Source organism: Amblyraja radiata, chromosome 3 (assembly GCF_010909765.2).
Source record: "Amblyraja radiata isolate CabotCenter1 chromosome 3, sAmbRad1.1.pri, whole genome shotgun sequence".
Classification (NCBI taxonomy): Eukaryota; Metazoa; Chordata; class Chondrichthyes; order Rajiformes; family Rajidae; genus Amblyraja; species Amblyraja radiata.
This window is the reverse complement of record NC_045958.1, coordinates 44,224,027-44,512,384: the sequence shown is the minus strand read 5'-3', so window position 1 is coordinate 44,512,384 and position 288,358 is coordinate 44,224,027. Positions and strand designations below refer to the sequence as shown.

Sequence of the window (288,358 nt, the reverse complement as noted above, 5' to 3'; positions counted from 1 at the left end):
ATTTAGAAGGTTGAGGGGGGATCTTATAGAAACTTACAAAATTCTTAAGGGGTTGGACAGGCTAGATGCAGGAAGATTGTTCCCGATGTTGGGGAAGTCCAGAACAAGGGGTCACAGTTTTATAAGTGGGAAGTATTTTAGGACCGAGATGAGAAAAACATTTTTCACGCAGAGAGTGGTGAATCTGTGGAATTCTTTGCCACAGAAGGTAGTTGAGGCCAGTTCATTGGCTATATTTAAGAGTTAGATGTGGCCCTTGTGGCTGAAGGGATCAGGGGGTATGGAGAAAAGGCAGGTACAGGATACTGAGTTGGATGATCAGCCATGATCATATTGAATGGCGGTGCAGGCTCGAAGGGCCGAATGGCCTACTCCTGCACTTATTTTCTATGTTTCTATGTTTGTACTTTAATTGAACTCTATAAATTGCCCTTGGTGTATGAGTAGACTCGAAAGTTGGATAGTATGGAACTTGTGTGATCGAGTGATAGATGGTCAACATCGACATGGTGGGCTGAAATGCCATGCTATAACCTTCAATCAATCAATCGATCAATAATATAGGGAGAATGAACTAATTGTATACAAAATTTTGTTTTAAGATCGTTATGGAAACAAGGGAACAAGCTATTCTAGATTAGGTAGAGTGCTATGAGAAAAGGTCAGTTAACTATTTTGTTGTGCAGGGTCATTCAGGGGAGTGAATAACATGATAGAATTTTTCATTAAGAATAAATGTGAAAACGTTCAATCTAAAGTTACAATCTTAAATGAAAATAAAGGAAAACTACTGAAGAGCTGTAGTTGGCTGATAGATAGGAGAGCTTCACTAAAAAGTAGTGGATAGACACAACTGCTAACATACTTTCCCCTGCAACACCTGTCCCTGTACTCCCTCCCTCATCGCCATCCTGGGACCCCAACAGTCCTTTCCAGGTGAGACAAAGGTTCACATGCACTTCCTCTAACCTTATCAACTGTACATGGGCAAGACCATGTGTAAATTTGGTGACTGTTTCGCCGAACACTTGTGCTCGGTCTGCCACGGTCTACTGGGACTCCTCCATTGCCACAGCGAGGCCACACAGAAACTGCAGGAAATGTTCCTCATATTTCACTTGGGTCACTTCCAACCCAATGCGAGGAATATTGAATTCTTAAATTTTGAGTAACTAACCAACTACCCTACCTCCCAACTATTCCTTCCTCTAGTTTCACAAATCATAACTTGCTGCAATCCTTTTGTTTCACACCTGTCTTTTCATCTTCGGTCTTTGTTCAACCATCCAGCCATCAAACTCCTCTCCCCCCCCCCCCCTCACCTGTATCCACCTATTACTTGCTGGGCATAGTCCTGCCCCTGCTGTCTCTTACAGTTCTTAGTTAGTAATTGGAGAATTTATAATGGGAATCGAAGAAATAGCAGAGCAAATAAGCAAGTACTTTGGTACTATATTCATGGTAGAAGATACGAATAACTTTTCAAAATGGTAGAAAACCAAGAGGCTACTGAAAAGAAATAAATAAAATATATCAGCCTCAGCAAAATGTGTTGGAGCAATTAATGGCAGTTAAACATAGCAAATAGGTCCAGGTGTAGGCTATTCGGCCATTCGAGCCATTTAATATGATCATGGTTGATCAAAATCAGTACCCCGTTCCTGCTTTTCCCCCATATCCCTTGATTCCGTTAGCCCTAAGAGCTAAATCTAACTCTTGAAAACATCCAGTGAATTGGCCTCAGTGACTGATGTACAAGGACACCCAGGTCTCTTGAACCTCCCCTTTTCTTGATCTGACACCATTCAGATAATCTGTCTTCCTGTTCTTGCCACCAAATTGGATAACCTCACATTTATCCACATTATATTGCATCTGCCATGCAACAGCCCACTCACCCAATCTATCCAAGTCACTCTACAGACTCATAGCGTCCTCCTCACAGCTCACTCTGCCAGCCAGCTTTGTGTCATCTACAAACTTGGAAATGTTACATTTCGCCTAAATTGTTAATATCGAACTATATAACTAAAAGTCTCATCTTGACCACTTCCTGTCTGCGCTGTATATTGATTTTAGAAAAAATGCTACCCTATATCGCTATGATATTTGTCCATCTTACTCAGTCCTCCTCCGCTGAGGCAGCCCAGAGAATTTTTCCGATCGATTAAAAATATAAAAGTTATGAATGTTTAAAAAATCTTGAGATCAGCTGATTGGTCTTCTCGACTGTCAATCACCATGATGAAGGTAACGCCCCTTCCGGGGGGGAGGCAGGACTATAAAACCCCGGATGCCTGCACGTGAGTCAGTCACTCTGGAAGATCGCGAGGAAGAGGCCACAACTGATTCTGCTGTGAGTCAACTGAACTGTGAGTCTACTGAACTGTGAGTCTGCAATGTACTTGCAATAAATTATTTGTTAGCCCTTAATGAAAATGAGATGAGTTGTTTGGCCTGCCCTGTGCTTGAAACTGAAATGGCAATGGAAATGAGATGAGTTGTTTGGCCTGCCTTGTGCTTGAAACTGAATTGGCAATGGAAATGAAATGAAAATGAGATGAGTTGTTTGGCCTGCCCTGTGCTTGAAACTGAAATGGCAATGGAAATAAAATGAAATGAAAATGAGATGTTGTTTGGCCTGCCCTGTGCTTGAAACTGAAATGGAAATGAAAATGAGATGAGTTGTTTGGCCTGCCCTGTGCTTGAAACTGATATGGCAATGGAAATGAAATGAAAATGAGATGTTGTTTGGCCTGCCCTGTGCTTGAAACTGAAATGGCAATGGAAATAAAATGAAAATGAGATGAGTTGTTTGGCCTGCCCTGTGCTTGAAATTGAAATGGAAATGAAATCAGTTTGTTTGGCCTGCCTGAAACCACTCATTTCGGCCCATAAAGCCCCTATTAGCTGAGAAACCAGTCCCTTTTGCCCAAAATGCCCGTATTAGCCCAGGAAGAGCATTTTGGCCCAAAAGGCCTGTGCCAGGCAAGGAAAAGTCCAGAAAAATTGCCTTTCACTGAGATTTTTTTTAAAGAGTCCCATCAGGCCTGTCCTAGCCCAGGAGAAGTCCCTTTGGCCCATCAGTAAGTATTTCACCTGCTAGTATTAAACCTCATCCTAGTATTTTTCTCCCTCCCTTCATTGGTTCCCTGTGAGATCCAGGCCAGGATAGACTTTCCTCCTTCATTGCTGTGATCTGCAGAAATAGATGAAAAATGTCTAAAATCGATTCTCCACTCTCTCCTCCTTCTCTCTCACAGTCTCTCACCTGTTTGGGCAGAATTTCTGGCAGGTTCTGAGCTGCCAGCCCACCAGCCCTGAGTGACTGAGCTGCCAGCCCACCAGCCCTGAGTGACTGAGCTGCCAGCCCACCAGCCCGGAGTGACCGAGCTGCCAGCCCACCAGCAGGGCTCGAAATTAACGGTTGCCCGGGTGCCAATGACCATACAAAGTGCCACCGGGCAACCTAAACGCCGAGTCATTTTGCCCGGCTTGGCACTGCAGATACTGGTTTATACCGAAGATAGACACAAAAAACTGGAGTAACTCCGCGGGTCAGGCAGCATCTCTGGAGAAAAGGAACGTGACGTTTCGTGTCGGCGATGGCTGTAATGCGCGGCAAAGATACTAGGTGCGTGGTGACGAAGGGTTGGAGTGACTGACGGGCCCCACACAGCAGCAGCAGCGGCCGCGACAGCGGCTCCACCGCCTTCAACTCCCGCACCCCACCCGCCCTGATAGCAGCCGCTGCTTGCCACTCTGCCAACGGCGCTTTCAAAACAAACCCTTCCGCACGCCGAGGCCGGGAGGAGGGGGAGGCCTCTTTCCGCCGTCTGAAGCAGCTGCACCAAAGATCCTATAGCTATGGGATCTTTGAGCTGTACCGCTCGGTCCCGCACCTTGCTGTTGGCTGGCAGAGGAGGGGAGACGGTGGTGAGGAGATCCCAACTGCCTCCCCCTTTGGCGGCGGCACTTGGCGGTGGACAGGGACGGCCAAGGCAGCGGGGCGATGTTGTCCGAGGAGTGCTGACCTTCCTTCCTCCCCACCTCCCCCTCTCTCTCTCTCTTATAAGCCCCCCTCCACCTCCCCCTCTTATCCTGGGACCCCCTCCATTCAGCAATGATCCCCATTCCCGCCTCTATTCACTCCTCACTGACATCCCCTGTGCTCCCCTCCCCATCTACCCCCCCCCCCCCCCCATCTATTAATCCTGCACTGATCACCTTATCCACCTCGCATTGATTCTCCTGCCAACCCCCATCCATCCTACACTGGCCCCCCAATTCATGCTGTACTGACCCCCCTTCCCATCCATCCTGTACTAATCTACCCATTCATTCCATACTGACCCACCCTCCATTTACCCTGCACCGATCCCCCCCATCCATCCTGTACTGATCCCCTTTCATCCTGTACTGATTCCCTTTCATCCTGTACTGATCCTCAGTCATCCTGCAGTGATCTCCCATTCATCCTGCACGGACCCTCCGATCCACACTGTACTGACCCACCCCCCCCCCCACCCATTCATCCTGCGCTGATCTCCCCCCCCCCCCATCCAATCTGTACTGATCCCCCATTCAAGAAGAATGGGGGGAACAGTCTGAAGGGTCTTGACCCGAAATGTTGCCTATTTCCTTTGCTCCATAGATGCTGCCTCACCCGCTGAGTTTCTCCAGCATTTTTGTCTACCCCATTCATCCTGTACTGATCCCGCCCATCCATCCCGCACTGATCCGCCCCATTCAACACCACTGACATCCACCGTGCTCTCCCCTCACATTTTTATACTCCAACCAACACGTACTAAATCACCTGCCTCAATCCATCCATTCCGCACCGATTGCCTACTAAACCTCCACCCCCCCCCCCCCCCCCCCCCGCCCCGCCATCTATCCATCTCGCACTGATTCACACACCCCCCACCCTCGCTGACCCTATTGTGCTGGAAATGTCTTCAGAGCGAACATTGACTATGTTTGATAACGGAATGCAATCAAATGTGTTTTAATTCCCAATGTTATTATTTGTTTTAGTCCATAAAGATGGATTAATTAAATTGTGAACACGTGAAACATTAAAACTGCAGTGTTCGATTGTCACTGCTACCTACCGTTGCCACGTTATTACAGAATTCATTTTAACGGCAAATCAATGCTCTTAATATGGATTATCAGTACTGTAGTTATTTAATGAGCAACATTCACTATACGTTGGATTTATCCAGGTTTTACTTCTACAGTCGGTCATATACATCACAAATTTGGTCAGGAGATATTTCAGTTGAAATTTTAATGTTAATTCTGAAGTGGGAATGATGGAAACAGCATTTATCAATAATTTATTTAAAATCTGGTGTATACAAACTAGGTATCTTCATTGCTGTTCACAACACGTACATCTAATCTGAATGTCCGGTAATGTGGCGTTTTGACACCTTTAAACATCTTACTAAAAGAACATTTGCTGCAGTTATGTCCTTCGGCCATCTCTTGTCAGTTAGTGTAATGTTTAACCTGTCAGATGGGTATAGTCGGTTTTAACAACTATTATCATAAAATGCCTATAGAAATTTCCTTGCAACCTGTATATTTTGTTATGGATAAATTATGTGGGAAGCGAGAGTGTTTCTGTACCAATAGCAATAACGACCCATGCTATGGTCATGTCATGGTAATTTTCGGTCCTTCACAGAAAACATGCTTGCTTCAATCTGTAGTGTGCATGGTTAAGCATATATATTACCATGGTCCAGGATTTATTGACACATTTGATCATATGCTGAATAATCCAACCTCATTTATGTTTGGAAGTGGAAAGAACTAATAGAAATTGCATTAATTGCAATCTGTAAAAAGAGTTGAGATACTGTATTATAATTTTGCTGCATGTCATTGTGGTATATATCATGTCTTGATTGGTGAATATGTTTAGTTTGTGACTTTATTTGAAGCAGAAATAATATGTGAATGCTTCATTGAGCATAATTCCGACTGGTAACTACGCACTTCGTCCGAGCAAATTATTGCACGTGTCATGCAAGCCGTCTTAAATGACCACCTAAACTGTCATTTGGCAACCTAAAAAGCTGCCAAGGTTGCCCGGCTGGCAACAGGGAAAAAAAGTTAAGTGAGAGCCCTAACCAGGCCTGAGTGACTGAGCTGCCAACCCACCAGGCCTGAGTGACCGAGCTGCCAGCCCACCAGGCCTGAATGACTGAGCTGCCAGCCCACCAGGCCTGAGTGACTGAGCAGCCAGCCCACCAGACCTGAGTGACTGAGCTGCCAGCCCACCAGGCCTGAGCTGCCAGCCCAAGACTCCATTTGGCCCACAGTTCATACTAGCCCTCTGGAAACCAGTCCCTTCAGCCCACAACACCCATACTAGCACTCCAGAAAGCCCCCCCCTCACCCCACTGGCCACAAATATTAAAATTGGTGGAGAGGTGGAATATTGTGTTGGGGGACCAGCCCTCCCATGTGAACATGGGACCCAACGAGTCCCACTTAGTCTAGTATATTATAAATAGCTGGGGTCCCAGCACTGAGCATTGCGGCACCCCACTAGTCACTGCACTAGTTAAAGATGATGAATCCCCTGGGGCTTATAACCTGCCGCTAAAGTACTAAATGAGGTATCCATGCAAATCTGGTAGCAATCTTCTAAAGATCTGGAGGTCATGGAAATATCTACAGATTGGGATGCATCTATTTATTATGAAGCATATGGTAATTGGAATCAGGTGCACCACATTTAACGACACCCTTGATTCCAGAGCCTTGCCGGATTATCGTTTGACTAGGGCATCGGGGGGGGGGGGGGGGGGGGGGGGGGTCGTCGAGATACCGGCCCACAAGGTTGGCCTCGGAAGTCAGCTATGGGAACGGAACAGACAGACCGGAGTAGCGGAGCCCCGGCCACAGCAGCAACCTGCTGACTGGCCCTGGAAGTCCCAATGAGGTCAAAGTTCGGCTGCCTAACCACATTTTTGTGGGGATTTATGGGGGCAGTGTGTGGGGGGGGGGGGGGAGGATTCGAGTGCGCTCTTTAATTTTACTCCAAATTAAAGAAGGTGCCAGACCACCAGTTGCCAAAAAATCAGTGGTGGATCTGTAGTTAGATAACATCAGATTGAAGAAAGGCAATATGGGGAAGAGGGGGAAACCGAGCAGATTTTTTTTGAATTTGTAGCCAGTGAAAGGGACAGAGAAGAAACAGTGGATTTGGCGATTTAATTTTCAAAGTACCTTTGGTAAAGTCCCATACTACAAGTAATATGCAAATTAAACTTCATGGGATTGGGAGAAATACACCAGCATGGATTGAGAACTGGTTGACAGATAGGTAACAAGAATGTAGAAATACTGGACATTTCTTGGGATAAATGTTTAACCCCCATTTATTCACCTATATTTTAATGAATGGTAAGGGAACAAATATGTAATGTTAGGTTTACTAATGATTCAGAACTAGGTAGGATTGTTGAATTGGAGGATACGAAACTGCTTCAAGACAATTTCGGCAAGTTGAGCAAGTGGAAAATATTGGTAGATGCAGAATGTGAAAAAAATATTAGGTATCCATTGCAGTGTGAAGATGTGGAATTATTTAAACGATAAATTGTGAAGCATTAATGTACAGAGCGATTTATGTGTACATCAGCCCACTGAAAGCAAACATGCGGTTGGAGCATGTAGTTAAACACAGTACGATGATCTACATTGCAAGATATTTTGAAGACAGATGCAAATTTGTAAAACCACACATGTGGTGTAGTGTGTAGTTTAGAGCTCCCTACCCAAAATACAATGTAGTTTTTATGGAGGAAGCGAGTCTGTGTTCAGCCGGCTGTTATCTGGGATGGTAGAGCTTTCATGCGTCAAGAATATGTTGACGAAGTCTGATTCACTAACATTTAGAAGAATCAGAGTGGATCTCTGAAACAAACCCAATTCTGAGAATTGGACAAACTGAATATAGAATGTTTTGAGAAAATGGAGTTTAGAATGAGGAGTCACAGTATTAGGTTGCGGGGCAAGATATTTCAGACAAGATATCTTGAAGGTGGCCAAGTTGATAATTACATTTAAAGGCAATACATACTTCTAGATCTATTTTTCTTGTGGTTCTACTTTGATCACATTGAAGAGCAGGCTCAAAGGGTCAAATGGCAACTTCCTGCTCTCATTTTCTTACTGCTTTGTTTGGATGAAGATACTTCCATTACGTTATTCTTTGGAGGATCCAGGATTTTAACCCAATTGTGTAAGAATTTGTGTATTAGAATAGCCTATAAAGTAGGTTGCAGTTGAGGAGCAGACACATGGGAACATCATCTTATCCTAGATCATAAAAGGCAAGCAAAAGCCCCAGTACTTATATGGAGCTGTGGAATCAGTAGTTGCCTCCATAATATTATGCACCTGTTCTCGTCACATTTACAGACGCACCAACCTACGCAAGAACTATGAGCCGCTGCACAAGTCAGATGCTACGCAAGTTGAAAACGCAAGTGCTACTGTGCACGCGTAAACTTACTATTCGACGCAGTATTGATGGGAACATTCAGAAGAACAGCTGACTGGGTGATTCTTCAGTAACTGTCTACTTTGGTGTCCCACTACTTTTCGATGCCGTATATATTGAAAATCCGTAATTCTAACCCATTTCTTCTCTTTCTATATTGTTAATAAACATAATCCTGATAAATAAAGATTAAACCCTAAATGAATAGTATTATTTTTTTATTTCCCCCCCGATGTTTGATGCCCCTCCCCGGACCATCATGCAGTCATATCTGTCACGCGAGTATTTTATGCTCATGTGTAAAATAATGACCATAATTATCAATTGTAATTGAAAAATGAACAGTATGCTTCTGCCTATTCATCTGAAGTTAATATTGTTTTAGAGGAAGTTGGTGAAAAGTTATGTGACAGTCATTATTCTTGTTGAAAATCACCACTTTTTTTCGGCAGTAAACTGTTACGAAGGTATAAAATCAATGCGTTAGACTGGAAAAAAATTTTTGGCAGTTTATTTAAGGAAGATACTCTATAATTTGAAATTGCAACAAATTGATTTTATATTCTTAAATCAGTGATATTTTAGTGTTGTTCATCATAAAAATGCGACGGATATGACTGAATGCAATGGGCAACCTGGAAAAAATAAAATTAATTCTCTAAAAGATTGTGCCAAACATATTTTTCCCCATAGTAGAGATGTTCACCTATGTGAAACATTCAAAGTTGCAAGAATTTAAGTTTTATAATCGGGTTTCCAGAAGCTTAAAAGTAGACACCTACAGAAGAATCACCCGACTAGCTAGAGGAAATGGCCGCATATGACGGCAGCAATGCACTGCTACCGAGACACAAGTGCAGGTTTACACGACTCGCCTATCATGCAAGTCATGAAGTGTCGGTATTTGACTTTAGTCATCTCTAGATATAATGGCGTGTCTCCCATGGTATTACTATTGAATGTCATACTCTTCCAACTCAAACTTTAAATCTTTTCTGTAGTAGGACGGTGTGAACTAATCCTGGGACAAATGGACAGAAATGCAAATGCTGCTTATTAGGACATGAGATTGAGTATTACAGCTCTATTCTTATTTTTGTATGCACTAAGCCAGAGATGACTTTTCAACTTCCATTTCCAGGAGAATTCACCAAATCTCCAGCAGTAATAGAATAATAGAATTATAAAATCGGAATAAAGCTGTAATACTCAGAACTACTTTAAAATATAGAAATTTAATGGAAAGCATCCATGTAAATGTAATCCCAGCCAATCATTCTGCTCCTGAGATTTGTCATTTTATGACGTTGGCTTAAAGCTGATTTGATAGTGATATTTTCTGCAAATGTCTCAATAACAAGTAGCTAACCACATAGGTTCTTATCGGTTGGACAAAATGGAAGGCATACTTTAATGTCTGACCCTATATCTGTGACAAGGGACAACAAATCACCCTTGATCTGGGAACATCGGCATTTGAAGCACTGCTCAACAAATTACGGATGGTTTTACTTAATGAGAAATAACATCTAGGTCCATGGAGACTACAGCAACATTTCCAACACAGAAAAGGGTACTTCAAAAGATCCTTGCAAATCAGCCTGTTATTTGGACAATCAAATTCAAAATCTTGCTCTGCATTTGTCCCAGATACTCAATTTTCTCTCAAATAAATGCAACTTAAACCAAATGCATACTGGATTTCTCTTTTTATTCACAACAGTATCCATTCAAAGAAAACTTAGACAAAGAGAAGTTTACAGAAAAAAAAGTAAACAGAAGGCACTATAATTTCTTAGAGTGGAACCAACATCATTTTGACTCACAGTACTTTTTTAAATACATCTCACAGCGGTCTAAACCCACTGTACCACAACGAGCTCTATTGCTGTTTAGAATACAGCCCTTACACAGATTTGAATGAATTTGTACAATTTTAATGTATTCACTGAATACTACAATATTTACAAAAAGTCCCAGAAATTTCCAGAAATGAAGATTTATTTTTCCTGGTCCTTTGAAAGAGGTCTTCTGAACAGTAGAATGTGAGGTTCTAGAAATAAAAAAATGTGATAATTTGTACCTATTTCCATAGTTGTTTAGTGTAGGACATAACATTAAAGGATCAGCTCTATAAGAGAATAGGGATTTAAGGGAAATTGTTACTTTCTGTACAGAACATTCTGTACCCAATATAAATTGCGTGTTTTATATCCCAATGATGCATTTGTTTCATTCAAATCCAACATTTATAGCTTATTATTCACTCAGGAATAATGTTATTAAATTACAGTAGAAAAATACTTAATGCATCTTAGAGTAGCATTATTGACCAACGTATTTAGTTTGACATGGAGTAATCTTGAATACCTTCAAATACCTTTGGAAACATTTGTTGACCAGTCAAAAATGTCAATCAAGTTCTTTTCAAATCATTTAAAGTCATAAATGTGAGGTTATCCACTTTGGTGGCAAAAACAGGAAGGCAGATTATTATCCAAATGGTATCAAGTTGGGGAAAGGGGAAGCACAAAGAGACCTGGGGGTCCTTGTTAATCACTCACTGAAAGTAAGCATGCAGGTACAGCAGACAGTGAAGAAAGCTAATGGCATGTTGGCCTTCATAACAAGAGTTGTGTGTAGGAGCAAATAGGTCCTTCTGCAGTTGTACAGGGCCCTAGTGAGACCACGCCTGGTGTATTGTGTGTAGTTGTGGTCTCTAAATTTGAGGAAGGACATTATTGCTATTGAGGGAGTGCAGCATAGGTTCACGAGGTTAATTTCCGGGGTGGCGGGACTGTCATATGTGAATAGAATGGAGTGGCTGGGCTTGTATACTCTGGAATTTGGAAGGATGAGAGGGAATCTTATTGAAACATATAGGATTATTAAGGGATTGGGCACGCTAGAGGCAGGAAACATGTTCCCGATGTTGGGGGAGTCCAGAACCAGGGGTCACAGTTTAAGAATAAGGGGTAGGCCATTTAGATCGGAGATGAGGAAAATCCTTTTCACCCAGAGTTGTGAATCTGCGGAATTCGCTGCCTCAGAAGGCAGTGGAGGCCAATTCTCTGGATGCTTCGATAGAGCTCCTAAAGATAGGGGATATGGTGAGACGGCAGGAACGAGGTACTGAATGTGGATGATCAGCCATGATCACAGTGAATGGCAGTGCTGGCTTGAAGGGCCAAATGGCCTATACCTGCACCTAGTGTCTATAAGGCATCTGTAACTTCTGCAGTATCCTCAAGACTTAACAAAGTCTGTCTTTTTGTTATATAAAAAAATTATATAACTATTGAAAAACATCAGGAAACTCAGGAACATAAACATAAATCACATAGGGCATTGACAGGTCCAACCTGGATATTGAATACCCAATTTATAGACACACTGTGCACACAAATGAGTATTTGAGAGACTGGCAGGCTGGATGGGATGGATTTCCCAGTCGTTGCAGGCATCTTCTGCCAGATGAGAATAGGACATTTTGGGTGCCTTCACTTCACCCCCAACCCCCCCCCCCCCACATGTTTTATTGCTTAATGGGCAATAATACCTGGTTCATGCATCATGTAATGTACCCAGCCTAGAGATTGCTGGACACCTAGCTTCCGCCATTCATCCTCAGACATAAGATGAGTCTTTGGTACTTTCTTTGCAAGTTCTTTGGGCAACATAACATGCCTGTGGATGAATAAAAAAGCAAGCAAGTATTACAGTTATAGTTAAACATTCAAGTAAATGAAAATAGACAAAATATGCATGATGGATTATATATTACCCAACAAAGATTAAATGAAAATCATTTGATAGCAAATAACATGTTGCTTATAATAAATAGCCCTAATAACAATTTCAGCAATATCTTCCTCAAAAATATTCAGGCTTGAGACAGAAAGACTATCCCAAAGAGTGGCCTAACATCGTATCTCTGACCAATATTCCACTGGAATAGTCCAGCTTCTATCACAAAAATGAGAATGTGATAACTAAAATAAGTTTTATATTTTGATATTAAAACTCATATTAGATTTAGATCTTTAAATGTGTATTATATGTATATCAAAATGTTCTATAATGATGTCAACACATAGATTTGCAGGCAAGGGGGGCATTCATGCTGTCAAAATATTGCTCGTATCAGTTGGTTGCAAGTTACCAATGCACAACCACTAAGATGCAATCAATTCTGTTTCATCAGTTCTGAGTTACTCTGGCATTTTGTGTCTATCTTCAGTATATACCAGCATCTGCAGTGCCTTGTATACCAATGATAGATGGACACCGTAAATTAGGTGGCAGAGTAAACAACTTGGTTCCCAATGCAAGGTCTCAATCTGAAACAATAACCGCCCCTTGTAGCCTGACCTGCTGAATTCTTCCAGCAGTTTTTTTTTTGGTTCCTGCTTGAGACGGCTCCACATTGAGTTCATGGTTAATTTGATTGCAACCTCTGGCCCATCCACAGCAGCCCTTTACCCCCTTTTCTCATTAATATATCTATCAATAGTTTAAAAATATTCAAATTCTGAGAATTTCAGAGACTTAACTCCCAGAGGAAAACATTTGCACCTCATACATCATAATTGGGAACCCCATTGGTTTTAAATAAGTGACCTCTAATTCAAAATTCTGCAACAAAAGTATATCCACTCTGCCAGGATCCGATGTGTCAATCAAATCACCTCACATTCTTCTAATTGGGTATATATCAATGTTTTCCTCAAAGACAACCTATCTATTCCAAGTATTTGTCTTGTAAACCTGTATGAAACCATATCAGATGCACTAACAACCAGTTTTTAATATGAAAGTGAAAACTCCACGCAATGTTCCATACGTTGTTTCACTAATATCCTGTGCGAGTGAAGCTTAATACCTCTACTTTTGTATTCAATTCCCCTACCAAAACAACCCTCAACATTCTATTTGCTGACCCAGTTACTTGCTGTACCCGTATCCTGAATTAATATCCAGGAAACAAGCTATTATTAACCCCAACCCCTCTTAAATCTTTAATCAGGACTGCACCTGAACAGGCCCTTCCAAATACGATGCCAAATTAAACTAATCTCTTCTGCCCAGGCACGGAACTCGCTATCAAAACATGGAGGGGACACACCATTTTCTGGCGGCCGCGCGCGCATGCGCACACTCACACACATGCGCGAGGCTTCGGAGGTTCAATCCAGCGCTAAATGCAGCTCAACTCTGCCTGTCTCGCCGGGTTAACTACAGCCATGATTGGATTGACGGGATACTAGCGCTGCTTCTCCGCGCTAGCCATATTTCCCGCAAGCCCAGGCAGGTTAACCTGGCGGGACAGGCAGAGTTGAGCTGGGTTTAGCGCTGCATCTCTGCGCTGGCTGTGAGCCTGGGGGTACAGCTCGCGTCTGACTCCCGACCTCTCTGGCCAGTCGTGGGGGGGGGGCACTCGGGTGGGGACGGGACAGCACCGGAGACCCGGCCGGGATCGATCCTGGCTGCGGATGAGGCGCAGGTCTGTGCCATGTCTCCCTCCTCCAATCATCGTGCTGAATCATCATGTCCCGCCCCATTGCCTGCTGACCGACGTCTCTCTCGTCCAATCGGCGCCCTCGATCAGCAGTCCCACCTCCACTGTCTCGCGGAAAGTGGAGATTTTAAAATCCGAATGACAAAAACTTGGGGGGGGGGGGGGGGGGGGGGGGGGGGGGGGGGGGGGGATGTGTCCCCTCTGGCCCCCCCGGGTTTTCCGTCCCTGCTTCTGCCTGCACATAATCCACATTCAGAAACAAGGAATCGCACATGCTGCTTTATAAAAGAAAAAGACAAAGTGCTGGAGTAACTCAGTGGGTCAGGCAGCATCTCTGGAGCATAGATAGTTATTTTGGGTCGGAACCCTTCTTCAGACTGATTGTGGGGTGGGGGAAAGCTAGAAGAGAGTGGGTAGGAGAAAGCCTGGCAGATAATAGGTTGGTATAGGGATGCCATTGGGATGCAAGCTACTCAAGCAGAATATGAGGTGCTGTTCCTCCAGTTTGCAGGCGACCTCACTTTGACAATGAAGGCAGTGCTGGATTGAAAGGCCAGTGTGGGAGTGGGAAGAAGAGTTATAACTGGTAGCAATGGTTGAGCCAGTAGGCCTTGATAGACTGAGCAGGTGTTTGGCAAAACGGTTGCCTTATGTTTGATCTCGCTGATGTATTGTAGGTCACATTGGGAACACTGAATACAGGAAATGAAGTTAAACGGTGCAAGTGAACCTCTGCTTTACCTGGAAGGACTGCTGATGTTCATGGATGTAGGCATGGGAGGGGATAAAGGGACAAGAGATATATGTGAACCTCTGTCTCACCTGGAAGGTCTGCTGAGGTCCCTGGATGGAGGTGCGGAAGTTCATTTACCCCTTTGTTGCATAGTAATCAGACAACATTGTCTCAATGAGAACATAGCTGCTAATTTCACCGCAGGAGGCCATCCAAATTATCAAGCAATCTCGTCCATTATACTTGTGCAATGATATTTATTAAACAAAGTAACATTCAGTTTCTAGTATTTTTAATTTGCACTAACAAAAAAGGTGGATGGACACAGAGAAGTCTTGAAGAATTTTTGGTTTTAAGTACATCTATGGATTCGTAGTAGCACAGAAACAGGTCTTTGACACACTGCCCATGCCAGCCTTAAATGGCCTATCTATATCATTCTAGTTTCCAGCATTTGGCGTACTGATTTCTATGCTGTAGCATTTCAAGCGTCAAGAAACACGTTCCACCCAATCAATGCCTCTAGGCTTGTCCCACCAAATACAAAATGATCCATTGGCTAATCCAATTCAAGAGCACCATTAGCAAATCCAAGGGTGCCAATTCCATGGCTCCTCTGAGATTCAGAGGCACAGAATACACTGGAGAGTTAACATAATATGTTAGTACTACCCACCAGAGACAAGTTTCTGATATGCAGCAAAAACTACAATTTAATATTATCTCATAGGAAAATAAAAATAAATACCCACAATAATGAAATACAAAAGCAAAATGTACAAACCAGGGAACTACAAAGCGACAAGATTAACATCGGTACTGGAAATGTTACTTAAGGGTATTTTGAGGGATTGAATCTACCAGTGTTTGGAATGCCATGGACAGATTAAGGATAGACAGCATGGATTTATGCTTGGGAAATCACGTGTTACAAATTTGATAGTGTTCTTTATAAAGAGGTGACACAGGCAATGACAGAGCAGTAGATGTTGTCTATACTTTAGCAAAGTATTTGACAAGGTCCCACATGGTAGGCGACATTAGATGAGATCCAAGGTGAGATTCCCAATTAGATTGAAACGGTTTGATGAAAGGAGTCAGATTGGGATATGGCGGGTTGTTATTCCGATTGAAGGCTTGTGATCAGCAGTATGCTGCAGCGATCAATCCTGGAACTACTGTTATGTCATCTATATTAACAACTTGGATGACAGTGTTGTTAATATCAACGGTACTCGACCTCCATCCATGCCTCTTCCCCCTCTCTGATCATAAGCTTATACGGTTCACCATCCCTTCTCCGACACCTCGCCCCCGCTTCCTCCGAGAAATCACCTTCCGTAATCTAAAATCCATTGATCCCCTCCATCTCTCTGACCTCCTCTCCACCACTCTCCCCCTGGACTCAGCCCCCATCTCACCTGATGATCTCACAAACCATCTCAACTCCACCTTGTCTACCTCCCTTAACACTATGGCCCCCCTCAAAACAAGAACCGTAACTTTCAACATATCTTCACCCTGGTACACACCTGCACTTCGTAAACTGAAACAAACTGGTCGCCGACTTGAACGACTCACAAATAAATCATCTCTCACAATCCACCTTGAAGCTTACAAACTCCACCTCACTGATTACAAAGATGCCCTCATTGCTGCAAAATCTGCCTACCTCTCCTCCATATTCACTGATCCCTGCCTAAACCACAGTGGGCAACCTCCTCAAGCCAACACTCTCCCTACCTCTACTCCGGATCTCTGCAACTCATTCCTCCACTTTTTCGCTGATAAAATCAGCACCATCTATCAATCTTTATCCCCTGTACCCGACTCCCCAGCATCTACTCCACCACCTACCAAGGCCCCTCCTTTCAACATCTCCACTGACCTCCTTACCCCTCCTCCACCAACAACAATAAAACACAACAGGATGCATGAAACATGAAATTAAAGTGACGAGCGGAAAGTCCAGGATTGAGGGGGGGGGGGGGAGCCAGTCTACCCCACGACAGAAGGGGGAGGGGTTGTAGTTTGATAGCCACAGGGAAAAAGGATCTCCTATGGCATTTGTGCTGCATCTTGGTGGAACAATTCTGTTGCTGAAGGTGCTCCTCGGGTTGACCAATGTGTCATGGAGGAGGCGAGCTGTATTGTCCAAGATGCTCTGCAGTTTGAGGAGCATCCTCCCCTCCAATGAATCCAACTCCACCCCCAGGACAGAGCCGGCCTTCCTGATGAGCTTGTTGATTATATTGGCGTCTGCGGCCTTTGTGGATGATAGTGAAGATGGTTATCTAAGATTACAACAGGATTTAGGTGAACTGGGTCAAGGGATACCAGGTGGGAGTTTAATTCAGGCAAGTGCAAGATGTTGTATTTTGGCAAGTTAAATCAAGGCAGGACTTGCATAGTAAATTGTTGCTCCTTGGAGAGAGACCTGCAGGTACAGTAAAAAAAATAAAAACTGCTCAACGAATCAGACTGCATCCAGAGGGAATTGGCAGATCAGATAGTCCACTTCCTTCCATAGATAGTGCCTGACCTGTCCAGCTCTTCCAACAGTTTAGTTTTTAGCTCAAGATTCCAGCATTTCTGTGAGGATACTATGAGAATGCAGGGTGACTTGGACAGGTTGGGGGAGTGGGCAGATGCATGGCAGATGAAGTTTAATGCGGATAAATGTGAGGTTATCCACTTTGGTAGCAAAAACAGGAAGGCAGATTACTATCGTTCATACCGCTGGGGTGAACTACCCAAGCGAAATATGAGTTGCTGTTCCTCCAATTTGTACTGGGCCTCACTCTTGACAATGGAGGCCAGGCCAGAAAGGTCAGATTGGGAATGGGAGGAGAGGTTGAAGTGCTGAGCCACCGGGAGATCAGTTTTTTCGGGGAGAAGAGGATCGTTCCTACATTACGGCGGCGGTGGCGGCAGATTCAAAATGATAACGGTCCCTTTAGCGAGTCGGCTTCAATTGCCGAATGTGGTAAATTTCCACCTCGGACGAGGCCTGAACCTACCACCGACGAGGGACCACTGGAGGGTCGCTCCGATTGCGGTGGTCTGCGGCGTTTTTGGCCGTTCTTGGCCGTGGAACGATCTTCAGCTGACAGCCGACGGCTGTCGCCCTGCGGCCTTCATCGCTAGCCGCTAGAACCCTGCACGCTGCCCGGAGAGGACGCTGGCGTTGATTGTTCGCCGCTTCTCCGCCTGCCATTCCCCTCCCCCCCTCTTTTGTAACCTGTCTGTTACCTGTCTGTGCACCATCGACGCTGGACACCTCCCTGCACCAGCGACGCTTGATCCTCTCTGCACCCGCACCACTGGACAACCTCTCTGCACCTGCACTGCTGGACAGCCTCTGCACCTGCACTGCTGGACAAGCACCTGCACTGCTGGACAACCTCTTTGCTCCCTCACTGCTGGACACCTCGCTGCACCCGCTCTGCTGGACAACCTCTCTGCTTCCTCACCGCTGGATACTCGCTGCACCCGCTCTGCTGGACAACCTCTCTTCACCTTCTCTGCTGGTCACCTCTCTGCACCCTCACTGCTGGACAACCTCTCTGCTGCTTCCTGCAGTTGCTCGGGCTCCTCATCATGCTCAAATACTCAACTCTGCAACTGACTGGTCTCTTCAATAACTACATCCCATCCTGCATCCCAGTCATTAAATAGCTTAGACTTCTACGTCGACCACGTTACATCCACAGAGGCTCTCGACGCAAGCTTGTTTACTTCAACCACGGACATTCCATTCCATCCATCTGCTCACTACCATGCTCTGCCTCCCCCTCAACCGTGTCACCCCCAATCCCAGCTGACCACACGCACTTTCAACTGGGACAACCTCAGATCTCTCTAGCCTGCCCCCATCCCTCCACCCTCTCACAATGCCAACTTTGCCCTCCTCAACACCCGGTCGCTCAACAACAAAGCCCTTGCCCTCCATGAACTAATCCTTGACTACACTCTGGACTTCCTTCTGCTCACTGAAACTTGGCAACAACCCAATGTCTTCTTCTCCCTCAATCAAGCATCCCCACCTGGATTTAATTACATCTCCAAACCCCGCCCCTCCCGCCATGGAGGTGGCCTCGCTGTTATTTTCAACCAGAACTTTCCGATCACTGAACTCACCCTCCCCCCAGTAGCATCATTTGAATTCCTCGCCTTCAAAGCCCTTTCCTCCATGACAGTCATCCTCATTTACCGGCCACCTAAACCAAACCCCTCCTTCCTATCTGACTTCACTGAACTCCTCACACTTGCCTCATCTCTCTCCCCACGTCTGCTGCTACTTGGTGACTTAAATATTCATATGGACTCCCCCACCTGCAAGCTCGCATCTGAATTCGCCTTTTTACTTGACAACTTCTCTCTCACTAAGCACGTCACCTTTCCCACCCATGACAAAGGTCACATCCTTGACCTGGTCTGCTCCACAAATCAACCGGTACTCGACCTCCATCCATGCCTCTTCCCCCTCTCTGATCATAAGCTTATACGGTTCACCATCCCTTCTCCGACACCTCGCCCCCGCTTCCTCCGAGAAATCACCTTCCGTAATCTAAAATCCATCGATCCCCACCATCTCTCTGACCTGCTCTCCTCCACTCTCCCCCTGGACTCAACCCACATCTCACCTGATGATCTCACAAACCATCTCAACTCCACCTTGTCTACCTCCCTTAACACTCTGGCTCCCCTCAAAACAAGAACCGTAACTTTTAACACATCTTCACCTTGGTACACACCTGCACTTCGTAAGCTGAAACAGACTGGTCGCCGACTTGAACGACTCACAAAGAAATCATCTCTCACAGTCCACCATGAAGCTTACAAACTCCACCTCACTGCCTACAAAGATGCCCTCATTGCTGCAAAATCTGCCTACCTCTCCTCCATATTCACCGACCCCTGCCTTAACCACAGAACCCTCTTCTCCACAGTGGGCAACCTCCTCAAGCCTCGAGCCAACACTCTCCCTACCTCTACTCCGGATCTCTGCAACTCATTCCTCCACTTTTTCGCTGACAAAATCAGCACCATCTATCAATCTTTATCCCCTGTACCCGACTCCCCAGCATCTACTCCACCACCTACCAAGGCCCCTCCTTTCAACATCTCCACTGACCTCCTTACCCCTCCTCCACACTGCTTCCTCTCCCAGTTTGACCTGGTCACCCCTACTGAAATCTCCAAACTCATTAGCTCTTCCAAACCCACTACCTGCTCCCTCGACCCTCTCCCCACTCCCCTACTGAAGTCCTGCCTCCCCGTTCTCTGCCCCTACCCTGACGAGGAAACACTTTTTCTCAGAGTGGCGAGTCTGTGGAATTCTCTGCCTCAGAGGGCAGTGGAGGCAGGTTCTCTGGATGCTTTCAAGAGCGAGCTAGATAGGGCTCTTAAAAATAGTGGAGTCAGGGGATATCGGGAGAAGGCAGGAACGGGGTACTGATTGGGGATGATCAGCCATGATCACATTGAATGGCGGTGTTGGCTCGTAGGGCCAAATGGTCTACTCCTGCACCTATTGTCTATCTCGTGTATCCATTGATGCAGATGCATAGTTCCTGAAAGTGACAACACGGGTAGACAGGGTGGTGAAAGGTAGTTGGCACGCTTATTGCCTTCATCAGTCATGACATTAGAGTTGGGCTATAACATAACTGTACAAGTCTTTGCTGAGACCACACCTGGGAATATTATGAATAATGTTTAAGAAGGAACTGCAGATGCTGGAAAATCGAATATTATGAATAGTTCTGGTTTCCCAGCTTATAGGATGTCATTCAGCCAAAACTGATACAAAAAAAAGATTCACATGTTACCAAGACTGGAGGAATTGATTTATAGAGTTGACTTTATTCCAGGAGGCTGAGGGGTGATTCGAGACATATAATCAGTGGATTTTTCCCAGGAGATCAGTGGATTTTTCCTCAGTGTAGGGGGAATGCCTACCCATCCCCTAAAACTAGAGGACATTTATTTAAAAAGGACCCAAGATGCATAATTTTCCAGAGTGGTGCGTATATGGATCAATCTGAAAGAGGGAACCGTACAATTATAAATTTTAAAGGACATTTTGACACATAGATGGATACAAATGGTTTAGAGGGATTGTGAGCAAATACAACCCTCAAATATAGGGTCTGAAGAAGGGTTTCGGCCCGAAACGTCGCCTATTTCCTTCGCTCCATAGATGCTGCTGCACCCGCTGAGTTTCCCCAGCAATTTTGTGAACCCTCAAATATATGCTGGTCAGCACGGACATCTTGGGCCGAAGGGACTGTTTGCATATATATGAAACGTATCGGTTGTAGGAGCCGAATAGAAATACACGTGCAGCACGTGGGGAAAACGCAAATAATTTCATGTGTCAGATTGATTCCTAATGTAGAAACAGCATTTTCTCAGAATTTACTTTGGGGTTGAATAATTCAGAAATTCTAAGAATCCGAGGAACTACCTTGAAAAATATTCATCCTGCTCAGTTACCACATAACAATTCAAAACTCATCACAAGAAAGATTCACACAAAATTTAAAAACCACTAGTGACAGCCTGAGACGAGGGATAACCGACACCAGTCGCCATGTGATAATCTTTCCTCCGGGTAGGCCTTGTGTTTAGCCCCATAGGATTCTTTTCTCCTGCTTCACCGGACAGCTCGGTTATTATAAGCCAGCATTTTAAGGCAGGAAATCACGGCAGTGTGGTCCGTTAACAGAATAGCGCCGGGACGGGAACGATGTGTAGGAACAAACTGCAGATGCTGGCTTACACCGAAGACACGAAATGTTGGAGTAACTCAGCGGGACAGGCAACATCTCTGGAGAAAGGTCTTGATCCGAAACGTCACCTATGCCTTCTATCCAGAGATACTGCCCGTCTCGCTGAGTTACTCCAACATTTCGTGTCTTATCTTCCTGGATGGGATGGCGGCGGACTGCGAGCGCAGCTATGAGGGGGAGGGGCGGAAGAGTGGCAGCTCCGGGATGGAATGGCGGCGGACTGCGGGTCCTAGCTGGGGGAGAGGGAGTAACAGGGACGGGATGCAGCTAGGAAGGGGGGGGGGGGGGGGGGGGGGTAGCAGCGCCGGGGTGGGATGGGAAGTGAGATGGCGGCGGCTCCGCTTCCAGCCGGTTGAAGCCGCCCCTCCCCCCCGGCCTGACGTCACGCGCGGCGAGCAAGCGGGTCGCGGTGGCTGTAAACAACTCGTCCCGCACCGCGGAGCCCAACGTTAACCACCGTGAGGCGGCAGCATAATGTTGCTCGCAAACTCTGCTCACGAGTCACGTCGCACGATCATTGGAAAGAAGCAAATCCATGAACGTCAGCGTTCAGTCAAAACAAGCATCGCCGTGCGTTCCAGGGCGGTCTGTTCACGGCAAGAGCAGCATTTCGAAACTATTGCTCGCCACTTCAAGTGGCACAACTGTTTACCTGTACTCGTACTGATCGTCGTAATACTTGTCGGAGTAATAGATCTGTTTGCTGGACATGTTTGCCGGCAGGGTGTGAGCTGCACAAGTGAAGCGGCGACAGCGCGGCGCGGCTCCGAGCAACCGTCGCCTCTTCCAACGCCACGAGGCGATTTGAATCGGAGCGGCGCGCGCCCATTGGACCATTCGCGGGACCACGTGACCTCCGCCGGGCGCGGGCGCGTACTCGCGCGACCAACGGTAGGTTGTTGGGAGGCCGCGGCGAGCGCGCGCCCCCCCTCTCCCCGGGGTGACGTTGCGTTGGTAGTGGTGGAAGAACAAGCGGCCGCACAGGCCACACTCCTTCACTGACCTTCCCCAAAAAGGCAAACTGAACAAACTTGATGTGTAGGAAAGAACTGCAGATGCTGGTTTAAACCGAAGATAGACACAAAATGCTGGAGTAATTCAGCGGGACAGGCAGCATCTTTGGAGAGAACCAATGGGTGTTCGATTTGGATCCAGACCCTCAAAAAAGATTCACATGTTACCAGTACTTGAGGAATTGAGTAAGGAGCATCCGTGACTTTTTCCCCCCTGCAGCATAGGAGGCTGAGGGGTGACCTTTACAGAGACAAAATCACGAGGGGCGTAGATCAGGTGAATTTTCCTCGGTGTAGGAGTGTCTATCCTTCAAGGGGGGTCTCGAACCGAAACGTCACCCATTCCTTCTCGCCAGAGATGCTGCCTGTCCCCCTGAATTAAAAAAAAAAATCAAACTTTTAAACATGAATAACCTATTACCCAGCACATTTAAAGAAACATTTTCTTTAAGTAAGCGTTTGAGAAAACACATGTAAATAGTAAAAACTCACACTCTTGTGCAGTCAGGAGGTTCCTGGCTGAACTCAAGACTTATGCATGTTCCATACTGAAACTGAGGGTAAATATTGGCAATTCCACATAAAACTACCAAAAAGTTTCAGCCAAATATATATTTTGCTGTGAATTTTCCTTAGATTTGATATTTTTATTGCCCAAATAAACAGTGGATAGCCTGAGGGATAGTTTCCACTGACTCCTTGCTATGCTGCTCTGGCTTGGTGGTCCTGTGCATCAGCAAGAATAATAGCATGTGAGTTTGTGTGATGGGCTAAAATGAACTTGATTTGAGTTTTCTCTGAAAAATATTTGCTTTCACAATTGTTTGCACAGTAGAATTTTCTACATATTCAGAATTTTCCCTATTTTAACATACTCTGGTTGAATTTCTGCTAATTATCACAAAGATCTGTGAAAATCCCAGGTAAACTTTCTCCGAGGGTTTGGTGTCAATGTCATAAGAAAATCTACGGGAAAGCTCATAATCAATAGATTCCAAAATAGTGAGTGGTAAAGTATGTATTTTGTTGAAGCATGTTCAGAAGCATATTTTCATCTTGTGCTTGAGGCAGGAAATATCACATATTTCCAAGTGATGTTGAACAATATGCTATGTGACCAGTTAGATCTTCATGGGCACTTTTGTGAATTTAATTACCATGCAGTTTAAAGACATAGACATCTAAGATAGGAGATGTGGGTATTTGGCTCTTCAAGTCTGCGCCACTATTCAATGCATTCATGGGTGATTTTCCATCTCAACACCATATTTCTGATTTCTTACCATACTGTTTGGTGCCTTTTATATCTAAAAACCTATCTACTTTCTCCTTAAATATAATTCATTAACCTGACCTCCACTTTTCTCTGTAGTAGAGAATGGCACAGGTTTGCAGTGAGTGAAGACATTTCTCCTTGTATCTTTCCTAAATATCATACCTGTAGCTGATCCCTTGTTCAGGTCCCCTGGCTTAAGGGAAACATTCTCCCTGCATTTGGTCTGTCAACCCATAGAGAAATTATTCTAATCAGTAATATAGGCTAATCTCCCCTAATATCATAGTGCTGCCACTCCAGGAATCATTCTGGTGATCCTCCCTTTCATATCCATCATAGGATGTATAAAATGTCTTGAATAAGGAGTTCTAAATGCACGTAGTCTCTCAAAGGCCCTGTATAATTAAATCAAGGCTCCATACTAAGGCAACCTTGCTCCTGTGCCCAAAACCAAATGTAACGAAGGCCCTCATTTTGTTTGCCTTCTTAAATGCATGCTTCAGCAGAATGTTTTCGCTTTCTGTAACATGTGTACCCAGATCCTTTTCCACATCAGTGTTTCCTTGTTTCTCACCTTTTAAAAATATTACTCTCTCTTTCTGAATTTCTGACCAAAGTAAATAGTTTAACCTTTATCAAGGGCATTCTGGTCCTGCCATATATTTTTCCACTCACATAAAGTGTCCAAATCGCCTTCGATTCTCTTTGTGTCCTCATCACAATCTGCGGAACAGAGTTGTCATCAAACTTAGTAAATCCTGCGCTGTTGAGCCAATTGTCAATCCATAGCAATATACAGTATAACCTCCAATACGATGACCTTTAATTTTGCACTTTAATCTCCTAATGTGGAACTTCATCAAAATCCCCAAATTTTCCCTTTGTGCCAACTGATAGTTAAACCTGCCAAAGTAAAACAAAATGTGGCTTTTTAGAAAGTTGTTTCTTTAAGTGAATCGTCTCTGTTTTGATGGTTGTCATCAAAATGTTGTTGTCTCTGTACTGTACACTGACAATGACAATTAAAGTTGAATCTGAATCTGAACATGATGAAAATGGTTTTCATATTCAGTGACTTGAAAGATTTTCAGAGGTAAAGAGAAGAGAGAAATCATATCTGTATAGTTTCTCTAGCTTTTGAGCAAATTTTGCAATTAAAAATTGAACTTTCAAGTAGTCATCTGTCAAAGTTAAATTTCACAGTGTGGGATTTATACACCTCTTTCCCTCTGAATTTGGAATTTCAACTATCCGTATAGTGTGTCTATATTTGTACATATTATGATTACAATGATTTGCATTCAACACGTGCATACCCCAGTGAGGTGAATTTTAATCGCTCAGGCAACTATCAATCATGTCAAATAAAGGCACTCATCAGAATGGATCTGTGGAGTTAGGCTTGACCTAATAATCAGCTATAACAAGGTACAAGGTATTGCAGTTAATATCCATGACAATCTCCTGAATCTTTTTAAAGCTTTTTATTGACTTGCTATGTTTAGATTGCTGTTGCATCTGTAATGTGACATGGTTAATTTATAAAGCCAAGACCAGGCCATTTATAACATCCAACATTACTTAATTACTTTGAATCTGTAGGAAATTCTGGCAAATGTCGAGCTCTAGCAACAACATTAGTGAGCTTCACTTTCCTTGACAGGGGCCATTTTGGAAAAAAAAACCTTCAATAGGGGAGCCACTACTAAACAATGGAGAAACTTGGATGTAATAAGCGTGTTCGGTATTCCGGAAAAAAACGCAAGGAATCATGGGATTTGTCAATGGTCGAACGCTATAAATAAAAACTGAACAAAGCAATATCTCAGTATTACAAACACCAAGAATATAAAAATACAAATATAGTACACTCCTATACCTTCAGCCCCGAACTGGAGTTGGAGCTGGCCCGGACTCTGGGCTTACAAAATTTGGGTCCCAGCATCACACGGGAGGGCTGGTCCCCCAAAGCAATATTCCACCTCTCCACCAATTCCAATATTGGTGGCCAGTGGGGGGGGGGGGGGGGGGGGGGGGGGGGGGGGGGCGGGGGTGGGGGCTTTCTGCAGCGCTAGTATGGGTATTGTGGGCTGAAGGGACTGGTTTCCAGAGGGCTATTATGGACATTGTGGGCCAAATGGATTCTTGGGCTGGAGGCTCAGTCACTCAAGCCTGCTGTGCTGGCAGCTCACGGCTGGTGGGCTGGCAGTTGACTCATGGCTATTCCTTGAAATTGCATTTCAAGCAGGGTGCAAGGCCACCAAATTCAAGTGCAGTTTCTTACCACTTCAAGCAGGGTGCAAGGCCATCAAATTCAAGTGCAGTTTCATACCATTTCAAGCAGGGTGCCAGGCCACTAAAGACAGCGAGTCGTGACCTCTCCCTCCTCAATCTTGCAGAGACTGAGCCACCCCCACAATTCAGGGTTTTATAGTCCCTCCCACCAGAAGGGCCATGGCCTTCATGGCGAGAGAATCTCAACATTTTTAAAACACTAATAACTCTTATTTTTCATCGATGGGAAAAATCATCGTCACCTGATGAACAGAGGGGACTGAGTAAGATGGCCAAAAATCACAGCCGTATGTGGCAGCGTTTTTTCTAAAATCAATATAAAGCGCAAACAGGAAGTGATCAAGATTAGACTTTTAATTATATAGAAGGCAAGGCAACTTGAATTAGGCAAGGCAACTTGAATTAGGCAAGGCAACTTTAATTAGGCAACACAGCTTTAGCATTTCCAAACCAAAGGCAACACAGCTTTAGCATTTCCAAACCAAAGGCAAAACGGCTTTAGCATTTCCAAACTAAAGGCAACACAGCTTCAGCATTTCTAAACCAAAGGCAACTCAGCTTTAGCCTTTCCAAACCAAAGGCAATACAGCTTTAGCATTTCCAAACTATATTTTCAAACCACATTAAGGGCACTGAAAGGTCAGTAAAACCACTCACAGTTTAGTTGACATGTGTTTAGTGTTATTCACAGCTCAGACTGAGAGACGTGACCCTCTCGCTCCCCCATCTTGCAGAGACTGACTGAGGCACTCAACACTTCCGGGTTTTATAGTCCCACCGGAAGGGGCGTGGCCTTCAGGACAGAGAATCTCAACATTTTTTAAAAACTAATAACACTTATATTTTTCATCGATGGGAAAAATCCTCTTGTCTTGCGCAGCGGAGGGGGACTCTGAGTAAGATGGCCAAAAATCACAGCCGTAAGTGGCAGCATTTTTCTAAAATCAATATACAGAACAGGAAGTGGTCAAGATCAGACTTTTGGTAATATAGATATTTAATAATTATAATTTTATAATTTTAGTCAGGGTAGGCAGTGCCTGCTAGTGACCTATGACCTGGGCATGTGCAGTCGGAATACCGAACTCGCTTATTATTGGCACATATTGTTCTACAATTGTGTGCACTTGCCCTGTCTGCCTCTCTCTTTCCCTGTCTGCTTCTAACTCGTTCCCCGATTGCCACTATCTCTCTTTCTCTGTGTGCCTACATCTCTCTCTTTTTCTCTCTCACCTTGTATATGTGGTTTGGGAACAACTACCCTTTCTCATCGCCTTCCTTCCCAGTTCCCAGATCCTCAGACACTACCCCCCTGAATACTTTACACCCACAGACATCCTTCTCTCTCCACCCTTTCACTTTGCGATTTCTGAAACCTTCACTAGTCACTGTTCCCTTCAGCCTCCCCGTCAATCTACCCATGTTCCTGGCCATGTTCCTGAGCTCAACTATCCTTCAGTTTCCAGCTCTGCTGCTGATCCTATGCAACTTCTGACCTATGGCTCCAGGGATCAGTACTGCAATAACTCCTGAGCCTTGCAATGAAGAACACCAAACCACAGTATTATCAGATGTTGTTCCAGTTGTTTCAGGGATCTTTCCCAACTTTAAGTTGAGACTGATTCCATGAGAGCAGCAGTTAGCAGTGCCATATATTTCTCCCAATACTTGACACTTTTGACAAATCCAAATCCTTCATGTATGCACATTCTGAGAAAGGGGCTGCGCCATGTCCCTATGTATTTTAGTTTAGGTACCAAAAAAGTGCAGTAAACATCTTTCCAGAGGGAGGTGATTTTCGCCACTGCTCCAAAATACAGAATGTCAATGATAGCTTACAAAATTATCATATTATTTGATGGAGAAATCTGACTGGACAGTACATTTTTTTTGATGCATGAAATGCTTTTTCTTCCAGGTTTTCCTTAACACTCCTTCACAACGCTGTCATAGGTCTAATGGCAGCAATATTTTCCTCATTGTTGGAATATAATAAAGCAGAGTCAATGTCTCAGATAGAACAATGACATTCTTTTTTGCTGCAGCACAACAGAAAATATGTAAACAGTACACTATAAACAATATGATAAACGAGAGGGAAAAAAACAACAAAAACTTGCCATTACTGTGAAAATTACTGAAATTGGACACACAGCATTATAAGGAATTGGTTCTGTTGTGCCAAATTATGCTTGTGAACATTTATGCTAATTGTACCCTGTGAATGTCTCCATTTTAAACTTAACTAAACTAAACTGGCTGATATTGTCCAGCTATGTTACATCAATTAGAGGTCATGTTTCATATTCATGGCAGAACTTGCAGATGTAATTTGGGGGTTTCCACAAGCAATTAGTAGCTTTGATCCAGCAGCTAGCTGCTGTAAACAAAGTCTAAATTATTCTCGTTTGATGTTTTCTGTTTCAAGTAACTTTGTGCAAATGTCTAGCAGCCATAAGAGGTAAACTAAAATCCTAACTGGGGTTTAGAAGCCAGTTACCTACACCATGAATGTTGAAAGGTTATACTTAAAAGCTCATACCCTCATGATCACAGACGTTGCTCCAAATGTTAAAGTGACTTGATCTGCATGTATAACATTTTTTTTTTTTACTTGGCTGATGAGCAATGCTTTCACAAATAAAAAACAGAAATGACAGTAACTCTCAGCAGGGGAGGCGACATTTGTATAATGAGAAACTGCTATCGTTTTGGGTTGAAATCCATACATCATAACCAGTGTCATAAAATTAACATACAGTGCTAGTTTTGCAATTATCTTGAACAGTTTTCAGATGATAATTCGAACAAAAATGAAGGAAAAAATGTGTTCCATTCCATTTCTAATCAGGAGGCATTACCTGCCGTAACGTGACAGAGATGCAGGTATAGTTGATGGGCCAGTGAATTATTTTTATGGAATATCACAAAGAATGATCAGTGAACCCAAAGTGCACTTTCCAGTATAACTTTGAAGTTTTCAATTACACCAACATGTAGGTGCTATTACCTGGTTAATTCACTCTAACTGCCTTTGTTACAGGAATAAAAGGTGCAAGAATGATTGGCAGTTCTGTCAGTGCGAAGTTGTCCTTCATTCTCCCGTTCATTTTATGTAACCTAATCATCATAAAAAGGGCACCATTCATCAGGATTGAAACTCTGGTAGGGAAAGCTTTCTTTAGCAAACTAAGTGGTTGCAGACAATGGAATGAGACGTAGGTTTGCTGAATGAAATCGTGTAAAGCTACTATAATTCTTAATTCTAAAAATGGTTGCGTGGATAGTTCAAAACAGGTAAAAAAATGTATATTTTGTCTGCAATTCAACAATTTATACTTTTTAAACAGTGTTGTGAAGCAAATTATTTTTCAATATAACATCAACTATAAAATCAATATGTATTTTAGCATTTATGATTTTTTTTGATTTGTATGAAGAGATTATTAAAAATGTCACTTCTCAACAGGAAATGAAATATACATCACTGGAGCCAGGGTCACAGTTTGCTGCAGGACCAAATGTAGTAGCACCTGCTATTTATTTGATTTGGCTTAATGGTTTTCTGTACTGTATACCTGTAGAAGTTTAAGAAAGTATTCATTGACACACCAAATCTCCTCAATCTTTCAAGGAAATAGAGGTGTTGATGGGCTTTCTGTATGATTTCATCAATGTGCTGAGTCTAGGACCAATTTTCAGAGATATCCAGGAATTTGAAGTTTTTGACTCCACCACCGTTCTGTCGATGAAGGCAGGTTTGTGGATCCTCGACCTTCCTTTTCCAAAGTCAACAATCAGTTCCTTGGTTTTACTGACGTTGAGAGCAAGGTTGTTGTTCTGACACTATTTGGTCGGTCGATCGATCTCCCTCCGATTACCTGACTTATCATCATCTGTAATTCATCCAATGATGGTGGTGTTCCCGACATATTTGAAGATGGAGTTGGAACTATGTCAGGCTACACATTTATGAGTATAGAGTGAGTAGAGCAGGGGCCTGAGCACGCAGCCTTGAGGTGCTCCTGTGTTGATGGTTATCGAGGAGGAAGTGTTGCTGCCAATTCATACAGATTATAGTCTGTTGATGAGGACGTCGAGGATCCAATTACAGAGCAATGCACAGTTCCATGAATTGGCACAAAATGCTGGAGTAACTCAGTGGGCCAGGCAGCATCTCTGGAGAAAAGGAATATGTGAGGTTTTGGGTCGGAACCCTTCTTCAGACTGATAGAGTTGGGAAGAGGGAAACTGTAGACGAGAAAAGGCCAGAACAAAACAGGGCCGGCAACAGGTGATCTCAGGATGAGTGGAGTCCATAATGGCGTATTGTTGGCTGGGGAAGATGTTCTAACAACAAGGATACAGGGATGCGAACAGTGAAACTAGTAGGACGACTAGGGTGGGGGAGGGGGGAGAGAGGGGGAAAGGAATACAGGAGTTCCTTGAAATTAGAGAAATCAACGTTCTCACTGCTCATGTAGGAAGGAACTGCAGATACTGGTTTAAACCGAAGATAGACACAAAATGCTGGAGTAACTCAATGGGACAGGCAGCATCTCTGGAGAGAAGGAATGGGTGATGTTTCGGCAGTGTTACCTAAAATTCGGGAAATTCTGGTTGTCTTCAGGTGATTTTAGGGAAATGAAATAATTTCGGGAAATTTCCTGGCCTTCCCCCAACTGCGCATGTATGTACCTGTATATTTACAACCATCCACGCCTGCGCAGTTGGGGGAGGCCCGTCAGCCGTGTCACAATTGAAAATGGCGCCGGTGACGCGGTAGGGACGCCGTCTCCCCGCGCATGTGCAGTGGGCCCGGTATTCGCACGTGTGCATTTGGGGCGGCAGTCGCATATGCGCAGTTAGGGAAGGCTTACCGGGCCGGGAAATACTATCAAATTCCAGATAATTTGGAATTCTATCTTAGAGGTGTGGAAGCACTGTGTATCGGGTCGAGACCCTTCACTCTGGTGGGTTATAAGCTACCAGTTAAGTGAGCTTGGCAATCATAGTCATAGAGTGATACAGTGTGGAAACAGGCCCTTCGGCCCCAACTGCACTAGTCCTACCTGCCTGCGATTGGTCCATGTCCCTCCAAACTTGTCCTATCCATGTACCTGTCTAACTGTTTCTTAAACGTTGGGATAGTCCCAGCCTCAACTACCTCATCTGGCAGCTTGTTCCATACACCAACCACCCATTGTGTAAATCAGTTTGGAGTGGGTGATGGTATTGAACGCCAAGCTGTAGTCTATGTACAACAGCCTGACGAATGTGTTTTTATTGTCCAAGCGGTCCATGTATAGTATGATTTGACTGGATAGCATGCAAATAAATGTTTTTTCACTCTATCTCAGTACAATAATAAATCAGTATGAATACCAATAGTACAATCATTTTTTCCAGAGTTCTCAAATGCCTTCCGGAGTCCACAGGGTATGCCACTGCCAGTGAGTGCTTTTTGCAGCATTTGGTTGATGCCACTGGTTGTACCTCATTTCTAGAAGCTTTGGAGTAGACATGGCAGGAATCAAGAAACTTGGGGCAGGAGGCAAATCTGCAAAGTGCCTATATCTGCAAACCCTTCAGATAATCCATATTCCAACTGGTACTGTGATAAACACAAAATGCTGGAATAACTCAGTGGGCCAGGCAGCATCTCTGAAGAGAAGGAATGGGTGACGTTTCGGGTCGAGGTTCAGACTGATGTCAGGGGAGTGGGCGGGACAAAGCTAGAATGTAGTCGGAGACAGTAAAACTGGTGGGGGAACTGGGAAGGGGGAGGGGATAGAGAGGGAAAGCAAGGACTATTTGAAGTTGGAGAAGTCAATGTTCATATTGCTGGGGTGTAAACTACCCAAATGAAATATGAAGTGCTGTTCCTCCAATTTGCGCTGGGCCTCACTCTGACAATGGAGGAGGCCCAGGACAGAAAGGTCAGATTGACAATGGGAGCGGGAATGAGCAACCGGGAGATCAAGTAAGTTAAGACGGACTGAGCGGAGGTGTTCAGCGAAACGATTGCCGAGCCTGCGCTTGGTCTCGCCGATGGAGAGAAGTTGACACCTGGAACAGCGGATACAGTAGATGAGGTTGGAGGAGGTGCAAGTGAACCTCTGCCTCACCTGGAAAGATTGTTTGGGTCGGATGGAGTCGAGGGGGGAGGTAAAGGGACAGGTGTTGCATCTCCTGTGGTTGCAGGGGAAAGTACCTGGGGAGGGCGTGGTTTGGGTGGGAAGCGATCAGTTGACCAGGGAGTTTGGAGGGAACGGTCTCTGCGGAAAGCAGAAAGGGGTGGACATGGGAAGTTGTGGCCAGTATTGGGATCCCGTTGGAGGTGGCGAAAATGTTGGAGGATTATATGCTGTATGCGACGGCTGATGGGTGGTAGGTGAGGACAAGGGGGATTCTGTCCTTGTTACGAATGGGGGGAGCGGGAACAAGAGCAGAGATGCGGGATATCAAGGAGACCCTAATGAGAGCCTCATCCATAATGGAAGAGGGGAACCCCCGTTTCCTAAAAAATTGGGACATCTCCAATGCCCTAGTATGGCAAATCTCATCCTGGGCGCAGATGCGGCGTAGACGGAGGAATTGGGAGTAGGGGATAGAGTCTTCAGGTACTGTGATAAATTATACATCCGCAGGCTCAGGTTTTCTAAAGCAATTAGCACAGGTATGTGACAGGATGATTTGCCTATATTCTAATACTTGGAATGTGTAGATGACATGTGCATGTGCCTTTAACATAGTGACCTCACCACTACTAACCACTCCCCATATCAGAAGTATAAATGCAACCTCCCCACCCATTAATCCCTCTCTAGCTCCTGTGACAGACACGTACAGCTAGGGCAGCAACGTTGTGTATTACCAATAAATAGTAGTAAAGACAACAGTGTGTTTGGAATGCATCTTTACATGGTGTCAGAAGTGGGATTCGAACCCACGCCTCCATGTAAAGAGCAGTTCCAAACACACTGTTGTCTTTACTACTATTTATTGGTAATACACAACGTTGCTGCCCTAGCTGTACGTGGTCTGTCACAGGAGCTAGAGAGGGATCAATGGGTGGGGAGCTTGCATTTATACTTCTGATATGGGGAGTGGTTAGTAGCGGTGAGGTCACTATGTTAAAGGCACATGCACATGTCATCTACAAGATGGCGAGCTGCGTACCCGATCCGGCCGGCTGATTAAGCCGCCTGCCCGTCCATCCGCTGCTGCGCCTGCATCCCCTCCTCTGGCTCCGCCGGCTCTTTCTCCTCCGGGTTCCCTGGTTCCGTCAACCGCTCCCGCTCCGGCCCCTGCTCTTCCTGCAGAGGGGGGAGATGGCGAGCTGCGTACCCGATCCGACCGGCTGGTTAAGCCGCCTGTCCGCTATGGTGAATTTGCTTAACTGTTTGCTTACCTGCTCGTAGCGCATGAGACGTGGTCGCCCCGTCACTACTGTATTGCTTTGTTTCCAAGGGGAAGGATGTAGATGACATGTGCATGTGCCTTTAACATAGTGACCTCACCACTACTAACCACTCCCCATATCAGAAGTATAAATGCAACCTCCCCACCCATTGATCCCTCTCTAGCTCCTGTGACAGACCACGTACAGCTGGGCCGGAACGTTGTGTATTACCAATAAATAGTAGTAAAGACAACAGTGTGTTTGGAACTTCTCTTTACAGAATGCTCTCTAAATTGTGCTCATGTTAAAAGTCACCATTGATATTTTAGTCATAGGTCCAGGCAGCAACAACAAATCAGTGCTATAACTATAGATTTTCTTTTCTCTAAACTATCAGACATTCCATCCTGTCACTTTATTCCCAGAGGAGTAAATTCATCAACTTGGTCTAATAAAGAAATTTGGGATTTGTTGCCAGTTGCTGGATTTGCAGAGTGACACGAGAAGCAATTAGTCAGTTTAGATTTGACTTGCTTTTTGTGAACTGGGTGACCGGGGCAATATTCTACATTGTTGGATAGATGCCAGTATTAAATCATCTGGAACAGATTGCAAAGGGGCTTAACAATTGTAAGTGCAAGTCTTCAAATATACCACCATGACATGATCTACTTTTGGTAGATTCCAAAACTTTGGTGACCTTGCAAAGAAATAGAAAGATGCCACAACAGCTTCCAAGGTAACTGTCACCTACAACAGCAGGCGGAATGTGATGGTACTGTTAATGAGCCCTTGCAAAGAACAGTGCACAACTTAACCCTTCATGCAACCTGCTGCTAGAGCATGGGGATGATTTCTTCTGTGCTCCTTGTTATGTTGTACAATATGATGCATCCACATCAGCTTGTTAATGAAAACATTTGATTATTTTTCTAGTCCGAGCCTTCCAGAGCATAATGGATTTGTGGTTAACCCATGCACCCCCAATCTCTGGTCCCTGTTTCAGAATTTCTATTTCCTGTGCCAGTCTGGTGCCTTTTAGCGCTCTGTTTTTTCTGTGACATTTATCTCTTTACCTATCAAGCTCACCCTCACCATGCTATTCTTCCATTCAGTCCTCTAGAGGGTGTCAAGCACAAAGATATAATTAAGTTATCGTCATCATTCCACTTTTCCCTCCTACTTAACCACCTCCATTCCTGTTCCTCCATGTCCCTAAACTCCTCTGGCTTTGAACATTCAATGGTTCAATGGTCCTTCATTGTCGGGTGTAACGAGGTACAATGAAATTTGATTTGCCATACAGTCATACAAAAAAGCAACAAGAAACATAACTACATAAAGATTAAACATAAACTGGCGTGTGAGAATCCCCAGAGCACACAGCATTAGCGGAGACCCACACCGTCAGTTCAATCCGGGCCACACTCAGGCTTCTTCACCGTGATGTCACCAGAGTTGCACTGACTGCTGTCAGTACAACTCTGCAGTCCCTGTCCACCTGAACAGTCAGAAAGCCGTTCACACTCGCACTAAACTCCGGGATGTCCTCATGGAGCGATGTCCCCACAAACACTGAGATCACTGCACTCACGGCACTCCCTCCGAGTCCTCATCAGTGCAGGCAGCACTTTCATCTTGTTTTTTCGGCGACCTCACATTCCCCATTGTGATGGACGGCAAATAACTTATACTTTCCTTCCTCAATTGTAGAAGTTAGTAGGAGTCGTTAGAGGTCTGCAATGTGGTAGGTTGGCAGTTTGGACCACACCTTAGTTTATGTGAAGATTTACTTAAAAACAATGTCTTTTTTTTTTTTTGTTTGTTTATTTTATTAGAAGTTAATACAGTACAAAACAATACAGTGGCACCTAATTTTAGGTGCCAACTATGTCATACCGTAATCCATTCTATGTACAACCTCTAGTTTTATGTTATGAGAAGGAAGTAAGCAAGACAAGAAAAAGAAAACAATAGAAAGGGGAAAAAGTGGAAAAATAGATGGTAGAGAGTAGAAAAACGTGAAGTGTGTATATAAAAAATAAAAAAATAAAATAAAAAATAAAAGGTGGAAAGTAGAAATAGAAGAGAAGGCCCCTTAAAAGAGAATTTTTCAAATCTATATTCGGAGATGTAAATCTATCCACGTCATGAACTGAAATCAGCAATCCTTATGGTACCGCTGCATCACATGATTCCAAAAAGTCGATGAAAGGAGACCAACTCCTTAAGAATTGGTCATATTTATCTATTAGTCGGAGCCTCATTTCTTCAAGGCGTGCTAGGTCCATCATATTCCTAATCCACATTTTAACAGTTGGTATGGTTGTATTTTTCCAAAATTTAAGTATCAATTTCTTTCCAATTATTAACCCATAATTAAAAAAAACATTTTGGTCTTTATTTAAATTGGTATCTTCTCCTATTATTCCAAATATAATCCATTCCATTATGGGTTCTATTCTTGACTTGAAGAACTTTGTAAATATATCAAATATATCACTCCAAAATGTATTCAACTTTGTACATCCTACAAATGAATGTGTTATATTAGCATTTTGAAACAAACATTTATCGCATCTGGGAGAGACGTTTGGATAAAATTTATTCAACCTCGTTTTTGAATAATATAGTCTATGTAATAATTTGAATTGAATTAAATTATGTCTTGCATTAATAGAACAGTTATGTGTATTCATCAAATACTTTTCCCATCTATCCTTCGAGATCTTTATCATTAGCTCATGTTCCCAATCTTCCCTTAGTGCTTCTGTTGAGGGTGAATCTCTATATAATATATTATTATAAAAGTATGATATTAATTTTTGTGAATCAGCCTTAATATTCATTGCTTCTTCTAAAGGGTCTAAATCAAAAAACTAGATTCCACTATCACTAATTTTATATGGGATTACAGAACACATAGAATTCAACAAAAGCATTTGTGCAAATCTAAAGAAGTTGGGGGGTTATCATTATCTAACTTTATGTATTACTACTGGGCAGTGCATATTAAGAACATAATGTACTGGCTGGATAGTTCCACTCAGCAGTTGGAGTGGATAAGAATGGAGAAAGAGGAGTGCTATCCGCACGATATAGGAACGATCCTGCTCTCACCGATAAAATTGAATAGTATAATATATAAGAAGAACCCAATTATTCACAATATAATAAGAATTTGGAAACAAATAAAAGTATCCTTGAAATTAAATAATTTATCAGTACTAACCCCACTATTGAACAACCCCGCATTCAAACCTTCTCTCATCGACAACACATATCAACAATGGGATAGACTGGGGATTAGGAAAGTAGGGGATATGTATGAATTGGGCAAACTGTTATCATTTCAACAATTAAAATTTAAATTGAAGGATAATCAATATTTTAAATATATACAGGTATGTGACTTTATGAAGAAATATACACATAGATTAAAAACAATGTCTGATGGGGGATATCTACTGCTGGCTGCACTGAAAATACTATTATGGTTATGCAAATATTTGCATGACAAGAAAATGATTGAAGAGAGCTCTCAGATTCACAGAGGGAACAAAAAGAAGCCTTGCCAATGTTAAGAGGCAGGGGACAGCAAGAGTTTGTCTCCTAAGCAAACAAAGGGGAATGTGGTAGCCACAATTAAATCAAAATATTAGAGAGCATACTTGGTAGATTCTGCTAATTGTTTGCCCAAAATGAATTTTTTTGCTGATCATTTTGCTGCACGTGAAGATCTCCTCCCCTACATGGGACTTCTTGCTTTAATTCCTTATTGTTTTCATCTGAATGGAGGAAATTAAGGATATTGACATTTAACATTAAGAGAGAAGCAAGTGTATTTAATTGTGATATGTGCCCACACCAGATCAATGAAATTCTTACTTGCATCAGCATAACAAGCCTGTAAACACAATACACATAGGGGGGAAATAAATAAATGATAACAATGATATTAGCGCAAAAAAAACCATTCAATAAAGACAGTTCTTAGTTGAGGTTAGTGTTATGTAGTGTTCATGGGAAGTTGTTGTGAAGAAGCTATTCTTGAACTTGGTGGTCATGGTTTTCAGACTCCTATACCTTTTTCCGGTGAAATGAGAGCCCGACCAGAGTGATGTTAGTCTTTGATAATATTGGCTGTCTTTTTGATGCAGTGCATATGGATCCTTTTTATAGTGGAAGGTCAGTTTATGGCCCACATTCATAATAGGTTAATTTGTATTTTGTGTAACCTCCAAATTATAAAATGATTTGTATAATGACATCTTAACTGCAACACATAACCAAATATTTTTTAAAGTTTCTTAATTGAGTTAATTTAATTATTATTTAGTAAATTTTTGGATACTTCAAATAAATCATTAGTATATATTTGTTAAATGGCAAACCTAAACTGAATGATTTTAGGATGCATGAAGCATGAAAGCACCCGGTTTATAAGAATGAAAGGGAAGATAATAACAGATACTTGGTTCACCAAATTTCTTTTGTCCCACAACGTGGTTCTCTACAGCTGGCAATTCCACAGGGAATTGGCAACTAACAAATTTGCACAGGCTCAGGCTACTTTATGCCAAGAGATCTTGCTTAAAACTGACTTAACTATGGTGCTGAACATAACATTTGTCCTAATGTTTAGTATTCTACATTTTAATGATTTTGCACTTTGCCCCAGTTAGTATTATTACTAATGATATCTAATGACTAATAAAGATGATAATAATAATCTATATATCATGTCTGTCTGTCTGTCTGTCTGTCTGTCTGTCTGTCTGTCTGTCTGTCTGTCTGTCTGTCTGTCTGTCTGTCTGTCTGTGTGTTTATTTGTGGGTGTCAGATTTGGCCTTTGAGTCCTTGGTCCACCAAAACCACACGCAAAAACTCAGAGATTTTTTCCATTTCGCTAGCGATTTCACTTTTACATTCACTAATCCACTCCTTATTACATTTAGATATTTTTCTAATTTAGATAATCCTTCCCCCCCTCCCCCCACACTCACTCATTTTGTCGCCTCCTGCTGGCCACCTACTCATCGCGTCTCCCGCGCGACCATAAAAGCTGCTGCCGCCCGGCTCTCCTCCACTTCCACCCCCCCCGGCCCGGCTCTGTCACACTGGCTCAAGCCAAAGATCGGCTCTTCCCCCGCTACTTTTCGCCGTCCTCTTTCACCCCCCCATCACAGCCTCTGATGGGGCCGCTTTCACAGACTTAACCGTGAGCGGCCCCCCCGTTTAACCAGGGCTCTGGGAACTCGGCATCTGATGGGGACGAGGCTTCCAGAGGGAAGGCAGGGACAACTTCGAATCCAGCAGCAGAGTGGCTCCGTTAATGGATTAATTCCACAGTGAGTTCAGTTCGGTAACAGGGGAAGAATCTGCCAGCCTAACCGAGCACATATGTGATTGCAAAGCCACAACAACATGGTTGACTTTTAATTGTTCTCTAAATTGAAAGTTTAATGATTAGATTTGGATAACAAAAGATGGCCTTAAACAATAAAAAAAATGTTAGTGCAATTGCATATTTATTTACATTTAAAATGAGGGAGGGTGAAAAAAATGAGCCGACCTGCACAGTTGGGGGCTATGGGTGAGTGGTGGAATATTGTGTTGGGGGAACGGATTGCGTTGGGGGAACAGGTGAGTGGTGGAATCTTGATTTGGGGAACGGGTTGCGTTGGTGGACCTGGCCTCCCTTGGGGGCTATGGGTGAGTGGTCGAATATTGCGTTGGGGGAACGGGTTGCGCCGGGGACCAGGTCTCCCATGTGATAGGTCCCACTTGATCTAGTATATTACTAAAACTCTCATCTTGTTTGTGAGTCTGTCTGCATGTCTGTCTGTGTGCCTGTCTGTGAGTCATGCCCTGATGCCCTGAATTATGCCAAAATGGTACACGATAGCACTACTATTTTGGACCACCTTATTCACCATTGTCCTGTGGTGTGTTGTATCAAGTTTCGTTCAGATTGATGGTATATTTTACAAGTTATTTACATTTTTTACTTTACAAAATCCAGTTTGAGAAAATTACTTGAAGTTGCAGTGGCAGTTAGCAGATATGACATCACAATGGGATCTCATTTACATAAACTACTGACTTAACTTTTCACTGTAAAAAATCCAATTGCACTTGCTGGCCTTGCCCATTACAATGTTGCAAATCACAGGACACTGAGTTGTGGCAGCAAGTGCAATTAGATTTTTTTTAAGTGAAAAGTCAAAATTTTAAAGTTTAAAAGAGGGAGGGTGAAGAGGAGAGGGAGGGAATGCTGGGGGATAAGGTGAAATGAGCCGCCCCTGCGCTGCTGTGGGCTATGGGTGAGTGGTGGAATATTGCGTTGGGGGAACGGGTGAGTGGTGGAATATTGCGTTGGGGGAACGGGTGAGTGGTGGAATATTGCTTTGGGGAACGGGTTGCATTGGGGGACCAGGCCTCCTGTGGGGGCTATGGGTGAGTGGTGGAATATGGCATTCGGGGAATGGGTTGCATTGGAGGACCAGGCCTCCCGTGTGACAGGGACCCAATGGGTCCCACTTGGCCTAGTGACTAATAAAGATCAGTCTGAAGAAGGGTCTAGACCCAAAGCGTCACCCATTCCTTCTCTTCAGTGATGCTGCCTGTCCCGCTGAGTTACTCCAGTATTTTGTGTCCACCTTAGTATTATTACACGATGATTTAGACTTCTAAAATGCTTTTAATACTTTGAAATGCAATTTTACATTTGAAAGTACATTTCAATTAATAAATTTCATATTTTTACAATTTGGTGTTCTGTAATCACTTCTTGAGTAAGAAAGCCAAAGGATGTACACTTGGAGAGAAAAAAGTATATAGTATATAATACTGGAGTTTAGGTAGAAGAAAACTAGTTAAATCCTGATGTTTAGAAAAAAACATAAAATAGCATCCTAACAAAAATCAATACTAAAATGTCAGCTATTATTTCCCTCATTTTTAGTGGCACTCAATTAGACAATAGAGAATAAGTTCAGGAGTAGGCCATTCGGCCCATCGAGCCAGCACCGCCATTCAATGTGATCATGGCTGATCATCCACAATCAGTATCCCATTCCTGCCTTCTCCCCATATCCCTTGACTCCACTATCTTTAAGAGCCCTACCTAGCTCTCCTTTGGATGAAGATGAAGGCATCCAGAGAACCAGCCTCCACTGCCCTCTGAGGCAGAGAATTCCACACTCATAACTCTCTGTGTGAATTTTTTTTCCTCATCTTCATTCTAAATGGCTTACCCCTTATTCTTAAACTGTGGCCCCTGGTTCTGGACTCCCCCAACATCGGGAACATGTTTCCTGCCTCAAGCTCGTCCAAACCCTTAATAATCTTATAGGTTTCAATAACATCTCCTCTCATCCTTCTAAATTCCAGAGTATACATTTTTTCCCTTACTGCACTTACACTAGAATAAAAGGTCAAGGACATAGCATATAATGCTAAGGCATGCATTTAAAAAGAACATGAAACATACAATTAGAAGTCAAACATTATATATCTTTTAAGAAGTGAATAGTCATTTTCTTTATTTGTGTGAAGGATAAACCAAGTTATTAATAGCATGCAAGGACAAGTATATTATTATTATGGTTTATTTTAAGTTGGAACACAACATCTTGTAGGTGGTGTTGTGACTTTGCATGTGCTGGTATAGCAATGTTGAAACTTTAATTAAACTCAAGTGATAGACATTTATTGCTATTTCCTTTCATGCACTTTCTTTTCTATTTATCACAATTTTTTCCCAGTGAACTTGGATGAATCTGCCAACAGTCTGTCAGAACCAGGCATATTCAGCTCTTTTTTGCTACATAGAATTAAAATTTAACAACCTAGAACAGTTTATCTTTCATTATATTCCCTCAAAAACTAAGATATTTCTTCTCTGTATCCTCCAGCCTTGTAGTCCCATAACCACATACATGTCTTTACATTCTCATCAATTGAAACTGAGCAAGGTGAGACCAGGAGATTGGAAGAGGTCAAACTGGCTACAAGTCAGGAGAGTGCTGCTTGTGGATCTTGACAAACAGGTAGATACAGGGTGCCTGTGATTGGGGACTACAAAGCTGAAGGGTGCAAAAGAGAAATCCCCTAAAGCAATTAGATCATTAACTGACTGAAAGACGATGGCCTTAACAGTCCAAAACCTCTATTCATCCATCACAAACCAAGATAGCCCAAGGGCCCTTCACTAGTGCAGAGGCCAAGTCAGTTCCCCTCCAACACTAACCTCTTCATCTGGCTAAACTTCCATCCCTGGCAATGTGTTCCAGACACCCACCACTCTGAGTAAAAATAAAAAATTGCCCTGCACATCTCCTTTCCCCTCTTAAAGTTATGCCCTCCAATTTTTGATTTTTCCACCCTAGGAAAAATATGCTTACTGCCTACCTTAACTGTGCCCCTCATATGTTTATAAACTACTATCAGGTCTCGCCTCAGCCTCCTACTTGCCAGTGAATGCAATCTGATTTTAGATCTTTGGTAATTTCATTGTTTATAATATTATTTACACTATTTTGTTTGTGGTATTTTGCTTGGGTTTCAATAATCTCTTTAATAGAGATTTGTTGTGTGGCTTTATGAAACATTCTGATTTTTGTCACTAGATGACCAAGCCTAGAGATAAAATAGTCCTAGCTATTGTCAACAAACAACCCCACATAACATTATGATAAAGGGAAAGTAATTGATGAAGCAGTTGAAGCTGATTAGGGTGAGGCACTTTGCAACTTGGTCCTCTGGCAAGGATGATTGACCCCTAACAACCACGGCCATCTTTGTACTAGATATTTCTCCAATCAGTAGAGAATTTCACCGTGATTCTCATTGACTTTAGTTCTACAGGGCTTCTTGATATTACATTCAGCCAAGTACTACAATGTTCTGAAGGGCAATTACTCATGTTGTATGTCTTTTTATCAGCTTTTTTGGCCACATAGATGTTTCTATTTTTCAGTTTCTCTGAATGAAGAAGGTTGTAAAGCTTTTTGTATTGATTGATGGTGGAGCCTGGCAGTTCAGAAAAGGGATCTGTATGCAGCTTTTTCTGCTTCTGTTAGTTGTTTACTTGTCCTTCATTCAGAACTCGGTCCTGCACGAAGCTTTCATTTTTGTCAGGGGCATCCAACATATCAACAACGGTTAGAGGAGATTATATTAAATGATCAGATATTCTAAGTAAACCTGACCATGATAGTGGAAGCTAATTTGTTGACATACTTGGTGCCTTTGACAAAAATGAGGACTAAGCCATTAATGAAGGACAATTAAACAACAAACAGAAGAGGAAGAAGACTCCATGAACTGCTGGGCTCTACCATTAATCAATGAAAAGGCTTTACACCTTCTTTATTCAGAGAAACAGAAAAATAAAAAAATATATACGCGATTGAAATAACTGATTTACCTTGGGTTCAAAAACAGTTTCTTCCCATCAATCATCAGGCTCTTGTGCCACCTTACACAGCCCTACGTCACCAAACTACTATGGACTTTGCTTGACTAAGGTTGCATTACATACTTTGACTTGTTCTATCATGGTCTGGTATATCTAGAATATCTGATGAATTATTGTATATTTCTTCGTGGTGTTTTTGAATTTAATATGCCCATAAAGCTGCAGTAAATAAGAATCTAATTGTTCTGGTCCTGGTGCATATGGCAGTTAAATTTTCTTGAAGTCTTCAGGGGATAATTTGCTGTGAGTGTTCTTCATCTTTGTTTCAGGGATGTGACTACACTCTAAAACATTTGCTGCAAAAGCCTCTAGATATTTGGTGTTATCTCCATGTCTGATTTTAGTTGTGAATCTGTATTGCTTTAAATTACTGTATATTCCAACTGGATTATGGTATTGAATGCATTGCTTTTATTGGGATGATCGTCAGTAGAAAGAGAAGAAGGGTAGGAATGTGTCAGGAGCCTGACACAAATCCAAGACGCGAAGTTCAGGAGTGGCTTCATCCCTACAACTATTAGGCTATTAAACGCAACATCCTCCAAGTGAACTCTCTTTGTTCTGTTTCAGGTCATATGACAATAAAGCACTCTTGACTCCTGTCTTTTGTCTCTTAATACGTATCAAGAAACACAGTAATTCTTGAGTCTAAAGAAGGGTCTCGACCTGAAACATCACCTTTCCTTCGTTCCATAGATGCTGCCTCACCCGCTGAGTTTCTCCAGCATTTTTATCCACCTGTGTAGTTCTTGTAATGATCATTAAGAAACACCTCCACATTGCTTTCTCTTGTCCGAAAGGCAACATTCATGATGAATGTACGTTCCCTGTCCCTTTATCGTGAGTTTGCATCCGTGCTTGCAATCTCTTTCAATCCATGAGCTTCAGTTTTTCCAACACTCCTTTTCCTCTGTAACAATTCACCTTCCAGGACTCCCAGACCATTGCACATCTCTCCCAATTAGACCGTATGTCTTGATATTACAGGTTCACAACATTTTATCCGAAATTCCGAAAACCGAAAAGCTCCGAAAACCGAACACTGCATGTAAGTATATTTTCATGTGTTTAGCTTTGTTTAGCTTAGTTTGAGCCAGTTTATGTTTAAAGTTTTACTTAATACAATACAGTACAATACCATTTATTGTCATTTGAGCCTCAGTGAGGCTCAAACGAAATTCCGTTTCCACAGCCATACAAACAAAGACAATTTCCTAGACATACACACAATTTAATTCACACAAACATCCATCACAGTGAACCCACTGTGATGGAAGGCAAAGTCTTTTCTCTCCCCTGTTCTCCATTTCTCTCCCGATGTCCAAGCCCCAGGCGGGCGATGCTAAGTCCCACGGCCATTTTAGGCCGTGCCGGGCGATTTACGGCCCCGCTCCCGGTCTAAAAGTCACAATGTTGGAGCCCCGGCGGGCGCTGGAATGTCCCACGGCCATGAAGCCGTGCCGGGCGATGTACGGCCCCGCTCCGGGTCGTTCCAACCCCGCGACACTGGCTGGAGAAGTCGCGTTGCGGGAGCTCCGGGAAGCGGTCTCTTCCCCCGGACCTGCGAGCTCCCGATGTCCCAGTCCACCGGACCTGCGGCTGCGTTGCTGGAGCCTCCGAGCCCCAGGAGTCGAATGAGTTAGCAGCGAGTCACCACCGCTCCCCACGCTCCGATGCCGGCCAGCCCCACGATGGTGAGTAGTCCGCAGCTCCGCAGTCTCTCGAGCCCCCGGGTCGTTCAGGTTGGAGGCTGCTCCACGGTGCTAGGCCTCAACGACAACGGAGACCCGACAGGGAAAAGGTCGGGTCTCCCGGATAGGGAAGAGATTTTAAACAGTTTCCCCCCCCCCGCCCCCCACATATACACATTTAGAAACCAGTATTAAAAAAACACCAACACTACATTTAACTAGACAAAAAATAAAAAAAGACAGACAGGTTGTAGGGGCCGCTGCAACGGGTGAGTCGCGCCGCCAACAGGAAGATAATGTTTTATCTTTTTTTTAAATTATTTATTCGGGGGATTCAAGAATCCCCGAGCTAGGCCACCTAAGGCCATGTAGCCCCGCTAGGGTGACAAGAGAGCGCTACCTCCCTCACCGAGTAACTGCCGGGATCGAGGCGCAAACTCGCGACCTTGCAGCCACGAGCCGAGAACTCTACCACTGAGCCACCCGGTTAAAATCTACGCTAAAAAACTTCCATTCCGAAATCCGAAAAATTCCAAAATCCGAAAAGTGTCTGGTCCCAAGGTTTTCGGATAAGAGATTGTGAACCTGTACTATTGGCATCCAACAAATCTGCAACCTAGAATATCTCCCTGCTTTGAGTACGCTGCATTTTAACATCAGCTTAGCATTAAAACCAGCTTAGCATTAAAACTTAGCACTAAAATAGCAAGAAGTATGAAGGCTTAGACTTTGTGCTCAGTGATGAACAATGTTTATTTCATTTGGACTTGGTCACAATTCTGGGCATTTCAACTGAAAATTGCACAGATTAGAAATTCAAATGGTGCCATAGCGACTGCAGGGCATCTGGATCTGTATGAACAGTGCAATATCCATTGCAATTAGATACAAAAATACTAACAAAGACATGAAAGCCCAGAAATTTATCTTTGAAATGCTCAATTAAACAGGCATTGTGCAGTCGAGAATCACATTAACATGACATTGACCAGTTTTGAGCATGTTTCTGAGTAAGTTACCATTAGCTGTTAACAACGCTAAAAATAGAAAATGCTGGAAAGACTTAGCTGTTCAGGCAGCATCTGTTGAAAGATAAACAAATCGGGACTTGGAACATTAACTATTTCTGGTTCCATAAATGCTGTCAAAAAATTTTCAGATGAAGAAATAGTTAATGTTTTAGATCTATAATTCTTCATCAGAACCTAGAAAGAACGTCATTAACTAAATAAAGAGCTAAAACATTAACTGCTTCTATTTCCATAGATTCTGCCTGAATTCATGACCAGCATTTTCTGTCTTTATTCAGAGTTCTAGAATCTGCCGTTTTCAGATTTTCATGAAACAAAATGCTGCTTCCGGGTGAAAATGCAAACATTGAATGTTTTTCACGCAGCTAGTGAAAAACAGACTCTTCCACCCAACTCAATGTCTGGATTAGGGGTATTAGCTACAAGGAGAGGTTAGACAGACTTGTTTTGTTTTCATTGGATTGCTGGAGATTGAGGGGAGGCCTGATAGAAGTATATACGATTATGAGAGGCATAGATAGGGTAGACAGCCAGAACCTTTTCTAAATGGGAATATTTTCTAAATTGGAAGAGAATTCAGAAATCGGAGGTGCAAAGGGACTTGGGAGTGCTAGTGCGAGATTCCCAAAAGGTTAATTTGCACGTTGAATCGTTAGCAAGGAATGCAAATGCAATGGTAGCATTTATTTAAAGAGGACTAGAGAGGACTAAACATGGATGTAATGCTGGGACCTTGTAAGGCACTAGTCATTAAGAGTATTGTGAGCTGTTTCGGGCCCCATATCTCAGGAAGGAAGGATGTGCTGGCGTTGGAGAGGGTCCAGAGGACGTTTATGAAAATGGTCCCAGGAATGATTGGTTTAACATATGATGTATTTGATGGCCTGGGCCTGTACTCGCTGGAGTTTAGAAGGATGAGAGAGAGATCTCATTGAAATTTACCGAATAGTAAAAGACCTGGATAGAGTGAATGTGGAGAGGATGCTTCCACTGGTGGAAGAGTCTAGGACCAGTGGCCATAGCCTCAGAATAAAAGGACGTACATTTAGGAGATGAGGAGGAATTTCTTTAGTCAGATGATGATGAATCTGTGGAAATCATTGCCACAGAAGACTATGGAGGCCATGTCAATAGATATTTTTAAGGCGGAGATGGATAGATTCTTGATTAGTACGGATGTCAGGGGTTATGGGGAGAAGGCAGGAGAATGGCATTGAGAGGGAAGATAGATGAGCCATGATTGAATGGCGGAGTAGACTTAATGGGCCGAATGGCCTAATTCTGCTTCTATAGCTTATAAAATTATGAATTATCCTGATTCTCTTTGAAACTTAATCCAGCCAGGCCTGGAAACATCCATGTAAATGATTTTTGCACCCTTTCCAATCTAGTTGTCCTGCCTTCTTGCTAAGGCAGGACAACCAGAGATGTGTATAGTACTCCAAATATGGCCTCAACAGCATCTTGAACAGTTGTAACATAATGCCTTGACTCCTGCACTCAATACCCAGACCGGCAAAGGCAAGCATGCAAAATGCCATCTTTACTACCCTGTCCACCTCTGTCATCACTTTCATGGAACTATGTACCTACAACCCTACGTCTTTCTGTTCTACAATACTCCCCAAGGCCCTACCAGCAGGCATATCTAAGTAGTCTGAAGGAGGGTCCTGACTCAAAACGTTGCCTATGCATTCCTTCTACAGATGCTGCCTCACCTGCTGATCTACACTTGCACTTTGTGTTTTAAGCAAGATCCCAGAATTTGCATTTCCTTGTATCTCAGTAGAAATGGTGTGCTAGGATCCCAAGGCAAGGTCTCTGAGTGTGACTGTGCCTCTGACTTTGCACTGTGAGACAAATGCAGGTACTTGCATTTGGTTGCTTCTTAAGATCAGCTGAGATATGTGACACATGACACTGTTGCTCATTACTACAATGCAGAAAATAAGTGTCGCTCTGCCAGCAGAGTGGAGAACCACCCATTGTGATAGTGCATATGCACATGAAATGAGGCTGCATTGAAAGGCCTTCACGATTGCAGACTTCCCTAGAGGGTGTTCATGCACTTATAGACTCTTGCCTGGAACTCTGCATGAGGTAATTTACTTCTGTGCTCATTGTTCTTCAGGAGCCTGTTTAGGTTTCACTACTCTCCCAAGAGGACCCTGACACCTAGTTCCCATCATTATAGCATTTATTCATTCATTGCCAACATTCTCCAGTACATCCACGCATACAAATTCGGAGAAAGAATGGTTCCTTGGTACTTTAAACCTGCTCTGCCATTATTCAAAGACTCTTACTTACACTGTTCTTTGTAGCTTCTTCATAAAGTAGTCTTGATAATGTAAAATGATGTTACATGTTGTTTGCATGCTCAGTACTCTGTGCCATATTCATATTAAGATAAGGCAATGTCCCAATTCGATATCCTAATGCCACTATTATGAGAATAATAGTCTTCAATCCCAGAAAGGTCAATAAGACCGCTGTGGGGGGATCGCTGAGAACGAAGAGGGACCATTGGGACTACATTGAACAGTTTGTAACTTTGTTGGCACCTATACGTGGCGACTCTTTAGATAGTTTGTGTATGGTATGCAATGCAAAGAATTTCACTGTGACATATCACATGTGATAATAAAGTATCATTCATTCATTCATTCATTAACATTAACTAGCGTAACCTAACTTGCAAGAAAAAAAACAAGCAAAACTTAGTAACAGCAAATAGACACAAAATGCTGGAGTAACTCAGCGGGACAGGCAGCATCTCTGGAGAGAAGGAACGGGTGACGTTTCGGGTTGAGACCCTTCTTCAGACCAGTCAGGGGAAAGGGAATCGAGAGATATAGATAGTGATGAAGAGGGATATAGAACAAATGAATGAAAGATATGCAAAAAAGTAATGATGATAAAGGAAACCGGCCATTGTTAGCTCTTTGCGAGATAAGAACGGGAACGTGGTGCGACTTGGGTGGAGGAGGGATGGAGAAAGAGGGAGTGCAGGGGTTATTTGATGTTAGAGAAATCAATATTAATACTGTTTGGATGCTATTCCTCCAATTTGCGATCTTTCTTTTAAAATCTTTTTATTCATTTTTTTTCAAAAACAAGACAACAGAAAAAAAAGATAAACATAACAATGATATTGATACATAGGGATCAGGATTACTTTAATAACAGGTATAACCTAAATATGAGTCCAGTGTCAAAATACACATTGAATATAGACCTCCCGGTCTCTATGTAAATATAGTTAAGTTCAAAAGAGAACTTATATATATATATAAAAATAAAAAGATAAAAAGAAAAAAAGGGAAAAAAGGAAATTAAAAACCCCCCCCTAAACTAGGAAAAAAAGCAAAACAGAATCTGGGCTGCAAAGAAATTCAACAATTTAAGTCCCGGTTTTTCGTCAAATCCGTTTCACCGTATAAATGTAAAATAAATTATTATAGCAGTTGGAGAGGGGCCAATTTATGTCGTATGAAAATGTTGAATAAAACTTCCCCAAGTCCTATCAAATTTAACCAAGGGTTCAACAATGTCACTCCTAATTTTTTCTAAATTTATACATGATATCGTTTCAGAATACCACTGGAGTGTGGTCGGAGGATTAGAGTATTTCCATTTAAATAAAATAGATCTTCTGGCAATTAATGTGGTAAAAGCAATCAGCCGATGGGCAGAGCGGGACAAATGAATAGAATCTAACATTGGTAGCCCAAAAATTGCAGTAATGGGATGAGGTTGTAAATCAATACCTAAAACTACAGAAATAGTATCAAAAATTTATTTCCAATATTTTTCCAAAAGTGGGCAAGACCAAAACATATGAGTCAGTGAGGCCACTTCAGAATTACATCTGTCACAGGTAGGATTTATATGACCATAAAGACGAGCTAACATCTTTTGACATATGAGCTCTGTGAACCACCTAGAATTGTATCAAAGCGTGTCTTGCACACATTGAGGAAGTATTAACTAATTGAAGAATCCTCTCCAATTTCTCTATAGATAGAGACATTTGGAGTTCTCTTTCCCAATCATTCTTAATTCTCAAATGTATCTATTTGTAATTTCAAAATCAACTCATAAATAGTCGTTATTAAGCCTTTCTGATAAGGGTTCAAATGTAAAAAAATGTCCATGATTTTGGTTTGATGTGGTAGCGGAAAAAAGGGTAGAGAAGGGTAGGTAAAATGTCTAATTTGTAAATATCTAAAGAAATGTGAGTTAGGTAGATTATATTTATTGGAGAGTTGTTCAAAAGACATAAAACAACCATCCAAAAACAAATGACGAAAAGCTACTATCTGTAATCCCTTCCTCTTCCATAACAGAAAGGCTTGATCAGTACTAGAAGGTTGGAAGAAAAAATTAGATATGATAGGACTCGATAAGATAAAATCATTCAATCCAAAAGACTTACGAAATTGAAACCATATTCGGAATGTATGTCTTAATATTGGGTTAGTCGTATATTTATTCAATCTCGTAATTGTGAAAGGTAACGAGGCCCCTAGAATAGAAGCCAATGATAGCCCTTGCATAGAATCACGTTCACGATTTATCCATCCTGGGCATTGGGTATCTTCTAAATCTTTTGTCCAAAATGTTAGATAGCGAGCATTAACTGCCCAATAGTAGAATCTAAGGTTCGGCAGTGCCAAACCACCATCTTTTTTTGATTTCTGTAAGTATTTTTTACTTAGTCTGAAATTTTTATTCTGCCATATATATGAAGAAATTTTGGAGTCAATAATATCAAAGAAAGATTTAGCAATAAAAATTGATATTGTCTGAAATAAATACAAAAATTTAGGTAGGATAAACATTTTAATAATCTTCAGATCTTCAGAAATAATTTGCGGTAAAATATTTTCCAATCTCATAGCTAATATTTTGGAAAGAATTTTGAAATCAACATTTAACAGTGATATAGGTCTATATGATGTCACTTCAGTAGGGTCTTTATCTTTTTTAAGAATTAAAGAAATAGATGCTTCATAAAAGGATTGTGGTAATCTATTCATTAAAAAGGCTTCTTTAAAAACCTTGCATAGCCAGGGAGACAGTAAACTTGAGAAATACTTTAAAAATTCCACTGTAAACCCATGTAAGCCGGGAGCTTTACCAGAATTCATCGAGAGGATTGTTTTCTGTATTTCTTCCTCCGTGATGGGTTCATCTAACAACAGAGACTCATTATTTTGGCAAATTTGGCAAGTTCAGTTTCTTTAAAAACTCATGCATTATATTTGGAAACAGAAGGAAATTCTGATTGGTATAGGGAGGTATAAAATTCCCAAAAGGATTTATTAATTTCATCATGGTCTACAGTCAATGTACCATCCCGTTTACTCACTTTAATAATCTGACGTTTGGCTGACACAGCTTTCAACTGATTGGCGAGTAATTTGCCAGATTTATCGCCATGTATATAAAATTGACTTTTGGTTTTAAGTAACTGATTCTTAATTGGTGATACTAATAACAAATCATGTCTCAATTGAAGTTCAACTTTATTCTTATAGAGCTCTTGACTAGGAGCTTTTGAATATTTTTTATCAATTTCTTTAATCTCATCAGCCAATATACGTATTTCATTTTGAATTTGTTTTTTTAATCCCGCGGAGTATGAAATAATTTGTCCGCGAATATATGCCTTAAAAGCATCCCAGTCTACACCATGGGATATTTCTTCAGTAGAGTTTGTTAAGAAGAAAAAAGCAATCTGATCTTTAATTAAATTAACAACATTTAGATCTTGAAGCAAAGTCGTATTTAGCACTAAACTTGGAATCAGGTAGTTTAATTGATAGTTTCAATGGTGCATGATCAGAAATAGCAATTGCATCATACTCACACGCAGTGACCGATGAAACTAGCCGAGAATCTATTATAAAGTAGTCAATCCTAGAGTAACTATGATATACATGAGAGAAAAAAGAAAATTCTTTGTCATTTGGGTGTAGGAATCTCCAGACTTCTAACATTCCAGTCAAGTAAAAAAGAATTGATAAAACTAACTGATTTATTTGGAAGAACATGATCAGATGCAGATCTGTCCATCGAGGGGTTCAAACAGCAGATAAAATCTCCACCCATTATCAAAAGATGTTCATTTAAATTAGGAAAGGATGCGATTAGCTGTTTAAAAAAACTCAGGGTGATCAATATTAGGTGCATAAACATTCACCATAACAACTTTTTGGTTATGAAGAACACCAGTAATCATCAAAAATCTACCATATTGATCAGAAATTGTTTCATAATGAACAAATGAAATTGAGGAGTCAATAAAAATAGAGACTCCTTTCACCTTAGACTGTGAATTTGAATGAAACTGCTGACCTCTCCAAAACTTAAAAAATCGTTGATTGTCGTCTTTCCTTACATGAGTTTCCTGAACAAAGATAATCTGAGCATTTAGTCTACGAAGAACTTTTTTTTTTTAATTCCTCTTAATGGGATTGTTCAGACCATTCACATTCCATGAAAGGAAGTTAATAACTTTATCCATATTGTTTGTAAAATTATGTGGAATGTAAAGGGTTAATTTCTTAAAGCATAACAGTTCATGATACTGGAAGGAGAAGAATCTAAGGCGGAGCCAGAAGTGATGACATTTCAGACATTTTTGCAGTTCAAATTCTACCCAGATGGAAAAAACTAAACTGAAAGCAAAAGTCCCCCCCCCCCCACTCATGCAAAGCCTGAAACTGACCAGTGGCCAGCAGTACGCTACCTAATCTCTTCCCTACCTCCATCTCTCCTAATGACAGCACCCAACGTAAAAAGAAGGAATATTTACCACTCAATAGCCAAAACAAATTAATGTTATGGTTAAAAAGTGCATGTTAACTGTGAAAGACAAGAGCTATTTCATATTATATATCCAAGGTCAAAATATGAAAAACAAGAACTGCTTCACTTTGTTTGTCCAAAGACAGGGAAAAAAATTCCTTTGATGGACATTTTAAAAGTAGAAGAGCTAACAAAGAAGATCTTAAAAGTTAATATATAATACCATTTCATTAAATTAACAGTATCTTAGAGAAGGTAAAAGTTATTGTTTGATACCATCATACTAAAATTCTAAAAAGTAATTAAAGAACAACTCATCCAATTAAATTCTTAATCATTTACAAAGCGACATATTGTCAAATAGGAACAATAAATCTCCAATTGTAACTTAATCAACTATCAGTAGCTCCCCGTCGCGGCTTCTCCCCCATAAGCCTCCAGAAAGCTGGAAGCGTCTTGAGGATTGTTAAAAAATTGGTTGTTACCATTAAAGAGTCATATACACAGTCTAGTTGGATAGAGCAAGGCGGGGCGCAACTGTTTCTTAAACAACTCAGACATTACATTATGGAAAGACTTTCTCAATCCCAAAAGCTCACGACTGTAATCAGGAACAAACCGAAACTTGCATCCTTCATATTCAACCATGCCCAACTTTTTTGCTGCTTAGAGGATATTCTCCTTCATCTACAAGAAGAGAAACCGAACAGTCAAATGTCTCGGTTTATCTTGGAGACCAGATTTCTTCCCGATCCTGTGTGCGTTATCTAAAATTGGAAGATTTTCATAGTGCTCGGTGTTGACAGTCTCCTTTATCATTTTAGAGGCATATTTTATAACTTCCCCTTCTTGACCTTCAGGCAAACCAACAATTCGTAAATTCAGCCGACGGCTTCTGTTTTCCAGATCCATATTTTTAATCTTGTATTGCTCGAGTGCCCGAGTATTTTTCTCACTTTTGGTCAGCGTATCATTAACAATGAGCTGTTCATTGCCTATTAACCTTGTTCTGGCAATTTGCTACCCCAGCCCACTATTACAAAGATCAGGAGCAAGTTTTCATGCATGGATAGTATTGTAAAGCAGGAACATGTACACCCTGATGAGACTTTTCTTGTACACATTGTTGTAGTGAGGCCAGACAGGTCTAGCAAAATTATTTTTATTTTTAATAAAAACTAACAAAACCCGTGAAGTACGTGTGTCTGACTGAACTAACAATAATAACTCCTGATGCTGGGCGGAGTGCTGACTAACTAACTGACACACCACAAAAGCCCGCGAAAACCAACACCCTGCGGTCACATGACCGCACTGACCAATGAAGAGGGTTCTGCCCTCTCCATCCCACCACTAGGTGCCGCTACAGGACCCCCCCCCCAGAACCCGAGGAAAGGAAACGAGCAGGCGTCTGTACGACCCGACCAGAGGAGTGGCACAACTGTGCCACAAGTGGAACAGGGCAAACAGGAGGAAAAGGGGTAACAGGCACAACAGGTGCAACCGGGGAACAGGGCGTGGCTGGTGGACAACCCCCTACGCCGGGGTTGGGCCACCACCACCGGGCTGTCAACATCCAGGCTTGAGACGGGCCACCGACACGATCTCCTCACGACCCCCGACATCCAATACAAAAGTCGCGACCCCAGGCTGCCCGAGCAGAGTGCGATGCGAGTCCCTGCAAACAAAGACAAAAGAATAGTCCTTAAGCAACGGCGGAACATACACAGGGACGACCCCATGGCGGGAAATGGGAAAGGGAGCCTAGACCCGCACATTCTCACGCAGATACGCCAGCACAGACGAGGCGGGCTCCGGCGAACCCCGAGCCGCTGGAAGGAAATCCCCAGGCACCTGCAGCGGCGCGCCATACACCAGCACCGTGGAAGACGTGTCCAAATCCACCTTTGGAGCCATGCGGATCCCCAGCAACACCCAAGGCAATTGGTCCACCCAATCCGGGCCAGTGAGCCTTCAATGCCGACTTCAAATGCCTGTGGAACCGCTCGACCAACCCATTGGCCTGAAGGTGATACGCGGTGGTATGATACAGCTGAGCCATGGCTGACCACAAGGCAGAGGTGAACTGGGCACCACGATCAGTAGAAATGCGCCACCCAGTGGGCCGCGAGAGCCCGAGCACAATTCGCAGCGGAGGTGTCGGACAGCGGAACAGCGTCAGGCCACCGTATGAAACGATCCACAACCGCGAGCAGGTGTGTAGCACCACGAGACGACAGCAGAGGACCCATCAGATCCACATGAATGTGCGCAAACCGGTGAGAAGGAACCGCAAAATCCTGAAGTGGAGCACGAACATGCCTCAGGACCTTGGATGTCTGGCAAGGAATGCAGGCCCTGACCCATGTCACAACCTGCTTATGAAGGCCATGTCACACGGACTTGGCCGCCACCAATGCAGAAGTCGCCCAGATGGAAGGATGAGCCAGTCCATGAATAGAGTCGAAAACTCGCCGCTGCCAACCAACCAGAACGGCAGGTCGCGGCTGGCCGGTGGAAGTATCTCACAGGACTGTCACCCTGCAGGGCCGAACAGCACATCGGCCAACACCAAACCCGATACAGCAGTACGATATCCTCGCATCTTGTCAACATCGCGTTGGGCAGCAGCCAGCGCAGCATAGTCCAACCCCGGAGCGACGGACAGCACGGCATGGACAGCAGGGCGAGACAAAGCATCGGCCACTTGATTCAGCTTGCCGGCCACGTGCCGAACATCGGTTGTGAATTCGGAAACGAAAGCCAGGTGCCGCTGCTGACGAGCAGACCAGGGATTAGACACCTTCGCGATGGCAAACGTGAGAGGTTTATGGTCCGTAAAGGCGGTAAATGTCCTGCCCTCCAGGAAATACCGGATATGTCGGACCGCCAAATAAAGAGCCAAAAGCTTGCGGTCGAACACACTCTAATTCCGCTCAGGTGTCAACTGAAGAAAGGTAGCGGTTGCCTGCGACCACCGATAAACGGTTCCAGGACCCCTCCGACAGCAGCATCAGAAGCATCTATGGTAAGGGCGGTGGGGGCAGCTGCCCGCAGGTGCACCAGCAATGTGGCTGCAGCGAGCACCTCCTTGGCACCCTCGGAAGAGGCTTCAGACTCGGCGGTCCACACGAGATCCCGCGGTTTACCAGCCAGGCACAGGAACAAAGGCTGCAGGATCCAAGCCGCCACTGGCACAAAACAATGGTAAAAGTTCACCATGCCCACAAACTCCTGCAGACCCTTGATGGTAGGCGGCTGAGGAAACCGCCGAATTACCTCCACCTTGCCGGGAAGGGGTAACGTGATGCACAAGGAAGGAGATGGAACTGAGACCGAAATGGCACTTGGCGGCATTAATGATCCCAGAGCCGCCGAAACAGCACGCGGAGGTGCTCACAGTGTTCGCGATGAAAACAGCTGCCGACCAGAATGTCACCGAGATAAACGGAAACAAAGTTCAAACCGCGAGCAACCATGTCCATCAGGCGTTGAAAAGCCTGCACTGCGTTTTTAAGTCCAGAAGGCATCCGCAGCCACTCAAACTGGCCAAACGGAGTAATGATAGCAGTCTTGGGCACATCATCAGGGTGGACGGGAATCTGATGGTAGCCACGCACCAGATTGACCTTCGAAAATATGGTAGCACCATCCAAATGAGCCGTGAAATCCTGGATATGCGGGACCGGGTAGCGATCGGCGGTCGTGACGGTATTCAGGCGGTGATAATCCCCACATGGCCGCCACCCCCCGGACGACTTGGGAACCATGTGAAGTGGGGAAGCCCAAGGCCTGTCGGAACGCCACACGATCCCCATGTCCTCCATATGTTGGAATTCCTCTCGCGCTAAAAATAACTTGTTGGGCAGGAGGCGTCGCGCCCCAGCATGCAGTGGAGGGCCAGCAGTGAGGATGTGACGCACCACCCCATGCTTAGGAGTAGCCGAATGGAATTGTGGGGTCAGGATCTCCGGGAACTCCGCCAGGATCGGGGCATAAGCTCCGCCCAGATATCCGATACAGACCCGAGCTGCGGATCGTGAGAAACCACGGGCCATGAGGCCAAAGGTTGGGGGGGGGGGTGTGGCCGGAGGAACAAGACGCTGGCGCCAGACATCCACTAAGTGGGAAAAAGCCCACAAAAAATCGTCATTGTGCAACGGCTAGGAGACTTCCGCGATTGTGAAGGGCCACAAATAACGATGAGAATCGAGGACAAAGGAAACAGTCCGAGTCCCATAGGAGCGAATGGATCTGCCATTAACGGTGGTCAGGGCGGGGCCACGCTTACCAGCACGGGTATCGAGGCCGGTCGAAGGTATGATGCTGATCTCGGCCCCAGAGATCACGAGGAAACGAAGCGCGGAATGGCGATCCCTGATGTAGAGGCGATGTTTCTGGCCGACCACGATAGCCTCTACTGGCGATCGGCTGAGGCATTTCCTAAAAATGAGCAGGGGGCGCGGCATTGGCGGGCCTCCACACCCCAGCATTGGTGGTAATAACACCACTGGCGCTTACTGCGAACCACGGCGGTGGACTGCGAGCCAGCGGTCATCACAAGGAGGAACAGCCCAGCGAGGCTGCTGTGACGATGGCGTGGACACCCGGCTGATTGAACCACCTTCCTGCTTTGGCAAGCCATAGCTCATCCGCCCGTTCAGCGAGCTGCAGGGGTCGGTGAAATCAGACCCAGCAAGAAGCAGGCAGATGTCATTGGGCAACAGGCAAGACTGATGTCCATCCATGAGCGCTCACATCTCACTCATGAGAACCGACGGCTGACGACCATCCAGACCGTCCATATGTAGCAGCCAAGTGGCGTGATCGCGGCGGCTGAGCCCGAAGGTGCGCAGCAACAATGCCTTCAGGGCCTCGTACCTGCCAACGGCAGGCGGATTCTGCAGGAACGGCAACAATCGTGATGCCATCTCCTGGGTGAGAGCGCCCACCACGTAGAAGTAGCGGGACGCATCCGCGACGATCTGGTGGATCCCAAACTGGGCCTCGATGTGTGCGAGCCACACATGAGGCTGCGCCGCCCAGAACATGGGCAGTTTAAGTGCGACCGTATTCTACTAGGCGGGCGAGTCATCGAAGTTCTCGTCGGTGTACATGGTGAGAAGAAATCCGAAAAACGTTCGGATCGTCGGGGTCACCAAATGTAGTGTGGCCAGACAGGTCGAGCAAAATGATATATATTTTTAATAAAAATGAACAAAACCCGTGAAGTATGCGTGTCTGACTGAACTAACAACAATCCTGTTGCTGGGAGGAGCGCTGACTAACTAACTGACACACCCCAAAAGCCTGCTAAACCAACACCCCCGCGGTCACATGACCACATCGACCAATGAAGAGAGTTCTGCCCTCTCCATCCCACCACTAGGTGTCGCTACAGTGTATTATTTTTACTGATCTTTCCTCTTTCACAATAGTTTGTCCTTTAATAGTTGCTGAAGAGGAGTCCAGGTTGTGGCAACGTTGGATTGAAATAAAGCCTAGTATCGGATCATCGTCAGAAATGATTAGAACTCAGCAGTATTTTTAGTGCCAATACTGTCCTCTGCTACCTCTTTAATTGGATGCAGAATTTCCATAAACCAAAATAATTTTTACCTTCTGCAGAAAGACATATTTCCTTTTTGGAACAAGCAAACATGTGCAAATGCTGAAAATCTGAAATGGAAAAACCGCTGGAAATACCAGATCAGGCAACACCTACAGGGAGGAATACTATGTTAAAATTTCAATTTGATGACCTTACTTCAGAACCTGGAAAAGTTGCACACAAGGGGAATTCGCCTGCAGATTTGTAAATTGATTTTCAGGAAATGCTTTATTTTTCTAGATAGACTCTCTGATCTGGATTAAACTGCACGCAGTTATGAAATAGATCCCTCACACTAGTCGATTTACGAATATTGAGGTACAGGCAGAGGTCTTTTTTGCCATCCATGACATTAATAGGATCATTGTAATCATCTCAGAATTCTGAAATTTACCTGCAAAGATATCATCCCAATGCATGATTATTCAATGACTTTTCACCAACCCCTGTGTCGATTCAGTTTGTTTAACTGTTTGTTCCATCTGGGCTTGCATCTCTAGGTTTACAGGAGATTATTTTAACATTTGACGATATTTATGCAATTTAAAGCTCATGTATGAATTCTTGAACGTTATTTCAGAAGTTTCTTTTGATCTGACCATTACGAATTCAAGCAAAATATATTTTCCCTATCCATCCTGTATTCAGCCAATCTCCCCATCTGAATTAGTTTATTCCCATATTGGCGCTGAGTTAGTTTATTCCCATATTGGCTACTATAATGACAAACATTTTGCCATTATGCAGGACTATGCATTCTATTTCTTTAATATTACCAGGATCTTAATAAAATATAATATCAACGTCAATACTTGTTTGTTAATTGTACTTAGAATCATAGTCATACAGCATGAAAACAGGCCCTTCGCCCATGCCAACCAAGATGCCCCATCTGCACTAATTCCACCTGCCTGCTTTTGGCCCATATCCTTGTAAACTTTTCCTATCCAGGTACCTGTCCAAATATCTTTTAAATGCTATTATAGTACCTGCTTTAACCACCATGTGGCAGCTAATTCTAAATGTGAAAAAGTTGCTGCTTGGGTTTCTATAAATCTTTCTCCTCTCACCTTAAACCTATGTTCCCTGGTTCGTGATTCCCCTACTCTGGGTAAAAGACTAGGTAATTCCCCTACTCTGGGTAAAAAACTAGACTTTACCCTATCTATTACCCTCGTAATCTAAGAACTCCCCCTCATCCTCCTCCGCTTCAACGAATAAAGTCCTGGCCTGCCTAACCTCTTCCTATAGCTCTGCCCTCAAGTCTTGGCAACATCCTTGTAAATCTTCTTCACATTCTTTCCAACTTAACAACACCCTCCCGACAGCAGGGTGACCAAAACTGAACACAATGCCTCAAATGCAGCCTCACCTGTAATGTCATTTTCAAGGAACTATTTACTTGCACTCCCAGGTCCCTCTGCTCTACACTACTCCCCAGGGCCCTGCCATTTACAGTGAACATCCTGCCCAAGTTTGACTTCCAAAAATGCAACACCCTGTGCTTATCTGTATTAAACTCCATTAACCATTTCCCAGGCAACTTTCCCAACTGATCAAGATCCTGCTAAAGTTTAACTGAACTTCTTTTCCCCCCATGATGGAGCAGCTAGTAGCCATGTCAATATCTATATTACTAAAAGTCTGATCTTGACCACTTCCTGTTGTTCTGTATATTGATTTTAGAAAAAAACTCTGCCACTAACGGCTGTGACTTTTGGCCATCTTTGGCCAGGGAGGGTAGAGGGGGGGGGGGGAAGGGAGGGGGATGGATGGAGGGTGGGGTGGAGATGGGATGGAGGGGAGGGGGTAGGTGAGTGGTGAAGGGGAGGGAGGGTGGGGAGGAGATGGGATGGAGGGAGGGGGTAGGTGAGTGGTTGAAGGGAGGTGTTTAGGGAGGGAGCGTGGGGAGGGGGGGTGGGAGGGGTGAGAGGAGGTATTTTTGATAGAAAGGTCGATAGAGAGTCGATCCCTTTTCTACTGGGAGAAAGAGATGAAGCGAAGAGTGACGATCGAGCGAATATGCAACCGGTGCGTCACGCGTTCAAATGTTCTGGAAATGAAGAGGTGCGTCTCAATGCACAAAGCTGTCGGCCAGCTCTAGGAATTCCAGGGAGGAGCCTGCTGCATCACACACACATACTACCACCCCCCCCCCCCCCCACACACCACACACACACACAACACACACAGCGGTGTCCGCTCTAAGCTTGTCAATGGACACAGCAAATTTATTTTTTTTAAACTGTCTTTGGAACGATAAAAGTCAATGTTAAGAATTAGTGATGTTAAGTGAGAAAGAATTCAATTCAATTCAATGAAAAACAATGGAATGAACAATAATTAGTGGTTAAATGAGAAACAATAAAATTCAATGCAATGAAAAAATAAATAAACAATGCTTTAAACCACAGCGGGAAGGGATGGGGTGGGGGCAGCAGGCAGGCTGGGGGGGGGGGGGGGGGGGGGGGGCGGGCAGGGCCAGGAGACAGGTGGGCCAGGTGCAAAGGCATTGTGAGGTCAGCAGCTGGGCAACCATTTTTTTTTTTTAAATGTCAGTTTGGTGATAAATTTTAGTAAATATCTCGGGAAATAATTGATTAAATTTATAGTAATGTCAGCAGCTAGGCAGCGGTCAGATTTTAAAAAAAAAGTCAGATTGGTCAACAATTTTAATGAAAATGTCGCGAAAATAATGAAAGACAGTAAATCACAAGGAAAATCTCTACTGAAATATGTTAAAATGTCCCCGTTTCGGCGTCTGGTTTTCGAGGAGATACGTTTCAAAGGGAAAATGACACACACACCCACACTGCGCGCGCACGCCACGGCACGCACGCACGCAACGACACACACCCACACACACACACACAGTTTAATAGATACTAGACCAGTGCAGACCCGTTGGGTCTGTTCCCTCAACGGGGGGGGGGGGGGGTCACACCACCGCATGCGGCGTCACACACACTAACCACACCCCACACACACACTAACTACCCACCCGCACACACGCTAACTACCCCCGTTGATATATTAATATTATTATTTGCTCCTTTTACCCCATAACCGCCCTATCTACTGACGAATAGCCACCAACTTGCAGGCGCGTCTAGAGAGGGAGGGGAGGTAGAGAGTGAGGGCAGAGAGAGAAGGGGCAGAGACAGAGAGAGGGGCAAGAGACAGAGGGAGAGGGGGGTGGAGGGGAGGACGGAGAGGGAGGGTGGGGGAGGGGGAGGAGGAGGGGGGAGAGAGGGAGGGGAGGAGAGAGAGGGAGGGGAGGACGAGAGGGGGGAGAGAGAGGGGGACGAGATGTGGGAGAGACGAGGGCGAGAGAGAGGGGGGCCTGAGAGGCAGGGGTGAGGGTGCGAGCTGAGGGGAGGGGGAGTGGGTGGAGGAATTGGGGTCGGGGAGGCGAGGGGAGTTTATGGGAGGTAGGGAGGGTAGGAGGACGGAGGGGGAGCAGAAGACGGGGATGGCTGAGGCGAGGAGAGAGAGGAATGGGGGGAGAGAGCGAAAGGGGAGAGAGAGAGGAGAGAGAGAGGAGGGAGTGAGTAGGGGAGAGAGAGGGGAGAGAGAGGGGGACGAGAGGTAGAGGAGGGAGAGAGGAGATGAGAGAGAGGGAGGGAGTGGAGAGTGGGGGAGAGAGAGGAGAGCAAGAGAGATGCGAGGGGAAGAGAGAGAGAGAGGGGGAAGAGAGAGAAAGGGGCGAGAGAGAGAGGGGAGGGGGGGTTGCCAGTTTTTTTTCAAAGGACTTCCAAGCGGCGCGACTGGCAGCGCATTCGATTTTCAGCGGGAGGGGCGTGACTTCACTCGCTCCTCCAGGGGCAGGTTTCCCAGAGGGAGTAATGGCCGCGAGGGCCACCTTCTCATCACGTGCCCCGCGCGACGATAATGGCCGCCGCCATGTTCTACCATCGGGCGGGGGATACGGAGAGGATTCAGAAGTAAGCCGGTGGCCTCCGGTGACCGGTTGTGACCTCCGGTGACCTCCCGATCTGCAGAACGCTCATTCTTTCTACGCATTTTGAAGAACGGGGGGTGGGTGTGCTAACGTACCTCGTGGAAAACTGCTCATGCGCGTTGACAGCAGCTGCATTAATCCAGAGCGGGGGGGGGAGGGGGTGTGGCCACGAGCAAAGGCATTGTGAGGTCAGCAGCTGGGCAACCGTTATATTTTTAAAAACTGTCAGTTGGTGATAGATTTTAGGAAATATCTCGGGAAATAATTGACAAAATTTATAGAGGATTGGATTTTTGAAATTATAAGGACATTTTCTACCAGAAGATGTAAAAATTTCACTGTTATTGTAACATCAGCAGCTGGGCAGCGGTCAGATTTAAAAAAAAGGTCGGATTGGTCAACAGTTTTAATATAAATGTCGGGAAAATAATGTACAGAGAAGTGGATTTCTAAAATCACAAGGTAAATCTCTACTGAAATATGTAACAGGCGGCGACAAAATTAGTGAGTGGGGGGGCGGGATTTTATTTAAAAATGTGTACATAAAAATGTCCAAATGTTTTGAGGAGTGCATGAGTGAATGTAAAAGTGAATTCGCTAGCGAAATGGAAAAAACACGGAGTTTCAGCGTGTGGTTTTGGCGGACCAAGGAATCAAAGGCCGACTCTGACACCCACAAATAAACACACACACACACACACACACAGAGTTTTAATAGTATATAGATAGATATGATTCAGAGTTTGGAAGTCATGTGTCCTTCCTTAAATTATCTTGCTGCTCTGAACTGATACACTTGAGCTTAACGGTTCTCACTGCAACAACGCAGAGTTTACCGCCAAATCTCTTTTTTAAGTCACTCATTGTCAGGTGACCACCACTCAATGTCAATCCTCTCACCATAGCTCCTGCCATCCGTCTCTATACTAGGATTCTGTGCTGGCAGAAATTTCTCCATGTTTGTCGAGGTCATTTTTTTAGACATTGCTATCTTGCATGCTTGTTCAGATATCAGATATAACAGATTTAATAGGCAGAAATGGGAATGCTTATCTGTTGAACCACACACACTGATGTTTTAATGCCACACCAGATTCTGTTAGAAAGATTAAATAACCGTCAATTATATTTCTTGAGCTCTGATTGCAGGCTCCAAACTTTAATGCTGCATTGTCTCCAGCATCGGGTTGAAATGATTTTACAGCTTTCCTAATACTTTCTTATGTGGGATGTTGATTGGCAAAGGTTTACAAATATCACATAACTATCTTTAACAGGAACACTTTTTGTGTTCACAAATATCCCCATTCCAAGCATTTTCACCTGCATCCTCTACTTCAATTGTTATTCCCTCTAAAATTAATCTCCATCAATATGATATATGAATGGAAGCGGTTGGTGCTTTGTAATAACTATTGAGATTTCCGGTCTGTATTGAGTGTCATTTTTTACTGTCTTTCATTTTGATAATAACGAGGCTTGGCTGCACTTGAAATAAACTTTTCCTCTTTTCTTCCATTTCCTCAAGCTCGATGAACACCTCAAATGCAGTGATTAATCTTGTACTTCAGACTCAACCTGCCAAAGTCCTCGACATCTACATCACTTGTGATGTCTGTAATTCGTTCCTATTCCATCCTTGTTGCAGGAATATTTATTACATGCACTACTTTATCCATGGATTGGATGAAAAATTTGGAAACTAGTTATACAGTATTAAGATTTGACTGTTATAGTAATGGTCTACCGAAATTGTAGCAAATTGATTAACTGAATGAAAGTTTTTAAAGTATTTTTAAGTATTAACTTATTTTTTAAGTTACACGACTGAGCTCATATATTGTAATTTGGAAAAATCTTGCTTTAATGGTAATGAGAGCAATTGTCTGTGCTGTTCTCGACCTGTTTGCTGCAGTCCACATTGTGGTGCGAGTCACGCAGCAGTGAATGAGTGAGATTGCAGGATTCTCTTTGTTCAGTGGTTGGATAAAAATGAATGCCCTTAACCAATCTGTGCTGCTTCCTGTGCACTTGCTCTCACTGCAGCTTTAATTATTTACCTTAAGAAGTAATTTATACTGCAACAGGAATTTCTGATGGTCCTGATTAACCCATTTTGCTAAAAAATTACCAATGCAGCATGCAGGCCAATTGATTATGAATAACAGTACATAGAATTCTATATAGAACTCTCTCACTGCCCCTCCTCTGTGATTCCCCCTTCCCTCCAACTCTACGACCACATCCTAACCCAGACCCGGTACCACAGCCACGTTTGCTTTCTAGGGACTTGCCTGCGTCTCCATCTTGTACCTCATGGTTTCCAGCTCCAGTTCCTTAAGCTCCCAGTTCAGACCCAACCCGGACTATAGATACCGACTGGCGATCTGCCGCCATACACGGCAATTCTCCTTCCGTGCTCTGCGATCTACTCTGGCTGCGATGCGCCGGCACCAGCAGGACCTCTCTTTGACTCTCCCGAAACTTTGGGCCTCACTCACCCAGACCTGCAACGGACCCCCACTCTACTTCATCCTACGGCAATTCCACGCCTTCAACAAACGATTCCTGGCTCACCTGGACTCCACCAAGGACCATAAACTCGCCCGCCTCCAGGCCGCTCCTGCCACCGACACTCCGCGACGCGACCACCTGCAGGCCCCGGGCCCCTACACTGGCCCACGCCGCCCGCCCGAACACCACCAGCTCGAGTCCCACGACGCCATCTTGGCCACGAGGAGCAGTACCAGCACTCACCGCCTCCCGGACCGACCTCAGGCCCGGACCACCGAGGACACCACCGTCGCCGACCTCCACGTCAATGCTGCTGCCGACCTTCACCTGCCCACCAAGGGCGCTGGTCCTCGCTGCCTCACCGGTAACTCTGACTATCGCCCCCTCACCGATTACGCCGACCCTCGCTACCTCCCCGATTCCTCCGACTATCGCCACCATAACGTGACCGCCGAACCTCGCCGCCTCACCGGGGCCTACTCACTTCGCCACCTCACCGGGATTGCCGAACCTCGCCGCCTCACCGCACCGTCGAACATCGCCGCCTCACCGGGACCGTCCAACCTCGCCGCCTCACCGGGACCGTCCAACCTCGCCTCCTCACCGAGCCCTCCGAACCTCTCCACCACACCTGGATCGCCGAACCTCACCGCCTTACTGGCCATCCGCTGACAGGGACCTCCTACTCTTCGCCCGCTGACCCGGACTCCACTTCCCGCGGGCCTCCACCGTCGACTCCACTGACCCTCGCCACTCCACCGCTCTCCAGCAGGCCGCAGCCGGCGCCTTACCTGAGTCCTAGGCTCAGCACTGGGCCTGTAGTCTCCACGCTGCGGACTCTGACATCACGGGCTCTGACTGTGCTGGGTCCTAGTGCTAGTCCCCTTAACCCAGGGAACCTCAGTGGTTGTTCCACTGGGTCTTCCCCCTCAAACCATGTGACCCCAGCACTTCCACACCCACACTATAGTTCTCCTACCCCCTTCCTCCCTGACCACCCACCACCCCCCCCCAAAAAAGGTATCAAAGGTATTTTATTAGTCACATTCACATACACCCAGGTGTAGTGAAGTGAAATGCTTTTTGCCATTTTGCAGCACACAAAAAAAAGAATACAGACATAACACCAATAAGAGTCTTAAACACAAAGAACATCCCCCCACAATGGCTCCCACCATGAGGGAAGGCACAAAGTCCAGTCCCCAACCCCAGTTCACCCATAGTCGGGCCCATAGAGGCCTCCACAGTTGCCTCTACGGAGGCCCGATGTTCCAGGCCGTTCTCGCCGGGTGATGTTGCTCCGGCGTCGGGAGAGTCCTCCCAGCGGCCTGGGAACCCTGGAACGGCCGCTTCCGCACTGGAGGCCGCGGCTTCCGAAGCCAACAAGGAGAAGCCCACTAGACATCGCCTCGACCTCAGTCCACTCACCTGCCTTCCTCTGGCCCCAACCCCCATCCTTGCCGTGTGTTCACCATCCCCTCGACCTCACCCTCTCTGATACCGAATGGTCTGTCCTCAGCTGAGGCCTCACCTTTGTTCCCCTCCATCCTCACCTCAATGAGTTCCGCGCCAACACGATGTGGAGCTCTTCTTCCGTCGCCTCCGCCTCAAAGCATTCTTCCATTGGAAGGAGTCCTTGCCCCCCAGTGATGACCCCTTCTCCTGTCTCCAACGGACCCCCTCCTCTTGGACTCCCCTCATGGCCATTTACCGGCTTTAGACCTTTTTATTTTAAACTGCCTGCGGACATCAACCGCTTCAACTTCTCCACTCCCCTTTCTCACTCTAACCTCTCCCCCCCCCCTGAACGTACGGCCCTCCACTCACTCAGCAACAACCCAGACTGGGTCATCAAACCTGCCGATAAGGGAGGTGCAGTGGTAGTCTGGCACGCTGATCTCGACAAGGCTGAGGCCATGCGCCAACTCTCAGACACCTCCTCCTATCCTTGGACCTCCTTATCCTTGGATCTTGACCCCACAGACGAGCACCAGGCCACTACCTCTAGCACCATCACTGACTTTGTCAACTCCTGCTCCCTGCCCTCCCAAGCCTCCAACCTCATCGTTCCCCAGCCCCGCACGGCCCGATTCTACCTTCTCCCCAAAATCCACAAATCTGATTGACCTGACAGACCCATTGTTTCTGCCTGTTCGTGTCCTACCGAACTTATTTCCACATACCTCGACTCCATCCTATCCCCCCTGGTTAAATCCCTCCCTACCTATGTTGACGACACCTCACACGCTCTTCATCTACTCCATGACTTCCGTTTTCCAGGCCCCCATTCCCTCATCTTCACCATGGATGTCGAGTCACTCTACACCTCCATCCCCCACCAGGAGGGTCTTAAAGCCCTCCGGTTCTTCCTCGACCGCAGAACCAACCAATCCCCGTCTACTGATACTCTCCTCCACCTAGCGGAGCTGGCCCTTACGCTTAATAACTTTTCGCTTGACTCCTCCCATTTCCTCCAAATACAAGGCGTAGCTATGGGCATGCGCATGGGCCCTAGCTATGCCTGCGTCTTTGTAGGGTACGTCAAACAATCCTTGATCGAGGCGTACCAGGGCCCTATCCCCGAACTCTACCTCCGCTACATCGACGACTGCATTGGTGTTACCTCCTGCACCCACACACAACTCACTGACTTCATCCATTTCCCCACAAACTTCCATCCGACACTCAAATACACCTGGACCATTTCCGACATTTCCCTACCATTTCTTGACCTCACTATCTCCATCGCAGGTGATAGATTGCTGACCGACATCCACTATAAACCCACTGACTCCCACGGCTATCTGGACCACACTTCTTCCTACCCTGCTTCCTGTAAGGACTCCATCCCCTATTCCCAATTCCTCAGTCTAAGCCGCATCTGCACCCAGGATGAGGTGTTTCACACCAGGGCATCGGAGATGTCCTCATTCTTCAGGGAACGGGGGATCCCCTCTTCTACTGTAGACGAGGCTCTCACCAGGGTCTCCTCTATACCCCGTGACTCTGCTCTCACTCCCTATCCCCCCACTCGTAACAAGGCAGAGTCCCGCTTGTCTTCACCTTCCACCCTACCACCCGTCACATACAAGAAATAATCCTCCGACATTTTCGCCACCGCCAAAGTGATCCCACCACTTGCCACATCTTCCCATCTCCTCCCCTGTCTGCTTTCCGCAAAGACCGCTCCCTCCGTAACTCCCTGGTCAATTCGTCCCTTCCCACCCGAACCACCCCCTCTCCTGGCACTTTCCCTTGCAACCACAGGAAATGCTACACCTGTCGCTTTACCTCCCCCCTTGACTCCATTCAAGGACCCAAGCAGTCTTTCAAGGTGCGGCAGAAGTTCACCTGCACCTCCTCCAAACTCATCTATTGCATCCGCTGCTCTAGATGTCAGCTGCTCTACATCGGTGAGACCAAGCGTAGGCTTGGCGATCGCTTTGTCCAACACCTCCGCTCGGTTCGCAATAACCAACCTGATCTCCCAGTCGTTCAGCACTTCAACTCCCCCTCCCATTCCGAATCCGACCTTTCTGTCCTGGGTCTCCTCCATGGCCAGAGTGAGGACCACCATAAATTGGATGAGCAGCACCTCATATTTCGCTTGGTCAGTTTGCACCTCAGTGGTATGAACATTGACTTCTCTAATTTCAGGTAGTCCCTACTTTCTCTTCCCCTTCACAGCTCTCCCTCAGCCCACTGTCTCCACCTCTTCCTATCTTCTTCCCGCCCCCCCCCCCCCACCCTCACATCACTGAAGAAGGGTCTCGACCTGAAACATTGCCTATTTCCTTCGTTCCATAGATGCTGCCTCACCCGCTGAGTTTCTTCAGCATTTTTGTCTACCATAGAATTTATGAATGTATCAACAGGGATAATGCAAAAATAGAACACATCAAATATTTTCTCCTTGATCTGAACAAAATGGAATTTAGAATTACAATGTCTCTAGCCACAGTGCATTTATTTTACAATAAAGGATTGATTTGGTAACAAATGTTTCATTGTATCTCATTAACCTGAAAATTCAGACAAGTTTTCAATTGGACGTTATAAATATAAATAAAAAAATCACAGACCTTAAATTCTTTACCTTTTCTTTGATCATGAATAGCACGCAGCAAGTAATATTATTTTCAAATAATTTAAAACAGTGGCTCTTTAAATGGTTCAGCTTGCTGAATAAATAATTTTGCATATTTACCACGATATTCAGTATACCCCATGCACTTGAATATTAATCTGATATGATAAATACACAATATTTTGTTTGCCATTTTTATGTGGTGTCAAAAAATCCTACTTCGAGCTTTCTTTTACATAATAAACAAATTCATGTTATTCTTGATTTAATTACTATAGATACCATATGGAGGTAAAAATCTATTGTCTGGGCGCGACTTTACAGCGCAGACATATAATCAAAAATATTTTTTTCCTTAGTCTGATATCTGCAACAGTCTGATATTTTCAATAAAATAATTAACATTCAAAGCACAGAAAAATTGAACAGAATGGTATGTATCCACTTTGCCGATGTGAATGGACCAGTTGGATGCATCTTCTTGGGGGTCAGATAAAAATATATGTGAAGGAGACAGCTATAATTAAATTAGCATCTCAATTCTGCCTCAATCATTTTTAAATGTGCATTTTGTGTGGTTAAATTTCAAGCAGATGCCACTGAATTGAAGTAATTAGTTTATTTTGTATATATGAAAGAAACACACCTGTTAGGAAAATGGAAGAATCCACTATTCAGAAATCCTATCCTGAATGAGTCATCCAAGTTCTTTTTCATTGGATAAAGCCATTAGCACCCAAGGGATTGTTTGGCAGATGCAGCAAGACCTTATTTCATTCACAGAATTATTGGTATGTGCCCTTACCATTTCATTCAAATAAATATAAATGATTTGAAACATCACTTTCCCACTGGATTAAAAAAATCTTTTTTTTTGTACATGCTGGAATGAGATGGTATTGTATTAAAACCTAATTCTTTTCTAACCAGAATGCATGGGAGCTGTGTTAAAATATTGAGAAATTAATGCAGCAGAAATTATGAATGAGATTTGCATTATGCCTCTTAATAATGGTGTATCTCTGCAGTGAAGGAGGAACTTATCACTAAAATGGTGGGTAAAAATGAAAAGCACTATTTAATACTGCCTTATGGATCTGGAAAACAGTTCAATTCATTTTAATGGAATAAACCACTATCGAAAAAATGCTGAAGCTGCTGTTGCTCTGTCTTAGTTGTACAGTATTCTGAGAATTTTATTTTGTAAAAATGTTGCTAAATGAGGAAAGTGTGAAAATGCTCAGTAGTATATTTTATTTTGTCTTTCGATACTCGATTTTAAAATTGAAATGAATGTAATGGAATTATATAAATTAGAGCAGATGTATTTGATTTTATGGTTTTTATTACACTCGTCTGTATTATTGCAGAAAGTTAAAGCTGTATTTCTCAGTTCCTTTTCTGTTCAAATCCAGGATTGTGACTTTGTATGAATAAGATTAGATGGTTTTCTGTCGTTTGATGTGTTGTTTAATCCACATAGACGTATGCAGGGATTTTTGTAAAGCTATATAACAGCTGTATTCAGAAAGGGAAGGTTGTATAGCTTGATGAGTTCGAGCACAATAACATATATAAGAAGGAATAATTTTGTTGAAGGTGAAATTCCTGGTGATTAGAGCAGTTTACTTTCGGATAAAGAAAAATTCCACGGCTTTGGATGAAAATGCCTTTCTTTCAAAATGGGAATGGGAAATTTGAAAATTGATTGGTTCTAGTGTGCTGTAAGTGGGTGGATGGTTTTGCAACAGGAAGTGATTTGCAGTGTTCAGTGAGCCTTTTGTTGAAAAGGGTCTTCTCATTTGTGTGAGTCATGCTTTTGCTGCGAGCAGCTTGGCAGCTCCAAGCAGGACGGTGTTCTCTGTCTTAGCAAAGTACTACTGTACCAGGCCCTTACCTGTGCACTTTGGAGATGCATTTCTGTGGGTATTTATTTGCCTGGGTTTAGCAGGTTGCTGTTGGCACTATGAGAGGTCTGGCATAGTGGAACAAATGCATTCTAAGTTTGCATCAGATCTGGATATACGTGTACAGAAAACCATATAGAAGGGCATGCTTCACCGTACAAAGTATAATCGTTTCAGGAATGATTCAGTGACATCATTCGATGATCTTATACACAACTTATCAATGAACGCCAAGGGCTCGACTGTTACGACGACAGCAACAACATCTGCTGCATCTTCATACCAAGAACCACCAGAGGTGCTCCACAAGGACCAGGAAAATGGGCCTACGACCCTCTGCAACTTCATGCAAAAGATGTCCCATTTGAAATTTGCCAGCACGGGCAGCCTGTTGGGCATCAAAAATCTGTCTTCTGCAATGAAAGACCTTGCCTCTTCGAAGCAGCAAGGCTGTTCAAGCACTCCTAGCTCGGTTTCAGCAGCAGTAGACACATGTAACCCTGTCTCCTCCACTCCGTATTCTCAGCAGGACGTGAACAAGATGGGCACGGACAAGAGGACCAAGGTAGAAGATATTCACTTGGGTGGAGAGGATTGGAATCATAGTGGAGGCTTTGTTAATAAACCCTCACGAGGGTGGCTGCACTCGAATGAGAAAATCCTTGGACCTGGTGTGACATATGTTGTAAAGGTTGGTTATTTTTTATCTTATAGTCTTGTCTCAAACTTGAAACAATAACATTTACAAAGCAGGTCATTAACTCATCCCTTCACCACATAGGCTTTAATCTCAACCGACAGGAAAATTAAATTATACATCATGTTTGTGCAACTTCAAAACCTTGAATGTTTAATAAATTGCTTTATGTATTTCCTACTTGCATATATATATAGCAAAGATTACATTGAGAATGAAGATTATGTACTTTGCTTTCCCATGTCATATTCTTGAAATAATATCTAACTGTGACTGTTGTAAATTATCTTTTGAAACTGTGTAGAATTTGTGAAGTCTTTCTAAGATTTATCTTGTCAACCTTGAGTATTAATTTACTTTAGTATAGCTCAGATGCTATTCACGGAGCTGCTTCTGATTTTAAATTTAGATACCAAAAGCTGAAGCCTGCAATACAAGTCTGTTTGATAATGCTATAGTGTAAATGTAAAACTTTATCTTGGGCATAACTGCATTAATTATTTGTCCATCATAAAGAAATAAATATTAATAACAAAACACCAAAATGTGAAACAATGATTCTTGTTCAGTGCTTTACTATAAATTCTTGTGAAAGGGTTACTGCCAGTATAATTGTGTGTTCGAGGGATTATTGCAGATGCTAAATATTTATCTCACATCGGAATCCTGGTACGGTGATGGGCACAACAATAAAATATATTTATAACATGAGAGAATATAACAGAAATGGTTGTACAAGTACTTGCTGTCAGAATGCACTTGAACTTGAGGTAAATGGGTTTATATTATACACTTGAAGTAACCTTTCATACAAGGTAACCCGTTTTTGTGAATAGTCATATTATGGAGGTACATGAAAATTACTATATAATGAAATTTCTAAATATTATTTAGAGTGATATAAATTACATTTAAAGGTAACTACAGGGATGAATACCTTGCTGTTATTTGTACCTGATCCAGAAAGTAAGTGTGCAGCTAAAAACTGTGTACTTTAGGACTGACCATTGACCATACAAAATAATTACAGATTTTAGATACTCATAATAATTATTATTATATGAGCTGAATTGGGCAGATGGGGATATTAGTTTTCATGGAGCTTTATATGAAGGTCCTGACTCATTCTTATGCTGCCAAATTATTTAAGAAAAATAAATCATTTTGATAAAAGGTTTTCATCCCCAATGGTCAAGAGCCTTGCAAACTCAGTGTGCCAAGAGATTCTTTTCTTTAATGAAGATTAATGTTTGAAATTACCCTATTCCCCTCAATAATATATTAAGGAAATTCTCCTTCCATTAACTGTTGGTGATCTGGATTATTTTTATGCTGCTGTTCAAAATGGTGGTTTTAAAATCAAATAACGCTGAAAGACGTATTTTTACGCAATTAAATTCCTCAGAGTAGAATGTCCAGTTAATTTAAAAGAAATAAAACTACAACTTGATTTATTTCAGAGCTACATCTGCACTTAGAACCATATATTCTGAATTTTAATGTCTAAACTATCTGAAGAAATATTATACTGAGAATCACGCTGTGGCTTTAACTACATTTCATGAAGCCAGTGCAAAGGATGTAAGAACAACAGTGTGCAATAATCTAAGAATTATGTTATTGCAAAATAAATACCTATCCAGCAGACTTTGTGATAAACCCTTTCCATGTAGGAGTGCTCTTGTTAGGACAACTTTCTCTTAATTTATTTTAGTTAAATTTGAACCATGAAAAGTGAAGTAGTTAGTGACAGAAGTGTCATTCCTTTTATCATTAAAAATCATCTTTCAATTTACTGTTCGTGTGAAGGAAGCAGTGAATAACATGTACATACAATGCATGCACTGTGTTGAAACATTACTGCTATTCTTAATGGCTTTGTATCGAACAAATCTGTACCTTGCTTGCAGCATTTTTTAATTAGTGCCTCATGTTCAGTCATCACTTCATGCACCAATGAAATAAACAACCTTTATTGATACAAGTACAAATCATCCCAGCTTTATACTGAGCTTTGTATTTTTAGAGGTAATGGGGTTTCTATGAACATAAATTTGAAAAAACAGTCCAAGGTATTTTATTATTGAAAAAGAAGAAATGAAAAGAAAATATTTAAATATTTTGGGTTTTGTTAGAATTATTAATATTTTGTTTCAAAATTTGGTTTTATCCACTAGCTTGACACCATGGATTAGTTCAAGTCAGGACATAAGTGCGAATGATTGGAAATTATTATATGGTGCTCACTTCCATTTATAACTCCTCAGAAGATGAAACCATCCATGCCATCAAGGATAAAAACCTGAACAATATTCAAGTTACAGCTGATAAGGAGCAAGTAACATTCACGCTGCACAATTACCAGGCAATGACCGTTTCCAAAAAATATCCTAATGTGCTTCCTTTAATGCTCAGTGGCACTGGCCCGTGTCAATCACCTACTATCAGCACCCTGGAAATTTGTTACTGACCAGAAACTTAACAGGGCATGTTATAAATACTGTGGCTACATGAGAAGGTCAAAGGCTATGCAATTAGCGGTGATCTTCTCATCTCTTCATTCCCTAACTTCTTTCTGTCACTTATGAAAGACTAGTCATGATGGAGTACTTTCCATTTACCTGAGGGCAGCTATCACAACACTCAAAAGCTTGAAACTATTCAGGACAAAGCAGTCCATTGACTAGTATCATATACACTTTTCTCAAAATTCACTCTGCACACCTTAAGCAGCACTTTAGGGCGGCACAGTTGCACAGCCATAGAATTGCTGCCTTACTACGCCAGAAACCTGGGTTCAACCCTGACTATGGGTGCTTTCTCTGTGACCGTGTGGGTATTCTCTGGGTGCTCCGGTTTCCTCCTACATCCCAAAGACCTGCATGTTTGTAGATTAGTTGGCTTCATAAATTGCCCCTAGTGTGCAGAATGCAAAACTGGGATAACGGGTGATCATTGGTTGGCACGGACTCAGTGGGCCAAAAGGCCTATTTACCACGCTGTATCTCTAAACTAAACTAAAGCACGCAAGGTCTGTAGTGTGTACCATCCACAAAATATATAGCAATTTGCCAATTTTTCGTGGGTCAAAGCTGTAACATTTATTAAATAGAATCGCAAAGGCCAAAAGCTCACCTCTAGTTTCACTGTAAGACACACTATACTTTAATTGTCACTGGATTAACATTATAGAACTACTTCACCAATAACAGTGTTGAAATTACCATTACGCTTAGGATGCAGAAGTCTAAAATCAGGTTATTAATAGCTTTTCAAAGGTAATAAATGTTGGTCTTCCCAGCAGCATCCATATTCTGTGAATGACAAAAAAAGCCAATGAAGCCTGATTTCACATTTATATTGTAGAAAGGAACTGCAGATGTTGGTTTAAATCAAAGATAGACACAGGTCGGCACCTGTGTAACTCAGCGGAACAGGCAGCATCTCTGGATAGAAGTAATGGGTGATGTTTGGGTCGAGACCCTTCTTCAGACAGTTTATATTACATTCATATTAATTGTCCACCAATCTCATAGACACTTGAATGTTATTAAAAACCACCTCAAAGGCACAGGGGAAAAAATTTGCAGACATATAACAAAGAAAGCAGAACTAATGTCCAATTCTACTTTGCCGTACCAGTCTGAATGAATTAAAAATTTAAAAAGCTCCTAGGTTGCTGCAGAAACCAGTGCCATTTTGTTTATCCTTTGCATGAATATGGACCTTGGAGGCAAAATCATGATTTAAGGTGATAGTGAAAGTGATTAGGGAATTCCTGGAGTGATAAAACAGCAAGCTGTTCCTTAGTGTGGATATTGTGTTCGGAAATGAAACTTGCAGGTGTTTACCATTCCATATTTCTACGGACCTTATCTTTTAGATGGTACATGTTGCAGGTTTAAGAAGTGTTAAGGGCCTGTCCCACTTTCACGACCTAATTCACGACCTCTGCCGAGTTTGCCCTTGACTCATACTCGCAGCATGGTCGTAGGTAGTTCGTAGCAGGCCGTGATGCTAGTCGTAGGTACTCGTGGCATCAAGTAGGTCGGGGCGTTTTTCTAACATGATGAAAAATGTCCATGCATAAAAAAGGTCGTGAATTAGGTCGTGAAAGTGGGACGGGCCCTTTACACACACGACTTGGATGTAAATGTAGATGGGTTGGTGAGTAATTTTACAGACGATACCAGCATTGGTGGAGTTAGGCACAGAATTGGCAGGTGGGGTTTAATCCAAGCAAGGATGAGGGGTTGAGCTGTGAGAATTTGAATATAAGGGGAAAGTAAACAGTTGATGGCAAGACCCTTAACATCATTGATGTACAGAGGGCTCTTGAATTTCCGAGTCCATGGCTCACTAAAGTGGCAACACAAAGGTATAATGATAAAGAAGATGTATGGTCTGCTTGCTTTCATCGGTTGAGGCATTGTGTATAAGTGTCACAAAATCATGTTGCAGCTTTATAGAACTTAGATTAGGCTGCTTTTGGAGTATTGTCTGCAGTTCTGGTCGCCCCATTACAGGAAGGATGTGGAAGCTTTGGAGTGGGTGCAGTAAAGGTTTACCAGAATGCTGCCTGGATTAGAATTAGCTATAAGGCGAGGTTGGAGAAATTTGTAGTAGAACATTGGAGGTGGACGATATTGAGGATATAAAATTCTGACTGGTAGATATGGTAGAGAGTCAGAACCTTTATCCCATGGTGAAAATGTCAAAGACTAGAGGGCATAGATTTAAGAGGAAAATTTTAAAGGAGATGTGCGGGGCATGCTTTTTACACAGATGCCTATTATCCACTGCCAGTGGATACGATGATAGTGGCATTTAAGCGGGTTTTCGATAGGCACATAGATGTGCAGGGAATGGAAAGCTAGTGATCACATGCAGGCAGAGGAGATGAGTTTAACGGCGTTATGTTCAGCATAAAATCACGGGCCAAACGACCGGTTCCTATGCTGCACAGCTCTGTTTGTAGGCAGTACATACAGTAACCATGGTTCACTGGTGGTGGAGAGAATAAATGAACAAGATGGTGGACAAGCTATCAGGCAGGCTGGTTGAGACACAAGAGACTGCAGATGCTGGAATCTGGAGCAATAAACATTCTGCTGCAGGAATTTGTGGATCCAGCAGCATCTGTGGGCGGAAAGCAATGCTCGATATTTCAGGTTTAAAACCTGCATTAGGTTCTGCATCAAGGACTTCACTGCTGTTCTTTGGAGCAGTATTTTTTTTAAACATTACATAAACAAAACTGTCGCAATGATGAGGCCTTCCGATCTGTTGTTTCTAAAATGTCCTCGTCCTTCCAGAAAAATGGCTTTCCCTCTATCATAGTGAATGGAACTCTCGACTGCATTCTCTCTGTTTTCCACACGTTTGCTATGAACCACTTTTTTTCCAGATAGAACTGAAATAGAATTTTCTTGGTCCTCATTTTTCACTCTCCAGCCTCCACATTCAATTAGTCTGCACAATTTCTGCAAGCTCCAACATAATTCCCTCTTCTCCCTTTTCTGCATTTTGCAGGTACTGCTCACTTCATGATGCCCTGATCAACTCTTCCGTCCCCATTCACCACCCCTCCCCCGTGGCACCTTGTCATGCAACCAGAGGAGATGCAAGACCTACCTATTCATTTATTCCCTTCCAACCATTCACAGCAACCATTCCAGGCAATTTCTTTGCACTTCTCTCAATCTACGGTACTGCATTCAGTGTTCTCAATGTGGTCTCTTCTACACTGGAAAAATCAAATAGAGAGTGGGTGATGGCACCTATGCTTAGTCTACTGGGATGAGCTTCCTGATGCATGCCACATTAATTCTCATCTTACTACTGTTCTGATCTGCATGTCTGTGGCCTCTTCCAATGCCGCCATGAGGCCCAAAGTAAATTAGAACAACATTTTATCTTCTGCCTGGGCACGCTTTGGAATGAACATTGCATTTTCCAACCAAAGGTAAACCTCCCACTCATTGTTTCCCATTATCATGCTTATGTTCCTTTCTCACATTGTTTCTTTTAAATGTTTCACTAGCGTTCAATACTCATGTTCCTTATCACCTGATCTGCCTTAACCTATCTCCACGTAGTTTTTTTGTCTTACATCTTTCACCTCCCTGCTCTGCTTTGAAAACTGTTAACCCTTCACTCTTCCCTAGTCATAGGGTCAATAGCACGGAAATAGGTCCTTCGGCCCAACTTGCCCATGCCGACCAAGATGTCACATCTACACTTGTCCCACCTGCCTGCGTTTAGCCTATAACCCTCTAAACATTTCTATTCATATACTTTTCTGGATGACCTTTAAATGTTGTTGTAATACCTGCATCAACTTCCTCCTTTGACAGCTAATTCCATATACCCACCACTCTGTGTGAAAAAAATTGCCCCTCGGGTTCCTATTAAACCTTTCCCCTCTCACCCTAAACCTATGTCCTCTGTTTCTTGATTCCCCTGCTCTGGGTAAAAGACTGCATTCATCTTATCTATTTTCCTCATGACCTTATACACCTCTATAAGATCACCTGTTAGCCTTGTGCTCTCCAAGTAATAAAGTCCTAGTCTGCCCAAGCTCTCCATACAACTCAGGCCTTCAAGTCTTGGCACGATCCTTGTAAATCCTCCCTGCAATCTTTCCAGCTTTACGACATCCTATAGAAGGTGACCAAAACTGAACATAATGCTCCAAGTGCGGCCTCACCAATGTCTTATACATTGACTGGAAGTCCTGAAGATTGGCTGAAAAATAATTGGTTTCTCTTTCCACAGATGCTGCTTCACTGGCTGTGTTCTAGCATTTGCTGTTTTTGGTAAAGAAAATATTGTTCAGAGGTTCCAAAAAATTTTTTTTGATACATCTCATTTAAGGGATTTGTGGTTTATGTTTGTGTTCCCCTTCATTGGCTGCTTTAAGTATAAATATTGAATACAATTGTTTTTTTACAATTGTTCTTACATCCATGATGATGACATGCTTTGAGAAAATGATTACAATGCATATCAACACTTGCCTTAGTGAGGACCTGGACCCACTACAATTCACCTACTGCAACAACAGATCAATGGAATGCAATTTTGCTGGCTCTTCACTCTGCCCTGGAACATTTGGACAATAAGAACAAAGACGTCAGGCTTCTGTTCATTAACCACAACATGGCAATCAACCCCTCCAAACTTATCATCAACCTCGGGGAACTAGATACCTGCTCCTCTTTCTGCAATTGAATCCGAGGCACATCATCCGAGGACCTACACACCATTGAGGATAAATGGGGACACTATGGATAGGGTGAGCTGCTTTAAATACCTGGGAGTCCACATCTCTGAGGATATGACATGGACATCACACGCTGCAGCACTCGTGAGTAAGTCAAGGCAGTGCCTTTACCACCTCAGGCAATTGAGGAAATTCAGAGTGTCTCCGAGGATCCTCCAGTGCTTCTACTCAGCGGCTGTGGAAAGCATCTTGTCCGGAAAAATCACAATCTGGTTTGGGAATTGCTCTGCCCAGGACAAGAAGGCTCTGCAGAGAGTAGTGCGTTCGGCCGAACGCACTATGGGAACTTCACTCGCCCCTCTGCAGGAACTATACATCAGGAGGTGCAACTCCAGAGGCAATAAGATCATGGGAGACCCCTTCCACCCCTGCAACGGACTGTTCCAGCTGCTACAGTCAGGCAAATGCCTCCGTTGCTATGCTGTGAGAACAGAGAGGTTGAGAAGGAGTTTCTTCCCAGAGGCCATTAGGACTGTAAACTCCTATCTCACCAGGGACTAACTTTACTGTACCATTCTACTCTTATTTTTTTAATTGCTGGATTTTTTTCCCTTTTTCCTTCCGCCCACAATATTTGATATGTAAAAGAATATGTGATTCTGTTCCATTCTGTTTGTAGTTTGTTTGTTTGTTTTTTGCACAAAGTCCGCGAGCATTGCCACTTTTCATTTCACTGCACGTCTCGTATGTGTATGTGACGAATAAACTTGACTTGACGACTTGAATCCTTGACTTCCTCATCAGCAGACCGCAATCATTTTGAATTGACAATAACTCTTTCTCCTCAATCACAGGAGCACCACGGCTGTGTATTCAGTGTCCTACACCTTTCTCTCTTTAACTGTGTGGTCAGGCATTGTTCCAACGCCATGTTTAAATTCACTGATGATAATGCTGTTCATGGGTAATGATTAGTCAGAGTACAGATGGGAGATTGATAATCTGATTAAATGGTGGCAGAACGAGAATCTTGCTCTTAATGTTAGTAAGAAAAAGGGGCTGAATGTTGACATCTGGAAAACCGAGGATCTGTGAACCTGTCTTCGTCTGCACTAAGGAAGACATAAATAATCTGCCGGAAATAGCAGGGACCGCGGGTCAAAGGAGTTGGAGGAATTGAGTGAAATCCAGGTTAGCCGGGAAGTGGTGTTGGGTAAATTGAATGGATTAAGGCCGATAAATCCCCAGGGCCAGATAGGCTGCATCCCAGAGTACTTAAGGAAGTAGCTCCAGAAATAGTGGATGCATTAGTAATAATCTTTCAAAACTCTTTAGATTCTGGAGTAGTTCCTGAGGATTGGCGGGTAGCAAACGTAACCCCACTTTTTAAGAAGGGAGGGAGAGAGAAAACGGGGAATTACAGACCAGTTAGTCTAACATCGGTAGTGGGGAAACTGCTAGAGTCAGTTATTAAAGATGGGATAGCAGCACATTTGGAAAGTGGTGAAATCATTGGACAAAGTCAGCATGGATTTACAAAAGGTAAATCATGTCTGACGAATCTTATAGAATTTTTCGAGGATGTAACTAGTAGCGTGGATAGGGGAGAACCAGTGGATGTGGTGTATCTGGACTTCCAGAAGGCTTTCGACAAGGTCCCACATAAGAGATTAGTATACAAACTTAAAGCACACGGCATTGGGGGTTCAGTATTGATGTGGATAGAGAACTGTCTGGCAAACAGGAAGCAAAGAGTAGGAGTAAACGGGTCCTTTTCACAATGGCAGGCAGTGACTAGTGGGGTACCGCAAGGCTCAGTGCTGGGACCTCAGCTATTTACAATATATATTAATGATCTGGATGAGGGAATTGAAGGCAATATCTCCAAGTTTGCGGATGACACTAAGCTGGGGGGCAGTGTTAGCTGTGAGGAGGATGCTAGGAGACTGCAAGGTGACTTGGATAGGCTGGGTGAGTGGGCAAATGTTTGGCAGATGCAGTATAATGTGGATAAATGTGAGGTTATCCATTTTGGTGGCAAAAACAGGAAAGCAGACTATTATCTAAATGGTGGCCGACTAGGAAAAGGGGAGATGCAGCGAGACCTGGGTGTCATGGTACACCAGTCATTGAAAGTAGGCATGCAGGTGCAGCAGGCAGTGAAGAAAGCAAATGGTATGTTAGCTTTCATTGCAAAAGGATTTGAGTATAGGAGCAGGGAGGTTCTACTGCAGTTGTACAGGGTCTTGGTGAGACCACACCTGGAGTATTGCGTACAGTTTTGGTCTCCAAATCTGAGGAAGGACATTATTGCCATAGAGGGAGTGCAGAGAAGGTTCACCAGACTGATTCCTGGGATGTCAGGACTGTCTTATGAAGAAAGACTGGATAGACTTGGTTTATACTCTCTAGAATTTAGGAGATTGAGAGGGGATCTTATAGAAACTTATAAAATTCTTAAGGGGTTGGACAGGCTAGATGCAGGAAGATTGCTCCCGATGTTGGGGAAGTCCAGGACAAGGGGTCACAGCTTAAGGATAAGGGGGAAATCCTTTAAAACCGAGATGAGAAGAACTTTTTTCACACAGAGAGTGGTGAATCTCTGGAACTCTCTGCCACAGAGGGTAGTCGAGGCCAGTTCATTGGCTATATTTAAGAGGGAGTTAGATGTGGCCCTTGTGGCTAAGGGGATCAGAGGGTATTGAGAGAAGGCAGGTACGGGATACTGAGTTGGATGATCAGCCATGATCATATTGAATGGCGGTGCAGGCTCGAAGGGCCGAATGGCCTACTCCTGCACCTAATTTCTATGTTTCTATGTTTCTATACTTTGGTTTTGCACTCTGGTTACTTCATATTATTGATAATTACTTTATTGTATTACTGATCATTGTATATTTATTTCATATGTTATTGGGATAATCTGTGAATGGGCCTATAAAACTGCAGCAAGTAGGAATTTAATTGTTCGTCTGCCGGTACTTATGATAAACACACTTGACTCTTGATCAGGTGACCCTGCCCCACATTTTAACATTACCATTTATCCTGGGTTACCAACCCCTGTTTGAAAAACTAAGATTTTTGCCAGTTTATACTATCTTAATCAATCTATACTGAAGGGCAGTTACAGACAGAATAGTTTGCTCGTTATTTAATTAAACAAGTTAAAATATGTAAACATAAATTAATATACTTTTCAAACAACGTAGTAAAAAGTAATCTCTAATTTTTTGATTTTACAATTATTGCCTCAAATTGATTGAACGAACATTTTTAAATAAAATATATATATCTATCCTCTCAGTTTAAATGTTTTGAATGTTTCCTGCCCCAATTTAAATGTCCAAGACCAATGTGTCCGCTGTTGCTTTGATATATGAATAAGATATGTTATATTATGGTTGCGTTTCTTTGGATGTGCTGCTCAGACGCGCTAGCATTTTTTTTTCAATTTGCCTAATTGTTTAATAACTGATAAAGGATGTAATATTATTTTAATAGTAACTGCTGAAAGCAATTGGCATGTTTTAATATAAGATTTTACTCCATAGTGTCTTTGAGTTATCTGGTACTTTTTTAAATTAAGGTCAGCCTTCCCAGTTCTGATGCAGGATTCTGCGCCTGTAATGTTAATATGGGAAAATTTATAATGGGACGCAAAAGGTTTTCTTCATGGAGGAGAACATAAATCATTTCCCAGAAGTTCTAGGGATGCAGGAATGAAATGAAAAGGAGGATATAAAGAAAATTAGTATCAATAAAAAAAAGAGTGTTGCACAGATTAAAACCCTGAAAGCTGATACATTCTGAAGGCCTCATAATCCAAACCTTGAGTATAAAACCAAGAAACTATAAAAATGACGGATGCGTTCCAACTTTTATCCTGTGTCCACAAAAGGCATAATTGCTAGACAGGCACAGTGGCAGAATGTGAGTATTAATCACGAGAGATGTACCCAGTTGACCTGGTTCTCACCAATCTACCTGTGGCAAATGCATCAGTCTATGATAACACTGGTAGAAACTGCCACAACAAAGTTCTTGTGGAGATAAAATCCCATTTTCTATCATGGCGTATGCCACTACAAACCTCCTAAAATAGCATGGTATCAGGACAGGTCTGCCATCTCAAAACTGTGCCTCCATGAAGTGCTGTTGACTACAAGTAGCCAGAGAAATATACACTGTAATGACATTACAATTTTCCAAACATTTTGCAATTACTTAGAGTCTTAGAGTAATGCAGAATGGAAACAGCTTCATTGGCCCAACTTGCTCACGCTAACCAAAATACCCCATCTGCACTAGTCCCACCTGCCCACGTTTGGCCCATCGCTCAGTACCTTTCCTATCCATGTATCTGTTCAAATGCCTTTTAAATGTTGTTACAGTACCTGCCTCAACTACCTCCATGGGCAGCATCTATATATCCACCAAAAGTTGCAAAAGTTGTTCCTGAGGCAGTTATTAAATCCCCCCTCCCCCCCCCCCCCACCTCTGGTTAATGGTTCCCCTACTCTGGGTAAAAGACTGTGCATTTATCGTATCTATTCCCTTAAGATCATGTAAACCTCTGTAAGATCATCCCTCATCCTCCTGCGCCTCTTGGAAAAAAGTCCTAGGCTGCCCAACCTCACCTATTAGCTCAAGCCGTCAGCTCCTGGCAACATTATTCCCTACACTCTTTAACAGCTTAATATCATTCTACCTATGGCAGGGTGACCAAAACTGAACACAATACTTCAAACACAGCCTCATCAACGTTTTGTAAAAAATCTGCAACTTCTTTTTTAATAATTGATTATTTTTTTATTGAAAACGTCTATAATAATTGATTCTAACAATTGATTCTAATATTTTTTCAATGTTAGGAGTATTAGTCTATTGTTACTCCTATCACCTTTTTTGAATAGGTGTGCCATATTGGCAGTGTTCCAATTATCTGGCATTGTTCCAGAAGCTTAGAATTCTTGGAAGACTACACTAAAACACTGCCCTGTTGCCTACCTTTTTAGAACATTGGGATACAACCCATTCGGGTCAGTGGGCTTATCAGCATTTAGCCCCGTCAGTTTGCCTAACACCAATTGTTTACTGATGGTGATTGTATTTACTTCCATGTATTATTTAGTATTAACGCAATGCCCCTATTATCAATGTCTATCTTCACTGAGTGGTGGCTCCCAAGCCATAAACCAGAGGAGACAGTTTGGTAGAGAACTTAGTTTCTGAAGATGTTGACAGTAAGATTGATCCTCTCATATGCTTGAAAGAACGAGTCTATGCTGTCTTGGAGCTCGCGTCTGAACTTGTGCAAACACAGGCATTAATTGCATATTCTAACCCCACTACCGAGTTTCAGATGACCATGGTTCCAAAGTGTCACAGGTGGAGTGTAGTTGCTGTACGCTTAACAGTTTCTTGTTAGCTTTGAAGATTAGCTCCACTCCCAAGTGATGTTTGTTGGAGATGAGATGCAGCCTTGTGGCAAGAAAGGTTGCGATAAGTGTTGGGACAATGACTTAGACTTGACAATTGTCTTCACCGAGATTAGTTCCATCATGGATCTCTTGACTAGTAACATGGCTTTGACTCCTTCAATTGGGAGGGCCTGTTGAAATCTCTCCTCAAATGCAGATGTACTAAGAAATTCATCTCTCTCTTATATTTGCTCTACAATAGAGACATACGTAGGAGGCCCATGAGTGAGAAGTCAAATTGGAAGGTAGATGGAGAAATATAATGACAGGTAGCTGGAAGTTCAGGCATTGATGGAGATATTCTGTAAAGCATTCACCCTATCTCTATTTGGTTTCTTCAAACTTTTCTAACTTTCCTTAGTTCTAATGAAAGATAATTTGTGTACACATTCTTCCAGACCTGCTGAGGTCTGTTTTTATTTGGCGGCGCGACTCACCCGTTGCAGCGGCCCCTACAGCCTGTCTGTCTTTTTTTTATTTTGTGTCTAGTTAAATGTAGTGTTGGTGTTTTTTAATACTGGTTTTAAATGTGTATATGTGGGGGCCGGGGAGGGGGGAGGGGGAAACCGTTTAAAATCTCTTCCCTGTCCGGGAGACCCGACCATTTCCCTGTCGGGTCTCCGTTGTCGTTGGGGCCTAGCACCGTGGAGCGGCCTCCAGCCTGAACGACCCGGGGGCTCGGGAGACTGCGGAGCTGCGGACTACTCACCATCGTGGGGCTGGCCGGCCTCGGAGCGGTGACTCGCTGCTGCGACTCGACTCCTGGGGCTCGGAGGCTCCAGCAACGCAGCCGCAGGTCCGGTGAACTGGAACATCTGGAGCTCGCGGGTCCGGCGGGAGAGACCGCTTACCGGAGCTCCCGCAACGCGACTTCTCCAGCCCGTGTCGCGGGGTTGGAACGACCCGGAGCTGGGACGTACATCGCCCGGCACGGCTTCATGGCCGTGGGACATTCCAGCGCCCACCGGGGGCTCCAACATTGTGATTTTTAGACCGGGAACGTGGCCGTAAATCGCCCGGCACGGCCTAAAATGGCCGTGGGACTTATCATCGCCCGCCTGGGGCTTGGACATCGGGAGAGACATGGAGAACAGGGGAGAGAAAAGACTTTGCCTTCCATCACAGTGAACCCACTGATGTTTGTGTGAATTAAATTGTGTGTATGTCTGTAGGAAATTGTCTTTGTTTGTATGGCTGTGGAAATGGAATTTCGTTTGAGCCTCACTGAGGCTCAAATGACAATAAATATTGTATTGTATTGTATTGTATTGTATTTCAGATTTCCAAGAGTTTGTTTTTCATTTTTATGTATTTTACGTGGGCTTATGTGTAGGCTTATGAGGAAAAATCTGATGTGTCAGGAAATTGAAGAAATCTTTCAAAGGCAGGCCGAGAAAAGGCACATCGGATCATATGTTATAATGAGTGGAACTTCACAAACAGGCAGAAATGATTGCATAGGAATACTTTGAAGTATGTGCACCTACACAACTCCACTCAAATATAGAAGCAAAGATGGACGTTCATAAAATGTAAAATATCCGAGTAACAATGCATTAAGATTTATCATTAATGGACAATCTGAGTGATATGTTGCTCTGTGGAAGAGGAAAAGGAACTATAGGATGCTTTATTTTGAAGTGCATATGTTGACAGGTTTAAATGCAATTAATAGAAAAATAATTTTCTGGGGTGGATGTGCAATTGGTAAAAGATTGATATTTTACATTCCAGCAATCCTTGAGAAAACAATGGTGAAGTTCTTTCTTAAAGTGCTGCATTTCTTCTGATGAAGGTACACCCATAATGTGAACAACTGGAAGAGGAGGATTTGTTGGATGTTGATGTGGGTGGGATTAAAGGAGAGGATCAAGGTGTTTTCCCTGGGGCAGGGGTGGATAAGGACAGATGAGTGGGAACTGGAGGAAATATGTGTGAAGGCTTCGTGAACTTTGGCAGAGGGAAAGCCAGGTTTCCAAAAGAAGGAGGGCATTTTAGAAACTTTGGAGCAGAAAGCCTCATCTTGAGAGAGGATGTAGTGGAGAGAGAGATACATTTACAAAAGGGCTGCCATTCTTACGTAGAGCAAGTGGGAGGAGGTATTATCGGGGCAGTTGTTGGAGTCAGTGGGTTTATGGTAAATTTCAGTGGCAAATCTGTTTCCTAAAATCCAGACCAAGAGATCCAGGTAAAGACAGATGGCAGAGATAGTCGAGATGGATTTGAAGACAGGATGCAACTTGGTAGCAAAGGTACGAAAGGACATTAAGTGCTGGAGTAACTCAGCAGGTCAGGCAGCATCTCTGGAGAACATGGTTAGGTGACATTTTGAGTTAAAACCCTTCTTCAGAACACTTCAGGTCTAGACCCAAAACGCACCTATCCATGTTCTCCAGAGATGGTGCCTGACTTGCTGAGTTATTTCAGCACTGTTCTTTGTGCATTAATCAGCATCTGTAGCTCTGTTTTTACTACTTGGTGGAAAGGTGATGGAATTAACAAAAATCTGGATGAGTGCATGAACCAGTACCAATGCAGTCATCAATGGAGCAGAGAACAATTTGGGGGCATGTGTGGGAAAAAGCTTGGAAGGACAGTTTCATAGAAACATAGAAAATAGGTGCAGGAGGAGGCCAATTGGCCTTTCGAGCCAGCACCGCCATTCATTGTGATCATGGCTGATCGCCCCAGTCAATAACCTGTGCCTGCCTTCTCCCCATATCCCTTGATTCCACTAGCCCCTAGAGCTCTATCTAACTCTCTCTTCAATCCATCCAGTGATTTGAATTCCACTGCCCTCTGTGGCAGGGAATTCCACAAATTCACAACTCTCTGGGTGAAAAAGTTTTTTCTCACCTCAGCCTTAAATGGCCTCCCCTTTATTCTAAGACTGTGACCGTTGGTTCTGGACTCGCCCAACATTGGGAAAATTTTTCCTGCATCTAGCTTGTCCAGTCCTTTTATAATTTTATATGTTTCTATAAGATATCCCCTCATCCTTCTAAACTCCGGTGAATACAAGCCTAATCTTTTCAATCTTTCCTCATATGACAGTCCCGCCATCCCAGGGATCAATCTCTTGAACCTATGCTGCACTGCCTCAATCACAAGGATATCCTTCCTCAAATTAGGAGACCAAAACTGTACACAATACTCCAGATGTGGTCTTACCAGAGCCCTATACAACTGCAGAAGAACCTCTTTACTCCTATACTGAAATCCTCTTGGTATGAAGGCCAACATTCCATTAGCTTTCTTCACTGCCTGCTGTACCTGCACGCCAACTTTCAGTGACTGGTGTACAAGGACACCCAGGGCTCACTGCACCTGCCCCTTACCTAACCTAACCCCATTGAGATAATAATCTGCCCCCTTGTTTTTGCCGCCAAAGTGGATAACCTCACATTTATCTATATTATACTGCATCTGCCACGCATCTGCCCACTCACTCAACCTGTCCAGTTCATCCTACAACCTCCTAACATCGTCTTCACAGTTCACATTGCCACCCAGCTTTGTGTCATCCGCAAAGTTGCTCCTGATTCCCTCTTCCAAATCATTAATATATATGGTAAACAGTTGCGGCCCCAACACCGAGCCTTGCGGCACTCCATTCGCCATTGCCTGCCATTCTGAAAAGGACCCATTCACTCCTACTCTTTGCTTCCTGTCTGCCAACCAATTTTCTATCCATGTCAACACCCTACCCCCATTACCATCTCCTCTAATTTTAGTCACCAGTCTCCCGTGCGGGACCTAATCAAAGGCTTTCTGAAAGTCTAGATACACTACATCCACTGGCTCCCCTTCATCCATTTTACTTGTCACATCCTCAAAAAAATCCAGAAGATTAGTCAAGCACGATTTCCCTTTCATAAATCCATGTTGACTTGGACTAATCCTTTTACTGCTATCCAAATACCCCATTATTACCTCTTTATTAATTGACTCCAGCATCTTTCCCACCACCGAAGTCAGGCTAACTGGTCTGTAATTCCCAGTTTTCTCTCGCTCCTTTCTTGAAAAGTGGGATAACATTAGCTATCCTCCAATCCACAGGAACTGATCCTGAATCTATTGAACATTGGAAAATGATCACCAATGCGTCCACTATTTCTAGAGCCACCTCCCTGAGGACCCTGGGATGCAGACCATCAGGCCCAGGGAATTTATCATCCTCCAGGGTTGTTATCTCCGGTTTGCTTCCAGTTCCTCGTGCTGGCGAGAGCAGGAACAGGGAGATACGGGACCTGAACGTGTGGCTGAGGAACTGGTGCACGGGGCAGGGATTTAGATTCTTAGATCACTGGGATCTGTTTTGGGGTAAGGGGGAACTGTACAAAAGGGACGGATTGCATCTTAACAGGTGTGGGACCAGCATTCTGGCAGGCAGGTTTGCCACTGCTACACGGGTGGTTTTAAACTGAATAAGGGGGGTGGGGTGTCGAATGGGATAGTGGCGGATGGAGTTAAAGGGAAAGGGTTTCTTAAATGTGTGAGCGTAGAGACAGAGGGGTGTAAAATGAGGGTAGAAGCAATAGGTAGCAAGGTGAAAAGTAAAAGTGGCAGGCAGACAAAACCAGGGCAAAAATCAAAAAGGGCCACTTTTCAACATAATTGTATAAGGGGTAAGAGTGTTGTAAAAACAAGACTGAAGGCTTTGTGTCTCAATGCAAGGAGCATTCGTAATAAGGTGGATGAGTTGAATGTGCAGATAGCTATTAATGACTATGATATAGTTGGGATTACGGAGACATGGCTCCAGGGTGACCAAGGCTGGGAGCTGAACATCCAGGGATATTCAATATTCAGGAGGGATAGACAGAAAGGAAAAGGAGGTGGGGTAGCGTTGCTGATTAGAGAGGAGATTAACGCAATGGAAAGGAAGGACATTAGTTTGGAGGATGTGGAATCGGTATGGGTAGAGCTGCGAAATACTAAGGGGCAGAAAACGCTGGTGGGTGTTGTGTACAGGCCACCTAACAGTAGTAGTGAAGTTGGAGATGGTATCAAACAGGAAATTAGAAATGCGTGCGACAAAGGCAAAACCGTTATAATGGGTGACTTCAATCTACATATAGATTGGGTGAATCAAATGGGCAGGGGTGCTGAGGAAGAGGATTTCTTGGAATGTATGCGGGATAGTTATCTAAATCAACATGTAGAGGAACCAACGAGAGAGCAGGCTATTTTAGACTGGGTATTGAGTAATGAGGAAGGGTTAGTTAGCAGTCTTGTTGTACGTGCCCCCTTGGGCAAGATTGACCATAATATGGTTGAGTTCTTCATTAGGATGGAGAGTGACATTGTTAATTCAGAAACAATGGTTCTGAACTTAAAGAAAGGTAACTTTGAGGGTATGAGACGTGAATTGGCCAAGATTGACTAGCAATTAATTCTAAAAGGGTTGACGGTGGATATGCAATGGAAGACATTTAAAGACTGCATGGATGAACTGCAAAAATTGTTCATCCCAGTTTGGCAAAAGAATAAATCAGGGAAGGTAGTGCATCCGTGGATAACAAGGGAAATCAGGGATAGTATCAAAGCGAAGGATGATGCGTACAAATTAGCCAGAAAAAGCAGCATACCGGAGGACTGGGAGAAATTCAGAGACCAGCAGAGGAGGACAAAGGGCTTAATTAGGAAAGGAAAAATAGATTATGAAAGAAAACTGGCAGGGAACATAAAAACTGACTGCAAAAGTTTTTATAGATATGTGAAAAGAAAGAGATTAGTTAAAACAAATGTAGGTCCCTTGCAGTCAGAAACAGGTGAGTTGATCATGGGGAACAAGGATATGGCGGACCAATTGAATAACTACTTTGGTTCCGTCTTCACTAAGGAAGACATAAATAATCTGTCGGAAATAGCAGGGGACCGCGGGTCAAAGGAGTTGGAGGAATTGAGTGAAATCCAGATTAGCCGGGAAGTGGTGTTGGGTAAATTGAATGGATTAAAGGCCGATAAATCCCCAGGGCCAGATAGGCTGCATCCCAGAGTACTTAAGGAAGTAGCTCCAGAAATAGTGGATGCATTAGTAATAATCTTTCAAAACTCTTTAGATTCTGGAGTAGTTCCTGAGGATTGGCGGGTAGCAAACGTAACCCCACTTTTAAGAAGGGAGGGAGAGAGAAAACGGGGAATTACAGACCAGTTAGTCTAACATCGGTAGTGGGGAAATTGCTAGAGTCAGTTATTAAAGATGGGATAGCAGCACATTTGGAAAGTGGTGAAATCATTGGACAAAGTCAGCATGGATTTACAAAAGATAAATCATGTCTGACGAATCTTATAGAATTTTTCGAGGATGTAACTAGTAGCGTGGATAGGGGAGAACCAGTGGATGTGGTGTATCTGGACTTCCAGAAGGCTTTCGACAAGGTCCCACATAAGAGATTAGTATACAAACTTAAAGCACACGGCATTGGGGGTTCAGTATTGATGTGGATAGAGAACTGGCTGGCAAACAGGAAGCAAAGAGTAGGAGTAAACGGGTCCTTTTCACAATGGCAGGCAGTGACTAGTGGGGTACCGCAAGGCTCAGTGCTGGGACCTCAGCTATTTACAATATATATTAATGATCTGGATGAGGGAATTGAAGGCAATATCTCCAAGTTTGCAGATGACACTAAGCTGGGGGGCAGTGTTAGCTGTGAGGAGGATGCTAGGAGACTGCAAGGTGACTTGGATAGGCTGGGTGAGTGGGCAAATGTTTGGCAGATGCAGTATAATGTGGATAAATGTGAGGTTATCCATTTTGGTGGCAAAAACAGGAAAGCAGACTATTATCTAAATGGTGGCCGACTAGGAAAAGGGGAGATGCAGCGAGACCTGGGTGTCATGGTACACCAGTCATTGAAAGTAGGCATGCAGGTGCAGCAGGCAGTGAAGAAAGCGAATGGTATGTTCGCTTTCATTGCAAAAGGATTTGAGTATAGGAGCAGGGAGGTTCTACTGCAGTTGTACAGGGTCTTGGTGAGACCACACCTGGAGTATTGCGTACAGTTTTGGTCTCCAAATCTGAGGAAGGACATTATTGCAATAGAGGGAGTGCAGAGAAGGTTCACCAGACTGATTCCTGGGATGTCAGGACTGTCTTATGAAGAAAGACTGGATAGACTTGGTTTATACTCTCTAGAATTTAGGAGATTGAGAGGGGATCTTATAGAAACTTATAAAATTCTTAAGGGGTTGGACAGGCTAGATGCAGGAAGATTGCTCCCGATGTTGGGGAAGTCCAGGACAAGGGGTCACAGCTTAAGGATAAGGGGGAAATCCTTTAAAACCGAGATGAGAAGAACTTTTTTCACACAGAGAGTGGTGAATCTCTGGAACTCTCTGCCACAGAGGGTAGTCGAGGTCAGTTCATTGGCTATATTTAAGAGGGAGTTAGATGTGGCCCTTGTGGCTAAGGGGATCAGAGGGTATGGAGAGAAGGCAGGTACGGGATACTGAGTTGGATGATCAGCCATGATCATATTGAATGGCGGTGCAGGCTCGAAGGGCCGAATGGCCTACTCCTGCACCTAATTTCTATGTTTCTATGTTTCTATGTTTCAGTCCCATTAGCCTACCCAATACTATTTCTCGCCTAATGAAAATTTATTTCAGTACCTCTACCCCCTTAGATCCTCTGTCCTCCAGTACATCTGGGGGATTGTTTGTGTCTTCCTTAGTGAAGACAGATCCGAAGTACCTATTCAACTCTTCTGCCATTTCCTTGTTGCCCATAATAATTTCACCCGTGTCTGCCTTCAAGGGACCCACATTTGGCTTTGCTACTCTTTTTCCCTTAACATATCTAAAGAAGCTTGTGCTGTCCTTCTTTATATTCCTGGCCAGCTTCTCCTCGTACTTCATCTTTTCAGCCCGTATTGCCCGTTTTGTTTCCTTCTGTTGTCCTATGAAAGTTTCCCAATCCTCTGGCTTCCAGCTACTCTTTGCTGTGTTATACATCTTTTCTTTTAGTTTTATTCTATCCCTAACTTTTCATGTCAGCCACGGTTGCCTCCTACTCCCCATAAAATCTTTCTTCCTTTTTGGAATGAAATGATCCTGCGTCTTCCGGATTATGCCCAGAAATTCCTGCCATTGCTGTTCCACCGTCATTCCTGCTAGGATCCCTTTCCAGTCTACCTTGGCCAGCTCCCCTCTTATGCCTTCATAGTCCCCTTTGTTCAACTGCATCACTGACACTTCCGATTTAACTTTCTCCTTCTCAAATTGCAGATTAAAACTAATCATATTATGATAACTACCTCCAAGAGGTTCCTTTACCTCGAGTTCTCTTATCAAATCTGGTTTGTTGGACAACACTAAATCCAGAATTGCCTTTTCTCTGGTCGGCTCCATTACAAGCTGCTCTAAGAATCCATCTCGGAGGCATTCTACAAACTCTCTTTCTTGGGGTCCTGAACCAACCTGATTTCCCCGCAACCTACAAAGGGACACAAGCAGCTAAAGCGAATGTGAGTGGCCATGGCTACACCTCTGATCTGCAGAAAGTATGAGGAGTGGAAAGAGAAGTTTGACAATAAACTGGACTTGACTTGTGGATAAAGATAAATTCTGCCAAACGAATGAGAGTCTAGAGCTGATGGTGTCGACTGAAAGAGTGTGCGAATAGCAAAAAAGTACATCTGAAAGGTGTAAATAGGAAGAGATGGATGAAATCTGAAATACCAGAAAATAATTGAAAGTGAGATACAAAACTAGAATAACTATCACTTGAATTTTTTTATTTAATTATTGGGTCGCTGCCATATGCTTAGTGGGAAGAAGAGGTGCTATTCCTTCAGGTTATGTTGAGCTTTGTCAGAACAATGCAGGAAGCAAAATACAAGAGATCAGAATCAGTGGGATGGAGAATGACAGGCAACTGAGTTCAAGGTCATCCTTGTGACTAGAGAGTCTACAAAGTAGTCACTCAATCATGTCTATTTTTACTTTTTTACTTATACCCTTTGTTACATTTCACTCCTACTTTATCTGATTCACATATTTTTCCTTTTTTTAAACTATTTAATTGTAATCAAACAACTGCACCTTACATCCACTTTATTCGGCTACACCTAGAATCAGAAATAGAACTGTGATCTTTATGGATCAGTATTAACATGATTGGAGCTAATTCAATGTACTCCCAACTACAGTGTCAAGCAAAATATATTGTTACTATTTGAATCGGAAAACTACAATTAAGTAACAATGATGACATCGCACGTGTCCTGTTAATTTCCATAAAAGAAGATTGGAGGGGTGGTGATGGGGGAACATTTAATCCCTTAATACATCTGGAACCAAGATGAGTAGGAAACAAAAGCAAAAAAATGAAGCAAAGATGAACCCAGTCCAGTTACATTACAACCACCAACAGTTTTAAGATCTAAAGGAAAATGTCTCGGATTTTAATTGTTTGTTAGTTAGCTAATTAGTTTAGTTTATTGTCATGTACAGTGAAAAGCTTTAAGTTGTGTGCTATCTCGTCAGCAGAAAGAGTATACATGATTACAATCAAGTCGACCACAGTGTATAGATACAAGATAAAGGAAATAACTTTTAGTGTAAGATAAAGTCCAGTACAGTATGATTAATGATAGACCGAGTGCCTTTAATGAAGTGGATGGTAGATCACGATTGCTCTCTTTATTAAGACAGCTAAAGGGAGGTGGGGGAATCTCATGGAATAGATAGATGCTTTACCAGCACACCTCACGAAGAAGGTCACAATGTTTTCCTGGCACGTACAACACACCTGCAAATCTTTCCTGTGATCATATCACCTAATCCTATCTGATGCCTTCCACGTACACTAGTTCTATGTTATCCCGCTTTCGCATCCTACACACTAGGATCAATTTACAGAAGCCAATTAACTTACAACCCTGCATGTCTTTGGAATGAGGGTGGAAACCAGGTAAAAACCTACGCGGTTACAGGGAGAACATACAAACTCCACACAGCCAGCACCAGAGGTCAGAATCGAACCCTGGTCTCTGTTGTTGTGAGGCAACAGCTCTACTGCTGTACTTTACTGTGCTGCCCCTGTTTGTAGATCTTAGGTAAGAACCAACTATGGATAGTTGGAGAGCTGCAAACCTGAAGGCTGTGGAGGTAAATGCTTCAGAGTAAATAAGGTCAATGATTGTCTGGGAGAAAATGCCTGATGTTCAGGAGTGTGATCATGGTCCAGAGGGAGACATGAGGAGTAACAGAAAGCTGACATTCCACTTTATGAGGTAGCCCCAGTTTGCCAAACAGTTGCAGCACCATCCTTGATAGTTGATTTGGTGCTGATGTTAGATTTGGTCCTTGATGAGGGGGGTGGTGTGAGTTCAGAGGCTGCTCACCCCCTCCATTTGGACAATACAGCTTACCCCCTCCATGACACATTGGTCAACTTGAGGAGCACCTTCAACACAGACTGGTTCCACTAAGATGCAGCACATAACGCCACAGGAGATACCTTTTCCCTGTGGTTAACAGCCTGTACAACTCCTCACCCTTCTGTTGTGGGGCATTCTGACTCCCCCCCCCCCCACCCCCAATCTTTGCACATCCCCAATCCTGGACTTTATCCTCATCACTTTAATTTCATGTATCTTGTTGTGTTTTATGATTGTTGGCAGACCAATTTCCCCCCTGGGATAAATAAAGTTGTATTGTATCATAGGTAAGCTAAAGTGATTAAGCATAGTGGAAAAAGAGAGAAAGGCGATGTCACGCCAACAGTTGGCTAAAAATAGAAATAGAAAATGGAAGAGGCTAGAAGGAGGAATCCAGGTGGATATGAAGATGGAAAAACCCAACAAAAATATTATTTTGGAATAGGATTAAGTCCCTCACATCTGCTCAGTTGTTTAATAAGATCTTGGCTGATCTCAATGTAACCCCAACTCTGCCTTCTTGTCTACCCCTGGTAACCCTTCCTCCCCTTGAATCTTTCTGCCTCTGCCTTCCAAATATTCATAGACTCTACTTTCACTGACTTATGAAGAAGACTTAACACTCTGGGGGAAAAAAACTCTTCAAGTTTGCCTTAAATTGGTGACATAATAATAATAATAGGTGACGCCTCATTCTACATCCTCCCACAAAAGGAAAGATCCTCTCCACATCTACCCCTGCCAGGACCCCTCGGGGTCTGATAAGCTTTTATCAAATCATGTCTCACTCTTCCAAACTACGGAATAGACAAATGCCTCCCCATCCCCTAGCTTTCCTCATAAGTCAATTTACCTATCTAGCTGTTTGGTAAATCTTTTCGGAACTGCTTCCAATGCAATAACATCTTTCTATGTATGAAGGTATTAAAAATGCACTCAGCACTCCACAACCTCTGTTCCATGATCTCTTCCTGCATCTCTTATTAATATCATAACAACCTTAAATCTCTCCCTCTGTGTCTTCTACATTTCCCTGTTTGTCTTTGTACCATTGGTCTTGCTTCTCAATCTGTCTGGTGAAAACGATAATGAACTGCAAAAAATGGCATTAAATGCAGCAGTATGTAATGGTTTTGTTCTATTAGATTTACTCCAATTTATACAGGGTTTCCTCATAATTTAACCTGTGCATTCCAGGTATGATTCTGGTAAATCTAATAAAGTATCTTGAAGTTCAGTATGTTCTTTGTAAGTTAGGATGTGCAATACTCTTCACAGTGTATAGACACAAAAAACTGGAGTAACTCAGCAGGTCAGGCAGCATCTCTGGATAAAAGAAACAGGCGATGTTTTGGGTCGAGACCCTTCAGACTGAGAGTCGCAACACGAAACGCCACCTTTTCTTCAGAGATGTTGCCTGACCCGCTGAGTTACTCCAGCTTTTTGTGTCCATTTTCGGTTTAAACCAGCATCTGCATTTCCTTCCTACACTCTTCACAATGTAGCAGATAGGCTCAAAGCCAGGCATTTGCATAACAGTAGCATAACATACCTTTATGTTTTCGATATAAAAGCCAGCTAAACATTTGCCTTTTATATGATGTTCTATAACCCGTGACATTTTTATCCTCTAAGTCTTTTTGAACATCCAATATATTTAGGCTTTTCACCATTCACAAAATGCATTGTTATATCCATTTTAGATCCAAAGTGCGAATAATGGTGACTCCGTCTATTCCGAGCTCTTTGATCCTGATCCAGGTCCAATTCGATGAGCCACTGAGAATGATGCTATTCCTCCTTGGCTAGAGACATCCTTCACCCTTTACTACACAAGCTGTGCCTTCAACCCAAAATATTCTTTCCACTGAGTCACAAATTCTAAAGAAATAATTATTCCCCAGCTTTCACTTTCTTGAAGACTGCTGTGGTACTTACAGTGGTTTACATTTTTTGTCTTTTTCAGAGTTAATCCCACAAAATTGGTTTGTGATGGTGACAATCCAAGAGCCAGCATTTAAGGACTCCTCTGATCCTACTCTTATCAGATCTTATCATGTCATAACTTCAGTATTTCACATTTATGGAACGAATGATCTGTTTATATTTCACATAAAATATGAATTATCTTTTAGGTGTTGTTATTAAATCTTTTGAATAGATAAACACCATCACCAGAATAATTTTCCTGAAGAAATGGGCTAAGAGGTTTATGCCTGGGTTCCTATCCCTCTTTGTCTGGGATGAACTTTGGATGGATGGGAATGCTGATGGCAGAGATTATCATTAACTTGTAAGATTTACAATAACTGTGGCCAAGGGATCTAGGAATGCAGATACATAGTTCCTTGAAGGTGGAATCACAGATAGACAAGGTGGTCAGAAAGGCTTTTGGCACATTGGCCTTCATCAGTCAGAGTATTGAGTATAGAAGTTGGGAGTAACTCAGCGGGTGAGACAGCATCTCTGGAGAGAAGGAATGGGCGACATTTCGGGTCGAGACCCTTCATCTTCGGTCTGAAGAACGGTCTCGACCAGAAACATCGCCCATTCCTTCTCTCCAGAGATGCTGCCTCACCCGCTGAGTTACTCCAGCATTTTGTGTCTACCTTCGATTTAAACTAGCATCTGCAGTTCTTTCTTACACATAGAAGTTGGGAGGTCATGTTGCAGTTATATAAGACGTTGGTGATGCTGCATTTAGAGTATTGTGTTTAATTTTGGGCACCATGTTATGGGAAAGATGTTGTCAAGCTGGAAGCGGTACAGTGAAGATTTATGAGGATTTTGCTAGGACTCGAGGGTCTAAGCCTTAGGAAGAGGTTGAGTTGGCTGGGGCACGGAGCGCAGGAGGATGAGGGGTGATCTTATAAAGATGCATAAAATCATGGGAGGATTAAATCGGGTAGATGCACAGCGTCGCTTGCCCAGAGTTGGGGAATCGAGGACCAGAGGACATAGGCTTATGGTGCAGGGGAAAAGATTTAATAGGAATCTGGGGGGGTAACCTTTTCACACAAAGAGCGGTGGGTGTATTCAACAGGCTGCCAGAGGAGGTCGTTAAGGCAGGGACCATCCAAACATTTAAAAAACAGTTAGACAGGCACATGGATATGGGCCAAATGCAGGCAGGTGGGACTAGTGTAGCTGGGACATGTTGGCTAGTGTGGGCAAGTTGAACCGAAGAGCATGTTTCCACGCTGTATGACTCTATGATTCTATGAGTCTATGAGAGATGTATTTCTCTTTTATTCCCCATCTTACATCTTCATCCTTTTTTCTGACCTCATTTATTTCTCCCCCGCCTTATGCATAACATGCTTTTCACATCCCCTCTCCCTTTCCACCACTTCCCCATGTGCTCGTCATTCTTCCTCCTCTCCCTCCATCTTCCTCTCTCTCCATTTCCTCTACTCCTCACACTCCCCTTCATGCCCCCTTCTATCCCCTCTTGATAATTCCTTCAACCCTCTGCCACATGCGGACACTGTATCATCATATGTCAGCTTTTGCGAGGACAGTTGCATTCCAACTAAGACCCAGACATGGTTCAACAACGACAAGTCCTGGTTCACTGCAGAACTCAGACAGCTCCGATGGTCTAAAGAGGAGGCCTACAGGAGCAGGGATGCAGATCTCTACAGGCAGGCCAAGTACAAGCTGAGATGAGGAATCAGAGCTGCCAAGGAAAGGTACTCTGAGAGGTTGAGGAGCAAGTTCTCAGCTAGTGACTCTTCTTCAGTTTGGAAGGGCTTGCAAGAAATTACCAGCCACAAGAGGAAAGCCCCCCGCTCTTTGGACAATCGTCAGCTGACCAAAGACCTCAATGAGTTTTACTGCAGGTTTGAAAATCAGAAACCTACAGCACCTAGACCGCCAGGGGACCTATGCGAGGATCCTGCTTGTTGATTTTAGCTCTGCATTCAACACCATTGTGCCAGAGCTACTACACTCCAAACTTTCAGAGTTGACTGTGCCTGAACCCCTCTGTCAGTGGATCACCAATTTCCTGACAGACTCCAGTATGAAAAGACTGGACCATTTCCCACCCCAACCAACACTGCACGGCCACCAAGCACGACACCTGGAGGCTGCAGGGAATCGTCCGATCAGCTGAGAAGGTTATTGGCTGCAACCTTCTCTCCATTGATGAACTGTACACTGCAAGGGCCAGGAAGCGAGTGGGCAAGATCATCTCTGACCCCTCTCACCCTGGCCACAAACTCTTTGAATCACTTCCCTCTGGAATGCGACTCTGGATTGTCAAAGCTGCCACAGCCGGACATAAAAACAGTTTTTATCCACGAGTATTTACTCTACTCAACAGCCAAAAATCTGTAGCCTCCCTTTGATCTGGTATTTTGTTGTTTCACATGCTTGATCAATGGTGTTTTATCATTAATGTCTGATTATTATTAATGTTTATTGTTTTCTGAGTAACTGTCACTGTATGTCATGTTTTTACTTGTGGGCGGAGCACCATGGCAAATTCATTGTATGTGAATACTTGGCCAATAAACTTACTTACTTACTTAAAATTATCTTACTACCTGTTCCTTCCCTATCTTTCATCATTTACCTTCTCCACATACCGAGAGCTCAAACCATTCCCATCTCCATTCCTTTCTTGCTTTTTCTCCTTTTCCATCCCATTTGACCTTCCTTCCTACGCTTGACATCCCTTAACCACCTCTCCTCCCCACCTTCCTTTTCCTCCACCCATTCCTCTTCAACTTTTCTACTTCACCTCTCTATTCTATTGCTTTCATCTCATCATTCCCCGCCTTCTGGCCTTCTCCCATTTCTCCTACTCCCTCAATTCCTCTTCCCCCATATCCCCCTTGCATATCCTCCTCCCTCTTCCTCCTTCCTCCCCCTTTCTTCCTGCCCAGTCCTCCATCCCATCTTTTCCCCATGCGCTCCCCCCTTTCCACTTCCTCCGTGTCATTCCCCTCCTCACCATGGGCTACTTCCTCCTTGCCTTCTTCATATCCCATTTCCTTGTCCTTTATTAATTCATTCATTTGAATTGTTTAAATCAAGGCCGACTGAAAATAGCATTTCTCTAAAGCAGTATGTGAAATGCATGTGACATTACTCAATAAATAGGTTTACAGTAATGTTTACAGAATACATGGAAGTTTCTGAGGGTGCATATTTTTAGCATCCAAAGACCTCATTTGTAGAGCATCCATTTTAGAAGTATCTGTTTTCAGTTTCATAGATGAGTGTATTGCAAAAAATGGAAGAAATTACTGGCAGTTTAAATCATTACAAAGTGTTTAGGGAGAGGTATGTTATTACTTTTAAATTGTACATGAAATGTTGATGTGCTTCGCATTCATAGATAATAGTTACATGAATGTTCCTTCTACATATGAAACAGACATTTCTACTGGGCTGGTTTATCACCTTATTTAATACTAAAGTAAGCTGCAATGTGCTTGGTTCTATTATTCTCTTGATGCTTGACTGGGTGGATTAGTGTTAGCCTGGGCTGTCAGATGAAAGTGTGTTGTGTAGACTCGATATAAACCATCAAGAGAAGGAGGTTTAAATAGCTGGCATATCCGAGAAGCGTCATTAGTTATAACTTAGATGTCAGGATTATATTTACAGGACTGTTCATGCGGGGCAATCTTGGAGTCCAGAGGTAACTACTGTAAATACCCATAGTAATTAGGGTCAGGGGTGGAGAATGTTCGCTAAGCATATTGTTTCAACATATATTGTATTAAGCATCACACGGGAGGGCTGGTCACCCAAGCAATATTCCACCACTCAACCAATTCCAATATTGGTGCCCAGTGGGGTGGGGGGCTTTCTGGAGTGCTAGTATGGGTGTCGTGGGTCGAAGGGACTGGTTTCCAGAGGGCTAGTATGGACATTGTGGGCCGAATAGATTCTTGGGCTAGCAGCTCAGTCACTCAGGCCTGTTGTGCTGGCAGCTCACTCACTCACGACTGGTGGGCTGGCAGGACTCACGGCTATTCCTTGAAATTCCATTTCAAGCAGGGTGCAAGGCCATCAAATTCAAGCCATTTCAAGCAGGGTGCAAGGTCACTAAAGACAGCAAGTCGTGACCTCTCCCTCCTCCATCTTGCAGAGACTAAGCCACTCCCACACTTCTGGATTTTATAGTCCCTCCCCCCCCTCCCACCAGAAGGGGCATGGCCTTCATGGCGTGATTGACAGGAGAGAGAATCTCAACATTTTTTAAACACTAATAACTCTCTTATTTTTCATCGATGGGCAAAATCCTCGGCACCTGATGAGCGGAGGGGGACTCTAAGTAAGATGGCCAAAAATCACAGCCGTACGTGGTAGCGTCTTTTCTAAAATCAATATAAAGCGCAAACAGGAAGTGGTCAAGATTAGACTTTTAATTATATAAAAGGCAAGGCAACTTTAATTAGGCAAGGCAATTTTAATTAGGCAAGGCAAATTTAATAAGGCAACAGCTTTGGCATTTCCAAACCAAAGGTAACACAGCTTTAGCATTTCCAAACCAAAAGCAACACAGCTTTAGCATTTCCAAACCAAAGGCAACACAGCTTTAGCATTTCCAAACAAAAGGCAACACAGCTTTAGCATTTCCAAACCAAAGGCAACACAGCTTTAGCATTTCCAAACCAAAGGCAACACAGCTTTAGCATTTCCAAACCAAAGGCCACACAGTTTTAGCATTTCCAAACTATATTTTCAAACCACATTAAGGGCACTGACAGGTCAGTAAAACAACTCACAGTTTAGTAGACATGTGTTCAGTGTTATTCACAGCTCAGACTGAGAAACATGACCCTCTCGCTTCCCCCATCTTGCAGAGACTGACTGAGGCACTCAACACTTCCAGGTTTTATAGTCCCTATGGAATGGGCGTGGCCTTCAGGAGAGAGAATCCCAACATTTTTTAAACACTAATAACTCTTTTATTTTTAATCGATGGGAAAAATCCTCTTGTCCGCAACGGAGCGGGACTCTGAGTAAGATGCCAAAAATCACAGCCGTAAGTGGCAGTGTTTTTTCTAAAATTTATATGCAGAACAACAGGAAGTGGTCAAGATCAGACTTTTAGTAATATAGATTGGTGCAATGGGTAAAGATGTAGCCATGATTAGGATAGGATTTCAAGCACTGGATGAGAGGAGGGATCACTGAAAGTGGCAACATGTTCAAATGGATAGGTCTCATAGAATTGATGTAGCATTCCAGATCCAGTAATAATTACAGCAACATCCATCTCTGTCCAAACAGCACCTTAAATTCATTGGAACATTTCATGCTAATTCTGGGCGATCAGTTGCTCGGGCATCTCCTAAAATATATATAGTATATATAGAAATAGAATTGGACAGATGAAGCATTAAACCTTGTATAGACACAGAATGCAAATTGACTCAGGCAATATTCTTAAAAGAATTTTACGTATGCTAGATACAAATTTGGGTAAAACAACTTTGGTTTATTCTTTGGGGGTAAAAATTCCAGATGTAGTGGTGGGCAACGTTAATGAAAAATTCTGTCATTCACAGAGTTTGAAGTTTGTTGTTGAATCTATGACAAATCTCCCTAATGATTATCAAAAAAACTTTTAAAGTCAGATCAATCGCACTCTCTATGAATTTAGAAATAGTGGTATGAATTATGATTACAGTTTCACATGCTTTATTTTTTTTCAGAGGATTTGTTAATGTCTAAGTAATATAAAATGTAATTGGCACCTAGAATGCAGCCTGCATATACTATCTGGCCCAATATATTTTAGTACCCTGTTGTTAATATATGATTAAGCTAGTTTCAATATTTTTCGTAACTTTGCACGGTCGGCCTGGCCAACCATAGCCGTTGGTGTCCTCCACCGCTGCTCCACCGCTCTATGTAGCTGCAGGTTGCATCCGGTCCATGTCCTCTGCCTCTCGGAGTGGTGCCCAGTCAGGCCGAACCCCATGCTGGTGCAGGGGCTCCAGAGGCTCACTCCACCGTCGAGGCAGTGCACTGCCTCTTGCATCCGGTCTGCTTACCAACCCTCTGTCTGACTCCCTCCTCTCCATGTTTATTTGTGTTACAACCATTTTCTCAATGCACTTCATCAGAATCTTGAACAATTAAAATTATAGTGTTATTATCTTGTTTAAAGCTAATGTTATGCTGGAGTATTTTCACCTACAAAATTCTGTATTGGACAGTAAAAATATGGACCATTGATGTCATTAAAGGTAGAGAAAGATATAACCCAGAAAGCCATTCAACTCCTCATACATGTGTCAGCTTTGCTTTTCCACTAAGATTTCCCAATTGATGTTTTATCAGCTCAGTATTCTGAAGGTTATTTTTAGATTAAAAAAGCTTGAAGAATCTATATTTAGAAAAAGCAGTTCATCTGACAAACGCTCTTCTTCCAATGAAAATGCATATTTGCTCAATTCATGACTGTCTGTTATCCAATCGACTTATCTTATGTGTATGGTTACACCTCCTGTGAAATTTATCCCTGAAGGTCATTAATTATATAACATTGTGAGTGGGCGATGTGATTTGATATCGGTGAAATTGTCCACTTAAAGAAAGGCTCATTAGAGCCAAGTCAAATAAATTTTTATTAATCTGTTCATTTTCCATTACAAAGAAAACCCAGACAATTCTGGAAAATTGTGCTAATTTTGAGGTTCTGCTCACGAACCTGAGTTCTGCAGCTTCCATTCGATTTGATTGCACCTGGTGCAGTCGCTTACAGTAATTTCACACGTTACTCAACAATGTGATTGCTTCTGCTTAGGAGACTGGTATTGCCAGACATTACATCATAGCTGATGCTTTGTCTGAAATACATATAACAGAGCATTTTCGGGGCCAAAAAAGATTATAAGAAAAAAATGCAAAGATTCCATTTATATTCGCACCTTTGATCCTCAAAATGTCAAAGTAGATTTTAATCAATTAAATGTTTTTTTTTTAAATATCGTTGTTACATTGTAATGTAAGGCAGAATATTGTGTCCGGCAAACACCAATAAATAGTGGCGAGACAATGGCCAAATAATTTAGTTCAGTGAGGAATAAATTGATGGTTGAGGGATTAATATTTGCCAGGGTGCTGGGACTATCTCCAAGTGGGATCTTTTCCATCAACTAGGAATCACAGATAGGGTTTCAGCCGAACATCTTATCTGAAAGACAAGACCACACTGTGCAACATTTTCTTACCACTGCAATGGAGTATTCACCCAGATGTTTGTGCTTGTTTCTAGACTGGGACATAAAACTACAGCCTCTGCTTCAGAATCTTTTTAAATTGCTTAAATAAGTAAAAGTTTGAATTAATAAACCCACAGACTATACTCAATTATCTGCTGTGGAAGATATAGCATTATGTCGCCACAAGTGGTAACCTTCTCAATCTAATTTGTTGTTCCAAATTGTAACATTAATTTTACAAAGAGGTCCTTCTGCAGTTGTACAGAGCCCTAGTGAGACCACACCTGGAGTATTGTGTGCAGTTTTGGTCCCCTAATTTGAGGAAGGACATTCTTGCTATTGAGGGAGTGCAGCGTAGGTTTACAAGGATAATTCCCGGGATGGCAGGACTGTCATATGCTGAGAGAATGGAGCAGCTGGGCTTGTACACTCTGGAGTTTAGAAGGATGAGAGGGTATCTCATTGAAACATATAAGATTGTTAAGGGCTTGGACACGCTAGAGGCAGGAAACATGTTCCCGATGTTGGGAGAGTCCAGAACCAGGGGCCACAGTTTAAGAATAATAAGTAAGCCATTTAGAACGGAGACGAGGAAATACTTTATCTCAAAGAGAGTGGTGAGTCTGTGGAATTCTCTGCCTCAGAAGGCGGTGGAGGCTGGTTCTCTGGATGCTTTCAAGAGAGAGCTAGATAGGGCTCTTAAAAATAGCGGAGTCAGGGGATATGGGGAGAAGGCAGGAACGGGGTACTGATTGGGGATGATCAGCCATGATCACATTGAATGGCGGTGCTGGCTCAAAGGGCCAAATGGCCTACTCCTGCACCTATTGTCTATTGTCTATTGTCTTGCAATTGCTCACAAAGTCCAGAAGGAGGAAATGCCAACAGATGAGGACCCTGCAGGACCTTATAGTCCCTTCACAGTGTGGTCTGCATATAGGACTAGGGCTTTGGCTTGAGTGGCAGATAGCTGGCAGTAGTGTTTGGAAGCACAGTCCTGCATGATTTGGCCAATAGTTGAAATGAAATCAATTAGACCATTTCGTGGTCCTGTAAGGCTAATCCTGCCACATTGCTGTTTTATTGCCTTCGAATGCAAGATTATAACGTTTTATAATGTTTGTGTGCTATAGGCAACACAGAATCTTTCAGAGAATGTTAAAATTGAATAATTTAAACTTTTACTAATGCTGCATCTTAGTTTTACATTTTTACAGAGGCAAATTGAGAGATGCTTCTCCCTGATAGACCAGGGAGTAAAAGTGTAAACTGTTTATATAATTTCTCCAGTTTCTGTTTGCAAAACACCTTCAAAATGTGAACTCGCATCTCATAGGGGGGAAAAAGCAGCCTCTCAGAATTGTCCTTCAATGACTAGGGAAAATAGTTCAATATGTTTCGCATGTTACTTTAGTAGTCTGGGTTTTATTCACATTATTAAGGGAAAGTCATCTCAAACTGTTAACTGGTCAGGTCGCAAACGGAATAAACCTGTAATTTCACTGAGTGCAGCACAGGATTATCCTACAAATTTGCATTATTTGAAGATATTGCTTAAATAATCCAAAACAATGATTGATCTAATGAATAGAACTCTTTCCCAAGATTGCAGTTCAGTCTGTGAATTAATCTGTCTGCCATAGAATTTCTACCAAGGCTCCTTTAAGGAAGGGGTGGGTGTGGAAAATGGTTGACAGCAAGAGGGACAGAGGATAAGTACATTTCAGGCTAATTGGTTGGGATGGAGTTTGAGGCTATTGTGGTCTCAGAGGAGAAGTCAAGATGAATAAGTGGTGTAGTTTTAAGGAATCAGGGTTTGGGGGGCAATGGAAGATCAGCTTGTTAGGATCATAGTGATTAAGCTGCTAGAACCATTGGTGGTGGCAGGGTTTAACTCTAATAGAGGTTTGAATGATGAAGTTAGTGGATGGACAATAAGTGGCATTATTGGGAGGAAGTTTGTCTATAAGATGGAAGATAAATATGGGAGTAACCTTATTAAAAAAAATAATTTGGTGATGAGCAAAGGTGGGTTTTTTCAAACTAACATAATCTAGTTTCTCCAAATATATTTAAAAGAAACAAGGAATTGAAAATAACATTACTTCGAGTGTCTAATAAGATGGAAGTTGCACCAGGAAATGTCTGGTCAAATTTCCAGATGATATGAAGGCAAGGTCAATATTGCATTTCATTGTTGGGAAAATGCGTTTGCAATTGTGCACTGCTGGAATAATCTATACAAATTGATCAAATACCTGGGTAAGGGTCTTTCCTGAGTTAGCTAGGTCAATAACAAAATGTCATAGTCTTTTGCTCTATAGCTGCCATCATAAAGTAGATCTGTTCCTTGGTGGAACTTTTTATTCATCCTTCAGTTCCTGGTTGAACATCACCCTGATGGTTTGTACTCCATATACGATCTTATTTCCCTCTTATCTTCTATCCTTGCTTTTCCTGTATAGCTTTTTACCAAGTCCTGGAGGTAACAGGGTAGATTCTCTATTGTCCTACTGGATTTTCCTATTACTGTTATAAAATAACTTTCACTCTCATCAAAAATGCATTTTCTTCATGGAATGCAAGCAACTTGAAGGCAGTCATTAAATCATATCTTTGGAATGAAATGGGCCATGTAGCTTGTGGTCTAATTATTCATTTATTGCTTCTAAAAGTATATCTATTGTGTATGTTTACATTTCCTGTCTGCACAACTTGATTCAATATTTCTGTGATTTTATTCATTTTTGTATCAAACTTTCCCATTTACATTTTCTTATATACATGACTATGACTTAAGGTATTTTTAATTGATAAAATATTTTTGGTGATTGAAATCTGTAATGTCCAAAATAAGGGTTTAAATAAACGATATCAACCAAAACAATACACAATGCATTACATGATCAAACTTATCTAACTGATTGTCTTTGCTATCTTTCAATTGATGCGCTGTCTCTTTCAAACGACAGATCAAGAACGTGGTATTTTTGATCTCACCCTGTGCCCACTTTAGACAGTATTGACATGTGCATCATAAGAGCATATTGCTGACTAGTATTGAAAATGTTACAGCATAATTACAAATTTATTGTACGGCTCAGTATCTGATTTCAGGGAATATTGAGCTAATAATATTAAAAGAAAAGAGAGTCTCCCTCACTTGGGCATTCTTTGTTTATCACCTCAAAATGCAGTGCAAATATCTTTTGATTTTCTTAATATAAAAAATTCTAATACAGTATTTAAATAAATCCGAAGGAATATTTCAAAGTAAACAATCACCCATTTTACTATATTTCATAGTTATTAAATATCGTTTTGTATTTTATAATTATTATCAGACTTGAAGGTCTCAACCTGTATTAAAAAAATTGAAGGTGTGATTAATAACCCTGTCTAATCCATGATCCTAGTACTGATCCTGCAGTTATAAACTGTACGATGTTCTAGACTATAAGCCTGATCCAAGATCCTCAACAATTCATTCATTGCTGGGCATTGGCTGATTGAACTTGAATGATATGGGAGAGACAGGGTCGAAATTAAAGGCGAGGAATTTGTAGAGTGAGAGAGATACACACAATGATTTTTTTATTTAATGGTATTTACATTTTCAAAAAAGCCACTCTTCTGAATTTTGAATCTCATTTAGTTGTATTGACAGTTTGATAATTTATGTTTTAATTGTTTAATTTTATGAATATGAGATTTAAAAAAGTCAAGCATGCAATGAAAAATTTAGTGAGAAGGCATAATTAGAGAGAATTGCAAATATTTTATTTCTTCAAATCTGCCTGTTTTTCAAAAATAATTTAATTTTGAAAACAAAATATCTCTTCAGAGAGACAGAGAAATGAATGGAAGAGGGAGTAGAATAAGGAAATGTATGAAAGGAAACAGGCCTCTAATATTCTCTTGGTCTTTGATGGAAAGTAGAAAGTGAAATAAGATGCTGGGCAGATAGGATAGAGGATTGCAGTGAGAGAATTATAATGGTAGGATTATTTGTTGATAAGAGGAACACAGGGAACAAAATCGAAGCAATTTGCAATGGAAGCAGTGAATTTAATGAAATAAATGAGAAAATTCATTGAAGATCGCAATGGAACAAGAAGCTGATGGCGTATTATTTTGCCCAGCACCATTCTATCCATTATGTTATAAGTAAAAGAAAAAAGACAAATAAAATTACAGAGAGAAGAGAGGGAAGCATATGACAACAGAAACAGTGAAATGTTAAGGCGAGATGGACAAAATAAGCTCCCTTATTCATCATAACAGACAGTTATTCTCAAGCTAGCATTGTAATTCTTCCTATTACATTTGTTGTAAAAAACAACAATTTCACTTGCAAAAGAAATCGAGGACTCCTTTAGAACATGGTGATAATTTAAACAAGTATAAATACTTATTCATTTTTATAAAGTCTGTTATAGGGTCTAAAATGTCATTAAATGTGCAGTGTTGGATGAGCCCTCAGGGTATGACCAGCATCACCAGCTCTGATGTTAGTGGATGAATTTGTTGACCTAAAAACAACATTGATAGATTAGCCTGTCATTTCAATAACAGGGATAAGCTGAATGTTTAAAGTTCAGAGAGTAACCTGGTCATTAGTGCCTGGCCTTTCGAAATTTCTTCTAACCAAAAAAAATGTTTATCTTGCAAACTCAGTTTAATAATGAAAAATTAGTCTGCAATATAAAGTAAAAATTCATTTGAAAAATCAGAGGTGTTCTAACTAAAATAACAGTTGAAATAAAAAGACTGGGAAACAAAAAGACAATTGAGGATTAATGAAATGTGGGATAAAGCAGAAATAGGCTTGCGAATTTCTGATTTGTGGCACTAACTGCAATGAATTTCAAAAGTGGAGAGTAATGCTTTGCTTCCATTTTACAGAGTGTTTAACAGACAGACTGAGGCAGTAATATTTTAAAAATGTTGGATAAGTTGTCAAAATTGATTAATTTAGGAAGGAAGCATTACTTCTTTGGTAGTACCTATTTCTGCTGGTCTGAGTATTTACTTATTTTTTAATCACCGCAACGCAAAACTAATTTTCTTTGGAAAATAAAAGCTGGACTTTCCAACATGGAGAGAATTCCTTGCTTCAGTCGGCACATAAATAATAAATCCAAATCAATCATCTTACAATGGGTGTAGTCTTGATTCCTCAAAGCCTTTCCATCATCTAAAATTGATATATTTATATAGGGTATATGGACACACTGATCTGTTCTGTAGTCATGCCTACTATGTTCTGTTGTGCTGAAGCAAAGCAAGAATGTCATTGTCCTATCAGGAATACATGACAATAAACTCTCTTGAATCTTGAAAAGGCATGTCAGAAGTATGATTGAATAATCTACATTTACCTGATTGAATGCAGCTTCAGCATCAAACAAAGGAGTTGTTACCCTCCAGGACAAGATAGCTCCTATTCAATACCTTATCCTCCATTTTAAACATTTCCATCACCACTGGAGCATCATGGCAGCATTATGTACAACTTTCATGACTTACTGAAGGATTCCAAGGATTTTGTTGCAACTAAATGTGTTACTTCTACTGCCTATAAAAACATAGGCATAGGGTAATAGGAAGACACTCTATGATAGATAACATGGTGCTCCTGCATTCTTCACATTTTTATAAAATGTTTAACCACCACATAATTCCATAAAGCTACATAAAGATCCTCTAGTATATTTGGCTTCGCCCCACCTGTAGATTTCCCGTAGCATTCTAAGCCTCATATACCGGAATCCTCTTCCTGACCCCCTCTATTTCTTATTTCTGCTTCAAGATCCACGAAGTAACTCACAGCTTGACAAAACTTTTCGTTCCTTTCTTCTTTAGGCTAATATTTTTTTTCTCATAATGCCTCTCTGCAGCATTTTCCAATGGCTTTCTACCTTAAAGGTACTTAAAATGCTTCATGTTGTTGATACAGATTAGCAAGGCGGAAAAAGATTATAAACAAGTCTAAAGTTAAATAGCTGTGATTCTCTGGTGAATCATTCGTGACTCACTCCGTTATTCTGCAATTTAGAAATCCGTTGCTTCTGCATTTCAAAAGAACATATTGTGAATTTCACAGCCGACAGATCCTTATATAACCTGTATTTTCAGAATATACCTATTCATGAGTTATGTAATCCTCCTCTGCTGTTAGAATACATCCAGACCTGTAGACTGAACTTGCAAATTAAATATTGTAATAAAAAAAGTTGGGAGTGCCCAGCAGGTCCTCAATATCTGGAAGATGAAGATACATTTGCATTTCGGGGCTACAAACATCCAGCAATTTTCAATTCAAATTTATCAGACGAGTCACTCCAAAATGTTATCTTTTTAAATCAGATTTTCAGCATTTTTTAAAAACATCTTTTTATTTTTGTACATGCAGAAGTGTAAGGTTATTTAAGTCATTTCTGCAAAAGACTGTGAAAGTCATGTTTATGGAGAAGGTGTCCATGTCGATTCTGTGCCAGTGGAGGAATCATAAATAATAACGTTTTTTTAAAATTAAAATATTTTCATACTTGACTATTTGTTGCTTAATGTATAGAGCACTTGCTTTAGCCATCTCTGGAATTCAGTATTTTTGTTCATATTTTACACAATTACATCCAGGATGGTGATTATTCAGTCCATCAGATCTGTTGGACTCTTTTTAAGAATAGTCCCATCCTCTGATCTCTATCCATAACCCTACAATTATTTTTTATTTTAGGTTGTTGTCCAGCAATTTTTCCTGAACACCATAATTAACTCTGCCTCCACTATTACCCCTGGCAGTGACCTTAGACCTTAACCACCCACTGTGTCAAAACAAAACTTTCTTGTGTCACTTGATTATTTCCCTGTCACCTTTTTTCTTTGCTCCTAATTCTTAAGCCGTCTACACTGGAAATAATTTTTCTCTATCTATCTGTGATTTTATGTACTATCAGATACCCTCCTTGGACAACTACACTTGTCCAGTCCATCAATCGGTATTAAGTCCCTCATCCATAGAATCATTTGGAAATCCGCAATTTTTTTTCAAAACCTTTATTTCTTCTGAAACAATGGCACCCAGACCTGGATACTGCGCTACAGTTAGGATAGACCCCAGTGTTTTCCAAAGATTGATTACGACCTATTTGATCTTGTACTCTAAACAATTCAGCACCATATGCTGTTTTAAACCACTTTGTTCACCTGCCCTTCCACTTTCAATGACTGAGCAGATATCTCCTCAGATCTGTCTTTTCTCATACCCCATTTAGAATTGTTCCCCCTTGTTTACATTGCCTTTTGCTACCAGAGGGAGATGGCACATTGGTGATGGAGCAGCTGGAAAATTGGAGGAAATATATGAATCTGCAAATTTGATAATTTTATTTTTCGTGGTTGTGTGATTTTACAGCCTTTGCAATTCCTTTGCAACCTTGAGCCTAAGTCCATGTTTGTTATCCATCTGGCTTAATTTTTGTTGTTTTTATTGATAGTTTATTATAATTCAGTGTTATCTTTAGCCAATTCAAAGGATAGTGAAAAGAAACAAGCTCATTATGATGGGAGTCACACGGAGACCTCGTGCTACTAATGCCAAATGCCCTTACATTGTCAACCAGACTGTTTTTTGTTCTGAGAATCAGGTAATTTCATGGCCTTTATTACAGTTACTTGGTTCTTATTTAAATGACCAAATTTAAGTTCCTGCTCTGTTGTGCTGAGATAAAAAATATTGCCTGAATTATAATTTCAGCCCTTGTGTTACTAGCTGTGTAATATAGCCTCACTAATACCATTTCCAGCAAACGGACCATGTCTGAGCACCCACTGTAGATGCTTGTGGATGTTTCTCCTGCTATAATGTTCACCAGCAAATCCTGAAACTTTAGTATAGTCTGTTCAGACTAATTTACAGGATAACTGTCAAAAATCAGTGACACAGGGATGTCATATATTGTGATCCTGAAAGCAGTTTTGGGTGTCTGGTAATTTGTACAGAAAGTACAGCAGTGAAAATGCAGGTATGGGAAGTGATGCAGAATGGTAAATCCATCTTTTTTACTAGGAGTTACTAGATTAAGAGTGTCCTTCAATTGTGCAGGGCTTTGAGGTACCTAACATCGAAAACAAGGTGTGTAGCTTGGTTTCTGTGCACAATAAATGGTTTACTAGGTTGATTCCTGCAGTAGAGTTGTTGTTCTGTGGATGGGCCCATAATCATTGGCGTTTCAATGGGTAAATCGTAACAGGCTGTTTTCCCTAGCTGGAAGGTTTAGGAGACAGTTTCAAGATAAGAGATCAGGTATTAAAGACTGAGATTAACAGAAATGTCTTTGTTTACTTTTTGAATTCTCTGCCCGAGAGTGCAATGGTGCCCACTTGCTGAATATAATTACACCTGACATTTATATATTATTGGGCTCAAAGGGAATCACGAGATATAGAGACAGTTACAAAGTAGAGCTGCTCAAGCTGTAATGGAAACTATAATGTTCACCATCAGATCCTGAATATTCAGTATAGTCTATTCTGATTCCTTCGTAGAAAACGTTTAGAAACCAGCAGACCCAGGGATGTCATAAATTGCAAACCTGCAGGCAGTTTTGTTACTTTGTTCAATGGTGGAGAGGGTTCAGTGGGCTATGAGACCTAAAGGGCCTGCCCACTTTCACGACCTAATTCACAACCTTTTTTACTTGTGAAAAATTTTCATCATGTTGAAAAAACGCCCCTACCTACTTGATGCCACGATTACCTACAACTAGCATCACGACTTACCTATGACCTACCTACGACCTCCTACAACCTTGTGACATGCTGCGAGTATGAGTCAAGGGCAAACTCAGCAGAAGTCGTAAATTAGGTCGTGAAAGTGGGACAGGCCCTTAATCCTCCTCCTATTTTTGTTCATGTTTGTACTAAGGACTCAGCTTTGTTACTGCTTAGCCATCAGAGCAACTTCTGGCCATTCCTGGGCATATGTTTAAAAGATTAAAATATTTGCAGTGGTGGATGAATGTTATACTTATTTGTTGAAAGCAGGCTAATGTTTCAAGTTAGACAAATTATCTTTCAACTTAAATGATATCAATGTATTTTCCATCAAAATGTCTCATATATGATTACCTCAAAATGTCACTGTACTGTAAAACTTATGCTAATATGATATTTAAAATACTGAAATATAAATTAGTTTTAAACAATAAAAAATAGCTGTTTTTTCCTTTAAATTTGGAAACAAGGAATATCATGCCTGGTGATTTAATGCAGTAATTCATAATCAAAACAGAAATCGCTGCAGATATTGAAAATTTGAAATGCAAAGAGGAAATCCTAACCAGTTCTGGCAGCACTTGTGGAGTAAAAAACAATTTAATGTTTCCAGTCGATGACCAGAACTCCAAAAGCTAAAATTTGGTGGAGTTATAATTTTTCCTTGGTCTGATGGGTCATCAACCTGATATGTGAACTTTATTTCTGTCTCCACAGATGCTATTTCCTTCTTTGGCTGATTTAATTATGCATACTGATTAACTGTTAAACGGTAATAAATATTTCAACTTTCATGACACATTTGCAGTTTTGCACGATTCTAGTCCAGATGTGGAACCTTGCAAACAATCCTTGGTGTAGAGTTTGAGAATTAGTGAGTTTTGAAAATCAATAAAACACGTGGATGTGTAAGAATCGAGGGTACAACTTATTAAACTTCTTTTTTGAGGTTACCTCACCACGTGTTTACTCTATAATAGTTTTTGGTAACATTAAGATTAAATGATTTGCTTGATCCTGGATATCTTTATGAAGTGCAGAAATATTATGAAACATTTCTTGAAGTTTAAGCTTAGAGCATGAGAGGTTATAATGGAGTGAAAGAAACATGAACTTTTCCCCACATCCTTGACATTATTTAATGCCCGGGTATCCTGTCCTTGGCAAAGTCTCAGTGAATTTTGACTGCTGAAGGAACCTTTGCCAGTGGGAGTGAATTCCCATTTGGGGCCAAACCAAAACTAATGGTTAAAGTGTCAGAAACAATTATGCTGGTGGTTATGTGGTTACATTGCCTGCAGCATGAAAGGTTTTGTTGATCAGATAAGAATTCAACCCATCCCTGGTCCGAAACATTTGGAATACAGCAACTTACCCGCTTTTGGAGGCTTACAGCAATCTCATTAAGGATGCTCCTATTGGTGTGAAAACAGATACAAAAATTATCCTGAATGTTTGCTATTGAAATATGATTGTATAAACTAATTAAAATGTGGGGTTCTGTGGAGGTGGGAACTCATCTCATGACCACAGGGTCATCTGTTCATCCACTTACATCTTGAATTGTTGATGGTATGATTTATTGGCTTGGAGCTTATATGAATATTGTGATAGATTACTGAAAAATCTTTTGTGTCATTTTTCCTGTTATGATAACATCACACTCATAGGGAAATTCTTTTGCTGGTTCTGCCAGAGTTTACAGGAGCAAGAAGAGTTTATAGTTTACAGTTTAGTTTATTGTCACATGTACTGAGGTGCAGAGAAAAGCATTTGTTGTGTGCTATCTAGTCAGCAGAAAGACAATACATGTATTTGAGGGCTTGGAAGCACTTCTCCGATTCCTCCCCATCATGTGTGGTATTATCTGATTTATTTCAATAGCACGTACACAAAGGTTTACCACAGTACCTTACACAATAACAAACCAATACCAGTACCATCCACAGCTGGAGATTCTGCAAATGTTAGTATCAGCTTTCCAGCACACTGTTCAATGACATTTATAGGTTACTAGACTAAGCGGGACCTGTTGGGTCACAGTCACACGGGAGGCCTGGTCCCCCCAAGGCAACCCATTCCCCAACGCAATATTCCACCACTCACCTGTTCCCCCAACACAACCCATTCCCCCAAATCAATATTCCACCTCAGGGAAGGAGGGTGGGGGAGGGGGGATTGTGGCGGGGGGGGGGGGGTGGCCGAGGTGTGGGGGAGGGGGTGTAGGGGAGGGGTGGGGAGGGGGAATGTGGGGTAGGGTGGGGAGGGGGGTGGGGGAGGGGGTGTGTGGAGGGGGGTGGGGCAGGGGGGTGTGGGGAGGGGGGGTTGTGGGGAAGGGGGAGTAGGTGAGGGGGAAGGGGGGCGGGGGTGAGGGTTGTGGGGAAGGGGGGGTGTGGGGAAAGGGGGGAGTTTGGGGAAATGAGGGGGTGGGGGAAAGGGGGGTGGGGTGGGGAAGGGGGGGTATGGGGAGGGGGGGTGGTCGCAGCAGACGCAGCTCGCACTCTGCTCACTCCGCACCTTCAGCTTTTGGCCTCAAGCAGCAGATCCCGGTCCCACTCTGGTTTCACTCAGGGGCTTCTGGTTCAACTCAGCAGCTTCCGGCTGGTCGTGCTGGTTGTTGCAGAAGCAGTCCACAGGCTGCTCACCCTCCGCGGCCTGTGCATTCCCCGCGGGCTGCACACTCTCCTCGCCTCGTTATTGACAGTGGGTTCCGGAAGGGGTGGTTTTTACATAGAAACATAGAAAATAGGTGCAGGAGAGGCCATTCGGCCCTTCGAGCCTGCACCGCCATTCAATATGATCATGGCTGATCATACCACTTAGTATCCTGTACCTGCTTTCTCTCCATACCCCCTGATCCCTTTGATTTATAAACCTTCATAACTTTTGTACTATGTCACCGATCTGAATAAAATTTATTTGACTTGCAGCAGAGGAGAATGGTAAGTAAGGTGGCGAAAAATCGTAGCGCCATGGGGATCGTTTTTGCGCAAATTTAAATACAACGCAGACCGGAAGTGGTCAACATAAGAGTTTTAGTAATAGTATAGATGATACCTTTAGTGAACAAGTTTTGGTGCATGCTATTTCTTTTACAAAAGCAGAGTGCTTCAAACCACCAATAAATAATTTTGCTCCCTCATTTCTAAGACATGAGGTCCTTTCTTTGGCCTGGAACACCAGATGGACATTTATTTCTACTACCATTGTGCAGACACATCTACTGAAACCTTGCTGGGACCTTGTTGGTACGAGTCAGGGTGGCAATATAGTTAGATCCCAGTTCATGATTATTTAATCAAACACTTGTTACAGCATGCATTGGTGTACATGGATAGAAGTTAGAAGAGTTGTCCTGCAGGTAAATCAAATAATAGCGATCTCATTATACCATCAGAATTTTGGCTTAGATCTGCATCATTAAAAGTTTGCTACAGATCATTGCACATTATGTCCATGAACAATTTTGCTGTCTGTTTGATCATTGCACACTTTCCAAATGAGGCATTCTATGAGAGAATTGTTTTGGCAGGGTGGGGATGGGTGTGCGGGGAGGGGGGGCATCAACAGGTGCTCCTTGGAAAAATGTGACCTGAGTTTCCTTGCCACTGTCTAGAGGAGGGATACACTTTGAAGAACATCTCCATCTGTAGGATAAGAATAGTAAATGCTGGACAGGCCACATCTGTGGGAAGAGAAACAAAATTAACATTTCAGGTCAGAAGTAGGAAGGAGAGAAAGGAAGCTTGTAAGCTGCAAAAAGGATGTGGAGGAGAACGTCTTGGATAGGATAAATCTGGGATGACCACGGGATATGCTATAAACAAAGCTGTCAATGAGAATCCCATGTGTGACTGACATTAAGAAAGAAAGAATGAATTTCAACCAGAATTATCTGATAGAACTTCTCAACTGTTGGGATTCCATTTGAAAATAGCTGCAATTGCAATTCGTTCTGAAGTTAAGTGAATTTTCAGGTGCATGATGTTGGGAAAAAACAGTATGTATCTGCATTTATAGGCCCATATTTATTATTAAAGGATTTATATTTCTCCAACACCATCATAATAGTAAAATAACATACTACTAAGTTATAACAAAGTTATATATTACGGTGGCAACCCAGTGATATCATTAGGGAATTTGAATACACAAGCAAGGATGTCTAGTTGAAACCATACTTGCAATATTTTGTGCAGTTGGGATCATCTTATCTAAGAAGAAATATACTTGCCATGGAGCGAGTGCAATGAAGGTTCCCTAGACTGATACAGCATCCTTAATGTGGAAAGGTGTCTTATGCCCCTGTCCCACTTAGGAAACCTGAACGGAAACCTCTGGAGACTTTGCGCCCCACCCAAGGTTTCCGTGCGGTTCCCGGAGGTTATTGTCAGTCTCCCTAATGGTCGAAAGTGGTTTCCACATCTTCTATGTTCCGGCGATTATTTCAAAAAATTCAAAACCGGCCGCAACTAAAATTAGGTTGCCGCTTTAAAAATCGGAAATTTTTTAGTCGAAGCCGGTTGCGATGCTAGTTGAAGGTGGTTGCCGGAGGTTACAGGTCTTACTTTCCACTACCTTCCATAACCTTGGGTGGGGTGCAAAGTCTCCAGAGGTTTCCATTCAGGTTTCCTAAGTGGGACAGGGGCATAAGGGTGGTAATGGCAGCACTGGAGGTGTATCCATTAATGCCAAGGAAGTAAAAGAGTATGTTATTGTGCAGAGGTTTCAAACAATACATGAAATACAACCGTAAAACCTACCTCTTGGAGCAAGTTTGTTGGCAAATATGGCTGTTAATATTCTTACCAAATGACTTGTGATATTTTACTGATTGTAAATGCTATATAAATGTCAGTAATAGTTATTAAAATGATTTCACATGTAGTAAGAAATTAATTAACTAGAAATAAATTATTATCCGAATGACATATGGAAAAAAGTAATTAATATTCTAGAGCTTATGAAAAATCATTCAAACATGATTATTGAAAAAATATATTGATGTAATTTTCATTTTCTTTACAGTATCTAGGCTGTATAGAAGTGTTACGGTCAATGCGTTCCCTTGATTTCAATGTAAGGACACAGATTACAAGGTAAGGCACTATTATAAAAAATATAAGACTCAATTGAATTGAATTGAATTGAATTGAATTGAATTGAATTGAATTGAATTGAATCCTTTATTTGTCATTCAGACCTTTCGGTCTGAACGAAATGTCGTTGCCTGCAGCCATACATGTAATAATAAACAACATACAATAAACACAAATTAACATCCACCACAGTGAGTTCACCAAGCACCTCCTCACTGTGATGGAGGCAAAAGTCTTAGGGTTGCTGTCTCTTCCCTCCTCTTCTCCCTCTGCGCAGAGGCGATACCCCACCGGGCGATGGTAAGTCAGTCCCGCGGTTCAAGCTCCGCGGCCCGGGGGTGGTCGAAGCTGCCGCCCTCCAGTCCAGCGGACGCAGCTGTTGCCACGGGAGCTCCGGAAAACAGGCATCAACCTGTGACCCGCGAGCTCCCGACGATGTCATCCACTGGCCCGTGGCCGAGCCCCGGATTCAGGTCGCCGCCGCCAGAACGCCGCCTCAGCCACCGGAGCACCGTCTCCGCCCTGCATCGGGCCGCCCCCATGGGAGCGCCTTCCAGCCGGGAGCCGGGCCGTCCTCACGGAAGCACCTTCCAGCCGGGAGCCGGGCCGTCCTCACGGGAGCGCCTTCCAGCCCCGCACCGGGCCGCCCTCACGGGAGCGTCTCAGCACCGCACCGGGCCGCCCACACGGGAGCACCTTCAATTGCTTCAAATGTAATTTTTCAAATCTTAATCCTGGTCATCATAACTTTATGACATCAAATTAACATCAAAACTTTAAGTGATCATATTATATATGAGAAACATGATGCTGCAACCTGTAAGGATTGAGTAAATACAGTGAAAGCTTGCTTACGGTGTCGAGCTGTATGTCAATCTTTCAGCGATCTCAATGATCTTGCAAATTATGTACACAGAGAGTCTGTGATTTATTTACAATATGCTGCAAGGGGTGAAACATGATCAAGTGCTTTGAGTACAATAATTTATTCGCATGTACCCCAGGGTGCCATGAAATTCCTTGTTCGCATGGAGCTTACAAAGTAACCAGTATACAATGATGACATATGCAACAATAAATACCTGATGATATATGCAACAATATTTCCAACAATAAATGAGTGCAGAAAAGCAGAATGGTGCAAGATTGTAATTCAACATCCAAGAACTATAAGGAATATGAGAGTACAAGAATGCAACAACCGAATGAGGTAGAATTAAGGGTAAGCACCGCTGGGAATGGGATATAAAAGGTTACGACTGGTTCAAGAGTCAGACAGCAGTAGGGAAATTGTACTTAATTCCTAGATATCCTGGTTTCAACTCCTAAATCTTCTCCCAGAAGATAGTGCAGAGAAAAGGGAATGGCCAGGGTGACAGGCTTCCTGAACAATACTTTTTACCTTCCTGATGCAACACACCGAGAAGATGGACTGGATGGAAGTGACGAGCCACTGATGGACTTAGATGTGTTCACCACTTTCATTCAGGTGGTCAACAGCAGAGCAGTTGCCACACTAGGTTGAGATGGATCATGTCAGAATACTTCCTGTAGAAGTTCAAGAGAATCTTTGTGGATATGGTAAATCTGATGCACTTTCTTAATCCTCACGTCAGTGTGAAGGAAGCAGGTTAGGTTGCTGGTGATATGGATGCCAAGGAAGTTGAAGCTGTCGACCATCTCCACAGCAGCTCTGCTGATGAGGACAGGGTTGTGATCACCCCCTTGCTTCCTGAGGTTATCAACCAACTCTTTTGTCCAGCTGACATTAAGGGCTAGGTCATTGTCATGACACTAGGTTCTTCGTATATTTCCTGTACTTCATCTCAATATTGTAGATCGAACTGAACATAAAAATCGAGTTGGCATTGTACTTGCTCAGACAGTCATGGATGTACAGGGAGTAGAACAAGAGACGGATCATGACAATCTTAAGGGGCATCAGTGTTGAGGGTCAGGGTGGAGGAAATGTTATGACCAATCCAAACTGTCTGCTGATCAAAAAGTCCAGGAGCAGGTTGCATATGGAGGCCTGAGTCAAAAATCCAGAGGTTTAGAGATTATCCTATTTGAAATTATGGTTTTGAAGGCTGAGGTGTAATCAATGAATTGCATCCTGAAGTAGGTCTTCTTATTGTCAAGGTGATCCAGGGCTGAATGTAGTACAAGGGAGATGGCATCCTCCCGTAAACCTATTTTTCTGCACATGAATTTCAGTGGGTATAGATTATATGGACGTGGCGCAAATGCAGGCCATTATCACTCTTTTAAAGCACTTCATTATAGTTGATGTTAGAACTCTTGGATGGTGGTCATTGAGACAGTGCACTTTGTTTTTCTTTGGGACTAAATTATGGAGATTTCCTTGAAACAGAGTAGTAGACTTGTTACCTTTTAATTGGTGCACAGTTTCAGAAGCTGTCCAGGGACTCCATCCGGGCCAACCTTTTATCGAGGGTAAACCCTTGTGAAAGCAGATCTGACTTCTGCCACTGAGATGTATGGGACAGAGCGGAGGATGGAGGTTTGGTAGAGGTTTGATCGCCTGTTCAAAATAAGCCTAAATAAACGAACTGAGCCTATGAAAGGGCTATGAATAGTACTCACGGATGCCATTGCAAACCTAAGCTGCTCAATGTCTGCTTTAGCTGAAATTAAGGAACCATGGCCATATCTAGTCTGCTGCTTGCATCTCTGATATCTCTGTCATCTTTTTGGTAGGTCTTCTCAGCAGTACTTTTAATATTCATCCCTATCACGATAGTAGTATAGTGAATTTTAGTAGTATAGTATTAATGTGTTACTATCATGAGCTGCTGTGGTATAATCAGTATAATTATTTACTCAACCATAGTCTTCGATAAGCTTTAACTGGTGCAATTCTAATTAAATGCCCTAATTTGAAAAATATCTCCACTCATAAGTACATTTATCAATTGTTGGCATTTTTGAGCTTTGCAAGGTATTCATTCTCGATAGCTTTTATGTCCTGTCCATAAATTTTCCAATGATTGTGCATCATACCAACAATATCCAAACATAAACATTGCAAACATTAAACATTATCTATTTATGTTTATCATTAATGTATTAAATATAAGATCAAACATTCATTTTGCTTACTTTTAGGCCATATTTGCACTATTTTCTTTAATGAAATGTGTGTCTGCAATCAAGATCCCTTTTTCTCTCTGGTTGATTTCAGATCTTACTGTTTAAGGTATATTCCTCCTCTGTTCTTCCAATTATGCTGCATTATATTTTCTACTAATAACTATGTTTGACACACATCTGTCCATTCCAATAGATTGTGTGTCCTTCCTTGTGCAATTTTTCTCCAAATATGATGCAATTCTTAATCTAGTACCTACATATATGAAATAGAGTCATCAAGTTATACAGCATGGAACAAGGCTTTTCAACCCAACTCTTCCATGCCGATCAAGATGCCCCATCTAAGCTAGTCCCAGTTGCCCATAGTTGGCTCAATCCCTTTCATATCCATGTACATATCCAAACGTCCTTTAAAAAAGATAATCCAGGTCATTTATACATAAATTAAGTAATCGGACCCATCCCTGTAAACCAAACAGATCTTCATCGTTATTCAAGTAATCGTATTCTGAACGTATATCCATTTTAGACAATACAGTGCAACACCAAAGGTTAAGAGATGTGATGAACTATCAATGTTCTGTGCAATAAACTGTCCAAACAACATGATTTTGGATGATACGTAAACTGTTATATATACTATAAATAAATGAATCTTTCATTTCTTGTTATTGGTGCTTTTGTCCTAGCTAATCATACTTCTTTGTCTCAGTAGCCATCTGCTATTCCATATCATTCTAAAGATTTTCTTTGACAATAGACAATAGGTGCAGGAGTAGGCCATTCGGCCCTTCGAGCCAGCATCGCCATTCAATGTGATCATGGCTGATCATCCCCAATCAGTAAGCCGTTCCTGCCTTCTCCCCATGTCCCCTGACTCTGCTATCTTTAAGAGCCCTATCGAGCTTTCTCTTGAAAATATCCAGAGAACCGGCCTGCACCGCCCTCTGAGGCAGAGAATTCCACACTCACAACTCTTGCTAACCTTTGTTAAATTGATGATACCATGCAAAAATGTTAACTTGCTGTTCAGTCAATAGAAGCTGCCAAACATTCTGAATTTTTCTAGACTTTCTGATTTTGAATTATCGACTGCATAATTTAAAAAAAATATTTTATCTAGGAAAAGGCAAAAATTGTAACCATGTGAGCAAGGCATAACTAATATATACGGACATTTGATTGATGTCATCATTATGAATTAGTTTTTTATCCACACTCTGTAGATGCCGCTTGACATGTTGACTATTTCCAGCATTGCTTATATTTCAGATTTGTAGCTTTCTGTATTGAGTATTGATTTAAATGAACATAACAAGTTAGCCCTGCAACCATTATTTCTAGTGCTTACATGTTCCTTGGCAATACAGCCTGTGCACTGTCATAACAACCCACGAAGTCTGGGGAAAACACATTTATAGGTTATAAACACTGCTTCTCCTCCTTTTTGGGCAATGTTACAGAGACAAAACAAGAACAATTATGAGGAAATGTCTGCCTGTTTGCCTTAGAGTTTCCAGATAATTCCAGTCACAGTACACTTCTCGAGTAGAGTGGACTGCCTTGTTTTGACTTTCTTCAGTACTCCTTTGGTAAAAGTGATGGCTGGATAAAAAGATTAAAAAAAGAAGCATTATGCTACTAGATTCATTTTAAAACATTAAAAGAAACAATTCACCATAGCCACGCTATTTGGTGTTGGTTAAAGAGAGTATGTTATGCTGAAGAACTTATTAGTACACACAAAATGCTGGAGTAACTCAGCGGGACAGGCAGCATCTCTGGAGAGAAGGAATGGGTGATGTTTCGGGTCGAGACCCTTATTCAGATTGATGTCAGGGAAGTGGGTGGCACAGAGATAGAATGTAGTCAGAGACAATAAGACTAGTGGGAGAACTGGGAAGGGGGGGTGGGGGGGGGGGGGGGGGGGGGGGGGATGGAGAGAGAGAGGGAAAGCAAGGGCTTTCTGAAGTTAGAGAAGTCAATGTTCATAATGCTATGGTGTAAGCTACCCAAGCGAAATATGAGGTGCTGTTCCTCCAATTTGCGCTGGACCTCACTCTGACAACAGAGGAACCCCAGGACAGAAAGGTCGGATTGGGAATAGGAGGGGGAATTAAAGTGCTGAGCAACCAGGGGATCAGGTAGGTTAAGGCCGACTGAGCGGAGGTGTTCAGCCAAGCGATCGCCGAGTCTGCGCTTGGTCTCACCGATGTACAGGAGTTGACACCTGGAACAGCGGATACAGTAGATGAGGTTGAAGGAGGTGCAAGTGAACCTCACCAGAAAAGACTGTCGGGGTCCTTGGATGGAGTCGAGAGGGGAGGTAAAGGGACAAGTGTTGTATCTCCTGCAGTTGCAGGGGAAAGTATCTGGGGAGGGGGTGGTTTGGGTGGTAAGGGACGACGTGACCAGGGAGTTGCGGAGGGAACGGTCTCTGCGGAAAGTAGAAAGGGGTGGAGATGGGAAGATGTGGCCAGTAGTGGGATCCCGTTGGAGGTGGCGAAAATGTTGGAGGATTATATGCTGTATGCCACGGCTAATGGGGTGGAAGGTGAGGACAAGGAGGACTCTGCCCTTGTTACGAATGGGGGAGGAGGAGCAAGAACGATGCTGCGGAGACCCTAGTGAGAGCCTCATCGAAAATGGAAGAGGGGAACCCCCGTTTCCTAAAGAATGAGGACATCTCCAATGCCCTGGTATGGAAAACCTCATCCTGGGCGCAGATGCGGCACAGACGGAGGAATTGGGAGTTGGGAATATAGTCTTTCCAGGAAGCAGGATGGAAAGAAGTGTCGTCTAGATAGCTATGGGAGTCAGTGGGTTTGTAGTAGATGTCGGTCAATAGTCTGTCTCCATCACAGGAGAAATTTGTATGTAATCAGAAAATTTGTCTCATTTTATTTCTCCTGAAGAGAGAGAGAGAGAAAAGATCTCTGGGCAATCTGTGATGCTGTACACAAATAATGCCCATTTTTTAAGAACTGTGGAGATTCTTAGAAAAACCCATGAGGCAAGATAACATCATCTTTAGCATTATTCTAATTTTATTCATAAACTCAGTACCATCCCTTAATATTTTTGTAAATCATTTAGTTAATATATTGCACTCCATGCAACATAAAGTTATTTTGCTGGTTTCATTTGTCCCATGAATCCTTCCTCACTATAATGCCCTTCTTTTTCAGGGAAGCTATTAGTAGAGTGTGTGAAGCTGTACCGGGTATTAAAGGAGCTTTTCGAAAAAGAAAGGTATTCTACCTATTCTTTCTTTTTATATTTGCAATCCTTTCAACTTGTGGTAGCATCACCTCATCAATCCTGAATGTTAATTCCTTGATCTTTCGCTTCCAATGGGGAGGATGCGCCTCTGGATATCGCTTAAATATACTGTAGGTCTCCAGAATGTCCATGACCCTGTAAGGAGGAACCTCTTTAGCTAAGGGAGAGGAACAATCTAAGCAGTTGGATTACTCCCATCATCTTCCCCTGATACAAGATGCACTTGTCAAGGCATCTCTAGCAGTAGCTTCCAAGAGCAGAGCCTTTAACTAGTAGGCCAAGGATTGCAAATGCAATTATCACCCAGTGACATAATTGAATAAAAATTCTGGAACTTCCAATCTTACGGAAGTGTGGGAACTCCCTTGGTCACAGATTTCACAGTTCAAGAGGAAAACTCATCATCACCTACTCAAATTTGAGCGATCCTTACATCCTGAGAATAAATGTATGTATGTATAGTTCATTTTATGTTTTATTAATTATCAAAATAATAAAATGGAAATGTAATTTATGGATATATTTTAAAAGCAAAAAGTAAATAATTGTTGCAATTTTACGATAATTTATTATGTACACAATTCAAAATTACTATTTTAGTGTCTTCCTGTCAGTAAAGATTTGGTTATTTCTTTTGTATGATTTGCCTCAACAGCCACCAAGTAAAGCATTGTCGAGTATACTTGGTAAGAGTAATTTGCAGTTTTCTGGAATGAACATCACTCTGAATATTTCAACGAGTAGCCTCAATCTAATGACGCCTGACACAAAGCAGGTAGGCAGGATTAATCCTGATTTGTACCAGCAGCACAATAACATAATCTAGCTGCTTGATAGCCAAAATATATTTTCTGGTTTAATCATCCATCTCAAATGTATTATCTAAGTTGCATTACAGCTACAATTTTTTAATGCATTGAAGTGCTTGGTGGGTGCTAATCAGTGAAGTTAGATTATATTTAAACATGCCTTTGAACATTATGGACAATTCACTTTCTGGTTCAACTGAACTTGAGAATTTGGGCCCTATTTTTAAATATATAACACGCACACATATGCAATTGATCTCACATAATTATTTAATGTGTGAGATGTCTGGTGATGTACCAATCTTAATGTAAATATTCTTCGGAAAATAATGTGATTGTTAGATCTTGTAATCAATTGAGGATATGTTTGTGCTGGATATCTGTCTCACGTATAGTAAACTTGTGGAAAGAAGCCTGAGGAAGATGTATTTCTTCCTAAAACAGTTTATTGGGTAGGTGAAACAGAACAGAAACTGCTGGAAACACTTAGATGCTCAAGTTGTAAGCATGGAGAGAACTAATCATTCAATGTTTCATTTGTGGACCAGACACAGTTTGCATTCAGTATGTGTCACTTGAACTTTAGTAACCTAATCACGATGGTTATTACCACAGGTTCTACTAAAAAAAACGAAAAAATATTTTCATGGGATTTATGACTTTTGGCAAGAAATTACTGCCTCGTATTATGCTCAACACCTGAAAGAAACAATAATACAAAAATGATTATCTATATTTTCTCTCTTGTATCATCCATCATTAAATACTGAATTCCTTCAGCAATTGAGTGTGCAAGAATACATTCCCCAAGTAAATCTCTAAGAATGTATGTAACATGTGAATGTATGGTGAAGGCTTTGTTTAAATTGTCAACGTACTTAAAAATCTGGTTTCATCAGTTAATGGACTTTTTCTGAAAATTAATACTTATGCCTAGAATTGGATCATAGATTCACACAGTGCAGAAACAGGCCCCTTCGCCTACCATATCTATGCCAATTACCAAGTACCCATTTATAATAGTCCCATTTACCAAGATTTGGTTCATAGTCATCTATGCTGGTGAGTCAAATGCTTGTACAGATACTTCTTAAATGATCTCATGATCTCAGAGAACCTGCCTCCATCATGCACTCAGACAGTGCAATCCTAATTCTCACCATTCAATGGGTGAAATACATTATTTCTCAGAACCCATCTGAATCTCTTATCCTTATGGGCCTGTCCCACTTAGGCGACTCTTTAGGGGACTGCAGGAGACTCTGCGGTCGCCACATGGTCGCCACATGTTCGCGGGTGGTTGCCGGGGAGTTGCCTTCATGGTCGTCAGGAGTTCCCGCATAGAGGTGGAACTAGTCGCGGCCTCATTATGGTTGCTGCAAAATTTTCATCATGTTGAAAAATTATCGGCGACCTGAACGAAGCCGCCATGGAGAGTAGCGAGAATTCTTGTGCCGTAGGTGGGACGCCAGGAGGTCCTAGTGGGTTGCCAGGAGGTCGAAGGTTCTCGCAGGTTCTCGTAGGTTCTCGTAGGTTGTAGCCGGTGCTGACCGGTGAATTTCATTGGCTCATTGGGAAAAATAACGTAAGCAGTAGTTTTCAGAACCAAGGATAACCGACCGGTAATGTTAATTTCCGCCAAGCTTCACAGCCGTGTATCTCTGAGTTCTTAAAAGTTGTCTGGCTTCTTAAAAGTTGTCTCCATTCCTTCCCCCTCCGTCTCCCACCTTCTCCCCCTTCTCCCCCACTCTTTTAAAAGACTTACCGTACACTGTGCTTTAGCCGTCTTAAATACAGCACCAACCTTCCAGTTCATCATGGTGTGTGTCTGTATCACCTTGGCTTTGCACCGTGTGAATTTCACTCAGACAGCGCTCCCCCCGCTTGCCCTGTCCCCCGCCTTGTTAACAGGCTGGTGAAGGAAGGGATGTGTGTGTGTGTGTTCCACTGTGACAGTCGCCATTCCAGTTGTTGGTTTTCCAGGCGACTGCCGGCAACTTGACAGTCGCCAACAGTCGCCTGAAAAATCTCCTAAGTGGACAGGCCCGTTACTCTAAATTTATACACCTTTGGTTATGGACACCTCTGCCTTGGGATAAAATCTCCGACCACAGGAACATTAAATTTGAGTCATCTGCTTATCCAGTAGCTATTAATGTCTGTGCAGGTTGGATGCAAATTTGGATCGCAATGAATCCCAAATTATGTCATTGTTTTGATCTAGTGTGTGGTTTAGTTTGATTAGTGCCTAGAATCCATTCCTGCAATAATTGGTGCCCGGTCTTCAGTCCGTAAAAAACATCTCTCCACCAAGGGACATCACTGTTAGAGGTGCACTTGCTGCAGGCTAATTTAAAATGGTCTCCAAGAAATGCTGTACTATTTACAATTATGGAGCTTCATACGTGTCATCGAGTCATAGACTAATACAGTGTGGAAACAGGCCCTTCAGCCCAACTTGCCCACACCGCCCAACATGTCCTATCTACACTAGTCCCGCCAGTCTACATTTGGCCCATACCCCTCTAAACCTGTTCTGCACCTGTCTAATTGTTTCTTAAATGTTGCGATAGTCCCTGCCTCAAATACCTCCTCTGGCAGCGCATTCCATACACTCACCACCCACTTGTATGGATGAGATTGAGAGGATGAGGCAAGTTCCCTGCACCAGAGGTACCTGGAAGGCCCTCAGAGCAGAGATGAAAAGGAGGTGGTTGCTAAAATAACACTGGGGTGATTTCTCCCACACCTGGGAAGAGTGCGAGACAAAGTTCCATAACTTTACTGAGTATGTCAAGGTTAATACTCTGACACCTAAAGCATACCACAAAAATATAGTTTTGAAACAGATATGACTGCACTCCACACTCCCTCGTACCTTTGGAAGTATATACTGTACACATGCATTTGCAGATTTCCACGGCTACCATTTCTAAAATTGCTCCCCATTACTGCCTTAATCCTTTTCATCCAGTCACACAATTTAAACCACATATCCACACAGTCACAACAATTTAACTATGACATTTATGTTGCTTTGATCTTAGCTTTCCCATTTGTCTTGCGGGATAATGGATACTTCAACTGTCATCTGAACAAAAAATAAGAAGGTTCCTTTTAGTTCCAAGACACATCAGGCTGAAGGAGAGATGCTGGCATTTTAGACTTAAGGGTTTAGGTTGAGGTTTGGCTTTATTATTGTCACGTGTACCGAGTAACAGTGAAAAGCTTTGCTTCCTACCCGAGCTGAGTCGGACAGTACCCTAGCTTTCTTGCTGCCTTGGACAGAGCAATTCCCTACCAAGTTGTAATACAACCTGACAGAATGTTTTCCATGATGCATCTGTAGAAATTTGTAAGAGTCATTGGAGACATCTTGAATTTCCCCAGTCTCCCAAGGAAGTAGAGATGTTGGTGCGACTTCTTTGCTGTTGTTTTAATGTGGTTGGTCCACAACAGATCGTTGGAAAATATTAAGAAATTTGAAGCTTTCAACCATTTCTACTTTGGCAACATTGATGACATGTGGGGAATATACTCCACCACGCTATCTCAAATCAATAACTAGCTCCTTTGCTTATTGACATTGAGGGAGAGGTTGGTGTCCTGGTACCATATTACTAAGTTCTCTATCTCCTTTCTATACTCTTTTTATTGTTCATGATCGGGCTCACCACATTGGTGTAATCTACAAACGTGCAGATGGAGTTAGAGCCGGATTTGACCAGAGAGTTGTGAGTGTATGGGAAATATAGTACAGACTGAGAACGAATCCTTGTGGGACATCAGTGTTGAGAATTATTGTGATGCAGGTCATAGGTGACAAAGATATCAATATATCTGGGGAAGCTTTCATATGCTTCATATGCTTCTTCCTTAATAGGATTGTGTGTTCTGTTTTTTGTATACAGTATGTGCTTGTCTCCTGAGCACTCTGTTAACTGTGCCATACTGTGTTAACATTACCAGCCATCCATTCTGTGGCTAGTGCCACATTTCTTCATCATGTACAAGAGCAAGATTCAATAGAGGTGGATGAAAAAGTGGAAGGAGTGGAGAAAGATAATGAGGAGGATATCTCATTATTATGCCTGACACCGCCACCTACCAACAGATACTAACATCATTAAGTGTAGGCGTTTGGTTGAACATGCTCGGCTGGAGGCACATGTTTCTAATGAACAGACTCTGGTTGCCATTAACAGGCTTCAGTTAAGCCAAATGGATAGAAAAGCTAGTCTGACATCTCACTGGAGACTCCTCAGAGGAGTTGGATTTTAGTTTAGTTTATAACCATATAACCATATAAGAATTACAGCACGGAAACAGGCCATCTCGACCCTTCTAGTCCGTGCCGAACACGTATTCTCCCCTAGTCCCATATACCTGCGCTCAGACCATAACCCTCCATTCCTTTCCCGTCCATATAACTATCCAATTTATTTTTAAATGATAAAAACGAACCTGCCTCCACCACCTTCACTGGAAGCTCATTCCACACAGCCACCACTCTCTGAGTAAAGAAGTTCCCCCTCATGTTACCCCTAAACTTCAGTCCCTTAATTCTCAAGTCATGTCCCCTTGTTTGAATCTTCCCTACTCTCAGTGGGAAAAACTTATCCACGTCAACTCTGTCTATCCCTCTCATCATTTTAAAGACCTCTATCAAGTCCCCCCTTAACCTTCTGCACTCCAAAGAATAAAGCCCTAACTTGTTCAACCTTTCTCTGTAACTTAGTTGCTGAAACCCAGGCAACATTCTAGTAAATCTCCTCTGTACTCTCTCTATTTTGTTGACATCCTTCCTATAATTAGGTGACCAAAATTGTACACCATACTCCAGAATTGGCCTCACCAATGCCTTGTACAATTTTAACATTACATCCCAACTTCTATACTCAATGCTCTGATTTATAAAGGCCAGCACACCAAAAGCTTTCTTTACCACCCTATCTACATGAGATTCCACTTTCAGGGAACTGTGCACAGTTATTCCCAGATCCCTCTGTTCACCTGCATTCTTCAATTCCCTACCATTTACCATGTACGTCCTATTTTGATTTATCCTGCCAAGATGTAGCACCTCACACTTATCAGCATTAAACTCCATCTGCCATCTTTCAGCCCACTCTTCCAACTGGCATAAATCTCTCTGTAGACTTTGAAAATCTACTTCATTATCCACAACCCCACCTATCTTAGTATCATCTGCATACTTACTAATCCAATTTACCACACCATCATCCAGATCATTGATGTACATGACAAACAACAGTGGACCCAACACAGATCCATGTGGCACCCCACTAGTCACTGGCCTCCAACCTGACAAACAACCATCCGCCATTACACTCTGGCATCTCCCATTCAGCCACTGTTGAATCCATCTTGCTACTCCACCATTAATATCCAACCATTGAACCTTCTTAACCAACCTTCCATGAGGAACCTTGTCAAAGGCCTTACTGAAGTCCATATATACAACATCCACTGCTTTACCCTCATCAATTTCCTGAGTAACCTCTTCAATAAATTCAAGAAGATTAGTCAAACATGACCTTCCAGGCACAAATCCATGTTGACTGTTCCTAATCAGACCCTGTTTATCCAGATGCTTATATATATTATCTCTAAGTATCCTTTCCATTAATTTGCCCACCACTGACGTCAAGTTTAGTTTCAAGATACAGAGTAGAAACAATAGAAACAGACCCTTTGGCCCACCAACTTCGGGGGATGCGACTTTTTCTTCGGTCGTATTCCCCGTCTCCGTCTGCGCCGAGGCCTAATGGCGGAGCTGGCGACATCGGAGCTGTAGCAGCAACAGCAGCGGCAGCGGAGACCTGACTCGGTCCTGGAGCTGTAGCAGCGGCAGCAGCGGCAGCGGAGACCCGGCTCGGCCCTGGAGCTGTAGCGGCAGCGGCAGCGGAGACCGGACTCGCCCCCGAAGCTGTAGCAGCGGCAGCAGCGGCAGCGGAGACCGGACTCGGCACAGAAGCTGTGGCGGCGGCAGCAGCGGCAGCGGAGACCCGGCTCGGCCCTGGAGCTGTAGCGGCGGCAGCAGCGGCAGCGGAGACCCGGCTCGGCCCTGGAGCTGTAGCGGCAGCGGCAGCGGAGACCGGACTCGCCCCCGAAGCTGTAGCAGCGGCAGCAGCGGCAGCGGAGACCGGACTCGGCACAGAAGCTGTGGCGGCGGCAGCAGCGGCAGCGGAGACCCGGCTCGGCCCTGGAGCTGTAGCGGCGGCAGCAGCGGCAGCGGAGACCCGGCTCGGCCCTGGAGCTGTAGCAGCAACAGCAGCGGCAGCGGAGACCCGGCTCGGCCCTGGAGCTGTAGCAGCAACAGCAGCGGCAGCGGAGACCTGACTCGGCCCCGAAGCTGCGGTGGCGGCAGCAGCAGCAGCAGCGGTGGAGACCCGACTCGGCCCTGGAGTTGTGGCGGAGGCAGCAACCACCCGCGGAGTTTGAACCGTCGCCTCGGCGCAGAGGGAGAACAAAGGGGGAAGAGACAGAGACAGAGACTTTAAGATTTTGCCTTCCACCACAGTGAGGAGGTGTTCGGTGAACTCACTGTGGTGGATGTTAAATTTGTGTTGATTGTGTGTTTTTGCCATTTTTAAAAATTATATGTATGACTGCAGGGAAACAAAATTTCGTTCAGACCGAAAGGTCTGAATGACAATAAAACGAATCTAATCTAATCTAATCTAATCTAACCAAGTCTGCAATCCCCATAAATTAGTTCTATCCTACAAACTATAGTCAATTTACAGAAGCCAATTAACCTATAAACCTGCATGTCTTTGGAATGTGAGAGGAAACTGGAGCACCCAGAGAAAACCCACGTGTCACAGGGAGAACGTACAAACTCTGTATAGACAAGCACCCGTAGTCAGGAATGAACCCGGGTCTCTGGTGCTGTAAGTCCGCAACTCTACCTCTGCACCACTGTGTCACCCCTGGCACAGTGGATGAGGACAAAGTTAGGTGAACATACATAACAAGACTGATGTGGATGCATGTGTTGGGATTTGGTGCCTGACATCATGTCAGAAATATCAAAGGACACACGTGAGTCCTTTTTCAATCTCTCTCAGGATGAAGAGGAGCCCAGGTGACATATTTCAGTGTCAATAGCACGGATAATCCATCAGCCTTCTGATCCGTGGAGCCACAGTTAGAGGTCATTCAAGTTGTTTGGGCATTAGGGAGTTCTGACCTTCCAAGCAGACCTCAGCTTGCCTTCCCTTGGGAACCCACTATTGTTCTCTTGGAGAAGGGAAACCCTACAATAGATTGCTGTTCTTCGAGCAGAGGGTTACCATCAGGAAAAGAGACAGCTGAACTAGAGTCTTGATCATTGGTGTTAGTACTGCTTTGGAAGCATTGATGGCAGCTTTATGAAATGGTTCAGGGAAGGCACGCAGCCTGCTGTCACCTTCCATGTCCTGGGTTTATTGCAGTGCCATTGTGGATCTTGTGGATCTTACCTCTTAGGAAGTCGCATCCATCCCTCTACAACTAATGTTCAGGTAATAATACTCCCTTTGGTCCGCACTTACAGCCCAGTAGCTGGAAATGCTGCAGTTGCAGGAGCACTTTCCTGTTCCAGAGTTGTACACCGGTGTCACTGTAACCACAAGACGAGCCGATATACATACAGAGAACGCTCATTGCTCTTAAGAAAGGAAGCATGATAAGAGGTCCTTTCGATATTTTTTACATCTTCACCCATGGCATCCTCAATTGTAGAATGGTTGATGGCCTACATCTACATAAAAATACAGCACCTTTCCCTTAGCCTGGACTGAAAATACTGTATGCCCTTGGGCTAGGGGTAGGTAGCCATTGCAGGATATCTCAGCCTGCAGCATGGCCAGGTAAATGGGAGAATCTTCAGGAGGTCTGGTTACAGCCTTTAGAGCTCATGTGGATTGAGACTTGGGCTGTGGACAATAGGACTGGAAGGCAAAGTTAGAAGGATTTTACTAGGAGAAGTGGAGGCCAATTTACGTTAATTGTCTGAGATTTTAATTCATGATTTTTTTTTCAATTCATTCCAGTCTAACCACCTCAATGAACCATCTCAACAGAATGATTGGCAGGTTGTGGAATTTGTGAGCTATGTAAAATACAATGGTCTTTATCTGTGTAACTGATCATTTTATGCGTGTCAGGCAAACATGGTGTGGAGGTCACGGTTTTGTTCATTGTGCACAAATTCAAGAAGGACTTTGACATACCTCAGGAACTAGGAGGTGGATTTAGAACAGGGTGTAGGCAATGAGTTTTCTGGCACATTTGTGTAAAGAGATCAGTGTTAGGGAACTTTGTGAGTTGTAGCCATTCCTTAGAACATAGAACATAGAAAGCTACAACACAGGAACAGGCCCTTTGACCCACACTGATATGCTAACATGATGCCAAGATAAACTAATGTCATCTGCCTGCATGTGATCCATATCCATTCATTCCCAGCATATTCATGTGCGTATCTAAAAGCCTCTTAAACACCACTATCATCCGAATCTACCACCATTTCTGGCAGCACGTTCCAGGCACCTACCATCTCTGTGTAAAAAAAAATTTACCTCACACATCTCTTTTAAACTTTACCCTTCTCACCTTAAAGCTACATTCTTCTTGGAAAACATTCTGTGAAACAAGAAGTTTTGAATTAAATAAGTTGGACAAAATGCATTATAGAAATTTTGGATAAATGCATTCTTATATGCAGAGAGTAGTGCATTTATAGTGAACATTCAGAAAGCAAACTTTCCTAAATAATGGATGCTATGTACTAACATTGACTTATCCTGATCTGGTCGTAATTTCTTCTTGGTATTTATTTTTTAATCTCTAATTATCTTCCTTTAGACCTGGATTATCAGTTAGGCCTCCTTGTGTGTATACAGCAATGGAGTAATGTTCTAGATGTGAAGACATGATGACTAGGTAATACAGTGACTCAAAGACATCAGATAAATAGGACCGTGTGCTCGCTTACATTATGATGAGCATACAGTACATCTTTGGATTTCCTTCCACTTAAAGGTCAACTGTTCATTTCAGCTGGATAGCTGAAATCACTGTAAATGATCCCTCAGCTGAGAAATAAAATGAAATGTTGTAGTATAATGGTCAGTCTTCAGGGGCTGAGCAACAGATGTAGTCCGTGGGTTTCAGTAGCGATTTAGATGAGTGATCTACTGTTTCATTCATGGTCATGTTTGTAATAATACACAGGTTCCTTTCAAACTTATTAAACTGTTCTCAGATCAACACAATTAATGGTATTAGTTTATTGTTGCCATGTGTTCCAAGATACAGAAACAAAAACTTGTTTTGTATGTTATCCATGGAAATAATAAAATGTACATCAGAGTGCAAAAGAGAAAAAAAACACTTTAACCCCCCCTCCCATTCCCATACTGACCTTTCTGTCCTGGGCCTCCTTCACCTTCAGAGCTAAGTGGAGGAACAGCACCTCATATTTCGCTTTGGCAGCTACAATCCAGCAGTAAGAATATGGATTTCTCTAGAATCATGTAACCCTTACTTTCTCTCTCTCTCCGTCCCTCTGCCACCCTAATTCTCCGACTAGTTTCACTGTCCTCCTGATTACATTTTACTGATTGTATGCCTCCTTGTCACCTTCCCCTCAGCTAACAATGAACCATTCTACGTTTCCTTATCATCGTCCGCTTTGATCAGTGTTTTCACACCTTATCCTGCCATATCTCCATGTCTCGCTCTCTCCTGACTATCCATCTGAAGAAGGGTCTCAAACCGAAATATCGTCCATTCCTTCACTCCAGAGAAGCTGCCTGACTTGCTGAGTTACTCCAGTATTTTGTGCCTATCTTCAGAAAATAAACAAAGTTCAGAATATAATATTATAGCTACAGAAAAAATATGGATTAAAAAAAAATCTAAGGGTTGCAACAATGTAGATTGGAAGAGGTCCATTCATGTGAGAGGTCCGTTCCAGAGCCTGATAACAGCAAGGAAGAAGCTGTTCTTGGGTTTGGTGGTTTATGTTTTCAAGCCTCGATAGAAGAGGGGAGAAGAGAGAATTGACCAGGGTGTAAGTGGTACTTGATTATGGCTGCTTTTGTGAGACCATGTGAAATGCAGATGGAGTAGGTGAGGGGGGGGGGGGGGGGGGGAGGGTGTAGCTTGTGTGATGGAGTGAGCTGTGTTCACAATTTTCTGCAATTTCTTAAGGTCTTGGGCAGATCAGTTGCCATAACAAACTGTGTTGCATTTGGATAGGATTCATTCTATGGTGCACCTATAGAAATTGATAATGCTTAATTTCCATCGTTTTCTGGGGAAGAACGGGCATCGTGTGCTTTCTTGGCTGTAGTCTCAGTATGTATGTAGTCTCAGACAAATTGTTAGTGATATTTATTCTTAGGACCTTGGCGCTCTGGACGATCTTCACTTCAGCACTATTGATGTAGTACCCCATCCCACTTCCTGTTGACATTGAAGAGAGGTTGTTGTCTTAACACCATGTTGTCAGAAATGGCAGCTACATACTTCTATGCCTGTCATCAAAGAGGCATAGGATAATTAGTTGACATTTCTATGTAATATTACAAAGTTGAATTTTTAAAGTGATTTGATATGTTTATTTACTGTTGAATATTCCTTTTATTTTCTTGCTGGGTGGAGGCTTTGATAAACAAAGACATTTCATCTTCCCTCTAAGATAAAATGTGGTTCTCAAGGTTAAAAAGGAATTTGGAGTAGGAAGAAATGTTTATTTGTTCATTTGTGCATTTGTTCAAATGTTCATATAAAGGAATGCATCTTGATAACCTCCTCTTACGCTTTCTTCCTTCTCCTGTCCTCCTCTATCTTGAGGTTGCTTACGGCCTACTTGATGGTGTAATCTGTGGCTTCACAATGGTGATGTTGTGCAGCAGACCGTGGAAAATTTAACATGCTGCTGACATTCACCGCTCCCATATACTAACCCTTAAATTGAATATTTTCTCTCACAGTCATAGAGTGCTACAGTGTGGAAACAGGCCCTTCGGTCCAACTCGCCCACACGGGCCAACAATGTTCCATCTACACTAGTCCCACTTGACTGCGCTTTGTCCATATCTCTCCAAACCTGTCCTATTCATGTACATGTCTAATTGTTTCTTAAACGAGGGGATAGTCCCAGCCACAACTACCTCCTCTGGCAGCTTGTTCCATACAACCACCACTCTTTGTGTGAAAAAGTTACCCCTCGGATTCCTATTAAATCTTTTCCCCTTCACCTATAACCTATGCCCTCTGGTCCTCGATTCCCCTACTCTGGGCAAAAGACTCGGTGCATCTACCCGATCTATTCCTCTCATGATTTTGAATACCTCTATAAGATCTCCTCTCATCCTCCTGCTCTCCATGGGATAGAGACCCAGCCTACTCAACCTCTCCCTGTAGCTCACACCCTCTAGTCCTGGCAACATCCTCATGTCTTTTCTGAACCCTTTCAAGCTTGACAATATCTTTCCTATAACATGGTGCCCAGAACTGAACACAATATTCTAAATGCGGTCTCACCAACGTCTTATACAACTGCAACATGACCTCCCAACTTCTATACTCAATACTCTGACTGATGAAGGCCAAAGTGCCAAAAGCCTTTTTGACCACCTTATCTACCTGCGACTCGACCTTCAAGGAACCATGCATCTGTACTCCTAGATCCATCTGCTCGACAACACTACCCAGATGCCTACCATTTACTGTGTAGGTCTTGCCCTTGTTCGACGTCCCAAAATGCAACACCTTGCACTTTTCTGTATTAAATTCCATCCACCATTCCTCCGCCCACCTGGCCAATCGATCCAGATCCTGCTGCAATCTTTTGCAACCATCTGCAAAACCACTAAGTTTTGTATCTTCAGAAAACTTGCTAATTTTGCCCTTTATGTTCTCATCCAAATCATTGATGTAGATGATGAACAGTAACGGGCCTAGCACCGAACCCTGAGGCACTCCACTAGTCACAGGCCTCCAGTCTGAGAAGCAACCTTCCACTATCACTCTCTGCTTCCTTCCATGGAGCCAATTTGCTATCCATTCAGCTACAGATATCTCTCCTTGGATCCCATGCGATCTAACCTTCCAGAGCAGCCTACCATGCGAAACCTTGTCGAATGCCTTACTCTCATAAATACTAATCTTTTTTCGTTCTTGATTGTCAGGGACCAGCTTCAAGGGTCACCTGCCAGGAGATAGAACCACAACGTCAAAATAAAGCCCTGCCTTTAAAAGAGTTTTGTGCCTCTGGTCTGGTAATTTGTATTTTCACCCAAACCTTTCCATTCTCCCTGTAAATCTCACAGATGTTACAATGCACTGCTTGAAAGGAGAAAGAAAAACACCAGCAAAATACTTCAGTGAAGTTTCATGCACTTTTCCATTCTCTGGGAAAATCTGAATCATGAATATATCATACTTTTAATAAATGAGTCTCAGGGTCAACAAAATATTAATGCCATAGCATTATCAATTACAGCAAAAATGTAACTGCATTTGAAAAATACTGAGATTTGTGAGGATGCTTTATGGAATGGAGAATTTTAGATCTTAGAATGATTGGACTACCCTGAGCTATTTTCTTTGAAATAGAATGGATGGATGGATGGATGGATGGATGGATGGATGGATGGATGGATGGATGGATGGATGGATGGATGGATGGATGGATGGATGAATGAATGGATGGATGGATGGATGAACGAATGAACAAATGAGTTAATTAATGAACGAATAAATAAATTAACGAATGAATGAATGAATGAATGAATGAACGAATGAAGGAAGTAAGTAAGGAAGGAAGGATGGAAGGAAGGAAGGATGGAAGGATGGAAGGAAGGAAGGATGGAAGGATGGAAGGAAGGAAGGAAGGAATCAATCAAAGAATCAATGGATGAACGAACAAATTATACTTTATTGTTACATGTACCTTCGGTACCTAGGTACAGTGAAATGCTTTGTTTTGCTTACAATCAAGGCAGTATACATCGTCATCGGCCATCGGTCCGCAGCGGGTGTTCCTTGGTGGGCTAGTCCTCTGTCATTGGGCTAGTCCTCTGTCTTCATTCATACATTGATTCATACATGGAGTGTCCCGGTCAGCCGCTTACCGGGAGTGTCCTGGCAAGAGGAGGCTGACAGAAGGTTTACAGTAATTGAGGTGTATACATTTGTGAAAGGCCTAGGTAGTATGCAATGGATGGATCTCTTTCCCTGAACACAGGTCAATAACCAGGATGATTAGATTTGAAGTGAGTGGGAGAGTGGAGGAAAATACTTTCACACCTATAGAAAGTCTTGAACTCACTGTTTAAAAGTATGATAGAGTCTGAAAACCTTGCTATATTTTAAAAGTGCTTGGATATGTACTTTGACCACCATAAACTGCATGGTTACAGAGTGAAAGGTGGAAGGTGCAACGATGCTGGCTGGCTCTTGTTTGAATTGCCTCCTTTTGTGTTATAACTGAGGAATTGTTTTGGGGATAGTAAAATCAAAGCACTCTAGAAAAAGTTGACAAATTCTTGACATGTTCATGTTAAGTAAATATGTTATCAAGCATAAACCATTCTTTTTCATATTATTTAACTTGCAGTCATTCAACATATATTGTTCGAAATATTACAATACTAATAACAGTAGAGAAGTATTCCAAACATTTTGTGCCCTATAATTGCATGAATAGATATGTAATTTCTTAAAAGATTTTTAAAAGATTTAAAAAATATATTCCCTTTCTTGTTAAATTAATCTATTGGTTCATAATGATTTTTAAATTTTTTTTTTTTTTTTTTTAATATATTTTTATTAGTAGACATTTTATAAAGTATAGTTACATATTATAGTAAAAAGACTTTTCAGACACATCAGTCATACATTATTAAAATTTTCAATTATCAATTACTTCTGCTTCTAGTGTTTTTATTTTTTATAGAAAGAGAGAGAAAGAGAGGGTAGAAAGTTACAAATTAAAAAAACAGAAAAGCAGAGGAGGTGGAATGGGTTACCTGTAATACGTCAATGGAGATAGGTTTGTAGATTATAAAGTATAGCTTTTCATCTGATCCTGAGTTCAAGTTTCAGTTGGGTCCTCGTGCTGTGCCAATCTATCCCTTCAGATAGTTAATGAATGGAGCCCAGATTTTATCGAAAATATCTTGTTTGTCCATTAAGACAAGTCTAATTCTTTCTAAGTATAGGGTCTCCGACATTTCCGTAATCCACATATTAATTGTGGGGGTTGTAGGGCCTTTCCAAAATTTTAATATTAATTTTTTCCCGATTATTATACTGTAGTCGAGGAAATATCTTTGGTTTGTTGTGAGTGTTAAACTTTGTTCTGATATTCCAAGTATTATTAATTTTGTGTTTGGGTCCAGTTTTGTATTAATCACTTCTGAAATTATTTCAAAAATATCAGTCCAGAAATGTTTAAGTTTTATACAGTTTGCAAACATATGTGTTAAATTAGCCTCTAGATGTAGACATTTATCACAAATAGGAGAGATTTGTGGGAAGATTCTATTTAGTTTTATTTTAGAGTAGTGTAGTCTATGTAAGACCTTGAATTGTATTAAAGTATGTCTGGCATTTAATGAACATTGATGTATTTGTTGTAAACTTTCGTTCCACATATCTTTCGTTATAGGGTGACCTATTTCATTTTCTCATTTGTATCTATATGGTTCGGTCGGTGGTACCTCGTTGTTTAGTAGGGTGTTATAAATATAAGCTATTAGTTTTTCAGTATTAGGATGCTTGTTCAAATATTCATCAAGAATTTCTGATTCCCTACTCCTGTAGACTTGTGTATTAGATTTAACATAATCTCTAATTTGTAGATATCTGAAGAAATTATTTGAGTGCAGTCCATAATTCTGTTGTAACTCTTGAAATGAAAGAAAAGTGCCTTTCCCATAAAGATGTCCAATATTTTTGATTCCATAATTTTTCCATTGTGTGAAACCTTTGTCCATAAAGGATGATTTGAATGAAAGATTATTTACAATGGGAAGGCATAGTGGTATATTATTCAATTTTAAATCTTTTTTTATTTGTTTCCAAATTCGTATTCCACTATGTATTATGGGGTTTTCTTTATAGGTTTTTTTGTGCAGTTTTGTGGGGGGCAAATATGATCGGACCTATTTCAAAAGGTAGACAGTCTTCCTTTTCCATCGTAACCAATCTGGTTGTCGATCCATTTCTTCCAGCCAGAAATTCATGTTTTTAATATGGACTGCCCAAAAATAAAATAAGAAATTTGGCAAAGCCAAACCTCCATTTATCTTTGACTTACATAAATGTTTTTACTTATTCTATGATTCTTATAATCCATAATGATTTTAATGAATGTTCAAACATTAAAGATATATTTTAATATTTTAGATTAATGGACTTGATTTTCAAGTTTAATAAATGAATGTATGATACTTTATTACTATTACATGTGACATGTCACAGTGAGAGTTTTTGTTTTGCATCCACAAATATGCAAAGAGTAGCCACATATGTATCGGGCACCGGCAAAGTTACAAAGTTACCATTTTGTCCCCAATGGTCCCTCTTTGTTCTTGGTGGTTCCCCCCTTTGTTCTCAGCACCCCCCCCCCCCCCCCCCCTTGCCGGGTCCCTCTTTTTTCTTAGTGGCACGTCTGATCTCCACTGTCTTGTCCTTGACCACCAGCCCCGACCGCTAGTGTCCTCCTCGACCTCGACCACTGGCGCCCATCCTTGACCCTGCCGGGTCATCTCCTGATGGCTCCACGGCGCCGACCCTGAGTCTGGCCGCGGGGACCCGCCGCCCGACTTCTCAAGGGCCACGGTCTCCTGGGTGAGTCTGCCACCTGTGGCCTCCTGGGAGCGTCAAGTTCTTCTGAATATTGGGTTGAGGATAGTGGTTTTGGTGATCAGAAAAGACAAATTACATCAGAACAACTTCATTCAGATTAATTTTTATAACGCCAGCGTTCTGAGTATGACGTTTTGCCGTTCAAGTTTTGGGAGCCAAGACACCTAGAACACCTCAAATTCCTATTAAATCTTTTCCCCTTCACCTTGAACCTATGTCCTCTGATTCAGATTCAGATTCAACTTTAATTGTCATTGTCAGTGTACAGTACAGAGACAACGAAATGCAGTTAGCATCTCCCTGGAAGAGCGACATAGAATATGATTTCAATAAATAAATCTATTTACATGCATACAGTCATAGTGTTTTTCCTGTGGGAGGAGTGTCTGGGGGGGGGGGGGGGGTGATTGGCAGTCACCGAGGTACAGTGTTGAGTAGTGTGACAGCCGCAGGGAAGAAGCTGTTCCTGGACCTGCTGGTCCGGCAACGGAGAGACCTGTAGCGCCTCCCGGATGGTAGGAGGGTAAACAGTCCATGGTTGGGGTGAGAGCAGTCCTTGGCGATGCTGAGTGCCCTCCGCAGACAACGCTTGCTTTGGACAGACTCAATGGAGGGGAGCGAGGAACCGGTGATGCATTGGGCAATTTTCACCACCCTCTGCAGTGCTTTCCGGTCGGAGACAGAGCAGTTGCCATACCATACTGTGATGCAGTTGGTAAGGATGCTCTCGATGGTGCAGCGGTAGAAGTTCACCAGAATCTGAGGAGACAGATGGACCTTCTTCAGTCTCCTCAGGAAGAAGAGACGCTGGTGAGCCTTCTTGACCAGAGTTGAGGTATTGTGGGTCCAAGAGAGGTCATCGGAGATGTTGACCCCCAGGAACCTGAAGCTGGAAATACGTTCCACCTCCGTCCCGTTAATGTGGATGGGGGTGTGCGTGCCGCCCCTAGACTTCCTGAAGTCTACAATGAGCTCCTTGGTCTTCTTGGAGTTAAGGGCCAGGTTGTTGTCAGCGCACCATGCTGCTAGGAGCTGGACCTCCTCCCTATAGGCCGACTCATTGTAGTTGCTGATGAGGCCAATCACTGTTGTATCATCTGCATACTTGATGATGGTGTTAGTACCATGTACAGGTGTGCAGTCGTAGGTGAAGAAGGAGTAGAGGAGGGGGCTCAGCACACAGCCCTGTGGAACGCCGGTGTTCAGGGTGAGGGTTGAAGAGGTGTGCTTGTCTAACCTAACAGACTGGGGTCTGTTGGTTAGAAAGTCCAGTATCCAGTTGCAGAGGGAGGGGTCGATGCCCAAGTCACCGAGTTTGGTGATTAGTTTAGAGGGTATAATGGTGTTGAATGTTGAGCTGTAATCGATGAACAGCATTCTTACGTAAGTGTCTCTGTTGTCGAGGTGGGAGAGGGCGGAGTGAAGTGCCGTTGAGATGGCATCCTCCGTACTCCTGTTCTTGCGGTAGGCAAACTGATAGGGATCCAGTGTGGGGGGTAGGCAGCTTTTGAGGTGTGCCAGGACCAGCCTCTCGAAGCACTTGGTGATGATGGGAGTAAGTGCAACTGGGCGGAAGTCGTTGAGGCTTGCCGCAGTGGAGTGTTTTGGCACCGGCACGATGGAGGTGGTTTTAAGGCACGTGGGGACAACTGCTTGGGCAAGTGACAGGTTGAAGATGTCAGTCCAGACGTCTGTCAGCTGTGCAGCACAGGCCCTGAGGACGCGCCCAAGGATGCCGTCAGGGCCAGCAGCCTTACGTGCATTAGTCCTACTCAGTGCCACGTACACGTCGTAGGGGGTGAGTGTGAGGGGTTGGTGATCAGCAGGGAGCACAGCCTTGATGGCTGTCTCTAGATTGTCCCTGTCGAAGCGGCCATAGAAGCGGTTAAGCTCCTCAAGGAAGGTGGCGTTGCTGGATGTGGGGGTGGTGTTGGTGGGTCTATAGTCCGTGATGGCCTGGATGCCTTGCCACATGCGTCCGGGGTCGGAGTGGTTGTTGAAGTGCTCCTCAATCCTGAGCTTATGGCAGTGCTTGGCCTTCTTGATGCCCCTCTTCAGGTTAGCCCTGGATGGACTGTAGGCTCGAGCATCGCCTGACCTGAAAGCGGTGTCCCGTGCTTTCAGCAGTAGCCTGACCTTGCTATTCATCCATGGCTTCTGATTCGGGAATATGGTCACCCGTTTGAGGGAGGTGACACTATTGATGGTGGAGTTTATAAAGTCCAGAACAGAGGATGTGTAGGAATCAATGTCCGTGTGGGAGTCAAGGGTGGCCTGGGCTGCAAACGCCTTCCAGTCAGTGTTTCCAAAACACTGCTGAAGTGTGGAGTCCGCTTCCTCTGACAGTGGGTTTAACCCGTCTGATGAGTGGGGAGTACTTAGGGAGCAGGAACAATGAGAGGTGATCAAACTGACCAAGGTGGGGGAGGGGGACGGCTTTGTAAGCTTCAGCCATGCTAGTGTAGACTTTGTCCAGTGTCTTGTCTACTCTAGTGTCGAAGGAGACATGTTGGTGGAATTTGGGGAGTACAGTCTTCAGGTTGGAGTGATTGAAGTCACCCGCAACAATGAAGGCTGCCTCGGGGTTGTGAGTCTGTTGTTTGCTAATGGCAGTATGCAGCTCTTTCATTGCAAGCTTGGCATTAGCATCAGGAGGGATATAGGCTGCAGTCACAACAGTGGAGGTAAACTCTCTGGGCAGATAGAACGGTCTGCATCTAACCAAAAGGAACTCAAGGTTAGCTGAGCAGTGACTCTCGATGATGGTGGAGTCCGTGCACCATGCTTTATTTACATAAATGCACAGACCCCCACCTGTTGTCCTGTCCGCTCGGAATAAATCTCGCCCCGTTAGCTGGATGGCGCTATCAGGAACGTCGATGTTGAGCCAAGTTTCCGTGAAGATCAGGATTTTGCAGTCTTTGATCCAGTTGTGGGAGGTGATCCTTAGCCGGAGTTCGTCCATTTTGTTTGCCAGTGAGCGCACGTTGGCGAGGAAAAGGCTAGGAATCGCTAGCCTGTGTGGGGCTAGCTCTAACCTGGCCTTTAACCCACCACTGCGTCCCCGGCGGTGCTTTCGTACGCGTCGCCGTCTGTTGGTGCTTCCGGTCGGCCGAGCTGGCTTGGTGCACGCTGGTGTTCTGCCGCTCCGTTGCTCCGCGCCTCCGTGGCTCTGGTGGCGGTCTCCAGCCCCGCGGCTCCGCTGGCGTTCTCCAGCACCGCTGCTCCGGTGGTGTTCTCAAGCCCCGCGGCTCTGCTGGCGGTCTCCAGCCCCGCGGTTCCGGTGCTCCGTTGCTCTGACGAGCTCAGGAGCGAGACGGAGATCACCCAGAAAGTTGTTGCAGCCGCAGGAACCGAAGTCCAGAAGTTCCTGTCGGCCATACGAAAGGGATACAAGACTGCTCCATGTGAGCAGCCTTGAAACAGGTAGGGGAATTGTCGCTATTTCTCCAATTCTTGGGAGACACGGGGCGTCGCAATGTGCCCGCTCCGCCACCATTTTGTACGTGCCCTCAATTGTCCTCAATTCCCCCACTCTGGGCAAGAGATTCGGTGCATCTACCTGATCTATTCCTCTCATGATCTTATACACCTGTATAAGATCACCCCTCATCCTCCTGCGCTCCAAGGAATATAGTCCCAGCCTACTCACCTCTGTCTATAGCTCACACCCTCTAGGTCTGGCAACATCCTTTTAAAGATATTCTATGGACTTCTACAAAGTATCCATCTTGACGCTTTATTTCCTGTGTGCTCATGAGAAGTACATGATTATTTTTGCCTTTGCTTTCATTCAGTTGCTGCAGTAAAAATGTGCTCAGTTATTTTGGATATAATGGGTGAAGGAAGAGGCCGGAGGTGTGCGTGAGACAAGAGTATTAGGCTGTTACTATGCTTTGGACTGTAGGATTACCTGGGCACATAAAGTAAACTCAAGGTGAGAAGGTTGCATGCCTATAGGGGAGCTTAATTTTCAGTATACTTAAATGAATGTTTTGGAATAACACAGATGTCCTTCCCACCTCATTTACTCTTTGATCTGCATCTAAACAACGAATACTCTTGAGACAATTTGCCAAATGGTACCTCATTATCAATGCTGGGATTTGCTTCACATAAGCCACCTTGATCCGCTCTGCCACACACTCTCGTCATTTAGGATTTTCTTTTATCTAGCAACTATCAAATTCCATTCACTAGTTCTAATGTTACATTTTACAATTTTACATTTGTATAGGGCCCTGGTGAGACTGCACCTGGAGAATTGTGTGCAATTTTAGTCTCCTAATTTTAGGAAGGACATTATTGCTATTGAGGGAGTGCAGAGTAGGTTCACCAGGTTAATTCCCGGGATGGCGGGACTGACATATGATGAAAGAATGGGTCGACTGGGCTTATATTCACTGGAATTTAGAAGGATGCGAGGGAATCTTATAGAAACATATACAATTCTTAAAGGATTGGACTGGCTAGATGCAGGAAAAATGTTCCCGATGTTGGGAGGGTCCAGAACCAAGGGTCAAAGTTTAAGAATAAGGGGTAGGCCATTTAGGACTGAGATGAGGAAAAACCTTTTCTCCCAGAGAGTTGTGAATCTGTGGAATTATCTGCCACAGAAGGCAGTGGAGGCAAATTCACTGGATGTTTTCAAGAGAGAGTTAGATTTAGCTCTTAGGGCTAAAGGAATCAAGGGATATGGGGAAAAAGCAGGAATGGGGTACTGATTTTAGATGATCAGCCATGATCATATTGAATGGCAGTGCTGGCTCGAAGGGCCGTATGGCCTTCTCCTGCACCTATTTTTCTATGTTTCTACATTGGTTAGATTTTGGGGGGATAGGATAGGAGAAGTCACAGTTAATATATCTAGCCCCAGGCAACTGAGAGTTCATCCAAAGCAGTGCTCCTCACATGACGCATAGCAACACACGTCAACTGTGGTGACTTGGAGGCAGGTTCCTGCCTTTTATAAAGATTCATGCTGTGGAGCTAAAAATGCACAGCATGTGAGGAAATCAGAAAACAGTTCTACTGTTCAAAATTATTTTCCCTTGCCAAGGTAGCTTGCCCATGGGCTCAACGGGAAATGTGTTACTGGGATGTTATATTGCAGAAGAAATAGATTTCAACAAAGATGCCAGTTTCAAAGTGTGAAAATTAATTGGTGAAGGGAAAGTGGATTTTTTGTCACTTTCTCTTTGCTAATTAATACCTTGCCACTGGTTTAGTTACAGGATAGCTGCAATGGTGCTTTGTTGTAGGTTTATGATTGGGAGAATGGAAAGAACAACAATCCAATCATCTTCCGTGAACTCTAAAAAGTTTTGTTGAAGTGTTCCTAATTGAGAAATGTGACTCAACACCATACACTATTGGTTCTCCTCAACTCTTTGAAAGCAGCATCCTAAATATTTTCAGATAATTATTAAGGAGTATGATTGATGTTATCTTTTGATGATAATTGCTTTGTGAGTACCTTCAACATCTCCTGATTCACAGCGTTTAATTGTTTGGCGCTCTTTATGTTACCCTGGTTTATAAACTCTCTTAACTGAGATTAATGATTTGTGTTTTTGGTCCTGATTCAACAGATTATAGCAAATCATCATATGCAGTCCATTTCCTTTGCATCTGGTGGTGATCCGGTAAGGCATTACTTGATTTAAGTGACAGCATAAGCCAGGATTTATATCTTATGTTAAGAAAGAGTGATAAGCTTGACAGCCCTTATTTCTTATTCAGTAAGCTTTCAATATTTTCTTTGGCAATGGGATCTTTCTTCATAAGCACCTGACTGGCAGAAGTAAATCCTTTCCACTTTGACTGATTGCAATGCTCCATGTTATGCAGCAGCCATAGTCTGAATACAAATTAATGTTATAAATATTTCAATAAAAGTTTTTGTCCTTAAAAGATCTAGCCAAAACCACCTTCAACCCTAATGTTAATGAGATTTGGTAGCTGCAGTTGGATACCTGCTTTAAATTCAGTAATATTCCAAAGAGATTGAATGTTTTAATGACTTTCATGGGATACACTTCTTTTAAGGATGAACATTATCGGGATGAGAGGAATACAACTAATACATTATGATGCTGCATAAAATGCTTTAAAAAAATTGCAAATGTACATGAAATTGCAATTTTGCTGTAAAATACATAACACTAATCTGAACAAAACTGTCGATTACAGACATGCTATCAAACAAAACAGCCCATTAAAACTAACAAGGAAATGAATATATTTTTCCTTCTTCATTAACTTGCTAGTTAAAAATGATACTTACCTGGATTCTGATTTATTACATACTGAGAGTCATTCCTTCCGTGGGTGGGAATTGAAGACTTGGGAATTGTACTGTTCACTGTGACAGTCCTATCCTTGTTTGACTTCCCAAAATGTAACACCGCACACTTAGTCATAGATTCTTACAACGTGGTACCAGGCTCATCGGCTCAAGTTGCCCACACGCATATTTGTATAGATATAGTGAGGTAAATAGTGCAATTTATATATTACATATAATATTATATATATATAACATTATATATATATATATATATATTTGTGTGTGTGTGTGTGTGTGTGTGTATATACACACACACACATATATATACACACACACACACATATATATACACACACACGCACATAATATATATGTGTGTATGTGTGTATATATATGTATTTTTAATATTATATGTGTGTATAATACACACATATAATATTAAAAAATATATATATATGTGTGTGTGTGTATATATATATATCTATATATATATATATATATCTATATATATATATATATATATATATATATATATATATATTACTAAATCTCTGATCTTGACCACTTTTGGCCTACTGTGCTGCGATTTCCGACAGAACGCCGCCACCTACGGCCGTCATTTTTGGCCAACTCGCCCAGAGCCCCCCTCCGCCTTACGGGTGCGGAGGATTTTTCCCATCGATGACAAATCAGAGAGATATTAATTGTTTTTAAAAAATTCACCATTCTCTCTGCTGCCCCTGCTGGAGGGAGGGGGAGGGACTATAAAACCAGGAAGTGGTGTGCCTCACTCCCTCTCTGCAAGATGGATGAAGCCAAGGGTCACATCTCTCTGAGCTCTGAATAACAATGAACAAATGTTTGAAGTAAAAAGGCACGGCCTGCAAATGGTTGTTTGGATGCTTTGGCTTGAAGTTGAAAGGCACTACTTATTGCAAATGGTGGCATGAAGTTGAAAGGCACTACTTACTGCAAATGGTGGCTTGGGTGCTTTGGCTTGAAGTTGAAATGCACTATTTACTGCAAATGGTGGCTTGGGAGCTTTGGTTTAAAGTTCAAAATGCACTACTTACTGCAAATGGTGGCTTGGGAGCTTTGGCTTGAAGTTTAAAAAAATCACCATTCTCTCTGCTGCACCTGCTGGAGGGAGGGGGAGGGACTATAAAACCAGGAAGTGGTGTGCCTCACTCACTCTCTGCAAGATGGATGAAGCCAAGGGTCACGTCTCTCTGAGCTCTGAATGACACTGAACAATGTCTACACAACTGTGAGTACCCTTAATGTGGTTTGAAAATGAAAAAATGTTTTTTTTGAAGTAAAAAGGCACTGCCTGCAAATGGTTGTTTTGGGTGCTTTGGCTTGAAGTTGAAAGGCACTACTTACTGCAAATGGTGGCTCGGGTGTTTTGCTTGAAGTTGAAAGGCACTACTTACTGCAAATGGTGGCTCGGGTGTTTTGCTTGAAGTTGAAAGGCACTACTTACTGCAAATGGTGGCTCGGGTGTTTTGCTTGAAGTTGAAAGGCACTACTTACTGCAAATGGTGGCTTGGGTGTTTTGGCTTGAAGTTAAAAGGCACTACTTACTGCAAATGGTGGCTTGGGAGCTTTGGCTTGAAGTTGAAAGGCACTACTTACTGCAAATGGTGGCTTGGGTGCTTTGGCTTGAAGTTGAAAGTCACTACTTACTGCAAATGGTGGCTTGGGAGCTTTGGCTTGAAGTTGAAAGGCACTACTTACTGCAAATGGTGGCTTGGGTGCTTTGGCTTGAAGTTGAAAGTCACTACTTACTGCAAATGGTGGCTTGGGTGCTTTGTTTGAAGTTAAAAGGCACTACTTACTGCAAATGGTGGCTTGGGTGCTTTGGCTTGAGGTTGAAAGGCACTACTTACTGCAAATGGTGGCTTGGGTGTATTGCTTGAAGTTGAAGGCACTACTTACTGCAAATGGTGGCGTGGGTGCTTTGGCTTGAAGTTGAAAGGCACTACTTACTGCAAATGATGGCGGGTGATTTGGCTTGAAGTTGAAAGGTACTTCTTACTTCAAATGTTGGATTGGGTGCTTTGGCTCGAAGTTGAAAGGCACTACTTACTGCAAATGGTGGCATGGAGTTGAAAGGCACTACTTACTGCAAATTGTGGCTTGGGAGCTTTGGCTTGAAGTTAAAAAAAATCACCATTCTCTCTGCTGCCCCTGCTGGAGGGAGGGGGGAGGACTATAAAACCAGGAAGTGGTGTGCCTCACAGTCTCTGCAAGATGGATGAAGCCAAGGGTCACGTCTCTCTGAGCTCTGAATAACACTGAACAAATGTCTACACAACTGTGAGTACCCTTAATGTGGTTTGAAAATGAAAATATGTTTTTTTTGAAGTAAAAAGGCACTGCCTGCAAATGGTTGTTTGGGTGCTTTGGCTTGAAGTTGAAAGGCACTACTTACTGCAAATGGTGGCTCGGGTGTTTTGCTTGAAGTTGAAAGGCACTACTTACTGCAAATGGTGGCTCGGGTGTTTTGCTTGAAGTTGAAAGGCACTACTTACTGCAAATGGTGGCTTGGGTGTTTTGGCTTGAAGTTAAAAGGCACTACTTACTGCAAATGGTGGCTTGGGAGCTTTGGCTTGAAGTTGAAAGGCACTACTTACTGCAAATGGTGGCTTGGGTGCTTTGGCTTGAAGTTGAAAGTCACTACTTACTGCAAATGGTGGCTTGGGAGCTTTGGCTTGAAGTTGAAAGGCACTACTTACTGCAAATGGTGGCTTGGGTGCTTTGGCTTGAAGTTGAAAGTCACTACTTACTGCAAATGGTGGCTTGGGTGCTTTGCTTGAAGTTAAAAGGCACTACTTACTGCAAATGGTGGCTTGGGTGCTTTGGCTTGAGGTTGAAAGGCACTACTTACTGCAAATGGTGGCTTGGGTGTATTGCTTGAAGTTGAAGGCACTAACTGCAAATGGTGGCGTGGGTGCTTTGGCTTGAAGTTGAAAGGCACTACTTACTGCAAATGATGGCGGGTGATTTGGCTTGAAGTTGAAAGGTACTTCTTACTTCAAATGTTGGATTGGGTGCTTTGGCTTGAAGTTGAAAGGCACTACTTACTGCAAATGGTGGCATGAAGTTGAAAGGCACTACTTACTGCAAATTGTGGCTTGGGAGCTTTGGCTTGAAGTTTAAAAAAATCACCATTCTCTCTGCTGCCCCTGCTGGAGGGAGGGGGGGGGACTATAAAACCAGGAAGTGGTGTGCCTCACAGTCTCTGCAAGATGGATGAAGCCAAGGGTCACGTCTCTCTGAGCTCTGAATAACACTGAACAAATGTCTACACAACTGTGAGTACCCTTAATGTGGTTTGAAAATGAAAATATGGTTTTTTTGAAGTAAAAAGGCACTGCCTGCAAATGGTTGTTTGGGTGCTTTGGCTTGAAGTTGAAAGGCACTACTTACTGCAAATGGTGGCTTGGGTGCTTTGCTTGAAGTTGAAAGGCACTACTTACTGCAAATGGTGGCTTGGGAGCTTTGGCTTGAAGTTGAAAGGCACTACTTGCTGCAAATGGTGGCTTGGGTGCTTTGGCTTGAAGTTGAAAGGCACTACTTACTGCAGATGGTGGCTTGGATGCTTTGGCTTGAAGTTGAAAGGCACTACTTACTGCATATGGTGGCGTGTGATTTGGCTTGAAGTTGAAAGGCACTTCTTTTTGAGTATAGGAGCAGGGAGGTTCTACTGCAGTTGTACAGGGTCTTGGTGAGACCACACCTGGAGTATTGCGTACAGTTTTGGTCTCCAAATCTGAGGAAGGACATTATTGCCATAGAGGGAGTGCAGAGAAGGTTCACCAGACTGATTCCTGTGATGTCAGGACTGTCTTATGAAGAAAGACTGGATAGACTTGGTTTATACTCTCTAGAATTTAGGAGATTGAGAGGGGATCTTATAGAAACTTATAAAATTCTTAAGGGGTTGGACAGGCTAGATGCAGGAAGATTGCTCCCGATGTTGGGGAAGTCCAGGACAAGGGGTCACAGCTTAAGGATAAGGGGGGAAATCCTTTAAAACCGAGATGAGAAGAACTTTTTTTCACACAGAGAGTGGTGAATCTCTGGAACTCTCTGCCACAGAGGGTAGTCGAGGCCAGTTCATTGGCTATATTTAAGAGGGAGTTAGATGTGGCCCTTGTGGCTAAGGGGATCAGAGGGTATGGAGAGAAGGCAGGTACGGGATACTGAGTTGGATGATCAGCCATGATCATATTGAATGGCGGTGCAGGCTCGAAGGGCCGAATGGCCTACTCCTGCACCTAATTTCTATGTTTCTATGTTTCTTACTGCAATTGGTGGCTTGGGTGCTTTGGCTTGAGGTTGAAAGGCACTACTTACTGCAAATGGTGGCATGAAGTTGAAAGGCACTACTTACTGCAAATGGTGGCTTGGGTGCTTTGACTTGAAGTTGAAAGGCACTACTTACTGCAAATGGTGGCTTGGGTGCTTTGGCTTGAAGTTGAAAGTCACTAGTTACTGCAAATGGTGGCTTTGGTGCTTTGCTTGAAGTTGAAAGGCACTACTTACTGCAAATGGTGGCTTGGGTTATTTGGCTTGAGGTTGAAAGGCACTACTTACTGCAAATGTTGGCTTGGGTGCTGTGCTTGAAGTTGAAAGGCACTACTTACTGCAAATGGTGGCGGGTGATTTGGTTTGTAGTTGAAAGGCACTTCTTACTGCAAATGGTGGCTTGGGTGCTTTGGCTTGAAGTTGAAAGGAACTACTTACTGCAAATGGCGGCTTGGGTGCTTTGGCTTGAAGTTAAAAGGCACTACTGCAGATAGTTGATTTTAGATAAAACGTTACACTTACGGCTGTGATTTTTGGCCATCTTACTCAGTCCCCCCTCCGTTGAGCAGGTGCAGAGAATTCTTCCCATCAATGAAAAATAAAAGTGTTATTAGTGTTTGAAAATGTTGATAATCTCTCTCCTGTCAATCATGCCCTGAAAGCCACACGTTTTCCGGTGGGAGGGGGAGGGGTTATAAAACCCGGAAGTGTGGGTGTGGCTCAGTCTCTGCTTGATGGGAGATGGAGAGGTCATGACTCTGTCTGAGCTGTGAATCAACTGAACACACTGAATGTCTACTGAAATGTGAGTTTGGTGTTTTGTGTAGTTTTATGGTGGTTTCACCCTGCATGAAATGGTATGAAGCTGCATTTGAATTTGGTGGCCTTGGACCCTGCTTGAAGTGGAATAAAACTGCACTGAATTTGGTGGCCTTCCACCCTGCTGAAAGTGGTATGAAACTGCACTTGTATTTGGTGGCCTTGGATCCAGCTTGTAGTGGTATGAAGCGGCACTTGAATTTGGTGGCCTTGCACCCTGCTAGAAGTGGTTGGAAACTGCACTTGAATTCGGTGGCCTTGCACCCTGCTCATAGTGGTAAGAAACTGCACTTGAATTTGGTGGCCTTGAACCCTGCTTGAAATGGTAGGAACATGGATTTGAATTTGGTGGACTTGCACCCTGCTTGAAATGGAATTTCAAGGAATAGTCATGAGTCAACTGCCAGCCCACCAGCCGTGAGTGAGCTGCCTGCAGATCAGGCTTGAGGGACTCAGCTGCCACCCCAAGAACCCATACCAGCACTCCAGAAAGCAACCCCACTGGCCACCAATATTGGAATTGGTGGAGAGGTGGAATATTGCGTCGGGGGACCAGCCCTCCCGTGTGAACATGGGACCCAACGGGTCCCACTTAGTCTAGTATATGTATATATGTATATGTGTATATATGTGTATATATGTGTATTATATATATATTATATATATATATAATATTTTTCTCAAGATATATTTGTGAGAAAAAAAATATTTAGTAAAAGTTCTCATAACAGCAAATGTATTTTATTATAAATCCTACAGCATTCCATTGAACTATTTTTCTTCCTTATACTTAACAGGACACTACAGATTATGTTGCATATGTGGCAAAGGACCCAGTGAACCGTCGAGGTAATGAATGTTTTGATTTGCTTTTGCACTGCCAATGAATTCTTCAATTTTTTTAAAATAAGGAATCACACCCAATGAAACCTGAGAATAGATTTCTTCAGTACACTAGATAAAAATATTGAAGACATTTATGAATCATTAAATGATGATATTTAATGATATTGCTGCACTCATTGTGTCATGAAAATCGTCTCATTAAATGAACATGAGCATTAATATCATTAACATCTCACAACTACAGTTTTATGATAATTGGTATCAATTTGCAATTAAAAATTACACAAGAAAATGGGCTGAATTTCAGGTAGGTTGTAACTTTATGGATGGATATGACTTTGTTTTAAATGTACGAGTATCTCGTTGAAAAATTATGGTTAGAATAAATGTTCTCTGTAAATTAAAAAAAAATCTCGGAGTAAAAATAGTTTGCACCTTTTTTTCCCTGTCAGTGTGGAGGTATCATATTACAAAGCTGTCATGTCTTATCATGACTTCTTTCTGACAGATGATACCTTTTGCAAGCTGCGATATCCAAGTGGCTAATTGAGGGAGGGTATGCCAAACCACCTGTATTGTGAACAACACAAATAAGTACTTACCTAACCTTAGGAACTATAGCCTGGAAATGACTGATTGAGTCTAAATAGTGCCAATGCTTAATGCACTCTTATGACATTTTGTTTTTAACTTTAATGCAGATGTTATTGCTAGCATAAGAATCGTGCAAGTACAATACTGTAAAGGTGCGTAAATGGTTTGGACTAAAGTTATCAATGGCTTAGATTTGCCAGAATTTTGCTGAAAGCCTTATTGGCAACCCATACAGAGACTCGAATGCAACTATCATTTACTTAAGTTAACCCTCCCATCTCTATGAATATTTGACAGGATAGAAATAAATGTACAACCAATATCAATCTGAGGCTTTTCATGGCTTTCCCCTCGCATTGATGTTTTGACCATAATATTTGGCTACTTGGATATCGTACCAAAGAACCCAACTGTATTTGTGCTATCAATATCAAAGTTGGTATTAGGAGAATATTTGTGAATTATTTAAACAGAAGAAAACTTTACTTAAATTTAGATTCTGCGCTTTTTGTAGAATCTCTATCCACTGTTCAAATCTGCTAATGCAGAATCAGATTTACTAGAGGTGTTTCTGCCCCTGGAGAATAATAATGTCCATTGTCCTGCCCACTGTTTGTTCCAAGGAAAAAAACAGAAAACCTTGGAATACCCACACCACTTGCTTTGGATGTAATTTGCTGACCAAGTGTGTCTCCCTATTGATTCCAGGCAGTCCTTTAGGAAGTCCTAGTTACTTTTATGTAGTCCCATTTTTGTCTTATACAGGTTTTAGTTATTCAGTAGCATAAGTCTTATTAATATCATCAAGTGCCTGAGTAAATGCAACCAAGACCAAGATTGTTACATGACTGAATTATTCTCCCACCATATATCTGGGATCTGCTGGCTAATTTGGAATAGCAAGTACTCGAGAAACATAAGCATAGGATTAAACCATTCAGTCTAGTTCATTTAGTTTAGAGACGCAGCACGGAAACAGACCCTTGGCCCACCAAATCCATGCCAACCAGCATGCCGCCCTGTACACTAGTTCTATCCTACATACTAGAGACAATTTACAGAAGCCAATGAACCTACAAACCTGCACGTCTATGGAATGTGGGAGGAAACCAGAGCACCCGGTGAAAACCCATGCAGTCACAGGGAGAACGAACAAACTCTGTACAGACAGCACCCATAGATTGAACTCGGGTATCTGATGCTGTAAAGCATCAGCTCTACCGCTGCACCACTGTGCCACCCACTGTGCAGTCCTTTGAACTTATTCTGACAAATGAATGTGGTGGATGAGCATCTTAATCCCATTTATCCATAATTTTCTGTAATGCCTTTATACTTTAACTAACAAAAGTAGGGAGATTGCAGTGTTGAATTAAAAGCCAGGTACATTTTCAATTTGCCCAACATCCATACTTTGTGGGATTCAAATTTATGATTTTGACTACTTTTTTGTGAAGAATTGTGTGAAAGAAGGTGGAGTAATCTTGGTTAATAACGGAAGAAATCAATGTGATGGCGAGGATGGATATTAGCTCAGAAAATATGTATGGGCAGACCACAAGAGAACTAGGCATGAACTGGCTACGGTAAATTGGGTAATTGTATCAAATGGGTTGATAGTGGACATGTAATGGATAATATTTAGAGAATATACACACGAATCACAACAATTGCTCACTCTCATGTTTGACAAAATAATTTAGGAGTAATATTAAATCAAAACAGTGTTCAATAAAAATTGCCAGAAAAACCAGTAGACTTGAGATTTGGGAGAAGTTCTGAGTTCAACGAAAGAGACTAAAGAACTGTCTAAGAGGGAGAAGATTAAATGTTGGACACATAGCTGGATTGGGCAGGAGAAGAAGGAGGGTGTGTGTTGTGCAGCAGATGTGAAGGGGCTTCAATGTGGTTTAGACAAGCTTGATGAATGGGAGATGCAGTTTAATGAGGAGAATTTTGGGGTTATCCGTTTGGTTTTTATAAACAGAAAGACATGACTACTGGAATGATGATAGATGAGGAAGTAGGTGTCTTTGTGTGCCACTTAATGAAATCAATATCCCAAGTGCAATGAACAGGAGAGATAAATTATATGTTGATCTTCATCTCAGTGCAGGAGCAAGGATGCCTTGCTGCAGGGCCTTGTGAGACATTCTCTGGAGTCATATGTGCAGTTTTAGTCTCCTTATTTGAGGAAGAGTGTTCTTGTCATGGAGGTAGTGTAACACACGTTTACTAGACTGATTCCTGGGTTGGACGGACTGATGAATGAGCAGAAATTTGTGAACTGTGCCTATGCATCTTATGGAGTACTTGCTTTTTAAATAGCTAAGCCCGCTCACATTTGACAAAACCCATTTAAAACAGTAAAGCAGATTAGCTCATGTAATTAGGATAAATCAAAACCATTATTGTTTCATACTTTAACCACATACCTGTCTTGAGCTGTCCACACTGTAACTGCTTTTGGCCAATTGTGGTTTACAGAATCCATAATGTTCAGATTGCAATACCAATTTTGCTGTGCAGTGAATCACATTTAATTTTCTTCTGCGAATTTGGTGCTGTTGACATTACTTGCAGAAATCTATTATTGTGATCACAGGAATGAATCTTATATTTGATTTGACAGCTAAAGTTAATTCAGTAGAAATCATGTATAAGCTGAAACATGACAGCTGTTATTTAATGTTTTTAAAGCATGCCATATATTGGAATGCTGTGACGGGTTGGCTCAAGATGTTATCAGTACCATAGGCCAAGCTTTTGAACTTCGATTCAAGCAATATCTACAGTGTCCGACTAAGATATCTAGTATACATAGCAGGTGAGTACTGATAGCATTGCCAATTGTTTTGCTATTCATTCCTGCAATAAATTTGGGAAGTGTATTTTTATCAATTGAAGAAAAATCAAAGCAAGCTGAGAGTATAAATATTAATAGCATGCAATAGGAAATTAAATGTGGATGAAAACCAGCACTTTTAAAAAAATGTTTAAAGGGTTTTAACTGGTCAATGATGTTAGAACTAGGGAATGGACATCTTTCCATTTCAGTCACCTAGCCAAGATGGTTGACCATCCAAGATAATTTACCACTCAATTCAATACCACCAGCTGATATGCCCTGAAGCATACATACTGTAGGTAAGGGACAGTTGAGCCAGATGCAAAGTAAGTTTTCCTGGAAGCAATCCTCAACAATTTCTCAGTCTGTCTTGACAAGAATGACAACTTTTCTATTTCTTGTTGCAGGTTTACTATAGCCTACATGTGCAAAAGATTTAAAGCATAATTGCTATGAGTATAAAATCACTAAGATAATCACCGAGTAGCCAAAACATATTTACATGAAATGGAAGCAGGCAAATTAATTGTGTTAACTTATATGTCAGGATCGAATTGCAATGTAGAACCCAGAAGTGAAAAGCATTCTTGTGATTATTGGACCATTCAAGTCCTTGATTTGTCCTGTGGCTCTGTAATTGCAACTTGATGGTACTTTAAAGGAATCTAATGTTGTAAGGCTGCGCGCATCACTAGAAGTACTGTCATTTCTCACTTTTGAATGGACAATCACTAGGACTGAGTAATGTATCAGGCATAGTTAACCAGCACCACTTTTGTACATTTTATGTTAATTTCTGATTTTAACTGGTTTGTTAACTGGTTAACAAAATTTATTTTGTGTCTGATGGTTAAAAGTCAAAAATGAGTATGCTATATATTTTGAAAGAATGTTCAATTTCAAATTAAATATTAGATCATGTAAATTATTTGTTTAGAATTGCTGAATAAAGTACCACACAACCCTATTCCATTCTTTGGTAAGTATATTCCAAGAAAATAAATAACAGAATTGTATTTCTTACTTATTAATCCCCCATATTTCACTAAATTGCAGCTCAAGAGATTACAAAGAGTTTACTGCCTATTGACCAAGCAGCTGCTTGATAATCATTTCAAATATTACCAAGCACAAAGGAATTGGATTTTTGTTGGCAAATATACGAAGAAAATCCACCACTGGTTGATAAGGGTTTTTTTCTTCTAATTTAAGAAAGTATACATTTAAATATGCCAATGCTTTCCAATCTGCCTCCAGTCAAATCAATGAGGTGGTAAACATATTTTGTTATTTTAGTAGTAGCAAGGCAACCCCAGCATGTTTTTATTTAGCCATCTTGAACCTGAAATTACGACAATTCCTCCCCCCTACAGATGCTACTCGACCTGCTGTGTTCCGCCAGCAGTTTGTTGTTTATTTCAAATTCCAGCATCTGCAGTCTCTTGTGCCTCTTTTTTTTTAGATCTCGCTATTATTCTGAAATTAATGTTAAGATTGTAGCACTAAAACTCTTCAGGGAAAAAAAGCCACAAATATGGGGCTGAATTTCCAGTTGCTAATTTGCCGCGAGGAAGCCTGGCTTCAAATGAGAAACACATGATAGAGCAACATGTCTGTCAGTGTTTTTTAAACTCAACCACTGTTTCTCTGACACTGCCAGCAATGAGAAAGTTCAGAATTTCTACCTGTGTGTGTGGTTGCAGAAGACCTGGAATTTCTACATCTCATTGTCTTTTACCTTTTTTGATGACTCTCAACTGTTGAACACCTCAAGGTATTAAATGGCAGGGCAATAACTTCTTACAAATTCACAGAATGTAGACTGGGGAAGCTTATCACCATTTCTTAATAAAAATATTAATTTCTTTGGAGCATTGCTAGCAAGCCATGCATTTGTTGCCCATCCCTATATGACTTGAGAAATGGTGGTGAAGCACCTCCTTGAACTACTGCAGTTCTTCTCCTGAACTTCTTCAGTGTGGTAGGGTAGGAATATTCAGTGATGAAAAAGCAACGTAGATTGAGATATTCCCATGCTTGTACGCGGTGATAGAGTTGTGGGTTTGGGAGATGCCTTTGAAGTAGCCAAGTTCTTGCTGCTTTCAGGCACATATTTCTTTCTTTGCTTGAGGAATTCTGAGTGGAACTCAGCATTATGCCATGTTTAGGTAAGGTCTTCATGTATGAAGTTAAGATGGAAGGAACAATGTAATACCAAGGGGCTGCAGATGCTGCTTTATAGCAAAAGTGTATGCAAAATGCTGGAGTAACTTAGTGGGTCAGGCAACATCTGAAGAAGGGTCCCAGCCTGAAACATCACCTATCCATTTTCTCAGAGATGCTGCCTGTCCTGCTGAGTCACTCCAGCATTTAGTGTCTACTAGACTAAGTGGGACCCATTGGGTCCCAATCACAAGGGAGGCCTGGTCCCCCAAAGCAACCCGTTCCCCCAATGCAATATTCCACTACTCAACCATAGCCCCCAACTGCGCAGGCGCGGCTCATTGCCCCTCATCCCCCTGTACTCCCTCTCCATCCTCTTCATTCTCCCTCTTATTTCAAAATTGCGGAGCAGGGAGATGGGGAGGGGGAGGGAGAGGCGGAGGAAGAGGCCTACCTTGCCCTGGGTGCCGGTCCTCTTCCTTCCAGCGCTCTTCCTCACCGCAGGCACAGTGCTGCTCCTCGGGGCAGGGGCTGAAGGGGTGGGGTGGCGGCGAATGTCCTGGAGCCGAGGGGGTGGGGGGTGTGGTAGGGGGCGGCAGTGAGCATCCTGGAGCCGGGGGAGAGGGAGGGGGAGGGCTTCAGGCGGGGAACCCCAGCCCAGGGCCAGGGGGGGATAGAGGGGGGCAGAAATTAAAACAATGGAACTTACCCATGGGGCCCCACTTTCAAGAGAGAGCTAGATAGGGCTCTTATAAATAGCGGAGTCGGGGGATATGGGGAGAAGCAGGAACGGGGTACTGATTGTGGATGATCGCCATGATCACATTGAATGGCGGTGCTGGCTTGAAGGGCCAAATGGCCTACTCCTGTCTATTGAGCCGTCGTTTGCCGTGGTGGAAAAAAAGATGGCGATATCAATTCTGGGAAGGCCCCAACTGTGCCGGTGCGGCTGAGGACTCGTCGGGTGCCCTTTGCGATGCCAGTAAAGATGCGCACGGGAACTCTCTCCCAACTGCGCATGTGCGTTTTTAAACCTTAATAATGTTTAAAATATACCATTGATCTGAACAAACCTTATTTCACCTACAGCACAGGACAATGGTGAGTAAGGTGGCTCAAAAATCGTAGCGTTATCGTGTACCGTTTTTGTGCAAATAGAAAAAGAATGCAAACCTGCAGATAACAAGATGAGTTTTAGTTGTGTATATATATATATATATATATATATATATATATATATATATATATATATATATATAATAATACGTAATTTTGAAAATACACCATTGAACTGAACAAAACTTGTTTCACTTACAGCACAAGACAATGGTGAGTAAGGTGGTGCAAAAATCATAGCGCTATCTTGTACCGTTTATGCGCAAATAGAAAAACAACACAAACCTGCATAGGTTCAGTGGGGGCGCTGCAAGCCGGCGCCCTGTCAGCAGTGTGTCCATTTTTTTCCAACTTTTTTTGTTTTTTTAGTATGTTTTAAAGTATGTTTTTAATGTTTCTTTGTGTGTCTTGTGTGGGGGGTGGTGTGGGTGGGTGAGGGGGAAACCGTTTTGGTTGCCTCCTCCATGGAGAGGCGACTTTTTCCAGGTCGCCTCCCCCGTGACCTAACAACGAGGATCGGGCGGCCTTTCCCGGAGACGCGCCCGGGGCTTCAGCAGCGGGCGCAGCGTGGACTCTCGGCGTGGAGCAGGCGAGCCCTCGCTGGGGCTCGCTGGAGGGGAGCGCTTTGTTTTGCTGGCACGCGGCAGCCGGCAGCCTGAAGCCGCGGCCTGCAGAGTTTTAGCTGGCGCGGTGTCCGCAGCCCGGGATCCCTCGTGGGGGACCCGGGAGAAGAAGGAGCTTCCACCGCCGGCCCGTGGGCCAATTTCTTCCGCGGGCCTGGCGTGAACTTACCATCACCCCTGGAGGGGAGCTTCAACCAACCTAAAGCCGCGGTCTCCGGTGGGGAAGAGCCGATCCTGGACTGACTCTGAATTCTGGTCCTGACCACGGGGGGAAATGGAGGAGGACTGGCCAAATTTTGTGCCTTCCACCACAGTGATGAATGCTGTGGTGGATGTTTGTGTTAAATTTTTATTGTGTACTAGACTAAGTGGGACCCGTTGGGTCCCATGTTCACACGGGAGGGCTGGTCCCCCGACGCAATATTCCACCTCTCCACCAATTCCAATATTGGTGGCCAGTCGGGGGGGCTTTCTGGAGTGCTGGTATGGGTTCTTAGGGTGGCAGCTCAGTCCCTCAAGCCTGATCTGCTGGCAGCTCACTCACGACTGGTGGGCTGGCAGTTGACTCATGACTATTCCTTGAAATTCCATTTCAAGTAGGGTGCAAGTCCACCAAATTCAAATCCATGTTCCTACCATTTCAAGCAGGGTGCAAGTCCACCAAATTCAAATCCATGTTCCTACCATTTCAAGCAGGGTTCAAGGCCACCAAATTCAAGTGCAGTTTCTTACCACTATGAGCAGGGTGCAAGGCCACCGAATTCAAGGGCAGTTTCCATCCACTTCAAGCTGGATCCAAGGTCACCAAATACAAGTGCAGTTTTATACCACTTTCAGCAGGGTGCAAGGCCACCAAATTCAGTGCAGTTTTATTCCACTTCAAGCAGGGTCCAAGGCCACCACATTCAAATGCAGCTTCATACCATTTCATGCAGGGTGAACCCACCATAAAACCACACATAACACCAAACTCACAGTTCAGTAGACATTCAGTGTGTTCAGTTGATTCACAGCTCAGACAGAGTCATGACCTCTCCCTCCCCATCATACAGAGACTGAGCCACACCCACACTTCCGGGTTTTATAACCCCTCCCCCTCCCACCGGAAAAGTGTGGCTTTCAGGGCGTGATTGACTGGAGAGAGATTCTCAACATTTTTTAAACACTAATAACACTTTAATTTTTCATTGATGGGAAGAATTCTCTGCACCTGCTCAGCGGAGGGGCGACTGAGTAAGATGGCCAAAAATCACAACCGTAAGTGTAGCGTTTTATCTAAAATCAATATACAGTGCAAAAAGGAAGTAAGTGCATTTGCAGTAGTGCCTTTTAACTTCAAGCCAAATCACCCAAGCCGCCATTTGCAGTAAGTAGTGCCTTTCAACCTCAAGCCAAAGCACACAAGCGACCATTTGCAGTAAGTAGTGCCTTTCAACTTCAAGCCAAAGCACCCAAGCCACCATTTGCAGTAAGTAATGCCTTTCAACCTCGCCAAAGCACCCAAGCCACCATTTGCAGTAAGTAATGCCTTTCAACTTCAAGCCAAAGCACCCAAACAACCATTTGAAGGCAGTGCCTTTTTACTTCAAACAAACCATATTTTCATTTTCAAACCACATTAAGGGTACTCATAGTTGTGTAGACATTTGTTCAGTGTTATTCAGAGCTCAGAGAGACGTGACCCTTGGCTTCATCGATCTTGCAGAGAGCGAGTGAGGCACACCACTTCCTGGTTTTATAGTCCCTCCCCATCCCTCCAGCAGGGGCAGTAGAGAGAATAGTGATTTTTTCAAACTTCAAGCCAAAGCTCCCAAGCCACCATTTGCAGTAAGTAGTGCCTTTTGAACTTTAATCTAAAGCTCCCAAGCCACCATTTGCTGTAAATAGTGCATTTCAACTTCAAGCCAAAGCACCCAAGCCACCATTTGCAGTGATTAGTGACTTTCAACTTCAAGCCAAAGCACCCAAGCCACCATTTGCAGTAAGTAGTGCCTTTCAACTTCAAGTTAAAGCACCCAAGCCACCATTTGCAGTAAGTAGTGCCTTTCAACTTCAAGCCAAAGCACCCAAGCCACCATTTGCAGCAAGTAGTGCCTTTCAACTTCAAGCCAAAGCACCCAAGCCACCATTTGCAGCAAGTAGTGCTTTTCAACTTCAAGCCAAAGCACCGAAGCCACCATGTGCAGTAAGTAGTGCCTTTCAACTTCAAGTAAAACACGCAAATCACCATTTGCAGTAAGTAGTGCCTTTCAACTTCAAGCCAAAGCATCCAAACAACCTTTTGCAGGCAGTGCCTTTTTACTTCAAACAAACTATATTTTCATTTTCAAACCACATTAAGGGTACTCACAGTTGTGTAGACATTTGTTCAGTTATTCAGAGCTCAGAGAGACGTGACCCTTGGCTTCATCCATCTTGCAGAGAATGAGTGAGGCACTCCACTTCCTGGTTTTATAGTCCCTCCCTCTCCCTCCAGCAGGGGCAGCAGAGAGAATGTTTAAAAAAAAAAAAACATTAATATTTCTCTGATTTGTCATCGATGGGAAAAATCCTCCGCACCCGTAAGGTGGAGAGGGGCTCTGTGCGAGGTAGCCAAAAATGACAGCCGTAGGTGGCGGCGTTCTGTCGGAAATCGCAGCACAGTAGGCCAAAAGCGGTCAAGATCAGAGATTTAGTAATATAGATTGTGTGTTCTTTATCATTGTGCCGCTGCCGACAAATTCATTTCACTTGCACTTTATGTGCAATGTGATGAATAAAACTGATTGTATTGTTGTATTGAATGTATAACAAGATGAGAGTTTTAGTTTATACATACTAGACCAAGTGAGACCCGTTGGGTCCCGTCTCCTCAATGCGGTTGCGGGGGGGGGGGGGGGGGCAGCCTGCGGCATCACACGCACATTAACCACCTCCCATACACACACTAACCACCTACTTGATATTATATTAATATTATTCATTCGCTTCTTTTACCCCATTCCCACCCTATCCACTCATGCATAGCCCCCAACTGACAGGCGTGTCTAGAGAGGGAGAGGGAGGGGGGTAGAGAGAGAGGGGGCAGAGACACAGAGAGAGGGACAGAGGGAGGGGCAGAGAGAGGGGCAGAGAGAGAGAGAGGGGCAGAGAGAGAGAGGGGGCAGAGAGAGAGAGGGGGCAGAGAGAGAGAGAAGGATGGGGAAGAGAGTGAGAGAGGCAGAGAGAGATGGGCAGAGAGAGGAGAGAGGAGAAGAGAAGAAGAGTAGAGAGAGAGGAGTAGAGGGGGGGAAGGAGAAGCGGAGGAGAGCTGAGAGAGGCAGCGGGGAAGAGAGGAGAGAGAGGAAAGAGAGAAGGAGAGAGAAGAGAGAGGGAGAGAGAGAAGGAGAGATAGAGAAGAGAGAGAGAGAGAGTTGTTTAGAGGAGAGGGGGGGAAAAGAGGGGGAAGAAGAAGGCTTGTGGAAAGGGGGGGAGGAAAATGGGGTATGAAAATAAGGAGATGGGGGAGCGAGGAGGCAGGGCCGGGTGAGGAGGGGGAGGGGAGAGGGGTGTGTAGAGGAAGGGGTTTAGAGGAGGGAGGATGAGGAGGGGTGTGAGAGGAGGAGGAGGAGGGGCAGAGAGAAGGAGGAGGAGGAGGGGGGGAAGGGGTGAAGAGGAGGAGGAGGAATGGAGGGGGAGGAAGGTGGAGAGAGGAGGGGGAGGAGGAAGAAGGGAGCGGTGAGTGGGGGGGTGACGTCACTCACAATGCGTGGGGAGTGGGGAGCGGGCAGCAGGGCGCGCGTCAACCAAAGGACTGCATGTTCAGCGGCTTCAATCCAGAGCCCGGTGGCGGAGGGGTCATCACGGGGAGGGCTGGTTCCTGAACCCAATGCTTCCGGCTGGCGGCTGGCGGCTGGCAGCTGCATGCTCCAGGGCCTGAGTACGGGGGGGGGGGGGAGTGGTCGGGGGGATGAGGTCACTCGCACCGCGTGGAACAGAGTGCAGGCCGCGCGTTGCAGACCCATTGTGACGTAATCAGCTCGTTTATTTTCAAAGATATTTCAGATTTGTGAAAATTTTCATAAATAACTCAAGGAATAAAGCTCAAAATTTTCAGATAATAAAGCTCGAAATTTCCAAGGGATAAAACTCTACAGGAATATGTAAATTTTTTACAGTTAGAGCGTCGTTTTTTTGAGCAGTATGATCACACGCACACACACACACACACACACACACACACACACACACACACACACACACACACACACACACACACACACACACACACACACACACACACACACACACACACACACTTTTAATAGTATATAGTTATACTAGACCAAGTGGGACCCATTGGGCCCCATTCCCCCAACGCAATAATCCACCACTCACCCGTAAACCCAACGCAACCCGTTTCCACCGCTCACTCGTCCCCCCACCATAACCTGTTCCCCCAACGCAATATTCCACCACTTACCCATAGCCCCCAGGGGAGGCCTGGTCCCCCAACGCATCCCGTCTCCAACGTAAGATTCCATCACTTACCCGTCAGGTCCCTGTCACATGGGAGGCCTGGTCCCCCAATGCAACATTCGACCACTCACCCATAACCTCCGCAGGAGGCCTGGTCCCCCAATGCAACCCACCCCCCAACGTAAGATTCCGCCACTCACCCGTTCCCCCAATACAACCTGTTCCCCCAATGTAATATTCCACCACTCGTCCATAGCCCCCAACTATGCAGGTCGGCTCATTTTTTCACCCTCCCTCATTTTAAACTTTAAAAAAAATGTGATGGCACTAAGATTTAATGTGATGTAGGTGCCACTGACAAGGACATCTTTTGTTATCCAAAACTAATCATTAAACTTTGCTGTGCTGGGTTAGGCTGGCAGATTCTTTTCTGGGACATTTGCTGTGAAGGACTCACTGTTCTGGGATAGCAACACTGTAGCTGGTACGGCGTTGTGATATCATATCTGCCTAACTGCCAGTGCAGATTTGAAGAAATCCTTCTCAAAGTGGGGGTTTTATAAACTTTTAAATGTCACTTTAAAACTTTTAAAACTCCCCAACCATGTTCCTCTCCTTACAACAATGTAAGAAAACTCTCATAGCTTGTTGATTGGCAGCTGAGATCCCGTTGTGATGTCATTTATGACTGGCGGAATGTTCATGGAAGCGTATGTAAATGAGATCCCATTGTGATTGGAGGACTGAGATGCCATTGTGACATCATCACTGGAAGCTGCCAGAAATGTCTTACTCTCACAGTCAGTTATTATTCTCAAAGTTGGTTTGTTTAAACCTTTAAATATCAATAACTAGTGAAATATAACCTCAAATCTGAAGGAAACTTGACAAGGTCAACAGCGGGAAAAAGCTGAGTAAGGTTCTGCAAAACGTTAGCGCTACCCTGTACTGTTTTGGCGTAGATACAATCTCAATTGCATACACACTCATATAGAAACAAGACAAGACTTTTAATAGTATACTAGACTAAGTGGGACCCGTTGGGTCCCAGCATCACACAGGAGGGCTGGTCATCCAACGCAATATTCCACCTCTCCACCAATTCTAATATTGGTGGCCAGTTGGCGGGGGGGGCTTTCTGGAGCGCTAGTATGGGTGTTGTGGGCTGAAGGGACTGGTTTCCAGAGGGCTAGTATGCAAATTGTGCGCCAAATGGATTCTTGGGCTGGCGTCTCAGTCAATCAAGCCTGTTGTGCTGGCAACTCACTCACTCACGGCTGGTGGGCTGGTAGTTGACTCACGGCTAATCCTTGAAATTCTATTTCAAGCAGGGTATAAGGCCACCAAATTCAAGTGCAGTTTCTTACCACTTCTAGCAGGGTGCAAGGCCACCAAATTCAAGTGCAGTTTCATACCATTTGAAGTAGGGTGCAAAGCCACTAAAGACAGCGAGTCGTGACTTCTCCCTCCTCCATCTTGCAGAGACTGAGCCACACCCACATTTCCGGGTTTTATAACCCCTCCCCCCCCCCCCCCCCCCCCCCCCCCCCCCCCCCACCGGAAAAGGTGTGGCTTTCATGGAGTAATTGACAGGAGAGAGATTCTCAACATTTAAAAAAAAACTAATAACACTTTTATTTTTCATTGATGGGAAGAATTCTCTGCACCTGCTCAGCGGAGGGGGACTGAGTAAGATGGCCAAAAATCACAGCTGTAAGTGGTAGTGTTTTATCTAAAATCAATATACATTGCAAACAGGAAGTAAGTGCATTTACAGTAGTGCCTTTTAACTTCAAGCCAAAGCACCCAAGCCACCATTTGCAGTAAGTAGTGCATTTCAACTTCATGCCACCATTTGCAGTAAGTGGTGCCTTTCAACTTCAAGCCAATGCACCCAAGCCACCATTTGTAGTAAGTAATGCCTTTTAACTTCAAGCCATTGCATCCAAGCCATCATTTGCAGTAAGTAGTGCCTTTCAACTTCAAACCACACCCAAGCCACCATTAGCAGTAAGAGGTGCCTTTCAACTTCAAGTCAAAGCTCCCACGCCACCATTTGCAGTAAGTAGTGCCTTTCAACTTCAAGCCAAAGCAACCAAGCCACCATTTGCAGTAATAGCGCCTTTCAACTTCATGCTACCATTAGCAGTAAATAGTGCCTTTCAACTTCAAGCCAATGCACCCAAGCCACCATTTGCAGTAAGTAGTGCCTTTTCTACTTCAAGTCAAAGCTCCCAAGCCACCATTTGCAGTAAGTAGTGCCTTTCAACTTCATGCCAAAGCAACCAAGCCACCATTTGCAGTAAGTAGTGCCTTTGAACTTCATGCCACCATTTGCAGTGCGTTTCAACTTAATGCCAAAGCATCCAAGCTACAATTTGCAGTAAGTAGTGCCTTTCAACTTAAAGCCAAAGAACCCAAGCCACCATTTGCAGTAAGTAGTGCCTTTCAACTTCAAGCCACAATTTGCAGTAAATAGTGCCTTTCAACTTCAAGCGAATGCACCCACGCCCCCAGTTGCAGTAAGTAATGCATTTTAACTTCAAGCCATTGCACCCAAGCCACCATCTGCAGTAAGTAGTGCCTTTCAACTTCAAGCCACACCCAAGCCATCATTTGCAGTAATTAGTGCCTTTCAACTTCAAGTCAAAGCTCCCAAGTCACCATTTGCAGTAAGTAGTGCCTTTCAACTTCAAGCCAAAGCAACCAAGCCACCATTTGCAGTAAGCAGTGCTTTCAACTTCAAGCCAAAGCACCCAAGCCACAATTTGCAGTAAGTAGTGCCTTTCAACTTCAAGCCATTGCACCCAAGCCACCATTTGTAGTAAGTACTGCCTTTCAACTGCAAGCCAAAACACACAAGCCACCATTTGCAGTAAGTAGTGCCTTTCAACTTCATGCCATCATTTGCAGTAAGTAGTGCCTTTCAACTTCAAGCCAAAGCAACCAATCCACCATTTGCAGTAAGTAGTGCCTTTCAACTTCATGCCACCATTTGCAGTAAGTGGCGTCTTTCAACTTCATGCCACCCTTTGCAGTAAGTGATGTATTTCAACTTCAAGCCACACCCAAGCCACCATTTGCAGTAAGTAGTGCCTTTCAACTTCAAGCCAAAGCAACCAAGCCACCATTTGCAGTAAGTAGTGCCTTTCAACTTCAAGCCAAAGCTCCCAAGTCACCATTTGCAGTAAGTAGTGCCTTTCAACTTCATGCCACCATTTGCAGTAAGTAGTGCCTTTCAATTTCAAGACACACCCAAGCCAAGCCAACCAGATGGGGGGGGGGGGGAGAGGAGAGAGGGAGGGGGGAGGAGGAGGGGTGGAAGGGGGGGGGGTGGAGGAGGGAGGGGGGGGGAGCTTTCTGGAGCGCTAGTATGAACCATTTTAGAACTAATAGACTTTTTTTTGCAAGCTTTAGAACCAATAGATATTTTTTGCAAGCTTTAGAACCAATAGTCATTTTTTTGCAAGCTTTAGAACCAATAGACATTTTTTGCAAGCTTTAGAACCAATAGACTTTTTTTGCAAGCTTTAGAACCAATAGACTTTTTTTGCAAGCATTAGAACCAATAGACATTGTTTTGCAAGCTTTAGAACCAATAGACCCTTTTTTTGCAAGCTTTAGATCCAATAGACATTTTTTTGCACGCTTTAGAACCAATAGACATTTTTTGCAAGCTTTAGAACCAATAGAGACATTTTTTGCAAGCTTTAGAACCAATAGAGACACTTTTTGCAATTTTTCGAACCAATAGACATTTTTTTGTAAGCGTTAGAACCAATAGAGACACTTTTTGCAAGCTTTAGAACCAATTGACATTTTTTGAAAGCTTTAGAACCAATAGACATTTTTTTGCAAGCTTTAGAACCAATAGACATTTATTTGCAAGCTTTAGAACCAATAGACACATTCTGCAAGCATTTTAGAACCACTAAGGGCACTTACATTTGAGTAGACATGTGTTCAGTGTTATTCACAGCTCAGAGAAAGTGACCCTCTGTCTTCCTCCATCTTGAAGAGACTGTGTGGCATACCACTTACTGGTTTTATAGTCCCTCCCCCTTGCCGCCAGCGGGGGCAGCAGAGAGAATGGGGAATTTTGTAAAAACATTAATATCTCTGTCATTTTTAAGGGGGGCTCTGAGCGAGGTGGCCAAAAATGACGGCCGTAGCTGGCGGCGTTCTCTCGGAAATCGCAGCACAGATGGCCAAAACCGGTCAAGAACAGACTTTTAGTAATATAGATACTAGACCAAGTGGGACCCATTGGGTCCCTGTCAGACGGGAAGCCTGATCCCCCAATGCAACCTGTTCCCCCAATGCAATATTCCACCACTCATCCATAGCCCCCACAGGAGGCCTGGTCCCCAACATAAGATTCGACCACTCCCCTGCCTCCCCAAGCACTGGACTTTAAATAAAATCCAATTGCACTTCCCCTGCCTCCCCCAGCACTTCCAATTCCACTTTCCATGACCCCTCCCCCTCCTGTGCTACCAGGACCACGACTGAGTGTTCTATGATGGCAACATTGTTGCAAATGTCAGGGGACTGTGAGATCCCATTGTGACATCATAGCTGCAACTACCAGAGCAGAGTCATGGTTATTCTTCTCAAAGTTGGCTTTTTTAAACTTGTAAATATCAATAACGTGAAATATGACATTAAATCTGAAGGAAACTTGACAAGTTCGACGACGGGAAAAAGCTGAGTAAGGTTCTGCAAAAATGTTAGCGCTACCGTGTACCGTTTTGGCGTAAATACAATCTCAATCATGGACACACACACACACACACACACACACACACACACACACACACACACACACACACACACACACACACACACACACACACACACACACATAGATTGAAACAAGATGAGACTTTTAATAGTATATAGATGGAAAGAACAACATTAATTAAGCAATTGAAGAATGATTGGCGCAAGACAAAGCACTGAGGAATTACGCCACTGATGTCCTATATGGGTATGAATAACCACAACTATCTGCCTCACACAGATTTAAGTTTCTTTTCCCCTTGTTGTCCATTGACTTTAGTTTTATCTCGGTGCCGTAGGTCCTTCTTAGTTGATGTTACGTTAATATCAAGGGCAGCCACTCTCAATCCTTCTCTGGAATTCAGCTCACGTTGATGTGTGACAAGGTCCAGAGCTGAGTGATCTTAACAACTTCCAAACTGGGTATCAGTAATCAGGTTATTGGTGAGCGAATGCCACTTGATAGGTCTGTAGTCAACACAGTCCATCAATTTTTGATAATTGGGAATAAACTAGTTGTTAGTAATATGCTACATGGGTTTTCTCTGTTTATGTGAGCAAGATGTAATGGACATTGTTTTTCACATCAAGTAGTACATAGTAGTACCAATGCTGTATCTGCATTGGAAAGTTTGATTAGAAGTGTGCAGGATCCAGGAGTGCAGGATTTCAGAACTACCATGCTACGCCGAGTAATAATAACTCAGGGGTCAGGCAGCATCTATGGACGGTATGAATAGGAGACGTTTCCATTTGGGGCCTTTCTTGAAACCCGGAAGAACTCCAGCATTTTGTGGTCTATGCAGGATTCCAGCATCTGCAGTTCTTTCTGACACCTAGTAATGGACATAGAAGTTCCCACAAGAGTACAGGTATATTCTTCCTTTGTTCAGAGTTTTTTCATGTGTTGTTTCACATGGAGAAGGGCTTCTCATGCATATAGAACCACCTCAGGATGGCGTCTAGTGAGAGAAACAGGACATAACTAGAGATTGTGATGGAGCAATCTGCTACATTGTGTGTAAGGTTTGATTTCTTATAGACAATTATATTGGGCTGTTTCTTGATTAGTCTGTTGGACAGCTCTCCCATTTTAAGCACAAAGCCCTAAGGATTTGTGAGGAGAGCTTGTCTGGATTGGGAACAACTTTACCGAGCCTAAATTTAGTTACTCGTCAATGCTGGGTGGTTCGTCCAGTTACAATCTGAACTAAATGCGACCAGGCGTGGAACTTTAACATTGTAATGGAGAGAACATTACTGATAGAGACAAAGGGAAATATTATGTAATTAACATTTTGTTTAATTAATTGAGGTTACTTGAATGATTTTCATTTTGGAAATCATCACCAAAGAATATTAATGTGACTTGGCACCAAGATGAATGTTACATGTCCTGCTGAATATAATCTGCTTTATTTTTGAAAAGATGCACATGGTATTGAATATCACACAATTATCTGCAAATATTCCCACTGGTGGAAATGTCATTGCTGACGCAGGTAGAGATCACTGAAGCTTACTGAATACTTCTTGGAATTCCCTGTTCAGGCACAGTAATAATTGATCTCCAAACCCCACAATTGACTTCCTTTATGCTGATTTGGAAACATCTACAATGTCTGAAGATACCTGTGCCTCTCAGATTACCAAGGCACCTCAAGATCTATCAGTGAACCATGGAAAAGATCACCCTCAGACTGAGGAATTGCCAAAAGGACGAGGGAAGGACTGCAGCTTTCCTGACTGCAAGGTCATTGCTGGACTAGGTGGATGTTGATGTGGATTTGGTGTTCACAGCATCTGACACAACGATGATGTTAAGAAATTGGAGTAGATCTTTGTGGTGTGGCAAATTATTTTTATGTTGGTATTAGATTTGGAACATCAGAATCTCTTAAGTTATCAGTTACATACTGAGGCATTGATCTAAGTTTCTTTTAGAAGGAGTTTGGAAAGATTAAAACATAGGGCAGTACCAATGCATAGCTCATGAATAAGATTTATCACATTTAAAAGAACATTGCGTGGGCTTGAAAAGTCAGTTCTTTAAAAAAAAAAATTCAATTGCATAAAATCATGATTCATTTTCTCAATCAGTTACCATGACAGTAGAAATTATTAGATTGTGCTCTTTAGTATCAGCTTATGTGAACATAATAATGCACCACCAACCAACCCTTCTGCAATAATCTTTCATCTATTATCTCTCTGTCACTGCCTGGTGATCGGGTTCTTGGGATAATAGCTGAATAATAGGACACATGTAATATAATTGATATGTATAGAATTGTTGTTATGGCTAGACACAGAGTTGCAGATATTAATCTGATAAGACTTTTTTTTAATTGAAAGAACCATTTCTGCATTTCTTCATATAGACTACCAATGGATATATATTTATTTATTTACTTATTTCTTGTTTGATCACGATTTAACAGAAAATAGCATGACATTGATTGTTTCCATATATTATGAGACAACTTTTGAGAGAAAAACAAAATTCGTGTTTAAAGCAGATGACTTTTTAACATCTGGAGGAACAGCACCTAATTTTCCAAACTTGGTAGTTTACAACCCAATGCTATGAATGTTTAATTATCCAACTTTAAGTAGTACCACCCTATTCCCTCGCTCTTTCGAATTCTACCCATTCCTGTCCCCCCATTTCAGTGTGCACACAATTTCCCCACTATCTCGCCCTTCTTCCTCTCCCTCCGGCAACCCTCTTCCACCTATATCCTTCCCCTGGGCTTTTCTCCACATCTGACACTCTTTTATCTCCATTTCATCTCCAGCCTTTCGCATTAACTCCACCCATCTGCCAATCAAACAACACTCATTTGTATAGGAAGGAACTGCAGATGCTGGTTTAAACCAAAGATAGATTAAAAAATGCTGGAGTAACTCAACGGGACAGATAACATCTCTGGATAAAAGGAATGGGTCACCCAATCCTTCTATCCAGAGATGTTGCCTGTCCTGCTGAGTTACTCCAGCATTTTGTGTCAACCCTCAGCTGTATCCACCTATCACTTACCAGGCTTTGTCTGACCTCCACCTCTGTTTAAGTTTTTCCCCCTTGACTACAGTCAGTCTGAAGAAGGGTCCTGACCGGTAATGTTGCTTATCCATTCCTTCCACAGATGCTACCTGACCCACTGAGTTACTCCAGCACTTTGTGTTTTGCTCTGACCTTTTACCAATCTCTTAATTATATTAAATTTATTCAACAAATGTTGGGTACCATTTTCAGGTTGGTACAATGGGAAAGCAATTCAGAGAAACATGAGCTAATATATTTGGAACGGCAAACTCAGATGCGAATGGAGAGACTTGGAAGTAGATATTTATGGATTCCTGAAAACATCAGTCCAGGTAGATTGATGGTTAAGATGGATACTTTTGCAAAATATAAAGTGCTGGAGGAACTCAGTGGGTCAAACAGCAACTGTGGAGAAATGGACAGAGGATATTTCTGATCGAGATCCATCTTCAGACACAGCCAAAACGTTATGTCCATTCCCTTCGTAGTTGCTTCATGACCTACAATTCCTCCAACTTTTGTTCAAGATTCCATCGTCTACAGTTTCTTGTGTCTCCATATGGGTTACTTTATTAGACACAACATTACATGTAAAGTAAAAAAGGCTAAAACGTGAGTCAGGCTACAGCAAAAAATACTATGCTAAATTTTAATCACCAGATAACAGTAATATCATGATAACATTAAGGAAAGAACAAGGAAAATTTATGAGGTAGTTGACAGATCTGAGAAATTTTAGCTAGGAGTTATTAGGTTGACATGGAAGCAATCGGCCAAATTGGCTCTTTGCTATAACTCATTGGATAAACAATTAAATTAAAATTTTGAAGTGTGCACCTGGCAAATGTGGCCTCCTGCTGGGAGCTTGGAGTCAGAAAATTATCGCTGTAATGACATTTATTTCTCCATTGTCTCAACAGATGACACTTGTAATTTTTTTTTAATGAGAAGTAACAAGGCATCAGGTACATTTTTCCTGTCATTTCGCAGTCGTTGGAAATTAATTGAAAATAATGCCAATATAAATTTAATTCCCTTGGTGTTTTTATAATATCAGTGCACAGGTGCTCAGATAAGTTTATTATTATCTACACCAGGGTTCAATGAAATACTCTGTTCATGTTAAGCACATAGAACAAACATTATACATTTGGCAATAATAAATACAACTGTAAATATTACACGTGCAAAACACTCGTTTTGGGTGGAAGATTTTTGTACAAAAAGGGTGCAAGAAACGAGTAGTACAAAATAATTAACTAGACTAGACTAAGTGGGACCCGTTAGGTCCCTGTCACATGGGAGGCCTGGTCCCCCAACGCAACCCATTTCCCAATGCAATATTCCACCACTCACCCGTTCCCCCAATGCAACTCGTCCCCCCAACGCAATATTGCACCACTCACGCATAGTCCCCAACTGCACAGGCACGGCTCATTTCACCTCATCCCCCAGCACTCCCTCCCCCTCCTCTTCACCATCCCTCTTCTGTCCCCTCTCCTGCTCCCCTCCACAATCCCTCCATCACCTCTCCCTCCCTCTCCTTTCCCCTGCCCACAGTCACTCCCTTCCTCCCTCCTTAACTCCTCTTCCCTCCCTACCCCCCCTCCTATCTCTCTATCCCCCACTCCTCACCTCCACCTATCCCCCGACTATCCCTCCTGTCCTCCCCCACTGCCCTCCTCTCCCTACCTCCCCCCTCCTCTCTATTCACCACTCCCTACGCCCCCCCACTCCCTCTATTCCCCCTCCTCCCCCACTTTCCCCCTCTCCCTCCCTACCCCTTCCTCTCCCTCAATCCCCCCACTCTCCCTCCTCACCTCCCCAGGATCTTTCCCCTCTCGTCCCCCAATCTCTCCCCCACCACTCCCTCCCTCTCCTTTCCCCTACCTTCAGTCACTCCATAAAAAGCAGCATTTGCAATTCCTTCCTCCACAGGTCATTCATTGTTAGCTGTCGTTTAGATCTCGTTGACTTGACGATTGAACCGGTGTGTGTGTGTGTGTGTGTGTGTGTGTGTGTGTGTGTGTGTGTGTGTGTGTGTGTGTGTGTGTGTGTGTGTGTGTGTGTGTGTGTGTGTGTGTGTGTGTGTGTGTGTGTATGTGTGTGTCTCAAACTCCACGTGTACCACCCCCCAACCCCCCCGCGGGTGGCCAGAGAGGTCGGCAGCAAAGATCCTCCGCTATAGGATCTTTGGTCGGGAGTCAGACGGGCGCGGTGCCCCCAGGCCCACAGCCAGCGCAGAGAAACACGCTAAACCCAGATCAACTCTGCCTGTTCCGCCAGGTCAGCCTACAGCCTTCCTGGACTTGCGGGAAATATGGCCTGCGCGGAGAAGCAGCCCTTTTATCCCGTCAGGCCAGACAGGGCTGTAGTTAACCCAGTGAGACAGGCAGAGTTGAGCTGCATTTAGCGCTGGATTGAACCTCCGAAGCCTCGCGCGTGTGTGAGTGTGCGCATGTGCGAGTGGCCGCCAAAAACTGTGTCCCCCGTCCACTCCATGTTTTGATAGCGAGTTCCGCTCTTGCCTGGAAAGCAATTACACAGGCTTGGAATTAAAGCATTGATCTGCTCCACAGTTCAACAAACACAGGACAACATCTGAAGAAGGGTTTTGGCCAGAAACGTTGCTTATTTCCTTCGCTCCATAGATGCTGCTGCACCCGCTGAGTTTCTCCGGCAATTTTGTGTACCTTCGATTTTCCAGAATCTGCAGTTCCTTCTTAAACACAGGACAACATCTTGTCTATGGGAATATTCACAGCCTGCCCCAAAGAACTGGAGTCACTCACACAGCTGGAGTCCCCTTCCCGCAATTACCTACAAAGGGAATGTGTGAAAATACTCCTGATCTGCAGTTTGCAAGGCCTTCCCACCAAAAATGCTATGCCATACCACAGAATTTGTAAGGGCATTTGTCTATCAAATATTGCCCTTAAATTAAGCTGCCTGAATGGAAGAGAATAATATGACATAGGCTTTTGAAAACTACTTTTGTATATTAATTGGTAGGGAATCAATCACAGGCTAGTCAAATATGCTGTCATAACTAAGGACGTGGCTATATAATTGCAAATATCACTCTACGTCATTAAGAGGTTAATCATTTGCTTAATAAAAAATAGCCTTGCTCTGCTAAAAGATAAAATGAACAATGCTGATCCATTTGATTGAATCACTCAGCCAGGTGTCACTTGCATTACTAACAACCTTTATTGAGAGATTATTGCTCAGGTTGTCCAATACACTAAATGGTGTGATATTGTACGTAAATAAAAGGCCTGTGTGTCAACCAAACTGGAAATAAGTTTTCATCGATGTGCTTCTGATATGTGGCAATTGTTAATTTAAAGAGGATCAGTTTGAGCCAGGTTTTTCACCAGCTGTTATGAATTTGATCCTGAGGGGCAAAGAAAGGGAGAGGATGGAAAGTCAATTTATAGTGACCCAGAAAAAATATTGTGGAGTAAGAGGAAGATTCTGGTTTATCACAATCACACATAAAGTTAAGTAAAAAACCATACTTACCTCTTTAGTGGCAAACCAGTGAACTCATTCAAGAGTTCTAACCAGTAGTCATTCAATACTGGTTAGATCAGATTATAACTGAAAGACACCAGCAGGCACGGTGTCAATATTGGTACGTCACAATGAAGTACATTCAAGGGGTCCAACTAACTTTAGGTAGATCTCAGGTGTGTCTACATACCATCCAGTCCATTTTAGGGCTAGATATATTTCAGGCATTCTTGAACAACTGGAAGGAACAGGATTGAATGGTTTGCTTTTGCCCCCCCCCCCACCCCCCCCCCCCCCCACCCCCACCCCCACCCCACCCCCCCACCCACCCACCCCTCCCACCCCCCCCCCCACCCCCCCCACCCCACCCCTCCCACCCCCCCACCCCCCCCCCACCCCCCCCCCCCCCCAACCCCCCCTCCACCCCCACCCCCACCCCCCCCAAAGGTCCAGTTTCTGCTTCAAGCTAATCGGTAACAAGTAAAATCATTTTTCAGAGACTCAGGCAAACCCCATTTCCTTAGGACACTTGATATCTGGTCTTGGCTTTCTGATATTTCTGATCTAATTGTGAGGATGTTAAAGGATGTTATTATGCTTGTCTTTGTTCCATGAATCGTATCTTCTAAATTCATGCAGAATGCCAAATTTGGAAGAATCACTATGGTTTGGTGAAGATGACAAGGTAACAGAACATGCCTATTATAACAGTATTCCAGGGAAGGTTCCTCCTGGCAGGTTTATTGATGCCCGACTTAGAGAGGTTCATCAGCCAGGGTTGAATCAGATTCTGCCTGCACATCCTTTTGAAGCTAACCAGGTTAGTACATTTACTTATTTGGCCGTGAGATCATTTTAGCTTTAATATTTATAAAAGTGATATTTAATTGCTGAAACATACTCCAAATAAGATTATTAATGCTTGAATTTAAGATTAAAAACAGCTCTCAATGCAATTTCTTTAAAAATAAATAATAACAAAATCTGATTTTCCTCGAGTATCGCGAGTACTGCATGGGATAGATTTAATCTGTGGTTTATCATGACAAATTACCTTAGCAAGGGCCAACAAGATTTCAAATGTTAGGGTACGATTCAATAGACTTATCACTTCCCTGAATCTGGATCAAATAATTTTGTTCAGGTGCTAATCTTTAAGCAGCATTGTTGCAGAACTAGTAGAGTTTGTTGCCTCATGGTGGTATAGGATTGTCCATTGAGTCAGCACGGATTCATTGGGTCATAAGACCTCCTTTTAAATTGCAAGGACATGTACAAGTAGAACGTGAATGATAGCTGATTAATCCACAGTGGGAATATTGAACATCCACAGAATCTAGGTGTGCTGACAAGAGCAGGAACCAAGTTTCTCTTCTGTGGCTAAGCAAAGTGGAATTTCAACATTTTACTGACATTAGGATCACCTTAGCTTTAGATCATTACTGAGGCAGGAAAGAAAAGTCATAAAGTACCAAACAGAAAAACATTAGCATAGTCAGCATGAGTTGCAATAAATGGTTGATCAACATTATTGAATTTATCAAATAAGCTATGGAAATTGGAAATGAAAATGTTGCTCCTGAGTTCTCTCTTAACTTTCTCCCCTCTCAACTCAATACTGTGCCCTCTGGCAAAGTTTCTCAGTGATAATTTTAGTTTAGTTGAGTTTAGAGATACAGTGTGGAAACAGGCCCTTCGGCCCACCGACTCTGCACTGACCAGCGATCCCCGCAAATTAACAGTACCCTACACACACTAGTGACAATTTTACATTTATACCAAGCCAATTAACCTACAAACCTATACGTTTTTGGAGTGTGGGAGGAAAGCGAAGATCTCGGAGAATTACGGAGAAAACCCACGCAGGTCACGGGGAGAACGTACAAACTCCATACAGACAGCACCGGTAGTCAGGATCGAACCCAGGTCTCTGACGTTGTAAGGCAGCAGCTTTACCGCTATGCCACCCCTAATAGTACCAATGATCTGTCGTAGACCAACCACATCGATGCAACAACTAAAAAGACACATCAATGACTCTAGTTCCAAAGAAGTCTGTGGAAATTTGGCATGTTTCCAATGACTCTTACAAACTTCTCCAGGTGCACCTTAAAAGTATACAGTTGGGTTGCATCATAGTTTGGTTAGAAACATAGAAACATAGAAAATACGTGCAGAAGGATGCCAGCACTGCCATTCATTGTGATCATGGCTGATCGTCCCCAATCAATAACCCATGCCTGCCTTCTCCCCATGTCCCTTGATTCCACTAGCCCCTAGAGCTCTATCTAACTCTCTCTTAAATCCATCCAGTGATTTGGCATCCACTGCCCTCTGTGGCAGGGAATTCCACAAATTCACAACTCTCTGGGTGAAAAAGTTTTTTCTCACCTCAGTCTTAAATGGCCTTCCCTTTATTCTAAGACTGTGGCCCCTGGTTCTGGACTCGCCCAACATTGGGAACATTTTTCCTGCGTCTAGCTTGTCCAGCCCTTTTATAATTGTATATGTTTCTATAGGATCTTCCCCTCATCCTTCTAAACTCCAGTGAATACAAGCCTAGTCTTTTCAATCTTTCCTCATATGACAGTCCCGCCATCCCAGGGATCAATCTCGTGAACCTACGCTGCACTGCCTCAATCACAAGGATGTCCTTCCTCAAATTAGGAGACCAAAACTGTACACAGTACTCCAGATGTGGTCTCACCAGAGCCCTATACAACTGCAGAAGAACCTCTTTACTCCTGTACTGAAATCCTCTTGTCATGAAGGCCAACATTCCATTAGCTTTCGTCACTGCCTGCTGTACCTGTAAGCCAACTTTCAGTGACCGGTGTACAAGGACGCCCAGGTCTCGCTGCACCTCCCCCTTACCTAACCTAACCCCATTGAGATAATAATATGCCCCCTTGTTTTTGCCGCCAAAGTGGATAACCTCATTTATCTATATTATATTGCATCTGCCACGCATCTGCCCACTCACTCAACCTGCCCAGGTCATCCTGCAACCTCCTAACATCTTCTTCACAGTTCACACTGCCACCCAGCTTTGTGTCATCCGCAAACTTGCTAGTGTTGCTCCTAATTCCCTCTTCCAAATCATTAATATATATATGGTAAACAGTTGCGGCCCCTTCACCGAGCCTTGCGGCACTCCACTCGCCACTGCCTACCATTCTGAAAAAGACCTGCTCACTCCTACTCTTTGCTTCCTGTCTGCCAACCAATTTTCTATCCATGTCAACACCCTACCCCCCAATACCATGTGCTCGAACTTTAGTCACCAGTCTCCTGTGCGGGACCTTATCAAAGGCTTTCTGAAAGTCTGGATACACTAAATCCACTGGCTCCTCTTCATCTATTATACTTGTCACATCCTCAAAAAATTCCAGAAGATTAGTCAAGCATGATTTCCCTTTCATAAATCCATGTTGACTTGGACTAATCCTTTTACTTTTATCCAAATGCCCCATTATTACCTCTTTAATAATTGACCAGCATCTTTCCCACCACCGAAGTCAGGCTAACTGATCTGTAATTCCCAGTTTTCTCTCTCGCTCCTTTCTTGAAAAGTGGGATAACATTAGCTATCCTCCAATCCACAGGAACTGATCCTGAATGTATTGAACATTGGAAAATGATCACCAATGCGTCCACTATTTCTAGAGCCACCTCCCTGAGGACCCTGGGATGCAGACCATCTGGCCCAGGGGATATATCATCCTTCAGTGCCATTAGCCTACCCAATACTATTTCTCACCTAATGAAAATTTCTATCAGTTCCTCTACCCCCTTAGATCCTCTGTCCTCCAGTACATATGGGAGATTGTTTGTGTCTTCCTTAGTGAAGACAGATCCGAAGTATCTGTTCAACTCGAGACCAGTTCTGCCCAAGACAGCAAGAAATTGTAGAGGTGTAGATGTACAGTGCATTCAGAAAGTATTCATACCCCTTCACTTTATCCACATTTTGTTCCGTTACAGCCTTATTCTAAAATTGATTAAATTCATTTTTTTTATCATCAATCTACACGCAATACCCCATAATAAAAGAGCGAAAACAGGTGTTTAGAAATGTTTGCAATGTAATTAAAAAGAAATAACTGAAATATCACACTTACATAAGTATTCAGACCCTTTATGGGCCTATCCGACTTAGGCGACTTTTTAGGTGACTGCAGGAGACTATGTGGTCGCCACATGGTCGCCACATGTTCACGGGTGATTGCCGGATAGTCGCCTTCGTGGTTGTGAGGAATTCCCGCATTCTGGGAACTAGTTGCGGCCTCATTATGGTCAATGCAAATTTTTCAACATGTTGAAAAATTAGCGGCGACTAGAATGAAGCCGCCATGGAGAGTAGCGAGAATTCTCGTGCTATAGGCGCAGTAGTAATGGGTTGCCAGGAGGTCGAAGGTTGTCGTAGGTTTTCGTAGGTTGTAGCTGGTGCTGACCGGTGAATTTCGTTGGCTTATTGGGAAAAAAAAACATAAGCAGTAGTTTTCAGAACCAAGGATAACCGACCAGTAATGTTAATTTTCACCAAGATTCACAGCCGTGTATCTCTGGCTTCTTAAAAGTTGTCTCCATTCCTTCTCCCCCCTTCTTCCCCCACTCTTTTAAAGGACTTGCGTGACCCTTCCCGTACACTGTGCTTTCACCGTCTTAATTACAGCGCCAACCTTCCTGTTCATCGCGGTGTGTGTCTGTATCACATTGGCTTTGCACCGTGTGAATTTCACTCAGACAGCGCTCCCCCCGCTTGCCCTGTCCCCCGCCTGCATAACAGGCGTGTGTGTGTGTGTGTGTGTGTGTGTGTGTGTGTGTGTGTGTGTGTGTGTGTGTGTGTGTGTGTGTGTGTGTGTGTGTGTGTGTGTGTGTGTGTGCCATCCTCTCAAGCTCTGTTGGGTTGGATGGGGAGCGTCGATGCACAGCTATTTTCAGGTCCCTCCAGAGATGTTTGATCAGGTTAAATTCAGGCTTTGGCTGGGCCACTCAAGGACATTCACAGGCTTGTCACGAAGCCACTCCTGCGTTGTCTTGGCTGTGTGCTTAGGGCCGTTGTCCTGTTGGAAGCTGAACCTCCACCCCAGTCTGAGGTATAGGATGCTCTGGAACAGGTTTTCATCAAGGATCTCTCTATACATTGCTCCATTCATCTTTCTCTTGATCCTGACTAGTTTCCCAGTTCCTGCCGCTGAAAAACATTCCCATAGCATGATGCTGCCACCACCATGATTCATCGTAGGTGTGGTATTGACCAGGTGATGGGCAGCGCATGGTTTCCTCCAGACGTGACGCTTGGCATTCAGGCAAAAGAGTTCAATCTTGGTTTCATCAGACCAGAAAATCTTGTTTCTCATGCCTTTTCGCAAATTCCAAGCGGGCTGTCATGTGCCTTTTACTGAGGAGTGGCTTTTGTCTGGCCAATCTACCATAAGGCCAGATCTACCAATCTACCATAAAGGCCTGATTGGTTGTGTGCTACAGATATAGTTGTCCTTCTAGAAGGTTCTCCCATCTCCACAGAGGAATTCTGAAGCTCTGCCAGAATGACCATCAGGTTCTTGGTCACCTCCCTGACCAAGGCCCTTCTCCCCTGATTGCCCAGTTTGGTCGGGCAGCCAACTCCATGAAGAGTCCTGGTGGTTCCAAAGTTCTTCCATTTAAGAATGACGGAGGCCACTGTGCTCTTCGGGACCTGCAATGCTGCAGAAATTGTTTTATACCCTTTCCCAGATCTGTGTCTCGACACAATCCTGTCTCGGAGGTCTATGGACAATTCCTTCGTCTTCATGGCCTGGTTGGGGTCAAGGAAAGAGCGTTCACATCGCGGCCCTGTTTCTACCAATCTTTCCACCACCACGCACAAGAAGCAATAAGACAGACACCATTGTATGCAGATGCCGAGAAGTGTGTTCAGCTCTGGCTGAACAACTTCTAATCTTGTGTGTGGACTCAATAAGAAGATGGCTTGGTTTTTGCTGTGCGACCTTATATAGACAGGTGTGTGCCTTTCCAAATCATGTCCAATCAATTTAATTTACCACTGGTGGGCTCCAATCAAGTTGTAGAAACATCTCACTGATAATCAATGGAAACATGATTAAACTAAGCTCAATTTTGAGTGTCATCACAAAGGGTCTGAATACTTATGTAAATGTGATATTTCAGTTATTTATTTTTAATTACTTTGCAAACATATCTAAACACCTGTTTTCGCTTCTTCATTCTGGGATACGGTGTGTAGATTGATGATAACAAAAATGAATTTAATCTATTTTAAAATAAGGCTGTAATGTAACAAAATGTGGAAAAAGTGAAGGGGTCTGAATACTTTCTGGATGCACTGTTGCCCAGTTCATCACACAGACCAAACTTCCCACCATCTACACTTTGTGCTGTCTCAGAAAAACATACAAAATAACATAAGCACTTGGTCAGGCCCTGGAAATGTATCCACCTTACTGTGTTTTAAAGCCATCTATATCGTCTTTGGTAATTCATATCTGATCTAAAACTTCTCAACTCTTATGCCTCAACTCCTTAGCTTACATGACCTTCTCCTCTGCATTAATTTAATATTTCCCCCTCTTGTGTATCTGTGCAAAAATAACCATACAGATCTTTCCCAAGCCCTGCTCTTATGGCCGGTTCTCACGGTGCGACCTGACCCAAGACCTAACAAGAGTTTGACACCTGGGAACCTCCTGCGATAACAGTACGGCATTCGTGGACCACCGAGGACCTCCGTGGCGCTATCGTGTAACTTTGTAAGGTCGGGAGAAAATTCAAACATTTTTGAATTTCTCCAAGAGTGACTTGAGCACTTTTTGGTGAGCGTTGCAACATTGTATGAAGCAGATGCCAGTGCGATACCCGTGCGATATCCGTAATGACTCTTGCGGGTACCGTGGGAACTCCTGCGAACGGTAAACCCGGAAGCTTGACAGAGGGGACATAAGGTGAGTAATAGGTATTAAAGGGGGCTTGGGGTGTGGAGGAAGGGTGGGAGGGGGGGGGGGGGGGGGTGCTCGGGGTGATTACAATGCTCTCTGGGGTGCGGGAAGAAGGGTCTCGAAAAGCAACTCGCCGCTTTGCACAAATTGCTTCGATTTGAATCTCCCCGCAGTACAAGGAAGTAGAGGCAAGGCTGCGCCGTGTGTTGGAAGGAACTGCAGATGCTGCTTTAACCCGAAGATAGACACAAAAAAACTGGAGCACTTCATCGGGTCAAGCAGCATCTCTGGAGAGAATGAATAGGTGACGTTTCGGGTTGGGAGACCCTTCTTCAGACCCGAAACTCTCGAGCCGAAACGTCACCTATTCATTCTCTCCAGAGATGCTGCTTGACCCGATGAAGTGCTCCAGTTTTTTGTGTGTCTATCTTCGGGTTAAAGCAGCATCTGCAGTTCCTTCCAACACACGGCGCAACCTTGCCTCTACTTCCTTGTACTGCGGGGAGATTCAAATCGAAGCAATTTGTCTTAAGAGCAAAGCGGCGAGTTGCTTTTCAAGACCCTTCTTCCCGCACCCCAGAGAGCATTGTAATCACCCCGAGCACCCCCCCCCCCCCTTCCCTTCCTCCACACCCAAAGCCCCCTTTAATACCTATTACTCACCTTATGTCCCCTCTGTCAAGCTTCCGGGTTTACCGTTCGCAGGAGTTCCCACGGTACCCGCAAGAGTCATTACGGATATCGCACGGGTTTCGCACTGGCATCTGCTTCATACAATGTTGCAACGCTCACCAAAAAGTGCTCAAGTCACTCTTGGAGAAATTCAAAAATGTTTGAATTTTCTCCCGACCTTACAAAGTTACACGATAGCGCCACGGAGGTCCTCGGTGGTCCACGAATGCCGTACTGTTATCGCAGGAGGTTCCCAGATGTCAAACTCTTGTTAGGTCTTGGGTCATGAGAAAGCCCTTTTACTCTTAATATATCTGCAGAATCTTTTAGACTTTTCTTTTTCCTTGCCATCCAGCTCCATTTCATGTCATACTTTTTGCCCTCTTAATTGCTTTCATGTTCTCCAACACTTCTTGTACTCTGGGGAGAAAATTTGGGGGTAAAATGTAGGAATCATTGAAACTAAGTGAAAGGTGACAGAATCAAATTTAGAAAGCTAGTAGAATATTTCAGAGAGATTGGAATGCAACTATGGAAGTTATGTTGCAATTATATAAAACTCTGGCTAATTCCCACTTGGAAACATCATTCCAACTAGAGAAATGTTTTCATGCTTTTAATCTTCTTGCTTTGTTATTTTAGGCTTGGAACCCTTAATGTTGAACAATTTTACTTTGTTACTGTAGCCAGTGTTGACCATAGGACAAGGTCAAAGCTACTATCAAGGCCAGCACCTGGGTGAGGATCACAGTGAAGACTGGAGACACGCACTCGACAGATCTGGTAAATAAATAACACTTCAGAAAATAACTAGAGTCACTTGGTGCATGTGCAACCAAAGCTAGTAAATATAACGCAAAACAATCCTCCAGTTAAGCAGCTTCCAAGATATTCTTATTGATGATGGCATCAGAGTACATCCGTGTCATTTCCTCATTCAGCAAATGAGTTTTCTTTAGCTCTCCATGGAAGTGTTCATTTGTAAATACTCCATGTAAATACCCCATGTGATGTTGTAAATTGTGCTAAAATACATTAATTCATCTCCAAATTATTGGGAGAATTTGCCTTGTCTGACATTCATTTTTGCTCAGATATATTTTAACTTAGATATATTTACTAAGACTCTGATCTGCATTTTAAACCAAAGATGATTGTTAAAATGAATGACCAAAATCTTGGTGAAAAGCGTAGATTTTGGGCAGAGTTTTGAAAGCAAGGAGGTGTTGCAAAGGCAAGGTGGATTTAATTGAAAAATCCTTCCACCAGTGGGACAACAGGATGACAAAGACCAGGATTACAGTTCCAGATATATAGTGCAGCTGTGGAAAGTTATAGGTTTAAAAAAAAGAGCAGTCCATGAAGAAATTAAACAAGAAGAACAAGAGGCAAGATGAGAAAGACTTATTTATACATTAGTTTATGTCTGAGAATACATTGTCTGAAAGGGTGGAGCAAACATATAGTTTTCATAAGGAAATTAAACCGTGTGAAATGTAAAATGATCACAGAACTATGGGGAAAAAGCACAGGAGAGGGATTTTATATTTATTCACTATTGGGGTTGTGGGTATCACTGACAAGGTCCGCATGCATTATCAATCTCTAGAAACCTGTGAGAAGGTTGTGGTAAAGGACTTTCTTCATCTGATGCAGACCTCTGATTATCCACCATGAAATAGGGGAGAGTTAAACACACAATACATTTTCATGTCAAGATGGTGAATTAGTTCAAAGGATACCTCAAGGTGTGATATTACTCTATGCCAGAAACCATTGTTCTTCTTGGTATTAGAGTATGCTATTAAAGTAGCATAAATGAGTAACTGCAATACATGTTGTAGATGGTATTCTCTGCAGCCACACTGTACTGGTGGTGAGGGTGTTTAGGGTGGATGGCATCATGTGAGTTGTTTTGTCCTCAGTGGTATTGAGTAAAGATCTTCGAGCTCTAAGATCTTTGGTATTGAGCTTGGATTTTCTTAGAGTTGCACTCTAGTTGACTAGTGGAGGATATTCCATTACACTCTGCTTTCAGGTGGTGGAATGGATTTAGTTTGTCAGGATATGAGTCACTCCCACACTATTCCCTACCTCTGAACTGCTCTTGTAGACACAACATTTATGTGTTTGGCTCAATTAAGCTTCCTGTCAATGATAGGCACACAGATGGTGATCACAGGGAGTTCAGCAATGTTAAGATCCTCAGGTATGTGTTTAGACTCTCTCTTGTCCAGTGCCTGGCACTTGTGTGGTGTGAATGATACTTGCCACATCGGCCCATGCCTAAATGTCTGAGTTTTAAAGCTTGTAAGCATGGACTGCTTCTTTTTTTGAGGAGTTGTGAATGGAATTGGATTTTTGATGCCACACTCATGCCTTGCTGTCATGTGAAGACGTTCTTGCCTCGCCTCTGGAATTTAGATCTTTGGTCTATGCTTGGACATGGAGATGATGTGGTCTTAAGTCGAGTGGTTCTGCTGAAACTCAAACGGTTGTTAAGCAGTTTATTGAAGCCTAAATGCTGCTTAATAATACCGTTGATCACACCTTTCATACTTTGATGATGAAGATGAGATTGATTGGGTTGTTTGTTACTGGATTTGATCTTGATAATTAAAGAACATTTTCAAATATGATGTGGCTGAGGACCCTTTCTGTGCTATAAATTTGTATGGTTGATCTATGTAGAATATCACAAGTATGACTGTGCTATTCTATATTTTCATTATGGAAACATATGCTCAAACAGCAGGTTTATACAATCTGACCTGCATAATCAAGTTAAGTCAAGTTTATTTGTCACATACACATACGAGATGTGCAGTGAAATGAAAGTGGCAATGCTCGCAGACTTTTGTGCAAAAGACAAACAACCAAACAACCAAACAAACTATAAACACAATCATAACACACATATCCTTTTACATAATAAATAATGGAAGGAAAAACGTTCAGTAGAGTTAGTCCCTGGTGAGATAGGCGTTTACAGTCCGAATGGCCTCTGGGAAGAATGTATTCCCTCCCATCTTGACTACCTGGGGCCTGGCGGTGGGAAAGTCCAGGACCCAGGCACACAGGGAGGTGTTGAGCCCCAATTCCATTAGCTTCCCGGCCAGTCTGGTGGGGACTATCGTGTTGAAGGCTGAACTGTAGTCTATGAACAGCATCCTCACGTAGCCCCCCTTCTGGCTGTCCAGATGGGAGAGAGCGGTGTGCAAGACCTGGGAGACCGCATCGTCCGCGGATCTGTTCGGACGGTATGCGAACTGCAACAGGTCCATGTTCCGAGGGAGGAAGGCGCAGATGTGTTTCTTCACCAGCCTCTCAAAGCAATGCCATTGCCATTCCTGTGCTCCCTGTGAGTGTATCTTCCCTGCTAAGTGTAATATTTGGTGGAATCTGACCTCACACAGCTCAGCATTAATTGTGATATGAATAATTTTCTTATTTTATAGTTTGGTGTTTGGCAGATTACATTTATAAATCTTTACAACTCATTCCACAAGAATAATTTTCCGATATTTATTTAAATATTTGTCAGGAATTTCAATGGATATTTCTTAATTGTCCTTCTGGGTTTACTTTCTTTCTTACTAATTTGCAAGTGCCTTTCATCTTTGTTCAGAGATGAGCTGCTGGATTATTGCATCCGTTTAAATGTTACTAAATAGACTAATTAGAATCACAAGAATCTGTGGATGCTGGAATTTTGAGAAAAGCATAAAGTGCTGAGAGAACAGCAGGTTAGGCAGCAGACTGTGGTGGGAATGGGCAGATAAAGTTTAGGGCCAGACATTCCTCAGTCTTAAGATGGGGCCCCGACTTGAAACGTCATCTGTCTATTCCCTCCACTAATGCTGCCTGATCCATTAAGTTCCTCTAGCAGCTAGTGTTTAGACTACTAATTGGTATTAAAGAGCCTGTCCCACTTTCACAACCTAATTCACGACCTCGGCCGAGTTTGCCCTTAACTCATATTCGCAGCCTGGTCGTCACGAGGTCGTAGGAGGCTGTAGGTAGGTCGTAGGTAGTTTGTAGGTAGGTCGTGATACTAGTCGTAAGTACTCATGGCATCAAGTAGGTCGGGGCGTTTTTCTAGCCTGATGAAAAATGTCCATGAGTAAAAAAGGTTGTGGATTAGGTCATGAAAGTGGGACAGGCCCTTAACTGCTACTAGAAACAAAGCAAAGTGGTGTGTAGCTTCATTCTAAGATGGAGAACCTGAAGCTTGAATTGGGCTGATAGAAAATTGCAGGAACAATATTTCACATTTTCTTCAGGACAAAGATGTTTTTTTTTGTTTTTAGTCAGGTTGAGAACCTTTTATTTTTTTCCCTCATGGACGTTTAAATAGTGTTACATTCCTCATATACCTGTGGTAGATATATGGACCGAGTTGCCAGAGAAGGTAGTTGAGGCAGGTAGTATAACAACATTTTAAAGACATTTGGATAGGTACGGATAGGAAATGTCTTTGGAGGGATATGGGCCAAACCTGGGCAGGTGCGACCAGTGTAGATGGGGAATCTTGATTGGCGTGGATAAATTGGGCTGTAGGGCCTGTTTCCATGCTGTATAACTATACATTCTCAGAAAATAGATGTCAATAATAGGTCAATAATAGGTCAATAAGCTGACCAAAAGTTGACAATATATTCCGGAGTACTCCATGGCACCATCAGAGTTTATTTTCTGATATTAGAAAGATAGGTCTAGGAAGTGCTCATCACTTTTGTAATGTGATGTATTGATAGAAGTTATATCACCTAGAAATCATGGATGATAGACGATTTTCCAATTTGTATCTGCCTCTTCGACATGTCCATAGTCTCAGTCTTCCAAGTTATTTAACTTCTGCCTCCTTGCATTTCTGTAATGACTGTAATGTTAAAATTGTACAAGGCATTGGTGAGGCCAATTCTGGAGTATGGTGTACAATTTTGGTCGCCTAATTATAGGAAGGATGTCAACAAAATAGAGAGAGTACAGAGGAGATTTACTAGAATGTTGCCTGGGTTTCAGCAACTAAGTTACAGCGAAAGGTTGAACAAGTTAGGTCTTTATTCTTTGGAGTGCAGAAGGTTAAGGGGAGACTTGATAGAGGTCTTTAAAATGTTGAGAGGGATAGACAGAGTTGACGTGGATAAGCTTTTCCCACTGAGAGTAGGGAAGATTCAAACAAGAGGACATGACTTGAGAATTAAGGGACAGAAGTTTAGGGGTAACATGAGGGGGAACTTCTTTACTCAGAGAGTGGTAGCTGTGTGGAATGAGCTTCCAGTGAAGGTGGTGGAGGCAGGTTCGATTTTATCATTTAAAAATAAATTGGATAGTTATATGGACGGGAAAGGAATGGAGGGTTATGGTCTGAGTGCAGGTAGATGGGACTAGGGGAGAATACGTGTTCGGCACGGACTAGAAGGGCCGAGATGGCCTGTTTCCGTGCTGTAATTGTTATATGGTTATATATGGTTATGGTTACTTAGACCTCCTTTACATTCCTTTCTTGAAATCTATAGGCTCTTCCGGTGATTTATATGTTCAGCCTGAGATGAGACTCCACATACCCAAAAGTGGAGAAGCACCAACATATGTTAACACTCAACATCTAGATCTGGCGCCTCTGGCAAAATTGCAGATAGATCCCAGCTCCAGCACGGAGATCGGCGAGTCATCAAACAACAGTGAAGATAGCTCAATAAAAGATGTCTTTGATATGAGTAAGTATAGATTTTATTCTCTTTACCATTCCCAGGCATTTTCAGAATGATTGTCAGAAACATGGGCACTCCAGTGCTCTGTAGAGATTATAAAAACATCGCTATTTGGACAGCTTATGATAATTACCAACAGATGTTTGCTCAATAAATCCACCATAATTCTGCAATATTTATTCTTATTTCACTGTAAACTTTGGCCCACATTTAGACCCGATAAATACCAGAATTAATCATTAGTCGATACTTATTTCAGAAATTAAAAATGTCAGGTTTGTGCATATAAGATCCCACTTCATCTCTCTCCACAACCACACCTCTGCTACAGCCGCAGTCACTCAAGGCGTTCCACAAGGCTCCGTACTCGGCCCCCTCCTCTTCATCATCTACATCCTCCCCCTTGGTCAGATACTCCGCCATTTCAATCTGGACTTCCACTGTTACGCTGATGACACCCAGATTTACCTTGGCACCAAATCCCCCCACAACCCCCCCCCTCTCCCATATCAACTCCTGTTTGTCAGCTATAAAAACCTGGATGTAACATAATTTCCTCAAACACAACAGCGATAAGACAGAATTCCTCCTCATAGGCTCCAAAGCCACACTCGGCAAAATCAATAACCCCACTCTCACCATCGACGGCACCACTGTCTCCCCATCTCCCCAGGCCCGCAACCTTGGCGTGATCTTTGATTCCACCCTCACCCTTGAGCCTCACATCCGCCATGTCATTAAAACCTCCTTCTTTCAACTCCGCAACATCGCCAAACTCAGACCCTCTCTCACACCGCCTGCTGCTGAAAGACTCATCCATGCCTTCATCTCCTCCCGACTGGACTATTGCAACTCACTTCTCCTTGGCATCAGCTCCACCTACATCAACCGACTCCAACTGGTCCAGAACGCAGCCGCCCGACTCATCACCCACACCCAATCCTGGCATCACATCACTCCAGTCCTCAAAAAACTTCACTGGCTTCCCATCTCCCACCGGATCACCTACAAAATCCTGGTCCTCACCTACAAAGCCCTCCACCATCTGGCCCCCCATATCTCACTGACCTCCTCTCCCCCTACCAACCCTCACGGTCCCTCAGATCCACATCAGCCGGTCTCCTCTCCATCCACAAGTCCAACCTCCGCAGTTTTGGGGACAGAGCCTTCTCCAGGGCAGCTCCCAGGCTCTGGAACTCCCTCCCCCAACTGATCCGCAATTCCGTGTCCCTCACCATCTTCCAGCCCCGCCTCAAGACCCATCTCTTCACCTCTGCCTATCCTTAGCCCCACGTCCCCGTCCCTTTTCATCTGTGCATTAATTGCCTCATACTGTGTTTTGTATTGAATTCTGTCTTTACTTTGTGTACTAGTCATGTCTCTACTATTTATTTCATTCCCCTTACATGTTTTTCCTCTACATGCTCAATTTTTGTAAGGTGTCCTTGAGACTCTTGAAAGGCGCCCATAAATAAAATTTATTATTATTATTATATAAGGATTTTATTTTGTATTATTGTAGTTGATGTCACATTAAAGGATGCGAAAGGCAGTTTAACAGCGGTAATCAGACAAATATTCATGTGTTGCTTTGAGTATTGATCACTATTTTGATGGGAATGTAGAAGCAGTTAGAACAAGGTTTGTTAATATTTAGAGTTAGTCTAAAAAAACACATAAAAATTCTGTTACCAAGTCCCCAAGTTGTTAGATATTCTAATTATCCCCTGTAATGTTTTTAGAAGTAAAAGCATATCATTTCAAGTTTGTTGTCCACCCACCATGTTTCAAAGAGAATGGAGTAAATAGAAAGCACAATCAGCAGGTACATAATTATCATTTCAAGGCGTTAACAAATAGTTCCTGATCGTTCAAAAAAACATTGAACTAACCTGTTCTTATTGAAGCCTTTTTTGATTACTAAATGTTTTCATGTGTCAAAGGGAGTGTGAACAGGGTCACAGCTGTCATGAGCACAATGGGCCAAATGGCCTCCTCCTGTGCCAAAAATACCTATGGTTCTGTGGTTATGGGTGCAAGTGGACTGATCCCAAATAGTCTTGCTACACAGGGCCCCAAACTATCATAATCCAGTTCTAGTAGGAACCCTCAGTGCTGTTTCAGCTATGTGTAGATTCAAGGTCACCGGTTAATGAAGAACCTTCAATATTTGAACTAACAAGTGTTAATAAAGGTGGATGCACATTTTAAATGTTTAGTGATACAGCATGGAAACAGGCCATTTGGACCACTGAGTCCATGCTGACCATCGATCACCTGTTCACTCTGGTTCTATGTTACCCACGTACTCGCTCTCTACAGTCACACTAGTGGCAGTTTACAAATAACCTACAATCCTGCACATCTTTTGGATGTGGGAGGAAACCGGAGCACCCGGAAGAAACTCATGTGGCCACAGGGAGAACGTACAAATTCCATACAGACAACACCTGAGGTCAGGATTAATGCCGGGTCTCTGGTGCTGTGAAGCAGCGGCTCTTCAGCTGTGCCGCTGTGCTGCTCTCTTCATCTCATTATTCATTTTTCAAGATTTTATTGATTGCTCCTTGCCCTTAAAGAGCTGATAGTCTGACACCTAGAATCCGTGCAGTCCTCTGGCGAAGATATTCACACAATCCTATTGGGATTTCCAAGATTTAGACCCAGCAAAGTTGAAGGAGTTGTGAAATATTCCACCAGGGGCTCCGCATTGAAGGCAGCCTCTGCCTACAGTCTGTTTGCTTTTCTATCTTTTATTTATTTATTTATTTTTAAAAGTATGTTTCTTTAGTTTCTTTAGCTTTTCTACGTGGGGGAAGGGGGTAGAGTAAAGGGGAAACCGGTTCCCAGTTACTTCCTGGCGAGGACGTGTCTATTCTCCGAGTCGCATCCTCGCCCCCCTCCTCGTGGCCTACCATCTAGATTGGAGTGGCCATTCCTGCTGGGGACCCGGACCTCCAGCAGCGTCGGCACAGCGCTGGATTTACCGCTGAGCGGGCGATCGCCGTTGAAGCTCCGGGGTGTTGGGCCTGCTGCTTCAACATCGCGGAACTGTGGTTTGAAGAGCTTCCAACATGGGCTTTGCTGACTTCAACATCGCGGAGTCCTGGGACCCTTTGCCGAGGGCCGCCAGCGTTGAATCTCCGCCCAGCTTGGCCTGTGGACTTCGGGAGCCGCGGACTCCGGTAGGAGGTGGCCGATTCGGATGTCCAAGCCGCGGAGGACGTCCTCCAGTCCCGACGTCGGACTTCCATCACCCCGGCGAGCGGGCCTGAACATCGGGCCGCCCGTAGCGGTGACAGCGGGGAGTTCAGGAGCCCCCCAACCACGGGAGGACAACAGAGGAGGATGACTGAACTTTGGAGCCTTCCCTCACAGTGGGAATCTTTGATCCCGCTGTGTGGGGATGTCTGTGTTTAAAAACTATCGAGTTCTGTGCTCTTTATTATTCGTATGGCTGTATGGCGACCACATATTTCACTGTACCAATTGGTACATGTGACAAATAAATGTACCTTGTACCTTGTATCTTGAAATATATCCATGTCAGAAAGGTGTACAACTTACAGGGAAACCTGCAGATGGCGCCCTGATCAAGCACATGCCACCCTTGTTCGTAGTCTAAGTGATTGGCAGGTGCTGTCAAAGTAGCCAGGTGAAAAAGTGCAGTACATTTTGTAGTTGGCACACAATGCAGTCACAGCACATTAGTGGGGAAACAATGAATACTCAAGGTGTTTTGTGTATTCAAGGTGTTCTGGATAATGCTGAGTTTCAGCACTGCCACTGGAACAGCATATCCAGGCATTTCATGAGTTTTGGATCACACTCCTGGCTTGCGCTTTGTTGATTATGGAAAGGTTTGGGGATGTCAGCAGGTGAGTCACACTGCAAATACCCAGCCTCTGACCTCTGGCTTGTAGCCAAAGCAGTGGGCAGATTGGCTATTTCAGGAACACCTGTATTCAGTACAATATCTGGGATGTTGCCTGGTCACGTAGCCTCTGCTGTATTCTGAACTGTGAGCCATGTCTTGATATCACAGCGATTGAATCAAATTGGCTGTAGACTGTCCTCTTTGAGAGTAGTGATGTCAAGAGGTGGCTACGATAGATCACCTACTCATCACTGCTTGGACTCCAGAAGTCTGACCTGATCCATGAGTTGCAAGATCATTTAACTCTGTCTAACACATGGGTTTGCTGGTTATTAGTCATGTAATATCTTCCCTAAGATCCATAAACAGAACTGGCCTGACAGAACCATTGTCTCTTCATATTTTGACTTCTTCCTGTCTCCCCTTGTTCAGTCCCATCCTACGCACATTCTAATGCCCTCCACTATTTTGACAAAATTCCAATTTCCTGGTCCCAACAGGCCTCATCGTCGTCATGGGCGTACATTCTCTATATAGATATATACTGATTTATTTTTATCACGTGTACGGAGACACAGTGTAAAGCTTTGTTTCACATGCTATCCAAGCAAGTCATACCATGCATAAGTACATCAAGGTCGTGGGTGAGCAAAAAAAGAAACAGAATGCAGAATATGATGTTTCAGCTACAGACATAATGCAAATTAAAAAATGCAAGAGACCAAGAATTCCATTTCTCATTAAGAAGATTTTAGGGCCCTCCACTTCTTCTGGAAGAAAGACTCAACCAGTTTCACTCCTCCAACGCTCTCACCTACCTGGCAGAGCGTGTTCTTACCCTCAACAACGTCCCAACTTCGATTCCCCCCGCTTTGGGTATCTCCATGATCTATCTAAATAAGTTTCAATCTACCGCCAACTTTAAAATAAAATTGTTTCTATCATATGCTTCTTTTTAATATCTGCTTTCAAATGGATGAATCAGGAGGTTAGTCAAGAAGTTTGCAAAAAGCAAGAATTGCAGGGATATTCAAACCTTAGCGTGGTTAATTTCTTACTGAAGTGCAGAAGAACTGCTGGCCTCCACGGCATATACATGTGGAGAATTGTGATAAACATTGAGAAAATGCTTGAGCCTTGTTTGGATTTGAAATTTGAACAGAAGCAGTTAAATTAAAAACATCACTAACTTTAATCTGTAAGAACACAGTTTCATAGAGAATGTGCCTGGTCATGTTCATAGCCCAACTTGCAAATCAAGCTTGCAAAAAATCAGAAGCAGATATCATAGTGGTTTTAGAGCGACTTGGTTGAAGGTGGCTAGAGAAGTCATATTTTAGAGCAAATCATCTCTTGATTCACAGAGGAGAGCCAAGTCTAGCAATGGCAGCTAAATCTCAGTAGATGGGAAGGAATAGGTTGGGATAGGAATGAATGGTTGTATAGGCAGAGGCAAGGTATGACTCAACGCCTTCCAGTTCAATGGGGAAATGCTGCCAGCTGAGATATGATTGATGCTAGACACAAAAAGCTGGAGTAACTCAGCTGGACAGTTAGCATCTCTGGAGAGAAGAAATTAGTGACATATTGATTAGAAACCCTTCTTCAGAATGGTTAGGGATAAGGGAAACGAGAGATATAGATGGTGATGTGGAGAGATAAAGGACAATGAATGAAAGATATGCAAAAAAGTAACGAAGATAAAGGAAGCGGGCCATAGTTAGCTGTTTGTAGGGTGAAAACGAGAAGCTAGTGTGACCTGGGTGGGGGAGGGATAGAGAGAGAGGGAAATGCCGGGGCTCCCTGAAGTGAGAGAAATCAATATTCATACCACTGGGCTGTAAACTGCCCAAGCGAAATATGAGATGCTGTTCCTCCAATTTGCATTCAGCCTCACTCTGACAATGGAGGAGACCTAGGACAGAAAGGTCTGTGTAGAAATGGGAAGGAGAATTAAAGTGTCCAGCAACCGGGAGATCAGGTTGGTTCAGGCCGACAAACAGCTAACAATGGCCTGGTTCCTTTATCATCGTTACTTTTTTGCATCTCTTTCATTCATTGTTCTTTATCTCTCTACATCGCCATCTACATCTCTCGTTTCCCTTATCCCTAACCAGTTTGAAGAAGGGTCTCGATCCGAAAAGTCACCCATTCCTTCTCTCCAGAGATGCTGCCTGTCCCGCTGAGTTACTCCAGCTTTTTGTGTCTATCTTCAGTTTAAACCAGTATCTGCAGTTTCTTCTTACACATATGAATGATGCTAGTTTGATTGCTGACAGTCGTAAGAACGGCAATATAGTACAATGGCTCCCAAATGGTTGTGTGGGCAGAGTGAAGGTATAAATCCAATCCCTAGATCTGCAGCTATTTTCATACATTTTTTAAATGTCTTTTGCAATTATCAAGACAAATTAAGTGTTGCATTTCAGAGCTTCTGTGATGCACCATTTACTAAATATTACAGCATCACATTTATCAGCTCTGCCTATTAAACAACTGTGCTCTTATCTGCTGTCAAGGATTGCTAAATCGCTGTTTAAAGGTGGAAAGAATGTAGGGCAAACAAAAGGTGTTGCATAAACTCATGTAATATGTTTATTCTAAATAATATTTCAATTTTTCTTGGCTGCTGATTCATTGATCTTTGTGGTTCTGCTGTGGGGCTCCCATTTTATCCTCTCCCCATCCTTCAAACCACAATCTCAATAGTTTTTTTTAAGAGGAAGAGCCTGAGAAGGAGGACAACATAATAGGTTTTGAGCTATGTAAGGTTTTTAAGGAATCAATTTCTCACATACTTCTCAGTTTTCTTCTAGTTCCTGTATACCATTGTTGGGTGAAGCACAGTAAGAAGGTTCAGAAAGGAAACGTAGAAAACATTCATGATTAAAGCTATGTTTTCACAGAAGTTGATTTTCACGTGAAGAATCTGGACACGACAAGCTCTCCTAAATAAGCAAATTATTTGTCTCAGGAATAGTAATTGGGGGATGAATATTGTAAAATCACCAGACATAACTCTTGCTCATTTTGCAAAATAATGCCAATGGACTTTTGCTTTAGTAAGAAGAAGCAGACAGAATATCACTTTGGAAACCTCATTCAAGTGATGTAGAACTTCCTCAATTTTGCATTGTGGTATCAGCTTACATCTTTGTATTCTAGAGTTGGGCAAACCCAAAGCCTTCCAGTTCAATGTAACAAATGCTACCAGCTGAGATATGATCGATGCTAGTTTGATTGTTGATGATAATAAGAAAGATGCTAAACTGCAATCTCTTCAATCAGAAAAATTGCTAGATGAAATATCTTTACAGTATATCTCTTTCGATAACACACATTTAGCTTTCAATCCTAAAAAGGTCAAATGCATTCTGTTTATTGAACTATCTTTTGTAAGGTTGCTGTGTTTTAGTTCATCCCCAGATAGCCAAAGTAGTCCTGGTTAATGTGAAAAAGTGCTCATTGATTGAGGTGACTGTCCAAAGGAGAATCTAATGATATGTTTCTGTCTTGTTTCCACTATAACCAGAACCATTTGAACATGCCTTGAAGTATCAAAGTTGTGAACAAGTCTCAATCAAACCATCACCTGTCCCAAGTGACAATCCTCATTTATCCAAGACAGTCACAGATGTAATGAAAGTATGTCTTGAAGAAGAGCTGTGGTATCATGGGGAAATGAGCAGAAAGGATGCAGAGCAGCTTCTGTCAACTGATGGTGATTTTCTTGTGAGAAAAAGTACAACTAATCCTGGATCCTATGTATTAACTGGCATGCATAATGGCCAGGCTAAACATCTTCTCCTGGTAGATCCCAATGGAATTGTAAGTAATTGTAAAACATATATAAAATTATTATCTAAATGGTGGCCGATTCGGAAAAGGGGAGATGCAACGAGACCTGGGTGTCATGGTACACCAGTCATTGAAAGTAGGCATGCAGGTGCAGCAGGCAGTGAAGAAAGCGAATGGTATGTTAGCATTCATAGCAAAGGGATTTGAGTATAAGAGCAGGGAGGTTCTACTGCAGTTGTACAGGGTATTGGTGAGACCACACCTGGAGTATTGTATACATTTTTGGTCTCCAAATCTAAGGAAATACATTCTTGCCATAGGGGGAGTACAGAGAAGGTTCACCAGACTGATTCCTGGGATGTCAGGACTTTCATATGAAGAAAGACTGGATAGACTCGGCTTGTACTTGCTAGAATTTAGAAGATTGAGGGAGGATCTTATAGAAACTTACAAAATTCTTAAGTGGTTGGACAGGCTAGATGCAGGAAGATTATTCCCGATGTTGGGGAAGTCCAGAACTAGGGGTCACAGTTTAAGGATAAGAGGGAAGACCTTTAGGAACGAGATGAGGAAATCATTTTTTACACAGAGAGTGGTGAATCTGTGGAATTCTCTGCCACAGAAGGTAGTTGAGGCCAGTTCATTGGCTATATTTAAGAGGGAGTTAGATGTGGCCCTTGTGGCTAAAGGGATCAGGGGGTATGGAGAGAAGGCAGGGATGGGATACTGAGTTGGATGATCAGCCATGATCATACCAAATGCCGGTGTAGGCTCGAAGGGCCGAATGGCCTACTCCTGCACCTATTTTCTATGTTTCTATGTAGTTGAGGCCAGTTCATTGGCTATATTTAAGAGGGAGTTAGATGTGGCCCTTGTGGCTAAAGGGATCAGGGGGTATGGAGAGAAGGCAGGTACAGGATACTGAGTTGGATGATCAGCCATGATCATATTGAATGGCGGTGCAGGCTCGAAGGGCCGAATGGCCTACTCCTGCACCTATTTTCTATGTTTCTATGTAAAATTAACTGTCATATCCTTGCATGTTTAGATAAATGGTTTTGTTCCAGTTATTTCCTTCTGGAGAATTTTTATGATAAAACAAAGTAGAGATGTTGAAGGCTAGTTACTTAATGATAATAATAAATCCGATCCAGAATTAATATGTCTAATAATGGCGGGGCAGATCTAGTGTTACATTCATTGTTAGTATATAGCAAGATGAATTGGACAAGCTGTTTATGTAGCAGGCATTATATAGTTCAAGCAGTATGGATGGCCAAGTATGCAATAGAGAGGTAGTGAGCATCAGCAGTATCATGTGTTGTGATTCTCTTGATTGTCCAGCTTTATCAACAAAGTTAAGATATTTCTGGCCTGATTTCAATAACACATCACCAAAAACTAGTAACATTCAAACACAGGAAATGACTGTCATATTCTGAATCACAATTTTATAAGGTTTGATACTCGCATTAATATAATTTCCAATAACACTTACGTCTGTGTAATAAGGAGCAACCATATGTATTCAACGCACATCTACCAAACTGAAGGCACTTTGCATTCAAGATTTTCTGCAACAATATCAGTTTCTCTTTTATGAAATGTGCACATTAACAATTTTTGCAAATAAATATTTAGTGCTCATTAAGATTAGCATAGAAATATTCTGAACATAAGCTCTTTGATTTGAAGGGTATCTCCTCCAATATTAATCTTTCTTGATTACATCATAATAATGTTCACAATTCTAAAAGTATTTAATTGACTACAAAGAACTTTGGGATTTTAACATGAGAAATGTACTTCAGAAATATAAGCCCTTCCTCTTCATTAGACAGTCAAATTTATTCTTTTGTGATTTCTATTTTGTGCTGTTGAACTATTTCAATATATCATTCTGTTTCCACATTTAAGGCTGTAGTTAACCACCATCAACTCAAAAGCCTCCCAACTCCCAATCCCCCGTTAATACTTTGGGAGTTTGAAACACCTTTCGACATTCTCAGATGGCATGCTTGACTTAGAGTCTATGATGTAGACTCTTTAGTTCTCTTTCATTTTTTCAATAAATAAATGAGTTAGAAAATGTATGGAGTGGCACAGTGGCACAGCGGTAGAGTTGCTGCTGTACACCACTAAAATCAGTGCTGATTACAGGTGCCGTCTGTATGGAGTTTGTACATTCTCCCTGTGACCACCTGAGTTTTTTTCAGGTGCTTAGGTTTTCTCCCACATTCCAAAGCCATGCAGGTTTGTAGGTTAATTGGCTTCTGTAAACTGTCTCTAGTGTCCTGGATGGAACTAGTGTATGGGTGATCATTGGTCGGCACAGACTCGGTGGGCCGAAGGGTTGTTTCCACGCTGTATCTCTAATCTAAACTAACCTAAACTAAACCTAATAAAAGGGAAGGCACGCAACATCTGACTTGTTTTAACAAACACAGTCATACGTTCGCCCAGATCTTCACCGACAGGTGATTGCTGTTGGAGTATTGATGTTTTTCCTTCTTCATTAAAAACACCATGACATTTCCTCCATCCCAGTATTGCCAGTAAATGCCAGTATTGAATATTTATGTTACAACAAGCTTCAAAATAGGTTGAATTTCCAAATTAGATGAGAATATAAAATGGACAACATAGAATCAAATGCTCATTGTACCTGTCTGAATCTTCTTTTCAGTAACTTCAATGGAAATGATTATTGGCAGGTAGGTTAATGAGCAGAAGATCTGATGTTGCCTATTTTGCACATGCACCTCGCTTAAGTTGGAAATGCCAGTAAATGAATGCATTTAAATTCAGTGGTAGTGAGCTTTATCTACATGTAACACATTTCTAATAAACATAAGCAGCCTAATTATTCTCTAAAAGCCATTTATTTAAAAGCCATTGTGACAAGAAACTTTTGCTTCTTATCACGACTGTCGTGTGTTGTTCTGAAGTGAAGGAGGACAAGATGGTCCTTCAGCACCAGTGCCTTCGATGCTCAGTATATTTTTGTGACTTATTCTCAAACACATTCCTCTACAAAAGATTCAAGTATCCATTATCTGTTTATAATGGTCTAATAAAATAAATTGGACTACACTGAATTTAGTTAGTTATAGAGCAAAGAAACAGACTCTTCGACCCAACTCGTCCATGCTGACCAAGATGCCCAGCTAAACTAGTCCCATTTGACTTATTTTGGTCCATATCCCTCTCAATCTTTCATGCACCTGTCAAGATATTGTTTAAATGCTAGAATATATACTTTTACATTGCAAAATTACCAGTTTAGGAATGAATTGGTTATCAAACTTGTTTAGTTTAGAGGTACAGCATGGAAACAGGCCCTTCGGCCCACCGAGTCCGCACCAACCAGCGATCCCCGCAGATTAGCACAAGCCTACACACACTAGGAACAATTTACACTTATAGCAAGTATACAAGCCCAAGCCAATTAAACTACAAACCTGTACGTCTTTGGAGTATGGGAGGAAACCGAAGATCTCGGAGAAAACCCATGTGGTCACGGGGAGAACCTACAAACTCTGTACAGACAGCACCCGTAGTCGGATCGAACAGCTGCAAGCGCTGCTCTAAGGCAGCAACTCTGCCGCTGTGCCACTAGTGTTTCAGAATAGGAAAAGACAATCTTCTGAGGTTGAGATTAGGTCATATTGTTAGTATGATATATCAGAGGTGTTCTGCATTTGACTCCAATAAAACTGGCCAGAATTTACATGATGCAAGCAATAAATATTCTACATGGAAACACATATTCCCGACAGGCTTTTGTACAGTATCTTAATTACCATAAAATCTGATCTTTTAGGGCTATATTTTTCCAACAATCCTCATTATGGCTAGTCCAAATCTGAAAGAAAACTGTACATTTCACTCTGACTATGGTTTGACCCTCTGTTCCAGCACACAAGAAAATAGGAGCAGATGTAAGTCACTGGGCCACTCAAGCTTGCTTTGCCATTCAGCAGCATCATGCATACTCTAGGCTTTAAAAATAATTACCTACCTCTACTTCAAATGTGTGTAATGAGCTAGCCTTCATAACTCCCAAGAATATAGAGTTCCAGAAACTTACCACCATCTACAAGAAGAAAGTTCTGCATAACAATTGCATAATTGTTCAGTGAACTATTATTACGATTGCTGCATGCAGCATGAAAATAAGCCAAAGTTTATTTTATCAAAATGCTGTAAACAGAATTAAACAAAAAGTCATAATCATTCAAGTTCAAAATGTTATTTTTTCGGAGATGACTAGGAAATGCAATGATGCATATCTGTCCTAACATTTTCACATTTGTGTGTTCTTAAAGGTTCGGACAAAAGATCATGTGTTTGAAAGCATTAGCCACCTTATCTACCATCACCGTGACAACAATTTGCCAATAGTCTCATCTGGAAGTGAACTGTGCCTGAAGCAATCGGTTGAGAAAACGCAATGATTGCAAAAGCCAGTCATGTGATTTTAATGATCTGGTGGAAATTCTTATTCTCTGGCTGTTATTTAATGGGAAAAATGGAGGGATCTTTAGATCTTGTGATAAATGTTTGATTTATGTGAAATGATATTGTCTGGTTCAGAGGAAGTGGATGTTTTACTTGAATTCATATTGCAGAAGATTGAATTGGCCAAAAGATGTGTGAAGGTGTTTTATGTTTCAACTTGAACCAATATATTTCTAAGAGATATCGAATCCTTTACTATTGTACAGATGAAATGCTGATATCTAGCAATCATGATGCAGAAAATATATTTTATGATTTTTTTCTTGATCTCTTCAAATGGAACATTTTACAAAAGAAGCACAATATTTAAACTGTTTAAAGGAAGACATATAACTGAAATGACTTAAATGCAGCTACTATTTTAAGGAACTACAGTCTTTTAGAAAAACAATCCAAAAGTTATGTGGTGATGAACCTGAAATTGATGGTGTAGTTTATTTTGTCCTTACAAATTGTAAGTGAAATCCTATTTATGTTGTATTTATGTGAACGTTATATGAATGTGATGTTTTTATCTAAATAATTAAGAACACATGAGAACCATAATGACAAAGTGTCTGCCACTGCTAAGTGGTTATTACATGGATTTTTCACTTTGAATGGTTTTCATTCATCTGCAGACTATTTTAATTTTTTTGAGGCACCAAATGCTTTTGCACAGAGATAGAACTGATATTGGTATGAAACCAACATAGTGTACATTTTAGATACAGCTGACGATAAATTATTCTATAGTTAATATTTTATTGATGAGGCAGTTTATCTGGCATATTGTGTAAATGTATGCAGATAACATGCTGTTTTCTCAGAGATTTAAACAATCAGAACTTACCATAATATAATTGTTATTTAAAAACAATTCTTGAATTTGTATAATTACTTTGTTCTGTGAGTTGAATGAATAGCTATGTTACAGTTTTTCTCATGGTTGTGAACTGTAGGTAACAGAATATTTTGATGTAATAGATGCCAAACAATTTTCAAGATAATTGCATAGCAGCAAATCGTACTAGCTTATTAAAGGTTACATAAAATACGCACAAAGCCTGCGGTAGATTAGTTCTTTATTTAAATCAATTGGAAGGTTAAAACCTTCAGAAAAGTGCTGAAACTAGTGGTTTTTATTGGTTGAGATGGCTTTTCTCATGATATTACTATACCAAATAAACAACTACCAATTATGGACTCTCTGATAAGTAGTAGTGGAGAAATCATTGACTAAACTGCCATCAAGCTTAGCACAAACATGAAGTTAATGCACAGTTTCCCGCATATATACAAGTTGTCTTTGAGGAAGGACATACATGCTATTGAGGGAGTGCAGCGTAGGTTGAGAGGTTAATTCCCGGGATGGGGGGACTGTCATATGTTGAAAGAATTGAGCGACTGGGCTTGTATACTCTGGAATTTAGATGGGTGAGGGGGAATCTTATTGAAACATATATGATTATTAAGGGATTGGACACGCTAGAGGCAGGAAACATATTCATGATGTTAGGGAAGTCCAGAACCAGGGGCCACAGTTTAAGAGTGAGGGGTAGGCCATTTAGAACGGAGATGAGGAAAAACTTTTTCATCCAGAGTTGTGACTCTGGAATTCTCTGCCGCAGAAGGTAGTGAAGTCCAATTCTCTGGATGCTTTCAAGAGAGAGTTAGATAGAGCTCTTAAAGATAGCAGAGTCAAGAGATATGGGGAGAAGGCAGGAACGGGGTACTGATTGTGGATGATCAGCCATGATCACAGTGAATGATGGTGCTGGATCGAAGGGCCGAATGGCCTACTCCTGCACCTATTGTCTATTGTCTATTATTGTCTTCATATGTGACTCTTATAACACTAGTGTTGTGCTAACAGCATAGAGTTCATTTTAATTCAGCAGATTGAAGGTTAATATGACTATTTTAAGGCATCTAAAACAGTTGCTGAAGATAAGATAATTTTTTTTCACAGATTCATTCAGGCAACACTGAATTTCTAGCTGTGCTATGAAAAATGTGCCTTTTGATCAGATAGTAATGTGTATCTCAGAGGCTGCTGTTTTGAATATAAATGAATTGCAACATTTTTTCCCAAACTATGTTTACATTTGTATCTGTTGATTATTACAAAAATTGTATGACTGTTGGCAATAAAACAACAATTATGGGGTAATTTGTTTTTTCTTTATAAAACCTATCTATCTATATATAGCTATATCTATCTATCCATATCTATCTATCTATTCTCTCTCTCTATATATATTATATTTTAGTTATGTGTGTGTATATATATATATACACACATAACTAAAACTCTGATCTTGTTATCTTCCGGTTGCGCGGTCTTTCTATTTGCGCAAAAACGGTTTGCGATAGTGCAACGATTTTTCGCCAGATCACTCATCATTCTCCTATGCTGCAATTGCACCAAGTTTCGTTCCGATTGTTGAATGTCGTAAAAGGTTTAAAAATCTTAAAAACCATGCGTGCGCAGAACGATTTCTTCTCCTGCCAGTCAGTGCTGCGTGGATTAGTCTCTTCCCTGTCACTCCTTCCTGCGCCATCCGCCCCTTCCTGCGCCATTGCGTCTTTACTGGAGCTGAGGATGGCCGGCGGATGTTTCCAACCGGACAATTTTCAGAGGGACCCGAAGCAGCCCAGCCACGAGCAGCCCTGCCCCAAGCAGCCCAGCGTGGGAGACCCAGCCCAGCCCAGAGTCGGAGACCCAGCCCAATCCCAGAGTCGGAGACCCAGCCCAGCCTGGAGTCGGAGATGTCACCGTTGTCGCCAAACGGAAAGCGGAGACACTGATCCCGGCGGAGGAGAATGACCAGCGACCAGCAGCCATTGTGAGTCCCCATTGCACCACCAATTCCAGCCACTACCTCTCTGGTCCCCCTCGCTGGCTCCTCCCCCGCCCCCATCATGCCCCCCTCTACCCCATGGCTCTTCCCTGTTTTTTCTCTGAGCTCACTACCCCCTACATCCCCCCACCCCCGCCCACACACTCCTCTCCCCCCACACAACCTCCCCCTGCCCACACAACCCCCCGCCCCCACACACCCTCGCCCCCAACCCCCCTCCCACAGAACCCCCCTCCCCCACAGCCCCCTGCCCCCCCAACCCCCCGCCTCACAACGCCCCACCCCCACAATCCACCCTCCACAACAATCCCTGCCCCCACAACATAGAAACATAGAAAATAAGTGCAGGAGTAGGCCATTCGGCCCTACGAGACTGCACCGCCATTCAATATGATCATGGCTGATCATCCAACTCAGTATCCTGTACCTGCCTTCTCTCCATACCCCCTGATCCCTTTAGCCACAAGGGCCACATCTAACTCCCTCTTAAATATAGCCAATGAACTGGCCTCAACTACCTTCTGTGGCAGAGAATTCCACAGATTCACCACTCTGTGTATAAAAAATGATTTTCTCATCTCGGTCCTAAAAGACTTCCCTCTTATCCTTAAACTGTGACCCCTAGTTCTGGACTTCCCCAACATCAGGAATAATCTTCTAGCCTGTCCAACCCCTTAAGAATTTTGTAAGTTTCTATCAGATCCCCCCCTCAATCTCCTGAATTCTAGCCTGCATCTAGCTTGTCCAGTCCTTTTATAATGTTATATGTTTCTATGATATCCCCTCATCCTTCAAAACTCCAATGAATACAAGCCTTGTCTTTTCAATCTTTCCTCATATGTCAGTCCCGCCATCCCAGGGATCAATCTCGTGAACCTACGCTTCACTGCCTCAATCACAAGGATGTCCTTCCTCAAATTAGGAGACCAAAACTGTACACAATACTCCAGATATGGTCTTACCAGAGCCCTATACAACTGCAAAATAATCTCTTTACTCCTATACTGAAATCTTCTCGTTATGAAGGCCAACATTCCATTAGCTTTCTTCACTGCCTGCTGTACCTGCACGCCAACTTTCAGAGACCGGTGTACAAGGACACCCAGGTCTCGCTGCACCTCCCCCTTACCTAACCTAACCCCATTGAGATAATAATCTTCCCCCTTGTTTATGCCGCCAAAGTGGATAACCTCACATTTATCTATAGTATACTGCATCTGCCCACTCACTCAACCTGTCCAGGTCACCCTGCAACCTCCTAACATCCTCTTCACAGTTCACACTGCCACCCAGCTTTGTGTCAACCGCAAACTTGCTAGTGTTGCTCCTAATTCCCTCTTCCAAATCATTAATATATATGGTAAACAGTTGCGGCCCCAACACTGAGCCTTGCGGCACTCCACTCGCCACTGCCTGCCATTCTGAAAAGGACCCGTTCACTCCTACTCTTTGCTTCCTGTCTGCCAACCAATTTTCTATCCATGTCAACACCCTACCCCCAATACCATGTGCTCTAATTTTAGTCACCAGTCTCCTGTGCGGGACCTTATCAAAGGCTTTCTGAAAGTCTGGATACACTACATCCACTGGCTCCTCTTCATCCATTTTACTTGTCACATCCTCAGAAAATTCCAGAAGATTAGTCAAGCATGATTTCCCTTTCATAAATCCATGTTGACTTGGACTAATCCTTTTTACTGCTATCCAAATGCCCCATTATTACCTCTTTAATAATTGACTCCAGCATCTTTCCCACCACCGAAGTCAGGCTAACTGATCTGTAATTCCCAGTTTTCTCTCTCGCTCCTTTCTTGAAAAGTGGGATAACATTAACTATCCTCCAATCCACAGGAACTGATCCTGAATCTATTGAACATTGGAAAATGATCACCAATGCGTCCACTATTTCTAGAGCCACCTCCCTGAGGACCCTGGGATGCAAACCATCCGGCCCTGGGAATTTATCATCCTTCAGTCCCATTAGCCTACCCAATACTATTTCATGCCTAATGAAAATTTATTTCAGTTCCTCTACCCCCTTAGATCCTCTGTCCTCCAGTACATATGGGAGATTGTTTGTGTCTGCCTTAGTGAAGGCAGATCCAAAGTACCTGTTCAACTCTTCTGCCATTTCCTTGTTCCCCATAATAATTTCACCCGTGTCTGCCTTCAAGGGACCCACATTTGACTTTGCTACACTTTTTCCCTTAACATATCTAAAGAAGCTTTTACTGTCCTTCTTTATATTCCTGGCCAGTTTCCCCTCGTACTTCATCTTTTCAGCCTGTATTGCCCGTTTTGTTTCCTTCTGTTGTCCTATGAAAGTTTCACAATCCTCTGGCTTCCTGCTACTCTTTGCTGTGTTATACATCTTTTCTTTTAGTTTTATTCTATACCTAACTTCTCTGGTCAGCCACGGTTGCCTCCTACTCCCTTTAGAATCTTTCTTCCTTTTTGGAATGAAATGATCCTGCGTCTTCCGGATTATGCCCAGAAATGCCCTGCCATTGCTGTTTCACCGTCATTCCTGCTAGGATCCCTTTCCAGTCTACCTTGGCCAGCTCCTCTCTCATGCCTTCATAGTCCCCTTTGTTCAACTGCATCACTGACACTTCCGATTTAACCTTCTCCTTGATGATTGGCCAATGATGATGATTTGTGTCCAATTTGGCAAGTTACGCATATGCGCATGTATGTAATGTGAGTTCCACCACAGATTGTCCCCATACTACTGAGATTTAGTGAGATAATCTATTACTTGCAGGTTAATTTCTGATTTATTTCTACAGATGATTGGTTTGAACTAACCATTGTTGGTGCTGCCAAATTTCTTAAGAGTTTGTGCAATTGACAATGAATATTTTATCATGAGCTCAAGGAGATTTTGTTAATTCTGCTGTGCTCTGCTGCCAGACATGGTACCTATGTAAGTGTAGTGTATTGGGGAGAATGAGGAGACAATGAATGAATGAATGAATCTCTTTATTGTCATTGCACATGGTACAACAAAATTTAAAAGTCAATCCCATGGTGCGATTCACAAGAGCAATTTTAAATATATAAGAAAAGGTAAAAATATATACATATAAAAAATTAAAAAATTTAAAAAAATTACAGATAAATAACAATAGCAGCTGAGGTAGAACCATTCAGTTGAATGTGAGTGTTATTTCTTATTTTGCATTGTTAAGTTCACGTATGGCTATGGGGTAGAAGCTGTCTCTGAGTCTGTTTGTGCGAGTTTTGAAAGACCTGTACCGTCTGCCAGAGGGCAGCAGGTGGAACAGGTTGTGTCCAGGGTGGGAAGGGTCCTTCAGGATGTTGGCTGCCCTGCCAAGGCAGCGAGAGCTGAAGATGTCCTTCAGGGAGGGCAGTGGGCAGCCAGTGATTTTTTGTGCGGTGTTGATGACCCTTTGAAGGGCTTTCCTGTCCGCTGCAGAGCAGCTGGCATACCATGTGTTTATACAGTACGCAAGCACACTCTCGATGGAGCAGCGGTAGAAGGACACCAGCAGCTTCTCCTCCAGGTTGTTTTTCCTGAGGATCCTCAGAAAGTAGAGCCGCTGCTGGGCCTTCTTGACTGCTGTGGTGGTGTTTGTAGTCCAGGAGCGATCCTCCGTAATTTGTGTGCCCAGGAATCTGAAGTCTGAGACCCTTTCCACACAGTCCCCATTGATGAATAGGGGTTTGGGGGCTGCACTGTTCTTACGGAAGTCTATGATAATTTCCTTTGTTTTTGTGGTGTTTAGGATGAGGTTGTTGTCTGAACACCACGCTGCCAGTCTTTGGACTTCCTCCCTGTAGGCTGTCTCATCTCCTCCTGAGATACATCCAACCACAGTCGTGTCGTCCGCAAACTTGACGATGGTGTTGGTGGAGTGGGCGGGGGAACAATCGTGGGTGTAGAGGGCGTAGAGGATGGGGCTCAACACACAGCCCTGTGGGGAGCCGGTGCTGAGTGTGATGGGGGTGGAGAGGTGATGGCCCAGTCTGACGGTCTGGGGGGCGGTTAGACAGAAAGTCCTTGATCCAGAGGCAGATGGGTTGGGAGAGTCCTAAATCCATGAGTTTGGTGACCAGTCTGCTGGGGATGATGTAATTGAAGGCGGAGCTAAAGTCAATGAAAAGCATCCTCACATAGCTCCCCTGGTGTTCGAGGTGGGTCAGTGCAGTATGAAGAGCAGTGGCGATGGCATCCTCAGTGGACCTATTTGCTCTGTAGGCAAACTGGTGTAGATCGGAGGTGGGCGGGAGGCTGGCTTTGATGTGCTGCTGGACCAGCCTCTCGAAACACTTCATGGTGACTGGTGTGAGAGCGACCAGTCGGTAGTCGTTCAGGCCGCTGATAACAGGCTTTTTTGGTAGTGGGATGATTGTGGCAGACTTCAGGCACGGTGGGATGATGGATTTCGACAGGGACAGGTTGAAGATTTTCGTGAAGACCTCGGGGAGCTGGTCTGCACATTCCTTCAGAACCTTTCCTGTCACGCCATCCGGGCCGGCAGCCTTCCTCGGGTTCACCGCCCTGAGCACCCGCCTCACTTCATGCTCCTGCACAGTGAGGGTGTAGTTGTTGTTGTTGTTAGGGGCTGGTGGGAGAATGGTGACGAACTCTTCTGGTTCTGCCTCGAAGCGAGCAAAGAAGCAGTTCAGCTCCTCTGCCAGTGAGGCGTCGCCGTTGGCTGTTGTGCTGTTGCTGGGCTTGTAGTTGGTGATGTGCTGGATGCCCTGCCACACCCGCCGTGGATCGTTGTTGTTAAAGTGGTCCTCTATCTTCCTCTTGTGGGCCGCTTTGGCATCCCTGATGCCTTTCTTCAGGTTGGCTCTAGCAGCGCTGTACAGGGCTCTGTCGCCAGACCTGAAGGCGGTGTTGCGGTCCTTGAGGAGAGTTTGGACCTCTTTTGTCATCCACGGCCTCTGGTTGGGATACACCCGGATGAGTTTGTCGACGGTGACGTTGTCAACACAGTTCTGGATGTAAAAGAGTACCGTGGATGTGTACTCCTCCAAGTCCTGATTTCCAAAAATGTCCCAGTTTGTCCTTTCAAAGCAGTCCTGTAGCTGTGAGGAAGCTCCTTCAGGCCAAGTTTTAACAGTCCTGGTGGTGGGTTGAACTTTTCTCCTGAGGGGGGTGTATGCTGGTGCTAAGTGAATGGATAGGTGATCCGACTGGCCTAAGTGTGGTAGTGGTGTGGCTCTAAACCCCTTCTTGATGTTTGAGTAGGCCTTGTCTAATGTATTTTCTCCCCTGGTTGCACATTTGATGTGTTGTTCAAACTTGGGGAGAACTGATTTTAAATCTGCGTGATTGAAATCACCAGCTATGATATGGGCTGCTTTGGGGTAGGTGTTCTCTTGTTTGCTGATAGCGCTATGGAGGTAGCCTAGGGCTATGCTAGCATTAGCCTCCGGTGGGATATACACAGCTGTAACTATGACCACGGTAAACTCACGTGGAAGGTAGAAAGGCCTGCGTCTAACTACCAGGTACTCCAAATCAGCAGAACAGTGTCTATGATTGTGGTATTTGTGCACCAGTTGTTGTGAACGTAGATGCATAACCCCCCTCCTTTGCTCTTACCGGAGTCTTTGTTTCTATCCCAGCGAAATGCTGTGCGGCCTGCTAGCTCAATGGCTCCGTCCGGTACAAGTGCATGTAGCCACGTCTCTGTTATTAGCAGAATGCAACTGTCCGCGATGAATTTGTTTGCGGCGGCCTGTAGTCTTAGTTCGTCCATTTTGTTGGTGATAGATCTGCCGTTGGTGAGAATGATGTTGGGTAGCGGTGGTTTATGTGGTTGTTGCCTTAGCCTAGCGAGTAGTCCGGACCGGCGACCACGCTTTTGCTTCCTGTGCCTCCTCTGTCTCCGGCGTTTGCTGGGGCCGACAACAATCCACGGTGAGCCCGGTGTCCTGGCTATCTCCTCCAGTATGTTGCGTAAATGCAGAAAAACACACTTAACTGCCTGTTTACACTGTAATCCGATAATCAGAAGGTCCTGTCGGCTGAAGGTGAGATTCGCACGACAAAACGTAACATTGTCAAACAGGCATACAAACAAAAACACACAAAAAAAGCACCGAAAGGGAGAGCTTCGAGCCGCTGAGACTGTGCGCGCCGCCATCTTGGATCTCTGGAATATTCATGCAGGACAAGATGCAAAAAGAGGGAGAAGGTAGAGGAGAGGAGAAGGGGCATATCCACCAGGGGCCTTTTAAAAACAATTCATCTGCTCCCTTCCTATCAAGAATGGCAGGAGTCTGGGCTGGTTAGATGATGAGCAACAGCAAGGACAATGGTGGAATAGCATTTATGGGGGTCAAAAATGTTCCCAGGATTGTGCTTTATAGAACCATTGTCACTACTCATAGTTTCTGTAATACTTCAATAATGCATGTAATTTGTTGCAGACCACCCTTGAAATTAAATATCTAAAGTCATAATGAGAATAATCTGAACCTTTATAGTCATGTACAGATATCAGCTGGCTTCTCTGCATGTAATTAAATCATTGACCAACCCCAGAGGAGGTTGTTGAGGCAGAGATTATCCAAAAAAATTAAAAAACAATCAGGTGCATGGATAGGACAGGTTTGGAGGGATTTGGACCAAACGCGGGCTGGTGGGACTAGTGTAGCTGGGACATATTGGCCACATGGACAAGTTGGGCCGAAGGGCCTGTTTCCACACCGTATCACTCTATGACCCTCTGACTCCATGTGAATACTGTCATGTTCATTGATGAACTCAGCCACAGGTCATGGTTTCAGCTGTGACCATTTCCGTTGTAAACATCATCACCAAAGTTTCCACTGAAAGTAATGGGTAGATGGGGGAATGGAGTGATGCTGGTGCTCTTGCCTTCTGCCAACTCTTTGCTGCCTCCAGCAATTCTTTCTTGCAAGAGGACGTGTGATGATGAGCATGATGTACTATGTGAGTGATATGACTAATATTTGAATGTTTTGTCAGTGTGTAGTATCTAAGGGATGTAGATGTGAAGGTTGCTGTTTGAGGAAGCATTTTACCAACATGAATGTTCGGTATGAATTCTGGAAGTATTGCATTGAATGGTGTGTGTGGTTCATGGTGCAGTGGGCTCAATGCGTACAGGTTAGCTTGCAGTTTAATCCCAGTGTCTATTTTCTAATGCCATCATGTTATCGTAAACTCACCAGATTTAACAAGTTGACTTCTCATCTTTGAATGAATAAATAGTTTTTATTTAAATCAACACATTTTTTAAATTGTTTCTCAAAAAAAGGTTGAGGTTTATGTTAAAAGGATAACAATTCTTGCCTCATCTTTGCAAAGACAACAAAACTATTGGAAGCACCAGTGCAGAACATCTGCACTGGTGTCGGTCGGTGGGGGCGCTGCAAGCCGGCGCCCTGCCAGTAGCGTGTCCGTTTTTATCAACTTTTTAAATTTTTTTAGTATGTTCTAATGTATGTTTTTAATGTTTCTTGTGAGTTTTGTGTGGTGGGTGGTATGGGGGGTCGCCTCCTCCACAGAGAGGCGACTTTTTCCAGGTGTGGCCTTTCCTGGAGACACGCCCGGGGCTTCAGCGGCGGGCACAGCGCGGACTCTTGGCGTGGAGCGGGCTGGGGCTCGCCGGAGGGGAGAGCTCTGTTCACTGGCCCGCGGCAGCCTGAAGCCGCGGTCTGCAGAGCTCCGGCCAGCGCGACGTCTGCAGCCTGGGATCCCTCGCTGGGGACCCGGGAGAGGAAGAAGCTTCCACTCCGACTGCCGGCCTGCGGCCAACTTCTACCGTGGGCGCGGCATGGACTTACCATCGGGAGCGGGGTTCCTCGCTGGGGATCCCTGGAGGGGAGCTTCGACTTCGACTGCCGGCCCTGCGGTCTGCGGTGCTTCTGGCTGCGGCGCGAACTCTAAATCACCGACCGCTGGCCTGCGGCCTACACCAATCTGAAGCCGCGGTCTCCGGTGGAGGGAGGCACCGATTCAGGACTTGCCTTGACATTCATTCATCTGGACGGCCGCAGCGGCGACTGCGGAGGGTTGAGGTCCCGACCACGGGGGAAAATGGAGGAGGACTGGCCAAATTTTGTGCCTTCCACCACAGTGATGAATGCTGTGGTGGATGTTTGTGTTCCATTTTTATTGTGTTTTTGTGTGTTCTTTCTCATTGTACCGCTGCTGGCAAATTCATTTCACTTGCACTTTATGTGCAATGTGACGAATAAAACCATATTGTATTCTATTGTATCTAGCCAATGGGATGACTCAGTCAAGTTTACCAGAGCGAGTGGCAAATCATCCATATGGGAATGTATGGGTTGTGGGGAAATGGGGTGAATGGAATTGTTCTGAGAGCTGGCAAAGGTTCGATGGGCTGGCTGCCTCCATCTATGTCTTATGAAATACAGATTCCTCCCCAGAATTGTTTTGACAGCAAAGCAAGGAAGATCCTCATGTCCTCTTGGACGAGGTCAAGAAGAGGCTATAGTGGCAGAAATCTTCTCAAGAAGTGAGTTTTAAGAACATAAGAATTTGGGAGCAGGAGAAGGCGCACAATCTGCCCTTTACTTCAATATGTTCATGGATCATTATTCTGTGCCTGTTTCCCTTAGGCCTCCATGTCCTGATCTCTCCTCCTTAAATGCCTCCAGTGATCAAAACCCCTTAACCCTCTCGGGTAGAGATTTCCAGAGATTCACCACAATTTCCAGGAAGGAGTCCCTCCACACCTCAGTACTAAATAATCGCCCCATATCTCGTAAAGAAAAACAAAGTGTTGGAGTAATTCAGCAGATAGGGCAGCATCTGTGGACAACAATGGACAGATGATGTTTTGTTTCGAAAGCCTTCTTCAGACTGATGGAAAATGCGAAGAAAGCTGGAAAAGAGAAAATTTTCTTGTAACCTTCGTGTATTTTGTTTCTTTTCAATGTTACTATGTCTCCTCACCTGGGATTCCCCCACAAGTGGACAGCATAGTGACACAGCTGGTAGAGTTGTTTCCTCAGAACACCAGAGATTCAGGTTCGATCCTGATCTACAGTGCTGTCTATGTGGAGTTTGTGCATTCTCCCTGTGACTAGGTGGATTTCCTTCCACATCCCAAAGAAATGCGGGTTTGTAGGTTAATTGACCTTTGTAAATTTTCCCTCGTGCAAGGAGTGGATGCAAAAATGAGATGACAGAACAGGTGTGAACAGCTAACTGATGGCCAGTGCGGACTCGGTGGACTGAAGATGTACCTTTGAACAATCAATTTCAAAATTAATAGATCAACTTTGCAACAAAGGGAAAATATTAACCTTAAGAAAATTCTTCTACGAAATTACACATCTATTCACGTAATTAGAGGGCAGAAATTTCTATCAATCAACGTGGAAACATCTCAACACATTGTACCTTGTCTTCTCAGGATTTTATTTGTTCAAATAAGATCATCTCTCTTTCTTCTAAACTGCAAAAATATATGCAGTAGATCTAATTCCTTTAACTGTGTGTGAAAAGATAACCCTCTCATCTCAAGAATTCCTGGAAGGAGTGAACATATAAACATAAACACAGATGTAGGCCATTTGGTCTACCATTCAATGAGATCATGGCTGATCTGATCCTGGCGTCAGCTCCACTTTCCTGTCTGATCCTTATAACTCTTGACCAACTAGTTGTGCAGGAAGAAATTCTCACAGGAAACCTACCTTGTCAAGTTGATCTTTTTATATGTAGCTGTCAAATGCAGCATTGAATCAGATGGCACTTGCACATCTCATGGTTGGATACATACAGACATCCACTCTACTGTTGCTGCCATTTTTCTGACACAGATGCACTCTTCAAATCCTTAGCATTTCCACACAAATCATGCAGCTGAAGGTATGTATCCCATTCATAGTGATAAAAATGGAACAATGCCAACCATGTCAATAGTTCACTTTTATACTAACTTCCCATTTGTCTTGCAGGATTGAACCTCTACAATAAGAACATGTCCCAAATAACCATGGGGAACCTCTCCAGGCCACCCAGGCTGCAAAAGACATATATCTTTCATCTGCCCATAATTTAGGAGCTCACGAATGAAGAATGTATGTAAGTTTATAACCAATTGAGGTCTTCTCACCTTCTTGCTATCTTTCTTGCTAATTATAACACAGAGAAGGCCATTCAGTCATCTGGTGCATGCTAGCTCCCTGCAGAGTAAAGCCATCGGTCCCTTTCACCATCTCCTTACTTTACCATAAGTCATACTGTTTATTCTCTCTCACACTTGCCTGCACAATGTTGCAGATATCAGTTTGGCCTTCCTGAGAGTGAACCCATGGAAGGCAACTGACCCAGATGGAGTCTCCGACCATGTCCTTAGAACCTATGTAACCATATAACAATTACAGCACGGAAACAGGCCATCTCGGCCCTTCTAGTCCGTGCCGAACACTATGTGAATCAGTCGATGGAGTATTTGCGGACATCTTTAACCTTTCTCTTCTCCATTCTGAAGTTCCCATCTGCTTTTAGAAGACAACAATTATGCCAAAGAAGGTAGGGTAATGGCTCTCACATCCACAATCATGAAATGCTTTGAGATGCTGGTCATGGTGTACATCATCTCAGACCTCCCAGACAGCCCTGCTCCACTGCAATTCACCTACTGCAGACTCCATCTCCCTGGACCTACACTCATATCTGGAACATTTGAATATTAACAACACCTATTCAGACTTCTATTTATTGACTATAACTGCTTTCAACACCATAATTCCAACCAATCATCTCCAAACTTCAGGCCTTTGACTTCCTGACCCACGATCACCCAGTGATTTCCATTTCACTGCACATCTCGTATGTGTATGTGACGAATAAACTTGACTTGACTTGATCAGCAAGGATAAGTGACAAAACATCCTCCATGATAATTCTCAATGCCTGTGCCTGACAATGATGCATTCTTAACCACATACTAAACTTCCTGTACACTCGTGACTGTGCAGACAATTTCTGCCCTAACTCCATTTAGAAGTTTGCATATGATCCCACCGTAGTGGGCCAGATCTCAAACAATGGTGAGGCAAAGTAAAGGAAGGAGATAGATAGTCATCGACTTCAGGAAGCGGGGTGGTGTACACGCCTCAATCAGCATCAATGATGCTGAAGTGGAGATGGTCTAGAGTTTGAGGTTCCTAGGGATGTGGGTTCAATCTTGACCTTGGGTGCTATCTGTGTGGAGTTTGCACATTCTCCCTCTGAACACGTGGTCTGGTAGCAGCAACATAATGGATTAACTTCTTCATTCTCTATCCCCTCTCTACAAGCTGCACTACTGTATCTTTAGTAGTAGTGTCAATCTGGTTGAACCAGGTAAAATAATTGGTAATATTTACACCTAGTAACCGGAAGCTGTCGACCAATTACACTTCAGCATCATTACCGGTTGCTCCGGTTTCCTCCCACATCCCAACAACGGGCAAGTATGTAGGTTGATAGACATCTGTAGATTTTCCCTGGTGTATGGAGAGCGAATGCAAATGTGGAATAGAATGGAACTGGCGTGGAACAGTGGTCAGTGTGATTTCAGTGGGTTGAGGGGGCCTGTTTCCATCCAGTATCTTTCAATCTAAACAATACCGCCAAGGCCTGCACTTCCTCAGAAGACTAAGGAAATTTGGATATCTCCAATGACTCTTACCAATTTCTATTGATGCACCAAAGAAAGCACCCTATCAGGTTTGGCAACTTCTCTGACCATGACAGCAAGAAATTGCAGAAGCTGTGGATGCAGTCCATCACATAAACTAGCTTCTCCCCATTGACTCCATCTACACTTCACACTGCCTTGGAAAAGCAGCCAACATAATCAAGGACACGGTCATTCCCTCTTCTCCTATTGGGCAGCAGAGGCAAAAGCTTGAAAGCATTTACCACTGGATTCAGGAACAGCTTCTTCTCCACTGTATTAGACTACTGAGTGGACCTCTCATAAGCTAAGAGCATGTGTCCAATATCCTACCATGTGTCAATGTGGCCTTTCCACTTTTTAAAAATCTGCACTTTCTCTGCAGCCGTAACGTTATATTCTGCACTTTGGGATTTGATGTTGGGATTTGATGATGGGAGGCTCAACATTGGTCAGTTTAATGAAAGTCAAGGGTAGTGTCTCTTTACATTGCTTGGCACATTTGTGGTTTCAAATGTTACCTGCCCCCACTCATCAGCCCATGCCTAAATGTGTCTGTGTCCTGCTGCACAAGGATTCAGCTGCTGTTGAGTTGTGAATGGAATCAAATGTTTTGCAATTCTCAGCAAACATTCCCACCACCATTGCTACTGGGCCCCACAGCATCTCACAGATGCCCGTGAGCTGCTGAACATAAGTTTGGATTTCCTACCAAAAATGAGACGGCCCAGCTCCAGTACACCTCCCAGGGCCACCGAGATCTTTCCTTGGAAGCCTTGTCAGCAATGCCCGTATACCATAAAAATAGGTTTTTTAAATGTATCTGAATCCTACTCCATATCTGCAATTTGATTCCATTAAAGCCAACATCATTGAGATTCAGCAATCAGATTTACAAAGTGTTTTTTAAATTTATCTTGCGCTTAACTGTTTTATTATTTATCAATCATGCAGCTGTCTTAAAATGTATGTTTACTATTAATACAATGCACACACATATGCTGCAAAGGATTAATCAGGCATTAAAGTAATATCTGATTTCAAATAAACAACACAAAATCCTATAATAGCATAACTTTATTTTAAAAGCTAGAGCATATAATTTGTACACTAGCATTTTTATACACATGTTCAAGCATGGTTCACTTATAGCACTTGTATATTGCGTACTTTTGTATAATTTCCTACAATTACCTTGCAATTTACATTATTGTTTCTTAAATATTAAAAGCCATTTTGTAAAAAGAGAGTTGCAATTACATGCACGTTGCTACCGTCAATAATACAAGTATATTACACACATTGAATAGAATATATTACAGGCAGATTAATAGTTTGGAAGTTAGGTGCCCTTTGTGTCCCAGAAATTACATTGTAATGGTTTCGGGAGGGCAAAAGGAGAGGAGGTATTTGGGAAGATATTATTGGTGACCTGTTGTTGGAATACCTATCCAACTCTAACTTATATCAACAGATAAATCTAAAAACTGATTTACAACTGATGCTGACCAGGAAAGTATCAATCTAATCTACACTGGTAATTCAGTGGCCATAACTTGAGCTGGGTAAAATAAATATGTGGACCAATGTAAATATTGCTCAGCAGAAAATGAATTATTCCACAAATGATATGAAAATGATACTAAAAGGGAGGTTGCAGTTATAAACATAAACAATGCAGTTAGCATGCTTAACTGAATAATCAATGTGGAAGGGTAGAACTCAGAGAGCCATGGTGAAATGAACAATGTTCGCACAAAGACCAACACACTGAATAAAGATGCTGCTTTTTCTGTATTCACAGCATTTTCAAATTTTATTTTAGATTTTCAGCATCTGCAGTTTTTTTTGGTTTTATTGTCATATTGAATACTTTGCCTCCCAGCTTAAAATGTCAATGAGTAATTCAAATACATTACTGGCGAGGCTGATCCGTTGTGTAAAAAGGGAAAGTGTATCTATTTAGCCTTAACCATATAACCATATAACAATTACAGCACGGAAACAGGCCATCTCGGCCCTACAAGTCCGTGCCGAACAACTTTTTTTCCCTTAGTCCCACCTGCCTGCACTCATACCATAACCCTCCATTCCCTTCTCATCCATATGCCTATCCAATTTATTTTTAAATGATACCAACGAACCAGCCTCCACCACTTCTACTGGAAGCTCATTCCACACCGCTACCACTCTCTGAGTAAAGAAGTTTCCCCTCATGTTACCCCTAAACTTCTGTCCCTTTATTCTGAAGTCATGTCCTCTCGTTTGAATCTTCCCTATTCTCAAAGGGAAAAGCTTGTCCACATCAACTCTGTCTATCCCTCTCATCATTTTAAAGACCTCTATCAAGTCCCCCCTTAACCTTCTGCGCTCCAGAGAATAAAGACCTAACTTATTCAACCTTTCTCTGTAACTTAGTTGTTGAAACCCAGGCAACATTCTAGTAAATCTCCTCTGTACTCTCTCTATTTTGTTGACATCCTTCCTATAATTGGGCGACCAAAATTGTACACCATACTCCAGATGTGGTCTCACCAATGCCTTGTACAATTTTAACATTACATCCCAGCTTCTATACTCAATGCTCTGATTTATAAAGGCTAGCATACCAAAAGCTTTCTTTACCACCCTATCTATATGAGATTCCACCTTCAAGGAACTATGCACGGTTATTCCCAGATCCCTCTGTTCAACTGTATTCTTCAATTCCCTACCATTTACCATGTAAAACGTACTTAAAGGCGATCTTATAAAAGACAGTATTAGACATGCAAAAAATATGTCTAGACCTTCAGACAAAATCAAGATGAAATGACAAGAGAAACTAGTTAAAACAAATTAAAAGAACACTGAGTAACATTACTAGGAGGTTATTCCCCATAAAATAAAAGTGCTTAATGCATGGAAAAGAAATCCAAATGGAATCTTGTTGGTAAAAAAAAGTTATAATTATTTAGTAAATTTAGTAAAACTGTGTGATGTGTGATGTGGGGGGAAGGCGTTTTGAACCTTTAATAAAGAGAGAAAGAACTGCCACATATGTGCTTTTACCTATGGTCTTGTGAGATCTTTTCTACATGGATGATATAGGACACGGATTAAAACTGAACTCCTCAAAAACATTTTTTGACATATAGTATATACTTCATGAAGTATACATGCAATCTCTCAGTTCATTTTACACACATGTAATATTGTCATGGAACATTCACTATGGGAAGCTACAGTATCAACTCTTAGTGAACATCAATTTTCAACAAAACAGGGAGCTTACAAATAAAGTAAATGCTCATGCTTCTTTGATAGATTGATCCACACCAACTGAAGTGATATATTATCTAGGCATGTAGCTTAATTTTGCAAATATAACTTCATTATAATCTTGTTAATGCATTTTTCAATTAGTTGTAAATTTGAAAGAAATGGAAAACTGTGGGTAGATTTTAGGAGATAATTCTAAATGCATAATAAAATAAGTACATGAAATACAAATAAACACAACCTAGTTTCAATACCATTCTTCATATACCTATCCTAAAGGCGAAAACTATCTCTTGAGAATAAATGCATCATATTACTCTATAGAATTCCATTTATTCATTTAAGGCAGGCAGTAACAAACTTATAATTGTATATCATTTACTAATTTAGTTTAGTTCAGTTTAAAGATACAGCGCGGAAACAGGCCCTTCGGCCCACCGGGTCCGCGCCGACCAGCGATCCCCGCACATTAACACTATCCTACACCCACAAGGGACAATTGTTACATTTACCAAGCCAATTAACTTACAAACCTGTACGTCTTTGGAGTGTGGGAGGAAACCAAAGATCTGGGAGAAAACCCACGCAGGTCACGGGGAGAACGTACAAACTCCGTACAGACAGCACCCGTAATCGGGATCAAACCCGTGTGTCCGGCGCTGCATTCGCTGTAAGGCAGCAACTCTACTGCTATACCACCGTGACCGCCTAGAAAATTCTATTTTCTCAACGTGATTTCATCCATCTAACTGTATTTCTCTTATGTGTCTCTACCCGAAACGTCGCCCATTCCTTCTCTCCAGAGATGTTGCCTCACCTGCTGTTACTCCAGCATTTTGTGTCTACCTTGTATTTCTCTTATGTTGTATGGCAACCAAAGATATCTTTAAAATAGTCATAATTGTGCAAGACTAATATACATTCAGTCAGGATGTTACTGGGATGTCAGAGAAGAGGCAAAGCACTTCTACCAATCCCACCAGTAGAACATGTATGGGTTGTTGTGAAACTTTTATAAAATCTCAGGCTTGCATTTTCAAAAAGCTGGGTCAGATGTTGAAATTAGCAGGAGTAAAGCAGTTTGCAGTGTATGGCAACTCAGTTTGCAGAGAATCCCAGAATTCAGCATGAAGGGAGGCAATCTCACTCCATCTCTGAAAGTTTCCCAAATTAAACTCAATTGTCCACATTTTTTTAGTCCCATTCCTCAATATTTTCGAAATGCTCTATGCAACTGTATTATTTAATTCCTATCAAACTATTTAAAAAAAAAATTATTTGTTACAAGGATTCGCCAATATTTGATACCATAGTATTTGAAGCAACTGTCGTGTACATTTATCTTGTTGTATTAAACTTTTTATTAAACTGGAAAGGTTTTAATTTTTTCCACAGTTCTAAATTGTTTTTTCATTTAATGAAGTTCACTCGAATGAAATGACAGGCAATTCAATAAATGACAACAAATTAAATATTTGTCATTATATACATAGGAAATTGGGTCAAATATTTGTGTATGTAAGGAGAGGTATGGCTTTTGCCTATTTCATTCTCTAAATAGATGATTGCTGCTTATGAAGCTTTGAATGGATTTTGGCTTTGGGAAGAAATTTAAAACCCCACGCTCAATTGTAGAGAGTTTATATTAGAAGGAATATATTTTAAAGTATTTTAAAAATACTATCTATATTTAACTTTATATTATGCGTGTGATATAGTATGACAATTTAAAAGGGATTTCTATGATTCCCAATCTTACTTAAGAGATCTTTCAACCAAATATGGTTAAGAATCGTATGCCTTACTTGATTAAGATCTGATGTTAATATTTGACATACTGAATTTGCACGAGATTTATATTGCAAGTATTAGTGAACAAACAAGGAGCACAGATGGAATTAATATGAGGCTGTTGGGTGTTCACAGAGGAACAACATATGGACAGAATATGCATTCCATGCAGATTTACTGATAGTTCAATGTTTTTTTTTGTTCTGTAAAGCTTCATATGATCTGTGGAAAGAGGTTTTCTCATGTCATTGATGGAAGTAGTGAATAGTTGCCCAGTGTAACTCAGGGCACTGTAGATCTTTGCAAAAGGGTTTAAAAACTCGTGTCAAAAACTATATAGGAATGAATTCAGTGGAATCCATGAAATCACACCATGGGGAAAAATATGGATAGAGAGTCACATAAAAATTCAAGTTTAATTGTCTTAACAAAGACGATAGCAATTTATATTAAATTTAAAAAAAAAAGAATTTCTGGATTAATACTAATATTTTCACTGCAACTGAAATGGTTAACATAGAACTTTCATAGCACTTTATGCAAAAAATCGATAAAGTCCTTTGTACATTATATGATGTGTGAGTACTTTGTAGACAACTTTGGTTTGGGATTTTAGTGGCAGATATCAGGATTCTTTGGTGGCCATTCTTTTTCAAAGTTCAGAGCTAAAGAAAGGACAGATCTTTCGTACAAGGAATTAAAAGGTTATAAAAATAATGTTGTAAGCTTATTAACGAGAAAACAATATTGTTTGTAACAGATTAGCAATCAATGGTCACAAATCTCCTTTGGAAGTTGATAAGTTAATAGTTTTGATTTCATTTAAATGATTACTGATTTCTATGGGCTCTCCTTTTGATTTCTGCATATTACTGCCAGTAGTCTTGCTTTTGCTATTATCTGCTGCTGACTGAATTGGCAAGGCCTTGGAAACTTTATCATTGGCCAAGCAGCCACAGAGGAGACGGAAGAAAGCCCGACGCATCTCTTTGCTGGCCAGGGTGTAAATGATGGGATTCATGCCAGAATTGAGGACTGCAATTGCAATAAACCAATCTTCCTGATACAATATGCTACACTTGTTCGGTTTGCAAGCAACATCAAGGAGCAATAGAATGAAAAGTGGGGACCAGCATGCAATGAAAACCCCCACAACAATTACCACTGTCCTCAACAGAGCCATGGATCTTTCTGAATTGTTTTTTGGGAATTTTCTGTTTGCGACATTGCGGCTACTTGACTTAACCAATATATAAATACGAGCGTAAAGTATTACAATGGCCAGCAAAATTGCACTGAAGATGCCTATACTGAAAAATATATACTGCTTGGAATAGAGGGGCAGGACTGTGGAACAGTCTGGAAAATTGCAAATACAGTTCCAACCCAGGATAGGCAAGACACCAAATAAAATGGCAATCAGCCAACAGGCACCAATGAGCAGAAACACTCTGTGATTTTTACTAGAATCGTAGGGTCTCATCTTTATCATAGTCATGTGCCTCTCAATTGCTATCGCCAGTAAACTGAAGGTGGAAGCTCCCAATGCCACAAACATGCTTCCTTCTCTTATGAACCATACCGTTGGTGTGAGTCCATATGTCTTCTTCCCAGACATGAGGATATTTACTTTGTAGGCTATTCCTGCCAGCAAATCAGACAGGGCTAGATTACCAATGAAATAGTACATGCGGTTATGGAATTTGTTGTTTTTCCAAATAGCCAGGAGAACCATGAGGTTTTCAAGCACAATGAAGCTGCAGATGATCAGAAAGGCCACCGTAGTTAGGTCCAAGCCATCAGTGGTTTTCCCGTTTTTGTTGAACTTCCCAGTGTAATTATAGTGGCGCTCAATGAGCTCTGTTTTGACACAGCCATTGACCATTTCAGTTGGAAATGCAGTTAAAGACATGCTGGTGTTGAAGAGTACTTGTAGTGTTATAACTTGCCCACAAGATGGAGGCTTTGTGCCATATTTGATGCTGTCAGCCAGAAGGAATCCTCCAGATGATTTTCTCACTTGCTATGATCAAGAAGAGGTGTGAAATTTTAAAATCTGTGTGAGCGAACATAATGTTTATCAATATATAGTCTAATTTCAGGAAAAACGTGTTTATATGAAGAACTAACACCTATCAAACTAGGCAAAAGGATCAAGGATTTCTAATCAATCTCCTTTTAAATAATATACAAGGTGCATTTAGATAATATGCTATTAGAGCAAAGGGAACTTTCTAAATGCTTAATGCATTTCAGTTTGGCAGCTCAAAAGCTATTTTGGAAATGGATTTCTAAACTAGATATAAATTCCCAATGGATTTGGAACTATGCAAGAAATGAATGATTAATGCATGAAGTCTTGGAAATAAAAGGATATTATGAAATTAATGTTTTTTACTTTGGCTATGGGCACATATTTTACAACTGATTTGTCACAGCTGTTCCACATAAAAACCTTCTTAACAGCAATGATCAGATTCGTCATTTTATATATTTTTGGTGAAATGTTAAAATGTATTAATTCAGCCTTAGTAAATTCCAAGAAACACAGAGACTGCAGATGCAGGAATCTTGAGTAAAAAACTAAATGCTGGAAGGACTCAGTGGGTCAGGCAGCATATGTGGATGGAAATGGATAAACATTTCTGGTTGGGATCCTGCTTCAGCCTGACCCACTGAATTCCCCTTCAGTTTATTTTTGACTCCAGTAAATTCCTAACCAGTTTATGAAAATATGATGTTGAAGTAAGGACTTTGCATGGATAGTTGACTCTACTTTGCAAATCAAGATGGTTAATATACAGACGATTGTCCATTTATTCAGTTAGAAATTAAACTTCACTAAAACAAGGGGAACACGGGTTATTAATTAAAATAAAAAAGAATTATAAAGTAAGATTCTTTTTAACGGTCCACTTATTAATTTCTTGCCATGCAGAGTAAAAAATAATTGGAAATACCTTATTTAAATCACGAGTATTTACCAAGCAGTTGTCCCTATTATGAGTAAAAGCCAGCGGAGTGATAGAAATGAAAATCACACTCAGTAAATGGATTCCTGTCAGACCACTACTCTCCATGTGGGGTTTTGTGCGGTCAGGGCAATATATTACACCATGAGCATGCAAAATATATATCAATCGTCAACTATATTTATATCTGCATATTTATTCTATGAATAGGAGTGATTATGTGGAGGTGATTTCAATTAGTGACTTCACAGTCTTCACTGTTTTCGGTACTGGTTACCAAAGATAAATTTGTCCCTCTAGAAGTTTAAGGAAAATTCTCATTAGGTGTTGAGATTTAATCTATGTATTTAATTTTTCGCCATTGGAAAATTCTAATTTACAACTTTATGGACATTCAATGTTTAAGTAACAATTACATTATTATTCATATATACAATGTTACGATTGTTTTCTTAAATGAACCGAGTGGCAATAAATAATTAAAATAATGAATAATAGGACATCTTAGAATGAAAACTCACCTTTCACATAATTTCCAGTTTTTCTACTTTACGTCTAACAAGTCAAAGCCTCAGGTGGGAGAGTGAGACTTGCTGCTCATTTCTTTATCAAGATTTCTTGTTAATGGTTTTGTGTTGAGTTAAAATTTCATTGCTTTCTTAGGCTGAATTTCTTCTTTTCTTCTTGTGTTAAATTCACAAACACTCTCCTTAACTCCACATCGGAAGTCACAAGCAATTTCGAGAAAAAGTTTGTAGAATCTTCCAATCCTTCCAATAGGAATGTTTCTGCTTCATCAAATTGATTGTTCTAGGCTCAAGGTGCCAAATAAATTCACAATCACACCATCCTCAGATTAATATATCAAATACACTCAAATTACATGCTTCATTGTTAGATCCTTTGTTAATGCCACTAACTGCTTGTTCTCTTCAGCAGCCTGTTGCAGTTTCCTCTGTACTTTTTGGCAGTATTATGTTTCAAACTTTTTGGCCATATTCTTTGTAGCTAGTCCTTGCGAAAGTCAGTTGTTCAGCTCCCACAGCTTGCTTCAGTTTACTTAATCACTCTCGGACTGAGTGAGTAATCTCAGGTTCTCCTGTGTTATAATCATTTCTGCCCGGTCTTTCGAGATGGCCAGTCACTGAATTGACAACTGATCCCGCCCACAGGAGGCAGTTCTTTGCACTTTTGCATGTGTGATTTTGCTATTGAGGGAGGCTCTAGATTCGAAGGAACTGAGAGAAAGATACACAAGGGCAGGAAAGTTCTCTGTGCAAGCTAAATGTAGTAATTAGGAAGGAAAGAGAAAGCATGAGGAACAAATTATTCAGAAATAATTCCTGGAATAAACTTGGTTAAGTAAAAAGGTGGAATGTTTGATTTTATGAAATTGGTATTTCCCTTAAAATAATTTTTCGGTATGAGCATGAGATAGCTTACAAAGAAACATTTATGTTTAATGAAGGTGATGACATAATTGGGTTCTTAATATTTTATTCATATCCTACATCAGAAATCTTAACTTTCATGGTCCTGCCGTTTACTTGGATGAGCATTGGTTTGCAGCTTGACAATCTCATTCAAACGTGTATTCAATCTTATTCAAACTGAAATTTAAATTGTCAAAAAGAAAACAGCCTGACTGCATCTGGGAATCCAGAGGTAAATTGTGCCCATGATGAAATCAGCTGAACATAAGGTCATAAGTGATAGGAGCAGAATTAGGCCATTTAGTCCATCAAGTCTACTCCGCCATTCAATCATGACTGATCTATCTCGCCCTCCTAACCCCATCGTCCTGCCTTCTCCCCATTACCCCTGACACCCATACTAATCAAGAATCTATCTATCTGTGCCATAAAAATATCCATTGACTTGGCCTACCGAGTCTTCTGCAGCAAAGAATTCCACTGATTCACCACTCTCTGACGAAATAAATTCCTCCTCATCTCCTTTCTTATAGAATGTCCTTTAATTCTGAGGCTATGACCTCCAGTCCAAGACTCTCCCACTAGTGGAAACATCCTCCCCACATCCACTATCCAAGCCTTTCACTATTCTGTATATTTCAATAAGGTCCCCTCTCATTCTTTTAAACTCCAGCGAGTACAGTGTCGTCAAACGCTCATCATATGATAACCTGCTCATTCCTGGGATCATCCTTGTAAACCTCCTTTGGACCCTCTCCAGTGCCAGCATATCCGTCCTCAGATATGGTGCCCAAAATTGTGTTGAATACATCCAAATGTGGCGTGACCAGTGCCTTATGGAGCCTCAGCATTTCATCCCTGTTTTTGTATCAGAGCCGTCTTGAAATAAATGTTAGCATCGAGTTTGCTCTCTTTACTACTGATTCGACTTCCAGATTAACTTTTTGGGAATCATGCACCAGCACTTCCAAGTCCCTTTGCACCTCCGATTTCTGGATTCTCTCCCCAGTCTGCGGCTTTATTTTGACTACCAAAATGCATGACTCCACACTCTGTTACACTATATTCCATCTGCCACTTCTTTGCCCACCCTCCCAACCTGTCCAAGTCCTTCTGCAGAGTCCCTGCTTTCTCTACACTTATTTCAGTGTCATCTGCAACATCCATGTGATCGGAAAGATAGTGACCCAACTACACATGTTGCTGTCAAAAACCCACCACTAAAATAGATTATTTTTAATTACATCCTTTCCCAGATTCCCTTCCAGTAACTAAACCTATTTCACAGTTACAGAATCAGTTTCTTCATTTACATGACATTGGAACAGCAGAATAGATTTAATATGCCCCTTGGACCTGTTCAATAATTTAAAGAGGATCTACATGGTAACATCATTTACACACTCTTTCTCTACATTCCTTTACACTCTGACCTAAGAAAAGATCAATGCTTGAGATTTTCAGTTGACTTTGCATTCACAAACATTTGGATAGTGAGTGATATGGGAATTCAGAATTGAGAGAATCACAGTGGCACAGTTGCTGCCTGACAGCCCCAGAGACCCGGGTTCGATCCTGACCACGGATTCCATCTGTACGGAGTTTACACATCTCCCCATGACTGCATGGGTTTTCTCTGGATGCTCTGGTTTTCTCCCATATTGCAAAGACTTGCAGGTTTGTAGGTTGATTGGCTTCTGTAAATTGCCTCTAGTGTGTAGAATGTGAAACTGGGACAACAAAGAACCAATGTACAGGTGATTGTTGGTCGGCACAGACTCGGTGGGCCGAAGGGTCTGTTTCCATGCTGTATCTCTAAACTAAAGTAAACTGGAATGGAAACAATTCATCCTTGATCCCAAGGAAATGCCAAAAAAGAAAATACCTTAAAGCAATTAGTATTTATGGGACTATAATGTAAATTGTACATTTATACATTTGGAGTGGCATGTAGTAGAACTGCTGCCTCACAGTGCCAGGGACGGATACAAACCTGACCTCAGATGCTATTTGTGAGGAGTTTGTACATTTTCCCTGTGACTGCTTGGGCTTCCTCCTGGTGCGCCCGTTTTGTCCCAGAACATATGCGCAGGTTGGTAGATAGAAACATAGAAACATAGAAAATAGGTGCAGGCCATTCGGCCCTTTGAGCCTGCACCGCCATTCAATATGATCATGGCTGATCATCCAACTCAGTATCCTGTACCTGCCTTCTCTCCATACCCCCTGATCCCTTTAGCCACAAGGGCCACATCTAACTCCCTCTTAAATATAGCCAATGAACTGGCCTCAACTACCTTCTGTGGCAGAGTTCCAGAGATTCACCACTCTCTGTGTGAAAAACGTTTTTCTCATCTCGGTCCTAAAGGATTTCCCCTTTATCCTTAAACTGTGACCCATTGTCCTGGACTTCCCCAACATCGGGAACAATCTTCCTGCATCTAGCCTGTCCAACCCCTTAAGAATTTTGTAAGTTTCTATAAGATCCCCCCTCAATCTTCTAAATTCTAGCGAGTACAAGCCGAGTCTATCCAGTCTTTCTTCATATCAAAGTCCTGACATCCCAGGAATCAGTCTGGTGAACCTTCTCTGTACTCCCTCTATGGCAAGAATGTCTTTCCTCAGATTTGGAGACCAAAACTGCACGCAATACTCCAGGTGTTGTCTCACCAAGACCCTATACAACTGCAGTAGAACCTCCCTGCTCCTATGCACAAATCCTCTTGCTATGAATGCCAACATACCATTCGCTTTCTTCACTGCCTGCTGCACCTGCATGCCTACTTTCAATGACTGGTGTACCATGACACCCAGGTCTCGTTGCATCTCCCCTTTTCTTAATCGGCCACCATTTAGATAAATGTCTACTTTCCTGTTTTTGCCACCAAAGTGGATAACCTCACATTTATCCACATTATACTGCATCTGCCATGCATTTGCCCACTCACCCAGCCTATCCAAGTCACCTTGCAGCCTCCTAGCATCCCCCTCACAGCTAACACTGATAAATCAGCCACATTATTGTTCCTAATGTAGAGTTGAAGGGCAAAATCTGGGGAAGTTGATGCGAATGTAGGGAAGATAAGAATGGAATTAATGGGTGCCTGGTTGTCGGTGTGGATTCAATGGGCCCAAGGGCCTGTTTTCATGTTGTATTTCTCTGCGATTCTATGACTCTAATGAAGTACTTGGTCACATGCCAAAAAAGAGCTGTGCAACTATTTTCAAACTTTAACAAATTACCTTTCTGTCTTCATAAAGACCATAAAATCCTAACGAGGTAGTGCTGAACAATTAGTGCTGTCTGCTTTGCATTACTTTGAGCATGGAATGAGTGTAGATTGTTTTCAGACCCTGAGGTAATGAAAGGCACTCTGTAAATGCAAGTTCCTCCTGCATATAACAGCAGGTATGGACTACAAGGCCACATTCAACAAGATCTTATCGACAAGAACATATTAAAAAACATCAGTGTTTGTAGCCTCGATGTTACATTTGTAATGTCAGTAAACCTGTCAGTGTTTGGCGTTTTTAAACTGTAAAATCTCCAACTACATCCTGATTTCCTCATATGCCATCTACCTGTAACTCAGAATTCGCAACACCACTGTCAGGCAGCATCCATGGGAAGAGAAAGAATTACGATTTCAGGTCGAATAGAAACATTAACTCTGTTTTCTTCTCACTGATGCAGCATGATCTGCTTAGTACTTTGAGCATGTTCTGCTTGTTTTAAATTTCCAGCCTCTGCAGATACTGGTTTTGAATTTTCACTGTTTACCCATGGGCTGCATTATTTTGATAGGATCAGGGTAATCCATGATCTGATGACGTTCAGCTATTTACATTCTAATCTTATCACCAAATACCATAAAAAATATAATGCCTTTTAACACAAAACACATACAGTCTTAATATGGAAATACAAGATACAATATGGAAATATGCCCTTTGTCAGTGACTATTAGGTCTTATTCTGCTCCTATGTCTTATGAACTAATCGTGAGGCAGAGGCACCATTATGCCACTCAAAAATGATTTCTCCCTGCCACAGTAAGTAACGTTACTGATTTTAAAAACTTTCTGGCTCTAATAAATCCTGTACCTCGAAAACAAAATACTGAGTGATCAGAAGGAAAGCACTCACTTTAAGGCCAATTGGTACCAAAAATATTCACTGTATCTTGTTGACATAACTGATCACATTACAAGAAAACTTCTCCTTATGCCTTATAATCTGCCTTAAATTGACCATTAATTAAATAAAATATTTTAACAAAAATACTTTCATGGGTTCAAGAACATTTTTCGTTTTGATTTATTAATATCGGGCTCAAATTAACCACTATTATTAAGATTGAAATATTTGTTTTGATACATAATCCATTCCTGGTAGCTAAACGACGGTGTCAACATGGATACAAGTACCAACTAAACCCTCAAAGTACAGATGAGATTGAATGGAGACATCCAAAATCCTACGCCACATTCACTCTGCGTGGGCCTTGACTACACACTACACAAGAGGTTGAAGATTTGCTGAATAATGTCAATCTATCTGACTAACAGTGTTGGTATACCCTTCATTTTTATATGCAGAGCCTTGAGGAAGTTCCATTTCCTTGAGGAGTTTACCCTGGTCGACTTCTTCATCCCTAACAGAAAACACAAAGTAAAACATGTCGTCTGTGGTAAACATATGAGCCAAGTATTATTCTGGCACTCATCAGTGGATCTGAATTAAGTTTTAAACTGTTCTACTAAACCTTTGTGTAATGAACAACAGATGGTAACACTGACATGTGTAGAGGTAATTTGACCATGCTGTTTTAAAATATAACATTCAATTCAATCTGCTCCATTTCAAGGTCACTTAGGGATAGTGAAATCAAGTTGTAGTTTATTAAATTCTCTAATCAGCGAAAAAATAGGTGAAGCAATAAAGTTAGTCTACAAGAATATATTCTCAGTTTAAAATATTCCGTTCAATCAGTGTAGTGTCAAACAATGAAGATTGATTCTTCTGAAAATTACTGTAATTTATGATGCTTTCTCATAACTACAGGAAATCTACCATTTCTGGAAAACCCCCTCTTAGAGTAAACTAAGCATCCTGTGTACTCAGATCATTCTAATTTATCAACTTCAGCTTTTGTAGGTTCATATAAACATTCTGGTTATATGATGGAATATCTCCTGTGAAGATCTTTGCTTTCAAAGGCAAATCCTTGGGTTATAGGAACTGATTGAATCCTTTGACAGATCAGATTATCAAGTTAAGGTTCATCACCTTGTGGGTTGAGTGGTCTTAACCAGATAAACAATAGAAACTGCAGGTAAAGGACACAAATTCATCTGATTGAAGCTGAATCCTATCACTACCTAAAATATTTTAGCTTTGATTTTGCCAATTTATGCCTTAATTCCTGGATGCTATGTCAATTATTGCCATGTGAATGTGAGGAATGGCTTAGGAATGGACTTCTTAAGACTCCATGCAACACACACTTTGGTTAGGTCGCATTGTGTGCAGTTCAAGGAAGGGTGTGGAGGTTTTGGACATGATGCAGCGGATGTTTACCAGAATGCTGCCTGGATTAGTAGTTGTGTAGGAATGAACTGCAGATGCTGGTTTAAACCGAAGATTGACACAAAAAGTTGGAGTAACTCAGCGGGACAGGCAGCATCTCTGAAGAGAAGGAATGGGTGACGTTTCGGGTCGAGATCCTTCCCCAGACTCCAGTCCAAGTGAATAAAATTATGAGAGGCAGGGATAGGGTAGCTAGTCAGAATCTTTCTCTTGGGATGCAAATGTCAAAGACTAGAGAGCATGGCTTTAAGGTCAGAGGGTATCGTTTAAAGAAGAAGTGTGGGGGAGGTGTACTATACAGAGAGTGTTGAGTGCCTGGAACATGCTGCTACAGACGATGGTGGAAGCAGATAAGATAGTATTATTTAAGAAGGTTTTGGATAGGCACATGGGTGTTCAGGGAATTGAGGGAATTAGTTTCATGGCATCATGTTCGACATGGACATTATGGTTGGATGGCCCATTCCTATGGTGACTGTTCTATCTGTTATGTCATCTTCTGGCCTATTTTCACATCCTTTGTTTCTGTAATATTCAGAACTCAATCAAACTTTCTTTTGAATGCAATTAATCTTTGAGCCTCCACTATCTACTTTGGTTCAGAACATCAAAAGAAACATTAAAAAAAATTATCACCATTTCAATCCTAAACGGTCTGCCCTTTTATGAACCTGTGTCCCAGGGTGCTTCTCTCATTTGGGAGGAATTTATTGCCCAACCCTAATTGCCATCAAGAAGGGCAGCACGGTGGCACAGTGGTGGAGTTGCTGCCTTTATAGTGCCAGAGACCCAGGTTCCATCCTGACCACGGATGCTGGTGTATGGTGTTTGTACATTCTCCCTGTGAACTGTGTGGGTTTTCTCCAGGTGGTTCGGTTTCTTCCCACACTCCAAAGACGTGCAGGTTTGTCAGTTAATTGGCTTTGGTAAAATTGTAAATTGTCCCTAGTGTGTGTAAGATAATGTTAGTGCGCGAGGATCACTGGTAAATACAGTGGGCCAAAGGGCCTATTTACGTGCTGTATAACTAAACTAAACTAAACTAAACTAAACTAAACTAAACTAAACTAAACTAAACTAAACTAAACTAAACTAAACTAAACTAAACTAAACTAAACTAAACTAAACTAAACTAAACTAAACTAGATGGTGAGGCAATTACTTCAACTGCTCTAGTCCTCTTGCTGATGGTATTTCCGCAGTGTTGTTGAGCTGGGACTTCCTGTGTGTCTCAGTTCGGGTGCTGTGTAGCCTGAAGAACATTGCACCCGGTAGTGGAGCTCTGGCTGCCCATGTTCTTTTGAGGAGTAAGAAGTCGCTGGTTTGGGAGGTGACATTGGACTAGCCTGTGTGAATGACTGCGTGCATTCAGCAGATGGTACACTCTGCAACCAATATGCAGAGGTGCTGCAGGAAATTAATGTTTGTGTGGGATGTTAAAGGACCTGTTCCAATTGGGCGACTTTTTAGGTGAATGCAGGAGACTCTCGCCACATGGTCGTCACATGTTTGCTGGTGGTCTCTGGTGAGTCTCCTTCATGATCACGAGCAGTTCCCGCATTCTGGGAACTAGTCGCCGTCTCAGTATGGTCGCAGCAAATGTTTCAACATGTTGACATTTTTTCTGCAACCAATGTTTGGTTGCCATGGAGAAAATCGATACTTTTGTAGTCGTAGGTGCAGTGTTAGTGGGGTCGCCATGTCGTTGTAGGTAGTCGAGGTAGCTGTAGGTAGTTTTACTCAATCTCCTTTGCTGACGGGGCATTTTCATTGGCTCATTGGGGGAAAAAACGTAAGCACGAGTTTTCAGAACCAAGGAAAAGCGATGTTAAATGCCCGTCAAAGTTCATAGCCGTGTATCTCTGGCTCATTAAAAGTTGTCTGGCTTCTAAAAAGTGTCTCCCCCCCCCCTTCTCCTGCCCCCTTCTCACCCCCCTCCTCTTCTCCCCCCCCTTCTCCCTCCCCCCCTTCTCCTCCCTTCTCCCCTCCCCCCCTTCTCACCCCCCTTCTCCTCCCCCCCTTCTCCCCCCCTTCTCTCCCCCCCTTCTCCCCCCCTTCTCACCCCCCTCTTCTCCCCCCCCTTCTCCCTCCCCCCTTCTCCCTCCCCTCCCCCCTTCGCGCCCCCCTTCTCCTCCCCCCCTTCTCCCCCCCCTTCTCCACCCTTCTCCACCCTTCTCCCCTCTCTCTTTTAAAGGACTTACTGTACACTGTGCTAGCCGTCTTAACCTTCTTGTTCATCATGGTGTGTGTCTGCATCACCTTGGCTTTGCACCGTGTGAATTTCAGACAGCGCTCCCCCGCTTTCCCTGGCCTCCGCCTTTGTGATGTGTTTGTGTGTGCCACTCTTGACATTCGCCGTTCCACTTCCTGGATTTTCAACGAGTGCCGCGAGCTTGACACTCGCCGGCAGTCCGCTGACAAATCGCCTAAGTGGGACAGACCCTTAACCAAGAAGACTGTTTTATCCTGGATGGTGTCACGTTCCGTAAGTCTTATTGGACCCACATTTATCCAGGCAAGTGGAGAATATTCACTTTGCTCCGCACTCATGAATTTTATATCTTGGAAAGGCTTCATGGTGTTGGCGGTTGAGTCATCTGCCGCAGGATGCCCGTTGTTTGACCATTCATGTAGCTACAGTAGTTATGTAGCTAGTGCACTTTCTGCACTGTGATGGCCCAGGTAACTAAGATGGTGCAGTTAATGATGTAAGTTGGACCTTTCCCATCCACTGTAACATTATGTCTCTGCCCCCTCCCTGCCTCTTCTGCTTATCTCTATTTTCCCATGCCTCTCTTTATTTCACCCTCCCTCTTTCTCTCTCCCTCATCCCACTCTCCTCTGTCACACCCTCCCACCCACCCCGCACTCTTCCCTTATCACCACTCCCATTTCTCTTTCTAAAAACATATTTATCATATTATGATCCACAGAGACCTTATCCTCAAATAGGTTTTAATGTGAAGTTTAATGGCTTGTTAAGTTTTACTATTATCTTCAGTTACAAACAGTGAAAAATGATATTGGCTTTGTCCACATTTCTCTTTGGCTACATTTTAATTTTAAAAAATGTTGGGAGATAATACCGCTAAGACACAAACTTGGGGAAATGACATTGACATTATATCAGATTTACTTTCATTAGAATAAATCAGTGTTTTTTTTGTGACAGTATGTAACTGTACAGCTTACCAGCATCAATAAAATATTAAAACTAATTACATCGCGTGAAGTTTTACATGAGTACCAGCACTTTGGTGTCTGCAAATAAAATTAGAACAAATTGAATAAAAGAACAGCCTAACAGGGTGGAGTTTAGGACCGCAGGAATATAATTATAATAGTACTACACACCGAGAGGGAACTTTCAGCTGCAATCAGAAGCACCTGGTTGGTAATCTGTTGCTACATATTTGTAAGATACTACATATTTGAAATATATATTTTTTTAATGCATCCTCATTTATTGTTAAGGTTCTATTTTGAAATGACCTGAATTTTGAAATAAAATGATGGAATGGGGAAAAAGGCTTTCTCTACTCAAAATCAACATTATACTCAGTAGAGATTAGACCGCTCTTTTCAAAGGCATCTGATGATTAAGAAGGAATCTTGAGGACTTTATGGACTGGAACAAAATTGTCGAGCTACATAACTACACCAATTTAAATAGAGCAGTTTCATTGATCCAGCCTATTTGAATTATATTTTCCTTTTTCACTAGTGAACAATGTGAAGTGAGTGGTGAGATACAAGGTAGACAAAAATGCTGGAGAAACTCAGCGGGTGAGGCAGCATCTATGGAGTGAAGGAAATAGGCGACGTTTCGGGTCGAGACCCTTCTTCAGACTGATGAGATACTATATATATTTCCAAAACAAGTCCAGAACAAGGGGTCACAGTTTAAGGATAAGGGGGAAATCTTTTCGGACCAAGATGAGAAAAAAAATGTTCACACAGAGAGGGCTGAATCTCTGGAATTCTCTGCCACAGAAGGTAGTTGAGGCCAGTTCATTGGCTATATTTAAGAGGGAGTTAGATGTGGCCCTTGTGGCTAAAGGGATTAAGGGGTATGGAGAGAAGGCAGGTACAGGATAATGAGTTGGATGATCAACCATGATCATATTGAATGGCGGTGCAGGCTCGAAGGGCCGAATGGCCTACTCCTGCACATATTTTCTATGTTTCCTTGTTTCTAAAATACGTACATTTTTCAAAGACGACAACCAAGTTTTCTGTACTGATTTATTAACACAATAGCTCCTTATCAAACAGGTCTCTGCAAACACATCTGACCACAACGGTGGTCAGCAACACAACTGTGGCGCGAAAGCGAAACTGCGCAAAAACAGCAGCCCCTTCCGAGTCACGTGACTGTGGCTTCCAAACCACCTGCTGATACCTGCTACATGCCCCCCCCCCCAGAATCCGCGGTACGGAAATGCATGGGTAACCGGACGGTTCGACCGGAACGCGTAGTCCGAGGTCGCGGGGCGAGCGTAACATTCGGGACCGGCAAACCAGAACCGGAGGGACCGGTGAAACATAACCGGGACCGGTGAAACATAACCGGGGGTAACAGGTGCGGACGGCGGCAAAACGGCCAGTGGACGCCCTCTACGGCACGGAATGGCCACAGCCAGCGGGCTATCCTCGTCAACGTGGGCTGGCTTAAGGCGGCTGACGAAGACGAACTCCTCCCTGCCACCCATGTCCAACGTGAACGTCGAGGTACCAGTCTCTAGTACCCTCGTACACCCGCTGTAATGGCGAGCGGTGAGCATCCCTAGGAGGGAATACATAAGCACAGCGAGCTGCTGGCCACCAGAATATCATCGAGATAGATGAATATGAACGTCAAACCCCGCCCGACCTGATCCATTAGCCTTTGGAACGCTTGAGCGGCGTTCTTCAGGCCAAAAGGCATTCTTAGCCATTCGAAAAGGCCGAAAGGGGTGATGGTGGCCGTCTTAGGGACGTCATTGGGATGGACCGGAATTTGATTATACCCACGGACAAGGTCAAACTTCGAGAAGAAGGCAGCGCCCTCCAAATGAGCCGAGAAATCTTGGATGTTCGGGACTGGGTGCGGTTACTGCGTTTAGACGCCTGTAATCACCGCAAGGTCTCCATCCCTCGGACGCTTTGGGTACCACATGCAGAGGGAAGCCCAAGGGCTATCCGACCGCCGAACAATCCCCATGTCTTCCATAAGCTGGAACTCGTCTCATGCGATGCGCAGTATATCGGGCGGGAGGCGGCACGCATGGGCGTGTACCGGTGGGCCCTTGGTGGGAATGTGGTGGACCACGCCATGACGGGGCGCGGCCCCATCAAACCGGGGCGTGAGAAACCCTGGGAATTCGGTGAGAAGGGCTGCAAAAGGTTGCTGGATCTCAGCTACCTCGCCGAGTTGCTGTTGGGGCGAGAACGGATTGCGCGGCTTTGCAGGGCACAGGTCCGACAATGGAACCATTCGCCCGCCTCGCACATCGACTAGCAGGGAGAACGCGCGCAAGAAATCGGCCCCTAATATCGGCTGGACGACGTCAGCAACGGTGAACTTTCACCTATACGGGTGGGAGACGAAATTTAAGTCCATGGTTCACGCACTGTAAGTTTGAATGTCACTCCTGTTAATGGCCGAGAGGATGGGCCTACCTTACCGACGCGGGTATCTCGGGTGCTCGGTGGCAGGATGCTGGCTATGGCACTGGAGTCGACCAGGAAACGGTGGCCGGAATGGCGATCACGGATATAGAGGCGTTCGTTTGGGCCGATCTCGTTCGCCTCTATGGGCGTTCGGCCGAGGCATGTCCCTGAAACGAGCAGGGGCTTCGACATCTTCGGGCTTCCACACCGTAACGGAGATGGTAGTAGCACCAACGTCATCGGCTGTTCACCTCCGGTTGCGGTGACGCTTCTTCGGCGCTGGGCGGATCCAGACCTTCGTCCCGATGTTGTCTCGGTTGCACCCATGCCCTGGCAGTGGGGCAGGTGAAAGAACAAACGTCCCGCCATCTGTGGGTCCACAGCTCGTCGGCCCGCCCCGCGAGGTGCTGGAGATCGCTGAAATCGGCCCCGGCGAGCATCAAATGGACCTCGTCTGGCATCTGCTCCAAGAACGCCTGTTCGGAAAAGCAGACACGGGCGATGCCCATCCATCAGGGCCAGCATCTTCGCCATGATGGTGGATGGACGCCGATCGGCGACACAGTCAATGTGCAGGAACTTCGCCGCCCTGTATCTACGGCTGAGACCGAAGGTGTGTAACAGCAGGGCCTTCAAACCTTCATACTTTGCGATCATCGGCGGGTCTCTAATATACGGCAACAGCCTCGAGGCACAGTCCTGTGGCAGAGCTCCTACCACATGGAAGCACATTGTGTCATCCATGAGTATTCGATGCAGGTGGAACTATGCCTCAATGTGGGCGAACCACACCTGAGGTTGATCTGGCCAAAAGGAAGGTAGCTTGAAGCCCGTGAGCCCTGCCTCGTGCCGGCCGATTCAGCGGGGACGTAGTCCTCCTGCATGATCTCTTGTCTAACGACGGCTAGACAGGTCGGGGTCACCAATTTGGCGGATGCAAAAACGACAACCAAGTTTTCTGAACTGATTTATTAACACAATAGCTCCTTGGCAAACAGGTCTCTGTACGGTGGTCAGCAACACAACTGTGGCACGAAAGCGAAACCGCGTAAAAACAGCAGCCCCTCCCGAGTCACGTGACCGCAGCTTCCGAACGGCGGGTTCGATACCTGCGTGCGCCAGCAGGCGCCGCTACAGTATATTCATTTATTGTTAAGGTACTATTTTTAAATCACTTGAACTTGGATACAAAATGGTGGAATGAGAAATAGTTAATCTTTTATCAAACCTCTCTTGATACTGGATGAAATCTTAACTGAAATTAATGTAGAGTTCTTTATCACAGTTTGTTAGCTGTTAATTTCTGTTTGCAACTGAACAGGAAAGATATAGTATTTCGCCCCAATCATGATTTGTCTGAAGAGAAGTCCCGAACTGAAATGTCACCTATTCATATGCAGACACAAAATGCTGGAGTAACTCAGCGGAACATGCAGCATCTCTGGAGAGAAGGAATGGGTGACGTTTCGGGTCGAGACCCTTCTTCAGGCTTATGGTCACCTATTCATGTTCTCCACTGATGCTACCTGACCTGCTGAGTTACTCCAGTACTTTGTGTCTTGTTTCTGCATAAGATTGTTTTAATGTCTAGACAGCATTAGTTGCATGCTTAAATCAAAATAAATGTAAAGTAAATCACACTCACCCCCCGACACTCTTCCCATGGCTATATTTCTTGACCCTATACTTCTCTTGAGACTACGTCTGCACTCCAAGTCCAAATAAGTGCCTGTCTTGGAAAAAAAGTGCTGGAGTAATTCAACAGATCAGTCAGCATCTCTGGGGGACATGGGAAGGCGGTGACGCAGGTTCCAAACAAAACTAGATTCATGTACTTTATGTCTCCTGGGAAGCTCTGAAGCTGCAGTCCTGGTTGCTGCAGCAATCCTTCACAGCAGAGCAGTCAGCAAGCAGTGAACAGACCTCAGGTGCAGGGAATGGTCCATCCCCAAACCATTCAGGTGGCCTTTCACCAGCTTGGTGCCATCAAATGTATTTTTAACTATTCTTATCTGATGGTCAAAACACTTGAAATTGATTCAAGTAATGAAAATAAGTTTAAAATTACTTAAAACAAATTTGAGTGACACCATCATGACTATTAAGTAGCAATGTTACAAAATTTTGAGATTTTAAAAATCAAGTCTGCAATTTATCCCATCAGATAAAGCATAAAAATAAGTTTAATTTGACACCTAATTCACTTTCATATCTCAAGTATTTAAAAAGCTATGGCCATTTTCATACTCGGAAATTAGCATCTTGTTCCCTATTGATTTTCTATGGACATAACAAAAAAGACAGTCAAAAGCCCATAACTTTCTTAAAAATTAAGAGAACTGAATGAAATTTTCAGTTATCATAGATTGAAGCATTCTGAAACAAATATAAAATAATCTTACTTGGATGACGTGAAATTAAAGCATATAATTAGTTAGTTACCTAATTGTAGCTAATTCCAAACTTCAATTACTAAATCTAAACATCTATCCATTTCTTAATAAATGATTAACATTTTTAAATAGCCTAAGTGTCCAAATAATATTCACAAATAATTCACAATAAAACATGATTTTTAAATCTAATTTACATTAATTTATAGGCCAAATGGAAGGAATTTAGTGTTTAATTGCTGTAAATTAAAGTCCATTTAAATCAGCTTTCTAGTGGGATCCTGTGAACGCGCTGGTTTAGAACGTTCACATTGCGGTAGATTTGTGCCCTCAAATGCCCAGAAAAATACTGCGGGATATAATGGGCCCAAAATTAGCTACTCGCAACATAAAACTTTGTATAAAGGGATCTTAAGAAGCCCTTTTTAACGTAAAAATAAACAGCCTACCTTCCGTTTTCCCCTGTATGAGATCTGGCCAGTTGTCGGCGGTCGGGGGTTTAGAGGTTAATTTTTAACCTACTATAACAATTAAATAAAGCCCTTAAAACTAATAATAGCTCAAAGGGAGGGAATCTTCCAGCGATTTATCGTTAATAATTAACTAGGCTGAAAAACCTCGATTTGAACAGCCTAGGGAAAATCGCGTTTTAAACCCGCCCCCCTCTAAACGGCGCCAAAATCGCGCACACGGGCTGGGACAGATTTTCAGCGACGCTTCAGGTACGTTTTGCAACATACCTATATTAAATAAAATGAAGGGAATAAAATCCATAGACCTGAGGTAATCTTTCCATCCGTGTGAGTGACCCCATTCAGGTGATTGGGGCCATGTTACATACGCTAGGCTCGACTGATGCAAAATTCAACACAGATTATTGATTATTGCGGGTGTCAGGGGTTATGGGGAGAAGGCAGGAGAATGGGGTTGAGAGGGAAGGATAGATCAGCCATGATTGAATGGCGGAATAGAAATGATGGGCCAAATGGCATAATTCTGCTCCTATAACTTATGAACAAAGGCCCCTGGGGTCAACATGATAAACTCTGTCCCTGGAGTCAATGCTAAACTCGATGGCTTGAGCAGGACTCCAACTGCTCGCATATCGGATCTGCAGATTATTTCTGACTCACACGTTGCAAATGTGCTGACCCAAGAATGAACTGATACGTGCTGCAAGCAGCCAAAGGTTCACCACAGCACAACTGGCCTACGAGCAGCACAAATGGGTGGGCCACTAAAATTCAAATTAAGCCGTAACATGGTAATTATCATAATTACTAGATATCAGCATTACCTAGTTTTAAAGTGCTGTTATTATGATATTGTGATCATTTTTACATTTAAAATTCCTGGAGATATCATTCCATTAACTGTCCAAATAGGCATAATTTATCAAAAAAAGGCATCAATTTTTCAGTACTTTTCAAATAGAACAGTTTCATTGACCGATTGCACTTGAAGATTGCATGAAACTGGAAGATAAATATAAATCCTTTTTGTCTGAAATGGTTAAGATCTTAGTTAGTCTTAGATTGAAATCATGTTATTCCCAAGATAACCACTAGTGTAAAAATAGATTTTGTATACATGTTAAAACTATCTAAATTACAAATTCTGAAAATATTGACAAAGATTAAAAGCAACTGTGAGGTGTTACACCTTCTAGAAATAATCGATATTGAATTTTATTTTTTCATGAAAATTATTACTGCCTTGAGATAAATAGGATTGCTTTTTTTTTTGCAGAAGTCTTTTGCTGAATATTATTTTCTGTCATTAGGGATTGCAAAACCACTTGTGGTTTCTGCCAAAACGTGTGAACTCTAGTTAAAATATCTATTGTCTACATCACACAGGTTGACTTTTGAATGTTCTTGAGGTTATTTCTATAACATTGTAGGTTGTGAATTCAAAGGATGTTATAACTAATAAAGTGGCTCTTGGGTGATTACGTACGTAGGTGTCTGTGCTAACTCAACAAGAGCTGTTACTCTCAGCCCATTTTCTCCAGATTATTTCTTATTTTTCTTTTGTAAATTGTAATCCAATGTCTTTATTCTCTCCCTGAATGGTTGTTGTGTTTAAGTGTTACAATTTTCTACATGGTCAAAAGATGTTCAGCATTCATAAGTTCTACTAAAAACGTTTTCCTCAGAATCTCTTCTGTTCTCTTTTCATGACTATGCATCCTTTCCAAAGTAAGATGCTTAAAAACGGAACTACATCCCTGCTTTTGTACATCGAACAAAAATGGAAGAATCCAGATGTTTATTGACAACCAAAATTACAACATTACATTTACAGTCACAAAGATGAATGGAATAAAAGAAGAACGTGTTGGAATCGCATAACAAGTCAGACAACCTCGGAGAGAAAAACATAATGCAGCCATTACAAGGTGATGATATTCCTTCATAAATAGGACTGGAGTTTATTAGGATTATTGAAGAGTTATAGCACAAGTTCCTTCCCTTCTGAGGAGCATAGAACTCTTCTCCTTTACGGTATCTTCCCAGCATGACCTGTAGTGCTGCCTGCTGCCACTGAGAACCTGCTAGTACTTTAGCCACGCCGGTTGCACAGTTAACCTTTCAGCTAATGCATTATACATCCTGGTTAGAGGAGCCAACTTTGAATCCTTACTCAATCTTTGTGGAAAAGTGCTACAAATCACCATTTGAGAACGTAACGCTGGAGTAACTCAGCGGGCCAGGCAGCATCTCTGGAGAAAAGGAATATATGACATTTTGGGTCAAGACCCAACAACCTCCAGCTTACCACTATAGTCCCTGCAGGCAAACACAAATCATGATAATTAGTAATTAGCTCCAAAACCTTCAGCTCAATTGTGACAATATCCATGTAATTTATGCAGATGAGCTGTACTCATTCTCGCACATGCACAGACCCGCGCATATAATTATGTAAACCAGTCAGTGACCTTCGACTTGGAAATAAATTATTCTTGCTTTTGATCCCAACTCGAATGTGTGTTGAGCCATCTTTCTCTGTCTAATATGTGCTAGTTTTACCTATATCGTAAGTAGACACATATCAAAACATCAATCTACACTTTTTAACGAGCATCATTTACTTGCACAGCACCCAATTAACATCATGCTTTCGCCACATACTCTTGGGCATTTGAGCATAGTCGTAAATTGTCACCAAGTTTGTTGTGATAAAGGAGACAAAGATGTTTGAAAAGCTTCTGTTGCAGATGCTGACAATCTAAAAATAAAGTAAAAACAGAAAATGTTGGAAATACTCAGCATGTCTGCCTGCATTTGTGGAAAGAGAAATTCTGTTAACATTGCAGTTCACATAAAATACAATTGACTAGAAATGTTACCTGCTTCCTCTGTTTCTCACTTCACAAAGGCTACTGTCTGCGATCATGCCATCTCCCTGGCCCAACATTTATTGATGGAACATCAGATAATAAGGACATCCATGTCAGACGCTTATTTATTGACCGTAGCTTTGCCTTCAACACCATAATTCCAACCCAACTCAACTTCAATAACCTGGATCTAGGAGTCAGCATCCCCTCATTGTGACTGGATCTTTGACTTCCTGACCCCATAGACCATAATCAGTGAGGATGGAGCAACAAAACATCCTCCATAATAATCCTGAACACTTGTGCCCGACAAGAATGTGTTCTCAGCTCATTATTATGCTTCCTATACACTCACAACTATGCAGCCAAATTCTGCTCTAACTTCACTTACAAGTTTGCAATTGACACAACTATAGTGGGTCAGATTTCAAACACAGTGAGATGGAGTACAGGCATGCGAGAAAGAGAGAGAGAGCTCAGCAAGATGTCATAATTGAATTGAATTGAATTGAATTGAATCCTTTATTTGTCATTCAGACCTTTCGGTCTGAACGAAATGCTGTTGCCTGCAGCCATACATGTAATAATAACAACACACAATAAACACAAATTAACATCCACCACAGTGAGTTCACCAAACACCTCCTCACTGTCATGGAGGCAAAAAGTCTTAGAGTTACTGTCTCTTCCCTCCTCTTCTCCCTCTGCGCCGAGGCGATACCCCACCGGGCGATGGTAAGTCAGTCCCGCGGTTCAAGCTCTGCGGCCCGGGGGTGGTCGAAGCTGCCGCCCTCCAGTCCAGCGGACGCAGCTGTTGCAACGGGTGCTCCGGAAAACAGGCACCACCTGTGCCCTGCGAGCTCCCGACATTGTCATCCACTGGCCCGCGGCCGAGCCCCGGATCCAGGTCGCCGCCGCCTCAGCCACCGGAGCACCGTCTCAGCCCCCACGGGAGCACCTTCCAGCCGGTAGCCTTGCCGCCCGCACGGGAGCGCCTTCCAGCCGGGACCCAGGCCGCTCACACGGGAGTGCCTTCCAGCCGGTAGCCGTGCCGCCCGCACGGGAGTGTCTCAGCCCCGCGCCGTCCGCCCTCATTGGAGCGCCGAATCGTGCCGCTGCCCGAACGCCGCCGCAGCTCGAAGACTGTTGGTGAGTCCTGGCTGGCTCTACCTCTGGACCCTCGAGGTCGGTCGCAGGTTGGAGGCCGCCAGCTCCGCCATTAGGCCTCAGCGCAGACGGGGGAAGAGAAGGGGGATACGACAAAAAAGTCGCATTCCCCCGAAGGAAGAGACAGAAAGCCCTGTTTCACCCTACCCCCACACACATAACACCACCTAATAACCAAAAGATTTACTAAACTAGACAAAAAAAACAACACAAAAAAGTAAAAACAGACAGACTGCAGGCGAGCCGCTCAATAACAGCCGCTCAATAACAGCAAGACCCAGTTATTGACTTCAGGAATCGAGGTGGTGTACATACCCCAATCAGCATTAATGGTGCTGAAGTGGAGATGGTCAAGAGCTTCAAGTTCCTAGGCAGAAATATCACCCACAATTTGTTCTGTTTCAACTACATTGATGCTATGGCCACGAAAACACGCTCTACTTCTTCAGAAGACTAAGGAAGTTTGGATAGTCTCCAATGTGTCTTATCAACTATTACAGATACATCATAGAACGCATCCTGTTGGGGTGCATCGCAGCTTGGTTTAGCAACAACTCTGCCAAAGACCAAAATAAATTTCATAGAGGTGTGGATGCAGCCCAGTCCATCAGACAAACCAGCTTCCTGCACGTGATCTATATCCCTCTAATCCCTGCATATTTATGTGCTTATCTATATCTCTATACTTATAAAACTCTGATCTTGGATGTGTATTTATTTGTGTGATGTTCGTGTGCGTTTCACATCTCCTCGAAAACACGATGCACTAACGGTGAAATTTTTACATATTCCGATAGAGAAATATGCCATGATGTCAGAAATTGCCTTATCTGAAAATGTCATGCAATATTTCTCGAGTTATTTATGAAAATGTTCACAAATCTCAAATAACTAAGAAAATAAATGAGATGGTCTCGCTGATGACGTCACAATGGATCTGACTGCCTGCCTCTGCTCGCGCTGCGAGTGACGTCACCCCTGTTATGTCTTCTGTACTTCTTGGCTTTTTAACTTTCACGTCTTTAAATTTGTCACTTAGCGTTTTTAAACTGCTGCTCAGGTCATGCAGCGCGCTCGCTGGGCTACTTGAAGTTCTAGAGCATGGCAGCGGTGGTCGTTATCGCCACGCAGGTGAGGTTGTGGGGCAGTGCGATGGGAAGGTGACCATGACAGCCATTACTCCATCTGGAAGAGGCCGTCTATGGAGACCTGCGATTCCTCCGTCGATCGCAGGGACTCGGGGAATCGTGATGTCTTTTCCTCGCTGGTGATCCAGATCCCACCTGGCGATCTCTGGCCGTCACGGGGATGACCTCCTCTCCGTCTCCCCCGCACAAACGTCTGTCATGCGGGTGGGTGGGCTTCCCCTCGTGGATCGGCCGGCCCTCCGCCGCATGGAGAGTGGTCCCGCCCGCTCAGCGTCCGTGCAGCTGGTGGGGAGACTGGTGCCATGGGTCGAGCCCGGCTCGACTCCCGTGGCCTCGCTCGAGTCCACATCTGCCCACAGCCTCGCTCGGGCCCGACGCCTGGTGGGGAGGCTGCTCCTCTACAATCTGGGTAGGTGCTGCCTCTACCCCCTCCGCCTCCCCCTCCCTCTCTACCCCTCCCCCTCTCTCTCTACCTCCTCCCCCTCCATCTCTGCCCCCCTTCCCTCCCTCTCTGCCACCCCTTACCTCCCTCTCTGCCCGCTCCCCATCTCTGGTGGAGTATTGCTTTCGGGAACCAGCCCTCCCCTGTGACGCCGTGCGCCCCCACCCCTCAATCACTACCCCCCTCACTCTCTCATAGAAACATAGAAAATAGGTGCAGGAGTAGGCCATTCGGCCCTTCGAGCCAGCACCGCCATTCAATATGATCATGGCTGATAATCCAACTCATCCTGTACCTGCCTTCTCTCCATACCCCCTGATCCCTTTAACCACAAGGGACACTCTCCCTCTCCACCCCCCCCCCACCCCACCCTCTAGCCATGCCTGCACAGTTGGAGGTTATGCATGAGTGGATAGATTCAGATTCAGATTCAGATTCAATTTTATTGTCATAGTGCAGTGTACAGTACAGAGACAACAAAATGCAGTTAGCATCTCCCTGGAAGAGCGACATAGTATATGAGCAATAAATACATATATTTAGGTGGGGAATGGGGTAAAAGGAGCGAATGAATAATATTAATATAATATCAAGGGGGGGGGGATTAGTGTGTGCGTGACGCCGAAGGCCACCCTCCCCCCACAACCGCACATTGAGGGGACGGGACCCAACGGGTCCCACTTCGTCTAGTACCTCTTAAATGTCGATATCAGATCTGCCTCCACCACCACCGCTGGTAGTATGTTCCAGGCACCCATCACTCACTTTGTAAAAAAAATTGCCCCACATTAAACTTTGCCCCTCTCATCTTAAATCTATGCCCTCTAATCCTTCACATTTCCACTGTGGGGAAAAGATTCTGACTGTCTAGCACATCTATACTTCTGTCAGGACTCCCACAACATCCAACTTTCCAGATCAAACAGGTTTTCTCAACCTCCTTACAGGTAATAATCCTCTAATTCAGGCAGCATTTGGAAAACCCTCTTCTGTTCCCCCTCCAAAGCGTCGACACCCAATGGATCGACATAATGCACAAATGCAGCATAACCAAATTCCTTGTACTCAATGCCCTGACTTATGGGAGCAAGTCTACCATACCTAAATGGTATATTTAAATATATCCACCATACCATTTTGCCTAAAGAAACAGGATAAGCAAATGAGGAAAGGGATAACTAAGAGAGTCCAACTTGCTTTCACATTTGGGTTTGCTCACCTATTTTCAAGGAAACCTAAATATTACATCTGGATTTCCTGGACATCCACAAGGTGTTAGGATTTAGTCTCCAGTTTTTAAACAATGGATCACAATGAAAGATGAGTATCCAGTTGTTAAGTGTTGTCCCATCATCGCCAATGTCGATAAGAAGAATAAAAAAAAGTGGAAAAGGACAAATGGGGCAGCACAGCAGTAGAGCTACTGCCTTACAACGCCAGAGACCCGGATTCAATCCTGACTAAGGGTGCTGTCTGTATAGAGTTTGTACGTTCTCCCTGTGACCTTTGTGGGTTTTCTCCAAGATCTTGGGTTTCTTCCCACACTCCAAAGACATACAGGTTTGGTTTGGTAAAAATGTAAAATTGTCGCTAGTGTGTGTAGGGTAGCGTTAATGTGTGGGGATCGCTGGTCAGTGCGGACTCGGTGGCACAACTCATCCGGAGGAGGCGCTGTCCTGAACGGCTGCCTGTCCTGCAGCTGTCCGTTTTTTTTCCCTTCTTTTTTATTATTTTTAGTACGTTGAGTGTGTAGTCAGGGGGCCTAATCTTTTTATGTGTGGGGGGTGGTGGGGGGGAAGGGGGAAACTGCTTTTCAAGTCCCTACCTGGTCGGAGGGGTTGCCTTCCTCCGAGCAGCGACTTCGACCTGTCCTTGCGGCCTACCAGCGGGTCCTGGAGCGACGTTTCCCTGAGGGGACCGGGCCAGAACATCGGCTTTGGCGGCGGCGCAGAACATCGGCTTTGGCGGCGGCGCAGCGCTGGAGCGCTATTGCGGAGCGGGCGATGCCTTTCCTGGGTCGCCGTGCTGGAACTCCAGTATGCTGGGACCGCCGATAAGAACATTGTGGAGCCGCGGTTCTGTGGAGCGGCCAGCTGCGGCGCTGAACGTTACATCCCGGAGCCTGGGATCTCTTGCTGAGATCGCCAGTATGTGGAGCTCCGTCCGGCGCGGTCTGTTGGCTTGGAAGCCGCGGTCTCCGGTGGGAAGGCGGCCGTTCCTGGCACCCCAAGCCACTGGGGGTTCTCCCGACGCCGGAGCACCATCACCCGGCGAGAACATCGGGTGCCGTGGCGGCGACTGTGGAGGCCTCAATAGGCCTGACTTTGGGTGGACAAGAGGATGGGGACTGGACTTTGTGCCTTCCCCCACAGTGGGAATCACTGTGGGGGGATGTTTTTGTGTTGAACTTCTTTTTGAATGCTATGTTGTATTTTTATTAGTGTGCTGCAAGGACATCAGAATTTCCCCTGAATAAGGGGATTAATAAAGTTTCATCTAATCTAATCTAAAGGGCCTGTTTCTGTGCTGCATCTCCAAACTAAACAAAACTAAAACTAAAAGTAAAATTGATCAAGAAATTCCAGCGAAGAAAAACATTGAAGCCAAAATAATGAATCCAGAAATGATCACCATAAAAATGTACACTGACGACCTATCATTGGATACTTTAAATTTAAATGCCGCTGGGTTCAATGCTGATTTTTAAGAGATGTCTCCAAGTTAGTATTCTGATGAAATAAAACACTGTAAGTTCCTGAGTGCTCTTCAGCTACCAACCCATTTTCTCTTTTCTATTCTTCAGTGTTCACTGGATGACCTTTGAGGATGAAGATATGATATATCTCTCTCTCTCTCTCTATTCTTTTGAATCCTTTCATGATCAATCAATGCTTAAGTGTTTTATCTGAGCTCATTTCTAAATATTCATTTAAGTTCCCAAGATCATGCATTTTTAATTTAAGCTGGCTACAAAGTTTTCATTATGAATATAATGTATCTGGTGCGAGAGAGAGGGTGTCGATGCCATACTATTATACTGGACAAAAACACAATGTTCACCCAGCAGAGTGAAATTTATTAAGAGCATATCAATGTCTAATTACAAAACATTCTAGTTTGTTAAATAAATTAGATTCCTGAAGAATGTTTAAAAATTGCTTCAGCCAGACCACTCATTTGCACTTGCAATATACGTAATGTTGTATAATTAGAGCAGTATTTTACCATAATGATCATACTTGCGTAAAAATGGAGTATAATTGAAGGGTGGTCTGGAGAAAATCTGGAACAAAATAATTTTTCTGCTTTGTGAAATTGTCTATTTTAAGAAGCCAGGAAAATGATTGGGACCTTTGAGGATCTCAAATATGTTAATCTCCAGATTTGCCGCTGTGCCACACACGGGTGACTTTAGATATAGGAGGATAGTGCAGATATATATGTGGCTGGAGTGATGGTACAGCAACAAGGATCTTGGAGTCATAGAGATATTATTTGATGGGGGGGGGGGGGGGGAGCAGGAAATGGGATCAGGGCAGATGGGTTGCACATTAACAGTGCTGGGCCCAATGACTTCATTGCAACATCCACCAATGCTGGGATGTAAGATTTAACAAATTTGGTGAGGGGATATGACCAAATAGGATTTCCTGGGTGCTCTCCCACATTCCAAAGAGATGCTGATGGGTTAATTAGCTGCTGTAAATGTTCACATATAGTCGGGTAGCAGGAGAATTAGGAATGGCTGATTGGTTGTAAGAGAAAATAGGAGAATGTGAATAGAGAAAAGTGTAGTAATTGGGAAATGGCATTGATGGGAAAGCTCTGAAAGCTGATGGAGACTCAATGGACAGAATAACCACAAGATAAAATGAAGGTACATTTCAAAAGGAAAAAAATAGGATTGACAGAGCAAATAGTGTCAGAGTGAGAAGCAGAAAGGTATTAGAGTGGGGGAATGTAAAAAAGCCTTGGGTAAGTTTACAATGTGTATATGTAAACACAAGAATCTTTTAAACAAGGTTGGTAACCATGTGGGATTACAATGTTGTGGCAATAATTGAGACCAGACTTCTTTAAAAAAAAAAAAAAATGTGGGTGGGTTCTAAATACTCGTGGCGATACTGTGTTCAGGAAATATAGATGTGGGATGAAAGGAGGAGTAGAGGTTGTATTGGAATGATCGTACACAATCTTCTTGTTTAGAGTTGAGAAACAACATAAGTATGATTACACTACTAGACAATAAGCCACCAATGAATGAGATGCAAATTACAGAGAAATTGTGGGGATGTGCGAAAGCCATAGCGATTCAACTAAGCAACATTCACTTGGGTAGCAATAATACATGAAAGGTATAGGAGAAGGAGACTTTGCATGTATTCAAGAGAACTTAAAATGTCCCAGCCCAGGTAGGAAAACTATCAATGGAGAAATTATAATTGACGATATTAGTGATCATAATAACATCAAGTTTAAAAAAGCTATGGAAAAAAAATATTGGCCACTCAAAGATTTCAAAAGAAAAGCAATTGGATAACGATCCATTTTCATGAGATGAGAATACATCTGCGCTACCTAAATTGGAACCATGTTTTGGCAGGGAAAGCCACAATTGAACAATTGAAAGACTTTAGAATCAAGGTATTTCAACTAGGCATATTCCCACAAGGGAAGAATTCAAGGCATGGGTTCTGTGGTTGATCAAAATAATAGAGAAGAGCTAAAGCAAAGTAAAAATAAAGAACATATGATAGATGCAATGTTGTTAATACTGATGAGAATCGGGTTGATTTTAGAAAGCTTTGAGGAGAAGGAAGATAGGAAAGCGAGAATCGGAAAAGACTGATGCCAAACATAAAAGGGAATGGAAAAATATGCTATGGGCATGGTAACAGGAAAAGGGTGTAAGAGGAGATTTGAGCCAATTAGAAACTGAAGAGGAAATCTATTAGTGGAGGGAAAAGGCTGAGGTACTAAACAATTATATTGTATTTGTCTTCACCAAGGAAGAAGATGATGATGGATGTCAGCAAACAAAAGTTGAAATTCTGGTTGGGCTAAAAATTGAGGAAAAGACTTAAAAGACTGACTGCGTTGAAATGGATAAATCACATGATCCAGAGTACTTGTTTTCGACTGTAAGAAAGTCTTGGTCAGAAGTGGAGATGTCTCTAATAACTGCACAATGTTGAATTCTATTTTGCATCTTCTTAGCAAATGAAACAGCACATGTCTTTATGCAGCAAGACCTAGACAAAACTGAGGCATGGGCTGTTACGTGATGGGTGAGTAACAGTGCTAGTCAATGACCATTTCCAAAATAGAGACTAATCAACTACTTTTGGCATTCAAAGGGATTATCATTGCTGATTCCTCTTCGTCTATATGCACAGGATCATCAATGGCTTGCTACATAAATGATATAATTACAAGGACAGGTGAGAAACTGAGTTTAGATTAGAGATACAGCGTGGAAACAGGCCCTTTGGTCCACCGAACCCATACGGACCAGCGATCACCCCATACAATAGCACTATCCTACACACTAGGTAATATTTACAATCTTTACCCAAGCAATTAACCTACAAACCTGTACGTCTTTGGAGTGTGGGAGGAAATCAGAACTCCCGGGGAAAACTCAGGGGGGAACAAACTCTGTACAGACAACACCTGTAGTCAGGATTGAACCCAGGTCTCCGGTGCTGTAAGTCAGCAGCTCTACCGCTGTGCCAGTATGTTGCCCCAGTTTGGGGTGTCTCACTTTCTAACATCTCAAGAGTGCAATACTCTCCTGTAATGCCAGCAATGCTCAAGAAGCTATCCAGTACAGAAAGTTAAATGCAGTACAGTGCCAGCCACAAAATGCACTGCAGTTACTGGCCCAGACTACTCTGTCAGAACCTTCCAAATCCAGAACCTTCTCTCACCAAGAAGGGCATGGGCGTTGAGTGCATGGCAACACATGCACCACCACCTGCAGGTTTCCCTGCAAATGGCATGTAATAATAATAATAATAATAATAATAATAATTTTATTTATGGGCGCCTTTCAAGAGTCTCAAGGACACCTGACTTGTCATCAGTCTTTCGCTAGCTCTGGATCTAAGCTCTGAAACTCTCCCCAACCACACTGGAGACGACTTTAAGCTGAAGGACTGCAGTGGTTTACGAAGGTGCCTCTGAACTAGGTTCTCAAGGGCCAATGGGGATGGACAATAAATCCTGGCCTGCCCCAGATCCTGAAAATTAATGAAAAACATCGCAAATAGCAAAGATGATTGACAAAATAACCACAAGTGATATGGAAAATCTTTTACATCGTCAAGAGTAGAAATGGAGAATGATTTACTTGTAGCATTCAAAAGTAAGGCAGATAAATATCTGATGGGCATTGGGAGAGGGCAGTGAATTGAGACTAGAATGTCCTGTCCTTCTGTACAATGGTTCTTTATTAAGAATAAAGGCCCGTTGCCCCCATCCAGTCATCCCGCAAACTGTCGTCCCTCTCCTTGCTCAGCCAGCCACCTTAGTGCCCCAGGGGTGCTTCCCGCAGCCGACCTTGAGGGTGTGGAAGGAATGGCCGCCGGTTCTTCCCCAGTTCATCTTACCGGCCATTTGTCCAGCGTCTGTCTACTGCTACTGACTCCCTCCACCCTCCTGTCCAGTTCCTGGTCATTGTGGTCAAGCAGGGGCCGAGCTCAGCTGCTTCCCTCTCCTTGTTTTGTGGCGAGTGAGCCAGGCCTGTATTGTAATTGTTCTGTGAATAGGCAATTAAATCTGGTGAATCCATCTACAAATAATCCTTCCAAGAAAATCAATGTGCATATTTTATAAATGATTTTGTTCTGATTGTTTTGCATTGCTGAAAGCCTTTATACTTTCTGATTGATTTTTCTGCTGCCATCTGAGTAAACCAAGCCCCAAGAGATACAATATGAGCAAGAGAAAGGGGGAAAGTTGTAACGTTTATGACTAAACTTAAGGACATGTCTGTCTGCATTGACTTGGGTCATTTAAAATATTCCACCCTTCGCAAAAAAACATTGTCTAAAAGAAATATATATTTTTTTCAATTGTAATTTCATAGCACCCAGGGCTAACCCGAGCAGAATGGAGATTAAGATTATTTGGGAAATATGTCTTGTTCCCTGTTCTCCAGTACTTCTGAGAATTGGTAGGAGGTTGCACATTATATCTGGAAAGATACCACTTTCTCTGACTCCTAATTCACTGCAAACCAATGTTGATGCCCTCTTCAATCCCCTCAACAATGAAGTCCTATTTACATGCAGCTATAAGGTCTGATGAGCTGGCCGCATTGTTTGCATGCCAACACCAGCTTCCTAAAATGGTCACCTTACTCCATTCCATAAGGAAACAAAGGAAAGCCACCTCGGGCAGAAAAAAAAGTCCTCACTGACATGGGAATTTCCGACCTGTGACTGATCAAAATGGAGAAAGGCCACCTGGGACTGAGAATCTTCTGGGACGTTGTTGATCCTGAGGTACAGCATAAGAAGATGATTCAGAACTGTTGTATGTATTGGAATCTTGTGCCAATTGGAAACAACATGATTTTTTCATTCAATGTATTTCCTGTCGTTAGTTTCCCAGCCTTCTACTGAATTACTTAGACATGTTGGATGTGTGTCGGAATTGAAGATTAATCTCCAGGACGCTGCTGCTGGTAATATTATTTGAAGATTATCACTCTGCAGTTCCAAAAATATTGATGGGAGAAAGTAAGCTTTTTGATTAACCATTTTGTTTAGGTAACATAATCTCTGTTTGCTTCGTATGGGGAAAACCAGGGTGACAGGAGAATGGCCCATTGGCAGGAATGTGGCAGTGAGACAGTCTAAGATGGGAGATCATGTAATGAAATCTCCAAGAATAAAATAAGACCTGTCTTAACACTACATAGTGTTGATTCATTCTAGTACTCTTGTTCCTTGTGTGTACTCCTGCTGTAATTTTAAAGAAGCACCTAATACTATGCTGAGAACCCAGCAGTCCCAAAGCTATACAATGATCTGATCACCGCATGGCTCTTTGTGGAGTGAGCCACTTGGGCAATCTGTACAAATTGCCTGTGAGCAATGGTGTTGATGGCCTGCAATGTGCAGTCAACCCATCAGCGCTGAGGGGCGAAGTTCAGGGCTACACCATGGCCAATGTACTGTGTGAGCCATTGTCAAACCTGCTCGGTGTTCTTCGGACGGCTCAAGTTCCATGGTCTCTCTCTCTTGTCACCATCTGCTGGATGTGATGGAACCTGCTGTCTCCTCCTCTCTTGGTTTAGCTGTACAACTCTCCCCAGCCCCCAGGGTAACAATCTCTGTGGCCATTGCTAAGTCTGCAAACTACCTCCACTGACTTACAAACATATTGTGAAATAGTGGAATTCACTTCCGCATTTAATTTTTGCATACATTGAAATGTTAAATTTGCTACCCATTCTCAATTCCTTCCTAAAATTCCTGGTTTTACTGCAAGCATTTATAGTTCATTTTTGTACACAGTAACCCTTCATTATAATGGACTATGGGGGGGGGGGGGGGGGATTGTGCCCATTAGTGCCGATTGTCCACTATAACCGAGGAAGGTATTATCATTGTATGTAAGTGAAATAAAGAACTGTAGTTGGTAGTTGATAGTTAATTAGCGAAAGGACACAAAGTGCTGGAGGAACTCAGTGGGTCAGGCAGCATTTCTTGAAAACATGGATAGGTGACATTGGGATCCTTTTTCAGACTGATTCAGTCTGGAGACTAGCGTTACTCCAGAACATTATATAATTTCACCTTAAAACTAGGTGCCAATGCCACTTGTCTGCACCAGCAAGCCCGTTTTCACCGGTTGACGTGGCTGTTGTTGCAGCTCACATTGTAGCCACCCAACAGTGTGCGGTTTCTTCAGGCCACCTCGACTGACATCGTGGGGCATCTCACCCGTCACTTTGTCCGCACCACCGTCGCCTCCTCTCCTTCTCCCCCACAGTTGCTGACATCTTCTAAGGTGTAGTATGTCAGTGACTCCGGGAGAGGAGGAGGCAGTGGAATTTCAATGGCCCTAAAGTTCCAGGGACAGCCCCACATAGATATTTTTCATTACTCTCAAGGCGAGTTTGCTGAGAGTTAGAGTTAGACAGGTGCTACATGTTGGAGAGCCTAACAGTTTTCTAGAATAAGTTCAATGCACAATTTGCCTGATTGTAACTGCCAAGGCCCTAATATATCTGTAGCACACTTCTGGCACTGCTACGCACCATGTTCTGTGCAAATTTAAGCGATAATCGGTGGTGCCAGAACATATTAGGCTAGTGGGAACACCAGATGTTAGATTTATAATGTTGCTTAGTATATGGTTGGCGCTGATACATATGATGAGGCCATGATGTGAAGGTGACTTTCTTGTACCATTTCCTACTGAGATTGCACTCTGACCCCGTTGTGACGTGATCCATGGCAACCCTTCGCCAATTCCTCTCTTCCTACCCCTATCCTCCTCCATTCCCCCCCCCCCCCATATTCCCCAACACTCCCTCCCCCTCCCTCTTCTTTCCCCTCTCTTCTTCACCTCCCCCACTCCCTCACCTCTCCTTTCCCAGACCCTTAGTCACTCCCTCCCTCCATAACCCCTTCCCCTCCCTATCCCCCTCCTCTCCCTCTATCTCCCTGCTCACCCACTCCTCACCTCCCCATCCCACTCCCCCTCTCTCCCTCCTCACCTCCCCCACTGCCCTCCTCTCCCTTTATCACCCACTCTCTACCTCCCCCACTCCTCGCCTACTCTCCCTCTATCTCCCCCCCCCCTTCTCCCCACTGCCCTCCTCACTCTCAATCCCCCACTCCCAACCTTGCCCACTCCTCTCCCTCTATCCCACCCTCTTCTCCCCCACTCTCCCTCACCAACCCCCACTTTCCCCATCCTCTCCCCTCCCTAACCACCTCCTCTCCCTCTATCTCCCCCCCCCCACTCCCCCCCACAATGAAAATCATGTTTTTTTTAAAATATGAACTCAACAGTTTTTAAGCACTAATAACTCTTTCATTTTTCATCGATGGGAAAATCCTCTTGTCCTGCGCAGCAGAGGGGGACTCTGAGTAAGATGGCCAACAATCACAGCCATACGCGGCAGCGTTTTTTCTAATATCAATATACAGAACACCAGGAAGTGGTCAAGATCAGCCTTTTAGTAATATAGATATACTAGACCAAGTGGGACCCGTTGGGTCCCTCTCACACGGAAGGCCTGGTCCCCCAACGCAATTCGTTCCCTCAATGCAATATTCAACCACTCACTCATAGCCCCCATGGGAGGCCAGGTTCCCCAACACAACCCGTTCCCCAAGGCAATATTCCACCACTCACCCATTCCCCCAATGCAACCCATTCCCCCAATACAATATTTCACCACTCAGCCATAGCCCACAACTGCGCAGAGGTGGCTCATTTTCCCTTATTCACCCTCCCTCTTTTTAAACTTAAAAAAAAAATCCAATTGCACTTGCTGACAGGACTCAGTGTCCTGAGGTTTGAAACATTGTAGCAGGCAGGGCTACAATCCCATTGTGTCGTGAAAACTGTAACTGTCAGTGCAAATGGAAGAATTTTTTCTCCAAATGGGATTTTGTAAAGTTGAAAGTGTGAATAACTTGCAAAATACAACATCAATCTCAACGAAACTTTGATACACCACACCACAGGTGAGTAAGCTGGTCCAAACATTGTCTCTCACACACACACACACACACACACACACACACACACACACACACACACACACACACACACACACACACACACACACACACACACACACACACACACACACACACACACACACACACACACACACACACGTCCTGTCCGCTCAACACGCGTTTGCGGGGGAGGGGGCGGCCTGCGGCATCTCACACGCACACTAACCAACCCCTCACACACACACTAATCACCCCCCACACACACTAACCACCCTCATTGATATTATATTAATATTTATCAATCACTCCTTTTACCCCCATCTCTCGCCCTATCCACTCATGAATAGCTCCCCTCGCAGGCGCGGCTAGAGAGGGAGGGGGCACAGAGAGGGACACAGAAGCACAGAGAAGGGGGGGGAGGGGGGGAGGGGGCAGAGAGGGAGCGGGGGGCAGAGAGGGAGAGGGGTAGAGTTTGTTGGGTGGGGGCGCGTCATCACGGGGGAGGGCTGGTTCCCGAACTCGCTGCAGGCAGGGCCCTGGTGCGGGGGGAGTGGCTGGGAGGGTGATGTCACTCGCAGCACAGTCAAGAAGACACCCGAGTTTTTTTTTCAAATGTTTTTTGGCAGAGACGGACCGGTCCCGAGAACTCTCGTACAGGGCACGACTTGTTTGTTCTTCACTCGCAGTGCGTGCCGCAGTCTTCAGCAATGATCTTTGGTGTTCAGTCGATGGCCCGACCTTTGAAATAAGGGGGGAGGAGGGAGGGGTGGGGGGTGACGTCAGTCGCAGCACGAGCAGACGGCAGGCAGGCAGATCCATTGTCACGTCATCAGCGAAAAACAGGCGTTTTGATTTCAAAGTTGGATCGGATTTGTGAACATATTTATTAATAACTCATGAAATAAAGCATAAAATTTTCAGGTAAGCTGATTTTGGACTCCAGGGGGTAAATCTCTACCGGAATATGTACCTGTTTGCGCGAGAACATGTGAAAACACACAAACAAATAAATACACACACACACACACACACACACACACACACACACACACACACACACACACACACACACACACACACACACACACACACACATCCAAGATCAGAGTTTTATAGTTATATAATAAGGATATAGATATAGATAGATGTAAGTTTAAGGGAGAACAATTTCATTCTCGGGACATTGATGCTAAGTCCCTTAGATAAAATCATTCCAGCATTTTTTCCTGTGGCAAAGTGGTGATCTATCTTCTGGGGTCCCTGTGTTACCCTACACTGGCATTGCTGATCTATGATTAAATACATTCAAGTGCACTTTAAAAAAGCAAGAGCTGCTTCTGACTCTAATCAGCTGCAGGAGTTAAAGCTGTGATCTTTGAACTGATTCCAATAACACACCTTCTCTGGAGCCAGGCTTCTCTTTTGTTTGACTCATGGTGATCCTTTTAACATGACCATCCTTTTTCTGAGCTAAATGAACAACAAATAGAGTTTTGGGACTAATAATGTAAATAATCAATTGCTTTCAGCTTGAGATGATCAAATTTGACTATTGATTGCCACTGAGAAAGGATGAACAATTGATTAAAAACATATTTTGAGGCCAAAGAATAAATGCAATTGTCTCTCAAGGTCTTTGTGCGCAAGAATTGTTCATTGCTCAGCTTCAATCAAAGTCAGAATTTCTCCATGACAAAAATGTTAATTCCATAATGTTCCTTAGTTTGGAGATCCAGGATTTCATGCATTCTCTTTCGCGAATGGGTAAATGTGAGTACATTACCAAGGACTTGATGTTAGTAGCAGACCTGCACTGCTATTTTGAGTATTTTTGTGAGATTTCTAAAGCGTGGGGAAGATGAGAATACAGACCCCTTCATAATCTTAACAGCAAGACCTTGTTACAGTTTTGTTTGGATATCTTTTGCCTGCGATCGAAGTGACAAATTGTTCAGAAGGCAGGATGGAAAACCTGTGGCAGAATATTCGAACCTGGTATCCACAGGATGGTGCTGATCCTCCAAAGGGTGTATTGATAATCAGGGTTATGATTGTATGATGTTGAAGGCAGATGAATAGAGGCTGCAGTTTGGAGATGAGCATGAGAGGATGTTCGTGGAGAGGGGGATATGAGGGGGGTTGAGCAGCCCAGTTCCAAAGAAGTCCAAGACATTCTTGGGAAGCCCACAGGTATGATTCTACTTTCTTACTCACAAAGAAACCTGAAACACTAAATTGAATGGCTGGTCTTTCGTCAGAGGGTGGTGAATTGGGGGAATCCATTGCCACAGACAGCTGTGGCCGTCGATGAATATATTTAAGACGGAGAAGGGGTTATGGGAAGAAGGCAGGAGAATGGGGTTGAGAGGGAAGGATAGATAGGTATGATTGAATGGAGTCGTAGGCTTGATGGGCAAAATGGCCCAATTCTGCTACTAGAATTTGTGAACTTATGAACTACTGAGCAGCGCGCAGTTCCCAGTTCTTGGCAGGCTTCGATCCAGAACCTTCCCCTCCATTCCACTTACAATTCTGGTTGATACTGATTTCAAGAATCGATGAAACCATGGGAACAAGCCTGTTTGCAATGCACAACCCCAACTCACGTGAGGAAATGTTATGTTTGCCTCAGCAGAGGTTAAAATAAAAGTATCCCAGGGAAACAATGATTGATTGATATTCGTTATTTATAACTAAAGTCTGGTTTCTCCCTTTTGAGTTAAGTTTGATAGTATACAGGCTCTTTTAGAAGTGAAGAATTGAGACAAATTTTAGTGAATTTTGAAAATGTAAATTCTGTCAATGAAGAAATCCCAACTTGTGGTATTAAAAATTAGGATACATACAATTAGGATATTCCAACACATACAATAAAATCAATAATATAACAACTACTTTTTCAAATTGACTGGGTGGCCTTCAAAGAACGATCATGAATGATAAATATACTGTATAATAGTAATTGGCTTTATGTTTTATTCTGGAACCAATGACCTTGCTAAGGAGGAAGATGTTAGTCTTGAGAAAACGTCAATAGCAACTTAATGACACTCAAGGGTGTTTTATGACCAATTGAGTTTAGGTCCTATTGTAATATCGTCTGTATGTGACATCGTCTATAGCTCTTGTATTCCTTTTCCCTCGTTACCCGTTTCTTTTCTGCAGAGATGCCGCTTGTCCCACTGAGTAACTACAACTTTCTGTGTCTATTTTCGTAATATCAGTAAACACAGCAGCCAATTTATTCAATGCAAAGCTCCACAGAGGTCAGTGAGCTGATGACCACTTTGTTTTGGAGCTTTGCAAACTTGCACTTGCAAACATGTTTTCTTTTTTTTTGTTTTGTTTATTTTATTAGAAGTTAATACAATACAAAACAATACAGTGGCACCTAATTTTAGGTGCCAACTATGTCATACCGTAATCCATTCCATGTACAACCTCTAGTTTTATGTTATGAGAAGGAAGTAAGCAAGACAAGAAAAATAAAACAATAGAAAGGGGATAGAGTGGAAAAATAGAAGGTAGAGAGTAGAAAAATGTGAAGTGTGTATATAAAAAATAAAAATAAAAAAAGAAAAGAAAAAAGAAAAGGTGGAAAGTAGAAATAGAAGAGAAGGCCCCTTAAAAGAGAATTTTTCAAATCTATATTCGGAGATGTAGATCTATCCACGTCATGAACTGAAATCAGCAATCCTTATGGTACCGCTGCATCACATGATTCCAAAAAGTCGATGAAAGGAGACCAACTCCTTAAGAATTGGTCATATTTATCTATTAGTCGGAGTCTCATTTCTTCAAGGCGTGCTATGTCCATCATATTCCTAATCCACATTTTAACAGTTGGTATGGTTGTATTTTTCCAAAATTTAAGTATCAATTTCTTTCCAATTATTAACCCATAATTAAAAAAAACATTTTGGTCTTTATTTAAATTGGTATCTTCTCCTATTATTCCAAATATAATCCATTCCATTTTGGGTTCTATTCTTGACTTGAAGAGCTTTGTAAATATATCAAATATTGCCAAAACTGTCAACAGAAAGATCACTTGGTACATCAGATATCCATAAATATTTGAACACCATTACAAATTATCCATAAATTATTTCAATAAAAGGTATATGAAGATAGAAATAGAAAAATAATGAAATCTATTTAAATTAACTCAATTAATCATAAACAGCAACCTGCAAATTGCCTGATTCCACAAATCCACTTCTCCCCAAGTAAATAAATTGAGTTGTGGAATATGTGCTTGGTGTAAACTTGCTTCACTTATCTTATTTCTTCCTGCTTTAACTCCATCTTTCCTCCTTGGTCTAGTACAGCATTCATGACATCTCTAAACCCCTCTAGCACTGAGTTTCAAATTCCCTGGTCCCAACAAGCTTAACTTCACCATAGATGTATATTCCCTTTACACCTCTATCCTACACCAGGTTGATCTGATACCATCTACTTCTTACTTGAACAGAAGCCCACCCAGTTCCCCCCCACAAACATGTACGTTCACAGGGCTGAATTTATTCTCAGCATTGTAGCACGTCAGTTCCATAGGCAAAGTCCTATGTCAACATTGGGGTACAGGTGAATCGGAAAGTACTTTAGCTCAGAAAGGGCTGTTCAGAAGCCTGATAACAGAGGGAAAGAACTTGTTCTTGAGTCTGCTGGTGCATACTTTCAGGCTTCTGTACTTTCCGCCAGACAGGAACAGGGAGAAGGAATGACTAGGGTGGGGCAAGTCTGACTATTTTGGCTGCTTTTCTGAGGCAGATGGAAGTGGTGAGTGCGAAATGGTATTTGCCCCTAGATGGAGTCAATGGTGAGAATCATGGTCTGTGTGATGGACTGGGCTACATCTGCAACTCTCTGCAATGGCTTGTGGTCTTTGGCACAGCTGCTTCCAAACCAAGCTGTGATGCAACCTGACAGCATTATTTCTATGTTGCATCTGCAGAAGTTTGTATAGATCATTGGATTCACACTGTCTTTCCTCAGTCCCTTAAAGAAGTAGTCATTGGTGTGCCTTCTCGATTGTTGCATCAATGTAGTGGGTCCAGGACAGATTGTTGGTAATATTAATGCCACGATGAAAGACACGATTGCTTTATTATGCAAAGATCTGGAGTAGGGAGGGGTGGGTAATGAGCAGGTAGAGGAAGGGAAAGGAATTGGGTATTGGGGGCATTCCTTTCCTCTCCTCGTCCTCCTTCATCCAATCATCACTAACTCCTTACTTCAGTTCCCCCTTTTTTCTTCTACCCCACTCCCCAGTTGTTCCCTTCAATCCACCATTCTCCTTGTTCTCTGTTCTATATTTCTCTCCCCACTATCTGTTCTTATCAGATTACACCATTTGCATGCCCTTGGTTTCTCTATTTTACCACCTCCAGCTTCAGTTACTATCTCTACCCTTTTCTCCCCCAACTGTCTCGTCTGCTAATCAAACCCACCTTACCTGCATCCACATGTCACTTACCATTTCTTGCCTCACCCCTTCCCTTCATCTATTTCTACCGGCTATCTCCCCTCTACTCCATCAGTCTAAAGAAGCATTGTCTGCCCATTTCTCTCCACAGATGTTGCCTGACCTGCTGAGTTCCTTCGGCAGTTTTTTTTTGTTGTTGCTCAAAATGACAGCATCGGCACTCTTTATCTCCATGAAGAGTGCAAAGTTTGTGTTCATACATGTACTTGAAAGTCACTGGACTTGAAGTTTACAATTGGGATGTATTCATTTACTAGTGTAAATAAGTTCTTAACACAAATTATGTTCCCCTGTTCGTATAGTGTACCGTGATAGTTTATTTTAGTAAAAGAAGAAGCAGTGTAGTGCATGCCCATTGTCTGCTAAGCAAACTGTGGTTCATGGGTTAATATTACCAGTGGAAACTATATCATATTGGTGTATATTGTTCCATTCACAATGCAATCCAGTAAGAACCCAATGCATTACAACAGTGGCAAACATAGTCAAACTGAGGGATCTTCTCCCTAATTTAGGGGAATTGCCACATTTAATTTGATTGGATTTGCAGGGTCAGCTGTACAATTCATCTCGTCAACTGTTTCTAGATGGTAGAAGCAGATTATTGTGTACTCCAGATCGGGTTTTTTAAACCTATTCAACGACAGTGACCTCACAAACAGCAAACAATGTACTGGATGATTTGTTTTACCCAAAATGTTTCACGAATTGGTATTAAATGACTGGAAACAGTGGTGGTTTTTCCGATGAATAGTACATGTGGTTCCTCACACCATTTCACATTTCATGGCAACATTGAAAATAAAGAGCCATAGTTACTCTTTTTTTGCTTTCATACCTATTTTAAATCATCTGTAGCTCTGTCGGCAAGTGTCTGGAGGAAACGGATTCAGTGCTTGTATTGTGTTTAAATTTATCTCACTTTTGGAGATTTTCCTTTTCCTCTGTTGTATTGGGCTCGGTCTCCAGCCAAGTGTCACTACCTATTGTCTCTTGGTATGTAACCATTGTGAGTATGGTGGATCAATCTAACTGTCTGTTTGCATCCCTGCGTCTATTGTCATGGTCTTCTAATTTCTGGTGGTCAAATGTGGAGGCCAAGCATCTGAAATCTCCCAACAAATTTCGACAGTCAACAAACCATAGTTCAGCTTTGCCATCTGTTAAAGCTCTGACTGTTAATAATTTTCAAACATGTTTCACATTTAGACATTGCATATTAAATGCAAAATTGGGAGTCCAGTATCATAGTGAACTGACAGGTTCTTTCCTAACTTGCCAGGTTGTTAGCACATGAAGGTATCTGAACCTAAATATGTTTAAGCGTATAAATACTGGTGGTTCTGATTGGAGCCTCTAGAAGTACCCTGCACAATCAGTCCGAGCATGTTTTGTTCCACATGGGGGGTCACGGTGGTGCACCATGTCCCTCCATCCCCTGCATGTCCATGTCCTTATTTAAAAGCCTCTTGAATTCTACTATCATATCTGCCTCCATCACCACCCTTGGCGGTGCATTCCAGGCACCCACCACTCTCTGTGTAAATAAACATGCTCTGCACATCTCTTTTAAACTTTGCCATCCTGGGGAAAAGGTTCTGACTGTCTACCCTGTCTATCCCTCTCATCATTTTATAAATTTCTATGAGGTATCCCCTTAACTTCTGGCGTTCTAGAGAAAACAGTCCAAGTTTGTTCAACCTCCCCTTCTAGCTAAACCCGCTAATACCGGTAGCATTCTGCTAAACCTCTTCTCTGCCCCCTTCCTCCACATCCTTCCTGTAAAGTTTTCTATCAAACTTCCTCACTCTTATACTCAATGCCCAGTGATGTGCAGTGTTTGGGAGAAGGAATGGGGAAAGTTATTTAAAATGTTGTTTAAACATTACTTTTAGCTTTGTGTGGTGGAAAGGCTGGAATATTGCACCCGAAGGGCACACAGGTCCCTTTGACAAAGTGTGGATCTAGTAGCAAAACACAGAGGTACTCAATGGATCACGCAGCATCTGGGGAGGCGATGCTTTGGGTCGGGACTCTTCTTGCGAGTGGATATAGTAGAATTGGAGGCAGTCCACAGTGATTCACCAGACTAAACCCTGGGGTAACTAAACCCTGCCCGATCAAGAGAGGCCAAACTTGTTGTTTCTGTATTCTTTTGAGTATGGAAAAAGGATGGTGATCTTACTGAAACGTGTAAGAAACAAAGCAGGAATGACAGAGTTGATGTGATAAAGTCAAGAATGTTTTATTGTCATGTCCCGAAACAGAACAATGACATTTTTACTTGCAGCAGCACAACTGATATGTAAACATAGTACTTTGCAAAACTCATAATAAACAACAACAAAAAATCAGTATCTATATATTTTTTTTAAACACAAATAAATAGACAACTATAGTGCTAAGATAGTTTCCCAAGTCTATATAGTTGGGAGCCTATTTGGAGATTGTAGTGTTCAATAGCCTGATGGTTGTAGGGAAGACGTTGCCCCTGAACCTGGACGTTCCTGTTTTCAGGCTCCAATAACACCGTCCTGATGGAAGTAGTGAAATGAGAGTGTGACCAGGATGGTGTGGGTCTGATGATAGCTACATTTTTGATTCAGCAACTCTGGTAGATCCCTTTTTTGGTAGGACGGTCGGTGCCCGTGATGGACTGGGCAGTTCACCACTTTTTGCAATCTTCTTCATTCCTGGACGTTTGAGTTGCCAAACCAGGCTATTTAGATTCAGATTAAAATGTTATTGTCATTGTGCAGTGTACAGTACAGAGACAACGAAATGCAGTTAGCATCTCCCCAGAAGAACGAACATAGAATATGAACAATAAATATATATACGTACATACAGTCGTCGTAGTGCAATTTCTTCCGGGAGAAGGAGTGTCCGGGGGGGGTGACTGGCAATCACCGAGGCACAGAGTTAAGTAATGTAACAGCCGCAGGGAAGAAGCTGTTCCTGGACCTGCTGGTCCGGCAACGGAGAGACCTGTAGCGCCTCCCGTATGGTAGGAGGGTAAACAGACTGTGGCTGGGGTGAGAGCAGCCCTTGACGATGCTGCGCGCCCTTCGCAGACATCCTTGTTTTGGACAGACTCAATGGAGGGGAGTGAGGAACCGGTGATGCGTTGGGCAATTTTCACCACCCTCTGCAGTGCTTTCCGGTCGGAGACAGAGCAGTTGCCATACCATACTGTGATACAGTTCATAAGGATGCTCTCGATGGTGCAGCGGTAGAAGTTCACCAGAATCTGAGGAGACAGATGGACCTTCTTTAGTCTCCTCAGGAAGAAGAGACGCTGGTGAGCCTTCTTGACCAGAGTCAACTATGTTGCGAGCAATCAATATGTTCTCTCCTGTACACATGTAGAAGTTCAAGAGAGCATTTGTTGACGTACAGAATCTCCTCGGGCTTTCTACATGATTGCATCACATGTTTTCAGGATAAAACGCCAGTCATTCAAAACCAAAGTATACAGACATTTATAATAGAGGGTGGTGAATCGCTGGAATTCTTTGCTCCAGAGAGTTGTCGAGGCCAGCTCAGTTTATGTGTTTAAAAATGGTGGTAGTCAAATTTTAAAAGATCGTGGAACTAAGTACAATGGGAATGGGCACAGAAGATGAGATGAGATCAGGGGTCAATCTCGGTTAATCATTTTAATGTAATAAGAAAGATCTGCAGATGCTGGTCTATATCACAGATAGACACAGTGCTGGAGTAACTCAGCAGGTCAGCATCTCTGTAGAAAATCTTTACAGCATCTCCAGAGAAAATGGATGTTATGTTTCTGGTCGGAACCATTCTTCTTAAAGTTCATATTTTTGTCTGTTTTTTGTGATATTTGACAAAGAATATGTCAATTTGTTTACTCTTTTTGAAGATTTGTTTTCTTCGTGCCAAAGATCTGACTAAAGATGCATGAAAGAAACAAACATTGTGGACGACTACCTGTTTATGTTACCAGATACTAGCCACTTTGAACACAAATCTTGCTGAACAAGAACAAATATCAAAATAAAGAATGAAAAAAACTCTGTTGGTCTGTAAAACCTTAAAAGGAACTAAAGAAATTAAAATTAAAAGATATTTTAGTGAAGAATCTTCAGTAACTTGCAAGTCTAAATCAGTGATGCATTTTAGACTCTGGTGCCTCAACTGGAGTATTTTTTCACTGCTGAGATGCACAATGCCACGGCAGAGAGAATGGTAAATATAAGAGCTGAATTGCCTGCAACTGATATTTTCACGATATGCTAATATGTAGGCTCTAAAGGGCCTGTCCCACTTGGGCGTCATTTGCGCGTCACGCAGGTGGCTAGCGAAGATTTTGTGAATCCCAAAATCCTGAGGCGCCGTGCGAGTCCGCGCTTCACTGCCTACACCACCACATCTCACCAGGCGTCATGCGCACGTAATGCATGCAATGCGCGCGTCACGACACAGGCGCGTAAATTATGTTGCGTAAATGACACGCAAACCCAAAGAACTGGGTGGTCTAGCACTCCCTAACTTTATGTACTATAATTGGGCAGTAAATATTAAAAATATGATTCACTTGCTGGACAACTCTGCCCAGCAGGTGGACTGGATTGTAATGGAGAGAGAGGACTGCTCTACGTGCATTATAGGAGCGACTCTCCTCTCACCAATGAATCTGAATAACAAAAATTACAATAAAAATCCAATTATACATAGCACAATTAGAACTTGGAAACAAATAAAACAGAATCTAAAATTAAGAAATCTATCTCTTTTATCGCCAATAGTCAATAATCCGTTGTTTAAACCTTCTACTATAGATAAATCATTTACACAATGGGAATGAATGGGAATCAAAACGCTCGGAGACTTGTATGAATTTGGAAAATTACTATCATTTCAACAATTACAACTGAAATATAATTTGAGAAATAATCAATATTTTAAATATCTTCAAATGTGTAACTATCTGAAAAAATACACAAAAGACTATCATAACATGCCTCCAGACTTACTGGACGAAGCAATGAAGACAAAGGCTGAATCAGCAAACCTAATATCATACTTATATAACACTATTTTAAATATAGAAATACCTACAACTGACGGTATTAGAAGAGACTGGGAACAAGAACTAGCTATAAAAATTTCAAAAGAGAGCTGGGATAAACACTTACTATATGTGCATAAATGCTTGATCAACGTAAGACATACTCTAATTCAATTCAAAACATTACATAGACTATACTATTCAAAAACCAAAATAAATAAACCTTTCCCTAACGTCTCACCCATTTGTGATAAATGTCAGTCTCAAGAAGCTACCATAGCGCACTCTTTTGTTTTTTGTATAAAAATCCAAAAATTCTGGAACGAAATATTTGAAAACTTCACAAAACTATTTAAAATAAAACTGATACCAAAAGCAGAATGGATTATCTTTGGAATAATGGAAGGTAGCCCTGAACTAAACGTGTTTCAAAATAATTTATTTAATTACGGGCTAATAACGGGAAAAAAGCTTATACTCAAATTCTGGAAAAACGCTCCTATACCAACAATAAAAATGTGGATTACAAACATGTTCGAAACATTACATCTGGAAGATATGAGACTCCTCCTAGCAGGCAAAGCAGACCACTTCCAAAAGACGTGGTCTGCATTTATGGAACTACTACAAGCATAAGGTGCAATAGTAATTTAAAAATAAATGGTGCCAGGATCTGGTAACGGGGGGTGAAAAATATGGCTGGTATATCCCTTTTTGCGGAGTTTTTTATAATAGAGCGATTGTTTCTCTTTCTTTCTTTCTTTCTTTCTTTCTTTTCTAGGGTCTATTTCTTAACTTCCTTCTCTAACTCTCTTTCTAATGGGCTTGCTTTTCCCAACACTTTCCTTTCTATCTTTCTTAAAGCTCAAAAAATGAAGGGGTACAACAAATGTAATAAGATATATGTGATGTGTATTACTGTAACTTATTGTACTTCTAATAAAAAAATTTTTTTTTTAAGTAAAAATAAAAAAAATGACGCGCAAATAACGCCCAAGTGGGACAGGCCCTTAACAAACCTGTGATTAACCAGAGACGACCACCATTGTCGGCTCTCATCAACAGAGAACAAGCTGCAGATTTGTGTCATCTGCTGCAAACACATTTGCAGCCAGCTTGCACCCATGGGGACAATCCCACCATTGATACTCAAGGTCACCTCCATGTCATAATTTACCAACAGACTCGATCGTTTGGCTCTGTGTTTATATTGCTCGCTGCTAGATTCTACCAATCCTAACAATTCATGAACGGGCTGAAGTTAAGAGCTGCAACATTTGTAAATTCTATCCTTCATAAATTTGTTTTATGCAATTGCTGATGCAAGACATGTCGTGGCATCTCCAATGCGGAATTAATTTAAGGCAGAGAGCCTGTATGTGATTAGGCAACTGAACCGTCCTCTCAACAGCTAAAGATTGTCCTGATCTCCCATCTACCTCATTGGAGATCGTCAAACTATCTTTAATCAGACTTTATTTTTCACTAAACATTATAACCTTTATCCTATACCTGTACACTGAGGATGGCATGATTAGATTTATGTATAATCTTTCCATTGACTGGATAGCATGCAACAAAAATCATGACAATAATAAACTAAACAAAACTAAATTAGAAAGGATTCCATAATCTCCCTGCCAACTATTGAACAATGTTGTACTTTTGCAGTTGTTTCATTGCCAGACGGCTAATCATGTGTTGAAACCAAATGAACCGAGAATGTTTCTGAAACTAAAGTGTGTAACAGAAATGTGTAATCATATGATTTATTATGTGGCAGAGAAAACCGATGACAATAGATATTTTAACAATGACTAAACATACCGAAAGCAGTCACCACAAAACCATTAATACATTGAACTCTTCACCGCAAAATACTTGAGTGTTTAGTACTCATTGTGTGACACAGAAGGAACCAAAAACAAAATGCCCAAATATTATCATTTGGAAAATATAGAAGCACGGGTGCCAATAATTAGATTAATCTTGTAATGATTCATAGATAAATGGTCATTTTAGAGATGTTCTATAACAAGTTTTTACTGATGAGTATCTCAGTTTTACACTATGGAGAAACTTGTTAGTGCCGAGCACTTTTAGAAAGTGTTAGATATGAATCGAGTCAAGAGTGTTTATTTTCTCATGTGCAGCGGATATGAACCGGAACAATGAAATTCTTACTTGCTGCAGCTCTACAGGCACATTAGACACGAGGAAAACATATGTACAATAAATTATCAGCTATTCTAAGTAAACTAGACCATGATAGTGCAAAAACCAAAGTATGCATATATGATATGTACTATTATGACAGTGTGCCAGAACTCGACACGATATAACTATTTATCCCAGGGGGGACATTGATCTGCAAACAGTCATAAAAACACAAGATACATGAAACATGAAATTAAAGTGATGAGTGTAAAGAATTGGGGATATGCAAAGATTGGGGGGGGGGGGGGAGGGGGAGTGAAGGGGAGTAAATCTACCCCAACTCAAACGTATGTGTGATTCTAGGGGTTGAAAATCTAAATTAAACAATTTGTAAAGGATGTTTCCTTTATTTAGACCTTGGTGCCTAAGCTATTCCAAAATCCATAGGATGGGTACCACTAACCATATCCATGTCTTTGAGCCCTTTCCCTTTCAAATAACCTGGAAATAGAAACTGGCCAGGTGCTGAGTGGTGCAACAAGATTGCAGATGAAGATGGTCAAGAACTTCACCCCCATCTCTTAAGGTTAGTCATCAGATAGCTTGCTGTGGGCCATCAAATATTTTTTTTATCTGGGCCCCCACTTGCTAAAATTAATGGTGAAAAAGGTCCAATGTGCACCACTCAGTGCAATATTAGTCTAAAACTAAATTGTATAGCACAATGTATTCTAGCCTTATATGGATTTGCAAATAAATCCTCTTTATGGGTGAATCACAATAATGACCACTTCTACGTCACTCTGAAATTTTGAGCTGCCACTTTGCTTCTTGGATCAGCCTTATGACTTTAATGTGGTTTCCAGGAGTGAAGACATGTCATTCCCTCTGCCATTATTGCACCTACTCTTTCTGAGCATTTTGACCATAATCCCTTTTGTGTGTGTTTCAATTTATAATTTTAAGGCAAACAAAGAGAACAGGGCAAAGATTGTGGTACATAAGTAGCTTTATTCACGGCAGCAAACACACATGACATGGAGATATCACACTTAATCATGTAATACTTCTCTAATTGTCTGTCGTAGTCCCAATCACTTTCCATTATCCTGCCCCCCCCCAAACATTACCAGTGCATTTCCTACACAATATAATAGCGACTGTCAACTTCACTTCACTTCCAATGATGTGTTTAGCACAGACTATCACGGATAGATTTGAAAAATAAAATAAATCCTGCCAGTACTATATAAGAATATGCATTCTACAGCTTTTCCCTCTGGGACTTGCTCTTGGGTATCTATAGATTATTAAAGTCAATTTCTTGAGTTTTATCTTTAGAGACCAAAACTTAAACAGATGTATGAGACAGGCAAATGAATGAAGCAATCCATCTGGATCTGCTAGATGTACTGCTGATAAGTTGCGAAAATGTGGTCTGCAGTTCTTGGAACAATTTGGGGAATAAAAACTAAATTCCTGCAGTACTAACATAACTCTTTCCCCTGTGGCGTTGAGGTAAAAATAAGAAACACATGGATGTGAGCATGGTTAAGTACTTAATTTACCCAGAATCAAGAAGTAAAAATTATAGAACATGCGATAAGTGTGTGTTCCTGAAATAGTGACTTTTGAGAAGTGACATTTTACCTGGTTAGTTCAAATCTGCCACAAGTTATCAGAATGAGAAATGACTGAATCTGTAGGCTGCATTCTGTACTATCAGAATGTAAGCATCACCACCTTGTTATATTCAATTGATATACCTTTCCGTGGCAGACTGGAACAATTATTTTATTAATCCTGCAAGCCAGGACTGTGGACTGCATGTTTCATTGCTCGAATGGTAACCATGTTTTGTGTAATTTAGTTGGATTCTGTTTTCCTCATGAGAGAAAAGTGTAACATAGGGCCAGGCTGCTTTAATAAAAACCACATGGACCACAGTAACAAATGCACTGGGCCTCAAAATTCCAAATGCTGTGATTCGTCATGGGTAATGTAGTGCAGCAGGACTTCTCCCCTGTGGTGACTGTCAGAAATCGTAGCTCAACCCAACTCAGTGAAAACTATTTTGCAGGACACGGGCATAAATCCTAGCAGCATGTGTTGGAATGTTCTTTGGAGATCAGGAAATACATGTGGTGGAGAGGAGGAAGTTCTGTTGAGGGTTCAGTTGCTGCTTTCAATGCTGTATTGTTCTTAAAGGCACAGACAGAATGCAACAGCGCAAAGTAATGGGTGCAGGGTATGTCAACGCAATAAGCTTTACAGGGTAAGCATTCCTACCAACTGAAGCTAGGGTAGAATGAATAGCATGCTGGAAATGAGTGACAGGAGCTATGCCAATGTTGAAACTATGTCCACATAAAGGAAGATGCCAGAGACATTCATTCAAACTCCTCACTTTCATCTCCTCTCCAATGTAGCCTTCGCGGTCAAAAGCTAATTTGCATTTAGGTTTTAATCTGAACTACACAATAAAATTAATCTAACAATGCTGGTAATAAACAAGAATATAAACATGAAAACTAAGTGATTTTGCATATGTTACATAATGAAGAACAATATCAGAGCTCTGGAATATTCTGCATTGCAGGCATACCTCTTAATGAAACGTTTTCCCTCTAAAGATTTTCAAAAATAAGTGATTTGAAATTGAGAATTCTGCAATGATAGCTAATTGATCATGTACTTTCTACAGCTTAATAATTATAGACACGATGACAGTAACTATGGAGGGAAAGTTAGTGGACAGTAGTCATAGTCATACATCACAAAAACAGGCCTTCAACTTGCCAAATCTGAGCTGACCATTAGTTTATACTAATCCCATTTCATTCTTTGTTTTAATTACTCCCATCAATTCCTCCCAGATTCTAACACTTACTTTAGCACCAAGGACTATCAAGAACTATTAGCCACAGAACATCCTTTGGGAATTGTGTGGATTGTAGGCATTAATACAAATGAGAATCAGTCTTCAAAACACATGCTCAGTTGTTAAATTACAAGCAGTAAGCAATTTTGAAATGAAAGGGACTGCTTTGTAAACAAACACAGAACACAGACTATTAGCCCACAACAGGAGCTGCTCAAGACGTATGGTTTTCAAACTGCCATAACCAAGAGACATTCCCGTATGCATCATGTAAGACAATGGGGTATATTAATCAAACTACATTAAACCCAGCATCAGACACATTTAGCAAAGTTAATTTGCATCATTGTGATAGAAATCAAGAACTTATTTTGTCGCTTGGCATATCAACCACTATTATATACATATTTCCTCTGTCGATCCATAATTGGGATGTTTGTGTAGTTGTGACAGTCAACCCTCACGCTACCGATTTTTGGTGTCTGAGTTCTCTACTCCCTGAAGATTTTAGACCATCCATATGAATTACTTTGTCCCAGCAAAGGTTTTCAACATTTGGGGATTATTGAAATGTCATAGCTGCAAGGCACGTAATTTCGTTCAACCCAAAGGTTTGAATGACAATAAAGGATACTTTACTTTACTTATGTACAGTGTAAATGTGGAATTCAATGGAACCATTTGTTGAACTCAAAATATTGAAGTAAACAATGTCAGTGTAGCTATGGAAATTGTATTGAATCATCCGCTGCATATCTTTGTTCTGGCCAGTATAAAAACTTATGTAGTTTGTGTTTAGCGAAATTCTAGTGAGGGGATCTCAAAGTGAATGCTTGCTGTTGTGATGAATAAAGACCTTACATTTGCCAACTTCATTTTGCAGTGGCTGAGTCACTGTCATTATAAAGCCAATTTACAATGACCAGTTAAGCTACTAACCTGCACATCTTTGGGATGTGGGATAAAACCGAAGCCCCCATGGAGTCACAGAGAGAATCGATGTAAGCTGTTGCCTGAGCTATTTGCAATATTCATTTGCAAGCTAGAAGGACAACGGCCACAAAAGCGTGGAACACCATCACCTAGAACAAAATACACAGTGCTGGGGGCGCTCGGCAGGTTAGGCAGCATCTGGGGAGGGAATAGACAGGCAAAGATTTGGGTCAGAACCCTTCTTCAGACATTGTTTGCTTAAGATTCTAGTATCTGCCTCTTATGTCACTGCCACCTGGAGGTTGCCCTCCAATCTACACACAGCACTGGAAAATATATAACTGTTCCTTCACCATTACTGCGACCTCGCTCTGCAATAGCACCATGGGTATACACACCTCAAACTGCAGCAGTTCCAGAAGGCAGCTCACCACCACCTTCATACGGGCAAATAAGTGTGGGCAATTATATGCTGGGTCAATCTGTGAAGTCCACATCATTTGAAGGGACAGATGGCAGGAAATCTATTGCAGCAACCCAGGTTATAGAGTCATAGAGCTGTGTAGCATAGAAACAGGCCCTTAGGCCCAACTTGCCCATGCCAACCAAGTTGGCATTTGGGGCTTGTCTCATTTGCTGCATTTGGCCCATATTACTCAAAGCCCTTCATATCCATATACCTCTCCAAATATTTTTTGAAAATCATATTTGTATCAGCTTCTATAGGTTCATCTGGCAGCATGTTCCAGATATGGACTACCCTCTGAGTGATAAAATTGCCCCTGAGGTCCCTCTTAAATCTCTCCACTCTCACCTTAAACTTATGCCCTCTAGTTTTAGAATCCTCTACTGGAGGGAAATGCTTACAGGTGTTCATGTCCCTCATGGTTTTGTGTAGTTCCAGAAGGTCACCTCTCAGTCTTCTGTTCCAAAGAAGAGTCCCAACGTATCCTGCCTCTCCCTGTAAACCCAGGCTGCAAATTGAGGAAACATCTAAATTATGTACCTCTCTCTGTAACAGTACCTTCATCAGAAGGACAGCAGTAGTTCAAAAAGGCCACTCCCCACAATGACTTTGAGGGCAATTAGGGACAGACAACAAGTGTTGAGTTTGCTTGTGACATTCATAACTCCTATATTAAATAAATAACAAAAAATTTACGGGTTTAAGGAATTGGTGCCGGAAAGTGGCACCGAGGCAAACACTAGGCACGATCTACCCAAATGGCAGAGTATTCTCAGAATGGCATATTCCTGCTCAGAATTATTTTCTTTGAAAAGGTAATGAGGAACATCCTGGAGATAAGTTTGTTTGATGTAGTCAACATGTATTCGGTAAGGATTTTGACAAGATCCTTCATTTTCGACATCAGATAAACTAATAATCCTTGGGATTCAAGGGATAGTGGCAAATTGGATTCAAAACTGGCTCAGTGATAGGTGACTGATGGGTGTTGCTGTTGGGGCTTGTCGGGGCTCAGTATTTTTATGGAAATACATGTAAAAGATCTATATTAATGAGTTGTTCGATACATGTTGAAGAATTATAAAAATCTCGAGGCTACATTAAGGAAGTTTGAAGATAATACAAAAATTAGTTGTTGACAGTGATGAGGAATGTTTTGGATTCTAGGCAGATAGTCTGGTCACTGGGACAGAAATGTAATGATGTGACATTTATTGTTCAGTAGAGCTGATTGGTGGGGAAGTAATCATTTAAAAAAACTCTACTTTAATTCCTTCTTTCTATGTGGCAATCAAAAATTATTTTACAATTGTTATCCACTGCCTGGAAAAATGTAGTGGTGAAGACCAAAAGTGATCCTCAACACCATAGAAAACAGTAATTTAAAAGATAGACACAAAATGCTAGAGTAATGCAGCGGGACAGGCAGCATCTCTGGAGAGAAGGAATGGGTGATGTTTTAGGTCGAGACCTTTCTTCAGACCCGAAATGTCACTCATTCCTTCTATGTGTAAGAAGGAACTGCAGATGCTGGTTTAAACCAAAGATAGACACAAAAAGCTGGAGTAACTCAGAGTAGCAATGTTACAAAATTTTGAGATTTTAAAAATCAAGTCTTTAATTTATCCCATCAGATAAAGCATAAAACGAAGTTTAATTTGACACCTAATTCACTTTCATATCTTCAGTATTAAAAAAGTTATGGCCATTTTAATTCTCGGAAATTGGCATCTTGTTCCCTATTGATTTTTCATTGACTTAACACAAAAGCTGTGATCGAGAACATTTAAAAGCCGATAACGTTCTTTAAATTTAAGAGAACTGAAAGAAATTTTCAGTTATTATAGATTGAAGCATTCTGAAACAAATATGAAACAATCTTACTTAGATTACTTGAAATTAAAGCATATAATTAGTTAGTTACCTAATTGTAGCTAATTACAAAATTCAATTACTAGATCTAAACATCTATCCATTTCTTAAGAATAGATTAACATTTTTAAATAGCCTAAGTGTCCAAATAACATTCACACAAGAATTCAGAATATAACATAATTTTTAAATCTCATTGTCATGGGTTTATAGGCCAAATGGAAGGAATTTGATGTTTAATACCTGTAAATTAATGGCCATTTAAATCAGCTTGCGAGTGGGATGTTCTGGAACGGGACCATTTGGAACGTTCAGGATGCGGTGAATTTATACCCCCATATCTGCAGCATTGCCGGTTCTTCGGGGGGAATAAATCACAGTTTCGCAACTTAAAATGTGAATTAAATACATCTTAAGAAACACTTTTATACATAAAAATAAACTACTTTCTTTTACCTGGTCCTCCATAAAATCCGTCCCCGTTGTCAGCTTTATCGGCTTCAGAAGCTGATTTTAAAATCATTCCAGCGATTAACTTGTCGGGTGAATTAAAAAAAAAACCACACAGAACGGCCGTAGGAACGGTTCTTTAGCAACATCTTGCACTCCAACAAATATAATTCAGGACCAGGTCGGGAAAAACCCCCCGTTTTAACCCCCCCCCCCCCCTCAAACGCGCCAAAATCGCGCTCACGGCCAGTGGCAGAATTGCTGCGCCGCTGAAGGTAAGTTTTGTAACATACCTACTCAGAGGCAGCATCTCTGGAGAGAAGGAATGGGTGATGTTTTGGGTTGAGACCCTTCTTCAGACTGTGAAATTAAGGCCTGGTGCTAGTCTGTGGGATCATGGTCCACGGATAAGTAGGAGGAAGTGGCTGAGTGGTCGCCTGGCCTCAGCATGCCAGATTACCACAGTATCTCCCTTGTCAGTGGGTTTGATTATAATGTCAGGGTTGCTGCAGAGTGAGCGGAGGGCTGTACGTTCAGAGGGTGTGAGGTTAGAGTAGGTAAGGGGAGTGGAAAAGTTGGGACTGTTGATGTCATGCCGGCAGTTAGAAATAGAGGTCTAGAGAGGGTAGAAGGCCGTTCTGGGAGTCCAGAAGGGACTTGACCCGAAAAGTCACCCATTTGATGCCTGTCCTGCTGAGCTACTCCAGAATTTTGTGTCTATCTTAAACAGTAATTTAAAAAGTCTGGTTTTAGTTATGAATGCGCTTACTACATTGCAGTGTAAACTTGATATGTGAGTGATGTTTCCTCCAATGTGTATCCTTTTCCCATGTTATTATCCTTTTCCCATGTTATATTCATCCAAACTTAAGGCAACAATTATTCCCAAACAGCACTACCACATAAATAATGCTCCAGCATCACTGTAGCAAAACAACGTGTGCTTCATGCCATCTGCAAAGACTCTTTATAGTAGGAAGGCCAGGAGGAAGAGCTAAAGCTGACTGACATTTCATTAAAATTGTGGTTTATGTGCAGGTTTCGGTGTCAAGAGAAAGGAGAAGGGGAAACTTTATGGAGGAAGTTCATCAAAAAATAAGATGAAGGCAGCTGACAGTTCTGTATCTAGTGGTGTTTTGTTGTGGAGTTTAGCCACTTATATCCTATTTGACAGGAATAATTTATCTTGATTGAAAACCATAGTGCAGTTGTCAATGTCAAATCTAAACATGGTGCCATTTCCTGGATGTTATACTGTATCTGTAGCACTGATGATAGTTTAATAATTTTGCTGGACAGTTGATTTAAAGGCCTGTAATCGTTCATACATTTTACAAGAGGCAGGTTTTTAAATCAACATCATTCCAGATAACCTTCATTATGCAACAACGAGCCCCGTGAAGCAAAGAATTTTGCTTAACATGCATTTGATTACACATCATAAATTTGGACAAATATTCACAGTGAGGCCAAATAACCTCCTTCTGCTGTCCCTCGGGATTGAGGTTGACTTTGTACCACTTCAGTTTTACCGGTTCTGAAGTCATTGCTGATTTTTTTTGCCACAGTTGACTGGTGAGGCCAAGTCTATTGGGAGATTCTGAATTAGGAAGGGTGTCAAAGGTTCCAGAGAGAAGGCAGGTGAACTTGGTTGAGAGGGAAAAATAGATCAGGCGTAATCGAATGGTAGAGCAGGCTCGATGGACCAAATGGTTTAATTCTGTTGCTATGATGACTGACAAGGGCGGGATGGAGGAAGGGGGATAGGGTTGTGATGCTGGTGAGGAGCATATACTGTAGGTAGTTTGTGAAGTCATTGCATCTGCATTCATCAGTTCCTGGAGGTTCCCGGAGGTTTTTGTCAGTCTCCCTACCTTCTTCCACTACCTGCAACCTCCAGCAACCACCTGCAACCTCCGGGAACCGCACGGAAACCTTGGATGGGGCACAAAGTCTCCAGAGGTTTCCGTTCAGGTTTCCTAAGTGGGACAGGGGCATAAGGCCACCGATTGCCTGTAACTACATAGCGATCCCACTCCACTGCACTACGAGATCAAAAGAACCATGCTGACCAATTTTTACTTGCAGAAAAATTTTCAACATGCTGAAAAATTTTCCTTGACCAAACTGAGGCCGCGAGTATTCGGGAACTTCCCTCAAGCATGAAGGAGAGTTCCAGTGACCTCATGGGACCTCCTAGGACCACGTGTCGACCATGCTGCAAGTTTGAGTCGAGGGCAAACTCTTCTAAACTCGCAGATTAGGTCGCCGCAGTGGGACAGCCCCTTAACTGCTATTTCTATCTAGGCATTCTTCCTCAAACAATATATTATTCAAAACATATCCATCCCAAAAGAAAATGAAACTAAAACTAGTGTTTGCACTCCATCTTCCATATGCAAAACGTGTAGGGTTATTTGTTTTTCCACAGTATGAAGTGGGAGACAGATAGGTGCCCAGGCCTGGCTCATGGGTTCAATTCTCAAAGGGTTAAAAGCTATTCTTTTGATAAAGTAATCTAATTTCGCCACTGTCCAACCACCACTTCATCACACTCCACGCCCATCTTACATCGAGGACAATAAATGTCCAAAGCTTGCTTACTTTGAGGAAATTCCTGCAATCTTCCCCTCGACCAAGCTGCACGCAGCTTGAGTGGAAAAATAGTATTTGTGGTAGTCTACCAATGTTAGGAAAACCTTCACCTCCGCTGAATATGTATGTCTATTAGCTGACCTCCCGAACCCTGAAAATCCCAGTAATCTACTGCAGAAGTTGCCAACAGTTGTATCTTAGCTGGTATCGTCTTAATAATTTTATGGCATGTAAATATTAATCATCTTTCCACAGTCCTGTCCTCCAACCTAGCTTGCTATTATTATGTTTTTTGCTCAGACATTTAGAGCATTACTCATTCGATCACTGCATGCCAACTAATAGCTTTAATCTCTAACTGCCAGGTGATCATTAAAAATACTTATTAAAGTCCCTCAATAACAAAGCTCGACTTCCATTAATCTTTTATCAATAATAGATAATGCAAGGCCATTAATGTGATGATAATTTGGAAAAACACAAACACATCCTATATTAATCTACTTTTACTAACAGATCTACCAGCTGCCTCCATCCCGGGAACCAAGGCCTTAAACGGTGCATTATTTTCGAGTCCCGATGTGGAGTCTCGACCCGAAGTGTCGACTATCCCTTTGCCTCCACAGATGCTGCCTGACTTGCTGAGTTCCTCCAGCAGTTTGTTTTTTACACCTTGTTCAACTCAGCTAGAACCAGCTATGCTCTACATGAAGAACATATGAACATCAAAAAAATACATATCCCCAGATTGCTTAAACACTCCTTAAGCCATTGGTGGCATATTGTAAAAGTTAGCGCGGTTTAAAAATCTTTAAAAAACACGAGTGCGCAGATCGATCTCCTCTCCTGCCAGTCAGCGCCATGCGGATTACTCTCTTATTCTGTCACTCTCCGGGATGGTCCGCCCCTTCCTGCGCCATCGCGTCTTTACTGGAGCTGAGGGACACTCTGGATGGCTGGCGGAGGTCTCCAACCAGACACAATTTTTGGACGGACTGGAACCAGCCCAGCCCGGCCCGGAGTCGGAGATGTCACCGATATCGCTGAATGGAAAGCGGAGAATCGGATCCTGGCGGAGGAGAACAACCAGTGCTCGCTGTGAGTCCCCATCCCACCGCCAGCTCCAGCCCCTTTCCCTCTGGTCCCCCTCGCTGGCTGCTGCCCCCCTCCCCCGTGATACGCCCGTCTCCCCCACGGCTCTTCCCCATCTTTTCTCTGAGCTCTCTCCCCCCGCCAACACCCCCCCTCCCCTACACCCACACATTCCCCTCCCCCACAACCATCCCCTGCCCACACCCCTCCAACCACACACCCCTTATCCCAAACCACCCCCCCACCCACACACCACCCTCCCCCAACAAACCCTCCCGGCCCCCACACCCCATCCCACCCACCCCACCCAACCACATACCACCTACCCCAAACACGCCCGTCCCGCCACACACCACACCCATCCCCCCCACATATGCCCCCACATATGCCCCCCACACACAACCCCCCCCCACACAAACGACCCCCCCACACAACGACCCCCCCACACAACGCCCCCCCACACAAATGCCCCCCCACACAAACGCCCTCCCACACAAACTCCCCCCCCCCACAAAACGCCCCCCACACACAAACACCCCCCCCATACACTAACCCTCCCACACACCCCCACACAAATGCCCCCCCACACAAACGCCCTCCCACACAAACGCCCCCCCCCCACAAACCCCCCCCCACACACAAACACCCCCCCACCCACAACCCCCCCCCACACACAAACACGCCCCCCCCACACAACCCCCCCCCACACAACCCCCCACACACAACCCCCCCCACACAACCCCCCGCCCACACAACCCCCCGCCAACACAACCACACGCCCCACACAAGAGAATGTCTGCTTCCCCTGATGGATAGAAACTTTATCTGCATCTTCAGTGTCTCTGACGGAGTCAGTTCGCTGGTCACAACAAAGCTGACAAATTAGTTTTGCAATTGTTTTCCATGATGATTAATCTTTGATTTTAATCTTTTATTTTGAAGTCTTTGTTTTCCTATTGCCATAAGTGGCATACCCGTAATATAAAATATACTCCTCACATTACCGATACTACTCAATTTTATGTTAATCTACGTTTTGAAGTTTGCTAATGTAATGGCTTTGATTGAGAACCTTGTACCATGGTGCCAAGACAACAACCTTTCACTCAATGGTAGCATGTTCAAAGAGATTGTGATCAACTTCGGGAAGCAAACATTGATGGTGCCAAAGTAGAGATGGTTGAAATCTTCAAGTTCCTAGGAGTAAATATCACCAGCAACTTGTCCTGGACTACCCGTATCAAAGCAAAGGTCAAGAAAGCACACCAATGCTTCTACTTCCGTAGAAGGCTTAGGAAGTTCAGCATGTCCCCAACAACTTTCACCAACTTCTACAGATGTGCCTTAGACAGCATTGTATCAGGATGCATCTCAGCATGGTTTGGGAACAGCTCCATCCAAGACCGCAAGAAATTGCAGAGAATTGTAGACGCAGCCCTGACAATCACGCAAACCAACCTCTCTTCATGCTACCTCAGCAAGGCCACCAGCATGATTAAGGATGAGCCTCATCCTGGACACTCCATCTTCTCCCCTCTCCCATCAGACAAGAGGTACAAAAGTGTGAAAACGCACACCTTCAGATTCAGGGACAGTTTCTTCCCAGCTGTTATCAGCCAACTGAACCATCTTATCACTAACCAGTGTGTAGTCCTGACCTACCATCTTGCACTTATACATCGGCGAGACCAAACGTAGACTGGCCGATTGTTTCCCTGAACACCTTCGCTCAGTCTGCCTGTACCTATCTGATCTCTTGGTTGCCAAACGCTTTAATTCCCCTTCCCACACTGACCTTCCTGTCCTGGGCATCCTCCATTGTCAGTGAGGCGAATCGCAAATTGGAGGAACAGCATCTCATATTTCGCTTGGGCAGCTTACAACCCAGTGGTATGAATATTGATTTCTCTAACTACAAGTAATCCCTGCACTTCTCTCTCCATTCTTCCCCCACCCAAGTAGCACCAGGTTTTTGTTATCACTGAGCAAACAGCTAGCAATGGCCTGTTTCCTCTATCATCCTTACTTTGTTTCATATTTTGCATTAATTTGTTCTATATCTCTACATCACTGTCCATATCTCTTGTTTCTCTTTCCCCTGACTAGTCTGAAGAAGGGTCTCGACCCGAAATCACCCATTCCTTCTCTCCAGAGATGCTGCCTGTCCTGCTGAGTTACTCCAGCATTTTGTGTCCACAGTTTAAACCAGCATCTGCAGTTCCTTCCCACACCCACCATCTGCCTCATTGGAGACACTCGGACTTGAATTGGATTTTACTGGACTTTCTCTTGCACTAAATATTATTTTCTTTATCCTGTATCTGTCTACTGTGGGTGGCTTGATTGTAATCATGTACAGTTTTTCAGCTGACTGGATAGCATGCAACAAAAAGCTATTCATTGCACCTCGGAACTCTTGATAATAAACTAAACTAGAATTAAAGCCATCCATTGGGACTGCTCGAGTCTCATAACTTTTGCTTGCTGTAGCCTTTTTAACTCTACATGGACTGTCTGTGTGCCTTGCTTTCAGTAGCAAAAACATATTGCTGATCTAAATTGATATATTTGTACTGAATGATTTCCATTAATCCATTAGGAGACCTTCCCATCAGACTTTTTTTCCTGCTGCTCAAGGTCATGTGATCTGGCCAAAATATCAGGACTCCCAGCATTGCTCCATCATTTGGTCTGTGTGCTGCATTTATATGAACATTCTGTGCTGGCTGAAATTCCTTTGCAGTATTAGAGGCCAAATTCATTGACATAGCTAACTTGCATGGGGATTCAATTGTTAAGCTTAGCATGTTTCTTGAACAGGACATAATGTGCTCATCAGTCATTCAGCAAATAAACTTGGAACAGGAAATCCAAGAACGTACTGTTGTCATACTGATTTTGCTCTGGTACGACCATGTAATTGCTGGTTATCTCACCTGTTCCAGGATTTTACTTCGGAGTCACGTGAGTGACTACATGAAGAACCCGCTTCCAACGCATGCGTGCCATATCGCTACACGCATTGCACGAGTCAACAGAAGGGTGGAGGACATCCACCAGTAACGGGAGAAGGAAAAAAGGACCAGCAAAAGGCAGGTAAGGACTCTGCATTTTTATTCACAGAAAAATGGACAGAGTGAAAAGGAAGCGGTCTGCAAAAAAGCTGCCCGACAAACGCGTTGTAAACGTGGATGAACGGCAGAGACAGCAGCCGTCGGCTCTAGAGGCTTCGGTAGAGGAATCAGCTGCCAGAAATCATTCTGGCACCGACGAAACTTACTCACCGGCCGGGAGGCAAAGTTCAAACAAAAACGCACCATCTAGCAGAGCCCGACTTGGAGCAGCAGCGGGCGACCAGCCCGTATCAATATCGGACCAGGGCTGAACGGGTGCGGCAGACGGAACAAACCCGCTATGAGTGGCTGCATACGGAGCAGCCAGGAGAAACAGCTGACCGGGAACAGACGTGGACCGACAGTCAGGACCGGTGTGGCCAGCGGCGGGACGAGGAAAGCCCGCAAACCAGCACCCGTGAGTACCGGGGACGGGAACAGCTGGGATACAAAGAGCAGCACACTGCTGAAAGGCTGCAGGAATGGGAGCAGCCAAAAATAGCAAGTGCAGCTCACCGTCTAAAGGAGCTGCTGGAGGAGCTCCTTCACAGTGGCAGTCCCATGAATGTGGAGACTAGCCACAGTGGGCAGACAAGCCCCATATGGGTACCCCGTGAGGGACCCCCTGAAATCTCGACCTCTTCGGAGGAGAGTGGGCAGGACCCTGATGGGCCAGACCCTGATCACACAGCTTCCCATGATCCTGAATCTGCAGAAAAACATACACTGCTGGACATGGTGGCTGATTACTTCAAACCAAGTCAAACAGGGGCAGACTTGGATTCCAGGATGGCAGCCAGTATTAACTACATGTCTGGCCATCAACTCCAACAACAAATATTCACAGAGACACTGGCCAGACATCTGCCACCTGGTAACTGTGATGTATTACAAATCCCCAGTGTCAACCAATGCATTTGGAAGCATATGGGGAAGGAAATCAGGAACCATGATCTCAAAATCCAGAAAGCCTTAAAGGGGCTTACGGCAGGGATCACAGCTTACATCCGCACCCTGGACAAAACAGAGCAAACTAAAGGCCACCAAGACGCACTAGCCCTGTTCTGTAATGTACAATATGAGCTGAATAGCATGCGGAGGGCGGCTATTCAGCCAGCACTGGATCCTAAATATGCAACAATTTGCAAACAAAGAGCCGTTAAAACCCCAACCCTTTTGTTTGGGGAAGCCAAGACACTGGGGCTCATCAAAACCAGCGCAAAGGCTTATTTTGGATCACGGTACCAGCCACATGGAAGACCGAAAAGTGTGGCTTATATCAGTGGCAGTGCCAGAACCCAATATAACCCGCAGCAGCCTTCTTTTAGGGTATGGCCAGGGACGGCCACCCTGGAAGATGCGGAAGCCTAAACCTCCAGTACAACCACGAACACGAATAAAAACAAAACCCCCTTTTTTCAAAAAACAAAGAAAATAATACAACCACCAGTAACCATGGAGGTAGGTGGGTGTGGTTCTTTTGTAAAAAAGGGACCCACGACGGTGGGAGGGAGGTTGCAATACTACAGTGACGAATGGTGTAAAATCACTACAGACTCGTATGTTCTAAGCAGTATTCAGGGTTATCTGATAGAATTTACTCATCCCAATAACCCCCCAGTACAACATACACCAGAAAGGCATTTCGTCCTTACAAAAACTGAACAATCTAAAGCCCACATGGAGCTACAACGATTGTATACAAAAGGTGTGATTGAGCATACTACTCATGAACAATTAAAATTTGTATCAAACATATTTATTAAAAATAAAAAAGATGGGGGTTGCAGGATTATCATTGACCTTTCAACCCTAAACACATTCGTTCAATATGTTCATTTTAAGATGGATACCTTTATCACTGCTAAAGAATTAGTATCAGCTGGTTTCTATATGACAAGCATTGACTTAAAAGATGCATACTATACAGTACCCATCAAAGGGGAACACAGACGGTAGTTAAGTGTAAATTGATACCAGAAACGAATATGGATTATCTAGGATTCACCATTAACACGGTCAATATGTTAGTAACTTTACCAATAAATAAAGCCGCAGCCCTACAGGAGGATTGCAGCGAGCTTCTTAACACCAACAGACCCTCCATTAGACGGGTAGGCCGGATAATTGGGAAGATTGTGGCTACATTCCCGGCCACACATTTTGGGCCATTACATTATCAAAATTTGCAAAGAGCAAAAATTAGAGCACTCAAATTTAACAAAGGTCATTTTGATAGACCTATGGAGCTGCCTACGGAAGCTATAATTGAACTACAGTGGTGGGAACATAGCATTAGGTATTGCTCCAACCCCATCATTATTGACAACTCGTCTATGGTATTACAAAATGGTGTATCCAAAGAAACATTTGGATATCGGCAACATAAAGGTAAGCTAAATTCAGTGGCAGACACCAGGTCACGCAAATTTAATGAAAACACGGAATGGATGTTAAATAAAATGTATTTGCTGAAATTACAGCAAAATATGGTAGACCAGATATTGATATTTTTGCGTCCAGGTTGAATCACCAATTACCAAGGTATGTGTCCTGGGAACCAGACCCTGGGGCAGAAGCTACAGATGCTTTCTCACTGCATTGGGGGAAATGGCGTTTTTTATGCTTTTCCCCAATTCTGCATCATCAATCGGGTACAAAGGAAAATTCAACAATATTCGGCATCTGGGATTCTCATAGTACCCGATTGGCCTACTCAACCATGGTATTCGGTCATACAGGGGATGGTGTTAGAACCATGTTCCATTATTGGACATAGCCCGAATTTATTAATTCATCCAGTAACTGGAGGGGGGCAGTCACCCATGCCATAAGACTATGGATTTGTTGATTTGTAGAGTCTGAAAGACCCACTACACGGCATGGGGCTGTCAGACAGGACGATGAATCTCATCACATCCGCACAAAGACTGTCAACACGGAAGCAGTACCTCGGACACATCAAGAAATGGGGCATATACGGCTTTGACAACAACCTAGACCAAAGGGCCAAGAATATTCCGGCCGTATTGGAATTCTTAACAAACCTCCATTATGATAAACGATTGGGCTACAGTGCCATCAATAGTGCCAGAAGTGCACTCTCCAATTACCTATCACAAGGAACGGAGCGGCACACGGTGGGAACGCACCCCCTGGTAACAAAACTTATGAGGGGCATATTCAATGCAAATCCCCCTAAAACCAGGTACTCCAAAATCTGGGATGTGGGTGTCGTTTTAAACATGCTGAGGAGCTGGTAGCCCATAAACAGCATTATCACTGCAGAAACTGACCATGAAGATGGTTATGCTCATGGCGTTAGTTACTGCACAACGAGTCCAGTCATTAAGCAAACTGAGCCTGGACTCCTTGATCATCTCACGAGAGAAACTGGTGTTTGTCATACATGAGTTAATAAAACAAACAGACCAGGTTCATCGGGTCAAGTGATTGAATTTATGGCATATCCATATGACGAACGTCTGTGTATAGCAAGACATATCCAATTATACATGGAATATACTAAGAGCATTCGAGGTCAGGAAATGGCTTTGTTAATTTCTTACAAGAAACCGCACAAAAGGGTCACGACCCAAACTATCTCAAGGTGGCTCAAATGTGTCCTAAAGATGGCAGGAATAAACACTAATGGTTTTAAATCTCATTCCACCAGGGCTGCAGCAAAATCCGCAGCAAAAATTCTGAGGTACCCACGGACCAAATCCTCAGAATAGCAGGATGGTCATCCGAAAGGACTTTCCAAAGGTTTTATAATAAACCAGTTTTTGGAGCCATCATCATTTTCGGAAAGCATTTTACGTTCAATGTTATAATTTGCCCGAAGGGTTACAGGGCTATGATTTCAATTAATAAATGTATTTTCTCGTTATATCACACAAGTCTTTGTATAAGTGTGTCTAAAATTGCTAATGATACTCTCTCCCGATACCCAAGGCAGTTGTGAAGCATGGACTCGTTCCACGGCATGAGGTCACAGAGCTTTGAAATCTTCACGTAGTCACTCACGTGACTCCGAAGTAAAATAGTAAGATTAAACGAGAACTTACCAGTTTGAAGTTTGATCTGTATTTTATGAGGAGGAACGTTGAGGGAATACGTGCCCTCCGCTCCCACCCTCCTATGATCATATCAAAACTGGTATCTCTTTGATAATCTTACTATGTTAGGTCATTATAGTTTCTGTGACCTCACACCGCTGCTTTGAAGAATGGCACGCATGCGTTGGAAGCGGGTTCTTCACGTATTCCCTCAACGTTCCTCCTCATAAAATACAGATCAAACTTCAAACTGGTAAGTTCTCGTTTAATCTTACTATTATATGTTCCAAACTTGTAACTTTTCACAACCTCAGACAAGGCTTGGTTGAAATGGTTTTGGAGTTTATCGACTGTTATGTTAAATGGAATGTGGGTTGTAAGTTTGTCAGTGTTGCATAAGTATCAGAGGCTATTTCTCCAAGCAGGACTGCCGTTGTGCATTCACATTTGGCCTTATTCCATATCCTTGCCTTCTATTTCGAAATACTATTCATCACTAAAAATGTTTGATGTACAAATGCAAGGCCACCTACTTTTCGTTAAATCTACTGCGATTTCCAGTGTAAGTGGTCTGACTCTGGCCCACTCCTGTACTAACTTTCATTTTTCCTTTTATTTGCCGGAGCTAACTTTTTAGAATCCATCTCATGGCTGGAATAAATTGTGACTCACTAGGAATGACCTTATTGACATACACATGTAAAACGTTAGATGCCATATCTAATTCTTCAGTACCTTATCCTTTTTGCTATTGTAAAGTAAATATGATATATACCTTGACCTCTAACACCATCCACCACAGATTGTATAGAGGCAAAAGGAGTTCAAATAAAGTGTGTTTGGTTTACTAATGCGCTCATTGCAGTTTGTCGAGGGAACTTTTAATAGACATTGTTGCAGCTCAGGCAGCAGTTAATCTCTCAACACTTGGTTTAGAAGATGGCAGCATTTAAAGGGAGTAACCATATTTTACCCATTTTTGTATAACTCGCGCATTACATCCCTGCGGGGTTGGATAAGTTTCTAACATGGCATTATTAAATGTCATCTATCGGGGTTAAATTCAATTTTATGTTGAATTAACAGTCAAAAAATAAGTCTATTAAATGTCTTAGTTGTAATACAGGTCGCCAATCCAATTGTTCTAATTTTGGAGTGGCTTCAAGCATCCAGCTTCCTTTCACTTTAGTTCCCCAACCTGTGCATGTCTGAATGAAGCCCAATGTAAGTTTGAGGAACTGCAACACATTTTTGCCTTGACATGTCACAGCGTCAAGAGATCAAAGTTTCAGATAACTGGCCATTCAATATTATATGTGGAGGAGGGAACTGCAGATGTTGGTTTACACTGTAGATACAAAATGCTGGAGAAATTCAGTGGGACAGGCAGCATCCCTGGATAGAAGGAATGGGTGACGTTTCGGGTCAAGACACTTCTTCAGTCTCGAATGGATGACGTTTCTTTGGAAGGGTCTCGACCTGAAACAGCCATTCCTTCTATCCATTCAATATTATATCTCGGATATTCAGCATTCAGTGCTTTATTTTCTCTCTCTAGCTCTGGTACTTTGGATATCATTCATAATTTTTTTTTGCACCGCTGCAGCTATGTAAAACAATACAAACACATACAAACACCTTCCATGAAGAGTTTCCCATTGTTAAATATATAATCAATGCACTTTCAATCATTGGGAGAATCTTGTTCATTTTCTGTCAGTAATGGGCCTGTCCCACTTAGGTGATTTTTCAGGCGACTGTCAAGTTCTGAAAAACCGGTAACTGGTACGGCGACTGTCAGAGTGGAACACACACGCGCACACACTCACGCACAGCGGGGGACAGGGCAAGCAGGGGGAGCGCTATCTGAAATTCACATGATGAAAAGTCAAGGTGATACATACACACACTACGATGAACAGGAAGGTTGGCGCTGTAATTAAGATGGCAAAGCGCAGTGTACGGTAAGTCCTTTAAGAGAAGGGGGGATGAGGGGGGAGGAGCGGGGAGAAAGAGCGAGAAGGAGTGGTGACAACTTTTAAGAAACCAGACAACTTTTAAGAAGCCAGAGATACACGGCTGTGAAGTTCGGCGGACATTTAACATTACCGGTCGGTTATCCTTGTTTTTAAAAACTACTGCTTACATTTTTTTTTCCCCCAATGAGCCAATGAAATTCACCAGTCCACAATGGCTTCAACCTACAAGAATCTACGAGAAACTTCGACTTCCTGGCAACCCA

At 42.8% G+C, this 288,358-nt stretch overlaps 4 protein-coding genes and 2 long non-coding RNA genes across 7 annotated transcripts; 3 read left to right on the top strand and 3 right to left on the bottom strand.

Annotated features, from left to right (window-relative positions):
• Positions 1-10,222: 10,222 nt before the first annotated feature.
• cks2 (CDC28 protein kinase regulatory subunit 2) lies at positions 10,223-22,397 on the bottom strand. Its single transcript, XM_033017730.1, has 3 exons — positions 22,231-22,397; positions 12,090-12,217; positions 10,223-10,583 (listed from the first exon to the last, which is right to left on the bottom strand). The coding sequence occupies exons 1-3, from the start codon at positions 22,287-22,289 to the stop codon at positions 10,531-10,533; spliced, it is 240 nt and encodes a 79-aa protein (XP_032873621.1). The 5' UTR covers positions 22,290-22,397; the 3' UTR covers positions 10,223-10,530.
• A 41,961-nt stretch (positions 22,398-64,358) lies between these two features.
• Positions 64,359-70,195, top strand: LOC116971545. Its single transcript, XM_033018782.1, has 3 exons — positions 64,359-64,824; positions 64,870-65,200; positions 70,133-70,195. The coding sequence occupies exons 1-3, from the start codon at positions 64,478-64,480 to the stop codon at positions 70,193-70,195; spliced, it is 741 nt and encodes a 246-aa protein (XP_032874673.1). The 5' UTR covers positions 64,359-64,477.
• shc3 (SHC adaptor protein 3) lies at positions 70,138-202,613 on the top strand. The gene is made up of 12 exons (XM_033017729.1): positions 70,138-71,360; positions 117,466-117,536; positions 123,839-123,902; positions 124,588-124,707; positions 146,227-146,280; positions 152,855-152,906; positions 156,198-156,324; positions 176,671-176,851; positions 184,349-184,445; positions 189,185-189,385; positions 196,789-197,084; positions 201,383-202,613. The coding sequence occupies exons 1-12, from the start codon at positions 70,815-70,817 to the stop codon at positions 201,509-201,511; spliced, it is 1,938 nt and encodes a 645-aa protein (XP_032873620.1). The 5' UTR covers positions 70,138-70,814; the 3' UTR covers positions 201,512-202,613.
• Positions 174,741-178,128, bottom strand: LOC116970981. Its single transcript, XR_004411374.1, has 3 exons — positions 178,116-178,128; positions 177,736-177,738; positions 174,741-174,804 (listed from the first exon to the last, which is right to left on the bottom strand). It is a non-coding gene; the product is annotated as an uncharacterized LOC116970981 (long non-coding RNA).
• Positions 202,614-218,808: 16,195 nt separating the features above from the next.
• LOC116970978 lies at positions 218,809-219,181 on the top strand. Its single transcript, XR_004411373.1, has 2 exons — positions 218,809-219,025; positions 219,068-219,181. It is a non-coding gene; the product is annotated as an uncharacterized LOC116970978 (long non-coding RNA).
• A 1,417-nt stretch (positions 219,182-220,598) lies between these two features.
• Positions 220,599-225,225, bottom strand: s1pr3 (sphingosine-1-phosphate receptor 3). 2 transcript variants are annotated; one of them, XM_033017727.1, is made up of 2 exons: positions 224,615-225,225; positions 220,599-223,177 (listed from the first exon to the last, which is right to left on the bottom strand). In XM_033017727.1, the coding sequence occupies exon 2, from the start codon at positions 223,031-223,033 to the stop codon at positions 221,897-221,899; it is 1,137 nt and encodes a 378-aa protein (XP_032873618.1). In that variant the 5' UTR covers positions 223,034-223,177; positions 224,615-225,225; the 3' UTR covers positions 220,599-221,896. The 2 variants fall into 2 exon arrangements, with proteins under 2 accessions (XP_032873618.1, XP_032873619.1); XM_033017728.1 differs by having other exon boundaries at positions 220,599-223,144; positions 224,615-225,224.
• Positions 225,226-288,358: the final 63,133 nt, after the last annotated feature.

Coding starts and splice junctions, on each gene's coding strand:
- cks2 (XM_033017730.1), bottom strand. CDS start 22,289: ATGTCCAGCAAACAGATCTATTACTCCGACAAGTATTACGACGATCAG. Junction 12,218..22,230: donor GACGATCAGTACGAGTACAG/GTAAACAGTTGT, acceptor ATTCATCCACAG/GCATGTTATGTTGCCCAAAG. Junction 10,584..12,089: donor TTACATGATGCATGAACCAG/GTATTATTGCCC, acceptor TTTTATTTCTAG/AACCTCACATTCTACTGTTC.
- LOC116971545 (XM_033018782.1), top strand. CDS start 64,478: ATGGTTTCCAGCTCCAGTTCCTTAAGCTCCCAGTTCAGACCCAACCCG. Junction 64,825..64,869: donor CGCGACCACCTGCAGGCCCC/GGGCCCCTACAC, acceptor ACACCACCAGCT/CGAGTCCCACGACGCCATCT. Junction 65,201..70,132: donor CCGAACCTCGCCGCCTCACC/GCACCGTCGAAC, acceptor GTATTATTGCAG/AAAGTTAAAGCTGTATTTCT.
- shc3 (XM_033017729.1), top strand. CDS start 70,815: ATGCTTCACCGTACAAAGTATAATCGTTTCAGGAATGATTCAGTGACA. Junction 184,446..189,184: donor ACACGCACTCGACAGATCTG/GTAAATAAATAA, acceptor TGAAATCTATAG/GCTCTTCCGGTGATTTATAT. Junction 189,386..196,788: donor AAAAGATGTCTTTGATATGA/GTAAGTATAGAT, acceptor CACTATAACCAG/AACCATTTGAACATGCCTTG.
- s1pr3 (XM_033017727.1), bottom strand. CDS start 223,033: ATGTCTTTAACTGCATTTCCAACTGAAATGGTCAATGGCTGTGTCAAA.